The sequence below is a fragment of the Colias philodice genome, chromosome 30 (genome assembly GCF_061535455.1).
Source record: "Colias philodice isolate Cphi_HAF_F1 chromosome 30, ilColPhil1 Martin Lab GWU primary, whole genome shotgun sequence".
Taxonomy (NCBI): Eukaryota; Metazoa; Arthropoda; class Insecta; order Lepidoptera; family Pieridae; genus Colias; species Colias philodice.
In genome coordinates this window covers 99,295-335,192 of record NC_143115.1, presented here as the reverse complement: position 1 = coordinate 335,192, position 235,898 = coordinate 99,295, and the positions used below count along the sequence as shown (strand labels likewise).

Below are 235,898 nucleotides of genomic sequence, written 5' to 3'. Positions count from 1 at the left end.
TGTTGTCTCTCTCTTTAACCGAATTCATTTACATACAAATTCAAAATAGTTAAAAAGAGACAGCATGATGACTAATAATTATGTATTATTTCACATATAGATTATCTTTAAAGACGCTTACTTATAGCAAAATCGCATCAAAAACGGATTATTCATAGTCTTATTAAAATTCAATTATAGGACGATTAAATATTTAACAAAATATCTACTCTACTTTGAAAGTCTCTACTATGAAAGTATATTTGTTTCATTATACACAATTACTCATAAACTACTGAACCCAAAATGATGGGGTTGTGTTCATTCCAAATGTGGAATACAGTCGAATGTATTATTCTACAAAACACAATTATTTTAAAACATCCATTTTAATAAAATATACTCAATACAACCTAGAAAAAAGAGTGTGTGTGCCGAGCACACGTGTCAGAAGTGAAACTTATTTGGCAAGATTCAAAGATACCAAAATCGTCGCCGTACTCCATGACGTGACGGTATTGCCATGAAGCGACCTTGAAATTTTACTCTCAACGCACCTAAATAAGTTTCACTTCATAAATGTTTTAAACAATAAAAACTAGACATACATATATTTATTAAAATTATGTATAGATTATACATTTATAAAGATATAGCCGTTTCGGCTATAGCACGTGACAAGAGATAGACAGACAGATAGAAAAATAGACATACATAATATTATGTGTCCTCACAAATATTACATTTCTAATTTTTAATTACGCGAAAGAAAATTGTTTTTCCAATCACTCCAAATTTTTTCAAAAATTAGAAAATATACAATGTACCTTCCACTTTTTTAGGTCACAAACACACAATTTCCAAAAAAAAAAATATTTTCAACATCTATCATTTCCCCAAAACCTCATCAATTCCTCTCCCTCAACATACAACAAAAATTTGAAAAAAATATTTCGAAAAAAAATTTTTTTTCACAAAAATCTATCATTTCCGCAAAATCGCATCAATTCCGCTTCCTCACTTTATCCCGTTGCAGCAGATAGATACAGAACCGTAGGTACAGATTGACACACACGAGTATCAACACTACCCTGTACAGGGCCTTAGCGACCCTGTACACGTGGGGTAAATATCAATGTTCGTGTCCCAATGTTAATAAAACGGGCAACATTGCTCCACAAGAGAGAATAATCACATCTAGCAACTGTAGGCCAGAAAAACCCCGTTTCGGGGGAATACCCTCTTGGAGGGGTAGAAGTGTATGTGTGGGGTGGGGGTTGGTTATTTCGGGGAGCACGTGTACAGTAGCCACGTATAGGAACGTGCCCGCTGAGAATAGCATCGCTATACCTGTGGAAGATAAGGTTTTTTTTACAAAATATCTCATAAAAATTGAAAAATAAAGCCGCTACTACTGGTTTAAGCTTCAAACTATATAAGTAACAGCTTTATTGCGCAAAAAAAGAGCGATGCGCACACGTGTCGGAAGTGAAACTTCTTTAGCAAGGTTCAATGATAACAAAATCGCCTTATACAAAGACGTGACGGTATTGCTATGACGATGAAATTTTACTCTCAACGCGCCTAAAGAAGTTTCACTTCAAAATTTTAAATGTAAAATAATAATGCTCGAGTAAAATGGAAACAAAAGTAAATACTGTGATTGTATTAATGTACAAAAAATTTATTAGGGTACAATAAAAAATTACGAGACACAATTTCGCTAAAAAATAATTTTTATTTTAAAGGCAAAAGTCTGCCTACGCGTGTATAAGGCAGAGTTTACTAACGAGCGATACAATGGACTTTGAACATTACTGCCACGTAATAAGGTGTTCATTTCAATGAATGTTTTATACAACGCCGCTCGGATGTTATTGAGACCTTTTAATAGGCGATTGTAAGTCTTATTGTACGATAATAATTATTAAGGAGATTTGACAGTACGATAAAGGTATGTACGTGATTAATACTAATTATTACTTCTCCTAATAAATTCCTAATCTCTCCTAAAACTCACCAGTCGCGTTGAAGTCGCTCAATGTCTATTTACTCTCGGAACCAATGCCAAAGTACGTGATTAGTACTAATTATTACTTCTCCTAATAAATTCCTAATCTTTCCTAAAACTCACCAGTCGCGTTGAAGTCGCTCAGCGTCTGTTTGCTTTCGTTGCCAATGCCGAAGTATGTGATTAGTGCAAGTAGAGGCGCGGAACAAGAGAATATTAGGAGATGTTTGCGGATTCGGTTCCTGGAATAAGTTAAATGTCAATAAATAAAAATGTCTTAATAACAGCTGTATGTTTTGACTTGTAAATTAGTTTTCTATAATGTAAACCTGCGTAATTTCCAAAAAAATAAAGTGTAATCTATTATCTACCAATAAAAAAAGTTACCTATACATTTTTTCAATTTTTTGCATGGTATTGAATGTTTTTTTTTTATATAGTACGATATTGACTTAAATTTGACAACAAAATCAGTTTGAAAAACTATTTTTTTTTTAATTTTTACATTTTTCTGCCTTTTTTTTACAATGATACACTTTTTCTCACCTCTCAAGCCCAGCATGTAACAAGAATGTAACCAATCCAAAAGCAGCTGGCGCTTTATGCAACATAATCGCCAGAAACACTATGATTTCGACGTCCGCGTGTGATGTGGTCGCCGCAGCACCTAGAGCTATGCCGTCAGCTGAAAATAGGTGAACAAATGTATAAAACACTGAACAATTATTATAAAACTAGCTTCCGCCCGCGACTCCGTCCGCGCGGATGTCGGTCTTCGCGTGGATGGTTTATTTCTCCATTTTGAGTAACTCTGACAATGACATCTTATAAATATCTATTGGACCCAAATACGGCTAGGCCTATAATAATACGCAACGTGTGTTCGCGGTTCTACAGAACAACGTCTATGGATAAAACTGAAAAATTAAGATTAATTTTTTTTCTACGTATTTTTCCAGGAAAAAAAGTATCCTATTTTACGCCCAGGATAATAAGGTATAATTATACCAAGTTTCATCGAAATCGAACCGTTAGTTTTCACGTGATGTCTTCACATACAGACAGACAGACAGACAAAAATTTTTTTAATCACATATTTGGGTTTGGTATCGATCCAGTAACACCCCCTGCTATTGATTTTTTCAATATTTTCAATATACAGAATTGACCCTTCTACAGATTTATTATATGTAAGTATAGAAGTAAAAAAAGCGATCAGCGTCGCCCATATGCACCCACAGCGCAAAAACAAAAAGTTGTTTGGTTATGAAAAAGTTGACACACCCCTATTATTACTTTAATATTATAAATGCGAAAGTAACTGTGTATTTCTCTCCTTAACGCCTGAACCATTTAACCGATTAGGATGATATTTAGTATAAATACTAGCAGTCCGCCCCGGCTTCGCCCGTGGTACCTACATGTTCAAAGTTCAAACTATCCTATCTCTCAAGTTGGATCGAACTGCACATGGTGTGCAAATTTTATTATAATCGGTTAAGTGGTTTCGGAGTCCACTGAGGACAAACATTGTGACACGAGATTTATATATATTAAGATAGCTTCAAACCTGAGAAAGGACATAGGATGGAAGTTTTATCCCGGAACTCCCATGGGAACGGGAACTATGCGTTTTTGTTTTACTACGCCCACAAAGCCACGGGCGAAAAGCTAGTACGTAATAATTATGAAATGCTTGAGTAATTTTAGTTTTCTTATCATATGATTACGTTACATATGAATGACTGTGTTTAAAATAAACTAATTTAAAACAACACTAGTAAATACCGTAACTATATCCACATTTTAAAATTAAACAAACTTTTGTAATCAAATACTAATTCAGTCATCATTTTTTATTGCACGTGTAACCTCATTAAATTCAATGCTTATTAATAATTCTATTGGAATTTAGCATTTATTATATTACTATCTAAGTATGGCCTATACAAATGTTATGTGTAAAAGTAATTTTATTTTTAACTAGCTTTCTGCCAGCGGCTTTGCCCACTCAGTCAAAGAAAAACCCACATAGTTTTCGTTCCCGTGGGAATTTCAGGATAAAACCTGTCTTATCCCTCCTCAGGTCGCAACCTATCTCTGTACCAAATTTGAAGTAAATCCATGCAGTACTTTTTGAGATTAGCCCGGACATACAAACAGACAAAAATTCTAAAAACTATATTTTTGGCTTTGGTATCTACTGTAGATCACGCCCCAAGTATTCTTAAAAAAAAGACGGGTTGCACTGGGGGAGTGCCGGCAGAAGTGAAAACTTGAATATTAACATTGAGCATGTTTGATATTTTGGAATGGTATCCGTCTTACGCTTTTTCGATCAGGTCACGTGTCCTGACGCGAGTTTAAGATTTTATACCCATTACAGAAAAAGTGCTCAACGCCGCACATAGGTAGATTTCAACTAATTAGGCGGCCAAAACTCGCCACCTCAAAAAAATACTAAAGATAAGATAACCATTTACTCAGGTAGTAAACAGTTCCGGGAATACCATAGGCACCCCCTACCCACCCTTCGTAGACGCACAATTGTTTCCCTAGGGTAGTAGGGTAGTCGATAGTCGCTTAAGGTGTACGTGTCTGTTCTCGGCACTCCTAAACTTACAACTTTTGTAAAATTCATATTTGTTTTCTAACTACTTCTTTTCGAGTGACAGTGGTGGATTGCAGTAATTCAGGTAAGAACCTATGTTTTTCAACAGTAACATTAATAGTTTCTACTTCCCCTGATAAACTTTTTATTTTTTAAAGATAGCTCTATCAAAAAATCCGTTTTTTTTGTGTTTCTCACAGTTAAATATGTCTTTTGACGAACTTAAGGGTCCGTCCGAGCAATGTTTTCTTTATTTTACAATACTTTACTTATTTTTCTATTATACCAGTAAAAAATTGGCCGCGGAAACCCGCGCGTTTTGAAAATAAGAGCATTTGAATCTAAGGGGTCGAAATTGAGAAAAATACCAAGTTAGTGCTAAATTGTATTAAATCGAATTATTTTTTATTTTAGGTCCGTCTGGTGCCTCGGGTACTAAAATAGTGACTCGGAAGTACCTGTTTGAACAGGTAAAAAGACAAAATTTACCAAGTTTAAGGGAAAAACTCGATTCGTATGAAAATTTTCTTTTGATACGTTATGGACACACTGAAAATGCTAAAAAGCATTTGAAGCATAGATATTCTTGTATCAAAACCTAATTCATGAAAAGATGGATGAAAGCCAGTAAATACGAAGAAGTTTTCCTAGTAAACAACCGAGATTGGTTAGAAGGAACTTTCGAGATTCCGATACAATCGGCTTCTCCTCAAGGTAGGCCAGCAAAATCTTTCGAAGATTTAAGTGTGCGAAGCAAAAGAAGAAAAACTGAAAAATTTGCGCGAATTTGGAGCATGACGTCATCATCCATGCCGCACAATCCGTTTTACAAAACACTGGGCAAAGGAATGCTTCAAATTCTCAAAGAAATTACTAATTCGCCGACACAAGCTAGCAAATATAGATCTATAAGATCTATAAGAATATTTAAGATGTAGTTAAATGAAATTTAAACATGTTTTGGCTTATAACTAATAATTCATAAGACGTTTTTTTTTTATTTCTTTGGTAATTTTTAAATAATATTTATTTTTGGTATTTTATTGATGTAAGTATATTGTATAATCAATAAATATATTTTTTCGGATCAAAAACGGTTTATTTTAATTTCCTATTGTACATATAGATATTTTCCAGAAAAAAATATTTTTGGCCGCCTAAATAATTGAAATCTACGTATGTGCGCCGCTAAAGAAGTTTTCACTTAAAAAATTCTACATACACATCACCGCCTCTATAGTCATCATTTCGTAGATTGTAAGTTAATTTGTTTATGTTGTAAGTAGTGTATTTGTATAGAATTATAGTGTTAGTCTGTACCGCATTGGGTTTATCCTGTAAAGGTTATTGATTTACATAATAATAAATAAATAAATAAATCATTTTCTAGATTGTTTTCACAATAAATTTTCATCATCATCATCACCACACTCACCAGCAGCGTGCACCACGAGTCCCACGGTCGCTGTGACATTTTTTTCCACAGGATTACTCGAGTCGTTGTACCGAGCTGACAGCTGGTCCACCATTAGCATGAATATGAAGCCTGTGGAAATAAATAAATAAAATAATATATAAGAAAGCTTGATTTTTTATACCACACTAGCTTTCCGCCCGCGGCTTCGCCCGCTTTGTCTAAAACCTAATAAATTATATACTAAAACCTTCCTCTTGAATCACTTTATCTATTAAAAAACCACTTCTAAATTAGTTTCGTAGTTTAGAAGATCTAAGCATACATACAGACAGACAAGACAGATGCCACGTGAAGCGACTTTGCTTTATACTAGGTATGTAGTGATTATTAATTGGTAAACCCATAGCCTGTTACCATGGGATTATTCCATCTCATAATATAAAATTTACGTTTATTTTTCCATTATAATAGGATTAAAAAACATCAAGGAAAGAGGGTGAAATAATTCCATCAATGCTGATAACTTCCGGTTATTTTGTTTATTCAGCAATATTTCATTAATTAAATCTATTTTAAGAAATCAATAAAAAATTTAACAACATCTTTTTTCCATTTTATAGTACACTAGGTGTGCCGCGCGGTTTTACCCGCAAAGTAAGTATGGTCAGATTTAATACAAACTTTGTACAAATAACAAGGATCGGTGACGATACAATATATTTGATATTTAGTTTTATAGCATTGAAAAGCTAAATAATATTCGAAAGCTAATAAATGAGATTCTTTTAAAGAAAAAGTTATATAGATGGCTTGGGGCATCCCTTATTACCCTCAGTAGGCACATAGAACCGAAGGAATATATAATAAATTCGATTGCTCTCGCGGGATCACGGGTGGCCAAGTGGTCAGGCGTCGCCCCGGCAAGGCGAAAGACGCGGGTTCGAATCCCGCCTCGATATTTTTGATACAATTTATTTCGTGTATGTTTTTAAACTTTTACTTACCTAAAACCAACGATATCCCAATAACCGAGTGCAAATCTGTCTGCACTGGTGGTTCAGCTGTATAATTCGTGACTGCTCGTTCCCCAAACAGGGAACGGACACCTTCAGGTATGATCACCGCTAATGCAGTGCCCACGAGGAGACCGGCGCCGAATACTGTCACTTTGAGGAGCTTTTCCTGTGACAAGAATTGATTTTTATAAGCAATGGTTGGGCTCTAACTAGTTTTAGTATTTTCTAGTGTTTGATATTACGCGAGTATTATACCTTTAGAAATTAAAGATTTTAAATGCGATTTATATTCATTATATTATTTTTCCGAAGTAGTTTTAGCTTTAATAACGAAAATTTGAGAATTGACCTATAAAAGCATTTGATATTGTAGTTTATATTGTGAGATTTTTTATTTTTTTTTACTTTTATTTAGTGGTGGCAATTACAAAATTAATGTTCGTTAGTTATAAATGTTGTAACTTGTAACTAACATGCTAATCTCTGAAACCACTGGCTGAAATTTAATTTAAACTTGTATTTGAAATTTAAATTGAAAAGCTCGATACAGCAATGCATACAATTTATCCAAAAAATATAGCATAACTTTTACAATGAAACAGTGAAAGAAATAAAAGCCATCGCATCCAATTACGAATTCATGTTACATGCTTGAAATATTTATCAAACTGTTAAACATAAATTAGGTTTGAAAAGCTGTGTTGTCCTAACAAGCTTACCAACTCCAGATTTACATAACCAGTTTATTTAATCTATCCCTGTACGGGGTTGTAGGGCCCGTGCAGAGTAAATAAAAGAATTAAGTACAATAATGCCTTTATTGCCTAAATTCTATATGGTTAATGTAATGAGTACGCGCATTTCTATGGTGATCAAATGCGAACTAATGAAATAGGTACTAAAATGTTGCGTGTCCGCACAAAATGCTGACAGCGTGCAACATGATGTACGAACACCGTGCAATCCCTTTTGATCAAAAGTTTCCACTTTTTTTTCTGTTTTATGAGTGAAATTTAAATCATTCAAAGGAATAGTTAAGTTAGTTACTAACTAATATCTATTTGTGTATGATTCAAAATATTTAAATTAATAGTTTCTACTGAACTGTCCTAGATGAAAATTGGAATACAATGTATGTCATAAGACTTAATTTATGTATGTATTTTGTTTAGATTTTTTAATTAATATGCTTTCTAGAAAGGAAAGTTAAATCAGTAAATTTTGGGAAGCTTAACTCATATCAAACAAAAGTTAGAAATATTGGTTGCAAAAACGCTTACTAAATTTTCATACTTTCAAAACATAAGTCTTATCACAAAAAAATTTAATTTGTATTAATTGAAATTATATTACATTGATTATTACAAAAGCATATCGATAATGTGGAATTTGCAATAACTATTGCTACAAGTGTTACAAAATATGCTTTCGAAACGAAATCTGAGGAAACAGCTGGATGCAAGATGACTGCCTTGTTATTTACGCGTAATTTACTAAAAATCATATTTTCTTGTATGGAAATTTCTTACCTCAGACATGCTGACATTCAGAGGGATGCTACCAGCAACATAGGATCCGATTAACATTACTAAAGCTAATAAAATCAAGACGACGGTTCCATCCATTTTTTGAGCAAAAAATTTACAGATCGCCGATAAATAGAGAATATTTTTATCAATAACTGCGGTAGCGAGAAGATCAGACTTCTATCGAGCGTCGATCATTCATTATTCACTAATTAACACTATTTACGAATTTTAAATATGATTTAGTTTATTTAAATTGAAAGTATTTTACATGTACGATACACGGTCGATTTTGCTAAACTTGACAAATGACAACACAGCAACACAGTGTAATATGAACTGTCAATCAAGTGTCAACATAATTACGTATGGCAATATTGCTCAATTTAAGTTGCGTATACACCGTAGGTATACACTGAAGCAATCAAGCAAAAATTGTGACATGCTTAGTGACGTGTTAATAAATAGATTTTAAAATAGATAACATGTGAGATAACAGCTAATATCAGATCATCATAATATATTCTAGGTATTAAAGTGAAACTTTTATTACATCGTCTCAAACTTTTTGGTCTGTGTAGCGCAAGTCGCGTGTTTCGCGGCTGCCGAGTAGGTATACCATGGGTATACCTACTCGGCAGCCGACCGTCACGCGACATGCGCTACACAAAGTAGTGTTCGGAACCGTTCGAACAGTTTCACTTTTACCGTGGTTTCATAAAACCACACAACATTTTTTTTTATTATAAACTTAACAATAACGAAAATGTTCTATAAAATTTACATTCTTCCAATTTCATGATGAACATGTTGAAGAGGTTTTAGGAAAATATTATCAAATAATGTAAATTAAAATAATCATGCGTGCATTAAAACATAGAAATTAATGTAATCAAGAATGAAAAAGAATTATGAACATCCAAAAAATATAACTTGATTTATTGTACCTACGTAATAGACAATAGATAGCAGAATATCTTGTCAATGTCATTCCCTTCATGGTTTCCCGTCTAGTGCACGCGGAAGTGGGCAATCAATTTCCTTTTCCTATAATTTTTCAAATAAACATTGGAAAAAGTTTATTTTCACTTCAACTTATTTTTAAATACTGTTCTTATCGTTACTTAACATATACGTGAGCACTTACTTGTGTTCAAAATGGAGGTGACGGACATAAGTGATTTGTTGAATGTTAGATCCATTAAAATGGAAACAATAGAAAATAGATACTCGGATACTGCTGAAAATGTTGAATCCAACGACGCCTTATCAATAATTCCTCAATACGTCACGGAATCCGATCTAGGTATAGTATACTATTTCTGTTGTACTATAATATGTAACTACCGACTATTCTAGACATTATTAGCATTGATACATTCTAGACCCGACGCGAGGCTATGTAGTATGTAGTTAAACCTATTTTTTGACATGATTTCAAATTGCTTATTGCTTCCAAAAAAAAAACTAGTTCCTAATTTAAAATTTTAATATCGTGGATATTTTCCATCTCCAAGGGGCAAGGTTATAAAAAACAAAAGTTGCGATTGATTTTTTTTTATAAATTTATAAACTTTAACTGGTTTATAATTACTAAAAATGGTAGAAAATCACATTTTCTATGTCAATAAACTAATTTATTAAAATATGTTTCCAGGTTTGATGCAGACAGGTACAGAAATACTGGAAGCTCCGTTAGCTGTGTTCACCGACACCCCTGAAGATGAAGACGCCATGCAAACTATGGAATCAAGCGGTAAGATAATATCTATACTAATATTATAAAGCTGAAGAGTTTGTTTGTTTGAACGCGCTAATCTCAGGAACGTTTCGTCCAATTTGAAAAATCCTTTTGGTGTCAGATTGCCTATTTATTGAGGAAGGTACTATATCATGTCTGATTTGAAAAAAATATTTTGTTGTTAGATAGCCCATTCATCGAGGAAAGCTATAGGCTATATATCATCACGCTTGACCAACAGAGCGGAGCAGTGCGGGTGAAACCGCGCGGCACAGCTAGTTATGTATATAACTAAAAGATGTGTTAGTTACATGAATGAAAATAAATGGCTGAATAGATTTTAGTGATTTTTGAATTATTGTATTTGTCTCCACTGGGATAACTTTAAATTTGGGGCTACTTTGAAGTAAATTTAGTAAAATATCAAGAAAAGTTGTTAAATGTACCAATTAATATTTTAAAGATGCAAATTCTATACATTGAAACAAAATTGAAAATTAGTCTACTAGTAGAAAATTACTATAGGTATTTAAATGTCAGCAATTAATATTTTTTTCAATTCATACCAGTAATTCCTGAGATTACCATATTCAAACACACAAAATCTTCACCCTTATAATACTATAAATAAATTATTTTCAGAAGAAGTGATAGTACAATTAATGGACATAAGAACAAGATTATCACAATTACGGACAATGTTAGAAAAACGATTAAATACGGATCTATCAGATTATAATTTCTGGCTGCAAGACGCTAAATTGGTAAGTTTTATCTGTATGTTTGTATGTAACCGACTCCTTTAGACTCGATTTTGACAAACGGACAGATTTAATGCAAACTTTGTACACTTATCAAGGATCGGTGACGAAATAATTTCATTTAAATTTTTAAAGCATGTTTGATAGATGTTTTGTTTTATTGCTTAAATTAAATTTGATTGATTGATTGATTGATAATCATGTAAAAATATTTATGGCTTATTTTTAAATTTGATAAAAAGGAAAAAAAGGTATGATCACGTATCGGTTATACTGTGTAAAATTAAAACAATTTTCAACTACATATATGGCTACAAAAAAAAAAGTTATAATTCCGTATTGGTTATACCTACTGTGTAAAATTAAAACAATTTTTAAAATATATGGCTACAAAAAAAAAGGAAAAAATATCAAAAGATATGATTCCGGCCAGGATCGAACTGGCGGCCTTCTGCGTGTAAAGCAGATGTGATAACCACTACACCACGGAACCCGATGGCAAAGATGTGAAATTAGAAATTATATTACGAGATATCATAGAATTATAAATTGTTTAATGAAAAACCAAGAAAATAATTTTCCCAAACCCTTTTCTTTGAATTAAAACGCGATTTTTTCAAACAATACGTTTTATTAACTCGCCTATTATTCTCGCTTTACCTGTATGTTTGTATGTTTATGGACAGATTTAATTCAAACTTTGTGCACTTATTAAGGATCGGCAACAATACAATGATTTCATGTGTTTATCGAACTATAGAGTACTAGATTTCCGCCCGCGGCTTCGCCCGCGTTTGCAAAGGAAAACCCGCATAGTTCCCGTTCCCGTGGGATTTCCGGGATAAAAACTATCCTATGTGTTAATCCAAGTTACCCTCTATATGTGTACTAAATTTCATTGTAATCGGTTCAGTAGTTTTTACGTGAAAGAGTAACAAACATCCATACATCCATACGTCCATACATCCATACATCCATACAAACTTTCGCCTTTATAATATATATTAGATATTAGATTTTAAATTATATTTCACTAATTTCCAGTTAGAAAACCACAAAACACTTGTGGAACAATGCATTCGTGGTTCTGGGGTAGTTCAAGTGAATATTCAAATAAAACCGTCTCAAAGGAAAATCAATATTATGGATGTTTTGAAACCTGATGAGGAACTGCTGCAACTGCCTGCTGGTGATGAGGGTAAGTGGTAAAAGTGGTAAATAGTGGTAAAAGTGGTAAATAGTGGTAAAAGTGGAAAGGGGGATGTATAATTGTAAAAAAATGATGAACGTCGTAAGTGATGGTGTATGTTAGATTGTGGTAGTACAATAAATGTTTAATAATAAAATAAGTGATGTCTGTTAATGGTGGATGTTTGGATTGGTTTTAAAAATTATGTTAAAAGTGGGAGCTAATGGTAAAAGTCTGGTAATGAATGTGAATCTAATGGAAGTGATGGTAAAAGGTCATGCTTGGTACGGTTGGTAAAAGTGGTGCTGAATGTATCATATTATACGTGTTCGTGAAAAGTTACGTTTAATCATAAAATAAATAATGAATATCTTGCAGTAATGGTGATGGTCAAGGAATGGTTGTAGTGGTAAATGTCTGTTAAGGGCATTGAGATAATATTACTACGTATGGAGACACCACGAACAAAATCTGTGCGCGATTTTTTTGCTCTAACTAAGTTTTAAAAATTGTTATCTAGTTAGGTACTTACCGATGAAAGTTATTCCTTTGCACTTTTCCGTATTATTTGTGCAATATCGTAACAAACGCAAAGGCATATTTGATGCGTTTCACTTTAAAACCATTAAAAGGAGCATAAGTGATGTAGGCGGTGTCGTCTCCATATGTATATCTCAATGGTTAATGGTATCTTTATATATAAAAATGAATCGCAAAATGTGTTGGTAAGCGCATAACTCGAGAACGGCTGAACCGATTTCGATAATTCTTTTTTTATTATATTCCTTGAAGTACGAGGATGGTTTTTATGTAGAGAAAACGTAAATATGTACCACGGGCGAAGCCGGGGCGGACCGCTAGTATAATATAATGACTGGTTCGGCAGTTGTTTTTAAAGTGACGATGCTATTTGATAAAGATTACAGTGAATGTATAAATGCTTTGTACAATAATTTGATCGTATTTATTGTGTTTTAACGTGATAACGTTTTTAAAATCGTTTTAGTCGGGTGACATGTTCAGAAACTTGTGTCACACCAAAACCTCACGAGCGCGATCGCAGGTATAACGAGAGAGAGACGGACCGATCTCCCGTCTCATCTCGAGCGCTGCCACCAATAAGACGTTATCACGTAAACATCTCGATGGTAAACCTACTTTACAAACAACCAATTTTTTTTCAACTATTTCTTATGTAATTATTATATTTAGTGGTAGAAGCCTCCCCCCCACTCGCCCCATCTCCCCCCCCGGAGCCGCGCCACGCGGTGGCCGTCAAGTGGTTAGTGGACGATCACTTTAGATCCGAACACGCAAAGGCTAAGATACCTGACGATCCTTCTATGTGGTGAGTTTTTTGGGATTTTTTGTGTAAAAATTATATAAAAACGTGATTTTTTGAGAAAAAATGGACCTGATGTGATGTTTTTGGAGATTAAAAAAATTACACATTGAGAAATACTTTTAAAAAAAAAGATGAGTTTTTCTGATGGAAGCTTGAGGCGAAGATACGGGATAATATATTGATGTAGCGAGTTTTTTTTTATATTTCTTATGCTTCTTTAAAAAAAATATTGTAAAAAAATTAAGTGAGCGGAACACCCGCAGACTGCAGATGTGTGTGAAAAATAAAAAAAAAATCATATAGTTAAGTTTCAAAACAAACAAATAATGTCGTAACATGTTTTTTATATAAAATTTTTTATTCTCAACTCACAATGGATTCATATTCAAGCTGTAGCTATACTAATATTAAAAAGCTGAAGAGTTTCTTAGTTTGTTTGAACGCGCTAATCTCAAGAATTACTGGTCTGATTTGAAAAAATATTTCGGTGTTAGATAGCCCGTTTATCGAGGAAGGCTATAGGCTATATATCATCACGCTAAGACCCACAGAAGCGGAGCAATGCGGGTGAAACCGCGGGGCACAGCTAGTATAATATAATATGTACTCCATAGCAAATAAATATTATATTAATAATTATAATAAACTTTCAGGTCAGTACAACACGTAAAACTGTGGATTCAATGGGCGGTCCGTCAGTTCAATCTCGCGGGGGTCAAATTGTCAGATTGGAATATTAGCGGCCATGATTTGTGTAATATAACGCATTCCGATTTTAAGTGAGTTTCTTACTTTCTTTTTGTATTTTTTAAGTGAAATTTTAGGCGCTTTAAGAGTAAAATTTCAAGGTCGCGTCATGGAGTAAGGCGACGATTTTGGTATCTTTAAATCTTCAGGACAATTTTCACACACGGCACGATCTGATCCCATACTAAGCTTTCGCTTGTGTTATGGAAAGCCAAAGAAGTTTCACTTCGGACACGTGTGCTCGGCACACAAGCTCTTTTTTATCTAATTAATGTACAAAAAATTATGTTTTTGCAAATGTTTAGTAATCCTACGTCTAATAATGTCCTACTAAATATTTTTAGTAATCCTACCTTCAATTCAGTGCTATTTAATATTTTTATCGATCCTACATGGAATCTGCTATACTTAATAAATATTATAATTGGTAATCTTACCTTAAAATGTTTTTTTAGCTATCTCATTCTTTTATATGTTACTAGCGGTCCGCCCCGGCTTCGCCCGTGGTACATATTTACGTTTTCTCTACATAAGAACCATCCTCGTACTTCAAGGAATATAATAAAAAAAGAATTATCGAAATCGGTTCAGCCGTTCTCGAGTTATGCGCTTACCAACACATTTTGCGATTCATTTTTATATATAAGAAGAAGATTAAAGTTGTTTTAAAAAGTAATTTATTAAAAATTAAATTATCTACAATATTATTGAATTATCTTTCAGAGAAAAAGTGCCATCTGATCCTGGAGATCTGTTTTGGACGCATTTTGAGCTGCTGAGAAAATGTAAATTTATTGGTAAGTTAATCTCAATATATTATTTACTAGCTTTCCGCCCGCGGCTTCGCCCGCTTTGTCTAAAACCTAATAAATTATATACTAAAACCTTCCTCTTGAAATGTTAGTGAACTTAGCAGATCATTTTTAGCAGATCAAAAAAAAATGTGAGTTCTTATCGCGTGCAGTTGAGTTCTACAGTTCCTGATACTTTTTAGATATAGTTCTGGCGTTTTTACCTTAACAAACGACATTTGAAAAAACCCGACCTGGACCCGGCTTAACGTGATGCTAAGACGTGATGCTACGACGTGATGCTACGACGTGATGCTACGACGTGATGCTACGGCGTGATGCTACGCTGTGATGCTACGGCGTGATGCTACGGCGTGATGCTACGGCGTAATGCTACGGCATGTGTTACGGCGTGATGCTACGGCGTGATGCTACGGTGTGATGCTACGGCATGATGCTACGGCGTGATGCTACGGCATGATGCTACGGCATGATGCTACGGCGTGATGCTACGGCATTATGCTACGGCGTGATGCTACGGCGTAATGCTACGGCGTAATGCTACGGCATGATGCTACGGCATGATGCTACGGCATGATGCTACGGCATGAAGCTACGGCATGATACTACGGCGTGATGCTACGGCGTGATGCTACGGCATGGTGCTACGGTGTGATGAAATATGACAAATAAATTTTCTAGTGTTTCATTTTAAGCGAGTATTTCTAAAAAGTATCAGGAACTGTAGAACTCAACTGCACGCGATAAGAACTCACATTTTTTTTTTGATCTGCTAAAAATGATCTGCTAAGTTCACTAACATCCTCTTGAATCACTCTATCTATAAAAAAAAACAGTATTAAATTCCGTTGCGTAGTTTTATAGATTCAAGCATACATAGGGACAGAGAAAGCAACTTTGTTTTATACTATGTAGTGATATAACAAAATCGTAGGAAAGTCAAAACTGTACATTGATGATTTTTTTAAAAGAATACTTGGGGCGTGATCTACAATCGAAATTGAATCCAAACATATAGTTATTATAATTTTTGTCTGTTTGTCCGTGTGTATGTCCGGGCTAAATTCAAAAAGTATTGCATGGATTTACGTAAAATTTTGCACGAATATTAATCAACGTAATATAGCCTATATATATCATCACGCTAAGACCAATAGGAGCGGAGCATTGCATGTAAAACCGCGGGGCACAAGCTAGTAAAAATACCGTTTTAAATATATCTATACTAATACATATTATAAAGCTGAAGAGTTTGTTTGTTTGTTTGAACGCGCTAATCTCAGGAACTACTGGTCCGATTTGAAAAATTCTTTCGGTGTTAGATAGCCCATTTATCGAGGAAGGCTATAGGCTATATATCATCACGCTAAGACCAACAGGGGTGGAGCCACGGGGGTAAAACCGCGCGGAGCAGCTAGTATATTATAATTGTAATTATATTTTTCAGCCGTGGTTCAAACAGACGATCCTCCCTCAAGAGACCCGTTAGAACTTCCCCACTCAGCTATAAAGAAAAGGCATAAACAGGTATGTGTATACAACCGTATATGCTGGACTAAAATTGATGAGATTGCATTTTTTATAGATGCATTTCGATTTATCAACGCCATTTTATATGTTCTGTAATAGAATGAGCCTTTTAATTTTTGTGAAATATCTTGTTCTTAAAAATATTTGTTTCCGTGTATACGAACTGCTAAAATACTTAATTTTTCAGTTATTTTCACAATAATGTTTTTTGTGACTATTTTTTAAACATCGAATTCAAATTTATTATAAATTTTATTCAATTTTAAAGGAAAATGTACCTAAATGTAATGCATCATCACCATAAGTATGATATATCGCTTACAGCGATAAGACCGCCCTCTGTACATATTTTAACTTGTATCGCTCTTATTTTGTAATCCTGTATTTTTGTGTGTAATAAAGAATTCTTCATTCATTCATTCAAATTTAAATTTCAAATGTCAAATTTAAAAATTTAAATTTCAACTTTCAAATGTCACATGTCAAAATTCAAATTTCAAACTCCAAATTCAAATTTCAAATTCAAATATCAAATTCAAATCAAATCAAGGGTTGTCCCATAACATTTCTTTTTTGTTATTGTCATTATTTTTGTTAGATATTGTTTGGGAATAAATAAATAAAAAAATGTGTGTGTGTGTACTAGTGTACACACGTAAGAAGTGAAACTTCTTTATGACCTTATTTTTCAAAAAATAATTTACTATATGCAACTTTACAGAAATACGTCGAATCACGCGTGGTAGGGATATGAAAAAGATGGCGCGTAACGGAAAAATGTCACGCGTAACGAAAAAATGTTACACTAAATTTTTTTCCAACCCCGATAAAGAAGTTTCACTTCAATAAAATTAATAAATATTTATTTATATTGAATTCCAGCCGCTCGTCGGTTCAGACGAAGCCCGCTACACTCCACGCGCCGGTAACAACGGGCAAGTGCAATTGTGGCAGTTTTTATTGGAATTGTTGACAAGTGCACAGCATTATAACTTGATACGATGGGATGGTGAGTATGGGATATGGGACATATTGGGCCCTCTTGTAATATACACATATATACTACACAGTAGCGTAGAGTGCCTTGGCGGGGCCCCGTATAAAAATTTGTTTGGGGGCCCTTAGGAAGGGTAAAGATTTCTCACAAAAGAAAAAAAAATGTTTGCATAAAATTAAAAGAAATATTTATTCATCATAATTATCTATCTGTCACTTATTCCAAAATTTTTACAAACAATTCAAATTAAATATACACACAGGAGGCCAGAAAATTGCTTTTCTGACTTTTGTCATTTCTGAAAAAAAAAAAAAAATTTTGGAAGTTTTTAGTAAGTAATTTTTGCTTACGCACATTGGGGGCCACTTTGGCGCGGGGGCATAAATGATATAATTGATACGGCAGATACGGCGGTAGCTACAGTACTCGTCATGTAAAAAGAACGCTGGATGAAAGTGATGGGGTGTGTTTTGGTATGTATCGAGTTTAGCACGAAAGTTATTTGTTGCTTATTTTATTTTTGAAGTAGGCTCTCGAGTCGTGGCTTCGCAACTACATATTTGTTATTCTTATACCACCTCACAACACCAAATAGACCAATAAATCGCCAATGCGCAGCTTAACCGTCAGCGTTCTTTTTACATGACGCGACCTATACACTACATTAAGCTTTACACCAGGCACAGAGGGTGAATTCAGGCTATTAGAACCTGGGATATGGGATAATTAAGTGGGATATGGAATAATAAGTTGGATATGGGATAATAAGTGGGATATGCCACAGGTACGGAGGGTGAATTCCGGCTGTTAGAACCAGAGCGAGTAGCTCGGTTATGGGGTGCGCGTAAACACAAACCCGCCATGAACTACGAGAAGCTTTCACGGGCACTCAGATACTACTACGATGGGGATATGATCGCGAAAGTGCCGGCTAAGAGGTGAGTTTAAACAAACTATTAAAATACGAAAAAAAATAAAATAACTAAAACGTAGGTATAAAACCGTCCAAAAAAACTATCATTTTTGAGCATTTTTTAATTGGGTTGTAATCTTAATAGTTAATATTGTAATTAATTTAGTAAGTTGATGTAAATGTTTTTGGATTATATCCTGTAACGGTGCCTTATATAAATAAGTAAGTACAAACAATGTTTATTGTGTTCTAATTTACTGAACTGTGGTACTGAAAAACTTTCTTTGGTAACGTCGCCCCGGTAAGGCAGAAAGACGCGGGTTCGAATCCCGCGTCGTATTCGAGTTTTTTATATTTAAAAATATAAGTACTAAAAAATTTTATTATTTTTTTTTCATGGTTATTATCATTTTACTGAACTGCGATGTCGAAAACTTTCTTTCTTCCATAATTATTCTCCTTTCACATAGTTTAATTTCTCTCCTTGCGTTTGGTTGTTTGAAAGAAATCGCTGTATAGCGATAAGACAGCCATTTGCTTATTTATTATTCATTTATTACACTTTATTATAATATAATCATAAAATAACAACAAACAATAAAATTGAAATATGGCACTAGAAAGATGTAGTGCAATTGGCGGCCTTATCACTAAGCAGTGACCTTTGCCAAGCAACCAAACGGCAAAAAAGCGAAATATTTAGGGCTGATTTTTCAATCAAACTTATTCGTCGAATAATGTATTAAACTACCATTTCAAAAATGTATTCTTTGCCCGTATTTGACAGTTCACGTGACATTTTAATATTATCGTGTAATGCCGGGTCCAGACTGGTGAAACGTAACATGCAATGTAACATTCTGCCTTTCATTGCATGTTCGCTGCTGGTGTGGACGCATAGCGCGCTCATAACGCGCATTCACTACGAACCTCCCGTAGTCGTGTTCCTTGCCCCTTTGTGTTCGTAAAAAAACCGACAAATTTCGGATCGCTCCGCGCGCGGCTTGTAATGCTCGTAGCATGCGCGTGTAATGCACAATTCGCGCGCGCAAAACGTCCAAACTATGACAAATTGTTACAAAGTGTGTTACCTTTCATGATACATTGCAGCAATGTGGACGGTGAATTCTTTCATTGCATGTTACATTGCATGTTACGTTTCACCAGTCTAGACCCGGCATAATACTTTATTGGACGGATAAGTTTTATCCAAGCATTGAAAAATCGGCCCTTAGTAATAAAAATTAAAAATTCAATATGTTATGTTTTATTGTTAAATTGTAAGCGTTACTTACCTCTTCATTAATTTTGTTATTTTAGAGCTTTTAGTTTAGTTTAGTTTATAGACATAATATTATGAATGAGAAGCCTCTGGCTCCTGAGACACAGTTTTAAACTAGTTCGGGAGCCGAAGGATTCATTATTCTGACCTGTTTAATTATTATGTCAATAAAGAATTTTTTTTTATATAATATATTTAAATAAAATAATAAATAAATATACAGGTTCGTATACAAGTTCGTGTGCGACCTGCGGCAGTTGCTCGGGTACGGCGCGGACGAGCTTGCGGAGCTCGTGCAGGAGATGCACCGCGAGACAAACCGATACACTGTTAACGGGGTTTAAACGGGATTTATTACCAGTAAAACGGGATTTAAACGCGATTTATTATGTGTTTAACGGGATTTAAATGCGATTAATTACCTGTTTAACGGATTTTAATTTTGCGATTTATTACCTGAATAACGGATTTTAATTGCGATTTATTGCCTGTTTAACGGGTTTTAAATGCGATGTATTACCAGTTTAACGGGTTTTAAGTGCGATTTATTACCCGTTTGACGGATTTTAATTGCGATTTATTACCTGTTTGACAGATTTTAATTATGATTTATTACCGGTTTAACGGGTTCTAAATGCGATTTATTTACTGTTAAACGGATTTTAAACGCGATTTATTTATGATTTTTGTTAAAAGGTTCATTTGAATACAATTTTTTTTAAGAATTTCAACTGTATTCAAAATTTCCTTGTCAAGTCGTTAATTTAGTTTTATATCGTATTAAATAAGTAGGCAATAGATTACTGGAAAATAGAAAGTCAGTTTAAAAATAAGTTACATTATAAGAACAAGTTTTTGATTTTATGTAAATATGAAAATAAAGTTTATTTCTGTTTGTTTGTGTTTTATTTTTATTTTTTAGCTGTCAAAATTTTTGACGTCAAATTGAAATGTAATTTGGCGTTAAACATCCACATTTTTCTTTGAATCCGCACTTTTTTTCTTCAAAATAATCGAGGTCGAAATGAAAATGAAGTAATCCCTACCTAGTTAGTTTAAATGGTGGTGATGAATATGAAAATATGATAATAAAGGTCATTTCTGTTTGTGTGTTTTATTTTTAACCTCAAAATTTACGACTACATAAAGTTTAACATTAAAAAGCGAAAAATGTAAAATTATTTCATATCTGAATTAGATATTTTTGGTTTTATGGCAACTCAACCACCCGTGATCCCGCCAGTGATCGAATTTATTCTATTCTTTCAGTTTTATATCTAGCGGGTCACGAGTGGCTGAGGTCAGGCATCCGCCCCGGTTTGGCGCGAAAGGATGCGGGTTCGAGTCCCGCCTCGTGATCGAATTTTTGCTATTCTTTATTAAATATTTATTTCACACAAGCTTTCCACCCGCGGCATCGCCCGCGCAGTCAAAGAAAAACCAGCATAGTTCCCGTTCCCGTGGGATTTCCGGGATAAAACCTATCCTATGTCCTTTCTCGGGTATCAAAATATCTCTATACCAAATTTCATGCAAATTGGTTCAGTAGTTAAGGCGTGATTGAGTAACAGACAGACAGACAGAGTTACTTTCGCATTTATAATATTAATAATAAATATATAAAAGTAGGTATGAATTATGTTTTAATGATCGATTATTAACTTAAAAAGATAACAAATGTTCATTGCACTCTTATGACAGTATATTTTATAGGAAGTTTAAAAATGCAAATTTGTACATATTTTCCACTGCTTTTTGCTCTTATAATAACAAAAATTACAATTTAGTCCATTGAATAAAAAGTTCTAGAGTGCGTGAGTTAGTAACGTAAGATGTTTCTTCGGAAACATGTCAAGAGTCCCTAGATAATAAACATACTAAAACCCCGGGCCACTAGGAGGAGCCCCGGAGTGGGGGGAGGGGGGAAATGGGTCCATTTTTTCATTTTTCGCTTAAATCTCAAAAACGGTACATGTTAGAGAAAAACTTTCAAGGAAAAGTTGAAAGGCCATAAAATTATCTACAAGTTGTACCTAAATCATTTTTTCCTATATCCTACCGTTTCTGAGTTATACGCAGTGAAACATGATTTTGGCTCAAACAATTACCACATCAATCGATCAAAAAATATTTCTTTCTTCCAAAAAACTCAAATGTGCAACTTGTGACCGGTACTGATAGATTGCTCTTAATTTGGTCTATAATTGGTAAAATAAACACATTCCTCCATGGAAGCCTTTAGGAGGAATCGATTGTCAAAATATTATATTAGGGTAGTTTGAGTTACTGAACTTGATCTTTTTATTTTTTTCTTCCAAAAAACTCAAAAGTGCAACTTGTGACCGGTACAGATAGATTGCTCATAATTGGGCCTATCATTGATAAAAATACCAGATTCCACCACGGAGGCGTTTACGGGGAATTGAATTTTATTAGGGTAGTTACGATACTTGAACTTTTTATTTTTTTTCTCCAAAAAAACTCAAAAGTGCAACTTGTGACCGGTACTGATAGATTGCTCTTAATTAGGTCTATGATTGGTAAAATAAACACATTCCTCCATGGAAGCCTTTAGGAGGAATCGATTGTCAAAATATTATATTAGGGTAGTTTGAGTTACTGAACTTGATCTTTTTATTTTTTTCTTCCAAAAAACTCAAAAGTGCAACTTGTGACCGGTACTGATAGATTGATCTTAATTTGGTCTATAATTGGTAAAATAAACACATTCCTCCATGGAAGCTTTTAGGAGGAATCGATTGTAAAAATATTATATTAGGGTAGTTTGAGTTACTGAACTTGATCTTTTTATTTTTTTCTTCCAAAAAACTCAAAAGTGCAACTTGTGACCGGTACAGATAGATTGATCATAATTAGGTCTATCATTGATAAAAATACTAGATTCCACCACGGAGGCGTTTACGGGGAATTGAATTTTATTAGGGTAGTTACGATACTTGAACTTTTTATTTTTTTTCTTCCAAAAAACTCAAAAGTGCAACTTGTGACCGGTACAGATAGATTGCTCATAATTAGGTCTATCATTGATAAAAATACCAGATTCCACCATGGAGGCGTTTACGGGGAATTGAATTTTATTAGGGTAGTTAGTTAAAAAGTTCAAGTATCGTAACTACCCTAATAAAACTCAAATTCCCCGTAAACGCCTCCATGGTGGAATCTGGTATTTTTATCAATGATAGACCTAATTATGAGCAATCTATCTGTACCAGTCACAAGTTGCACTTTTGAGTTTTTTGGAAGAAAAAAAATAAAAAGTTCATGTATCGTAACTACCCTGATAAAATTCAATTCCCCGTAAACGCCTCCGTGGTGGAATCTGGTATTTTTAGCAATGATAGACCTAATTATGAGCAATCTATCTGTACCTGTCACAAGTTGCACTTTTGAGTTTTTTGGAAGAAAAAAATAAAAAGATCAAGTTCAGTAACTCAAACTACCCTAATATGATATTTTGACAATCGATTCCTCCTAAAGGCTTCCATGGAGGAATGTGTTTATTTTACCAATTATAGACCAAATTAAGAGCAATCTATCAGTACCGGTCACAAGTTGCACATTTGAGTTTTTTGGAAGAAAGAAATATTTTTTGATCGATTGATGTGGAAATTGTTTGAGCCAAAATCATGTTTTACTGCGTATAACTCAGAAACGGTAGGATATAGGAAAAAATGATTTAGGTACAACTTGTAGATAATTTTATGGCCTTTCAACTTTTCCTTGAAAGTTTTTCTCTAACATGTACCGTTTTTGAGATTTAAGCGAAAAATGAAAAAATGGACCCATTTCCCCCCTCCCCCCACTCCGGGGCTCCTCCTAGTGGCCCGGGGTTTTAGTATGTTTATTACCTAGGGACTCTTGACATGTTTCCGAAGAAACATCTTACGTTACTAACTCACGCACTCTAGGCCCCCTTTGGAGGGACTCATTCAATGGACTAATTTAACAACTTATGAATGGATTTTATAACCGCGTGGGAATTTTTAATTGATTTCATCTTTGATAAATCAATTTTTTACCTACTCTATTTTTCAAGCTCACAATAAATTAATGTTCTTGAGGTGAAATTTGTTTCGTATTTTAACATTTAAAATTATCTATAAGTAAAATGCTACAAATCTGGACGATCAAGACAGTCAATACTACTGGACCGATCGTGCTGAAATTTGTGATGCAGATAGCTACTATGATGACGTAAGCTTAGAACGGATTTTAATAAATTCTGTAATAAATAGGGGATGAAAGTTTGTACCATGTTTTGTTTTGATAACGTAGGCGAAGCTGCGGGCAACAGTTAGTTTAAAAATAAGGCGGATGAAGCCGATTTTATAGTTAAAACATTATGGTTACTTTTATTGTAACTTAAAAAACGTACCTTCATAATATTATATCTACAATCTTGTAAGTATTTATTTTAATAATTCTTTCTTTATAACCACTTAATAACTATTATTATTTATTACTTATTACTTTTTTATTAACCACCGCTATAAATAAAATCTATACTAATATTATAAATCTGAAGAGTTTGTTTGTTTGTTTGAACGCGCTAATCTCAGGAACTACTGGTCCGATTTGAAAAATTCTTTCGGTGTTAGATAGCTCATTTATCGAGGAAAGCTATAGGCTATATATCATCACGCTACGACCTACAGGAGTGAAGTCACGGGGGTGAAACCGCGCGGAGCAGCTAGTTCTAGTATACGTTTGTTGAACTATGTACTTGTTAATTATTTCTTGTCCATACTAATATTATAAATGCGAAAGTAACTGTCTGTCTGTCTGTTACTCAATCACGCCTAAACTACTGAACCAATTTGCATGAAATTTGGTATAGAGATATTTTGATACCCGAGAAAGGACATAGGCTACTTTTTACCCTGGGACATAGGATAGGTTTTATCCCGGAAATCCCACGGGAACGGGAACTATGCGGGTGTTTCTTTGACTGCGCGGGCGAAGCCGCGGGCGGAAAGCTAGTAATAATATAAAGCTGAAGAGTTTGTTTGTTTGTTTGAACGCGCTAATCTCTGGAACTACTGGTCCAATTTGAAAAATTCTTTCGGTGTTAGATAGCTCATTTATCGAGGAAAGCTATAGGCTATATATCATCACGCTACGACCTACAGGAGTGGAGTCACGGGGGTGAAACCGCGCGGAGCAGCTAGTTCTAGTATACGTTTGTTGAACTTTGTACTTGTTAATTTTTTCTTGCAGGCGATGTTTTTTTGACTAAAAAAAGATTTACAAATCTCAATAATTATAAGATTTTTATTGAAAGTGAAACTTCTTTAGGCGCGTTGAGAGTAAAATTTCAAGGTCGCCCGCCCGCCATTGAGTGAGTGTGTGCACGTGGTTGCAAAATGCTTGCTCTCATCTCGTGTTTGCAAATAAGGATGCACCCAGTACTTCTTTCTTTGCTTTTCTTCTTTACGTAACGTGTGTAAATGTAGTAAATAGCTGCAACTTCTTCCATTTCCATCTTTGAAATGGATCGACCTGACCGCAAATCGCAACGGTTCTTCAACCGCACGTTGCGGTTGCGAATGCGGCTGCCCGCGATCCGGCTGGCCGCATTCGCAACCGCATCCTGCGGTCAACCGCGCGGCTAGCCGTAATGCGGCTACCCGCATAGTGCGTACACGGGATGATTTTGGTGTCTGAATAAGCTTTGAATCTTACCAAAGAAGATTCACTTCTTACACGTGTTTTTTTTTTAATTTGTTTCACTTCATTATCATGGTTCATTATCAAATCTTTAAAACTACCAAATTATAACAATCTAAAACAATAAATTACATTCTACCTAAATGTTGCAATAATTGTTAAATTTATATATTTATCACATTTTAAATTTCCTTCGAGAGTTGTAAAAAGTCATTTACCTAATTAATAATGACTGAATGAAAACAATTACATTTTAATCATTATCTGAAGTCGTTTAATAAATTTAGGAAATTACCTACATTAAGTTCACATTAAGACGTGCAATGATAATTAAAATATAATATAAATCTATACATATAAATAAAAATGAAACCCGTTTTCCTTGGTCCATCACGCGTGAACCGATTTCGATAATGTTTTTTATTAAATTCCTTGAAGTACGAGGATGGTTCTTATGTAGAGAAAACGTAAATATGTACCACGGGCGAAGCCGGGGCGGACCGCTAGTAATTGATAAAATATAACAAAACGAAAAACACAAAAAAAATTGAAATATGCTTTTCGCATGTTCAAAGGAAAACCCGCATAGTTCCCGTTCCCGTCGTATTTTCGGGATAAAACCTATCCTATGTGTTAATCCAAGTTACCCTCTATGTGTGTCCCTAATTTCATGAAAATCGGTTCAGAAGCTTTTTCCTTTAACCACGCGAGCGAAGTTGCAGGCGAAGTTAGATTTAAATATTTTTGTGTTAAGGGTGCGTATAAAGCAAAATTACCAATCTTCTATTAGATGATACGTGTAATATTCAAGACCAAATCTAAAAAATAAAATATATATCAAACTAGATGATATGTTCAACGATTCTGTTTAATCAAAAACATAAAATATTAAAATTTACTCGATAAAAAAAAATCACCAAGTTAGCTCTAATTTTCACACTTTTACGTTTTCTACTTGACATGGTAATACTTATTATGATTTTTTTTTCATAAACAATTATATTAAAACATTTGCAAGATATTTGTCAGAGCATTTTGTGTAATTACTTTTAGTTTTGGTTTTATCTGCGATAAACCATTTTATCGTGACAAAACCAAACGTTTTATCTCGAGAAAAAAAGAGCGCCAAAAGTGGTTTATCGCAGATAAAACCAAAACTAAAAGTAATTACACAAAATGCTCTGACAAATATCTTGCAAATGTTTTAATATAATTGTTTATGAAAAAAAAATCATAATAAGCATTACCATGTCAAGTAGAAAACGTAAAAGTGTGAAAATTAGAGCTAACTTGGTGATTTTTTTTTATCGAGTCAATTTTAATATTTTATGTTTTTGATTGAACAGAATCGTTGAACATATCATCTAGTTTGATATATATTTTATTTTTTAGATTTGGTCTTGAATATTACACGTATCATCTAATAGAAGATTGGTAATTTTGCTTTATACGCACCCTTAAGTTCGTTCTGTTATTGATCAAACAAACATATAGGTATACAAACTTTCGCATTAATTATTATATTATTAGGATAGCCCAAATCACTTCATCAAACCAAAACTACTATAATCATCAGGACACCCATAGGTATCACTAAGGGATATAAACTCAAACATTTATTTATTCAATTAGACTTCTTCTAGACGCACTTTTGAATCGTCATAACAGTTTTAACTTTTACCAACATAATATACAATAATTTGGAAAATCCAAAAGTGCACGCCTCATAATTTTTTTTTTAATAATTATTTATTAATTATTATTTTTGTTTATTTAATAACAATTAAACCACATCGAATCAGACCCTGAAAAATGAAAGGGTTCTATTCCTGAGCATACTCAAGCGTAAGAGAAAAAAAAAAGACTCGATTAGTAAAGTATTTCGGTCGCTATCGTGTTAACAAGAAAATCCTCCGCACATACAGACACACGGACGTCCAAGACAGAACTTTTTTAAACTGTTTTTTAACTAGTTTAAATAACAAAAATGACATCAAAAATATCATGAATGTTAAAAATAGTGTTTTTTCTTAATATGTGTGTGTATGTATTATCTTACAAGTGCAATGTATGATACATAAAGACATTTTAAGTTTGAAAAATCAGATGTTTTGCGCGAAGTGACAGTAGTACCCACCTCAACGCTTCGCTTATGAGGCGTGCAAAATAATTTGCGACCGATTCTTAGATGTATTGAATATTATGTTCAAACTACAAATCCTACTTGTGATATTTTAAACGCGAAATTTTTTAAGTATGGATGTTTGTTACTCTTTCACGAAAAAACTACTAAACGGATTCCTATGAAAATTTCCAATAATATCACTACATAGTATAAAACAAAGTCGCTTTCTCTGTCCCTTTGTATGCTTAAATCTTTAAAACTATACGCAACGTTTTTTTTAATAGATAGATTGATTCAAGAGGAAGGTTTTACTGAATAATTTATTAGGTTTTAGACAAAGCGGGCGAAGCCGCAGGCGGAAAGCTAGTAGATTATATATCAGAATAACACATGAGCTATAGAAACACAAGATTTCGCACGCGGGTTCGTCCGTGGGTGAAACCGCGCGGGACAGTAGGTAATTTATATTTTTTTCTTATTGTAATACCTGCGGAAACTTTTAAGTGTTTATGTACTTATCCAATACTTGACCTGTGTTTTCAAACCTCACCGAGTATAATAGGTAAACATAATAATATGATGCGGTCCACTCGTTTGCTTAACTTGAGGAAGTATTTAAAAGAATCTTTATTGAATTATTAAAATATAATTTATACACCTTTTTAACGTTCGATCAATTATTTACATGATGATATGGGATTCGTGCGTCAAAGGAAAAATTTCTTGGCAGGTAAATTTTGTTAACACTTATTATGGCGTTGTGATGAAAATATGAATAATTGACTGGATTAAAATATCATCTCTTTATTATAATAAAAATGAATCGCTAAATGAGTTGGTAAGCGCTAAACTCGAGAACGGCTGAATCGATTTTGATTTTTATTTTTTAAGCTATTGCTTAGCTTTTATCACAGACTTTGAGCGCGGCAACCGAATGTTAAAATTCCGTAACGAAAAAACCTAACACCCCCCACTCCAACCGGCACAGCGATGCTATAATGCAATAGCTTTACCGCGGCAGTCCTCGAATGCCACACGTATTTTTTATATTATACCTTGATGTACGAGGATGGTTCTTATGAAGAGAAAACGTAAACATGTACCACGGGAGAAGCCGGGGCGGACTAGTTTATCATAAATTTGAAGCGAAACCATGATCTATCAGTCCGTGATAAAACATCACAAATGTTAGAACTGTATCAAATATATTTACGAAAAATATGTACAATGTAATACTTAGATGTAGGAAAAAAATTAAAAAAACCTTTGTTTTTTTAATTTCAAATTGACATTTAAGTTTAATTTATTTGTTAACAATCAGGAAAAGGAACACTCATTACAATAAAATTAAAATTTATCATTTCCAAAATAAGGAAAAGTCAATATTTTTTTATTCTTATAAAGATAAATGACAAATCATTAAAAAACAGCAAAATACCACAAATCACAATTCTATATTTTGTCTTTTTTTTGACAATTTGAAAAATAATCCGAGGTTAAGCAACGGTTGGTGCGGTACTAATTTGGATGGGTGAAAATACCTTGCAATAATTATTGCTTTCTATATTATATTATGTATCTACGAAGACCAAATTGATTTTACTTGTCTTACTGTGATAGAAATCTAAAAAATAGGTACGTATTACATTAATAATTATCCTATACAATAATTTTTAAATAGCAACTCTCCTTTACTTTTATGACAGACTAGCTTTCAGCTCGCGGCTTCGCCCGCATTTTCAAAGAAAAACCCGCATAGTTCCTCTTCGGGAACGGGATATAGGCGGGTTTTCCTTTGAAAACGCGGGCGAAGCCTCAGGCGGAATCCTAGGAATATTATAAAGCTGAAGAGTTTGTTTGTTTGTTTGAATGCGCTTATCTCAGGAACTACTTGTCCGATTTGAAAAATTCTCTCCGTGTTAGATAGCCCATTTATCGAGGAGGGCTATATATCATCACGCTAAGACCAACAGGAACGGAGCAATGCGGGTAAAACCGGGGGGCGCAGCTACTACGTAATATTAATATTAGTTGAATATATTCTAATAGTAAATTATAATTAATATTATAAATTATTCATGTTTGCACAAGCCTTGACGCAGTTTTGCGATTATCTAATATAATTCATATCTCAGGGCAATCTGCATATTTTTTATAGTCGTCATTGATTTTTGTTTTCAAGCAATTCCTCGAATGCTTTTGTCCTTACTATCCTAACAATATTATATACTTAGGATAGTAAGGACAAAAGAATTCGTTTACGTAACAATATTATATACTTACGTAAACTTCTTCACGCAAAAACTGCAGAACCGATTTTCATGAAATTTGACACATAGAGGGTAACTTGGATTAACGCATAGGATAGGTTGTAACTTTTATCCCGGAAATTCCACGGGAACGGGAACTATGCGGGTTTTTCTTTGAAAGCGCGGGCGAAGCCGCGGGCGGAAAGCTAGTAGTTAATAATGCTGAGGTCTGTTTGAGTGAATTTTCTACTATCATAATATTACAAATTTTGTGTGGGTGATGTGACTCTTTCGCGTAAAACAATCCTATACAATAAAAATGAATACCTACATAAATAATATTATGTTGGTAAGCCGCGCAAAACTCGAGAACGGCTGAACCGATTTCGTTTATTCTATTTTTATAATATTCCTGAAGTACGTATACATCCTCGGCTTGAAGTACGAGGATGGTTCTTATGGAGAGAAAACGTAAACATGTACCACGGGCGAAGCCGGGGCGGACCATTAGTGGATTATACTTTAAATATGGACATTTTTCTATATAAATTAATTACCCCTACAAGGGGAAAAATTAAATAAATTGCATGGTGAAAAATTTCAAGTTTTTCGTATATATAGTTTGACGTACAGCGCGTTGAAATTTTATGTATGAGTCAGTTACCTTTTAACTTATTACCACATATTTTAGGTATTTCCTTGTACATATTTAATTTCACGCGAGTATTATGAACTAACTGTGCCTCATGGTTTCACCTGCCTTGCTCTGATGCAATTCTTACCGTGATGATATATAGCCATGGGCGTAGCTAGCCATGGGCACAGGGTGGGGCAAAAAAAACCGGCCAAGTGCGAGTCGGAGTTGCGCACCGAGGCCGAGGGCTCCGAACAAACCTACTTTTTATTATGTTGTAATTCTAAAATGTATGTTTTTGCAATGTTTCCTTTATCTGTGCTATAAGACATTGCTTTTAACCATGGAAATATATCCAGGGTGTTCCACTGTTGGTATACTAAGCTCAAAGGAGGTTATAGTTTTGCATACGCTGAGTTCGTAAAAAATACTTATAAAATTCCAGACGCATTTTTTTGACGTGACAACGTCTTATAATTCGATAGAGCTGGCTGCACGCACGAAAAAACATGACTCATGCGGCGTTACCTCGCTCTGAGGCGTTCCATGTAAGGCTTGAAGTGGAAGCGAGAGCGCGGAACGAGCGACAAAGAAGCACAATCGGACGTTGTCACGTTCAACTATCGTCAGTAAACCGACTTTACAGACAACCAATTTTTTTCAAATAGATGAATTCTTAAAACTCTATGTGTACACTGTAGACCCATAACAAGCAACCCGCCCAACTTTGCCACCAGCACGTGAGCTATCGTTTAATATTATGTTTTCATAGACAAAATGCTCATATTAGCGAAGCGGTATATATCGGCTGCGCGAAGCTAGAGAAAAAAACATGGATTTTCGGGAAAAATTTAGCAAAAAATTTTTGACGTAATTTTGTTGTTTAAGTATTTTTTTCGATTCTGATAGATCCAGGTGAAGCTTTGCTCGCAATCTTATAGTTTTTGACCGATATCTCGAAAACTATCCACTTAGGGCAAAAGTTACATAGACTTTTTTGTAGAAAGTCAAATTTCGCATCTTTTATATTCTGTAAACTTTTTTGTAAAACTTACTGCTTACGGTTTATGGACTATTTAATGAACCGGTTTATCGTTTTTGGTTAATAACTCGTAAAATATTGGATTAATCAATAAAATGCATGTATGTAGTTTTTACAACTTTTGTTTGAAATTTATTCTAGTGCCCATATTTTTTTAGTTGTTGTACGTTCAATGTAGAAATGCCGCCGCTCGGCGGGTGACGTGGCAGGCCAAAAGTTTTTTTACGGATGTAATGAAAACGAAGAAGAAATTTCTAATGAAAGAGGATTTTTGATTTTTTTTTTTACTTATAGAAATTTTTTTAATACAATTTTTTAATATATATTTTCCTTTCATTTCCTCTTATTTTATTCTTGCACCCGAATATAAAATAACTACTCAATATTATTTAGTTGTACGAAATATATACGAAACATACCTTGAAATTTTCTATTTTTCGCCCGGTAATCCAACATTAAACGTTAAATAACTCAAAAAGCATTAGAAAGAAAGTTTCAAATAAAGTAATCTTAAAAAGTGGATATATGCATAATGCATTTCATTGATTAATCCAATATTTAAAGAGTTACTTGCCAAAAACGATTAACCGGCTCATTAAATAGGCCATAAATCGTAAACGGAAAGTTTTACAAAAGAGTTTACAACGTATAAAAGATGTACAATTTTACTATCTTCAAAAAAATCCAATATTTTTTGCCTTAAAGTGAATAGTTTCCGAGATATCGGCCAAAAACTTTTATTTAAGATTGCGAGCGAAGCTCCACCTGGATCTGTCAGCTTTTTGTGCTTTTATGGTCAGTAAGTGACCCTTAACCTAAAACAAAAGTGAAATTGGATGGGAAATTTAGTGCGAATTTGGCTAAATAAAAACAGCTCTATTTAATGGGGTAACAGTACTACCACAGTATTACCATTATTTCCTACAGTAAGGAATCGCCTTTGATGTCGCGCGATGCCGCCGCCAGCGTAGGTACTTACGCTGCCACACGAAAATACGCTAGGGTTGCAACAAATAGGAAATAAAACAATTGTGATTATTAATATTATGATGAAATCTTTATTCATATGTACATTCAAAATAATTGCGATTATTAAATCTGATGTAATTATTTGTTCATAAATATATAATTACAGATATTGCACTGCTAATTAATATTATTTACGTGGACACTTTATTTTTGGATGTTCTTAATTGTATATTGTAACATTTAACTAAGTAATGCATTCGCATTGGGATGTACAATCTGATTAGAAAATAATGAGGACAACATATACATAGCTTTGATTTTAATTCAACAGATACAATTAATACAATCTTTCTGAAATATTGTTTCCTTCTGGGATTTCAATGTAGATTTACATCCGTAAACCGAACAGTTTGTGCGCGCCATAATAGAATATGTAAGTACCTATGTATAATAAAATTATTACACAAAAAATACGACTGCGTCATCCTTTCGCGCTAGGTAAAGCGAACTAAGCGTGTTTGCTTTACGCGGCCCGCGTCGCCCGACCCCCGCCAGTTCCCCTCCGTTTCTCTGCACAAGTACATTCGTCGCACTACTGTAGGAAATAATGGTAATACTGTGGTACTACACTACTTTTTCTGTCACCAAAGGTGGTTTAAATCATGCAACATAGAAGCGCAAGCTTTTTGTGTCGACTGACAACTTTCGAGTGAGAATTTTTTAGCGGATATTAAGTTTTGTAGTCGGTACCTAGATAATTAAGTTTTTTAAATTTGGTTAGGTACCTTCCAGGTCACAGCCAGGGTGGGGCAAGCGCCCCACCCTGCCCCACCGTGGCTACGCCCATGTATATAGCCTAGATAGCGTTCCTCGATAAATGGGCTTTCTAACAGTGAAATAATTTTTCATATCGGACCCGTGGTACTTGAGATTAGCTTCAATTTTTCAGCTTTATAGATTTAAAAATCTTTTCCTCGCTCAAATTAAAACTCAAAAATTAATTTATTCAATTAGACTTCTTTTAAAAGCGCTTTTGAATAGTCGTATTTTTAACATTTACCACCGCTCTATGTAAAGTCGAAACATCGGGATAATCTATACTAATCTATACTAATACTAGCGGTTCGCCCCGGCTTCGCCCGTGGTACATATTTACGTTTTCTCTACATAAAAACCATCCTCGTACTTCAAGGAATATAATAAAAAAAGAATTATCGAAATCGGTTCAGCCGTTCTCGAGTTATGCGCTTACCAACACATTTTGCGATTCATTTTTATATATAAGATAATATTATAAAGCTGAAGAGTTTGTTTGTTTGAATGCGCTATTCTCAGGAACTACTGGTCCGATTAGAAAAATTATTTCGTTGTTAGATAGCCCATTTATCGAGGAAGGCAGTAGGCTATACTTACATATTATATCGTTACGCTAAGACCAACAGAAGTGAAGCCACGCGGGTGAATCTGCGGGGTTTAAAATCCGTTAAAAATATTCAATTGCTGCACATTCTAGTTATAACGATTGTCCTTTGTCTTATACTTAAAAATCCATACTTAATATTATAAATGCGAAAGTAACTCTGTCTGTCTGTCTGTTACTCAATCACGCCTAAACTACTGAACCAATTTGCATGAAATTTGGTATGGAGATATTTTGATACCCGAGAAAGGACATAGGCTACTTTTTATTGCGAAATATGTACCACGGGCGAAGCCGGGGCGGACCGCTAGTAATTGTATAAGTTGATTCACCAAATAGTATTGTATTTGACATTGAGTATTAATGCTTGAAGGAAAATGCTAATTGGATCAAAATGAATCAGTCTATCATTGAAATTATATCAATGATGAATGAAAGGAAGGTTTTATTAAATATCAATTCCAAATATATATATTTATTAATTTTTGCTAGATTTCTGCCCGCGTAAGGAAATTTCCATGGGAATGTTTCAGCGCGGTAAAAGGTAGCCATTGTACCTATCAAGCCTCCTAACTATCTTCAGACATAAAATCATGTTTTAAAATGGCTTTGTAGTGACGTGAATGATAAACAAACAAACAAACTTTCGTATTTATTATTGTAAGGAAGTATTTAACATAAATTTTGGTTTAACGTATTTTTATTGTGGATACAAGTTTGAATTAAATCTGTCCGTTTAAAGTGGGTCAAAATCGAGTTAAAAAGAGGCGATTATATACAAACCCACAGATGAAGCTATAACGTATTGAAAATAAAAGAAATCAATATTTTATACGCAGTTAATCCCGATCTAATTATAACTTTGAAATCGTCAATAATTAGATATTTTTAAATCCTAAGGTGAAGCTTATAAAAGCCTGTTATGGGTGGATATAAAGCCAAATTACCAATCATCTATTAGATGATACGTGTAATATTTAATATCAAATCTAAAAAATAAAATATATCAAACTATTATATAAGATGATATTTTCAAGGATTCTGTTTGATCAAAAACATAAAATATTAAAATTGACTCGATGTAAAAATCACGAAGTTATCTCTAATTTTCACACTTTTACGATTTTTATTTGACACGCATCCCGATTTTAATTGACCTTTGATTTTGTCTATTATTTTTAAACCCCCATCTATCTTACCCCAAAAAACTTTAAACAGGGTTTATCTTTAAGCGCGGGTTCTCTTTAATCTGGTTTTGTCGTATTTCTTCTTCTTCTTCTTTTTTCAAATGGTAACTCCCGATCCCAGTGAGGACGATTTCACATAGACAAGTATGAAAGTGACAGATCCCTGGTTTAAACTTTAAAATTGTTTTGTGGTAAGCCTAACTTATTTACACTAAACATGCGTACAGCCAGCGTCACACAGCTATCAACAACATAATCTCACTTCGATTTATCTTTAGTTAGTGCAAGCGGATCGTGTCGAAAGCACGTACGTTGGTTGTGTGTTACAGTGAAATAATTTATCGGTAAGTTGTTATTATCTGAGGAATTTTGTGAGCATTCACTTTTTTTATCGATAAAATTTCCTTCGACAAGAATTAAGAAAAAAAAAGTTCGAAAATTTTCCTTTGTCAATAAAAAAAATTGTTCGCGCCTTTTTTTTCGAACTTTTGGCGCCTACATTTTTATCGTTCTTTTTTTAGGATACGCTTTTTAATCTATAATAATATATTTGACAGGTTGTTTTTTTAAATAAGTTTTTATGGATTTTTTAGATTATTGTTGTGTAAACAATTTGTATGTGCGGTAAAAATAATATTTCACATTACGTAATGACTTGTTCATATTTTAAATGCTCCTTTATTGGTTTTTAATGTTTTCTGTGGTTTTTAAACTATAGTTAGATAAATTATTAAATAAATTAATGTGTCAATATTTTAAATTTAATTTTAATATTTCCTTTATAATAATAAATCCTAGTTGTTACTTTTAAATGCGACATTAAATAAAAAATCTGATAATTAATGTTGTATACACAAATTAAATGAATTATTAAAAGATGTTTTTTTTACGATGGTAATACATATACTAAAATATATTCAATACGATACTTAGCTTTGCTATTTTTTCTTTTCTGAAAAGTCTTCATCTACCTATGTAATTATAATTTAAAAAAATTAATATGTTGTACATTAATTATTCAAATAATCAACATATTTTATGAATGACAATTCTTTATTATGTAGTTTTTTTTTATTTAATTTAACTAACTAGTAAAACACGTATTATTGCGGAAAATATAATTTGAATAAAATAAATATGTATGGAAGTGACGTAGACATATAAACCTTATTTTAATATACCTAGTTTATAAATAGGTACATATAATAATAATCAATGCTATATTATCTTTACTTATAGAAAACAAGTTTGTTTGAACGCGCTAATCTCAGGAACTACTGGTCCGATTTGAAAAATTATTTCGGTGTTAGATAGCCCATTTATCGAGGAAGGCTATAGGCTATATATCATCACGCTAAAACCAACAGGGGCAGAGCAATGCGGGCAAATCATGCACAGAAAATACTTATTATTCTATTATTTGGAGTCAAAATGTGACATGTTTGTTCGATGATTGAATAAATTTTTATTTTTATTTCTTAGAAATGTAGTTGAATAAGTCAATGTTTTATTTAATTAATTCTTATTAAAGTCAATAAGGAAAGATTTTCCATTAATTTCCTTTGAAAGGACATGCTGTCAATGCCAAATAGTAACTGGATTTCTAAATCGTTTTTCAATGTTATACATAATAGTTTGGTATTATTTTAAGCTTATTCTGTGCTTAGGAAATAGTGAGATGTTCTTTTGGCGGCTTTACATTTTTTTTCTTAATCTATACTAATATTATAAAGAGGAAAGGTTTGTAATTATGTATGTATGGTTTTCACGCATAAACTACTGGACCGATTTCAAAAATTCTTTCACCATTAGAAAGCTGCATCTTCACTGAGTAACATAGGCTATATTGCATTTTCAAAAAAATTAGAGATCCTTACAAAAAATGCAATAATGTAACCCAAGGTGTAAAAAATTCCTTAATAAAAATTCTGTCTGCGGAATCTATTCCTTGAAATACGAGGATGGTTCTTACTTCTTATGGAAATGAAAACGTAAACATGTACCTAGGTACCATATTGTGATATATATAATATTGTGATGTTTTTCTCAATAATTCTCTATGTCCAACATGTGATGATTTAAACTTATTTTCGCCTATGTATATTATGTGCGTCTTTTTGCTTGTTAAATTATTTTATGTACCTAATATATTCTATCCTTTCGACTTTTTTCTGTCTTACTTTCTCAAAAGATTTCAAGGTTTCAACACAAGATGTGTTCATGTGAATCGTAAAAATGTTATAAAAATGAAACTTGACGAAGTTTTTTATCGATTTACGTATATTTCGGTGAACCGGTAATGTTAGAATATTTAAATTATCTGCGTAAATTGTCGTGTTGTTTTTTAATTGATTCGTTATTTTATTAGATACTAGCAATGCCCTGCGGTTTCACCCGCATAGATAGCGATATCGTGAGTCGTGACAGTGAAAAGTCTACTATAGGCATTGAAATAATATTACTACGTATGGAGGAGACACCACGAACAAAATCTGTGCTTTTTTGCTCTAACTAAGTTTTAAAAATTATTATATAGTTAGGTACTTACCGATGAAAGTTATTCCTTTGCACTTTTCCGTATTATTTGTATTATTTGTGCAATATCGTAACACACACGAAGGCATATTTGATGCGTTTCACTTTAAAACCATTAAAAAAAACCGCTCAACATACGCCACATGGCGTATGTTGAGTGGAACATAAGTGATGTAGGCGGTGTCGTCACCATATTAATATTATCTCAATGACTATAGGTCGGTTTTCATTTATTAAGATTCAAGCGTTTTTCCCGCGTTGTTACAGGAAATTCCCATAGGAAAGAGATATTTCACCGCAATAAAGAGTAACCTATATCATTTTCTAGATAACTATATACATACAGGAGGCAGAAGTTTCTTGCCGGTTCTTCTCCATAGATAGGTAGGTTTCCGAATCGGTGGTAAATATAAAAAATGTAATGACGTTTCAAAAGTGCTTTTATAAGAAGTCTAATGGAATGAATAAATGTTAGAGTTTACACAAATATTATAAATAGCTCCGTTGCGACGTGAAAGACAAACATAAAAACTTCGTTTTTATTTGTTAGGAAATATCTGATAATAGCACAATAATAGTTAATTTTGTAAAAAATGGTGAACATTATTTTAAATATAATGTATAATATACCTTAAAATATACTAGGTATATATAATAGTACTAGCGGTCCGCCCCGGCTTCGCCTGTTCTCTCAAGTTGGATCGAACTGCACATGGTGTGCGAATTGTATTATAATCGGTTAAGTGGTTTAGAAGTCCATTGAGGACAAACATTGTGACACGAGATTTATATATATTAAGGTAAAGCTGAAGAGTTTGTTTGAACGCGCTTATCTCAGTAACTCGCGGTTTTACCCGCATTACTCCAATATATAGCCTATAGCCGTTCCCCGATAAATGGGCTTTCTAACACTGAAATTATTTTTCAATTTGACTTCGGTTCCTGAGATTAGCCCGTGCAAACAAACAAACATTCAGCTTTATAATATTAGAATAGATTTAGAGATCCTATAATAGGATATAGGTAAACATCAACAACAATATGTAAACCGGTCCAAAATATAAATTCCACTAGTTTTAATGCATGACCTCATAACTTATCATATGGTAAACAAATTTTGATGATTCTTTTATTATTTGAAAGCTGACCCATGTTAAGTAATTTTGAGTTATTTAAGAGCTTTCCTATGCGGTTTCGCCTAATTTGAAGAAAACTTCATATACTAAAACCTTCCACAAGAACCACTCTATCTATTACGAAAACCGCATCAAAATCGTTGTGTAGTTTAAAAGATTTAAGCATACATATAGACGGATAGACAGCGACAGCAACTTTGTTTTAAATACAATGTATCTAGTGATATCTCATCTGCACCATAATAAAAGATTTTTGTTGTTAATAAATTGTTAAATATAATTTTAATTGAGATATTATTACCTATGACCTTCCTATGAGCATAAGTACCTATGGTTTTTACTAAATCAAGGAAAGGTTTGTAATTATCTATGCATAGGTTTCTTCTGTTTTCTTTCACCAGTAGAAAGCTGCATCTTCACTGAGCAACATAGGCTATATTGCATTTTCAAAAAAATTAGAGATCCTTACCAAAAATGCAATAATGTAACCCAAGGTGTAAAAAATTCCTTAATAAAAATTCTGTCATCGCGTGCGCTGTGGAATCTATTCCTTGAAGTACGAGGATGGTTCTTATGAAAAAAAAAAACGTAAACATGTAGGTACCACAGGCGAAGCCGGGGCGGACCGCTAGTAAGTAATATGAAGAAGTAACAAAAAATAAGAATTAAATAAAAATGCTATAGCTATAATTTTTTATAGATTTCGAGAACAGTGTGAGATTTTTATAAATCTAAGATATATTTTTTGATTTATGATTTGAGAAAAAACCGCCTTGAAGTTTTGCGTCATCTCAATTAGTAATATATTATATTTTTTAGGAATAATAGCTGGCGAATTGTTTCCGGTACAATTAATGCACATTTTTTTTAAATAATACATAGTACATACATACGTTACGTATAATTTTAGGTTATTTTTAATACAAACATGTAATATATCTCTTTATATATAAAATTCTCGTGTCACAATGTTAGTCTGCATACTCCTCCGAAACGGGTGGACGGATTCTCATGAAATTTTCTGTGCATATCGGGTAAGTCTGAGAATCGGCCAACATCTATTTTTCATATGTACCACGGGCGAAGCCGGGGCGGACCGCTAGTTATGTTATATTATTATCACAGATTATTATCTAGTCTCTATGTATGCTTAAATCTTTATAAGTACGCAACCGATTTTGATGCAGATTTTTTAATAGATAGAGTGATTCAAGAGCATGGTTTTAGACGTTTTAGTATATTTGGTTTTAGACAAAGCGGGCGAAGCCGCGGGAGGAAAGCTAGTAATATATAATTAATCAAGCATCATTAAAAAGGTTTTTTACAAATCAGATATTCGGAAGTAAAATAAATATTTACAAAAAAGCTAATTTACAATTATTTAATAGATCTTATGTACAAAATAACGAGTAAAACTAGTTATTAGGTACATAATATCTTTTAGAATAATAATTATTAAATAAAATAAACTATTTAAATTAAGATAGCGTCTTAAAAATCTTTTATTACAGGCTTAATTATTTAATATAAACTACGCGTTCATAATAATTAGTATAATAATGTGTGATAAATCGTAATAATAAAAATTATGATAAAAAAATACTAAAAAGCAAGATTAATATTATTATAAAAAAAAAACCATTTACTAGCGATATATTTTTAATTCTTTTCTCAATTTTTAATCAAAATTATTTAAAAATATCGTTGTTATTAAAGTTATATGTATATAATACGAAATAGGTTTATTATTAAGCACTAAGTACTAACTATGCCCCGCGGTTTTATCCGCATTGCTCCGTTCCTATTGGTCTTAGCGTGATGATATAATATAGGTAGCCTAAAACCCGCACAATTCCCGTTCCTGTGGGATTTCCGGGATAAGACCTATCCCATGTGTTAATCCAAGTTACCCTATCTATATGTGCTTTTCATTGTAATTGGTTCAATAGGGTATTTGCGTGAATGCGCGCACACCTACACATAGGTACACACTACACATATATCCATCCTCACTTTCGCATTTATAATATTATAAAGTTAGTGTAGATAATATGCAAAATGTACCCGATATTTTGACCAAAAAAGTTTAAGCATCTCTACTTGGAATTCAGTATAATATATTCACTGTCAAGGTGATAAGTGCCATGTCCGTGTGTTTGCAAAGTATTGATTATATAAGATTATGTGTATAACTATGTACATATTTATATTGAAAATCCTTGGCAGAGAAATTTAGACGTCGAGATGTATCGTATGATGTGAATTGTAGTTTTTTTATGAATATTAGACACTACATAGTATAAAACAAAGTCGCTCTCCGCGTCTGAAAGTATGTCATACTAGATTTCCGCCCACAGCTTCGCCCGCGTTTTCAAAGAAAAACTCGCATAGTTCCCGTTCCCGTGGGTTTCCGGGATAAAACCTATCCTATGTGTTAATCCAAGTTACCCTTTATATGTGTGCTAAATTTCATTGTAATCGGTTCAGTAGTTTTTACGTGAAAGAGTAACAAACATCCATACATCCATACTTACAAATTATACCTTTGAATTTTTAAGTGAAACTTTTTTAGACTCGTTGAGAGTAAAATTTTAAGGTCACGTCATGGCAATACCGTCACGTCACGGATTAAGGTGACGATTATAGTATCTTTGAATCTTGCCAAAGAAGTTTCACTTCTGACACGTGTGCTCGCTCTTTTTTTTAACTTAAGTTAGACATAATAGCTTTTTGAGTCTAGTGACCTCAACTTAATAACTTGAATGATTACTTCGATGTACTTGAAAAAAGGTCGCGGTCATACTTTTCCGGAAATATGTAGGTATTTAATTATTATGAAGTGCTTTTTAACCGACTTGAAAAAAAGCATGTGTGTGTTTTACTAACCTATAGGTTATATCTAGGTAGGTATACCTAGTTATAACTATAGTTTCATAATTTTATTGTTTATTAATGACTAGCTGTGCCCCGCGGTTTTACCCGCATTTCTCCGCTCCTGTTGGTCTTAGCGTGATGATATATAGCTATCCTCGATAAATGGATAAGTAAAGTATCTAACATTGAAATTACTATTCAAATCGGACCCGTGGTTCCTGAGATTAGCGCGTTCAAGCAAGTAAACAAACAAACTCTTCAGCTTTATATAGTTACTAGCGGTCCGCCCCGGCTTCGCCCGTGGTACCTACATGTTTAAACTATCCTATCTCTCAAGTTGGATCGAACTGCACATGGTGTGCGAATTTTATTATAATCGGTTAAGTGGTTTAGGAGTCCATTGAGGACAAACATTGTGACACGAGATTTATATATATTATACTAGCGGCCCGCCCCGGCTTCGCCCGTGGTACCTACATGTTTAAACTATCCTATCTCTCAAGTTGGATCGAACTGCACATGGTGTGCGAATTTTATTATAATCGGTTAAGTGGTTTAGGAGTCCATTGAGGACAAACATTGTGACACGAGATTTATATATATTATACTAGCGGCCCGCCCCGGCTTCGCCCGTGGTACATATGAAAAATAGATGTTGGCCGATTCTCAGACTTACCCGATATGCACAGAAAATTTCATGAGAATCGGTCCACCCGTTTCGGAGGAGTATGCAGACTAACATTGTGACACGAGAATTTTATATATAAGATTATATAAGATATTATAGTCTCGTTATTTCATTGTTTATTAACAACGCCTATATTTAGATCCTAATGTACTTGAAAGTAAACGACGCAAATAAATTAATTCTTTTCTTTCTTTTCTTTTGCTTTAAATATTAACTATTAATTAAAAAAGCACATTATAATACATATACATATATGTTTTTTACTCTTTCACGAATATGTAGTACCTAATTAAAATATATTGTAAATTTAAATCAGTCTTTTGGCTTTACATTATTCAGTATACATTCAGGATACACAAATACAGGGTGTAATCGTTAAGTGTGCACAGGCGATTTTTCCGTAAGTATTACAGATAACAAAAAACTTTAAACTGATATCGAAAGTACTTAACCTAATGAGTAAAATGGCCGTAATAAATTTTTAAATATGAAACGAGAAATATCTGCAATAGTTACGGAATAATCGCTTGTGCACACAACTCAATGTTTGTCCTCAATGGACTCCTAAACCACTAAACCGATTATAATAAAATTCGCACACCATGTGCAGTTCAATCCAACTTGAGAGATAGGATAGTTTAAACATGTAGGTACCACGGGCGAAGCCGGGACGGACCGCTAGTAATATTATAGATTTAATACAAACCAATACAAATAATCATTCATTGTGATGCCGATGTACCAAGGACCTCTTACATCATTTTATAGTAGGTACAGGAAAAACATACATACGTACAAATACTAATAAGTAGTTACTTAATCTTTAACATACTTTGAACGGATTTCAAAAGAAGGTTGTATGTAACTTGAATCTTTTTGTTTTTTTTTTAATTCTGATGATGTTGTATTCAATTCAAGTATTATATTATTTTACTAGCTTTCCGCCCGCGGCTTCGCTTGCTTTGTCTAAAACCTTCCTTGAGAAATACTTTAATTATTAAAAAAACCGCATCAAAAGCCGTAGCATAGTTTTAAAGATTTAAGCATACATTGGGATAAAGGGACAGAAAAAGCGACTTTGTTTTATACTATGTAGTGATTAGCTTCACCTGTATGTTTGTATGTAACCGACTCCCAGACTCGATTTTGAGTTCAAACGAACAGATTTAATCTTTCTTAATTTTCAGACTTTGTACACGTATCAAGGATCGGTGACATAATAATTTCTTTTTTTTATCATAATCATAATTCATATTGCGTATTTGTTTTAAAAATTATATTTTCATGCAATATTTATCATTTTAACTTAGAAGTTGTAAAATAAAATTGGTACAAATCTAGAATTTTAAGCTATTGCATAGCTTCTATCGCGGGCCTTGAGCGCGGAGACCGAATCGATAAATTCCGTAACGAAAAACCTCACGCCACTCCGACTGGCGGAGGTGTGGCTTGAAGGCATAGCATGTAATAGCTTTACCGCGGCAGTCCCCGAGTGCCACACGTCGTTTTTATAATGTTCTGCGGTAAATCTAATTTAAATATCTTTAAGAAAATTACAGCAATTTGTTTAAAAAGTAGAAACTAATTTATTCTGTAATGAGAAAGATATTGGCTACATATTTATAGGGAAAGTTGGGACATAATTGTGTTATAAGTATAATTATATAGTTAGGTAATGCAATGCCTGGCACAGAGTGACCTAGTTACGTCATAGCACTGATCTTATACTAAGTTAAAGTTAAGTTACAGAATACTTAATAGTACCTAAGTTAAGTTAATACTAATATGAAATATCTATGTATATGTTTTTAGTTAAAATTTTGTTTACGCATTCAGGATTTAGGTAATGCTTTTAACGATTCTAAAAAGGAAGTTATTATTTTTAAGTATATATTATATTATGTACTAGATGTACCTTGCAGTTTTTCTTAGTAGCTTTCAAATGGTGAAAATGAAATCAAAATCGGTCCCGTAATTATCAAGTTTATGCTTTATGAATATACAGAAATCTTTCGTTTCTATCACAGATAATGTAATAATATACTGTTTCTATATATTTGCATATATAATATACTAGCTTACCGCCCGCGGCTTCGCCCGCGTTTTCAAAGAAAAACCCGCATAGTTCCCGTTCCCGTGGGATTTCCGGGATAAAACCTAGCCTATGTTGCTCAGTGAAGATGCAGCTTTCTAATGGTCAAAGAATTTTTGAAATCGGTCCAGTAGTTTATGCGTGAAAACCATAAATACATACATACATAATTACAAACCTTTCCTCTTTATAATATTAGTATGGATTACTCAATGTACAATATAGATACTGCACTAGTTTAAATAATTTATCAAGTAATGACGCAGAATTATGAATAAATCTCGATTTAAATCCGCAATTAGATCGATTGGAATCTTGTTAATTATGTAAACTTGTGATTTATTTATACCAATAAATACCCTAATAAAGCACAGGTCATATAGCGAGCAAGGATTTTATGTTCACAGGCTACAAAGTGAGCTAGGCTTTTATATTATTGTTTGTTTTTAAATCATTTATTTCATTATATGCCAGAACGTAAGTGCTACAGTTGGTCATATACAATATAAAGGTCGTGTTTTAAATATTCAGATTTCATGATTAGCTTATCATTCAAAGAGTGTGGGCACACACTATAAATATTATGTAGTTAAATGTAGGTAATAGAAAATAGAACTTATGCTACAAACATAAAACATTTATTCATTCAATTCAACTAGATTTCCTTCACAAGCCATTTTTGATCGTCAAAATACATAATTGGAATTAAAGCAGTTACTATAGAAGAAGAGAAAAGCAGGCATGAAACTATATTGTGTTTATAGCTTTTGACAGCATAGTATCGCTTCTGCTTAGCTTTATCTACAACCCATTCCTTACAAATATAAATCGTATTTTAATGAATGCGTGCAATATTAAAGCCACTACATTGTTTTAAATTTAATCGGTTATTATGGAAAAATCGATCTTTCTCAGAAAACCATTATTGACGCATGTCTTGATATATTTACGTGAGTACAATTATAAAGTACTTGTAAATAAAGGTTCTAAGAAACCGTCTTGTAAGTTATTATTTTTATTTAGGTAGAGTAATGACTCTATCTTCATAATTAAATAAATCTGTATTAAGTTATAAGCTGAAAAGTTAAACGAGTTATTATAAAAAAATACTTGACCGATTTGAAAAATTATTTCACTGTTAAATAGCCCATTTATCGAGGAAGGCTATAGGCTATATATATCATCACGCTAAGAACAACAGGAGCGGAGCAATGCGGGTAAAACCGCAGGGCACAGCTAGTAGCTATATAATTTGATGACGCATTTTACAAAGAAATATTAATTATTAATCATAATATATTGTCTAAATTGATAAATCATTAACGTAATGTACTATTAAGTTGTTTACTTCGTGTTTATTAAAAATAAAAATAGTTAATAATAATTGTTCTAATTAATGAATAATTAATATCTATGAAGTTTATAAAAGAAAAAATGTGACCCGGTAAAATTCAAATTCAAATTAATTTATTTGCCAAAAAACATGGTATACATAGATGTTAACAATTGAGTTCCAGCATGTTCAGCCGTTATTAACAGCATGCAAATTATGTCACTTAATTATAAATCAAAATTTCATTTATTATTTTCATTATCATTACATTAATAAAAAATAATTTGAATAAACGCGAGGTGAAATGAATTTTCACGATTTTTAGGGAACCTATTACTAAGCCTCCGCTGTCTGTCAGTCTGTCTGTCTCCAGGCTGTATCTCATAAACCATAATAGCTAGAAAGTAATTATTTATTTCTACTCTTTAAAACAACTAAACGGACGTAGGTACTAAAACATACAAAATAAAGGCAAGAACAGTTTAGTGAACGGCCTTATCACTTAGTAGTGATCTCTTCCAGGCAACATTGTACGTAATGGATATAATCTTGTTCTTATATAGGTTAAGAGAGATTTATTTCAAAAAATGTTTGTATGAATGTTACGATTCACTTATTCTAGCCGTCTAGCGTTTTAAAAAAAATTATATGCATTGATATATATATATATATATATATTATTTTGTTTCAGAAATGTCTGTAACAACATTAAAAGAGGGCAATGACATCACATTCAGTGACATGGTTGATGAAATGGACTTCGGAGAGTCAGAAATTGAGAAATCTTTCTCTGGCGCGTCTGTCTTACTGACTGGCGGTACTGGGTTCCTGGGTAAACTGTTGGTGGAAAAACTTCTGAGGTAAGTTTTTTAAGTGATAAATAATTGAAAAAAAGCGTGTGTCCCGAGCACACGTGTCAGAAGTGAAACTTCTTTGGCAAGATTCAATTACCAAAATCGTCGCCTTACTCCATGACGTGACGGTATTAACATGATGCGACCTTGAAATTTTACTTTTCACTTTTTTTTTTCAAAATTTGATCACGAGGCGGGATTCAAACCGTCTTCCGCCTTACCGGGGCGACGCCTGACCACTCGGCCATCCGTGATCCCGCCAGAGCAATCGAATTTATTCTACTCTTTCGGTTTTATGTGTCTAAGACACTGCACGCCATCTATTGAGATGATTTAACAACCATCTCAACCAATATGAAACATTATAATATATGTAAGTATAATATAAGTATAAATAAATAAATAAATAAATTATTCCAATGATTTTTAATATTTTTTTTCTTAATAGATGAATTAGTGTAAATAAAAATCGGTCAAGCGCGAGTCGGAATCACAACAGTAAGAGTTCCGTAGAAATAAGCTAAACAGTTCACCCATCCAATTGATGACCGTGCCAACTGTTGCTCATCCTATTTTTTTTATTGTGATATTGTGATCTAGTGAGATAAATTAATATAGTGTAGTAATAATTATATTAGATACTAGATATTTCTTTATAAAAACGTATTAATCGATTTTTAATTGTGATGTTTATTAATTATAGCATTAGTATTGGAATTTGCTACTTATATCTAGAAATTTATTTCATTTATTATCATGCTTCTAAATATCGCACGCTGAGAACGAAAGTGACCTAATACGAAATTCGTGTTTTTTGGGAATCATCAAAAAAGTGTTCGTAATTTACAGAACTATTTACAAATCATGTCATAATTTGTTCGCATGCAAAGTTATATAAGATATTAAAGTCTGATATCATTTTAGAGGATATTGTCCACCCATACAATCCATAAAAAATAAATTAAATTAAATTTAAATATTTTTTATCTTTTTTTAAAAATTACCATTAGATATTGCGTCACTTTAGTACTGAAAACTTGTAAATCATCTTTGACTAGTTTGGGAATGAGTCACTTTAGTATTTTTGTTCTATGCATGCATTTGGACGTAACCTGAATTATGTCATTTTAGTATTAAAATATTAATGGGAAGTAGTCTAATGAAACCAAATGTTAACTAAGAAATTATATTTATTGTTTGTTTCAAGACTCATTTTTACTATTTACTTAATACCTATGGGCAATCAACTCTAATATTGGTATTATTAATCAACAAAAAATTATACTTCAGTATAATTAATTAAAAAAAGTAATACAAAAGTGCAGTTTTAGTTAGGAACTAGGGGTCCGCCCCGGCTCCGCCCGTAGTACATATTTCGCAATAAAAGGTAGTCTATGTTCTTTCTCAATGTCTAAAGATTATCTGTGCCAAATTTCATCAAAATCGGTTCAGTAGTTTATGCGTGAAAACCATACATACATACAAACCTTTCCTCTTTATAATATTACTAGCTTACCGCCCGCGGCTTCGCCTACTTTGTTTCAAACCTAATAAATTATACACTAAAACCTTCCTATTTAATCACTCTATGTATTAAAAAAAACCGCATCAAAATCCGTTCCGTAGTTTTAAAGATTTAAGCATACAAAGGGACATAGGAACAGAAAAAGCAACTTTGTTTTATACTATGTAGTATAGATTTATTTCGCACCTCTTAAAGTGAAAGTTTATCTAAAAATTTTGGCTCAGAGCAGATAGATAAATAGCGAACAAAACGCAAGTAAGATCCTGGGAAGTACTAAGTAAAATTCTACTAACAGCTGCGAGTGAAAATCTAGGTAATGAGATACCATGCAGAAACAAGTGGCCGAATGCCAAAAGGTTACTAACGAAAAGAATGAAGCATACCTATCGTTACAGCAGACCTACACTTGCAGACGAGAGAGAGCATAAAGCGCGATGAAGAAAAAAAATAACTACACAAGAGAAAGAAGAAGAAATGTGTTGAAGTCAACTAACTTGAAGAGATTGCTAAAAGTTTCTCAACGAAGGACTCGAGAAACTTTTACAGCCAAACTAATAGAGTAGAGGTAGGAAAGATTTCAAACCTAGAACCTCAGCTTGTAAAAGTAAAGATAGTGAGCTACTAAATAGAAAGAAAGAAAGAAGAAAGAAAGAAAAGACATTTAATTCAACACACACATAAAGACAAATAAAAATAAAACAGAAATTAAATAGAAAAACACATTGAAATTACGATATAAAACATTAATATTAATAAGGTGTGATTCTGTGTGCTGAACAGGGACACCACTCAGGAATTCTGCGGCTTAAGAGCTGCAGCACTGATTTTCAGTGGTTCCCATGTTCCCAAATGACGCCTATAGTGGCAGAAAATGAAAAATATAAATAAATTAAAATAGATACCTATACACATATATATCTACACTACATAAATATCAAATCAAAACAAAATTCATAACTCAAAAGAAATAATAATAATATGTATGGGGGGCCAATTGGGGATGTAATAAAACCCGCCTTTTCTTAATTCAGTGGACTGTATTTCTTCTTAATAACGATGTACAATTTCTTGATAATAACGACGTACAATTTCTTCTTAATAACGACGTACAATAGCTTCTTATTACTATATACAATAGTAGTAGGTACACTGAGCGACGACTGTTGACCATGAGACTTCTTGCTTCTTGCTGTTGCTCAAGTGATGAGCTCTTGACTGTGCGGAGTGGTGTGTGTTATGCAGCAGCAGCAAGGGTCTTCACACACGCGGCCTCCGTTAGGAGGCTGCGTGGGGGATGCTGTTCAGGACGATTCGTCCTCTGCAGCAGGTGTATAGCGCCGCCCGCTAATACGGGCGGGTTAATGGGAGGACGAATCGCCCTGTTTGGGAACAAAATTATTTGTCGATTGGGGCACAGTATAGAAGACTGTGCCCGACTGTTTGAACCTTTTGGATGTTGCCAATGACTCAACCGACCTTGTTCTTTTTCGAGCCCGGCCAGAACTTTTTAGGCCGGGGACGGACGGGGACGGGAGCGACATAAAACCAATGGGTGTGGTGGGAGGCGCCAATTGCGCGTGGGGATAGGCGTAGGAGTGGCTGGGTACGTTGTGTACCGACTGTGAAGGAGTTATGCAGGGTGAGGCGACAGACGGCGCGATAGAGAGCGCCGTCGCAGGCGGGGCTTGCGGGGGTGGGGGCGTTATTTGGGATTGCGCTATTTGCGCGTGGGTGTGGATTTGGTAGGAGGGAATAGTGAGGGGCGCACAAAGTGCGTGGGCGGTAGGTGGCGCTGGAAGCGCGGTATGGGGCGCCGGCATTGTTTGCAATGCCGGTGGTGAGGACGGCGTGTTCGCCTTAGGAGAGGGGGGTGGTAGTAGATCGCGCGGATTCGGACGACGCGACCCGGGAATGGCGCGGTGCGGAGCAATCTCTCGGAGATGGGAATGAGAGGAGGCGTCCGCCCGCGAGAACATGTTTTGGGAGAGACGAAGGATAAACTCATCCAGCGTTTCTACACCGAGATCGCTACGTATTAGCTCGTTTCTCACATACCTCGGCGCACCGACGATAGCGCGTAATGCGAGTGACTGCCGCGCACGCATTTTGCGGCGCAGGCTTTCACACACATACACATACCAGGCGGGCGCGGCGTACGTGAGGAGCGGCCGTAGGTAGGTTTTATAAACGCTTACCTTTATACGCAGCGGGAGTTCAGAGTATAACACCGGACGAAGTATGGCGTGGGCGGCTTTGCACTTGTTAATTACCTGCTTCACGTGGCTGTTAAAGCGAAGCCGGCAATCAATAGTTACACCTAGGTAAAGGACGGTATCGGACCATGGGATCTGCTCACCAGCCAGAGTGAGTTGGTGGGAGGGAGTCAAACCACCGAACCGAATCACCTGTGTCTTTCGCGCGTTAACAGATATCCGCCAACGATCGAAATACGCAGGCAACTCATCAAGCCAGCGTTGCGCCTTAACCATCGCATGCGTTGTATTCAACGATGCGGCGATTAAAGCTACATCGTCGGCGTATAGCGCGAGGATTTGATTAGAATTTGGCGCAGGGGAGGGGAAGTCATCTGTGTAGGCGGAGTATAGCGCGGGCGATAAACAGCTGCCCTGCGGGACACCCGCCTGCACAGAGTGGTTTCGGGAAATGGCGGGGGACACGGAAACGTGAAAGGAGCGGTCCGTGAGGAAGGAGTGCAATATCCTCACGAGCCGCGCGGGGCATTGGGTAGTGGTAAGGATCTTATATATAAGACCCTCGTGCCAGACGCGGTCGAAAGCCTTTTCGATATCTAGGAATATTGCGACCGCTCTCTCATTCCTGTTCAAGGCGGAGCTAACATGGTGCAATACTCTAGATACCTGAAGGGTGGTACTGTGTGCCGAGCGAAAGCCGAATTGCTCAGCGCGCGGCGACACGTACGGACGCAGCATAGGCAGCAGTAGTGACTCGAACACTTTGGAGACTGTGCTCAACAAGGTGATGGGTCGATAACTGCCCGCTAAGGAGGCATTCTTGCCGGGTTTGGGGATCATTATTACGCGACCGGTTTTCCACACTGAAGGGAAATGACCGGCGCGCAATATACCGTTAAACAGCCGCGACAAAGCCGCGACTGTTTTACGGGGGAGGTGGCGAAGGGATTCGTTCGTCACGCCGTCCTCACCGGGCGCTTTGCGCAACTTTGTACGCGAAATCGCACGGCGGACGGCGGACGGGGAGGTGAAGAATACTTCCTCAGCGGGCGGTATCGGTGATGCTAGAAAACCTGATAGGTGTTCGTTCACCACTGCTGCGTGGGCGGCGCTCGACGGCGTCAGGGGGTTCGGCTGAAAAACTTGTGCCAGATGTTCGGCGAACAAGTCAGCGCGACCCTGAGGGGCGTATATATAATTACCCGCGGAATCGGTGAGTGGGCGCGCGGGGGCGGCTGAGGATTTAAGCCTGCGACAGAGGTTGTGGAGCGAGGGCCAGTCCTCGGCGGCCGAGTCGATCGCACGGTGCCAGCCCTCGATCCTGTTCGCCTCAAGCGCATCGCTAACTTGCTCTCGCAAACGAGCAAGTTGCCGCTTGAGGGTGGGACAGCGCGAATGCTGCCACTGCCGTCGCAGAGCTCGCTTCCTCTGGATAAGGGCTTTAATGTGAGAAGGAATAGGGGGGAGTATGGACGTGGACGGTTTGAGTGTCGTGGCCTGGGAAAGAGCGGACTTAAGTGCTTCATGCAAGTCATTTGCGAATATCTCCACGTCCTCGGCGCTTGAAACCGCGCGTGAGGGCGTAGAGCGCTCAAGCGTATTCGCAAATAACTCCCAATTTACACAGCGGCGGGAGTAGGACGGGGCAAGCGCGGAACTGTTTGCGGTGATCTCGACCAATACCGGCAGGTGGTCTGAGCCGAGATCGTCCACAATAACAGTTTGCGTCATCGACTGGCGTATCACATTGTGAATCGTAAAGTCGATGACGTCCGCTTGGTGGGAGTCTGTACGAGGATAATGAGTAGGTTCGGAAGGGCCCTCCATAACAATGTCGTTATAATCGATAATGTTATAAAGGGCTTTGCCGTTGCAACAATCGAGGCGGGATAGCCAGTGCGAATGCTTACTGTTCCAGTCACCCGCGGCGATCGTCGGCACGCTCGAGGCGAAAAGACGTTTCACTTCGTTCGTGTCAACTCTCCCCCCGGGCGGCCTGTATACAGCATACATTCGCAGCCTGCCCACCGGAAACTCCGCCTCGATGCCGAGCGCGGAAAAGGATTGGGATGTGAAAGCGGGGAGTGGGGTGTGAGGGATGGACTTGCGGATAAGGATCGCAAGTCCGCGGTACTTACGCCCATACGGGGAGCATTCGTCCTGTCTGTACGAGACGTAGCCAGACGCGCTGAGTTTGTCAGGCGCGCCCAGGTGCGTCTCGTTTAGGAGGACGACGTCTACTCGTTGTTCCCGCATGAGGTGGCGCAGTAGTGTCGCTCTCTCCTTGCTGAGCCCGCTCGCGTTCCAGTAAATGAAGCGTGTACTCACTGTTGAACGAGACTCACTAGGCCCTGCATTAGGATGGGTATAGGGTCGCTGCCGTCTTCCAGGGCGACCAGCATGCTCTGCAGCACCTGGGTCGCCGCCCGTATCGTTGCTCGCCTGGCTGGGTCGAGCTGCGTCGGTTGGGAGCGAAGCTGGGTCGAGCTGGCCCGTGCTGGGCCAGCTTGTTGTGGTCGGGCGGGCTGGCGCTGTTGCGCCTGCACCTGCGCCGGCGCCTGCGGAATGTGCGCGGGCGGGCCGGCGGGGAGCACGGAGGCGGTAGCGGTCCGAGGGGGCTGCGTGCGGGAACGTTTCTTACCGCTGCGCCCCTTTCGGTTTCTTCTCCTTGCGGAGGTGGTTGCGGGGGCGTTGTTCGCCGCCGCCATGAGACCCGTGGTGAGGGCCTCTCCGCGAGGCACCGGCTCCACGGGCGCGGGTGGCGCCGCCGGCGCGCTGGGCCGCATGTTCGGTGCGGCGCGCGGCTGCTGCGGCTGCTGCTGGGTGGTTGTGGTGCGCGCTATCGGGCCCGCCTTCTTGTTGCGGGCCTCGCGCCGCAGCACCGGGCATGAGGCGTGGTTGGCGGGATGTGGTCCCGCGCAATTGGCACAGATCGGAGGGGCGTCCCTTGGCCGCGGGCAGTCCGCGGTCGCATGGCTCTCGCCGCAACGCACACAGGCAAGCGGCCTGTGGCAATTGTGCGACGAGTGCCGGAAGCCCTGGCACCTGTGGCACTGCGCGGGGCCCCGCTTGGAGCGCCACGCCTCAATGGTGACGCCGGGCATATATAGCAGCTCCTTCACTGCGTAGATGCCCGGCGTGAGGTTCTCGGTCTTTCTTAGTATGACCAAGAATATACATCCGGGGCGCCCCTTCCGGGCGCGGATGGGCCGCGCGAACTCAGGGTCGTACCCCCGGTCGCGCAGCGCGGCCATCAACTCCTCCGGCTCGGTGTTAACGGGAAGGCCACGGACGGCGACCTTTACACTGCGCTCCGCTTCAGGGGAGTAGGAGAACCACGAAATCTCCACTCCCTCCTCCTGAATGCGGCGCAAGTATCGGTCGACTGCCCGGTATTCAGCCTCGTCCTGAGGCGAGAAGCGCACGCCGGTCCCGTAGGCGCGCGCACTTACTTGTCGCCCCAGCGAGGTGGTAATGTTTCGCAGGTGAGTCGCCCAATTTGGGAGCGACTCAACCACGATCGGCGGGTAGCGCGGCGCCTTCGGCGCGCCGCTTGGTGGCGCTGCTGTACTAGCAGCGGTGGATGCGGGGGCGGCAGCGCTAGGTGGCGCTGCTGTCGCCCTCGGTGTGGGGGCGGTCGGCTGCGCAGGCGCACTAGCGCGCTGCAAGCCGGACGGGCCCGGTTGCGGCTCCTCGGCCGCCTCCACGTTGATACGACGGGGGCGGCGCGGATCGCGTGGGTGGAGTGGTGGCACGACGGCGCCTGCACTTACCGCCGCGTAGGTGGGCGGAACGGGTGTGGCTGCGGCCGTGTCTGTCTCCATGGTGTCTGCCATGGCGGTGGTGGTAGCGGGTGTAGCGGGGAGGAGGGCGGGAGTCTGGCAAGGCCGCTTGGCCTGCGCCGACTCGACCTGGTCCTCCTCCTCGTCGCTGCTGAGGGGGCGACGGCGCCTCGCCCGTGGCTTGCCCGGAGGGATCGGGAGGACGGCAAGTTTTGCCAGTAAAACCTGTTCGTCTTCCGGCGAAGGCTCCTCCAGGCAGCCCGGCGGTATGCGCGCCAGGTCGCCTCGCCTCATCTCGATGTACGAGGCCAGCCAGCCGCGCAGCTTGCGCGACAGGAGGCCCGACGAAACGAACCGGTCGATCAGCACGGCATCCGACAAGTATGCGGTCCGTGGTGATACTCCCTGGTCCGGGTCAGGCACCTCCTCTGCGGCGGCGGCCTCAGGTATTCCCCATCGTCGGGGCTGCGTCCAAAAGGGGCGGGAGGGGCGCCCGGGAGCCGAGCTCGACCGGGCTACTCCGTCGCGGCCAGTGCGCGTAACGATGCGTGGGCGCGAACTACGCGCGGGGGTCACATTTGTGTGGCCCTGAGAAGGGCCTTTGGGTCCGGCGTGCTCCATCGGGGAGCACGTGGGCGTTTGCCTGCGCTGCTGAAACGTGTTAAACACACATCACCGCCCTCTCCACTTAACGGCTTTCGCCGAAAAACGGCAGGCGGTGCTGCGGGTTATAACCGGGTATAACAGGCAAAGGCGAACTCCACGTGGGGCGACTAGCAGACCGAACTTTACACACAAAGTGGCGCAGACGCTCTGAATTGCGTAAGCAAGAGTGAGACAGCACGAGCGCAAAGCACGTGGTCGGGAGCAACTAGTGAACACGACCAGCGTCCTCGGCAAACGGACTGTCCGTGTGTTATGCGGTCAAAAGTCGTTTCTCTTATACAAAACTATAGGGATTACTCCCGACGGTGGGTAAGACGCCGTACCCCGTAGGCTAGTGGTGCATTTTTACACAGTATACACCCGACGGTGGTAAAAGTGCCGCGTGCGTCTAACAAATGAATTTACTACGTTATACTTTACATAGACTCGATATAATAATAAAATATAGCAAAATAACAACGTACTATAAACTCTCTAATTACATACAATAATATCACATAAAAAGATAATCAAAAACACACTATAAAACGTTACTCTATTCTACAATAAAAACACACGAAGGAACTTTATACATTAAAAAATACTTAAGACATGGTGAAACTATTTACAAGGGGTTGTCGTCCGTAACATCCTCCCCCCGGCGCAGAACCTCGGAGCCCTCATTTAACGGGAGGACGACTAACCTCCTAACGGGTCGCCTAAAAATCCCCCCCTTGGTCCTTACGTCGGCGCTGCGCACCACCTTGTCCGTCCCTTCGTACACACGTTCTATTTGCCCTAAAGGCCACACGTTGCGCGGTAATATGCCGTCTGTTATCAACACCACGTCCCCTTTCTTGACGTTCGGTGTCGACCGTACCGCGTCTCCCCTCGGTGTAAGCGTAGGCAAATACTCCCTCACCCATCTAGCCCAGAAAGCGTCGGCTAGCGCTTGCGCAACCCTCCAAGCCCGCTTGTCCAACCGGTTACTGGAACCTATCACTGGCATACCGTCTGCCGTTCCTAGTAAGAAGTGGTTCGGAGTTAACGCTTCCGGGTCCTCAGGGTCGACTGAGACGTGCGTAAGCGGTCGCGAGTTTACCGTAAACTCGACCTCGTTCATTAACGTTTGTAGCACTTCGTCCCGGGGTGCCTGCTCGTTTAATACAACCGTCAATGCGCTCTTAACCGTACGGATTTGCCGCTCCCAGCTACCCCCTTGGTTGGGTGCGCCCGGGTCGATGAACCTCCACTTTGTTCTTTTTCCCAGTGCGCATCCTTCCAACTCTGGCAGCCACTCTGCGTAGGCGCGCCTTAATTCGACGTCGGAGCCGCGAAAGTTAGTACCGTTATCGCTCATTATAACCGCTGGCCACCCGCGTCGCGCGGCCATCCTACGTAGTGCCATTATGGCTGAGTCCGTACTCAGGCTGTGTAAGATCTCTAAATGTATCGCGCGCGTTGTCATACACGTGAATAGCATTCCCCACCGTTTCTCTCTGCGCCTACCTACCGTGACCGTCATCGGGCCGAAACAATCTACTCCTGTACTCGCGAATGGACGGGAATACATGTCTAGTCGTACCCGCGGTAGGTTGCCCTTTATGGGCACACTTGGGTTGCGTCTCTTCACCGTGCATGTGACACATTTACTTATAACCGATTTTACTACGGCGCGTATACCTATTATCCAATACTTTTGCCGTAAATTATTTACTACGTGTTCGCGACCGATGTGAGCGTTTTCACCGTGTTCTTTAATGACGATGAGACGTGTGAGCGGGTGCTTGCCGTCGAGTAGGACCGGCCGTTTTCTTAATTCAGGAACGTCGGCTGCGTTAATCCGTCCTCTCAAGCGCAATAGCCCGTCTTCGTCTATACACACGTTCAACTTAAACGCGCGGCTAGTGCGCGGGACGCCTCTGCCGCACTCGAGCGCCTTGATTTCATCTGCGAAGCTCTCTCGTTGCGCCTGCTTCAACAATGTCCGTTCTGCCTGTTCCATCAACGTTACGTCCATAGTTCGTATTTGCTTACGGCATTTAGCGACGAACAATAAAACGCGCGCTAACGCCCGGGCGCATCGGGTATACGTTGAGAACCGCGTTACGTCTATCAACGGTGTTACTACTGTCGCGTGCGCTACGATTTCGCATGAAATTGTTGTTGGCTTTCCTACGCTCTCTTGGGGCCACGTCTCGGGCGATTCTAATAAGAATCGCGGTCCCCTAAACCAGCTGTTCGTGCTTGTAAGTGCGGTATTTCCTGCTCGTGTGGCGGCGTCCGCTACGTTCCTGTCTGTTGGTACCCATCGCCACTGCTTTGCGTTTGTTAACTCGGTGATCTCGGTAAGCCTGTGCGCTACGTACGGCGTGTATCGCGCGGATTCGTTCCTTATCCAATGCAGTGCTGTCTTCGAATCGCTCCAGAATGTAGCTTCACACGGTTCCCGATGCTCGCGCATAATTGACTCCGCTAGGCGTGCGCCTATTAGGCACGCCTGCAGCTCGAGCCGCGGTATCGTTTGCGCCTTCATGGGAGCTACTCTGGCTTTTCCTGCGATCAGCGCCACGGACACGCTGCCATCATGGTTCACGAATCGCCAATATGCGACCGCCGCATACGCCTGCTCGCTCGCGTCACAGAACACATGTAATTGCCTACTTGCTATCTCTTTCTTTTCATAACAGCGCGGCAACCTCAACGCTTCTATGTACCGTATATCTGATAACCATTCGCTGAAGGCTTCAGCCTCCTCGACGGGCAATGGTTCGTCCCACGCGACTTGTTTGCGCCTCAGCCCCTGCAACATAATCTTGGCTGTGACCGTATACGGGCTCAACAAGCCGAGTGGGTCGAATAACGCCATAACCGTCGCTAGCGCCTCTCGCTTGGTTGGTACGCGTTGCCCGTTCTTAATGTCGCCCGGAATCCTATTCATTGCCGTATTAAATGCTAACTCATCGCTACCCGATAACCACAGGATGCCTAACGTTTTTTCATATGCGTGGGCGTTGGCACCTAGCTCACGCGGAGCGCCGGCTCTATCCTCTCTACATACAGGTGCGAGTAACTCCTCTATGTTCGCGCTCCATCCTGCTAGATGGAAACCCGCGCGTTCGTAGACTTCTCTAACCTCCTGTATGGTGCGGGCGGCCACTTCCGCGGAGCTGAAGCTATCCAGCCAGTCGTCCATGTAGTGATTAAGCGTGATGGCCTCGTAAGCTAGTGCGTGGGATTCTTGATGATCTTGAGCGCATTTATTACGCACGCTGTGTGCTAAGAAAGGCGAACTCCTCGCTCCGAATATCATGGATGTCATGACGTATTTCTGCGGCGGACCTACTCGGTCGTCCCCTCGCCACAGAAAATGCTGCACCGCCACGTCTTCCGGACGTATTTTTATTCGCAAAAACATATCTCTTATGTCGGCCGATACTGCTACGGGTCGTTCCCGGAAGCGAAATAATACGCCGTTGAGCGATTGTAACAAGTCGGGCCCATCCAATAATACGTCATTGAGGCAGCGGCCTCCCACGCGCGCTGCTGCGTCGAATACTAGCCGCATCTTACCCGGTTTGTTCGGGTTCGTTACCGCGAAATGCGGTAAGTACCAAAGTCGCGTATCTAGTTCGTGCGTCGCGTGCGTGCTGCCTTCACACTTCTTGGCGTATCCTTCCTTGATGAGCCTGTCTATTTGCGCCGTATAATCCGCTTTAAAAGACGGCGATCTATCCATTTTCAACTCGATTCCTTGTAATCGTCGCCGGGCCGCTTCGTAGCTAGGTGGCATTATTATATCGTTATTCTTCCAAGGCAGTCCCACCTCATAATGCCCGTCCCTCAGCGCGACCGACGATTCGAAGGCTCGTACCGCGCGTTCATCTAACTCGCACGGTTTCACACGCATTGAAATACCTAACGCGTCTATTCCGAAATGTGCTTCCACTCTATCGCGCAGGTTTTCGTCCTCTGTGTTACTTTGAAATTCCTTATCGCTCACGACGTGTAACACCCTCTCATCGTCCCGCGTTATCGATCGGCGCGGCGCGGTCCCATGAATGACCCATCCTAACTGGGTAAGTGACGCCGCCGGTTCGTCATTCCCGCCGACCAATAAGCGTCGCGAAACGATTAAGTGCCAGTTGTCCGTTCCAATTAGTATTTTAGGCGTCGCGTTTTCGTAGCACAAGTCACGTGACCTTAACGATGTTAGGTGCGAGTGTACTAAATACTCGGCTCGCACCGTCTGACTACCGATACGCAAGTCTCTCATCGTATGCGCTTTTATTTGTTTGAAATCGCTCTGGCCGCGGCCGCGTACACTAATCTCTACTTTCCTGCTTTCGTTCTCATTCGTAGCAGACGAGATACCCCTTATACTTAGCGGCTGCGTTGGCCCCTGTGCGCGCACGATGTTTGCGAGTTCATCGTCTATCAAGGTGACTGTGGACCCTTCATCCAGTAGCGCGTACGTCTCTACTTCACCGCCAGCGCCTCTGACGGTGATAGGACAAACTTTAAGTAGTACTTTACTGAGAGCCGTCGTGGCGTGGATGGACGCCGTATGTACGGCTACGTCCTCGCTGTGTTCGCTTTCACGTTCGCTATTTTTCTTTTCTTGTAAATGTAATAACGCGTGATGACCTTCCCGGCACTCTTCCGTGCCACAGCGTTTTGCTTTGCATCGAAAACGTCTGTGTTTGCTATTCAGACACTGGAAACATACGTGTGTCTCTTTCGCCCATTCCCATCGTTTTTGAACTGGCATCGCTAATAGCTTTTTACACGTAAACGTCTTATGCTCCGCCCCGCAACAAAAGCATACGTCCTTACTCTCCACCGCCGCGGTGGCGTATACTTTCATCGGTTTGCGTTCGTTACGTTGTGCCGGCTCGTTATACCTACCGATGCTTCGACCGCCTATAGCGAGCCCCGAGGACGCGAAAGTGTGCCTTAGACTCCTATCCGCCTCTCGCATAAGGAAGCGTGATAGTGTCGTAATCTCTGGCTCCGCGTAATTTCCATGGTCTTCCGCATAATCGCACCAGCGTGACCGCATGTGCGGGCTCAACTTGTCTACTACCGTTCGCGCTAACATCGGGTTTTGCAAGTATCCTCGCTCATCTAGACACGATATTATCGTAACTATATTTTGCAACTTTATCGCGAACTGATTTATTTCGTTGGGCGCGGTCCCTAAACGCGGCAGACGCTTAATGTCCTCTAAAGCGCCGTCTATAATAACCTCCGGTCTCCCAAAACATTGCTCTAATGTCTTTAGTATAACGTCCGGGTCGTTCGCTGTAAACAATAACGCGGATACGGCTTGCCTCGCTTCTCCTTTTAAGCAAGACCTTAAGCGTGCTATATTCTCGCTTGCCGTGAACCTATACTGCGCGTTTGTTTCTACATACGCTGCTTTAAACGGTAGCCATTCGCCCGGGGCCCCGTTAAAGCCTGGCAACTCCATAGCTTGCCTTGATGTCGGTCGATTCCTCGTTAGATGCTCTAACGTAACCGCGAGTTTTTCTATATCGCTCTGTCGCCGCGGCGACGGTGATCGTTGGTCCCTATGCCTATCCGGTACGCGACGAGACGTCAGCTCACGAATCCCTGTAGTACTCCGCCGTGCCTCTGGCGAGTGGTTCCGCGGCGTCTTCGCCTCTGCTCCTATCGCGGCTCTGGGGATTTCCGGCTCCCCCCGTGGCATGCTTCGCTCTAACCAATCGTTCACGCGATGTTTAATAATCTCTCCCTCAACGCTTTCCCTATCCGTTTCTTCCCGAATATCGACGACGTCCGCCTCGAGTCGTTTTCGTTCTAAATCGGCCTCGATGCGTAGCTCTTCCCGCCTAAATGCAGCTAGCTTTTCCGCGGTTTCTAACTCTCGCCGTTTGATCCTAGCCGTTACGCTCACTGTCGAGCGTTGTGATCTAACCGATGGCGCCGCGGTGCGCCTAGCTTGCGTTCCTACTATCGTCGCGGGTGTCGTCATCGCGGGTGTCGTCGTGCCTACCCCAACGTGTGTGTCCGGGACTTCAAAGGTGTCGGTCGATGCCGACGCAGGACCTTCGGCGTGTACCCTATTCGCGTCCCCCGTAGTCTGACTGCGCGTTGTTGGCATCTTCTTCGGGCGCTGGTGCCCCCCTACCTGCCTAACTGGCCCTAACAGACCTTCAGGAGGGCTCGGCTCGCACCGAGATATGCTCCTTCAGGGATGGAATATAAGGATAGGAAAGGGAGGGCCTACCCGGCAGAGAGTGCTGGAAAGTACTGGGTGCTCTGTCACCGGCGGGAGTGTCCGGTGCTTTTGGCAGTACCTACAGTCCGGTCCCAATACCGTCCAACACCTTACCGGCGTAGCAGTGCTTTTCGGTTCGACGCCCGTTGCGCCTTTCGATTGAACCGGCAGTGTCACACCACGCACTGCACCACTGTCTTGCAACAGCGTTAAGCTCTGAATTCACAGCCTTTGACACCGTTAGGTGCTGTGAATTAGAGGCGCGGTGAAAACCGCGTTTTTTAATTGAAGCTGGATCACCACGATGCCGCTGACTCGCTGCGCTGACTCGCTGCGTTGCTCGCTGTGCTGGCTCGCTGCGCTGACTCGTTGCGCCGCTCTGCACTGCAAACGCCTGCCCGTCGCACCGTTGGGTGATCTTGATGTTACTTGGGTCTCTTCGGTCTTCAACCAGGTCTTCTTAACGCTCGTACCGGTTTCTTATTGATCCGGCTTCCGAAGGGCCAACCTCTATGGGGGGCCAATTGGGGATGTAATAAAACCCGCCTTTTCTTAATTCAGTGGACTGTATTTCTTCTTAATAACGATGTACAATTTCTTGATAATAACGACGTACAATTTCTTCTTAATAACGACGTACAATAGCTTCTTATTACTATATACAATAGTAGTAGGTACACTGAGCGACGACTGTTGACCATGAGACTTCTTGCTTCTTGCTGTTGCTCAAGTGATGAGCTCTTGACTGTGCGGAGTGGTGTGTGTTATGCGGTCAAAAGTCGTTTCTCTTATACAAAACTATAGGGATTACTCCCGACGGTGGGTAAGACGCCGTACCCCGTAGGCTAGTGGTGCATTTTTACACAGTATACACCCGACGGTGGTAAAAGTGCCGCGTGCGTCTAACAAATGAATTTACTACGTTATACTTTACATAGACTCGATATAATAATAAAATATAGCAAAATAACAACGTACTATAAACTCTCTAATTACATACAATAATATCACATAAAAAGATAATCAAAAACACACTATAAAACGTTACTCTATTCTACAATAAAAACACACGAAGGAACTTTATACATTAAAAAATACTTAAGACATGGTGAAACTATTTACAAGGGGTTGTCGTCCGTAACAATATGATTTATTAATAAATAAGTTAAATATTTATATAAGGATAACAGAAAATAGCAGTATAAAATTAGAAAAATTATTAACCATACGCTAACGAACCAAGCAACTAATGTTGATTGATTTGCCGATGTAAAATGGATTTCTTAAATTCATTACGGAAGCTTAGTACACTGCATTTATTACGCAATGGTGGAGGCAAATTATTCCAACATTTCGTTGCTCGGTACCGAAAAGCACCCCGGAAAGCCATGGTATGGTGTCGAGGCACAGCTAAGCTAGTCAGTGACGCCCTGGTTCTGTACACAGTGTCAGAATTCCCCAACCATGATAATTTTTCATAGAGGTAAGCGGTAAATAGTAAGAACGATATTATTAAAAGATGGAATTAGTACTTCCAAGAACTGCTAAATAGCACAGAAACTGCTGAAACACCTTCTGCCATACAAAATTATACTAACATTCCAGATATCTCGCTGCCTACAAATAGACGAAGTTAAATTGGCCATTAGGAAACTCAAAAATCATAAGCCACCAGGAACTGATTACATCTCTGTGGAATTGCTTAAATATGCTGAAACTAGCTTTAAGGAGAAATTTTATGGGCTGATAGTCCAGGTGTGGTAGTCTGAAACGACGCCCTGTTAACTTTTCTTTATTCTTTCTAAAAGCACATTGCCTTACACATTGCATAACACAACAATGACATAAGAAAAATTATAGTTAAGTTTTTCTAATATAATCTAATACGCCCGATGAGTGGAACATCGCAGTAACATAGGGTATATATTACAGCGGTGTGTACAGCACAAGAAAGGTGACATATTTGATTGCCAGAATTATCACGGTATATCTCTTTTAAACACGGCATATAAAATCTTCGCCTATGTCCTTTTCAATAGAATATCTCCATACACAGAAGACAAACTAGACAAACTAACCGTTCGACTACTGATCAGATTTTGAAACACTTGAGTTCAATGTCATAACACACCATATTATTTTCGTGAATTTTAAGGCTGCATACGACAATGTTCACCGAAATTTCCTGTACCAAGCGTTGACTGAGATCGGCATTCCACCACAATTGGTGTCACTTACAGCAATGACGTTAAAAAAATAAAAAAGCGTCGTTCGGATCCATTCAGTATCTTGCAACCTTTTAGGGCAATGGAAGGCCTTAGGCAGGGTGATGCGCTCTCCAGCCTTCTGATTAACATAGCCTTAGAAAAATGCATCCGAGATTCCAGAAATTGAGACATTGGGCACTTTATTTTTCGAATAGATACAAATACTGAGATACGCGGATGATATAGACCTGGATCGGGAGGACGCTACCAGCAGTGATCCTCTACTGCTGTTAACGCATATCTTGCTATAGACCAAACTGCCCAAAAGCTCGGTCTACAAGTCAAGTTCGTGGCTGTACGTGACTTTGTGTACCTGGCATAATGAATAACAAACCAGAACGAAATATCTGCAGAAATATGTGAACGAATTATGGCTGATTCGGCCTTCTAAGATACGAAACTGCTATCCCGAAACATAAAGGTACTGCTATAAAAGACCCTACTAAGACCAGTACTAACATACGGGTCCGAAATTGGGTCCTGAGCAAAAAAATGAGGATTGCCTACTGGTGTTCGAGCGAAAAATCCTTAGACGGATTTTCAGTGCTGTGCTGGAAAATAGACATTGGAGAACGCGGTATAACCATGAGCTTTATGAAATGTACGAGGAGCCGATGTCTTGTAGACCATAAAACTAGGCCGTTTACGCTGGGCCGGATACGAGGCACATATGGACGACAAGAAGGCACCTCTGCGTCTTCTCTATGGAAAACCAGATGGGCCGAAGCTCCGATGGTTGGATAGCATCTAATGATTGCTGTGAAAATCTGGAGAACTCAGACAAAGGACCGAGAGATCTGGAAGAAAATATTGGACCAGGCCAAGGTCCACTAGCAGCTGTAGAGCCTCAGATGATGATGATCACTCAGCGAGGAAACTCTTGTATTTCATGATAACTTTTTGGGTATGAATTTTTCGTTTTCTTTTTCATTTTCTTGAACCATTTGTAATATAAAATCATCTTTAATCTCTTCATATAATGACCTAAACATAAATATTTAAACAAATTATTATTGAAACAACGACATAAACTTTAATACGCCATAAAATTAACTTATCAAAATATTATTAAAACGGCCTATTTATACATAATACACTTAAACAAAGAAAGCATTTAATAAAGTACAGACATAACGAGAAATATGTCGTTACCTTTAGAATAGTTGATAATACAAAAATGACTTAATATGATTTAAGTCACAATTCAAAAACTGCATTTTAGTACAAAAGTGACCTAATACGAATAACGGTCTTGTTAGGATTAGAACATTGACAAAATATTTACTTACCTTTCGGTAAATAAACGCCGCAATCAGGATTGAATCACTTTAAAACTAAGAAATGTAATCACCGTGCCGACATAATACTAAAACGGTCACTATTTTAGCGGAGGGACGTTTAAAATACGCAAATTATAAAGAGACGCAACATACGTGTTTTTCGGTTTCTAGGTGACATAGGATAGTTTTTGATTTATTAAATGATAGAATACCTTATTCTGAGTCATTTTATGAGTATAACTCATTTTTGCAAAATTTTGAGTTAGGTCACTTTCGTTCTCAGCGTGCGATATGTTATTAACTTACTTAGAAGCATGATAATATTATTTCCTCGTTAGATATATCATATAAGGTAAATATAATATAAGGTCCTGAGACACAGTATTAAACTAGTCCGGGAGCCGAAGGGTTCATTATTTTTACGTGTATTATTATGTCAATGAAGATTTTTGTTGTTTTTTTTTTAATATTTGAGTTAACGTGTTAAATCGACCTCAATATAAACGAAAGCGATATAATATGAATGGCAAAATGTCAATGAACTTTAAGCCTACTTGTGTCAATTATTATTTATTATTATTTAGCTACTAGCTTTCCGCCCGTAGCTTCGCCCGCGTTGTCGAAGAAAAATTCGCATATTTTCTATTCTCCGGGATAATATTTTTTTTGATGTTTTCCGGGATAATAATCGTATGTCATTTATCAGGTATCAAACTATCTCTGTTCCAAATATCATCCAAATCGGTTAAGCAGTTTAAACGAGAAGAAACAGACGGACAGATTTACTTTCACATTAATTATAATCTAACTACCTAATATTAGTAACCTAACAAGATACCTTCTTAAATACATTATGCAAAAAATATCTTAATAGTTCCTGAGATGAGCGCGTTCAAACAAACGAACTCTTCAACTTTATTACTATAAGTAGGACGAAATGCAAAGGCCAACTTGTAACTATATTGATTTATTTGCTATAAACAAAAAGCCTTGGCCCTGGCCCCTGAATACAGTAAGGTTATATATATATCAAAGTTATCTATACTAATATTATAAAGCTGAAGAGTTTGTTTGTTTGAACGCGCTAATCTCAGGAACTACTGGTCCGATTTGAAAAATTCTTTTGGTGTTAGATAGCCCATTCATCGAGGAGGGCTATAGGCTATATATCATCACGCTAAGACCAATAGAAACAGAGCAATGCGGGTAAAACCGCGAGGTACTGTAATAAGTCTATATACCATCTTAAAATGTAAATTAAGGACCTTACTATGGTCATAGGTCGAATTGACCTTCTGCCTTATAAAGCTTTAAGACTCGGAATTTACTTAATGCTTTATATCTCAATGAAAAATGCAATTTTTGACACGTATGTATTATGTATGTTTGTATGTAAGTATTTGCGTTCAAGAGTAACACACACACATCCTCACAAACTTTCGCATTAATATTAGACTTGCTAGATATTATAGCATACAAGCGTAAAATAAAAATTAGTCAATACCCAAGGTCATTGACCACTACAACATCCGGGCCGACGAACATGTTAAAATATATAAATTATCCAGTACGTAGTCGCGTTTTTATGCATTTAATAATACTAATCATTTGTTGCGTCTGTGCCATGTGTAAGAAAAATATTATTTGATTTTCCTGACAGACAGATTTTGACAGACAGACGGAGTAACTTTTTATCGTTATTCTATACCTATAAATTTTAAAATTTCTTCGATACAAATTAACATAGCTTTTTATGATATTTGTGGTTTAAGATACCTATTACCTGGTAATACCCGAGACCCGGGGGTTTTTACTTTTTATAGGTAGTTAAATGATGACGCACATTTTTGTTATTCACAAATCATAATAAACCTATTGAATTACTCGTTGAGTACGGTTAAGCTTTTCCTTATAAATACAGACAAAAAAGCTTACTCATTCTCTTTGAACTGTTTGAAAAAAGCTCATTAATTCTTCGGTTAATCCTTTCTTAATAAACAGACATAAAAATATCTTTTTTTACTGTCATGGTCGAGACTCGAGACGATATAACTATTGGCCAGTGTCAATAAAAAAGACTTATTCATTTTTAAAAAAATATTATATTTAATCTGTCAGAAAACGGTTACTTATTCATTTTTAAAACATTATGTTTAAAGGTTTAAAGTATCTAAAAAAGCTCATTATTTCTTCAGTTAGTATTTTCTTTATAAACATAATACAGACACAAAAAATATAATTCATTTTTAAAAAATATATTTAAACTAAGAAAGATCTTTAAAGTTATTTTGTTACTGTCTCAAAAGGTGATTAATTCTTAAGAAATACGTTGATTTGTTAGAATATTGTTTTTTTATATGTTTATTTTTAATTTTTGTAAAATAGATTCTTTATAATTATGATTTTACATAACTCTTATTATTAATGGCTAGTATAGTATTATATTATTATCTGTGACTAGCTGTCCGCCCGCGGCTTCGTCCGCGTTTTCGAAGGAAAACCCGCATAGTTCCCGTTCCCGTGGGATTTCCGGGATAAAACCTTTCCTATGTGTTAATCCAAGTTACCCTCTATATGTGTGCTAAATTTCATTGTAATCGGTTCAGTAGTATTTGCGTGAAAGAGTAACAAACACACACACATCCTCACAAACTTTCGCATTTATATTAGTAGGATTAAAACTGCTTTTTACATTATCTCTCTGATTATATTTTATAATTTATCTATCAAATTAAATATGTACTTAATTAAATAAATAATAATATAACCTTCACAATCACCTAACAACGTTTTAGAGCAATCTTCCGTATCCTCTCCCATCTCACGGAACCTTTGTATTAAATTCTCTTCCGAATTATTTCTGAAAATGACGAAATATAAGGTTATTTTTATTGATTATGCAATATGCATACCATGTTTAAATATATATTTATATAGTTGAATCCTTTCTATCGCCTTAAATACGTATTTTTTATAATTTATCGATAATATTATTTTTTATTGACTTATCGAAATTTTCCTGACATAGAAATTTTCCCGACATGGAATTTTCATGACTTATAGAAATTTTTGCGGCAAAGAGAAATTTTCCTGGCTTATAGAAATTTTCCTGGTATATAGAAATTTTCCTGGCTTATAGAAATTTTCTCGACGTATAGAAATTTTCCTGGCGTATAGAAATTTTTCTGACTTATAGAAATTTTCCCGGCTTATAAAAATTTTCCTGTCTTATCGAAATTTTCCCTAAAAAGAGAAATTTTCTTGACGTATAGAAATTTTCCGGACTTATGAAAATTTTCCTGTCTTATAGAAAATTTCCTGGCGTATACAAATTTTCCTGGCTTATAGAAATTTTCCTGTCTTATGGAAATTTTCCCTACTAAGAAATTTTCCTGACGTATAGAAATTTTCCGGACTTATGGAAATTTTCCTGTCCTATAGAAATTTACCTGACTTATAGAAATTTTCCAGGCGTATAGAAATATTCCTGGCTTATAGAATACCTCCTGACGTATAGAAATTTTCCGGACTTATGGAAATTTTCCTTTCTTATGGAAATTTTCCAGCTTATAGAAATTATCCCGACATGGAAATTTTCCTGACTTATAGAAATTTTTCCTGACTTATCTGGGGTCTGACTTATCTATGCGGGTTTATGTTTGAAAACGCAATGCGAAAATTTGTGAGAATGGATGGATGATTGTTACTCACGAATAAACTACTAGATTGATTTTAATGAAACTTTAAAGAAATATAGGTTATACATCAGAATAACACATGAGGTATAGGTATGTATATGATTTTGCCCGCGGGTGAAACCGCGTAGCACAGCTAGTACGAAATATAGCCTAATTCACTTTGGAATTTTCAAGGTTAGGTTTTGAGTTTCTCCACGATAAATATATAAGGAAATATTTATTATACAATTAGTGCAGATAATAATCAACTTCCTATTAAAAAAGCAATTAGTTCAAATTAAAACCAAGGATTTGCCAAAACTTAGTAATATCTAGATCTATCTAGATGCAATTATTTTTAACATTGAGACATTTTTGAATCAATTTTTATAACATATTACGGAGAAAAAAAAATCATGTCGGATCAGTAGTTTCTGAGATTAGCGCGTTCAAACAAACAAACTCTTCAGTTTTATAATAATATGTAGTATGTAGATTACCTATAAAGATTTTATATTTGAGTATAAAATATTATGCAAGTTTCAACCCGATAACTTCGATTTGATTTACTTACTTAAAATAATTGTGTTAAATTTTGAATTTATTTCATGTCTGCGTTTTCGCATATTTATTAGTATTTTGCATTTACAAAATATTATATTATGCATCTAACCTAACCTAACCTAACCTAACCGTGAAATTTTCAACTATTTTTGTATTTTTAAAATAAACTTTGACAATGATTTGTGATTATTTTTACAATGGATCAGTGCGATAATAATATGTAGAGAGACATTCATTTTATTTTATCTCTTGCATACTGGTAATTGGTATTATTAGGAGTTCAACTAACAGCCTAGCTTCTTAATTAAATATCGTCTTTCAAAGCTGAAATAACCGTGTACTACGGATTTAAATGCCGGACACTCCAACTCAAACATTTATTTATTCAATCTTCTTCTAGAAGCACTTTTGAATCGTCATAACCTATTTTAACACTAGCTATGCCCCGCGGTTTCACCCGCATTCCTACGCACCTGTTGGTATTAGGGTGATTATATTATATAGCCTATAACCTTCCTCGATAAATGGGCTATCTAACACCGAAATAATTTTTCCAATCGGACTAGTAGTTCCTGATATTAAATATTATTAAAAACAAACAAATAAACTCTTCAGCATTATAATCTTATATATAAAAATGAATCGCAAAATGTGTTGGTAAGCGCATAACTCGAACGGCTGAACCGATTTCGATAATTCTTTTTTTATTATATTCCTTGAAGTACGAGGATGGTTTTTATGTAGAGAAAACGTAAATATGTACCACGGGCGAAGCCGGGGCGGACCGCTAGTATTAATATAGATTTACCACCGATTCGGAAAGCAGTATCTATGGAGAAGAACCGGCAAGGAACGCCATAGTTGAAACATTACGTTCATAGTATAATACGTTGCAGTAGGTAGAGTCATTTAAGGTGATTAACAATTCTGTCACATACGTCCTTTTGCAATTGAGTAACCGTGTACGTGGTTTTAAATTTAATTGCAAATTATATGAATGAAGGTATAAACCTTTTTGTTCTGCGAAAATCGTGGGATTTTTTTAACTGGCTTAAAACAAGGTTTTATTTTTTTTATTTTAACTGTAATATAAATTACTAGCTGTGCCGCGCGGTTTCACCCGCATTGCTCCGCTCCTGTTGGTCTTGTTCAGTGCTCGGCGGACAACAGTCACACTCACGCGGAGCGGATGTAAAGTACTGTCGTTCAAAGACTACTATGTATATTATACGGACACTGTCGTTGTCATGGCGGCTGCGTCAAATGTGCAAACCGAGAGTCATGGTTACAGTCGATTCCGATCCGCAGACCGCATCGCACTGAACGACAAAATCATCCGCGACGGACGCAAAACCTAGTCCGCGTGCGCACGGTCCGCGTCGCACAATCGGGCCTTAGCGTGATGATTATATATTATAATTTATAGCCTATAACCTTCCTCGATAAATGGGCTCTCTAACACCGAAAGAATTTTTCAAATCGGACCAGTAGTTCCTGAGATTAGCGCGTTAAAACAAACAAACAAACTCTTCAGCTTTATAATACACTAGATTTCCGCCCGCGGCTTCGCCCGCGTTTTCAAAGGAAAACCCGCATAGTTCCCGTTCCCGTGGGATTTCCGGGATAAAACCTATCCTATGTGTTAATCCAAGTTACCCTCTATATGTGTGCTAAATTTCATTGTAATCGGTTCAGTAGTTTTTACGTGAAAGAGTAACAAACATCCATACAAACTTTCGCCTTTATAATAGTATTAAGATAAGATATTAGTATAGATTACATAAACAGTACCTAAACGTGTCGAAATATATTATGTAGGTACATATTTTGTAAAGTTTTCGTGTAGGTAAAATAATTTGTATGTTAGTCTATGTATTTCTCAGAAATATTTGTAAATAGACAGTATGACAATGTATGTACATTTGTACAAGACTAATTTAAGTAAATTACGTACACATGATTTTCAACACTAAGATTTTGCCCGCGGCTTCGCCCGCGTAATAAAAGGTCAGTACCATGGGAATTAGATGTTTTACCACGGTAAAAAGTAGCTTATGTCACTCTCGAGCCTTCTGACTATCTCCAGACACAAAATCATATCATTAAATCGCTCCGTTGCTACCTAAAAGACAAACAAACATACTTTCGAATTTATGATATACTAGCTTTCCGCCCGCGGCTTCACCCGCTTTGTCTAAAACATAATAAATTATATACCTACTAAAACCTTCCTCTTGAATCACTCTATCTATTAAAAAAAACCGCATCAAAATCCGTAGCGTAGTTTTAAAGATTTAAGCATACATAGGGACATAGGGACAGAGAAAGCGACTTTTTTTATACTATGTAGTGATGTAGTGATATACCTACATATAAATAAAATAACGCTACAAATCAAGAAACTTCCATGTTTTTGAGAACGTCGGTCAATAAACAAGTTAAAATAAACATAATTCATGATATTTGTGTGTCTGTACGTTTACCAACACTACACCTATTTACGCAGTCGGTTAAAATCAATATTTACGTCAAATTTGAGTTTTTTCAACTGGCGTCATGTAAATATTTTTTCCATACAAATAGGAAGAGTTAGATACATTTTTATTAACATACTAGCTTGGCACGGATATGTAGACCATCTATTTTTGAATAAAATTACAGCAAAATCGGTTCAGTAGTTCGCATGATAGAGCAAAACATATAGATTAGACGTCAATCGGTTGATAACCCACGGAGTGATTGAGTAATGTAAAAAACAAACAGTTGAATTAATGACCTCCTTCGGTTAAGTGTAAGAAAAAAAAATCGGAAATAGGTACGAGTAAAACCATGTGACATAGCTAATATATCTATTAATAAATATAGAAAGGTAACGGTGTTTATAATCTTAATGCTATTATAAAGGCGAAAGTTTGTATGGATGTATGGATGTATGGATGTTTGTTACTCTTTCACGTAAAAACTTCTGAATCGATTACAATGAAATTTAGCACACATATAGAGGGTAACTTGGATTAACACATAGGATAGGTTTTATCCCGGAAATCCCACGGGAACAGGAACTATGCGGGTTTTCCTTTGAAAACGCGGGCGAAGCCGCGGGCGGAAATCTAGTGGCTAAATAAATAAAAAAAATAAAGAACAGTTATATTTTTATAATATGTAGGTGACTTATTTGATTGATGTAGTGGTCAAACTTTTGAATAGATTTCATGGCAAAATTTTAATTAAATATTTTGCGAAGAATTAACTATAAATTTATAAAGAATAGAAAAAATTCGATCACGAGGCGGGACTCGAACCCGCATCCTTCGCGCCATTCCGGGGCGGATGCCTTACCAACTCAGCCACTCGTGACCCGCCAGAGCAATCGAATTTATTCTATTCTTTCAGTTTTATGTGTCTGAAGGGACACACTGCGCGCCATCTATTGAGATGATTAACAACCATTTCAACCAATATGAAGCACTTTTCAGTGAATACAATATTGTAACGATGGAACACGACCTTTTTTGTTGAATTTATATTTTTGGTTTTATGGCATTCAAATGCTTTATAAATATAAATTTATAAAGAATATTGTTGTTGTATTCACTGAAAAGTGCTTCATATTGGTTGAAATGGTTGTTAATCATCTCAATAGATGGCGCGCAGTGTGTCCCTTCAGACACATAAAACTGAAAGAATAGAATAAATTCGATTGCTCTGGCGGGTCACGAGTGGCTGAGTTGGTAAGGCATCCGCCCCGGAATGGCGCGAAGGATGCGGGTTCGAGTCCCGCCTCGTGATCGAATTTTTTCTATTCTTTATAAATTTATATTTATAAAGCATTTGAATGCCATAAAACCAAAAATATAAATTCAAGAATTAACTAGTTAACTGCATTATATTATAAACTAGTGGTCCGCCCCGGCTTCGCCCGTGGTACCTACATGTTTAAACTATCCTATCTCTCAAGTTGGATCGAACTGCACATGGTGTGCGAATTTTATTATAATCGGTTAAGTGGTTTAGGAGTCCATTGAGGACAAACATTGTGACACGAGATTTATATATATTAAGATTATTGCGCAGTAAGTAACTATTGTTAGTAAAGAAGTAATATCCATCATTTTTATATTTATTTTCCAAACATTACACATGATTACATTTTCTATGCAAGTCAATTTAACTCCTAGCACATACCATCCTATTACAATGTTCAAACAGAAACAAACAAACATTTACACTTATTATAACATATATATGAGAAATCGTAAAAATTGCTATTTACTGAACAACTTCACAAGTTCGTGTGAAATGATAATGAATAATGATTATGATGTCTAGAAAATCTTATTTTGATAATTTTTTACGCTCTAAAGCAGCCTTGATCTGGTAGATTATTCTTTTACTATATGTATATGTATACTAGCGGTCCGCCCCGGCTTCGCCCGTGGTACATGTTTACGTTTTCTCTACATAAGAACCATCCTCGTACTTCAAGGAATATAATAAAAAAAGAATTATCGAAATCGGTTCAGCCGTTCTCGAGTTATGCGATAACCAACACATTTTGCGATTCATTTTTATATATAAGAAGATAAATAAGTCGGGTTTTCCTTCTCAGGAAGGAGTTATAGCGTCAGCGCTATAACTCCAGAACGCACGAACCGATTCCACGGTTTTGTATTCGTTGGAAAGGTCTCGGGCTCCGTGAGGTTTATAGCAAAGAAAAGGTGTCTCTGGTGGCGAAACGGAGTTCGCCGGGTTTGCTAGTAATTTATAAGTAACTAGCTTTCCACCCGCGTTTTTAAAGAAAAACCCGCATAATTCCTGTTCCCATGGGATTTCCGGGATAAAATCTATCCTATGTGTTAATCCTACTTACCCTCCATATGTGTGCTAAATTTCATTATAATCGATTCAGTAGTATTTGCGTGAAAGAGTTACATACATACACATACATCCATCGTCAGTCACAGACTTTGGCATCACTACATAGTATAAAACAAAGTCGCTTTTTCTGTCCCTATGTCCCTATGTATGCTTAAATCTTTAAAACTACGCAACGGATTTTGATGCGGTTTTTTTAATAGATAGAGTGATTCAAGAGGAAGGTTTTAGTATATAATTTATTAGGTTTTAGACAAAGCGGGCGAAGCCGCGGGCGGAAAGCTAGTTAATAATATCAGTAGGATAGGATAGGATTTACAATAACAGTAGATCGATCCCAAACGTGTTTTAATAACTATAGTTAGAATATTATTTACAAGTGGATCAAGAAAAAACCTTGGAGTCGCTATTGGTAAAGCGCAAACATTTTTTATATTATAATCGACCATATCCGAGTTTATATGTCTTGACGTCAATATAAAATCTGGGTTTATTCCATTGTCCATCTATACTCTATAATAATATTATAAAGCTGAAGAGTTTGTTTGTTTGTTTGAACGCAATAATCTCAGGAAATACCGGCTTGATTCGAAAAATTATTTCAGTGTTATATGTATAGCCCATTTATCGAGGAAGGCTATAGCACAGTATTACCAGTGGCTATAGGCTATAATCATCACGCTAAGACCAACAGGAGCGGAGCACTGCGGGCAAAACCGCGGAGCACAGCAAACTCTATTATAAAAAACAAGATTTCATTGTTTATTTGTTTGATTTGGCTCTGAAACTACTGAACCGATTAAAAAAGTTCTACCATAAAGTTCATAAAGTTCTATTTTGTCCTGATAGGGGTGCAGGCTATATTTTATGATGTTTTATTCCGGGTGGAGCGGCTAGTAAGATTATATTTAGGGAACTAATTTCAAGTAGTTTTTGATCATTTTTTTGTATTCCTAATTAGTGAAGAACATGGATAAACTTTAAAATAATAACAACAGAGTTTCTAGCTGGTTCTTCTCTGTAAAAATGATTTTTTTTTGTAAATACATATTACATTACTAGCCCGCGGCTTCGCCCGCGATTTCAAAGAAAAACCCGCATATTTCCCGAACATCACACATCCCTTGGGATTTTGCGGGATAAAACCTATCTTATGTTTTAATCCAAGTTGCCATCCAAGTTCTATATCATCTATATGTGTGCTAGATTGCATTGTAATCGCGGGTTCAGTAGTATTTGCGTGAAAGAGTAAGAAACATACACACATACACATTCATCCATCCTCACAAATTTTCGCATTTATAATATTACTAGCTGTCCGCCCCGGCTTCGCCCGTGGTACCTACATGTTTAAACTATCCTATCTCTCAAGTTGGATCGAACTGCACATGGTGTGCGAATTTTATTATAATCGGTTAAGTGGTTTAGGAGTCCATTGAGGACAAACATTGTGACACGAGATTTATATATATTAAGATTTATTTAAACGATTTAAACGCGCTTATTGAATAAATAGATGTTTGAGGTAACAATATCAAAAGCCTAATCTAGGTCGTTTTATGTAACTTAGTCTTAACTTAAGTTATCAGTTAAGACGTGAGAGATATAAGTATTCAACACATGTCACACATGCCTACGTGATCTTACTTTCACAATGCTTAAGCAATACGTTTTAAATTATTTAGTAGTGTGTACTGGCTTTATCGTTGTTTTGTATCAATAGAACAATAGTTATAAACAAAAAAAAATGTGTGCGTGTATTAGTATTGAGTACACTAGTACACGCACACATTTTTTTTCCTCGTGAAGCTTCTTTATCGGGGTTGGAAAAAAATTTAGTGTAACATTTTTTCGTTACGCGTGACATTTTTCCGTTACGCGCCATCTTTTTCTTATCCCTACCACGCGTGATTCGACGTATTTCTGTAAAGTTGCATATAGTAAATTATTTTTTGAAAAATAAGCTCATAAAGAAGTTTCACTTCTTACGTGTGTACACTAGTACACGCACACATTTTTTTGTTTTTTACGCGATCGAAGTCACAATCCTAAACTAATATAAACTAAAATATAATAAACTAGCGGTCCGCCCCGGCTTCGCCCGTGGAACATATTTACGTTTTCTCTACATAAAAACCATCCTCGGACTTCAAGGAATATAATAAAAAAAGAATTATCGAAATCAGTTCAGCCGTTCTCGAGTTATGTGCTTACCAACACATTTTGCGATTTATTTTTATATATAAGAAGATATACATATAATAAATGGGTTATCTCTTCTAAATATATAAAAATTCAAACCTCGTAAGAACCATATTATAATTCAGATCAAGCCTTCTGATTTGTTTTTCCAGACGGCTTGTTATTTCAAAAATAACAATAGGCAATAAAAATAAATAATACACTATCTATAAGCGCCATCTACCGGTATTTAAGACAAACATAGACTAACTAAATAGGTGACTTCTAAAGAAGAAGGTTCTCAAATCGACTGTATTTTTTGTTTTAGAATTTTGGGCTGGGTAAACCGATTTCGATGATTCTTTTTTATTTGAAAGCTCGTGCATGTTTTTTATATCTAGCGATTGTAAGCTTATATTAAGTGGAAGATTTTCCCCGATTAATCATCTAATAATATCTATCCTAATGCTTAAAATTGTTCTGTTCGCGGTTTAACAAAAACAATACCTAGTATTAATTTTTGAATGATAAAATATGTCTTTTATGTTTCTTTAAAAGTGTCAATTAAGTCGAATATAACAACCCACATGCTAAAGAGCCAAACATAATATAAGAAAAACATTCCCCTCCTTCTGTTAAAGTCGGTTAAACGTCTAGATAAGTCCTTGCACGAGATTTATTAGTAAACATGTCGAGGTAACAACGGAACCTTTGAATAATCGGAATTATCAATTATATTTTAGGGTTCGGTAAACGTTATTTGTTTTTAGGAATTATAAATAAAAAAAACACGTGTGGCACTCAGGGACTGCCGCGGTAAAGCTATTGCATAGCATGCCTTCAAGCCACACATCCGTGTCCGTCGGAGTGGGGAGCGTGAGGTTTTTTCGTTACGGAATTTTTCGATTCGGTCCCCGCGCTCAAGGCCCGCGAATAGCTTAATACTAAGTTATTTTACACATGTAGAGTCAAATGAAGGAAACCTGAAGTAGGTAACTAGACTACTTATATACATATAAAAAAGTTATTTTGTTCATAATATTCAGTAAAATACATTAAAATGAATATTTTTACACAAAATATATCAAAAATATGACGCTATATTTATTAAACTTAGCTATAATAATCATTTGCAAATCTTCCTTCAAATAGTATCCATAATATGACCCGAATAATATCGTAACAATGTTTACTGTCGAAGCATATTGATATTATTTTCCGTAAAGATCTAAAACCATATTATTCGTTTAAAATACATTTTAATGTTATTTTATGGAATATACGCGTAATTTTTCATATCTTCGTAAATAAAGATAGAAAAATTCTGAAAAAAATTTACATGGTGTATTTTAACTTCTAGATGCCGAAAAACGCATAACATGAAAAACCCCGTAATAGGTCATTACCGGATTATTCGCGGGGGGCGTCGATGTATTATTGAATTATCTGTGCCATATTCAACTATTTTATTTATTACTAGCGGTCCGCCCCGGCTTCGCCCGTGGTACATGTTTACTTTTTCTCTACATAAAAACCATCCTCGTACTTCAAGGAATATAATAAAAAAAGAATTATCGAAATCGGTTCAGCCGTTCTCGAGTTATGCGCTTACCAACACATTTTGCGATTCATTTTTATATATAAGACTAGCGACCCGCCCCGGCTTCGCACGGGTGCAATGCTGATACTAAATACACTACAGAAAAATTGTGAACGTTGTATAGGTATAAAAATATAGCGGCCCGCTCCGGCCTCCGGCATCGCACGGCTATAAAATATGTACATAGCCGGGCGGCCGCAAACGCTACGTCCTGCAATTTTTAAATCTGTAATATCTTCGAAAATATTCACTTAAATCATACGGTGTACAGGGCCATATAGATCTATATTAAATGAACAATGTATCCATGGTATTTAATTGGTTAAGGATTAATGCTGTATTGGTTAAAATCGCTTCGAAAATTAGCCATTATTTGTCGTAAAAAGTAAATGACAAAAAAAATTTATTGTGGGTTATCCATAAGAGATAGACATATACCATCGCGGACTTTTCTGTAGACCTTTTCAATGTGTATAATACTTAGTACATTATTTTGATAAAACTCGTAGGGTTCAGCCTGCGTTTGCAATGTAAGCGGAATAAATGTAATTTTTTACGACATCACATTAGAAACCTCAAAAATAACAGTACTTCTCCACTACTTAATGGATCTTATTATACATATAAACCTTCCTCTTGAATCACTCTATCTATTAAAAAAAACCGCATCAAAATCCGTTGCGTAGTTTCAAAGATTTAAGCGTACAAAGGGACATAGGGACATAGGGACATAGGGACAGGGAAAGCGACTTTGTTTTATACTATGTAGTGATTATCTGTGCCATATTCAACTATATTAATACAAACACTATGTATATTATTGTGTTCATATTATGTACTAGATTTCCGCCCGCGGCTTCGCCCGCGTTTGCAAAGGAAAACCCGCATAGTTCCCGTTCCCGTGGGATTTCCGAGACAAAAACTATCCTATGTGTTAATCCAAGTTACCCTCTATATGTGTGCTAAATTTCATTGTAATCGGTTCAGTAGTTTTTACGTGAAAGAGTAACAAACATCCATACATCCATACATCCTTACAAACTTTCGCCTTTATAATATGTATTAGATTAAATAGATATAAATAAAATATTATATTTCAATATCCGACTCGCGCTTGACCGCCTTTTTTTCAACTAACGACCATAAACACTATGGAATATAAATTATACTTAAATGGTACGCGGAAAGCCAAAGGAATCTTGCAAAACAGTTTATAAAAAAGTGAAGTCCCGTGTCCCCGTAGTGGGGTAGGGGGCAGATGCATTATTCATACATCTGTTTCACTGATCGATTTTTCTTTAGGGACAAGTAGGTGATCAGCCTTCTGTGTCCTGCCAGACCGAGACATTTTTTTTTTTCGTCTCCACCGGGAATCGAACCCAGGACCCCTCGGTTCTACGCTCACGCGTCAACCACTGTACCGAGGAGGCGGTATAAAACAGTTTATAAAGGGATACATAATTAAATAATACGCTTTTTTACATATCTATAATAATAAAAGAGTTTGTTTGTATGTTTGTTGAACGTGATCTCAGGAACTGTGAGACCAATTTGAAAAATTATTTCGCGGTTAGATAGAGCATTTATCGAGGAAGACTATAGGCTATATATTAACAAGCTTAGACCAATAGGAGCTGAGCAATGCGGGTAAAAACGCGGGGCACAGCTAGACACTATATTATTAGACGAAATGGCATTTTAACAACCATTATCAAAAATCATAATTGCTTTTAAATAATTGAAGTGAAACTTCTTTATCGGGGTTGGAAAAAAATTTAGTGTAACATTTTTTCATTACGCGTGACACTTTTCCGTTACGACTTACGCGCCATCTTTTTCTTATCCCTTCCACGCGTGATTCGACGGATTTCTGTAAAGTTGCATATAGTAAATTATTTTTTGAAAAATAAGGTCATAAAGAAGTTTCACTTCTTACGTGTGTACAAAGTACACGCACACATTTTTTTATTTTAAGAATAATGAGTCATTAATTACATAATACGATAATAATATCTAACCTTATGTTATGAAGGTGCTAACATTATATCAATAGGTGCTAAATCGTTTTATTATTATAGTCCATTGAATGAAAAACAGTAAAAAACATAGGTTCACACCCATATTTACAAGATGGCGGCCGTATTATGGTTTTTCCCACAAATATGAATCTCTTCACAGTCGAGAGCGTTGGCTGGCGTTGGCCCAACAAATGATCGTCGATGTTTGCCGCCATTACGGCGATTATAAATAAACATCTACAATGACAGCTGATCACAGACAATTAATGCTTTAGGCTCTACACTATTGTGATTGCCTCTACTCGCCCAACGCTGCCCATTGTGAAGAGGGCCCATTATAATAAACTTAAATTAAAATATTCTTCTATGTACCTATACTAATATTATAAAGTTAAGAAGTCTGTTTGTTTGAACGCGCTAATCTCAGGAACTAAACCGATTAAAAAAATTATTTCACCTTCACTACATAGTATAAAAAAAACAAAGTCGCTTTATCTGTCCCTATGTATGCTTAAATCTTAAAAAACTACGCTACGGATATTGATGCGGTTTTTTTTAATAGATAGAGTGATTCAAGAGGAAGGTTTTAGTATAAATTTATTAGGTTTTAGACAAAGCGGGCGAAGCCACGGGCGGTAAGCTAGTAGGATATATACGTGATCCCTGAGTGCTATTACAGGCTATACGTACCTACCACGAGCGAAGCCGGGATTTCTAGTAGAAATATATATATTTAGAGAATTACCTCCCCTATGTAAAACTAGCTGTTCCCCGCGGTTTTACCCGCATTGCTCCGCCTCTGTGATGAAATATTATAGCCTATAGCCTTCCTCGATAAATGGGCTATCTAACAATGAAATAATTTCAAATCGGACCCGTGTTTCCTGAGATTAGCGTGTTCAAGCAAACAAAGTATTCAGCTTTATAATATTAATATAAATAAAGAAATAATGATTTCCTCAATTAGATACAGTACTTTGATTGTAATAAACTATTTATGATAATTTTTTCTTTATTATAAGTAAATGAGATATGTTTTTAAAAAGTCCATTGTATAGTTTAAATCTTAATGAGTCGTTTTTCTTGAAAATATTTTTATCTTATAAACTTATTATAATATTACTAGCGGTCCGCCCCGGCTTCGCCCGTGGTACATATGAAAAATAGATGTTGGCCGATTCTCAGACATACCCGATATGCACAGAAAATTTCATGAGAATCGGTCCACCCGTTTCGGAGGAGTATGCAGACTAACATTGTGACACGAGAATTTTATATATAAGATTATCTTAATATATGTATATAAATCTCGTGTCACAATGTTTGTCCTCAATGGACTCCTAAACCACTTAACCGATTATAATAAAATTCGCACACCATGTGCAGTTCGATCCAACTTGAGAGATAGGATAGTTTAAACATGTAGGTACCACGGGCGAAGCCGGGGCGGACCACTAGTTATACTATATGTTTAGTCATATATTATATTATATTAACTTGCCCCGCGGCTTCGCACGCTTTGTCTTAAACATAATTTTATAATAAATCTTCCTCGAGCATCTTAGAGTCGAGCATTGCTCTATTATATTTATAAAAACCGTATCAAAATCCGTTGCATAGTTTTAAAGATTTAAGCATACGGACGGACAGACAGCGACATCGACTTTGTTTTATGCTATGTAGTGATAAAAGATAAATGTATTATACGATTATTATTATTAACTAGCGGCCTGCCCTGGCTTCGCCCGTGGTAGGTACATGTTTACGTTTTCTCTCCATAAGAACCATCCTCGTACTTCAAGGAATATTATTAACTAGCGGTCCGCCCCGGCTTCGCCCGTGGGACATATTTCGCAATAAAAGGTAGCCTATGTTCTTTCTCAGGGTCTAAAGATTGTCTGTGCCAAATTTCATCAAAATCGGTCCAGTAGTTTATGCGTGAAAACCATACATGGGTCATTGTCAAATTTTGCAAATATTTTAAAATTGAACTTTTCTTTATGCCTGTGCCTGTTAAAACAACTGAAGTAGGGTTATTTTAAGTTGGCCGCGATGTTTAGCTAATAATTTAAGATTTATTTCAGATTTAGTGCGTCAGGGTGGTGAAAAAATACAACTCTGTTATCGTTACTCTTTACCTTTTTTCATTAAATTATATAAGCCAGTCGCACATATTTTGGCTTTTATATTAATTACAGTCTTATATCTTACTAGCTGTTGCCCGCGACTTCGTCCGCGATTAGGTCGTTTTTCGTCATTCGTCGTTTAAAAAAAATACGTGACACTTTATTTTTGAATGTTCTTAATTATTGTCTCTTATAAAATTTAACTACTTACATTAAAATTGAACACTCTGATAAGAAAATCTTAAAATCTGAAGAAAACATGAATGAATGTGATTTAAATTCTACATTACTTAGTATCAAAATATAATAATCTAAATTAAATGTAGATTAACAGTTTGAGCACACCATTATAGAATATGTACTTAAGTATTAAATTACGTTAGTTAACATAGTAACTTTACTAAAAACACGATGACTTTCTTTCGCGCTCGGTACCACAAACTAAGCATGTTTGTGGTAAGTGGCCCGCGTCACTTGACCCCCCGCGAGTTCCCCTCCGTTGCTATGCGAAAATACATTCGTTGCTCTATTTTAGGAAAAATTTGTAATACTGTGGCCTGGGCGTTATAACACGTCCAGGGAGTTCCTGAGTGCCGATATCACCATTTTGAGGAAAAGCTTCTAATGTCGATTTAAAACTGCATACATACGAATTAACCTGTTCTAAAATTGTGAAATGAGTTCAGTTTTAAATTTGAGAAATATTGATTTCTTGTATTCCACTATTCGTTGTAGTCGAATATAAAATATATTTAAACAAACTTAGGTTGGCCTACAGGCAAAAGGGTCGATCCTATCAAATGGTAAACTTGACCTTGTATCTTAAAAGTAAGCATGAACGGACCTTCTGATAATTATTGAGCACCAAAGGATCATTTGAAACGCGCTACTATAAGAGCGAATATTGTCTAATAACAGTTTACATTGCACAGTATGTTCCTCTAAAAGTAGTGATTTCAAAGGTTCCGGTGTATCTTCAAATGAAAGCCGACTCCTTACTACACTTTAAAGCATTACAAAAAGAACATACTACGCCTTTACAGAAGATGATCTGTAATCAATTGTGAGGTTATAAGCAAACCCACTTTTATATTTGTCAGACCACACCACCGAATTCGTAGATTGTTTACCTCAAGTCATTAAGACTATGACGAAATCTGTCTGCAGTAAGACGGGCCTCTCGCTATTCGTCCGTTTCCAGAGACCGAATAGTTTCAATTCTTAATCTTTCATTAAACAAACTCATTAATCGTTCTTGTCTCATATAATTGTAATATTCGCGTCCCTACTCTAGTCATTGCTTATGCTCATGTTCATCTTCAAGAGATCGAATAATATTATGATGCACCCTATCATTTGTCAAACGGTCTTCATATTGAGTAAAGTTTCAGATTCTCGAGATAAAATATGACTGTCGTGATCAGTAGTGAGACGTAATTCCCTCTCAGTGAGGGTTTCGGTCTCACGGGATAGTACAATATGCCGTTTGCGATCAGCTGTGAGACGTCATACCCTCTCAGTGAAGGTTTCGGTCTCACGGGATAGTAGGGGAGACCGGGTTTGGTTGTCTCACGGGTTGGTTGTCACAGCGGTCTTAACACAAAACTGAACCATCGAATAAGTCTGTTGAACAGCGTGGCAAGAGCGATACAGTGACAACGCTGTCCCCACTTCGCGTCAGACCGCCCCGATCTGCCGTGAGGGCCTCACACGTGTTTATTGTTTTCGCACAGATTTTTTATGATATGAGGACCGAATATGCTCCTCATAACATCACTTTTTGTGAACGAAACGACAGCGCGGTTTAATTTAATGCCAACACCATTAGAAAAAAGGATTATTATTAATTGTGAAAAAATATCATGATTTACACTATTAACACTTTTAACATAAAATATAAGTCTGTGAGTGTGTAAAAATAAATCCAGCTAATTACACATCAAACTTATGTTTATAATTAGGTATACGACATGAAAATATATTAATTACCAAGCAATAATAATACAGATAAATACTGAACATAAGTAGGTATAATAGATATTAAGTAGTATTAGTTAAAATATACTTTGACTGTTAGTCAAAGTTTATTTTTACTAACAACATGTAAATGAAGAAGAAATAATAATTACCAACGAACTAACTTTTTCTATAATACTTAACACGGCACATTTTTCAAATTATCTTGCTCAACCCTGCTCAAAAATTTGAGGGTTTTGTTGGAACTTTAATATGTCAAAACTATGATATATCTAAACTACGATACAACTTGCTTGCGGAAATGCTCATTACAATTGTGAATCTAAAGAATAACTAACAACATACTATTCAATTTTATTGAGCTGATGAATATCTTTTGCCTGGAAGAAATCATCGTCGCCTAATAAATATACTGTGTTTTCTTATAAAACCGTTACATAATTTATTTATCTACTTAAATAATGAAAATGATATTATATTTATGAAATATAAAACATATTATGTAAAATGATTAAAAATAAATAAATGAAGCAACTACGATTCAAAGAAAACATCTTTTTCAGTGTTAAAATGCTCTTAGCAATCCTGGATGATGAACTGTATCATGTACTCTGATCCCAGTACGGTCGGTACCTCGATAGCCATAACGATAAATATTATAATCAGATATCCGCAAAGTCAAAATAAAAACATTACTTGTACAGTTGTGAGTGCAAAATTTACGTTTCATTTGGAATAACATTTTTTTCGGTACTAAAACGTAGTCGTTTGATATGTGGTTGGCTGCCCCTCCTCTCCTTCCTGAAAAATATCCTCCAAAATTTCCCGAGATACTTCCAATGATTGACGTTGGACATTAACTTCAGTCAAAAATTGACGAAGCGGATGATTACTAATTTCCACTTAATCCTCGCTGCTACTATCTTTATCATCAAATCATCAATTTTCAAGTGGTGTTGTAAAAATATCAGCAGAAATCGTCTTCCAAAGGCGATATAATTTTATGAGCATTGAATCTGTAAATAACAAAATCAAAAGTTAACTGTAAATCTATAAAAAAGCTACTTACAAATAAAATTTTATCAAAAACTACTGTTCCCAATGCACCTCAAAATAATAAAAGAATTCATCATTTTATTATTTCATTCTAAAAGTGTAATATAATACCTACCAACAAAAAACATGAACTGCTATCATTATAAAAAATAAATACCTATAAGTAACAACTTACTTTTTGTGGGAACGCATGATGGTGAAAATTCACAAAACACGAAGATTGCATTTGATATTTTTGGTTTTATGGCATTCAATTGCTTTATAAATATCACTACATAGTATAAAAAAGTCGCTTTCTCTGTCCCTATGTCCCTTTGTATGCTTAAATCTTTAAAACTTCGCAACGGATTTTGATGCGGTTTTTTTAATAGATAGACTGATTCAAGAGGAAGGTTTTAGTATATAATTTATTAGGTTTTAGACAAAACGGACGAACCCGCGGGCGGTAAGCTAGTAAATTTATAAAATACGAAGATTTTTAAAATTGTAACTAATGAACGCAATCAATATTAGATTAACTGTAGATAATGGTGTCTAGTTTTACTTAAAATAATAAACATCTACCCTCACTTTAAAAAAATGTAGTATATTTATTATTTACACGAAATATACCTTATAGGGAAGGGAAGATATGGGCTAAAGAGTTAAATAATTATCATAATTATATTTAAATTATTAATTTCCAACTGTGTATTCAGTAGTGTTAACATCTAAATTGATTTGATTTTTACGAAATCTCATAGATGGCGCTGTTACAAAATTAACATTATACAACTTACATTCTTTAAACTATGTTTCTCTTCCCAAGTTACTTAAATGGCATAATTTTTATAGTGTCAATCTAGATATTGTCAAACAACATTTATATATGCGTCATTTGATTATTAATTTCCAATAGTTAACGTGTGTTTGATTTTTCTAACACTTCATAGATGGCGCTGTTTCAAATTTGTCTTTATACTGCTAAGATTCATTTAACTGTTTCTCTGCCCAAATTACGTAAATGACATAGTTTTTATTTTGTAAAGCTAGGTAATAGCATGGCTTACTCGAAACCAACATTTAAACATGAGTCTTTAGATTGTACGCTGTCGTAGTACACGGAATATGTAAGAAAAATAAAGGCTCACAGCTCCTCCCCCGAAGGTGATATCATGATAATATGTTTAAACTATCCTCACCCGACCTCTTAGGAATATTCATGCAAAATTTGAAGTAAATCTATGCAGTACTTTTCGAGATTAGCCCGGTCAAACATACAGACAAACAGACAAACAGACAAACAGACAAACAGACAAACAGACAAACAGACAAAAATTCTAAAAACTATATTTTTGGCTTCTATATCGATTATAGATCATGGATTATGTATTCTTTTAAAAAAATATTCAATGTACAGTTTTGACTTTCCTACGATTTTATTATATGTATAGATAATCACCATTAGAAGCACAAGCTTTTTTTAAGTTTTACAGTAATTCATTTAAAATTTTAGTCAACTCTGTTACTTTATGAATAATAACAAACCTTAAATTCTACACAACTCCATGAAATATCTATAAATTAACAGCTAATTACAACATATAACCGCTTCATTAACTGACAAATTAACCTATTGTAATATAGCAGTATTATATTGAATAGCTTTTCCTAAATTTCGTAAATATGTTCTTTAATCTTCGGGACACGAAAGTAACAGAGTTGTAACACAGTAACTTAGTTGTTCTTTTTGTACTATAAGTGAATAAATTGCATACTCTTGATATGTCGTCACGTTCGAAAATATTGATTTGGGTTCTTAAAACATTTTTCTTACATGTGGGCTGATTTTTTTCATATGAAACTTTGATCCACAGCAAGACACTCTTGTATAATTTGTATTTCCTGCCTAGAGAATTTAACGGCCTTCTTGTCAAATATTTTATCAATAGCATACTTTTCCTTCCGATTCTCAACTTTTTCATGGCGTTTTTTAATAGCATTTACTGGATTTACTGGATTGCCGTCCTTATTTTGAGACTTCTTTCGTTTTTCTCTGTTGCATTGTTTTAATACGTCTCGTATCTCTTGTTAACTGTTTGTAATTGTTACTTCAATTTTATATAATCTGTAAATAACTGCGATATGTTTCTCTTAACTTGCTTGCTGCTCAGGTAGCGTGAAAAGCATTTTAAGGGCGTTAATAACGGCAGAATATCCTGTAACAATATCTTCAAGGTTATATTTAATTATATATTATGATTTATTTACATATAAGTTATAACAACTCAAAATTACTTTAGGGAACCGATTATTAAGAAAAAAAATATTACAAATATAAAATTTCAAACAAAAGTTAAAGAATACATGCTTACTCAACTCTGTTACCATGAGCTAAGTAACAGAATGATGATAACAGAGTTGTAAATTTTACATTCTAAAAGACATAAATCATAGAATAATGCATTTAGTTATTTTTTTATTTCAAATTGAGCATAATTATCCCTTAAACAACAAATTGAACGTAAAATAATAGAAAAAAAACGGTTTTACTTACGTTAATAGGTAGGTACAGTACTCCCAAACTGATAATGCGCATAGAAAAATTCGTCACTGTTCGGCAACTGTCATATTCCCCGAGCCTCCGAAGACGATATGTATAGAGTGGTTAAATGTATTTTCTTCGTGCGTAGTTTATTAGAATAATGAGTTTTATTGTGATTTTATGGTAAAAGAGATAAGTAACGAAATTTGTTTCGATAATTCAATGTAAGTTAATAGCGAGGATAAGCCACATGATTGCGAATATTATATATACAACTAACAGATATTCGACTAACAGAGGGCCAAGATTTCAAGTAACGGAGGTTTTCGGGTTTGAAGGGAAGGGAACAAAACATTTTTTCGAGATTTGGAGGTTTTTGACTTATCGAGGTTCGACTTAACGAGGTGCTACTGTATTTGTTGTATTGATTTACTCGGAAAATTCTATACTTAGAACTATTAAAGTATCTTACTGAAGCTGGCGTAATTATGGATGTATGGAAGGTTAAAATAAGACAAAGTTTATATTAAAAAAAATGATTTTCAAACACTGGTTTACATTTAAATTGTAGAAATCTAATCATTAAAATCTCAGTCCAAAGGATCTACAGAATCAGGGATTATCTCTATTTCTGATATCGTAGAATGATCAGAACTTTCATTATGCTCTTATTAATTTTCACTTTCCGCACTGCTATCTGCTATCTGTGTAAATAATCATTTTATCGGAAAATTCAACTTTGAAACAAAACTAAGAAGGGTATGTAACAGCAGCTCTATATAATTCCATACAGAGATAATACGTGTGGTCACCACCAATATATAAAGACGACTGACGGATTTTTGAATTTTTTGACTGACAGGCTACCGTCACCTATCGCCTGAATTGTTTTCGATTGTGTATGACTCTGAATTGACTCCTATTTCTTTTGAACAAGGTGCAAGATGCAATTGCATTGTTTAGGGCACTTACGATTCAATGATTCGGGGTGATTCGGGTGTTTCTGGAAATACGATAAATAGCGAAGATTTATCGTATTTCCATGCGCATTATTAATTTTGGAGTACTGTAACAATGTTGATGCGGAATAAAAACACGCGACACGTTCAACACCACGCGGACGACTGAAATTCAATGTACCCCTCCCCCCGACCTAACGAACGACCACAATGGCTGCAGAAACCTCGCTCAAGCTAATAGAAAGTCGAAAACAGCGCCACCTCTATTTTGAGTAATGATTTATTTAGTAACATAGTAGAGCACACGATTCCAAACACTACGTGGGACAAAGTAAAATTTTTTTTTATAAAATAAATTTTAGCACTGATCGGTTTCAAAATCTACTCTTAGAAATATTTACAATATTCTGTTTATAGTAATATTTTAATTGATGTGGGTTGGTATATTGGAAATTGTAGTTATTTTATATTTTCTGTAACGAAGTGCTACTTGGGACAGGTCAAATTTGTATGGAAAACCCTTCTGTTACCAGAAAAAACCACAATGTTACTTTAAAAAATAAAATAAAAAATGAAAAATAGGCCTTTATTTTATTAATATATTTTTAGTAATGCGATTAAGTTTGTATTTGCTGTAAGTTTTTAGTGACAGTTAACTTTTTAATGGTATAGAAGTAAAAAAGTTTTGAGGGACAAGTTTACCTGCGCAAAATTTGACAATGACCCACATACATACATACATACATACATACATACATACAAACCTTTCCTCTTTATAATATTAGTATAGAAATTACGAAATCGGTTCAGCCGTTCTCGAATTTTGCACTTACCAACATATTTGTATAGATAATTATACATAAGTACACAGATACTTTTATCGAATTATAATGAACTAGCTGTGGCGCGCGGTTTCACCCGCATTGCTCCGCTTCTGTTGGTCTTAGGGTGATGATATATAGCCTCTAACTTTCCTCGATAGGTAAATGGGCTATCTAACACCGAAATAATTTTTCAAATCGGACCAGTAGTTCCTAAGATTAGGGCGTTCAAACAAACAAAATCTTCAGCTTTATAATATTAGTATAGATTAACGACTCAGATCTTAATCTAAATGTTACACTACTTATGAAATAAATGTCACATCTTAACCTCTTATTATAAGTATTTATTTAAAAAGATATTATCAAAGACAAATACTTCAAAATTTTTTATTACAGTTTCGCAGTCAGTCTTTATTTCGTTTAAATGTAAAAAATACAGATTATTATCTGTATTAAAATTGTATTTTTTATTTTGAGTTCATTTCCCACGACGTATAGATTTTTTCTATTAAAATTGTAATAAAGGATTTGATTTTTTTTACTTATTTACCTTTAAAACGTTGAACGAATAAATTATTATTTTAACCAGTATCTATATTGTATATTTACCATCCCAGGTCAAGCCAGAATATACAGGGTGTCCCACTATTGGTTGGTATACTAAGCGCGAAGTGACTTGTAGTTTTGCATACACTGATCACGTAAAAAATAAACAACAAAATTACGTCAAAAATTTTTTGCTAAATTTTTTCTTAAAATTCATGTTTTCTTCTCTAGCTTCGCACAGCCGGCATAAAACACTTCGCTAATGTGAGCATTTTGTCTATGAAAACATAATCTTAAACGATAGCTCACGTGCGGGCGGCAAAGTTGGGCGGGTTGCTTGTTAGGGCTTTACACACAGAGTTTTAAGAATTCATCTATTTGAAAAAAAAATGCATCTGGAATTTTATAAGTATATTTTAAGTACTCAGCATATGCAAAACTATAACCTCCATTGAGCTTAGAATACCGACGGTGGGACACTCTGTATATTTAAAAACCAGATGAAGCCTTAATGAGTACCTAAGTAATTTCCAAACGACTGAACCGATTTCAATGTAACTTTTTCTCACTGATAAATGAAAAAAAAAACAAATTTGAAATTTCGCTTGTTTTTTCATATACTTATATTTATTTAATTTGTTTTCAGGTCTTGTCCAGGCATCAAGAAGCTGTATCTTTTAGCTAGACCGAAAAAGAACAAAGATCCTATAAAACGATTGCAGGAACAATTTGATGATGTGGTGAGTTAATTTAATTTTTCGTAATAAATTGTATGAATTACCGATGAAAATAAATAATTATAGCAGATTAAAATTTTAAAATATATGTTATGTACTTACTACTAAGCTGAAAAATATGTAAAAAATTATTATATTATGTATAGGTACATAATAAACATAACATTTTATGTTTAAAACGTTGCATTTATAGATCTTCAATAAAAATTTGATCAGCGCCATCTAGTATTGAGTTAATTAAACATAATACTTAACAATAATATGTATTTATTATTTTCATTTATTTCTTTTCAATCATTTTATGCCCACTATTACACTACATAATACATAATATTATATTTTGATGAATTATTTTTTTAATACGTAGGTATTAAACCTTCTTACATTTTCTTTCCTACCAGGTTGCCTGGCAGAGATTGCTATGTAGCAATAAGGCAGCCTATTGTGCAAAATATTTGTACCTTATTAGATTGTACTAGACTTCATTACATTGTTTTGTACAATAATGTATTAAAAATAAATAAATTTAAACTTTTTCAGCTCTACGACAAACTGCGCAAAATCCAACCAGACTTTATCGACAAAATCCAAGTTGTGGAAGGTGAAATCAGCCAGACAAACCTGGGCATCAGTGAACAGGACAGACAGATGATCACTGACGAGGTATACTAGCTTTTTAACTTATAAACTGACTAGATTCCGCCCGCGGCTTCGCCCGCGTGGTGTTTTGATAAAAGGTAGCCTATGTTCTTTCTCAGGGTCTAAAGATTGTCTGTGCCAAACATCAAAATCGGTTGAGAGGTTTAAGCGGGAAAGCCTAACAGACAGACAGACAGAGTTACTTTCTCATTTATAATATTAGTAGGGATTGAAAACATGTTGTCCCGGTTTGGCAAATAGACGCGGGTTTGAATCCTCGTTATTGAATTTTTTCTACTCTTTATTTCTCATTTATAAAGTATTTTGGAAAGCTATAAAAATATAATTAAAATAACTCTACATTTTCCTGTTCAATTAGACTTTTGGGGCGCTTTTCAAGCATCCAAATATATAATTTAATATTAAGGCTGCAGTCTAGCAAAATTGCGTTTTCAACAAGTTATTTGACAATTTTTTCCCGGCTAATGAAATGATAAACTGAATTTTTTTTTCTTGTTTATCAATTAGTGTTATATACGCAATGCGCGTGAATTTTTTCACATTTATAAAGTTACTTTATGTTACCTTAATCAGGCCTTCAAGATAAGTCTCTTTCCCCCAAAATCATTTCGAGCTAAGTTTGTGCACTCACTACGTTGCAACCGATTACAATTTACATAATCTGATCAGCGCATTATTATCCTTATATAGTCGTTATTAAAAACTGCTGAATACAATTGCCGAAAAACTTATGATTTTCTTAATTAGAGCGTTATAAATTCATTAAATTTCCCATTTTTTGCCTTACAAAATCGATTGATAAATACTGCTAAAAGTTATTTTTTCCATTAATTTATTCGAGTTGGTTGAAGACCAATGAGTATTAATCCTTTAAAAAAAATGTTTTTTGAATTTTGATAATTCTTTAAATATTAAAAAAATATTTAAAATAATAAGGAAAAATCCTAGCGAATTTCTTTAGTCGCGCTCCTTGGGCCGGAGCGTTCTGACGTGTGCTCTACGCTCGATTTTCCTTCATACCGAAGTGAAAGTTGCTCTACTTCATTAAATTTAATATTTTTGTTAATTGATTATTTTTATCTTAGTTTTGTGCAAATATTCGTATTTTTAAACATTTGATTTCGATATGGAAAATAAACGAAAAAAATACGCGTGTAACTACTAGAAAAAAAATTATCTTCGAACATAAAGTTAATGAAACCAAAGGTGATTGGCAACAATTTCTTTATTTTACGGGGTGTCAGTAAAGGGATGTATATTTCTTTAAAACTAAAGTAAGCTGATAAATTTTCTTATAATATAATTTTTTTGAAGTTCCAAAAATGTTTATTTTTCGTTTGAGAAATACGAAATATAATATAAACTTGTATTGAGAACTTGAACTTCCCAAGTTCATCCGGGGAAATCCCCATACGGGGAAAATGATTTGTTTACTCCAAAATTGATCCGAGGTGTTTTAATTTTTTCTTCTAGTCATTTTCAACGTAGCGGCATGTTGTTTGATTATTAATTTTGTAATTTAAATACAGGATGTTGGTTTTATATTCTGATCTTACAGACGCGCTGACAAATTTAGTCCACCATTTCTAGTTTAGTCTAACTACAAAACTATCAAAAAACTCCAATATTAAAACGAATGGATTATCATCACATCATCAAAATTCAGTGGGGTTGAGAACTAAACAAACAGAAGTAACAGAGACGCGAAGAATAAAAAAAGAGGACGAAAACGATAATTCGTTGATGCTTTCCCTTTTCGACGTATTGTTAGGGTATATCACCAATCTGCAAAAAACAAAACTGATGATTCCCAATTGCTGATTAAAAATGAAAAACAAATAATCGACAACAGTGGTGAAAATTTGCTGATCACAATGAAACATCCTTCAGTGGTAGCAGATTTACTCATTTAAAATGTATCGGTGAACAGCGTAAAGGAGAGGAGGACAGGAAAACATTATGAATGTGGATGGTGGATTGTATAGAGGGTGTAATCGATAAGTATATGCAGGCGATTATGACGTTATTATTGCAGGAATCAAAAAACTTAAAACTGATATCGAAATTACTTTACCTAATGAGCAAAATGACAATAATAACTTTTTAAGAGTATAACGAGAAATATCTAAAAAATTTACTTTATACACTCCCATATCAAAAAGGGAAAAAGTGGACTAGTAGAAGTTAAATGTCTAATTCCGGCAAAAGACATGAATGCGGAAGATGCGGTTAAAAAAATTTAATATTTGAAATACAATGCAAAAAATAACACTTTTGTCATAGATAAGAATCATGACTATTTTTTCCAAATTCAGGGACAACTAAACGTTGCAGAAGCAGAAGTCTGCTTATTTGCTGTTTGGACTAGAGTGAATCATTCGTTAAAAAAATAAAATGATGGACCATTATTGGATTTTACATAAATTGCCTACTGTCAGAATTGATTGATTCGAGACTTCAGCATTCGATGCCCATCAAGGACCCATCCTATATCATTCAAGCGATTGAAAAAAAAGAGATAAATCCAGTGCAACCGATAAAGCATCAGAATGCTAGCAAAAGATTTATTAGGTTTATCAATATAAATCTATATATTATACATAATATAATAAATCTGTAGAAGACGCGAAGACTGACATCCGCGCGGACGGAGTCGCGGGCGGAAGCTAGTCAGAAATAAATATCTTTTGTTTTCATTTGCGTATTTTTCTATTTTATAATTTTTTAACACAAACATTACATTTTTTTTATTAAATACAAAATTTGTTTATCCGTTTTATTAGTTAAACTGAACAACTTTCACTAAGAAACTTAGGTCGAAAAAAATGTATAGAGTTATGCATTTTGTATGGAAAGCTTATTTTTTTTATATTTCGTCCAAATTTCTTTGTAAAAGATGATCAGTTATATAAACATGAAGTTGAAGATATCAATAGAAAGTATTCGCAAATTTTGTGTACTGATAAAAAAAAATCACCCGGTGTAATTTTCACGAAAATTGTTTCAAATTGTCATTTTTGGTACTTATTACGAATATTAAATTATACGAATGATTTAATTTTTAAAAATTAAGTGGAGCAACTTTCCCTTAGTACATTTGTATTATTTACATATAGGATGACAGGATGCATTTGTTTGCACTACTAGACCAAGCCCTTAAGAATCCAAAAGTAATAGCAAGAAAAGTTCAAACCATTAGAAGCCAGGACAAGCATTAAGAGCCAACAAAACGAGTGAAAGAAGAAGAAACGAAAATACCTAGGAAAATAACGCAAATTCGACGTTCCGTAGTTCCCTGTTTCCTCCTCAAATACTGGACCGATTTAATTACTTTTTTCATAATTTAGTAGGTAGAGAAAAGTATAGACTATGTTCCTACGTTTTGCTTTTTTTATAGTATATTCAATAATTAGTTTTATGGAAGACGGAACCTAACGGAAAATCTGTCCTATTTCTTACGTTTTGAAAGATTCATATCTTTTATAATAATTAAGATATGACAAAAAGGAAAACGTAGGAACATGGCTAAAGTTACCATAGATTAATAGTAAATAATAATATATTGCTCTAGTGGCACAATCCAGGACGGAAACAGGGGACTACGTTTGTATGGAAAAACGGCTCTTTTGTTTGCTCTTACACATTTTGGCATACAAAATAACCTTTTTATACTCAGGTTATTGGTTTCACCACAAAATAATTTAAACACAGTCAAACTTTAAGCCAGGGATCTGTCTCTTTAAAAGGTGTCTCTTAAAGTTAAACCCTGTCTACAGTTTTTTGTGGTAAGACAGTATATTTTTCTATTAAACTTCCAGGTGGAATTCATATTCCACGGTGCGGCTACTGTCCGCTTCGACGAGGCTCTCAAAACAGCTGTGTCTATCAATGTTCGAGGCTCCCGGGAGATGCTGGCGCTCGCCAGATCGTGTTCCAAGTTACGAGCTTATGTGCATATATCTACTGCTTATAGGTATGTATTTATACTCTGTTATTAACGAAAATGTTGTCGGTATTTTATCAAATTGTTTAAGAAAGAGAGAGAAAGAAAATTGTTTAAGAAAATTAATAAAAAATTATAATGGGGAATGGGGATACAATATTGTAAACATTGAAATGATGTTTTATGGGGAATAAGATGTATTAACTAACTTCATAGATGGCGTAAGTCTATTTTGCCCATAATACGGTCTCACGAATTAGCAGAAAAAGCTCACGAATTAAAAAAAAATTAAATAATCAATTTATCGAGAAAAGCCGTAGGCTATATTATAACATCAATATTTAATTACAGTAATTGCACACAAAAAGAGATTGAAGAAAGGTTCTACGACAGTCCGCTAGATGGCGATAAGTTGATTGACCTTGTGGAGAATATGGATGAAAATATCATCAAAAACATCACTCCAGGGTATGTATTTACAATATAATATCTTTATTAAAATCATCAAATATTTACACAATTTAAATGACTAAATTGTTAGGAATGAAATTTCCTTGCCAATAAATTTATTCTTTAAAAACACATAACTACGTATTATATGCATACGCACGCATACAAACATGAATCTTATAAGAAAACATAACTTTGTGAATTATAAAAAAATATGGCGACAGTAGATATAACATTACTAGCGCCACCTGTTGATAATAACGAATAAAAGTATTTACCACAAGTTGTATACGTAGTATATTATTATTATTAGTCTGTGCCACAAGTACATCAAAACTCTATAATTCATAAAAATAATATATTAACTAATTAATCCCTACTAATATATTACTGACATGAAATTTAGCACACATATAGAGAGTAACTTGGATTAAGAGGGCGTATAAAGCCAGATAATTCTACGATTAAGCCTCGCCCATTACGCGCCATGCCGCGCGCCCTCACAATACCCTCATACACCCGGCTCATCCAACGTACGTAAAGTTCATCGCACGCTAAATTATACACAATATTCTTCGCTCGTTCAACGCGTATTTTCGGTAGTTAGTAGGTATGTTGTCTAAAATAATTGTATAAAACAGTGAAGTTGAAATCATCACAAATTATGTAATATGTCTTTTTATTATTATTTGTTTATAATTATTAATGATAATCTATACATATTATAAAACAGTAAAAAAACTGTCTGTATGTAATATATAAAAAAAAACAATATTAGGGAAACAGTATAGAGCACGAATCCGTAAAAAAAGTCTGTCGAAATAGCGAGTATAGATACTATTTTTAAATAAACATACGCAGTCGACGACACACATTCCTCCAGAACTTTATTTTGATTAATTTGGTTATAGTCCATTGAATGAGTCCCTCCAAGGGGGGTCTAGAGTGCTTGAGTTAGTAACGTAAGATGTTTCTTCGGAAACATGTCAAGAGTCCCTAGGTAATAAACATACTAAAACCCCGGGCCACTAGGAGGAGCCCCGGAGTGGGGGGAGGGGGGAAATGGGTCCATTTTTTCATTTTTCGCTTAAATCTCAAAAACGGTACATTTTGGAGAAAAACTTTCAAAGAAAAATTGAAAGGCCATAAAATTATCTACAAGTTGTACCTGAATCATTTTTTCCTATATCCTACCGTTTCTGAGTTATACGCAGTAAAACATGATTTTGGCTCAAACAATTTCAACATCAATCGATCAAAAAATATTTCTTTCTTCCAAAAAACTCAAATGTGCAACTTGTGACCAGTACTGATAGATTGCTCTTAATTAGTTCTATAATTGGTAAAATAAACACATTCCTCCATGGAAGCCTTTAGGAGGAATCGATTGTCAAAATATTATATTAGGGCAGTTTGAGTTACTGAACTTGATCTTTTTATTTTTTTCTTCCAAAAAACTCAAAAGTGCAACTTGTGACCGGTACAGATAGATTGCTCATAATTAGGTCTATCATTGCTAAAAATACCAGATTCCACCACGGAGGCGTTTACGGGGAATTGAATTTTATCAGGGTAGTTACGATACATGAACTTTTTATTTTTTTTCTTCCAAAAAGCTCAAAAGTGCAACTTTTGACCGGTACAGATAGATTGCTCATAATTAGGTCTATCATTGATAAAAATACCAGATTCCACCATGGAGGCGTTTACGGGGAATTGAATTTTATTAGGGTAGTTAGTTAAAAAGTTCATGTATCGTAACTACCCTAATAAAATTCAATACCTCCTAAAGGCCTCCATGGTGGAATCTGGTTTTTTTATCAATGATAGACCTAATTATGAGCAATCTATCGGTACCGGTCACAAGTTGCACTTTTGAGTTTTTTTGGAAGAAAAAAAATAAAAAGTTCAAGTATCGTATCTACCCTAATAAAATTCAATTCCCCGTAAACGCCTCCATGGTGGAATCTAGTATTTTTAGCAATGATAGACCTAATTATGAGCAATCTATCTGTACCGGTCACAAGTTGCACTTTTGAGTTTTTTGGAAGAAAAAAATAAAAAGATCAAGTTCAGTAACTCAAACTACCCTAATATAGTATTTTGACAATCGATTCCTCCTAAAGGCTTCCATGGAGGAATGTGTTTATTTTACCAATTATAGACCTAATTAAGAGCAATCTATCAGTATCGGTCACAAGTTGCACTTTTGAGTTTTTTTGGAGAAAAAAAATAAAAAGTTCAAGTATCGTAACTACCCTAATAAAATTCAATTCCCCGTAAACGCCTCCGTGTCTGGTATTTTTATCAATGATAGACCCAATTATGAGCAATCTATCTGTACCGGTCACAAGTTGCACTTATGAGTTTTTTGGAAGAAAAAAATAAAAAGATCAAGTTCAGTAACTCAAACTACCATAATATAATATTTTGACAATCGATTCCTCCTAAAGGCTTCCATGGAGGAATGTGTTTATTTTACCAATTATAGACCTAATTAAGAGCAATCTATCAGTACCGGTCACAAGTTGCACTTTTGAGTTTTTTGGAAGAAAGAAATATTTTTTGATCGATTGATGTGGAAATTGTTTGAGCCAAAATCATGTTTTACTGCGTATAACTCAGAAACGGTAGGATATAGGAAAAAATGATTCAGGTACAACTTGTAGATAATTTTATGGCCTTTCAACTTTTTCTTGAAAGTTTTTCTCTAACATGTACCGTTTTTGAGATTTAAGCGAAAAATGAAAAAATGGACCCATTTTCCCCCTCCCCCCACTCCGGGGCTCCTCCTAGTGGCCCGGGGTTTTAGTATGTTTATTACCTAGGGACTCTTGACATGTTTCCGAAGAAACATCTTACGTTACTAACTCACGCACTCTAGAACTTTTTATTCAATGGACTATTAGATTGTACGACATTTTTCGACTCAGCAATTATTCTAAAAATAAAAATAAAAATTATCCTTTATAAAATATTATAAAGTTCTTCGAAATTTACGTATTATTTTATCGAGAGCTGGTAACTTTAGCAGGTACCTTTCTGGAGTATTTTTTTCTGCGTGGCAATAGTCAGTAGACACAGGTAGAGAGTGAGGGTCCACATTTTCCAAATTTAAAATTGTTCTGTGAAATTAGTAAATTACTTTCAAACAGGGTCAATTAAACAAATATAAATTATTCAAAGTCAAAATAGCGAGTATAGATAGTATTTTTAAATAAACATACACAGTCGACGATACACATTCCTCCAGAACTTTGTTTTTATCAAATTCGTTAGATTGTACAATATTTTTCGACTCTGCAATTATTCTGAAAATAAAAATAAATATTATCCTTGATTAATAAAAAAATAAAATATTATTTGAAAACTAGTTATTATTTTGTTCATATTAACAAATTTCTTCGGAATTTCTTCGTAATTTGTTGTATTATTTTATCGAGAGACGACTAAAAACATGTGATTCAACACTAGCTGATGCCCGCGACTTCGTTCGCGTGAACTTTAGACGTGAACAACTAGGAGAATTTATTTAGAGTAGGTGTAATTTATATATAATGGTATAGTTTGTTTGAGCTCCTAGGGTATGTTCCAGACCTTCGAATTTTTTAATTAAAATACCCATTAGACTGAACATTTTTTTTAAGACTTCATTCCTATAAATGTGTAGCTGGGCTCTTATGGGTCTATATCAGATGTTCCAGATCTTTGATTTTTTTTAATCAACAGAAAATTTCCATCAGACGCAACAATTTTTGTTGACGTCACTCCTATAAATGTTAGAGTGTGATCTCAGGGTCCCTCATCATACATTCTAGATCTTCGAATTTGCATATTTATATTGCCCAGATAATACCTACACAACAAAATAACTTTCATTCAAAGCCGTCCAATAGTTCCGGAGATTGGCGTGTACAAACAAACAGACAAACACAGACTTTACAGAATTTACACAAATAATAATATCCAAACTCGCCTGGATAAACTTTCTCAAATGAATCTATAGTTTAGGTGGTCTGTTGCGGTTCTGCATCAGGTGTTTCAGTTTTCAAAATAAATTATTATTTTATATTTCCCGGATAATATAATAGTACCTACACAACAAAATAACTTTCATTCAAATCCGTCCAGTAGTTCCGGAGATTAGCGTGTACAAACAAACAGACAAACACAGACAGTTTTTTTTATTTACGGGATAAAACTCATCCTATGACCTTTCTCAGGTCTCAAGCTATATCTGCACCAAAATTAGAGCCCAGACATACATACAGACAGACATACAAAAATTCTAAAAACTATATTTATGTATAGATATGTACTACATATTACTATGTAATACAGATTATGAATATATTATATATATACATATACATATGTATATTATAAAAAAATACCTATTCAATGTAAGTACAGTTTTGACTTTCGTACTGTTGTTTACCATTTTCAACAAATCAATATTCGGCGTAATTATAAGACACGGCGCAGCAATTTTAGCGTGGTCTACTCGTCTCAACGGAGCGATAGCGTCTGATGTATGAAATAGAATTATGTTTTTAGCTCCCGGAACGTGCGATGGAAGATGATTTCTTGCGTAATTAAAAATATAGTAAGCGCCAAAAGTGTTTTATCGTGATTAAACCAAAACTAAAAGTAATTACACAAAATGCTCTGACAAATATCATGCAAATGTTTTAATATAATTGTTTATGAAAAAAAAATCATAATAAGTATTACCATGTCCAGTAAAAAACGTAAAAGTGTGAAATTTAGAGGTAACTTCGTGAATTTTTTCTATCGAGTCAATTTCAATATTTTATGTTTTTGATCTGACAATATAATCGAAAATATCATCAAGTTTTACATATATTTTATTTTTTATATTTGGTCTTGAATATTACACGTATCAACTAAAAGTTGATTGGTGATTTGACTTTATACGCGCCCTTAACACATAGGATAGATTTTATCCGGAAATCCCGCGGGAGTATAGGAACTAGGCGGGCTTTTCTTTGAAAACGCGGGCGAAGCCGCGGGTGGAAAGCTAGTTAATTATAATTTCCAACAGCCATACTAATTTCTTACAGCTCTACCGATATAAAATATTATAAGTTAAACTATTAAATATTCTCTATTGTTTATATTTATCTTATTTTAACAGGCTACTAGGTGACTACCCAAACACATACGCTTATACAAAAGCAGTGGCAGAAGACATCGTCAGGAAGCACTCTACAGGTTTACCTGTAGTATTATTTCGACCATCTATCGGTATGTATTATTATATTCATATTGTTCTGCCTTATTGCCCCTTTTTACATTTTTTCGTTCCATAAGATCCTTCCTTGTGCATTAACAAAAGCGTAGAAAAATAAGCGGAGTTATCGAGCCGTTCTTGAGTTTTAAGCTTAACAACACATTTGATGATATTTTTTTTATGTATAGATTAGCTTTCCGCCCGCAGTTTCTCTCGCGTAGTAGAAGAAAATAAATAATTGTGGTCATAATGTCACATTTTTAATAAAGCGTCATCTAACGGTATTAAAAATACCATTGTTAGCATTAGAAAGTTTATACCAGGGCCCCAAAATTAGTTTTTAAAATCCGGCCCTGGCATATCTTTGTATTCGAAATTCCAATTAGAATTTAAAAATTTACAGAACACTTTTACTACCCCGCTTTAGGGGCCCCGTTTTTGTTTCCTCGTACAGTCTTATAATTATATCCTGTTTACGTTAAAACAAAAGAAAAATAACAAAAAGTTTTATACATTTTATGATTGTGTTTCGTCAACAGTTATAGCAACAGCCGAAGAGCCTGTGGCGGGATGGATTGACAATGTTTATGGACCAACTGGGGTGAGATTTATTCGTCAAATTGTTCTATCTTTTCATATTAATTTATGAATTAATTCTGTTTTAAGGCATCATACACACGATTAAACTTTGTCAAGTAAAAAAAAGACCAGAAAAGAATTTTTAGGTTGTTGTTATCACAATTTCACTTGGTTGCGTGGTAGATGTTACTGATTAGTGATAAGGCCGCCTACTGTGCTCTTTTTAGAATTTAATTTATATGTTTAATAATTTGCATGATGCGACGTTATATGCCTTTTTGAATGTTGGCAGAACAATGTTTTTTGAAGTAAAACTTCTTTAGGCACGTTGAAAGTAAATTTTCGAGGTCGTGTTATCGTAATACAATCACATTATGAGTATGGCGACGATTTTGGTATCTTTGAATTTTCCAAGAAGTTTCACTTCTGAGACGTATGCTCGGCACACCCGCACTTTTTCATCTTTATTGCATGTTTATTTTGGTGTCAATTATAAATGAACTAGCTTACTGCCCGCGGCATCGCCCGCTTTGTCTAAAACATAATAAATTATATACTAAAACCTTCCTCTTGAATCACTCTATCTATTAAAAAAACCGCATCAAAATCCGTTGCGTAGTTTTAAAGATTTAAGCATACAAAGGGACATAGGGACAGAGAAAGCGACTTTATTTTATACTATGTAGTGATTTGATATTAAAAATCGTGTAGGTGGTGGTGGGCGCGGCGGTGGGGCTGCTCCGCGTGATCAACTGCGAGCTGCGCGCCGCCGCGGACCTCGTGCCAGGCGACATGGTGGTGCGCGCGTGCGTGGCGGCGGCGTGGCGCGCGGCGCGCGGGCGGGCGGGCGACAACAGCGAGCACGCGCCCGATGACGCGCCGCCGATTGTGTATAACTACGTGTCGTCGCCGCGCAACCCGCTCACGTGGCGTGAGTGGTTTTTTTTATATTAGAGTGGGTAAACAGGCTTTTGGAAAAGCTAGTCGTATAAATATAAAAAATATGAATCCCCATTTTCCTCCGTCACGGCATTACGCGTGAACAGCTGGACCGATTTCGATAATTTTTATGTTCGATAAGTTCGTTATTATCAGGGGAAAGATCTTATGAAAGAAAAAACTTAAGAAATTTGAGGTAAAAATAAAAATAAATGAGCAAGGGGTATTTAAACTTCACGTTATACGTCGAGTTAGTTTTAAGAATTCGTACTAAAATGGTTAAAAAATACGCGTATTCACACAATAAACGTTGTCTAGCAATACACTTTCACCCAACACATAAATAAACTGACAATATTGGTCTCAAAATGACAGCCAAACCATTCCACAGAACAATACATGAAACTGAACGAGATCCAGGGCCTCAAGGTGCCGCCGACGCAAGCCCTGTGGTGTTACTTACTGGTGCTGACGCAGACGGACCTGGCCTACGCGATATACTCCTTCTTCCTGCACTGGGTGCCCGCGTACATTATAGATGCGATCGCTGTTGTTATTGGCAAGAAACCTATGTGAGTACTCTTGTGTCAAATAAAGTACAAAACGAAACAGAAGAAAATAAAAGAAAAGATGGTAAATAGGTGAAGCGATTTAAAATGGACAATTATTCGTATGAGTAAGAAAAATCTGTACTAATAAAGATAGTTTTGTTACGATTGAATTAAAAATTACTCTACCGATTTAAAAATACTGTTTCTATTATAATATACATTAAGTATACACTTTTTCTTGTTAAAAGGACATTAAAAAGTAGCTAAAAATGTTTATGACATGATTTTCGTCAATTCCTTGCAACGTGAAATACACACATACAACAATTTCGCATTTACAATATTGCTAATGTTATTTTCCTTGCACAGGTTAAAAAAAGCGTACAGAAAGATCGAGAAGTTCTCAGCAGTGATCAGCTACTTCTCGACCCGACAGTGGAAGTTCAGCAACCAGAACGTGCAGGATCTCTACGGGGAGATGTGCAAAGCTGACAGACACAATTTCAACTTTAACATGGCGGAATTAGACTGGGATTTGTACTTCCACAATCATGTGCGAGGCATTCGATTGTACCTCTTGAAGGATCCCTTGGACACCGTACCGCAGGGTTTGAGGAAACAAAATATGCTGAAAATGGCTAATTACCTACTTATTGCTGTGCTAGGTTTCGTTTTTATACGAGTGATGTGGTGGATCACGAAACTTGTTATAGGATTTTAGAGGCTCCGTTTTGGGGGCCCCGATATTTTTGTAATTACAATGTATGGATAAGAATTGTAAATGTATCTGTAAGTTAAACACAGTAATATTTATTACGGTTATTTGTAACTAGAATTGCTACTAATGACAATTAATGGTAAACGGAAATTGAATATACGAATGTATGTTTAAAGATATTTAATTTACTGTACCTATAGGAAAGATTATTTATCATGTGTTAAACATTAAAAACAAGTATATATGCAATTAATATATTATATTCTAAGTTACACATCTGCCTGTAGTAATTAAACAGATACAATGTTTTAATTAATTAAAAAAAACACGTTTAAATTAGTATCTCGATAACATCCTGTCTCTTTAGTTTTTAATATTCGGAGATGGCAGTATAAATTATTTATTTTACACACTTGGATATTTAAAAATCAACCCTAAATAAATAGGAATAGGTGTGAATATGCAATATTTAATAACCAGGAAGTAATTTGTGATTATATTTATACTAAATACTTAAATTAAGGCCGGTGTAGGCTCGGTCTATGAAGGTTGTGTAAAAGACTTAATATGTAGATTAACATTAGTTTTTTATGAGTTATTTGGACTTTGAAATACTTTATCATTATAATACATATCTAGCATCTGGTAGAGTAAATTTTTACGCGTTTTTTTGAGAGGAGACAAAACCAACAAATAAAAAAATCATGAAAATCCAAATAATTATTTTACAAGTATAGTAACTTATACGATTTTTTATATTATGTTAATAAGTGTGACGTCACATGCTAAGAACAACTTGTACAAATGTACACACATTTTTAGATATAGCTGATTCTATGCTCTATGGTGGTGTTATTATGTATCTAAGGGTGATAGTTCATCTCCAATATCTATAAATATAACCATAATAATATTATAGATCTGTCTGTTTGTTCGATTTCACGGCTGAACCACAGGAACGATTTGGATGAAATTTCTAATGTAAAAAAGTTGAAATCTAGCTTATTTTTTTTCAATATGTTGTTTAAATTAGTACTTTAATTGTTTAAAAAATGAAAGAAAGCTGTTATCTTTTCGTTTATTATTTAACTTTCAATTGCAATATTTTTTGAACCGATGGTAACAACTTCAACTCATACATTTATTTATTCAATTAGACTTCTTCTAGAAGCACTTTTGAATCGTCATAACCTAAGTTAACCATTTACCACCGGTTCGGAAAGCAGCAGTTATAAGAATCTATTTATTCACGTAACGGTGCATTTACATCAAACGAGCGAAAGCTCATTGTAACTCCACTATGTCAAATTCTCATAAACAGGCCTAGAGAATAATTTCGTCGTTCTAGTGCGTTTAAAAATTCTATGCAATGTTCTTATACTGAACAACTCTGAATACGTTCCGTTTACACTAAAAGATCATGAAAAAATGCTCTTGCTCTATGTTCGTTTGATGTAAATGCAGCGTAAGAAGAAAGTCCAGGGCCGGATTGAAACTCAGTAGAGCCCCAATTTATAATAAATCTTTATTGTGATACTTTTGCTCAGTAATGTTTAAGGTGTTATTATTATGTTTAAATTAAGTATATTATTTGCCATTTTATTGTAATAAAGATGATTTATAATAATTTTGTGTTTTATTTTCACGCCTTCAACTACTATACCTATAGCTCATCAAATACCTACAATTATTTTTATACTTTTTCACACGCTATTTACTCAAACATTTATTTTATCAACTAGATTTCACTTAGAAGCGCTTTTGAATCGTCAAAATACGAAAAAAAAAAATTCCATACGACCGGGTTTCAGTCAATACTAGCTTTCTGTCCGCGGCATCGTCCGCTGTACCTATTAACTTAAAAAAATTATATAAAAGCTGCTTCTTGAACGACTCTATTTCTTAAAAATACATCAATACTGTATGTAGTTTTAAATATCTAAGCATACATACATAGGGATAGGGGGTATGATATTATTTATTTACTTTTATTTATTTTATATTTTATCATATGAATTTATTTATTTTTAAAACATACTTATTCAAATACGATTGTAAAAAAAATAGAAGAGACACTCCACAATACACTCTTTCCGATCACAGCTAACAAATAAAAAAATCAACAAACGTCATAAAAATGTACATGACATGACCATTTACAAATATATTCTGATCATATTTATTTTTGATAATTTACATATAATTAAACCTGATTCCGATATTATAGTTTTAGATAAAGGTATGAATATATCGCCTTGTGGTATTGGTTTGGAGTTTTTTGTGGTTTTAAATGCAAAGGAAGATAACAATGTAGAATTGAATGGAGACCAATGTTTGGTAGATGATGATGGTGGAGTGCTGGATATTGTTGGCAGTTGCAATGGATTCATTCCTAAAGGTAATCTATACTTATATTTTAAAGCTGAAGAGTTTGTTTGTTTGAAGGCACTAATCTTAGGAGCAACTGGTCCGATTTGAAAAATTATTTCGGTGTTGGATAGCCCATTTATCGAGGAAGGCTATAGGCTATATAATTCTCCTGTTGGTCTTAGCGTGATGATATATAGTTATATATCATCACGCTAAGACCACACGCTAACAGGAGATGAGCAATACGGGTAAAACCGCAGGGCACAGCTAGTGTTCTTATAATGGCAGAAGTATGGTTATAAATCGATGCTTATGATAGGAATACGAAAGTCTGTCTGTCTATAGATATGTCACGCTTTTACAGAAAATTAGAAGATGAATTTCCCCGTTCGTAGATAAAACCGCGTAGCGCAGCTTCTAGTTAAAAAAAACATCATTCGTTGCTTCTCATAGTGAACACACACTAGCATTGCATTATATTTTTAAAGTTATTATAAGAGGAAATAAAAAGCAGCATTTGTACTATCATTATGCAAAATTTTCATTTTATCATTCAGGTCTGGTACTAGTGTAATAGTATTTCTTTTATTTAGCTTTTATAATGAACCAAGTTTCATACAAAATTCCCACTTCAAGGAAAAAATTTCAAAAAAAAATTATAGACATTTCATTTCTCTGAATATTATAAAATATTTTTTTTAATGACTGTTAATTGCTTTATAATCTTCGCCAACTCAACAAAATTATTATTTCAGATACAAAAAGAACATTCTCTCTAATAGCTCCGATTATAAACCCGTATCAAAGACGAGGATATTGCTCCATCTACGTTGATTCTAAATCATCTCGCAAACAAACAAACAAGAGAGAAATAGTTAACATCAATTTTGATACAACAGTCAAACATACAGACCCTAATAATCCAAATCTAAAAGTCTGTAAAGAGATAGATGAAGACCCTTTAAATAATTGCGCACCAGTTGACTGTGATAGTTTTTATAATGGAAAAAGGTCTTACTATCATCCTAAATATAAACGATGCATAGCACAGCCTCAATGTATCTCAACAAAAGAAACTCCAGATGTTATTTATAATCCTAATTCTAACGAATGTATAGAAGAATCTATAACACAGGAAGATATAGATTTCATTAAAGAAATAGATGCAAAACCAAGGCTTGCCAAAGACGTTCTTATTTTACAAAATCTGCATAACAATTCGGATGTTGTAGAATCTTATGTGAATCCAGACGAACTTAAAAGGAAAGCTAAGAATAAAACCAAGACCCTAACAAAAGAGGAAATACCAGATGAGTATTACATTAAAGTACTAATGAAAGACTGCTTTGTGGGTCACAAAGCACCGTTGTTTATCCTAAGTCTAGTTATATCTATACAGTGTTGCCTGATTTGCGTCATGATGTACTGCTTGACAAAAACCTGTGGCTGTTTCAAAGACAAAAAAGTGGTTAGAAAGTTTTTCAACTACCACCAAGACGTTTCAGTTACCACACCACTCATAAACACTAGTAATATAGATACCGAGACCACAGACTATCAATTCTTCAGCGAATCATCAAAGGTTGATCAGAAAATCAAGTGCTACAAGGCTTGTCAGAAAGAGATAACCAAAAATGTAAGGCCAAGTATGTCTGATGATATACTATCAAAATGTTTGAATCGACGCGACTGGGGTAAGCATACTAGATCTGATGTCATTCAGGAAGTAAACGAAACTAATGATAAAGAAAAAGTAATAGCCAATGATGATAAAACTGAAGTTAAAGTGATGTTCGAAGAGAAGGAAGCTAAAAATTCTACTAATTCAGAAGTAAATAAGAAGAAAACGTCCGATAAAAACGTTGAAGCGAACTGGTCGTCTGAACGCGAACTTAAATGCCATAGTTACAATGTAGATGACTCTAACATCACAGGCTTTATATCCAACCAGCCCAAAACTACACGATACATCACCGAACAACCTAGAAAAGGTACAATATCTTTGTCAACAGCGAAAGGCGCTCAGGCCTATTTCTCTAACGATTCCATAGACGACTTCCTATCCGAGCGAGGCATGATCTATTTAGCAGGAGAGAATGTGTCCAAATATACATTTACAGATTCTAGTGAATTGAAACCGTCTAGTTCGTCTGTATCGAGCAAAACGTCGAAGAATTTTGTGAAACATGTCCTGTCTTTGATACAAAAGAAGCCAAGAGGGCATTCGTCTGATCCAGGAGGTAAAAAAGATGCTTTAGATGTTGAGTTACTTCACATGTCGAAGGCTACGGTGTATTCGTCTAGTGATGATTCGGAATATAAGAAGAGATTTAGGAAACAGAAGGAGTCGAAGACGTCGTTGTGATTTGGTGTAGGTGTAATAAAGTATTTTAATTTGTTGTGTTTGTTTTTATGTTTTCACTACATAGTATAAAACAAAATCGCTTTCTCTGTCCCTATATGTCCCTATGTGTATGTATGCTTAAATCTTAAAAACTACGCAACGGAAGTTGAAAGAAAGTAGAGTGATTCTTGAGGAAGGTTTTAGTATAGGTATAATTAGATAGTAATGAATCAAGGAAATAACCAATCAAACTGAAATTATTTTTAACTTGAAATTTACTCTCAATATTAGATAATACTTACTAGCTTTCCACGGCTTCGCTCGCATAGTGGCCGGGATAAAACCTATCCTATGTTAATCCAAGTTACCGTCTATATTTGAGTTACATTTCATTGTAATCGGTTCAGCAGTATTTGCGTGAAACGAACTCTACACAGGTTATTGTCTGAGATAAAAGAATCAAAGGTTAAAAGAAATAAAACACAAAATAAATTTAATAATTTATTTCCTGTCTAAGTGCATAAGAGGATCGTTTTCAGGGCAGATGCAGGGCGGGCAGAGTGTAGACGTTTCTTCCGTGGGCGGCGTCACATAGCGGGGTGGGGTCACCTGGAATATAATATAATTAACTAGATTTCCGCCCGTGGCTTCGCCCGCATTTTCAAAGGAAGACCCGCATAGTTCCCGTTCCCGTGGGATTTCCGGGATAAAACCTATCCTATGTTGTTAATCCAAGTTACCCCTTGTAATCGGTTCAGTAGATACTATTTGCGTGAAAGAGTAACAAACACATCCTCACAAACTTTCGCATTTATAATATTAGAAGAATCTTAATACTATTATAAAGGCGAAAGTTTGTATGGATGTTTGTTACTCGTTCACGTAAAAACTACTGAACCGATTACAATGAAATTTAGCACACATATAGAGGGTAACTTGGATTAACACATAGGATAGGTTTTATCCCGGAAATCCCACGGGAACGGGAACTAACGGTTTTTCCTTTGAAAACGCGAGCGAAGCCGCGGGCGGAAATCTAGTAGGATTATATGTATACCTACATATGGAAATCTGAAGCGTGAGCATGAAAAGTATCATCAAAGTATTCGTATCGTAATCGAGAGCACGACTACTACTAGCTTTAGGCGCGCGGCTTCGTCCGCGTTGTCTAAAACTTAACAAATTGTTATTGAAAACACTACTGCATACAGCCTTTTCACTACATAGTATAAAACGAAGTCGCTTTTTCTCTCCCTATCTACGCTTAAATCTTTAAAACTACGTAACGGATTTTGATGCGTTTTTTTAATAGATAGATGTTACACATCAAAGAACATCCAAATCCGTTTCGTAGTAGATTGTATTTCCCAAAATGAAAAACCAATACACAAATCACCTTAATTTTCGGAAAATGAATATTGCCTATAAGTTTGAATCTTGGTAGAGGGCCTCTGGTCAGACACATACACTGAAAAAATACATTTAGGAAAAAATACATATTTTATTACTTTAAACTATTGTATCTTTGTTAAAAAACACTCAATATTTCACAAAAGCGGCTAACGTGAGTATTGTTCCCTCTCGAGATCCTGACAAACTAAATTATGCCTCGTTGTAAAACTGCGCTTTTCTCTAAAAGTGGACCTATCATGCTTGTAAAAATATTTAACCATGTTCCTAAATGCATAAGAAACCAAACATTGAATGTGTTTAAAAATAAGTTAAAGAAATGGCTGATCATTAATTGTTTTTATAGCCAAAAAGAATTTTTTGACCTTAAATGATAATTGTTAAATCGATTATATAATATGCATGTGTAGTGTATTAGATCTAGTACCTATCTGTTTTACGCATATATTTGCATGCTTTATACAAAGCGAAACATGTTGAACAATTACCTCTTTACACCTCTCTGTACCATGTTTTTGGCAAATAAATGTTATTTTATTTTATTTCTTATTTTATTACTGTACTACGTCTTTTGTGAAAGCTCTTTAGAAGTAGGTCATTGTAAATGATTGATTTTTCGAGTCATTAAACTGTAGAAATTATAAAATAATAACTTACTCCGGGCTGTAATAAAAATGTATTTAATAATATTAATAAAAAAAACTTCGTAATAGTTAAATGCAAGTTAATTAAAAAAAATATGTTACTGCAAATAATATACAAACATAACTTAATAGTTAAAGAACCCACTAAGATATATTATATTTTGATATAATTTATGTTTTCTTTTATATATTTACTAGCGGTCCGCCCCGGCTTCGCCCGTGGTACATATTTACGTTTTCTCTACATAAGAACCATCCTCGTACTTCAAGGAATATAATAAAAAAAGAATTATCGAAATCGGTTCAGCCGTTCTCGAGTTATGCGCTTACCAACACATTTTGCGATTCATTTTTATATATAAGAAGATTTATTTAGTAGTAAGTACTTACTTTCTGAAATTTATTGAAATAAAAGGTCATTAATTGTTTAAATAAAATATAGGTACATTCACAATTCACAATAAAAAATATAAAACATAGGTAGTTTTCAATAAAAAAAATACTTACAGATCTTGGCTATAAATGTAGAGAAAACAAATTATTTGTATTTTTTTAAATATAAATTAATCATAAATTTTAAAAATATTTAGTTTTACTTACACGTGTCTAAAATTCAATTAAAATTGTTTAAAAAATAGTAAAAATGCTTTTTTATTATTTTATATTTTATTAATTAAAAATAGTTATTTATTTACTTACAAAATACTGGAATTTTGAATGGGTTTTGTTTATTATTAGGTAATTTATAATTATGTGCGAACAATTTTTTAAGTAGGTAACTACTCACTGTAATCTGTAATTTATAATTAATAATTAGGTTTTATTTTCACAAAGACATTCCAAACTATTGGAAAATCGTAAAATCGTACAAAACAAACACAAAGTATGTGCATTACTTCTTTTAATTTAAAAAATAAAATTATAAAAAATACATACCCATTTCTGGATCAAAAAATAAATATATTTAATGCACGGTCTATATATTTTAATATAATATTGAAAAAAAAACATTTTTGAAGTTAAAGTATATATTTTTGATATGAAAACACATAAGTTTTTACCTCAGTCTAAAACAGAGAAATATAATATATAAAAATAATTAGAATGTATTTTCATACGATATGACAAAATTAAATATAAATTTTAATTAATTATTTATTTAAATCCTACTCACGTAGACTTGCTAAAATAAATAGATTCATTAATTCATCCAATCATAAAAAAAAATTTAATGAAATATTATGTTTAATTTTTAACTATTTATGACCATACCAGTAACTGTAAAAGAAAGTATTTTTCTGTTATTGGATGCAGATTTTGAAATATTAATTTAAAAAAATGTTTGTCCACTTACACCGCCATTCTGTTAATGTAAAAAAACGTAAATTTTAATAGTTTGAAATTGATATTAATTTCAACAAAAAAATCTTTAGTTCATTACTTTTGAGATCGGTTAACATTGTGTTAAAATAATAATATATTGATTATTAAATAAATGTATCAGAATAAAATTATTTAATAATTTAATAATGGATTAAAAGACCTAGTACATACCGCCATCTGTTGAATTATTTGAGAAGCATTAATAAATGTAAATCAATAAATTGCACTATTAAATAATACTATAATGTAAAATACTACATTATTAAAACTACGAAAAATAAATATTTAAATAGGTACTAAAAATAACCTACTTACTGTTATCTATAAAAGCAAAAAAATTATATTTTAATCTTATAATTAGGGACTAGAAGACAGAATTATCTAATAAATGTGATGAAATAATAATGCTGAGATTTTATTTATTAATTGTTAAGCTATTACCAAAAACTACTCTATCAGTTCTTTAAATTATTAAACGATTAAAAAGCTTTACTGAGTACCTAACAGGCTGTAAACTCAAACTAAAACATTTATTTATTCAATTAGACTTCTTCGAGAAGCACTTTCGAATCGTCATTACATATTCTTAACATTTACCACCGATTCGGAAAGCAGTATCCATGGAGAAGAACAGGCTTAACTTCATAGTTAAGCCGTTGCTTGGAACATTATTATGCAGTTGGAACTCCATAGTTGCTCTTTACATGGACTCTTTATGTCAAATAATGATTTTAAAATTTTAAAAGTCGATAATGATTTTAAAAGAACAAATACGAATTTCTTGTCCGTTCTTCTCCGTAGGAAATGCTTTCCGAATCAGCTTTGAGTTTGAGTAACGTTTGAGTTTGAGTTTATGCCGGACAAATCCGGTGTAGTATAGTGATATGTTGGAAAAATAAAACATATTACGGTAAATAAAAAGCTCACATTCAACTGAAAGTAAATTTTATTTATTTATTCACTTTATAATATAAAACACGAAAATTGAATTCGAATTTAATATATTACTTACAATATCCTGGAAAGATAAATTTATATAATAACAATTAATATTCCAAATAATTTTATAAATTATTCTTAAATAACATTTAAATGAGGCAAACTTGATTTATTTTTAACTAGCGGTCCGGCCCGGCTTCGCCCGTGGTACATATTTACGTTTTCTCTACATTTGAACCATCCTCGTACTTCAAGGAATATTATAAAAAAAGAATTAACGAAATCGGTTCAACTGTTCTCGAGTTTTGCGCTTTTTTATACTGAGTACCTAATTAATCTCTCTCTCTTTGAGTAATTAATTAATAAATAACAATAAATTGAGTTAAAATAATTTAGTAAGTTTACATCAAAGAGCTCATTCTAATCCCACTATGTCAAATTCTTCTTGTAGGCGTAGAGCTTTCGTTGTTCTTAGTGCATAAAAAGATTCTATGCAATGTTCTAATACTGAACAACACTGAATACGAGTTTTTTTACACTAAAAGATCACGAAAGAATGCACTTGCTCTAGCTCTAGCTCTATGTTCGTAAATTTAAATTAAATTTGTACATACCTGGCCCTATTGTAGAAAAACAAATGAACCAATTTCTTTATTAATTCATTTAAAATAATTTTAATTATTACATTTTATGTTGAAATTAAAATATCATACAAACCTTTACCTGAAAAGAGATATATACTACTATAAGCATTCTTATTCTTATTATATAATATCTATACTAATATTATAAAGCTGAGAGTTTGTTTGAACGCGCTAATCTCAGGAACTACTGGTCCGATTTGAAAAATTATTTCGGTGTTAGATAGCCCATTTATCGAGGAAGGCTATAGGCTATATTATAATATCATCACGCTAAGACCAACAGGCGTTTAGCACTGCGGGTAAATCCGCAGGGCACAGCTAGTTATTTATAATTAATGAAAGAATACAGGTTCTATAACTTACTGGTTTCTGAAACATAATGAGAATTGTATAAATAAAACTCATTTTTGTACCTACTAAATTTCATCAAAATCTGTTTATTAAAGAAGATATAAAAGATTTTCAAATTGACAATATAAATGTTTTACTTACTCCCTGTGTTCCTGTAACATAATGTAGAATAAAACATAAATAAATAAAAACAAATATTATTTAAATATCATAATTTGTAGACACTTACAGGTGGAAAGTTTAACAGGCGCCCGCGCCATGAAAAAAATAAAATTTTAATAATTTTCTTGTAGGTTGGTAAGTACCTAAAACTAAGTAGTTTCTTAGAAATAAGGTTCAAGGTATCTATATACTAATAATAATATTATAAAGCTGTAGAGTTTGTTTGTTTGAATGCGCTAATCTCGGGAACTACTGGTCCGATTTGAAAAATTCCTTCGGTGTTAGATAGCCCATTCATCGAAGAAAGATATAGGCTATAGAATATCATCTAGCTAAGACCAACAGGAGCGGAGCACTGTGGGTTAACCCGATAAGCACAGCTAGTAGGTTACTAAGAATCTAATTATATGTAGAGCAAAATGAATTTATTAGTGTAGTAATAATATATGTATAAATAAAGTCATGTTATGCCTGAAAAAATTTACACTGAAAACATTTATGCATGTACTTAAATGTTTTCAAATAGTTTTGCTATTTGGCCATAATATTTAAAACAGGTTAAAAATGGTTCTGTTTTAATTAATTTATTCCAAAAACTTACGTAACGATCCTGAAAGATAATTTCGTTTTTTAACAAACAAAAAATACTTTAAATATTTTTGTTTATTCAAACATTTCACAGTCAATTTGAAAATAACCACATGTATTTTTATAATAAGTGAATATTTTTTAAAAGGTATCACAAATCATTTTATTTTTTACATTACTGGGAATCGAACTCACACCTAACCACTGCACCACTAGATAATAAATAATATTATAGTTATATACTTACTGTAAACTGTAATTTAATAAATCATCTATACATATAATAAAATCGTAGGAAAGTCAAAACTGTACATTGAATATTTTTTTAAAAGAATACATAATCCATGATCTATAATCGATATAGAAGCCAAAAACATAGTTTTAGAATTTTTGTCTGTTTGTCTGTTTGTCTGTTTGTCTGTATGTTTGTCCAGGCTAATCTCGAAAAGTACTGCATAGATTGACTTCAAATTTTGCATGAATATTACTAACAGGTCGGGTGAGGCTTTTTTAAACATATTATCATGCTATCACCTCCGGGGGAGGAGCTGTGAACCTTTTTTTTTCTTACGTATTCCGTGTATTACGACAGCGTACAATCTAAAGACTCATGTTTAAATGTTGGTTTCGGGTAAGCCATGCTATTATCTAGCTTTACACAATAAAAACTATGTCATTTACGTAATTTGGGCAGAGAATCAGTTTAATGAATTTAGTAGTATAAAGACAAATTTGAAACAGCGCCATCTATGAGATTTCGTAAAAATCAAATCAATTTACATGTTAACACTACTGAACACAATGTTAAAAATTAATAATTTAAATATAATTATGTTATTTATTTATTTAACTCTTTAACCCATATCTTCCCTTCCCTATAAGGTGCGCTTATAATTCGTGTGAATATACTACATTTTTAAAAGTGAGGGTAGATGTTTATTATTTTAAGTCAAACTAGACACCATTACAGTTAATCTAATATTGATTGTGTTCATTGGTTACATTTTTAAAAATCTTCGTGTTTTAAAAATTCGATAACGAGGCGGGACTCGAACCAGCATTCTTTAGTGGTCGAATTTTTTCTATTCTTTATAAATTTATTGTTTATGAATTTATATTTATAAACAATAATACAAAAAGGTTAGTTCGTTGATAATTATTATTCCTTCATCATTTACATGTTGTAAGTAAAAATATACTTTGACTGTTAATACTTTTGTTCAGTATTTACCTGTATGATTATTGCTTGGTAATTAATATATTTTCATGTCGTATACCTAATTAAAAACATAAGTTTGATGTGAAACTAGCTGGATTTATTTTTACACACTCACAGTCTTATATTTTGTGTTAATGTTAAAATAGTATTAATAGTGTAAATCATAATATTTTTTCACAATTAAAAATATTTCCTTTTTTTTGATGGTGTTGGCATCGAATTAAACCGCGCTGTCGTTTCGTTCACAAAAAGTGAAGTTATGAGGACTGAATATGTAGCCGCCTCAACTTACGGAAACGAGAGTAACATGCGTTGTCTGTTAATTATTGTATAGTCGAATTTAACGTTACATGGAAATTGGCATCTAATTATATGAATAATACTTATATTAAATCTGTAGAGGTCAATTCTGTACATGAAATATATTTCCTAAATAACTATCACGAGGTGATTAGGGATCGACACTGACGCCAAAAATTTTTGTCCGTCTGTCTGTCTGTATAACCGTTATAGAAACAAAAACTACTCGACGGATTTAAACGAAACTTGGTACAATTATTAGTATGAAAGAAATGTTCTCCATATTATATAAAAAATATCTCCCGACATCATAATTAATGTCTATCTTTTATGGTTGAGCTTAGGAGTTCAAAGCTTTCTGATTATATTTGTCTACTAGCTGTGCCCGCGACTTCGTCCGCGTGGAATAGTGACTATGGGACCTATGACCATGGGCTCAGGGTGGGGCAACAATAATTGTTTTTATTTTCATGCTTCCACTCCCACGCCCACTCCCAGGCCCACGCCAACGCCCACGCCCACTCCCCTTCACAATTGGTACCTACCAGATCAAAGCCAGGGTAAGCGCCCCACCCAGCCCCACCGTGGCTACGCCCATGCTGAATTACTACTTAACATACAATTATTGAGTAAATACGTACTACCATACTGTACTGTTGTACTACCATAAATAATTAAAAGAATTGTTATTAAAATTTCTTACTAAACTGAGCTAAAAAACTTACGTACCAACTTATTAAAGAAAATCAAGAAATGAAATGCCTAACCTATACCAAATAGTTACTACATAATATTGTAATTAAAAATTATGATTAGTATATAATATCGAAAATCAAAAAAGAAATGCCTAACTAATTCTACGTTAAATTTCTTTTAAATTATGTCATATTATTTTTTAGGAACCAGGGGGGGAGAGGAGCAAATTCTATTTCCTTCCTTTCTTAAATGGATGTTTTTAATAATGTATGGTGTAGCCACTGATCAGCTTAATCGATACTCAATTTTTATCAAATCCAGCAACAAATCCAAATTAGATGTTTCCTGTCTCACGCACGTAACTAAAGGCTGAAGAGAGAGAGAGGGAGCACGTAACTTAACCGTTTAGACGAAGAAAAGTGTATAGAAAAAGGAATAAATAATTTCATAAACTTCCCAACGATCTTTAAAAATAAATTATTATATCATTTTTTTCATTCCCACTTTTACCCCTATGTAGGTATAATAAGTGGATGAACCGATTTCGATACAATTTATCTAAGAACCAGCGTCGGAAAATATGCTGCCTAACAAAAAAAAAGCCGCATCTAATTCGGTTTACCTGTTAGCCAGCTACGGTGCCATAGACAGACACACACACACACACAGAAATACATAGCAGTCAAACACATAACACCCGTCTTTTTGCGTCGGGGGTTAAAAATATAATACGACATAATTTAAAGGACATTTTGTGTGGAAAATTTACCTATTAGAAGTAACCATAATGTTAATTTGACCCCGCCCCCCCTACTACCTCAGCTTACCCCCAAACCCTTGGGGAATTTTGATATGATCATCTGGACATGTAAAGGAATAACTGTAGCGTATAACAGATAAATTACGTTTTATCGTACACTGTACAGTGTACAATAGAATGCCTTAGCAAATGTTCGCCGTGATTACTTATAAATTGTCATAACTTTTTTATTTATGAACCGATTGACATGAAATAAACACTAACTGAAATTAAAAATGAAGATTACCACAATACATTAGTGAAAACCGCATCTAAATCGGATAAGCCGTTTCTGAGATTAGCGTGCACAAACATACAGACAAACAGACAAAAAAATTTTTAACTACAGTTTTGGGTTCAAGATCGATTTAATAATAACACCTGCTAATTTTTTTCTACATATTTTTATTGTACAGACATCGCTTTTCCACAATTTTATTATATGTATTGATGATGATGATGATTGATGATTATAACACTCTCAGTCCGTTTTAACTTAATTTTTATTTACTCGCATCAGTGCCACCTAAAAAATCTTTATATCGAAATTCGAGCAAAGCTAAGAAAATGAGAAATAAGAGTTCTCAAGGATCGTTAGAGGTAAGAGGCTTACTATTGACCGAAAACAACATATTGTGTTATGCCGAGAACCTGAAACCGCTTCACAACGAGAATTGCGGCTCACAGCTGACCGCGAACGGCATGTACTATCCTGTGAGACCGAAACCTTCACTGAGAGGGTATAACGTCTCACAGCTGATCGCAAATGGAATATTTTATCTCGATAATCTGAAACTTTTACTCAATATGAAGACCGATTGACAAATGATAGGGTGCACCATAATATTATTCGACTTGAAGATGAACATGAGCATAAGCAATGACTAGAGTAGGGACGCGAATATTACCATTATTTGAGACAAGATTTTTTGAGACAAGTACGATTAATAAGTTTTTTAATGAAAGATTAAGAATTGAAACTATTTGGTCTCTTGAAACGGACGAATAGCGAGAGGCCCGTCTTACTGTAGACAGATTTCGACAGTCTTAATGACTTAAGAGGTAAACATAGAAGATCAATCTACGAATTCGGTGGTGTGGTCCGACAAATATAAAAGTGGGTTTGCTTATAACCTCACAATTGATTACAGATCATCTTCTGTATAGGCGATATTAACGTAGTATGTTCTTTTTGTAATGCTTTAAAGAGGAGTAAGGAGTCGGCTTTCGTTTGAAGATACACCAGAACCTTTGAAATCACTACTTTTAGAGGAACATGTGCAATCTAAACAGTTCTTAGACAATATTCGCTCTTATAGTAGTGCGTTTTAAATGATCCTTTGGTGCTCAACAATTATCAGAGGATCCTTTCATGCTTACTTTTAAGATACAAGGTCAAGTTTATCATTTGATAGGATCCCTTTTGCCTGAAGGCCAACCTAAGTTTCTTCAAATATATTTTGTATTCGACTACAACGAATAGTCGAATACAAGAAATCAATATTTCTCGAATTTAAAATATTACAATTTTTCCTACAGTAGGGCGACGAATGTATTTTCGCATAGTAACGGAGGGGAACTCGCGGGGGGTCAAGTGACGCGGGCCACGTACCACAAACATGCTTAGTTTGTTGTACCGAGCGCGAAAGAAAGTCATCGTGTTTTTAGTAAAATTACTATGTAAACTAACGTAATTTAATACTTAGGTACATATTATATAATGATGCGCTCAAACTGTTAATCTACATTTAATTTAGATTATTATTTGAATTACTAAGTAATGTAGAATTTAAATCAAATTCATGTTTACCTCAGATTTTCGATGTCCTCCGATTTTAAGATTTTCTTATCAGAGTATTCAATTTTAATGTAGTTTATTTTTATAAGAGACAATTAGGAACATTCAAAAATAAAGTGTCACGTATTTTTTTTAAACGACGAATGACGAAAAACGACGTAATCGCGGACGAAGTCGCGGGCAACAGCTAGTTATATTAATAAAAAATCAACTCTACATTCAACTTAAACTATAATACCTGATCCCGATTGCAATTTACTACATAATACCTGATCCCGATTGCAATTTACTACAAACATAATACCTGATCCCGATTGCAATTTACTACGTAATACCTGATCCCGATTGCAATTTACTACAAACATAATACCTGATCCCGATTGCAATTTACTACTATTCTATATTCAAAATACAATTACTAGGCACGCTGTTTTAGGGGTACCGAAAGGTAAAACAAAAAAAATACTTATTTGTACGGAACCCTGTGTCGCGAGTCAGGTTCGCACGGTTTTACTAAATATATTTTAAAGGCGTGCATTTTAGCTTACATAAGAGTAGGCTTTCACCAATAATGTGCGAGGATGTGTAGCGAGGAATGTGTTTATAAATAACCAATAGTATCGCCACAGAATACATAGATAATAGTAGCTAAACGCTACAGAACGGGCACTCTCTTCCTCGCGCCAAAATTAAACACTTACCTCACCCCGCACGATCAGGCTATAAATGGTCCGCATTTTTCTGCAAGGACGATACGCAACGAAGATTGACAACATTAAGCAAATTGACTTAAAGTAATTTTATTATTTTGGATTTGTGATTATCGTTTTTCGTAGAAAATAGTTAGATATTGTGCTGTTTACGGATGTATTTCATCAGAAAAACGCGATTTTTTTTTACGCTAGTCACAAATGTGCCAACCATAAAGCGTTAACACACACATTTGCAGTCTCTACAGTGTGACTGTCAAAACGATAATTTTGTATGGAGTGTCCGGGGTGTGGTGTCGCTTCAACCGCTAAACGCTTCAAACTTCAAACTAAATGCGAATCCATACTAATATCACAGTATTACCATTATTTCCTACAGTAGTGCGACGAATGTACTTGTGCAGAGAAACGGAGGGGAACTGGCGGGGGTCGGGCGACGCGGGCCGCGTAAAGCAAACACGCTTAGTTTGCTTTACCTAGCGCGAAAGGATGACGCAGTCGTATTTTTTGTGTAATAATTTTATTATACATAGGTACTTACATATTCTATTATGGCGCGCACAAACTGTTCCGTTTACGGATGTAAATCTACATTGAAATCCCAGAAGGAAACAATATTTCAGAAAGATTGTATTACCTAATTGTATCTGTTGAATTAAAATCAAAGCTATGTATATGTTGTCCTCATTATTTTCTAATCAGATTGTACATCCCAATGCGAATGCATTACTTAGTTAAATGTTATAAATTATAATATACAATTAAGAACATCCAAAAATAAAGTGTCCACGTAAATAATATTTAGCTGTGCAATATCTATAATTATATATGTATTTATGAACAAATAATTACATCAGATTTAATAATCGCAATTATTTTGAATGTACATATGAATAAATGATTTCATCATAATATTAATAATCACAATTGTTTTATTTCCCATTTGTTGCAACCCTAGCGTATTTTCGTGTGGCAGCGTAAGTACCTACGCTGGCGGCGGCATCGCGCGACATCAAAGGCGATTCCTTACTGTAGGAAATAATATTGTAATACTGTGCTAATATTATAAATGCGAAAGTAACTCTGTCTGTCTGTCTGTTACTCAATCACGCCTAAACTACTGAACCAATTTGCATGATATTTGGTATGGAGATATTTTGATACCCGAGAAAGGACATAGGCTACCTTTTATTGCGAAATAATATGTACCACGGGCGAAGCCGGGGCGGACCTCTAGTTCAAAATAAAGCGATATGATTGGTTATTTACAAAAACATTGCTCGCTACACATCATCGCACATTACTGGTAGAAAAGCACCCTAAAATTATTATTTGTTTATGGATTAAAAATGTTTTTAATCATGTTTATATTAAACTTACCACATTCTGCAAAAAGTAATTATTTTTAAAGTGAAACTTTTATTACATCGTCTCAAACTTTTTGGTCTGTGTAGCGCATGTCGCGTGTATCGCGGCTGCCGAGTAGGTATACCTACTCGGCAGCCGACCGTCACGCGACATGCGCTACACAAAGCAGTGTTCGGAACCGTTCGAACAGTTTCACTTTTACCGTGGTTTCATAAAACCACACAACATTTTTTTATTAAAGAAATAAATCAACTTTAATTTTGAACAACATGAAATCTTTTTTTTTAAATCATATGTGTTCAAATAATAAAAGTTCATACCTCAGGCTGCAATAATTAAAAGGTTTTTTTCATACAATGAAAACAGCAATATTAATAAAATTCCATCATTTTCTTTTTATACGATCATTTAATCAATAATCTATAGGTACTTAATATTATAATGCTGAAGAGTTTATTTGTTTGTTTGAACGCGCTAATCACAGGAACTACTAGGTCCGATTTGATTTCTTTCAATGTTAGATAGCTCATTTATCGAGTAAGGCTTTAGGCTATATTATCATCACGCTAAGACCAACAGGAGCGGAGCAATGCGGGTAAAACCGCGAGGTACAGCTAGTAGTAAAGTGAATACTCACAGTTGTCTAAAATAATAACATCATACTTTTTAATTTCATTTGTACATTAATTAACTCTATATATATCTATAAAGCTAAAGAGTTTGTTTGTTTGTTTGATCGCACTAATCTCGGGAACTACTGGTCTATACTATATCATCTCGGTAAGACCAACAGGAGAGGAGCACTGCGTGTAAAACTGGGGAGCACAGCTAGTAATAAATAAACGGTCTACTTATAAATAAATTAAAAAGAATTACCTCATCTGGCTGCAAATATAAATCAGTGAAATTTTAGTCATTTTTTTCTCTTTATTTCATTTTATTGGCTATTGTATGTAATTTTATTTTATTTACCTGTAACTGAAAATTTAAATACAATGTTAATTAAATATGTTTGTTAAAGAAGGGAAACCATAATATTACTATCGTAGAAATCTGCATATAATAGAGATTAGTTATATTTTCATATTTGTTTTACATGGGTTAAGCAACTTAAGTCGCAGTCGGTACATTGATGGGTGGTTTCCTAAATGGTAAGTCTGTAGTTAGGTAACAGATTTTCAAGAGACATAAACTTATCTAGTGATCGAAAATTGTTAAGTATTAATTAATTATCGTAGATAACAAAATATCTAGACCTCTGATAAAAATAATTTTCAGATGGCGACAACAACGTACTAATTTTTTTAATATTAATCTTCTTCTTACTTATATTTTTACGTTAAAATATAACATAAAGAAAATAAATAGTGAATGTTAAAAACTACTTACTGTAAGCTAAAATAAAGAAACAATTATTAGAATTAGATCAGACTTCGTTCGTTAAATTTTTATCAGGCATTGTAAAATGTAAAGTTCGTACAAATCTGAACTAATATTATAAAGCTGAAGAGTTTGTTTGTTTGAACGCGCTAATCTCGGGAACTACTGGTCCGATTTGAAAAATTCTTTCGGTGTTAGATAGCTCATTTATCGAGGAAGGCTGTAGGCTCTATATCATCACGCTACGACCAACAGGAAAGGAGCTACGGGGGTGAAACCGCGCGGAGCAGCTAGTGTGATTATAATAATATCAATATCAATAGTTGTGTCCACCAATGGGCTGGTTCCTACCTCCTTAAAACAATATTTTAAGGAGGTTGGATTTACCGGTGAAGCCCATGACAGTGGGGATACAGCGGGCAGTCCTTCTGGATAACGCTCGGATAGTCCGTAGGTTCCTCACTCAGTCGCCCTTGACACCGGCCGTCTGGCCACTCAGCCGGAGTTTTTTTCAGCACCGCCGCGAGGCGAGATACTTGCCCCCTCAATATAACATGTATATAGGTATAGGATAAAAATAAAAATAAAATGACTGGGTCACATTTTGGATATTAATATTACCGCAAGAAATAGTTTTTTTTTTGTGTTTGTTTTGACTGTATCTCAGGATAGAATAATAACTAGTAGCTAGGTAGGAATCTGAATTTGAGTTGACGCTATCTTCACACTAAGTTCAACTTACCACTGCTGTTTCTGTAGCCTGCAACATAAATTAAAATATTACTTACATTGACAAAACTTTATAAGAATATACACGTGATACGTGATGATGAAAGAAAAAAGCTATAAAAAGTTTGGTTTTATGGCATCCAAATGCTTTAAGTATATAAATTTATAAAGAATAGAAAAAAATCCATTGCGAGGCGGGATTCGACCCGGGTCCTTCACGCCAATCCGGGGCGGACGCCTGACCAACTTGGCCACCCCGCACCCGTGATCCCGCCAGAGCAATCGAATTTATTCTATTCTTTCAGTTTTATGTGTCTAAGGGCCGATTTTTCAATGCTTGGATAAAACTTATCCGTCCAATAAAGTATTACCTACACGATAATATTAAAATGTCACGTAAACTGTCAAATACGGGAAATTAGAATACGTTTTTAAAATGGTAGTTTTATACATTATTCGACGAATAAGTTTTATCCAAGCATTGAAAAATCGAGCCCTAAGGGAGACACCGCGCGCCATCTATTGAATATTTTTTTTCTCTTCTTTATAAATTTATTAAGCTAAAAAATGTTATTCAGTTATTACATAAATATTCTTACATTTTCCGAAGCAGACGAATCAGTTACCTGCAAGTATTTAAATAATTTTATTTGCACAGAAAACAATAGAAATAAAATGTACAACGTAATTTGTTGTGCCACGTTTACTTTGGCAAATAAATGTTAATGAGTAAACATTAATTTTACCCAATCTAATTATTTATGAAAATCATGAATTCCATCAACGGAATCTCTACGGTTCTTCTTTGTAATAACTGCTTAAATCGGTGGTAAATGGTAAAACTTAAAAAACCATCTTATGACAATTTTCAAAGTGCTTCTAGAAGAAGTCTACTTGAATCTCGGAGCAATTATGAATAAATAAATGTTTGAGTTGAAATATTTATTTTTTAAACATACGTTACTAGTAGCATCTGCAGTTGGTGTTGTAGCCTGAAAATATAGGTTATAAATATATATACTAATAATATTATTAAGCTGAAGAGTTTGTTTGTTTGAACGCGCTTATCTCAGGAACTATTGGTCGGATTTGAAAAATTCTTTCGGTGTTGAGGAAGGCTAAAAGGCTATATAATATCATCTCGCTAAGACCAACAGGAGCGGAGCAATGCGGGTGAAACCGCGGAGCACAGCTAGTTGTTCATATGTAATAATAATTAATCTTAGACCAATAAAAAATTAACATTATTTATTCATCGTTAAAAAAGCGCGGGACAATTTTTTGCCTTTTTTTCATCTTTAACAGATAACACAAACCAAAAAAAAAAAAAAAGTGTGTGCGTGTAACCTTTACGCGCGATTGAAGTAAAACTTCTTTGGCGTTGACGACATATATCACTGAAATGATTAAATATTAACTTAAATAAATAAATATTATATTATAATTTAATTATATTTATTATTCATGTGCTTTACAAAGATTATTTAAATGTTATATTAATATTATTCATTCGAAACAGGTAATTGAATGTCATAATAATTTCTTACGTACGAAATTATAGGTTTGTGGTAACTATAATGTGAAACATAAATTTTACTCTCTAAATTTGCTACTTTTCTTGAAAATACAGCATCTATCGTTGTACCGAAACGCGTTGTTGAATGAAGTCGAGAAGTATTCATAGATAAATCAAATTTTTCTTCTAAAAAATAAATTAACGGCTGAGATTCCTGAGAGCGAAAATTAACATTAAAATCTCCAGTTAGAATCATCGGTAATTCATGATAATTACTATTTAAAAGTCGAGAACCTTCAATTGTGAAGTGAAGTAATTGCTGATGAATAAATTTTATGATATTTGTCAGGCTAGTATTTGTAGAAATATAAATAACAACGATAATCACAGGTTGGTCATTCGTATTAACACATCGAACCAAGGCGATGTCACCAATTTGTGAAACCTCATCGGAAATTTGTGATAATATCGTTTGTGAAATATTTTGAATTGGTGTTACATTGTTCAGTGTATCTGTAGATGAATGATATACAGCTACTCCACCAGCAGTTGAGTTGGGTCGTTTGTATTGGGTAACGCAATAAAAATTTTCAATAAGAATTTGTTCGTCATTTTTCATCCAAGTTTCGGAAAATAACAGCAATGTGGACCTTTTTAATACTTTATCATTCAGATCAGAAACATGAGCACGTAAACTTTGGCAGTTGAAGGAAAATAGTGTAATGTTACTCTCATTTACAAGGTTATATAATTCTTCCTGTTGTGTTATTAGGCGAGAATTTGAAAGTCTTTCAAATTCACACTGTAAATCAACTATTCCCCCTGGACGCTTTCTTCCATGATAAAATTTGTTGTCATCGGTGTTTGAGACAATGAACAATCCATTTATATCAGTTACTCGTGATAATGCTACATATAACAGCTGCTGACTGTGACTTTTATTGTATTCATAAACGATTTGATCAAAAGTACCACCTTGAGACTTATGTATTGTAAGCGCACAAGCAGATACTAATGGAAAGTGATTTCTCTTTGCAAATATTGTCTTATTTCTATTCATTGGTACAGATGACGATCTTCATAAAATTGGGACTGCTGTTCTACTAATGTTTAGAGTTTGAATATGATGGGCAGCTTTTTTCCTAATTTTCTCTCCTATCTTACCAGGAAACTCAAGCCATAAGCGTATGATGTTATCACTGTCATCACGTTCAATATACACTAACTTTCCAACACAACCGTTGGCTAAGCCATCAGATACATCAATATTGGTTGTAATAATGTAAAATTTGTTAAGAACTAATATGATTTCATAAGGCGATCCTCCTGTATCAATAACTGACATTTTATGAAATTGTTGGCGTACATATGCTTTTTGTTCAACTGAATGACAACCTATATACATATCTGTTGCTATGGATACTACTTTGTCTTCAGCAATATTTAAAATAGATTGATTATAATCCGCAACATGTTTATTTTTATTTTTAATTTACTTATTTTAAAAGTAATAAATAAACAAGTATATTTAGAGATTTTCAAAAAATTTTGCAATTTAAAATAATGTTTTTAAAACTGTTGAATTTTTCATTCACTTTGCTATTCACAATTGATCCGTTTGAAAATTTGAAAATAAATAATCCTAATTGATTATGATATTTGCCACTAGCTGGCGTATAAGTCAAGAAGCGTGTAGTATATGACATATACTTACAACCAATCAGAATTATTATTTTTAAATGGCGGAAACTACACAGACTATAGTAAGCGTTACTTCCGTCAGAAAAAAAATCTGAGTTACTCCCTAGTCGCGCCTAAAGAAGTTTTACTTCAATATCATCACGGAGTTTTCTACTTACAGTGTCTGAAGTCTGAAAAAAAGCATATTTATAATTGAGATCTACTTAAAAAATTGCGATAGTCAAGTTTTATATACAAAATCAAGCACATATATCCAACTATAGTTGATACAATCGATTAAAAATAATATTGTAACACTTGTAGAGATAAAAATATATAGTTCGCTCAAATAAAATTAGACCGCGCTGTGCTAGGAATAAACCTAGATAACACGCTAGCGACTAGCCTATTCAACGTCACGCTAGGAATGCTCCTAACATCCTAACTGCTATAATTGCGGAAGTATAGTCTATCTATCATTTCTTCACGCCTAAACCACTAAACCGATTTGGATGAAATTGTATATAGAGATAGCTTGAAAGCTGAGAAAGGACATTGGACTGGATTGGATATTATTTTTAACGAAACTATACGGTCTTATTTTATGACTATGCGGCCGAAACATGACTGTTGAAAATCGAAGAAACCAAGGTCACGAATTACTTCGATGTATTATTTTAAATAATAATTAATTAACCTAATTGCCCAATGCATTTTTATTTTTATTTCAATGAAAAGTAAGGATGGGTGAAAATAAAACTCGTGTTATCAATAAAGTATCATTTTATAAGCTAAACAAAAAATAATGCTAGAAAGCACACATAACATTTGAAGTCACGCTAGGACAATAAAACTGTCCTGCCCCCCTAGACAAGTGGCTTTCTATTAGCGAAAAGTTTAATAGAATAGATTATGAATGTATGAGATTGACGTAATCAATCGTCGTCGTCGTCGTAATCAAACGTCAATCTCATACATTCATAATCTATTCTATTGAACTTTACACTAATAGAAAACCACTTGTCTAGGGGGGCTGTAATTTGCGATAAGCTAGGTTAAAGCGTACTGCGTCGTAACGTCATTGCGTGAGCATTAGGATAAGAGTTTAAAGACTCTATTTAATTTTAGCTCTGATTCTACTGTAAAGACGCGTTAATCCTTTTTATACCGCGCAAAACGTACGTAAAACTAAAACACACAACATATTTACAAGAATTTTATTTAATTTGCTATATGAATACTACAATCATCATCAAAACTATATTAAACCGCACATTATATTTTCATCTTTTAAAATCTTATTATTAACAAAAAACATACCTACTCTATATTTTACTTTCTAATTCATAAAGTCACGCAACCCCCGTGAAATAAGAACAAAAGACATTAAAGAAAATGACAGATCTGTATCAAAAATATTAAATATGTCATAGTAGAGCTAATAATAGCAAGCAACAATCTCTTATCAACAAAAAACATCTCATACCCTGAAAAACGTAACGGCCACGCTTCCACTGCGTTCAATAATATCTTAGCTTCGATCCGAACCTCTTTCGGCAAAGCGTAGTTCATTATTATGTCATTTGTTAAGATTTTTAATTCCTCTCTTGATGTTAATACATTCTCACAAATAAAAGCAATAACACATATAGAAAAGAATTCCATACCGCACCACATTATTACGGCAACCATAATAAGGTTTGAAGCGATCCCCTTACGGTTAAATAAATAAAAGTAACCAAATATCGTAAATAATACGTATGTAAACGCAGAAGTAACAGAAAATAAAATGGTCGTAGTAAAAACTTTATTGATTAACACACTTACTTCCCCGATCAAAGAGTAAGCCATAGACAACGATCGTATTTTTATTTTTTTGGCGCGAACAACGACCTGACGTCTGTCACTTTTCCCTCCAAACGCATATAAACATTTTTTTAATATATCCAGACGTTGGGAATTAGTTACTATATATGTACAAAATATAAATATCTCTAGTTTTTCCTTGAACGCCATGATCGATGTAAACAGTGTCATAAAACTAAAATCATTCTGAAAATAATTAATGACCACTGTAAATAAAGTGTATGACGTAATGAGAACACTTAACATTACTGTGAGTTTTAATTTCCCCGCTTCATAAAATTCGTTATTAATCTGTAACAAGCAGTCTACTGTTGACATTTTTTTGATGATATCTGTATAGCTGTTTGAAAATAGGTACGGTACAATCATTTGTATTATAAACTGAAGCATCGTATACATAACCGGCGTGAACATTACATAAAATTCATAACCCTTACGCACTGAATAAGCTTTTATATCGATTGAGCACATTACTAAGCATAGTACACTGGCGCATATAAACAATAGAGAATACAACTTATTCGCTAATGTTGGGGTTTTTATATCACCATGCACGTAAGTAAATCGAAACATACAGAAACAATTTTCTACTCTTATCAATGGCTGTAAGTAATTTATTATACCCTTCAATTTTTCATTTGTTTCCTCCATGATTGTAAACAAAATGTATAAGATGCAAATATAACATAACGCCCCAATAAAAAAGTTTTAATAATTCTTCAAAGTAGAAAAACAAACATTTCTGTTTTGCAGCCTTGTTAATTAATCACATCTGCACAGGTTTTTAAGTCTTTATTTCCACAGAGATTATTCATGAATTATTATAAGATTGTCTATGCTTTTGATAACTCATAATCACTCTTTGGTTAAATCACAGATATTATATTTATCATATATATATAAAGCTACACTACCACTCACTGACTGACTGACATCGGGTTTCTCGGAAACTACGCGGAAAGTTGGGGGGATTTTGACGTGATCGTGTAGAGGTGCTCCCAGTGACCACCGGAAAAATATAGCGATCTCGATCATCTTCGAATACCGAGTGGACCCCTGGAGGTGCGCGAAAACGGTGCCACCTGGAGGGGGGGTGTCTGAACAAAAAATGCTCGGAACTGGTGGCGATTACCATGGGTGGTGGAAAAATGGCGATTTTCGCGAAAACAAGATGGCCGCCGTACTTTGCCAAAATCGCCGTTTATGAATCCTTACGTCTCAAATTTGGCACACGTGCTCTGTTCGAGCCGGCGAATCGATCGGTGCCCCGTTCGAGTGGCTCCGGGCCCCCGTTTCCAACTTCCATACAACGTAAAATCCAACGGCCCGCGAAAACGGTGAGAGTTGGGTGGGGGGTGTCGGAACTAAAAATGATCACCACCCTGGGACGCTACCAGGGAACCATAGTGGGACGCTCGATTTTGGAATTTTTCCATTTTTGGCGCAAACATAAAAACGTAAATTTAGACGAGGTGGCGCAACGGAGAAACACACCAATGATGCATTCATACTCGCCCAGCTCCCAGAATATCCAGAAAAATCCGAAATTTTGAACTTTCTCACAGCCCGCGGAGACGGTCAACGGCCCGCGCAAACGGTAGCAGCTACATCTGGGGTGCTCAAACTAAATGTGTAGTAGACCTCGAGCAATTACCACAGATAGTGAAAAAAATTCAAAATGGCGGAAAAAATGGCCACCGCCATACAAATGCTAAAATGGCCATCGCTGGTCCGATCGCGCTGAAACTTGGCACAGGGGCTTTAATCGAGCCGAAAATTAAGTTGGCATACTCATAATCGAGTTTCCACCGCTGGTTTCCAAGTTTCATACAACGCAAAATTCGACGGCTCTCCGAAACGGCGCAAGATAGCTTGGGGGTGTAGAACTAAAAAATGATCAAGAAGATGGGGTGCTACCAGGGCAATCGAGAAATTTCAAATTGGACGCAATTTTTTTTTCAAAAATGGCCAATTTTTCAAAGCAAGATGGTGGCGCCGGTTACTTTACGATCGGTCTGAAAATTGATTTATGTGCTCTAATCAGCCAGATTTACAAAACTGCATACTCAGAATTTCTCTCCGACCTTCGGTTTCCATTTTCCATACATCACGAAATTCAACGGCTCTCTGAACTGGTGGCAGGTAGGTCGGGGTCGCCGAAGTAAAAAATGCTTCAAAACCTGGTCCGCTTCCAGGCATATAAAAATTTTTGGTAAAAAGCGAAATTTTTTTTTTCGAAAATTTTGTATGGAAATTTCCATAGTAGGAAGGGTAATTGAATAGCAACGGCAAAAGACGGCGCCGCAGGCTGCTTGCTGCCCCGCGCAACCTCGAAGGTCGACAGCCTCCCGGAGTAGAAAATATTATTAACTTAAATATTCAAAGAAGTAGCGAGGAGCGAAGCGACGAGCGAGTTAGGTTAACTTTTAAACTACTGCACTAGCCAAGCGAGCGAAGCGAGCCAGTCACGTCAGCGGCCGGCGTAAATATTCAAAGAAGTAGCGAGGAGCGAAGCGACGAGCGAGTTAGGTTAACTTTTGAACTACCGCACTAGCCAAGCGAGCGAAGCGAGCCAGTCACGTCAGCGGCCGGCGTAAATATTGAAAGAAGTAGCGAGGAGCGAAGCGACGAGCGAGTTAGGTTAACTTTTGAACTACCGCACTAGCCAAGCGAGCGAAGCGAGCAATTCACGTCAGCGGCCGGCGTAAATATTCAAATAGGTAGCGAGGAGCGAGTTAGGTTAACTTTTGAACTACCGCACTAGCCTAGCGAGCGAAGCGAGCCAGTCACGTCAGCGGCCGGCGTAAATATTCAAAGAAGTAGCGAGGAGCGAAGCGACGAGCGAGTTAGGTTAACTTTTGAACTACCGCACTAGCCAAGCGAGCGAAGCGAGCCAGTCACGTCAGCGGCCGGCGTAAATATTCAAAGAAGTAGCGAGGAGCGAAGCGACGAGCGAGTTAGGTTAACTTTTGAACTACCGCACTAGCCAAGCGAGCGAAGCGAGCAATTCACGTCAGCGGCCGGCGTAAATATTCAAATAGGTAGCGAGGAGCGAAGCGACGAGCGTGTTAAGTAAACTCTTGAACAGAAGCGACTTTAGGGCGATTCCCAGTCAAACAAAAAAACTACGTAGGTTAAAAACTATTAAAACTACATTAAAAAAACCGCCTTCAAAAACGGAAAAGTAGGTTCTTATTTTTAGTGCCGAAAACATACTGAATTTGATTTTAAACGAAGCTACTAAAAAGACTGAAGTTTTAAATACGTAATAATATACACATCTTCACACATTTATTGAGTGAATGAGCCAATCGTTCACGCTTTATAAGCGTAGGACTTACACCAAGAGTAGTGTAGTTTTTATATCGAAAATAGCCAATTTTTTGTATTGCGAATAATGTAATTGAATTGCAAATAGGTAGGTAGTTCTTGTATCAAAAAATAGCGTAGTTTAATAAGTGCTTAGTGCTTGGCACCGACTTCAAACCTATATAGTGAATAACACAACTAAATAATATGTAGTAATTAATTATTTTTTACTTTTCCGGTTTTGAAGTCGGTTTTTTAATGTAGTTATCTTTATAGTGTAACGATATCTTATTCGATAGACCCTTTGACTGTAGTCCTATGGCCTTGCATTTAGATATTTTTAGTGCCGAAAGCATAATGAATTTAATTTTAAACGACGCTACTAAAAAGACTTGAAGTTTTCAATATGTTTTATACACCTTTACACATTTATTGTCTTGAACAGTTTATTATGAAAAGTCACTGCTGTGACACCTCAAATAAATGAAATTCGGGATCACGTTTCAAAAATTTAACCAATATATTATATATTATAATTAATTAATTAATATGTAGTAATTAATAAATAAATAGAATAAGTAATTTATAAGCAGTTTCGACTGACTGTAAAATCGCTGTTAGCAGATGTAACAAATGGACAGGAAATTCGAATGCATTTTCAAATGACTGAAGATTTCTGCCCTGGGATGAGCCGCGAGCTGCTTGCAGCTCGCGCACCACGCACCCTCGAAGGTGGACAGCCCCCCGGAATAGAAAACATTTGAATGGGAAATTTATAAGCACTTCCGATTGACTGTGGAATCGCTGTTGGCAAATAATAACAAATTGACGGGGAATTTTAATGCATTATCAAATGACTGAAGATTTCTGCCCTGGGATGCTTCCGCACCACGCTCCCTCGAAGGTGGACAGCCTCCCGGAGTGGAAAATACTTGAATGGGGAATTTATAAGCATTACCGACTGACTGTAGATTCGCTGTTAGCAGATGTAACAAATGGACAGAAAATTCGGATGCATTTTCAAATGACTGCCCTATTGCTTCAACCCAGGGGCAAAAGGGGCTCGCGGGCTGCTTGCAGCCCGCGCACAACGCACCAGCTAGTTACTCTATAAACTGTAGTCTTTGATTTTTCACACTGGCAATCTTGTCTTGCAATTTTTGAATATTAAAACTCAAATTGGATTCGACTTTTACATATTATGTAGATAATACTCATTCTGTTATAATGAAAATAACCATCGAATCATAGGCCGTATTCAGAAAGAAAGCTGGAAACTTATAAGGGCTTACCGGCCCTTGTCAGCGCTGGTTCGTTCTACACAAAGGAAGCAGGTTGAAGTAGACCAAGGCAAATTTTATTTGGCAGCGCCCAGCGCTGACCAGTACGTGATGAAGCTTTTCGGCCGCGTTCAGCGCTTATCAGCGCGTGTTCATATTATATTTTCCTGCGCGGGTTACCAGCGCATAATATATAAACTGACGTAGACGCTGTATATACGTGAATAAACTTGCAGTTAAAGCCGTTCCGCGTTAGACAATGATATTAGTATTCTAAGCATTCAATATGAAAGTCGATAAACAAATATAATAACGATATTACAATTAATTAAGGTAATGGAAATACATATAGATAATTACTTAAAAGCATTTGGTGATTGAATCGAGAATGGATAAAATACCATTAAATTTATTTACTATTGACGCATGGTATATAAGTGAAGTCCCATGTACCAATGCGACTAGTGGGGTAAAAGGCAGATGCATTATACATCTGTTTCACTGATCAAATTTATTTAGGGATAAGCAGGTGATCAGCCTTAAGTGTCCTGCCAGACCGAGACATTTTTTTTTCTTCATCTCCAATATTTTCTCAAATACTATACTAGGTATACTATACTTACTTACTGACTTACTAGGTATACTATACTTTATACTTATTTTTTTTTTACTTCACAAGACAAACTTTCTTTCACAAAGTTACTCTGAGACTAACACTAAAAATTTCAATATAGTTTTCCTCTATTGCTTCAGAACTAATAATTTTATCTACCGTCTGTCATTCTCATTTAATTAGCGTTGTTGCTATTATTGGTGAGAGCGTTGAATCATCGAGAAATCAATTAGAAATAATAATCAATGATATAATAGTGGACTATACTTTGTCGAAAGATGTTCGCAACGAAGCTAAGATATTATTGAACGCAGTGGAAGCGTGGCCGTTACGTTTATCGGGGTATGAAATGTAAAGATTGTTGCTCGACATTAAAAGCTCTACTATAACTACATATTTAATATAGTATAAAATACAGATTTGTCACGTTGTCTAATGGAAATGTTGTTGTAAATAATGATTTTAATAGATTGAGCAACATTTGATCTAGTTTAGTCAACTTAGAAACAAACATAATTATTGTCAGACGTAAGTTATGGATATAAATAATTTAATATTTATTGAATAAAGTATGAATGCATTTAAATTTTTATAAAATACATGTTTTTATTATTATTTTTTCATAGTATAATTTTATAATATGGCTCAGCATAAAAATGTTGAACAGAAGTCTGTTAACATGAATTCAACGATTATGACATTATAAATCCACAATCCACATTAGAGTAATTGGTAACCCGTATTTATTCGAATCTAAATACACATAATTATTATCTATTCAATTATGATATCCTAGTATTCCTAGCGTGACGTTGAATAGTCTTGTCGCTAGCGTCGCTTTCCGCTGTCTGTCTTGTGTTACGTAATGGACAAGGCGGGCGGGCGAAAGCTAGGTAGTTATCTATAATTTGTCTTTCCGGAACGATAATAAAGTACTTTTTGAGCTAGCACGCACGAGCAACTTTGTCTCCGCAACTATTTTGTCTCTCCACCCATGGGCTAGCATGATATACAATTGATGGGAGAGACAAAATAGTTGCGGAGACAAAGTTGCTCGTGCGCGCTAGCTCTTTATACTTATTCATTTGTAAAAACTTTCATGATTAGAAATGTTTCCAGTTTGAGTCAATTAAGACCTTAGATTAAGAAACATGCATATCTTTATATTGTAATACTTACCTAGTACACATATTATAATTTCTAAAAATATATATAATATGAAAGTACTGCTTATCGACGTTGCTTCAAGGAAGCAATTTCCCATGTTATACATATTAACTTAAAATTTAAACGAATTGACAGTGTTTATATAAGTAATAAAGTATTTCCATTACATTGATTGCAATCTAGTAATGTTTTATATATTGGGCGTACAAATATCATTTGGCTGGCCTTTAAGAAAAAAAGAGCGTGTGTGCCGAGCACACTTGTCAGAAGTAAAACTGTTTCGACAACACAAATAAACCACGTTTTCTTGATGACGTGACGGTATTCCCATAACGCGATTTTGGAATTTTATTCTCAACGCGCCTAAAGAAGCTTCACATAAAAAAAAGAGTATTTTCCTGAACATAACAGCTATTGATTATCTCTAGTACAAAAAACCTAAATTCAAACGAAGTTCAAGAGCAAGTTAAAATTGCCAGTGTTCAAAATCATCAAAACTTTTAAGTGGGAAAATCTTGCATTATTTTTACCCACGGCCCCCGGGGAAGGTAGGTAATGTGGGTTATATGGGATTCTAGATTGTAGGACTAAAACTTCACTGTGTTCCGTCGAGCTACTTTTATGAATAAGTGGTGAATCTAAGCTTTTGTGATTTAAAAATGGCTAATGTAAGACAAATGAAAAAAATACAATGTTAGATTGATTTGTTTTACAGCCACAATTTAATCTTATATGCGTGTATTAGTGTAAGTCTGCATTTAAAACGGAACGATTGGCATTATTTACTTTCTTTTTATCATGGAGGGATCACAAGATAAAATCAAATGTATAATAAATTGCTTACAGCCATTAATGACACTAGAAAAATGCTTCTGTATGTTTCGATTTACTTACGTAAATGGCGCTATTAGAGCTCCAGTATTAGCGAACAAGATGTTCTCTTTCCTTTTTATACTTGCAGCTATTATCTTCTTTATATTTTGCTTAGTCGATTTAAGAGACACTGCCTTGCGTGCCGGTTTGAAATTCAATTTTCTGACAAACGCACCGAATGCGTTTACGTTACTTCAATTTGTTATTCAAATGACTGTACCGTATTTATTTTCAAACAGCTATATAGATATCATTAACAAAATGTCCAGAATTGACTGTATGTTACGGATTAATAACGATATTTATACAGCAAGGAAAATAAAAACAATAATAATTTTAAGTTCCGTAATTGTGACCTCATATATAGTGGTGATGAACTATTTTACTATGACTGTTTTTGGATACATGGTGGTGCTTTCATCGGTCCTAGTGTTCAGGCAAAAACTGGACATATTTGCATTCTGTACGTATGTTTATGTGTTTTCTGTACGACTCGATACAATTAACAATTATTTAACTGCAATTGTCAGAAAAAATGACACACGTCAGATCGTTGTTCGCGCCAAAAATATAAAAATAAGAACGTTGTCTATGGCTTATTGTTTGCTTGGTGAAGTAAGTTTGTTAATCAATAGAGTATTTAATTCGTCTATATTTTTCTTAGTGATTACTTCATACATATTTGTATTAAATACAATCTGGAATTACATTTGTTACTACCGTTATAGCACAGACTCAAACTTCACCGCTTCTTTGGCAATATTGATCGTGATGGAATATTTTTCAATAAGTTGTATTGCTTTTATTTGTGATAGTGTTGTATCATCGAGGGATCAATTAAAAGTAATAATTAATGACATTATAGTCAACTACAGATTGACAAAAGAGGTTCGTAACCAAGCCAAGATATTATTGAACGCTGTGGAAGCGTGGCCGTTACGTTTATCAGGGTATGAAATGTTTTTTGTTAATAAACGATTGTTGATTGCCATTATCAGCTCTGCTACTACGTATTTAATATTTATGATGCAGATATGTAATTTTAAATATTGACTAGCTTGGCCAGACTTCAAAAGAATTCATTATTTTTGATCCAATGTAGTTTTGTAGTTTATATTATGTGAAGGTACTATATAGTATAATTGTAAAAAAGAATAAATAAAATAATGTCCTAATTGCAATAGGTGTTTCACTGTTACCCATCCTATTTTCTAGTTTATACATATAATAAAATCGTAAATAATAAAACAAATGCTAGCACATATACTATCGTGATGCATCTTAAGTCCTATTATGTATTATATTATACATATTATATTCCTAGCGTGACATAGGTCTTGCTGGTTATACACCTTTTTTATACACCTAGCATAGCGGGGTGTTATAATAGAGACTATCGTCAAGTTCTATCAACTAATTATGCAGAAAACTAAACTGCATTTCTTTCAAACTATCTAGAAAACGAAGCATAACGTGGTTGATTTGATGCTTCAATAATAAATTAAATATGAATTGATGATTTTATTTCTACAAAAACATACAACGATTCGTAAATTTAATTTGTTATAGATTTTACACCCAAAACTTTGGGTATTTTCTATTTACACTCAGCAAAAATGAACATAACACATAACTTTCCCCATTTTTTATGTGATTGGTATTAAAGTAATAATTATGAAATGAAATTCTTGTCCACCCAAAAACACCCCATTTTCATTATTTCGATAAGAATTGTAAGTAATTACATTTTTATAAGTCATGTTAACATCAAAATATAATGAAGTGACCGTATTAAAATAATAAGAAATTTCCATTACATTTATTGACACAATTTGTATAATATTTAGTGAACGACTTCCATGTTCAATGGTTGTTTTTTGAGAATTATAAAATATAGTTATTTTCTATGACTGTAATTGATATTATACCAAAAAACTTGGAATCTTGAGTTGAGGTTCACAATCAAAATATTTTCTCAGATATCTGTGCTCTACTTTTTCTGATACAATAAGCAAGGAAACAGGTCATCACTCCGGATCAAATTTTCATCTTTATTTTTAATATATTGTGCTACGAATATGTGCTAAAAATACACAACAGATGCATTTGAAAAATTTTTTCACGATTTAACGAATTATTTTATCTGATTAAGGGGTGCTGCGTGTTTACTATAACTGCGAAAAATTTACCTAAGTATTGACTGTCTTTTAAAATGGAGGAATCGCAAGAAAATATTAAAAGTATAATAAACTGCTTACATCCATTAATAATCGTAGAAAAATGCTTGTCTGTGTTTCGATTCACTTATATTAATGGTATTATTAAAGCTCCAACATTAGCGAACAAGTTGTATTCTGTATTTTTTGTAATTTCCAGCCTTATGTGTTATACATTAGGCATAATCGATTTTAAAAAAACGTCACTGTCAAACGGCTTAGAATTCAATTTTTTAACGGCCATGCCGGGTGTATATATGATGCTTTATTTTGTTATGCAAACGATGGTTCCGAACTTATTTACAAACAGCTATGTTGATATCATCAAAAAATTGGCAAATGTAGACTGCTTGTTACAGATCAATAGCGACTTTTATGTAGAAAAGAAATTAAAAACAAAACAAATGTTATTTGTTTTCATTGCGATGATTATATTATATTTTATAGCAATGGATTATTTTGCTGCAAGAGTGTTTGGGTGTTTATTGATATCATTTTCATCGATTTTGGTATTCAGACAAAAACTTGAGATATTTACGTTATGTACGTTTATATCAATGTTTTCTCAACGTCTGGATATATTAAAACAATATTTATCCGAGTTTGGCGGGAAAAATGACACACGTCAGGTTGTTCGCGCCAAAAATATCGAAATACGCACATTGTCTATGGCTTACTGTTTGATCGGCGAAGTGAGTGTGTTAATCAATAGAGTTTTCAGTACAACTATATTATTTTTAGTGACTACTACATATGTTTACATGTTAAATTCAATATGGAATTACACTTGTTACTATCGTTTCGATAAAAACGTTAACTTTGTATTTTCTTTAGCAATGTGGTGCATGATAGAATTAATTACAATAACAGTTACTGCTTTCATCGGTGATAGTATAGTATCGTCGAGGGATCAATTAAAAATCATAATTAATGATATAATAGTGGACTATACTTTGTCGAAAGATGTTCGCAACGAAGCTAAGATATTATTGAACGCAGTGGAAGCGTGGCCGTTACGTTTATCGGGGTATGAAATGTTTTTTGTTAATAAGAGGTTGTTGCTTGCTGTGGTCAGCACCTCTACAACGTATTTAATATTTGTGATACAGATTTGTCATTTCCTATAATTACCAATTGTAATGATTTATACTTTATAGTATTGAATAATTTCATTTCATTTCTTAAAAGTTTTGTAGTTTATGTTTTAGACATAAGTATACGTGTTATTTTACAATATAATATGAGATACTATAGACGTGGAAAATATGAGATAGGATTGAATGTATTATTTAACAAACAATAAAAAGTTGTTATAAAAAAAATGGGTTTCACTATTACCCATTCCTATTTCTAGAAACCTAAATTAAATGTTTGATTAACCAAATTAAAACAATGTGTAGGAATAAAGAGAAAATATTTAATTTTCAAATAACTAAATATTTTTAGTAAAAAGTAAGATTTCGTGGCATGATTTCATGAAATGTGATATTATCCTCATTTCACTTTGACTTATACCTATTCCTTCCAAAATAAATACTTCCTGACCTAGCTTGTCACATTTCAAAACATTCCTAGCGTGACGTACTGGTTATACTCCTAACGTATCCTTAATCCTTATGTTATAATCTAGCTCAGTAGCTCTAGTACTGACTTGTTTGGTTTAATTCATGATTAAAGCGTAAATAATTAATTACTATTTATCTTTTAAAACTATTAAATTTGTCCTATGTGCTTAATATTTATTGTGATTTTAATAGAAAATACTTATTATCTTTCAGTTAGAACTCTGACTCCTAAAAAAGTAACAAAGGCATTGACTGTTGTAAGAATAAAATAATTTAAAACTTCTTCTTTCGTCGTCAACACATGTAGGTATATCGGTCATATACTATTTACAAAGTACTTCTACGTAGTAGATTCAATGTTTTTTTAACCGTCAACTTAAGTACCTACGATGTGATTTTTTTCCGTATATACTTTAGTCCAATATACTTAATAGATAGTAATATAATAACGTACATAATAAATAAACTCCATTTCATCGATTGATGTGTTACTAGCCTTTATGTTACTATTTTAAATAACTAATAAGTATCTACCGTGGATTCGCCCGACGTTTAAATATTATTTATTTTCGTAAATTTTCTTTCATCGTTAACTTCTTGTTTTAAACTTGTTGTTGTTATTCTGTTTAAAAAAAGCCGAGTTTCATCAAACTCCGTTTTGCAGTTTCCGCGAGAAAGAGTTCCTAACAAACCTATGTCTATACATTCTAAAATATTGCGTTTATTATATAAGTAGGATAAGTATTTCTTCATAATTTCTTGGATATATACGGAAAGTAACTGATTTTACACAGATAACTTTTTTTATAATAAATACCTACTATCAGTATGTTTAATGTTATAATCTTCTTATATATAAAAATGAATCGCAAAATGTGTTGGTAAGCGCATAACTCGAGAACGGCTGAATTATCCAACTACACTCAGCAAAAATAAACAAATAAAACACATAACTTTCCCCATTTTTATGTGATTGGTATTAAAGTAATTATGAAATGAAATTCATGTCCACCCACAAACACCCTATTTTCATTATTTCGATAAGAATTGTAAGTAATTACATTTTTTATAAGTAATGTTAACATCAAAATATAATGAAGTGACCGTATTAACATAATAAGAAATTTCCATTACATTTATTGTTTTATCAATATGTATTATATTTAGTGAACGACTTCCATGTTCAATGGTTGTTTTTTGAGAATTAGAAAATATAGTTATTTTCTATGACTGTTGATACTATACAAAAAAGCTTGGAATCTTGAGTTGAGGTCCACAATCATAAAATTTTCCAAGATATCTGTGCTCAACTTTTTATGATACAATAAGCAAGGAAACAGGTCATCACTCCGGATCAAATTTTCATCTTTATTTTTAATATATTGTGCTACGAATCGAGAGCATAGGTTTTTTCTAGAAAAGCTTGATGACTATTGAAAAAAATACGCAACAGATGCATTTGAAAAAATTTTTCACGATTTAACGAATTATTTTATCTGAGTAAGGGGTGCTGCGTGTTTACTATAACTGTCAGCGAAAAATTTACCTAAGTATTGACTTTCTTTTAAAATGGAGGAATCGCAAGAAAATATTAAAAGTATAATAAACTGCTTACATCCATTAATAATCGTAGAAAAATGCTTGTCTGTGTTTCGATTCACTTATATTAATGGTATTATTAAAGCTCCAACATTAGCGAACAAGTTGTATTCTGTATTTTTTGTAATTTCCAGCCTTATGTGTTATACATTAGGCTTATTCGATTTTAAAAAAACGTCACTGTCAAACGGCTTAGAATTCAATTTTTTAACGGCCATGCCGGGTGTATATATGATGGTTTATTTTGTTATGCAAACGATGGTTCCGAACTTATTTACAAACAGCTATGTTGATATCATCAAAAAATTGGCAAATGTAGACTGCTTGTTACAGATCAATAGCGACTTTTATGTAGAAAAGAAATTAAAAACAAAACAAATGTTATTTGTTTTCATTGCGATGATTATATTATATTTTATGGCAATGGATTATTTTGCTGCACAAGTGTTTGGGTGTTTATTGATATCATTTTCATCGATTTTGGTATTCAGACAAAAACTTGAGATATTTACATTATGTACGTTTATATCAATGTTTTCTCAACGTCTGGATATATTAAAAAAATATTTATCCGAGTTTGGCGGGAAAAATGACACACGTCAGGTTGTTCGCGCCAAAAATATCAAAATACGCACATTGTCTATGGCTTACTGTTTGATCGGCGAAGTGAGTGTGTTAATCAATAGAGTTTTCAGTACAACTATATTATTTTTAGTGACTACTACATATGTTTACATGTTAAATTCAATATGGAATTACACTTGTTACTATCGTTTCGATAAAAACGTTAACTTTGTATTTTCTTTAGCAATGTGGTGCATGATAGAATTAATTACAATAACAGTTACTGCTTTCATCGGTGATAGTATAGTATCGTCGAGGGATCAATTAAAAATCATAATTAATGATATCATAGTGGACTATAATTTGTCGAAAGATGTTCGCAACGAAGCTAAGATATTATTGAACGCTGTGGAAGCGTGGCCGTTACGTTTATCGGGGTATGAAATGTTTTTTGTTAATAAGAGGTTGTTGCTTGCTGTTGTCAGCACCTCTACAACGTATTTAATATTTGTGATACAGATTTGTCATTTCCTATAATTACCAATTGTAATGATTTATACTTTATAGTATTGAATAATTTCATTTCATTTCTTAAAAGTTTTGTAGTTTATGTTTTAGACATAAGTATACGTGTTATTTTACAATATAATATGAGATACTATAGACGTGGAAAATATGAGATAGGATTGAATGTATTATTTAACAAACAATAAAAAGTTGTTATAAGAAAAATGGGTTTCACTATTACCCATTCCTATTTCTAGAAACCTAAATTAAATGTTTGATTAACCAAATTAAAACAATGTGTAGGAATAAAGAGAAAATATTTAATTTTCAAATAACTAAATATTTTTAGTAAAAAGTAAGATTTCGTGGCATGATTTCATGAAATGTGATATTATCCTCATTTCACTTTGACTTATACCTATTCCTTCCAAAATAAATACTTCCTGACCTAGCTTGTCACATTTCAAAACATTCCTAGCGTGACGTACTGGTTATACTCCTAACGTATCCTTAATCCTTATGTTATAATCTAGCTCAGTAGCTCTAGTACTGACTTGTTTGGTTTAATTCATGATTAAAGCGTAAATAATTAATTACTATTTATCTTTTAAAACTATTAAATTTGTCCTATGTGCTTAATATTTATTGTGATTTTAATAGAAAATACTTATTATCTTTCAGTTAGAACTCTGACTCCTAAAAAAGTAACAAAGGCATTGACTGTTGTAAGAATAAAATAATTTAAAACTTCTTCTTTCGTCGTCAACACATGTAGGTATATCGGTCATATACTATTTACAAAGTACTTCTACGTAGTAGATTCAATGTTTTTTTAACCGTCAACTTAAGTACCTACGATGTGATTTCCGTATATACTTTAGTCCAATATACTTAATAGATAGTAATATAATAACGTACATAATAAATAAACTCCATTTCATCGATTGATGTGTTACTAGCCTTTATGTTACTATTTTAAATAACTAATAAGTATCTACCGTGGATTCGCCCGACGTTTAAATATTATTTATTTTCGTAAATTTCTTTCATCGTTAACTTCTTGTTTTAAACTTGTTGTTGTTATTCTGTTTAAAAAAAGCCGAGTTTCATCAAACTCCGTTTTGCAGTTTCCGCGAGAAAGAGTTCCTAACAAACCTATGTCTATACATTCTAAAATATTGCGTTTATTATATAAGTAGGATAAGTATTTCTTCATAATTTCTTGGATATATACGGAAAGTAACTGATTTTACACAGATAACTTTTTTTATAATAAATACCTACTATCAGTATGTTTAATGTTATAATCTTCTTATAATATATAAAAATGAATCGCAAAATGTGTTGGTAAGCGCATAACTCGAGAACGGCTGAACCGATTTCGATAATTCTTTTTTTATTATATTCCTTGAAGTACGAAGATGGTTCTTATGTAGAGAAAACGTAAACATGTACCACGGGCGAAGCCGGGGCGGACCGCTAGTCTTATATATATAAAAATGAATCGCAGAACGTGTTGGTAAGCGCATAACTCGAGAACGGCTGAACCGATTTCGATAATTCTTTTTTATTATATTCCTTGAAGTACGAGGATGGTTCTTATGTAGAGAAAACGTAAACATGTACCACGGGCGAAGCCGGGGCGGACCGCTAGTATGAAATAAAAATACACAATACACAAATAGACAAACACATTTTTTTATGTTAATGTTTTATCGAAATTTAATTCATATCAACACACAGACACTACATTTTCATTAATTTCCTACGATACAATTACCAAATGGCCGTACATCATAACTTACCTACAAATTCATTTTCAATAACTTAACTACCTCCAAATAAAATTATTATAACTACGTAAACATCAAATATATAATAGTACTAGAGCCCACCGCAAGATCATTGCGTTCATAGTGTTTTTTTTTTGATGAACCCAAAATTTTATGAATATTTATAAGTAGCTTTCCGCCCGCGGCTTCGCCCGATTTGTTTTAAACATAATAAATTATATACTAAAACCTTCCTCTTGAATTACTCTATCTATTAAAAAAAACTGTCGCGTAGTTTTAAATACTTAGGTAAGTATACATAGGGACATAGGGACAGAGAAAGCGACTTTGTTTTATACAATGTAGTGATTAGGGGAATATATTATATCGACTAGGTTGCCCGTCAAAATTTGGCCGCAAGCATGTTTAATTAAATTTTTTCTAATCGATTATTTGCCGTGATTTGACATTTTATACAAAAAACAAGTGAACGAAAATCCCCAAAAATCGATTAGAAAAAATTTAATTAAACATGCTTGCGGTCAAATTTTGACTGGCAACCTAGTCGATATAATATATTCTCCTAATTATAAATATACATAAAATTTTGGTTTCATCAAAAAAAAAATATGAACGCAATAATCCTGCGGTGGGATCTTAGACTATAACATTATAGACTATATCTTAATGTGATAACACCTTTTTATGTCGAAAATTAATAAAAGGTTCACGAAATGTTCACTCTTTCAACAAAAATGGAAGATAGAACTAATGCTTTAGTGCAGTCTTTGAAATCTATAACTATAATCGAAAAGTGCATGGGAACAACACGATTTAGATTCGTCAATGGAGTTATTTTACAACCAACGTTAAAACAAAAGTTATGTTCGTTTTTCGTGTTAATTGGTGCAGTATTCTTACAAATTACTATGATAATTAGTAAATCTGAAATTCCATACAAATCGAACATTGATTATGGTCTACTAAGCACTACTCCAACTATTTTTATATGTATCCAATTCGCAATTGCCCTACTAGGCCCCCTTTTTTATTCAAAAAAGACCATAGATATTATTAAAAAGGTAACCGAAATTGATTATCTGTTGGGACTTGATTATCAAATCTATAGTGCGTGGAAGAGGCAAATAGATATTATAATGGCGTTCTGCATCGCGTCATACACAATTGCTACGCTCAATGAATTATATTACCATCAATCATGGTGTACGCTTATCATCACTATGGCCATAACATCGTTTAAGCACAAATTCGAAATATTTACAGTGTACACTTATGTAAATATGTTATCTTTAAGACTACGTGCAATTAATGATATTCTATCTACATTTCGACACAAAAATAATCATACACGAACACAGCGAAACGTCACAGTTCGCGCCAAAAATGTTAATAGCAAGTCGTTGTCTATGGCTTATGTTTTGATTGGCGAATCGTTTGAATTGTTGAACGGTATTTTTAATCTGTCCTTATTTTTTACTTTGGCAACAACTTTTGTATACGCTTTGATCGGTATATGGATGTTCGTTTATTCCTACCGTTATTTGGATACTCCAGAGTATATGTTTTTAATTCTTATATGGGTGGTATTAGATACAAGTGTGATTGGTATCATAGCATATGCCTGCGAAGGAGTATCGAAGCTTCGAGAAGCTCTAATGGAATCGGCAAACGACATTATAATAAATTATTATAATTTATCCAAAGTACGAAGTGATGCTAAAATATTTATGCACGTTTTGGAGTGCTGGTCGTTAGAAATTAATACTTTTCATATGATTCAATTTAACAAGAGATTGTTGTTAAAATTTATTAGTGTGAGCACGACTTATTTAATTTTTTTATTGCAAATATCGCATTTGGTGTAGCTTCTATTTCATGTTGAGCCTGTTATTTTGTGGTTTGTTCTTAGTTTGTATCGTTATTAATGCTAGTAAATAAAAAAGAGCGTTTGTCCCGACCATTATATGTGTCAGAAGTGAAACTTCTTTGGCAAGATTCAAAAAAATTTTACTCTCAATGCGCCTAAAGATGTTTCATTTTTGAATTATCAAGATAATTTATCCCATTTAAAAGACAGGTAACGTTTAGGAATATGCTGATCGACAATTTTTTTTTCTAAATACCTATACCTAATGTTTTAAAAAACTATACATATAATTTTAATATTTTTATTGTGATGAACGTACCTACCTAATTATTTGATAATGTAAGTTTATAAAAAGAATAAAAAGTAACTATGATGATCATTAATTTTTCATTTATAGTTCCTTAATTTATGTAAAAAATATACCGGCCGAATTGATAACCTCGTCCTTTTTTTGAACTCGGTTAAAAAGATAAACGTTTTCTGTACAAGAACCATCCTTGTACTTTAAGGAGTATTATAAAAAGGAATTTTCGAAATCGGTTCAGCCGTTCCCGAGTTTTGCACTTGGGATCACATTTGGCGATTCATTTTTACTAAGTATAAAGAAGATCATCAGAGCATTTAATGCTCTAATATACATATTACCTACTCATTATAATATTATCTGTGTATCGAAATTAAAAGTATTAGCTGTCTACTGAATACTACAAATCTTTGAAAAGATTGCAAATTTTACTTAATTTGAAGCAATATCTCTGAAACAGCGAGTACCTACGAATTTGATCATTCTTCCACTAGTAACAAAAATAATCCAGCATATGTAAATCTAGATACTAATATTATAAAGTTTGTTTGTTTGTTTGAACGCGCTAATCTCAGGAACTACTGGTCCGATTTGAAAAATCCTTTCGGTGTTAGATAGCCCATTCATCGAGAAAGGCTATAGGCTATAATCATCACGCTAAGACCAACAGGAGCGGAGCCACGCGGGTGAAACCGCGGAGCGCTATAATTTAAATCAGATTCGTAAAAATAATATTATAAATTGGCACTTACATTCGTAACTGCTGCTTTCTATAATGGAAAATGATAATATAAGTACTTACTTAGTAAAGTCCAATATCGCAGAATTTTTTGGGGATAGAATAAAAAGTACTTTATAGCTATAGTTTTTCAAAAATAGTACTTAGAATGAAAAAATCCGTAACTAATCCATACTAATATTATAAATGCGAAAGTAACTCTGTCTGTCTGTCTGTTACTCAATCACGCCTAAACTACTGAACCAATTTGCATGAAATTTGGTATGGAGATATTTTGATACCCGAGAAAGGACATAGGCTACTTTTTATTGCGAAATATGTACCACGGGCGAAGCCGGGGCGGACTGCTAGTAATAAATATTTTAGTCAGAAAAAAAATACGTACAGTAAGTACGCAAGGTACATTTTTTATTAAATTTAAAATAAGAAACTTACATCATCTGCAGCAGGTGCTTGTGATGGCTATAAGATATAGGTACATAATATAAAAATTAATTATACATTAAGGAAGGACAATAAATTGATTTAAAATGATTTTTTTTTCAATTACTAATATACAAGTGAGTGCTCACGAATTCGTCTACACTCTACATTAGATATAAAATAAAAATGTCGTCTATAAAATTGATTTTCGTTCAGTAATATTCCATTAAATTAGAATCAGCCGTTTCACAAATTAGAAGGACAGCTATTTATCTATTTACTTTAGATTTTATAAACATGAGATTGATACCTTAAAAAAATTATATTACAGTAAAAATTGTTAAAATAAAAATAAATAATTACGGTTTCTGTAGGTGCATCGTCCTGCAAAAAGTAAGTTTTGATATAGACATAAAATGAAATAAATATCTAAGTTGTTATTCTTGTTTTAATATTAAAGTAACTTGCAATTGCAAATTATTAAAAAAAAGTGTGCGTGTACTAGTGTACACACGTAAAAAGTGAAACTTCTTTATGACCTTATTTTTCAAAAAATAATTTACTATATTATGCAATTTTACAGAAATACGTCAATCACGCGTGGTAGGGATAAAAACAAGCCCAACCATATCCAACCCCGATAAAGAAGTTTCACTTCAAAAATTTAGTGTACAATATTTTTTCGTTACGCGTGACATTTTTCCGTTACGCACCATCTTTTTCTTATCCCTACCACGCGTGATTCGACGTATTTCTGTAAAGTTGCATATAGTAAATTATTTTTTGAAAAATAAGGTCATAAAGAAGTTTCACTTCTTACGTGTGTACACTAGTACACGCACACATTTTTTTCCAACCCCGATAAAGAAGTTTCACTTAAAAAAAAATGAAAATCCATTCAGCAATTATTGACTTCACTTAAGTGGTGAAATAAACACTATTTAGAGCGTTTTCACATTATCCGATCCGATATCGGATATCGGACGCCGATAGCCGATATCCGATATCGGATACAATTTGCCCTTTCACATTGTCCGATAAAATCGTTCCGATATCATCATGAGTGTTACCAGAAATTTTTAGAGAAAACTAAACTAAATTGCCAGTTGATAAAAAAAAGGTATAATTAAAAAAAATCAAATGTTATAAATCATAGTTGTACATGTACATTAAAAATAACTACGATAAAGAAAAACAACTTCAAAAAAGAAAAGTAAAATGTAAAAAAAAGATTTGATATCACAAATTACTACATATATTATTTAGATGTGCAATTTACTAAATAGTTTTGATATCGGTTATTTGTATAACATAATATACTTATGTTAACACAATATTATAAATTAAATAAATTTATATCAATACCTACTACAACCTAGTATTAGTTTATAGTTTTAGTAATACCATGGACGAATATAATTTATATTTCAAAATCTAGATGCACGTATTTTTAGCAAGACGTACCACAGACTAATAATAATATACTACGTATACAAGACGTACCTAGTCATTTAGTCATTTTTTCACTACATACATTTATAAAAGTTCATGTAGTACCTATGATAAATTTATTAAGTGATACAATCTTTGTTCACATTTTCTTTTCTTTTTCTTATTACACTGTAATATCCTAAAATAATATTGTCACTCGTTCAAATATATTTGTAATATGATTGTTGTAATTTCCTGTAAGTAAAGATACATAAATTATTTTATTGTCATAAACAATTATTTTAGAATTAAGAGTTTTCAAACTTTGTATTCTTTGTTGTAAATTCAAAATAAAAATAAAATCGGTGTGAAATCTCCTCCTTTTTTTGAAGTCGGTTAAAAACAAAGCACTCAATGACAACAATACAATAAACAGCACAACCAAAATCCGAGTAGGAGGAGGAGCGAGGCAGAATGAGATAAAATAAAGATGATAGACACTAATGTTTTCGAAGATAGATATTTGAATTTAAGAATGCAATATATTTTTGTTTACTTCAGTTCAGCCAATTGTCGTATATTTTAATACGGCAAATAAAAATACCTGCCGCATAAATCGTATTTTAAATGCCTATAAATACTTAAATGTGTGTTTTCTAAATAAAAAAAGGTTTCTTTTAATAGAAAGGATTTTAGGTTAAAAGCAAAGAATTTTTTTAAAGATTGAGCGCCCTATTAGACTGAAAATACACAAACTAGTGCTTTTTTGCTGTTGGTATACTGTCTTTTCGAAAATTGAGTTGGCAACACTAAACATTATCGTCCGATAGCCACTGGGAATATCGGTGTCGGCTCCGATATCCGATATCGGACCGGACAATGTGAAAGACAGGCATATATTTCATACATTTTACTTCCCTCCGATATCGGATATCGGCTATCGGCTTCCGATATCCGATATCGGATCGGATAATGTGAAAACGCTCTAAACACGACTTTCTCATAATTAATAAAGATTTATACTCACGACGCATTTTCCAACGGACCATAGACAAGAAAATAAAGCTATCCACTGCCAACTGAAAAGCATTCCGATTTTTAATTTTCAGAATCTGAAAATTAAAAAGTTTGACTGAAACTGACTTGAAGTATTATAATATTATCTGTTTTCTAAAGGTATTCTACATTTCTACCTTAGATTACAAAATAAAAGGATTTCTACATCTTCTTATTATACTTATATAAATCTCGTGTCACAATGTTTGTCCTCAATGGACTCCTAAACCACTTAACCGATTATAATAAAATTCGCACACCATGTGCAGTTCGATCCAACTTGAGAGATAGGATAGTTTAAACATGTAGGTACCACGGGCGAAGCCGGGGCGGACCGCTAGTAGAAATATATATGTTTAAATTGAATGTGTTTATGATTTTCTTGTATACCTATGAAAAGTGTGTGAAAAGTCTATGTTTACCTCATTGGTTCACCTATGATATATTATTATTATGTAATATATTTTGAATTACGCGAGTATTATACATTTACAATTAAAGATTTTAACTTGTTTTTTATTCATTATATTATTATCCCGATGTTTCGGACACTTTGCAGCGAGCGTGGGAACGTCGCGTCGGGATAATATAATATCTCTACTATCCCTACTATAATATTATAAATGCGAAAGTAATTCTGTCTGTCTGTCTGTTACGCTTTACCGCTTAAACCTCTCAACCGATTTTGATGAAATTTGGCACAGACAATCTGTAGACCCTGAGAAAGAACATATACTTTTATTGCGAAATATGTACCACGGGCGAAGCCGGGGCGGACCGCTAGTTGTAAATGTACACGCGTAAAACCAAACACAATAAAATACTACCTTGATTTTGTTTAGCGTTTGGTTCACAATTATTATTAAAATATCATTTCATACATAAAGTTTTTGCCTTACCTTATTTTTTACTGTTAAAACTTATAACACAACACAATAACCATAAAATTTGCTACAATATGATTTAGAATATATTTTTGATAACATTTTATTGGTTTCGTTTCCATTTTATTTAATAATAGCTTTTATTCACACTATTTTGCTTGTGTTGACTTAAATATTTCATCAAATACCTATTCTAAAAGGATTTTTGAACATTACATAAAGCATCACTATAAAAAGCACAAAGAAGACAAAGTTTGAATATTTTAAATTAGTATTTAATTATTAGTAATTATTCTTGTGACAAAATTTATCAAAATTGGTTCCACAGATTATTTAGTTTTAAAACGTCATCAAACCAATATTTACTAGAAAAGTTAAGAAATGATACTTAATATTGATTACTATTATACAGGGTGTCCCAAAAAGTAGTGATGAACGGAAGCTGGGAGGTAGAGGACCTTGAGGGCTATCCGAATCACCCCCATGTGTGTTATGCGATTTTTCGTATTTTCGGAGTTATTACATTTTTTTCAATTTTTCATCTATCGCCGAGTACGATGAGATTTTTATTTATGGTGACGTGAATTATTGCGCTAGATGCTTGATTTTTTTTGTGTGCTAAGCTGAAAGATAGGCCAATTCAGTATGGTAACATTTACTATCGTTAGATCTTTGAATGGAATAAAAAAAACAATTAAATGCCAAGAAAGATAAAATTACCCAGTATGTTCATAACTTCAAGGGCCCATAAAAAAATAAAATCACATAAAAAAGGTTTTCCATTTGGCTTTTAAAAACTTGCTCTATCGATCAGGTAGCTACCCTAAAAATTTCATTTTATTATTCTGAAGGCTTCAATCGAAAAATTGAAATCTTAATGTGGTAAGTGCAAAATTTTTATTAACATGATGATCATTAAAACCAATAAATAGGTGTTTAATTACCAGAATTTTTTTAAAATAGCCCCGCTGTTGCTCAATGAAAGTGCGACATCACCGTAAAAAGTTGTCTTTTTAATGTCTGAATGTTCTTTTATCATTTTTAATGGTTTCTTCTGCTACTATGAATTTCCGGGTTATTTCGTCCAAATTGGGGCATTCTCTCAAGTAGCCGAGGTCTTTTTAGTATCCCCATTGAAACAATTCAATGGGGTTTAGGTCGAGGGACCGTGGAGGCCAGGCTTTAAGGTAGGCGTCACCGGCGCATGCGCAGGCTGCTACGACCAATCCATCTTTCAGGGTATTTTTGCCCTTTAGCCTGGCCTCCACGGTCTCCGGACATAAACCCTATTGAATTTTTTCTGTGGGGATACTACAAAGACGAGAGACTGCCACAATTTGGACGAAATAACCCGGAAATTCATAATAGCAGAAGAAACCATTAAAAATGATTAAAGAACATTCAGACATTAAAAAGACAACTTTTTACGGTGATGTCGCACTTGCATTGAGCAACAGCGGGGCTATTTTAAAAAAAATCTGGTAATTAAACACCTATTTATTGGTTTTAATGATCATCATGTTAATAAAAATTTTGCACTTACCACATTAAGATTTCAATTTTTCGATTGAAGCCTTCAGAATAATAAAATGAAATTTTTAGGGTAGCTACCTGATCGATAGAGCAAGTTTTTAAAAGCCAAATGGAAAACCTTTTTTATGTGATTTTATTTTTTTATGGGCCCTTGAAGTTATGAACATACTGGGTAATTTTATCTTTCTTGGCATTTAATTGTTTTTTTTATTCCATTCAAAGATCTAACGATAGTAAATGTTACCATACTGAATTGGCCTATCTTTCAGCTTAGCACACAAAAAAAATCAAGCATCTAGCGCAATAATTCACGTCACCATAAATAAAAATCTCATCGTACTCGGCGATAGATGAAAAATTGAAAAAAATTTAATAACTCCGAAAATACGAAAAATCGCATAACACACATGGGGGTGATTCGGATAGCCCTCTAAGTCCTCTACCTCTCAGCTTCAGTATATCACTACTTTTTGGGACACCCTGTATTATCAAATGTTAATTTTTGAAGTCAAGACTTAAATCTTCATAAGAAATAAACAAGGGGGGGGGGGGTAAAAAATCTAGAATTGCGTAACGTCATAATTGAACACTAGCTAATAATTTATGGTTGAATAAAACAAAAAATAAGTAAAAAATATGTAATATAACAATATATACAGGTCATTTCGCTTCTTCTGATTTCTCTTGATATTTAACTACCCCCTTTTCTATCAAATCGGGAATTTCTACTGCTAGCCATGGACCCAACTGTAATAAAATATAAATTATTATTATAACCTTAAATAATTACATTAAAACTTGTCGAAGAATAAAGTTAATATAAATATAGACCTCTATAACAATATTAATACTAATACAATATCTATACTAATACTAGGTTTCCGCCCGCGGCTTCACCCGCGCAGTCAAAGAAAAACCCGCAGTTCCCGTTCCCGTGGGATTTCCGGGAATGCGTCATTTTCCTGGGATAAAAAGTAGCCTATGTCCTTTCTCGGGTATCAAAATATCTCCATACCAAATTTCATGAAAATTGGTTCAGTAGTTTAGATGTGATTGAGTAACAGACAGATAGACAGAGTTACTTTCGCATTTATAATATGTATTATAGTTGAGCCAATTTAATAGGCAACATTTGACGTCTATCAATTTTATCTTCATAGGGTGGTAACCTGCTTAAAAACATCGATTAAAGCGAATTAATCGATACGGACTTGAAACAATTGTCAATCGAACTTGAAACACATGTCAATAATTTATGATGATTTTTATTCCCAAGTAACCAATGCATTCGATTCTAGATGTCAGATTTCGATTTTTAGAGTAACGTCTCTGGTATTTATAAAGAAAAAAGGTTTATTGACACAAAATTGTAGCGACGTCAGTTCTTTAAATAAGAAAATGTTTATTATGTTTAGAATGGTTTATCAGTAAAATCAAATCTTAAAATTAGTTGCATCGGTCATTATTATTATAAATATGTAATCGTAATTGAAAAAAGTTAAGCAAATGTGCAGTTCTAACAAAACGAAATATCATGTTATTCTATGTCGTCGTTACTAGGTTACGTTGTTGAATTTTGTTGAACTGTCAAATGTTGCCTATTAAAATGGCTCTACTATAGTATGGATTCTTTGACTTTATCAAAATAGATTCCACACTTTAGTTTTAAAATGGTAACAAACTAATATTTATAAATTAGCTATTTATAAACTCAACTCACCCCCAAAGCCATAGCGTGTGCTATACCAAACTTAGGTACATTTCTTGCCCATAGCGGCTTAAAATGGTCCGTCAAACATATTTTACCGCCTCTATACATTTTCGCCGTTTTCCCGTCAAGCCCAGGGAGCGCTATCTCTGGTGCTGTGGTCGGGTAGGTCACGGGAATCTAAGAAAAATACCAAGGTTATTTTATCGAAAAGCAAATAGGAGAATCATGAAAAAAATAAATAAGGTCTTTGTGTCTACAATGTGTACATTATGCATATTTAAAGCTAGCTGTGCCGCGCGCTTTGTGTCTGTAATGTATACATAATATATTATTTAAAACTAGCTGTGCCGCGCGGTTTCATCCGCATTACTCCACTCCTGTTGGTCTTAGCATGATGATATATATAGCCTATATTACTACTGGGGGATAATGTAGCTTTCAAATGGTGAAAGAATTTTTAAAATCGGTCCAATAGTTTATGAGCCTATTCATTACAATGAAACAAACAAACAAAGTGTTCCTCTTTATAATATTAGTGTAGATACACTTATAATTTTTATTTTTTTCTATTTAATATACAAACAGAACAAACACTTTATAGCGGCAACGGAAATATATCATTTGTGAAAATTTCAGCTTTCCAGCTATCACGGTTTATGAGATACAGCCTGGAGACAGACAGACAGACAGCGGAGGCTTAGTAATAGGGTCCCGTTTTACCCTTTGGGTACGGAACCCTAAAAACAGCACCAAATACTATTGACTATAATTGAAAATATTTGTATTTCCATACAAATATCATAAAAAAAAGTCCCATGTCCCCAAGTGGGGTAAGGGGCAGATGCATTATGCATACATATGTTTCACTCATCGATTTTCTTTAGGGACAAGTAGGTGATCAGCCTTCTGTGTCCTGCCAAGCCGAGACATTTTTTTTTCTTCGTCTCCACCGGGAATCGAACCCAGGACCCCTCGGTTCTACGCTCACGCGTCAACCACTATACCAAGGAGGCAGTCATACAAATATCATACTTACATCAAATTCTAGATCAAACTCATATTTCAGCAAGTTATGAATGTACCAACACTTGCCGAACCAGCGGGTTCCTGTTTTGTCTGATTCTAGTCGAAACCAATCATTGTCTGCTTCTTTATTGTTTTGGACGTACTGAAAATTTAATTATGTATTAAATAAATATTTCATTAGTGGATTTGTTATTATTTTCTAATTATTAAAAAAAACTATATTATAACCGTGATGTACATTAACCCATTGACCACCGAGCGGCCCGATCGGGCCGAGACACAATAGATTTTCTATTGTGTCTGTGATCCGAGGACTGACGGATTAAAGGCAGCTTTATCGCTTTATTGTGATCTCTGTGGCAAGTTGTTGTTTGAATAATGTTAAGATTAGGGCATGCAGAACCGAGTCCGGTTCCAAGTTTCTGAAACCCGGTTCCAAATCGAGCTCAGAACCGGGTAGAACCGGGTTACCCGGTTCTTTTATATACCTCGGAAAAAAATACGAAATTAAACAAAAGTAACTGTAAAAGTACCTGATGGGCCTTTTCTTTTACGCGGCTTGTGTCTTATTTTATTAAATTAATAAAGAAACAAAATTTCAATACTTTTCTTTATTTATCAGTCTTATAAAAGTACCTTGTTATCATAATATCACATATAAACTTAAACCTTATTCAATATCTGCAAACTGTAAAGCAAAAAACCGGCCAAGTGCGAGTCGGACTCGAGCTCCGAAGGCTCCGAACAAACCAATTTTTTATAATGTAGTAACTTATGTTTCTAGCAATTTTTCCTTTATCTGTGTTATAAGACGTTACTTTTACCAAATTTAAAGGCTCCGTGTTCATGATAAGTACCCTGTAGGTTTTGAGTCCCATGCGAATGTCAAAATTTGCGAAAATTTTCAGCATTTACGGCTGTATCTTTTGATGCGTTGGCTTGTGAGTTTGACTTTTTCACAGCATCAAGGGACCGAAGACTTGAGTATTCGATATAAATTTCAGCTTGATACCAAAAACAAAAACATTACTGGATCATTATATGAAACAGTATTTAAATCAACAGCTTTTCAAATTCACGACAAATATAATAAAAATATTTTAGTAGCCTAATTTTTGTAATTTTCGAAGCCTAATTTTTTTTTCGGTGATACACCCGTAGGAAACTTATAGCATCTAAGGTTAGACAACCAATCAGAGCCACGCTTGAGGCGTGGCACGAAAATTCGCGATGCACGTGAGTCTGTCGTTGCCAAATAGAAATAATTTGTTAAAATAATGCAGCAAAATATAAATAACACTTTATATTTTAATATTTTGGTCGGAACCGGGAGAACCGGGTTTCATACTATTCAGACCCGGTTCTCAAGATCATCAAAAAACCCGGGTTTACCCGGGTTTTTCGGAACCGGGTAAACCCGGGTGCATGCCCTAGTTAAGATGAGAGACTCTATCCTATCTATCTAATCAGAATACATCAACACTTCAACACTATATTGAAACATGTGAAATATGTAGTAACAACAAATAATGTGTCACCTCACGCTTATTTCCTGTTTGTAATGTAGTATACTAATGGTAATATTTCATTCAGCGTAATATAATAAATAATTTGGAAAATCCAAAAGTGCACGCCTCATAATTTTTTTTTAATAAATATTTATTAATTATTATTTTTGTTTATTTAATAACAATTAAACCACATCGAATCAGACCCTGAAAAATGAAAGGGTTCTATTCCTGAGCATACTCAAGCGTAAGAGAAAAAAAAAGACTCGATTAGTAAAGTATTTCGGTCGCTATCGTGTTAACAAGAAAAAGGGTCCGCACATACAGACACACGGACGTCCAAGACAGAACTTTTTTAAACTGTTTTTTAACTAGTTTAAATAACAAAAATGACATCAAAAATATCATGAACGTTAAAAATAGTGTTTTTTCTTAATATGTGTGTGTATGTATTATCTTACAAGTGCAATGTATGATACATAAAGACATTTTAAGTTTGAAAAATCAGATGTTTTGCGCGAAGTGACAGTAGTACCCACCTCAACGCTTCGCTTATGAGGCGTGCAATATTCTAACGTTGTTACGTACGTGGAGTCGATTTAGAAAGTAGTCGTGTTACTTCGTAAGTTATACATAAATAGGTCCATAGCTATCATATTTTTGAAGACAGACATTGTAACGTGTCCAAAAAATCAATAATTACAAGAGAGAGAGGGTTAAATACCTTAATAAGAGCTTGATATTCTTCCTTTAATCGGGTCGTCCACAATTCCTTATCTCTTGGACCTGCTTTGGTTTTCAGCAAGGGAATGCTGCCTAAAGTCTTCCTTGTACCTTCGTCTACCATTTTTAAAAGTTTATAGCATAGTTTTAATAAAGAAAACTTTAATATATTAGTAAATCAACGACACAGTACCCACCACAAAAACAAGTTCTTTCGCTGTCATTAATGACGTAATTGACACGTAGACGTAATTCTTTCTTTATCCAATTTACTGGGTCTTAAATACCTGTCTTATGGTTCAACATTTTAATTAATGTTGTACTTTATTACGAGGAGTAATTATGATAAATTTCAATAGCAACTAACTTAACAAGAATCATATTAGCAACAAAAACATTTTTTTTTAAATTTAACGTTTAGAAATTAATCATTCTAAATGAAATCTACCAGTGCAAACTTAGCACCCCATCAATGGAATTTTGGGTCGAAAATGACCTTGATCGTTAGGTCCCCGTTAGGTCCTTTAAGGTCCCACAATTTTTTCGTTAGGTCCCCTTTAGTTTTTTTTTAAATAATTTTTTAAATTTTAGGTATAAAAAAAAATGCACTTTAGCACCCCATCCATAGAATTTTGGGTCAAAAATGACCTCAATCGATAGGTCTCCGTTAGGTCCTATAAGGTCCCACAATTTTTTCGTTAGGTCCCCTTTAGTTTTTTTTTAAATAATTTTTTTTTAATTTTAGGTATAAAAAAGTTACACTTTAGCACCCCATCCATAGCAAAATTGGCAAATTTTATCAAAATCGTATTCTTTACCGTTAGGTCCGTATGGGCTCATCATTGAAATTGTTGAATTATTTATTTTATTAAAATTATAAAATAATAAAAACCTGCGCATGCGCCTTAGAGCATTAAGGCATGCGCACATCATACATAAACAGCGCGAAATTTAAAATGGTATCGTTTCATTTATTAAATAAATCTATTGTTCTGAGAGTGCTTATTTATTAAAAACCTACTTTTCAACCTAGAATTAAAATAACCTGGTATTAGTGTCAATCTATGGTGTCAATATATTTTTTGTAGCGGCCACAGGGCCACACTACGGTCGAGGTATAGATTCGGAAAGAATAACATGCAACAAATCATTAATTTGATTCGGGATGACCTTCGCGTGGACACTCGAGGGGGCGGTATTCCAGTGGAACTGCAAGTGATGGCAGTTATTCGATATTGGGGCCGGCATGAGGTAGATGTGACTTGTGCTCTAGTTTTGGATATATACAATAGAAAAGCCTGTATAACGATCTATTACATTACAGATCCAAGAAGATTGTGCTGACATTCACAGAATGAGTCAACAGACACTTTCCCGTTTGTCCCGAAATGTTGCTATTGCGTTAGCTTCTAAAAGTTCGCGTTATATTAATATGCCGTCGAACTCAACCGAGGAAGCCAAAGCAATTAGGAAATTTGAGGCCATAATATGCGGGATGAAGCGTATCATTGGTGCAATAGATTGCACTCATATTAAGATACGCAAAGTGAGTGGAGAGGCTGGACAGTACTATGTTAATAGGAAGGGACATTACTCCATTAACACTCAAGTATGAACATTGTACAATAACATTTTAGTTTGATCATAGTGTATTTAAAGTAATAAATTTTCATTGTTATGTGTGCTATTATGTGTTTCTAATTTATAATAATATTGATGACAATAATTACAGGTAGTATGTGACTCTGACCTTAAAATCTGCGATATTGTGTGTCACTGGAGAGGAAGTACACATGATTCCCGCATATATAGAGAAAGCTCAATAAAGCGGAGGTTTGAGGAGAATGAATTTCATGGGAAGCTGATTGGAGATAGCGGGTATCCTTGTACTTCGCATCTTCTAACACCAATATTAAGACCAAGGACACAGGCAGAAGAAAGGTACAACCTGAGTCACATACGAACGAGGAATACTGTAGAGCGTTGCTTTGGGGTGTGGAAGCTAAGATTCCGCATACTCAACGAAACAATGCGAGGGTCTCTGCAAGTGATCAAGACCACTATTGTTGCTTGTGCAGTTTTGCACAATTTAGCAATACTCTTTAATGAGTCTATTTTAAATCAAGGTATTTGTGCAAACTAATATGTAAACAAAGTATATTTAATAATGCCAATACATAAAAAATAAGCATATTTTAATTCTTTATTTTGTATTTTTCTAGATCCTTCAGGCCTTGAAAATCAATTATTAATCGATCCAACTATCCCTGATAATATAGAAGATGAAGACGAAAATATAAACAGGGCCATTTATATTGAAACTTATTTTAATCAATAAAAACCATATTTTATTATTTTTCAAAATTTATTTTTTTTAAATATTCCTCCTCTAATGCAAGTATTTGGAGCTTCTTCTCGTGAAGCTCCCTCTCTTGTTCTATTCTTAATAGGTGAAGCTCCCTCTCTTGCTCTATTCTTAATAGATGCAACTCTTGTTGTTGCTTCATTAATTCCTCCCTGCTTTTTTTTGCAAGGAGGAATAATTGATGCTCGTAATTGGAATTTGATTTCCCACTGTAAAAATAACATAAACATTAAACATTATTTCACATAAATCACAGCTGAACAATAAGCACAGGAAATTTCATGAAATTCTATTTTCAACATTACATACTTATGTTTTTTTTGGTTTAGCTTTGAAAATGTGATGTGTAGGATTTATACGTGGCAATTCAGTGGAGAAATTTGGCAATTCAGGCTAAAAATAAAAAAATAATAATTATTTTAAAATAATATAAATTTTATTTATAATACTGATATTTTTGTATAACATAACTGATAAAAATATTATACAAATTATTATATAATATGATTACCTATGCATGTGCAGTGCTTTCATCATTTTCATTCAATTTCAATGTATCATCAGCAGACTCCTAAGTAACTTCCTATAAATATATAAAATATAATTACTCAATCTCACAATAAAAAACTATATATGCATAGCGCTATTATCCCTTAATGGATATTCCAAATTAAGGAATAATAGCAGTAGAAAATGTAAAAAATATAAACCTGTTGGCCATGTGTTGCATCGCTATCGAAAGGATTGTTATCAACCACAAACTCATTAGGAAGAGCTGCTATAAGCTCTTGATCTTCAGGCGGAGGACTTGGTGGCGGAGGTCCCCCGCCTGTCATGTTTCTTGCCGTTCTAAATTTGTGTTCCGAAGCCTTAGCTTTCTTCAAATTCCTCCACTGATTTTGTATTTGGCTTAAGTCCCTTTTATGGAGTGAAATGATATTATAACTGAAATATAAATACAATAATAATGTTATTACACTGTAACAATTTATTAAATACAAGAAACTGTTAGAATAAGTAAAACTAAAATAACCAAGACAAAACATCTTCCCATGCAAGTTTTTTTGCTGTATTTGTATTAGTCGACGTATCCTTATTCTCTAATATAATATGTGCTCGCTCGAGCACTAATTATTTTCGAAGCACTTTCTAAAGAGCAATATATATTTATTAATAAGCATTAAAACATGTAAGGAAATAAGTACATTCTATTAGATTTCTTGTGTACATTACGTACCTTATCCTCCTCACTCCAATTCGTCGAACGAGAACGTTTATTGATCATTGAACTCATTTTAAATTAAAACTGAATTTGAATTTATCAAAAATCTCAAATCTGTACAAATGTTTGAAATTTGAAAGTTATCAATATCCTGTCAGTTAAACGTCATACAAAATAAAGTCTACCATTCATATTTGTCAAAAAGTACATTTTTAGTCAAGTTTTACGTGAATAGCGGGTTTTATTTCGATAATGTTACTAGAAAAAAATACATATATTGACGTAACTTAGTTGAGAGACTGCTGAGATAGGTTTATAAGTACCTAAGATTATTTTAATCATTGTTTAAGGAGTTGAGAGTTATTTAACTGAGAGGTGTTTATGCAACAGATCAGTCAGTTTTTATAAGTAAGGCTGGTAATTTTTTACGACATCACATTAGAAACCTCAAAAATAGCAGTACTTCTCCACTATTTAATGGATGTTATTATACATATAAACCTTCCTCTTGAATCACTCTATCTATTAAAAGAAACTGCATCAAAATCCGTTGCGTAGTTTCAAAGATTTAAGCGTACAAAGGGACATAGGGACAGAGAAAGCGACTTTGTTTTATACTATGTATAATATAATAATGATAGTGATAGCACAGTATTACAATATTATTTCCTACAGTAAGGAAACGCCTTTGATGTCGCGCGATGCCGCCGCCAGCGTAGGTACTTACGCTGCCACACGAAAATACGCTAGGGTTGCAACAAATGGGAAATAAAACAATTGTGATTATTAATATTATGATGAAATCATTTATTCATATGTACATTCAAAATAATTGCGATTATTAAATCTGATGTAATCATTTGTTCATAAATATATAATTACAGATATTGCACTGCTAAATATTATTTACGTGGACACTTTATTTTTGGATGTTCTTAATTGTATATTATACCATTTAAGAAGTAATGCATTCGCATTGGGATGTACAATCTGATTAGAAAATAATGAGGACAACATATACATAGCTTTGATTTTAATTCAACAGATACAATTATTAATACAATCTTTCTGAAATATTGTTTCCTTCTGGGATTTCAATGTAGATTTACATCCGTAAACGGAACAGTTTTTGCGCGCCATAATAGAATATGTAAGTACCTATGTATAATAAAATTATTACACAAAAAATACGACTGCGTCGTCCTTTCGCGATAGTTAATGCAAACTCAGCGTGATTGCATTAAGCGGCCCGCGTCGCCCGACCCCCCGCCAGTTCCCCTCCGTTTCTCTGCACAAGTACATTCGTCGCCATACTGTAGGAAATATGGTGATACTGTGGTGATAGTCCGGCTAACGAAAGATAAGACTGGAAAAGGCGGCAAATTCAAAAAATCATCATATTAAGGTAACCTAATGGTAACTTAGGTTATAGTTGGAAATAAAGTTTTGATACTTTAATTTATTATTACGAGCTTTGTTTTTTTGAGAGATTAACAACCTCTACAAACTCTTCATCTATATAATATTATATATATGTAATCTGGTACAGTTATCTGATACAGATAAAAAAAAGAACAGCTAGTGAAAGTAATAAAAAACATAATAAAATACAATTAAATTTTGTTTAATCAATATAATCATATTAAATCTAAAAGCCGCGTTCAGCCGCGAATAAAGAATAAGAATCACTATCATTATCTCTGACATCATTAACTCTTCCATTTCTGCAGTTATTCCATCTTGTTTTTTTTGTACTGCTCTTCAACATGAATAACATGGTTCGGTCATAGAAGAAATCTCGTTGAGATACTGATTTTGTGTCTTTAAACATTTTGAACGGACAGATCGTTCAATTTTATATTGTTGCTTTAATAGTTTATAACTGGATTACTGGTATCATCCATGCAAAATAATAATAATAATATTAAACAAATCATATAATGTGCAATGCAATCAAGATGAAAAGTATCAAAATATCAAGTCACACTGTGTGTTTTTCCTTGAAAACTACATCTCTTTCAAATTGTTTCTTTTTAAATTTATTAATCATAGTTTAAAGTTTTCGTCATGTTTTCAACTCAGTTTTCAATTATTAGAAATCACTAAAATCCTAAGCTAAAATCGCAGAAAATAAAATCACTTTGACAAGCTTTGACACATCAACAACTCAGGTTTTAATGACAGTTAACTGTTAAGTGTTGCCAAATAAATTTTCGAAATAAAAAGCCAGTCTCATCTTTCGAACCAGACGTGACTAGTATAGATTTATTTATTGATTTAATAAATGAAACGATACCAATTTAAATTTCGCGCTGTTTATGTATGATGTGCGCATGTCTTAATGCTCTAAGGCGCATGCGCAGGTTTCAATTATTTTATAACTAGTGCCCCGGCTTCGCCCGTGGTACATATTTAGTATCCTATATCCTTCTCCTGGCTCTAAACTACCTCCCTGCCAATTTTCAGCTAAATCGGTTCAGCCGTTCTTGAGTTATAAGTGGAGTAACTAACACGACTTTCTTATAAATATATAGATTTTAATAAAATAAATAATTTAACAATTTCAATGATGGACCTATACGGACCTAACGGTAAAGAATACGATTTTGATAAAATTCGCCAATTTTGATATGGATGAGGTGCTAAAGTGTAATTTTTTTATACCCAAAATTAAAAAAAAAATATTTAAAAAAAAACTAAAGGGGACCTAACGAAAAAATTGTGGGACCTTATAGGACCTAACGAAGACCTATAGATTAAGGTCATTTTTGACCCAAAATTCTATGGATGGGGTGCTAAAGTGTAATTTTTTTATACCTAAAATTTAAAAAATTATTTAAAAAAAAACTAAAGGGGACCTAACGAAAAAATTGGTGGACCTTAAAGGACCTAACGGGGACCTAACGATCAAGGTCATTTTCGACCCAAAATTCCATAGATGGGGTGCTAAGTTTGCACTGGTATGAAATCTTTGACAATAAAACATTACTGAACGAATATAAATTTAGATGTCAATTATTGACTATTGTCCACAGCTATTGTCAAATAACATAATATTCGTCGAAGAAATTAGAAATTAAATATTTTATAATTCACTTTTACATAACAAAAACACTATCTACATCCTAAGATATTAAACACTTTCAATTCGTAAAAAATACGAGGTACTTAGTTTAATTATTATTGAAAAACGGGTAAGTAACTACCTAACTACTTATAATACAAAAATATAACAATATTTCCACTAAAATCAATCCTTAAACTATTCAATTTAATTACATTTTACATACCTAGCGTAGTATTATCGAATATATTTATTTAAACTTTTTATTTCAAGTACAACTTATTTCTAGCTTAACATGGGTTCGGAACAGTCTTTACCGCCGAAACAACCGCAGCGAGCGCCGCCAGTGCGTCGAGGGTATACCGTAGCTGGTACTAGCTTTGCAGGTAATTTCTTAATTATAAAACTAGCTTTCCGCCCGCGGTTTCGCCCGTGTTTTCAAAGAACAACCGGCATAGTTCCCGCTTCCGTGGGATTTCCGGGATAAAACCTATCCTATGTGTTAATTCAAGTTACCCTCTATATGTGTGCTAAATTTCATTGTAATTGGTTCAGTAGTATTTGCTTGAAAGAGTAACAAACACACACACACACATCCTCACAAACTTTCACATTTATAATATTATGTGTGTGTATTTATAATAGTACCCTCACAAACTTTCGCATTTATATATTAGGTGTTCAATTTAGTTGCATTTATCATAGCAGAACATCTGTACAAAATTAAATGCTATTTAATTATGTACAAAAACAATTAAAGAAAATAATTCATGATTTTCAAAAATAACAATCTAAGTTTCTGACAATTAAGTGAAAAAGAACAGTGTGAAAGAAGTTCCTCTAGAAAACAAAGCTGAAATAGTAATTTAATCAGATGTAGGTAACAAAGTAGTTTCGTAGAAAAGCCAGTCAGCAAGAAAAATCGATATTGGTTTAAAACTTTATTTTCATAAGTATAATATATATTAATACTAGCGGTCCGCCCCGGCTTCGCCCATGGTACCTACATGTTTAAACTATCCTATCTCTCAAGTTGGATCGAACTGCACATGGTGTGTGAATTTTATTATAATCGGTTAAGTGGTTTAGGAGTCCATTGAGGACAAACATTGTGACACAAGATTTATATATTATATTAAGATTTTAATATTCTTCCACCCTTTACAATTTATCATAGTATAATACTATTATTTCAAGATGTCCGCCGTCCGGATGCTTCAGCAAGCGGCAACAATTCGCCTGGCGCCAGCATGTGTTCAGATTCAGAGTTGCCGTATATTTCCTATACAGTGGATCGACCTATTGGTGGTATGTACTTGTATATTTATTTATTAAATTGCTGTTAGAGAACAAACCTGCTGCTTTGGCTAAATACAAGTTGTAATATTTTGCTAATAATCTGTACTAATATTATAAAGCTGAAAGGTTTTTTTTGTTTGAACGTGCAAATCTCAGGAGCTACTGGTCCGATTTGAAAAATTCGTTCAGTGTTAGGATAGCCCATTCTCGAGGAATTAGCCCATTGCTCTACTTCTGTTGGTCTTAGCGTGATGATATTATATAGCCTAGCCTTCTTCGATAATGGACTATCCTAACACTGAATGAATTTTTCAAATCAGAACAGTACTTCCTGAGATTTGCGCGTTCAAACAAATAAACTCTTCAGCTTCATAATATTAATATAAATTAAGTACTACGTATAGATTATAAGAAATCACAATTTATTCATATGATCATAAACTTGAACTTTTTAAAAATTCTTTAATAAAAGTCCGATATGATAATTAAAAATAATAGATTAACGAACAACTAAAGATTGTTCAATCGATTGATTGATTGATGATTGAATGAAAAATGTGGGGGGTGTTGTATTCATTGTTTATCGGTGATAATGTTAAAAATATGTTATGACGATTCAAAAGTGCTTCTAGAAGAAGTCTAATTGAATAAATAAATGTTTGAGTTTATGTTTTTACAGATTCTCCAAAGAACACGTCGAAATTACAACGCGACGGGAAAAAAGCGTTCCAACGGCGTCAAATGAGTTTACAGGCAAGAAAGGGCAAGCGAAGCCGGGATATAGTGGTAGTTAAGGCCGCTACAGATACTCAATTAGATGAAGATATACAGAAGTTGCAGGTTAGTTTTTATTTAATCTATATATATTATAAAGCTGAAGAGTTTGTTTGAACGCGCTAATCTCAGGAACTACTGGTCCGATTTGAAAAATTCTCTCGGTGTTAGACAGCCCATTCATCGAGGAAGGCTATAGGCTATATATTATCACGCTTAGACCAACAGCAGTGGAGCACTGCAGGTAAAACAGCAGGGTACAGCTAGTAATAAATATTTCAGGACATTTTTCACACACGGCACAATCTGATCCCATACTAAGCTTTTCGCTTGTGTTATTGAAACCAGATGGCTGATAAAATAAAAATTTTAAATAAATATGTATACCAATATATATATGCCCGCATTTTCAAAGATAAACCCGCATAGTTCCTGTTCCCGTGGGATTTCCGGGATAAATCCTATCCTATGTGTTATTCCAAGTTACCCTCTATATGTGTGCTAAAATTCATTGTAATCGGTTCAGTAGTTTTTGCGTGAAAGAGTAACAAACATCCATACATCCATACTTACAAACTTTCACATTTATAATATACCAGTAGGATAAATAATATATACCGGGTGTAATCGTTAAGTGTGCATTCCGTAACTACATATTACAGGAATCAAAAAACTTTAAACTGATATTGAAAGTACTATACCTAATGAGTAAAATGAAAATAATAACTTTTTAATAATGCAGCGAGAAATATCCAAAAAATTTACATCAAACACTCCCATACAAAAAATCATTTATCCTGGTAGATAGAATTGTACTAAAAATTAAACTTATCTAAATCATAACAAGTGTTTTTTACAAAAATATTTTTTGTTTTTCACAGGAGATACCAACATTCCTGCCGATCATGAGAGGTACTTTGGGCCTACCTGGTGCTCGAGACCCTGAGGTTTTAGAAGGTTAGTACCTATTTAGTTGGGAAAGTTCGTTTTTAGGTGTTCTAATATTAATTGTACATTGTTTTTTTTTTTTACTTTTACGGGACAAATCTATGTCTACACACTTTTTTTGAGATTTGAACATTTTTTTTTGATGTTTTTAAGCGTTTTGACAATATTTTTTTTAACTAGGCACAGTTTTTTTTTTTTAATTGAAACATCTTTAGGCGCGTTGGGAGTAATATTTCAAGGTTGCGTTATGGCAATACCGTCACGTCATGTAAGGCGACGATATTTTTATCTTTGAATTTTGTCAAAGTGACACGTATGCTACGTGTACTTCTGACACACGCACGCTCCTTTTTTAATTTTACGTTATAAATCACAATCACGTTACACAAGTAATCGCTATATTATTACAAGTCTTTATTATTCATTTTTTCACATAGGCATTAAATTTTTGTTACTTTCAAGTGACAAAATGTTTTTTGTAGGTTTGAACATGTTTCGATTATTTTTTTTCGAGTTAGCACTATTTTTTAGTCATTTTTTATATTTATTGTAGTTTCATGTCAATTTTTCTCAATTTATTGTAGTTTCCAACATTTTTTCGTGTTATTTAGGTCTAGACTGCCGTCCGTGGGTCCGTCTCGTGTGTCGGCTACAAGCGCACTTGGCTGCGTGCGCGCATCCGCTTTGCGCGGCGCAGGCGCAGATCGTGCAACAGATTAAGGAGGTAATTAATTATTGTTTAAGTGAAACTTCTTTATCGGGGTTGGAAAAAAATTTAGTGTAACATTTTTTCGTTACGCGTGACATTTTTACGTTACGCGCCATCTTTTTCTTATCCCTACCGCGCGTGATTGACGTATTTCTGTAAAGTCATATAGTAAACTAGCTGCTCCGCGCGGTTTTACCCCCGCAGTGCTCCGCTCTTGTTGTTCTTAGCGATATGATATAATACAGCCTATAGCCTTCCTCGATGAATGGGCTATCTAACACTGAAAGAATTTTTCAAATCGGACCAGTAGTTTTTTGAGATTACCGCGTTCAAACAAACTTTTTTTTATAATATTAGTATAGATTCTTATGATAATTTATTTTGAAAAAAATTTTTTGGACGATGATAGTGAATAATTTTGTTTTTTGTTGAGAAATTTTTTGTATTATTCAGTGCTAAGATTTTCTTGTTTTATTGATAAATAGATGTGATGACGATTTGAAGTTATGATAATGATTACTATTTTTTTGTATTCAAGTGCGTACACGTGTGATGTAATGAAGCGGCAGCGCATGGAGCGTAATAATTTTACTCGACACTACACATAGACACTACGAATACGATCCATAACACCTGGGCCCGTAGACAAAGTAACAATTAAAAAACGATAACGAAGTTAGAAAAGGAAAAATGTATGGAATTGACATTAGATAGACCACGTGATCTAACGCGGCGTATGTCAATCCCATACATTTTTGCCTTTTCTAACTTCGTTATCGTTTTTTAATTGTTACTTTGTCTAAGGCCCCTGATACTTCAAAATCGACACTTCATACACGACACTTCAAATTCGACACTTCATACATGACACTTAATACCTATAATATAATTTATTAGGTTTTATACAAAGCGGGCGAAGCCGCGGGCGGTAAGCGAGTATAATATAGTAGGGATTGTGTCGTGCACAACAGACGGACAGCCTGTGCGGGCGGCTGCACGCCGCGTGCGTGGAGCGGCAGCGCGCCAACGCCCGCGCGGCCGAGCGCCTCGCGCGCGCACGGGACCTCGCGCACCACCTCGCAAGGTGCAACAACACGCTCACCGCTGTGAGTATACATACATAAATAAATATTATAGGACATTATAACACAAATCGACCTAGTCCCACAGTAAGCTCAATTAAGGCTTGTGTTGTGGGTACTAGGCGACGATAAATATAATCTTCTTCTTATATATAAAAATGAATCGCAAAATGTGTTGGTAAGCGCATAACTCGAGAACGGCTGAACCGATTTCGATAATTCTTTTTTTATTATATTCCTTGAAGTACGAGGATGGTTCTTATGTAGAGAAAACGTAAATATGTACCACGGGCGAAGCCGGGGCGGACCGCTAGTATTTAATAAATACATATATATAGATAACACCCAGACCCAAGAACAAATAATTGAATTCATCACACAAATATTTGCCCTGACCGGGAATCGAACCCGGGACCGTCGGCTCAGTAGGCTTTACCACTGCGCCAACCGCGTGACGCGTCGTCAAATCACTACATAGTATAAAACAAAGTCGCTTTCTCTGTCCCTATATCCCTTTGTATGCTTAAACCTTTTTTTTACGCTACGGATTTTGATGCGGTTTTTGAAGTGAAAACTTCTTTATCGGCGTTGATACCATTCCAAAATATCAAACATGCTGAACGTTAATAATCAAGTTTTCACTTCTGCCGGCACTCCCCCAGTGCAACCCGTCTTTTTTTTTATAACACTTATTGAGACAATCGGATAACAGACATACCGTAAAATAATAATAGTATCTTCATATTATATTACTAATTAACATTTCTAAAATCAACAATCAATCTTTTAACTTTTAACGTAAGTATCACACAATAAACTTTTATTTTATTCTTATAAAACCAAATTTTCATTTGGCAAGTAATCAATCCCCTCGTCCCGCTGTCCCCGCGTATATTTGGCGTATATCAATATCTTAAATGTTTTACATTTCCGATTGCTATTTAGGAAATGTATAGATTTCCTAGGAATTATTTATAATGACGGATTACATACATTTCCGTTAACATATACATAAATAAATAATAATATAAATTAGGGTTGTAACGGAACTCCGCCTCCGCCTCCGTTACTGCGGAACTTCCGCAAAGAATTTAACCTCCGCCTCCGCATCCGCCTCCGCAAAATTTATGCGGAGTCATATCGGAAGTTCATTTACGATCACACACAACGCACAAGGAGCGACGCTAGGCGACGAGGCCGCTCGGCTGCGTGTTTTCAAGTGAAATGGTCGAGTTTGCATAGCTTAAGCCGCGGGAACACGGCCAAGCGGGTGGTGGGAGTGTGAGTGAATGAATAACAGGAATCAACTTGTCAAAGCGTTCGGTACCGCGTAGTTGCAATTGAGCCGTGATTGTTTTAAGGTTGATGTTCCGACCGTCCCTCCATACATTTTTGATTACCTCTAAACACTTAACACAGACACTATTTCTTTAAAACTAATCATTTTATCACTTCTCTATAATGAAATGTGTGCGCGTTCGACCTTTTTAATCAATAATTTACAATATTTACTTAGAAAAACAACAGTAAAATACCGGAAAAATTTGACACTTCAACAGTAGTGTGCGTGACTTTTGCCAAGCAAAACACGACATAAAGCACGACATCTAGCGCATAGACTATATACTTATTACAGATCTAGCGCGTCAATGTCTAAACGAAAGGCGATGTTTAGACATTGACGCGCTAGATGTCGTGCATTCGCGTTCGTTATCTTATGCATAATGAGCATAATTCTAATAAATCAAAGTTCTGTGTAAAAATTGAGTAATTTCATTTCCAATCGTTCAAAGAAAATAACAATAAAATAAAATAAAACTAATGACCTTAGAAACTATGTTTTTTTTTATTTATTACTCATTATTGTTCGTCCGTCGTAGGTCTGTAAACTGTATTGTACACTGAAGGTAAATGGTACTGTAGGTACTTTAGTTCGGCGTCGTCGCTCGTCGGCTTGATATAAAATTACATTCTTGATTTCATTGACACGCGCTATGATTTGCGCGCGGAATTTCTTGTGTTGTGAATTTATTTTTGTATGCTATGCATTTTAATTGATTCAAATTGCAATGTTTCTCTAGTATGCATTTGAGACTATATTGTAAATTGTAATAATTGATCGTGGGTATAGTAATTAATTATTCTAATAACGCAATTAGTAATATATGTATTTTCGGTGGGATTCAAAACAAAAAATTGGCCCGTGATTTTTATGAAATTTCACCACATTGCAAATCACATCAATCATAGTTCGTACACATGTATGACGAAAGTGATTAGTATTGTGGCTAACATTGACTCATCAGTTCATCACTGAAACCAGTGATAAATCAGTACCTATATCATATTGTGTTTGAATATTTTTAAACAATGATATAAGTATACAATTATTATAAATCGGTAAACTATCAAAGTAATCACAAACTTGCAAACATTGGTAAAATGTCCAGTAGTTTATGAGCCTATTCATTACAATCAAACAAACAAACAAAGTTTTCCTCTTTATAATATTAGTGTAGACAAAAACTATGAATACGATCACGAATGCAAATTCGGGGATTTTCTAATTATTGCTAAATAATAATTGAATTCGTTTTGAAATACTCTATAATTTTTAGTGTATAAATAGACATTTATAATGTGGTGCTCATTTTTTTTGTACTGCTAACGCTATTGTAGGTACCTATTTTCGTTGTTTTATTTCAAGTGAACACGGCCATACAATTTTGTCACGAGCCGCCTATGATTGTAGGTACTTTTGTTAGGCTCCTTCGTCGTCCGCGTCGGCTCGAAAGTTCTTGATTTCATTGTCACGCGCTATGATTTGCGCGCGGATTTTCTTGTGTTGTGAATTTATTTTTGTATTATTATTATTTTTTATTTATTTTTTTATTTTATTGATTCAAATAAAATATTTCACTAGTATGCATTTGAGACTATATTGTATTATGTATAATTTATCGTAGGTATAGTTATTCTTATAACGCAGTTATATTTTCGGTGGGACAATTTGACCCGTGATTTTTCTGAAATATCACCACGTTGCAAATCACATCAATCATACACACGTATGACGAAAGTATAGTGGCTATAATTGACTCATCAGTTCATCACTGAAACCAGTGATAAATCAGTATATCATATTTTATTGTGTTTGAATATTTTTTAAACAACGATATATACAATATTATTATAAATCGGTAAACTACCAAAGTACTTCCGAATTTTCAGACAGACAAACAAGTAGTTTGAACACGCAGTTTTCTTATACTAGTAGCAAAAATCAAAACCATAATATTATGTTTACCTACTATATTTTACTAAAAGTCGAGTGCGTCGAAATCGTAAATAATAATATGTTTTTCACCTTCCTGGTTATTTTCCCATAGTAAATAGTGTTTTAGGTTTGTTGTTGTAGGTAGGAATAATAATAATTATTCTTACATGTTGGTTATGAAATGTATATTGAAATAATTTACTTTTACAAATCATTAGTGATATAAGTTTTGAGTGAAAATGCTTGGATCAGCATAATATTATATGGTACTTCAAATACATGTTTTGATAAAAAAAACAATAGTGTAATAAAATAAAACTGCGTTTTATTGTAATCAATGTTGACAATTTTAAATTCCAAAATTATTGATCAATAAAATAGTTTACACCAACAAATATAACTTTTATTTTTATAACAATCGTTCATAATATAAATCGTAGCAGGTGGCGTTTTGAAGTTCTGTCTACTCATACAGAAAAATGGAAAACTTGTTTTTTTTGTAAACAATTTATTACTCATGTTGTTTGGCAACTCGAAGCGTGGTCGTCCGTCGTAGGTACTTTTGTTCGGCGTCGCGTCGTCGTCCGCGTCGGCTTGATATAAAACATTCTTGATTTCATTGACACGCGCTATGATTTGCGCGCGGAATTTCTTGTGTTGTGAATTTATTTTTGTATGCTATGCATTTTAATTGAATCAAATTGCAATATTTCTCTAGTATGCATTTGAGACTATATTGTAATAATTGATCGTGGGTAGGTATACCGTATAGTAATTAATTATTCTAATAACGCAATTATATTTTCGGTGGGATTCAAAACAAAAAATTGGCCCGTGATTTTTATGAAATTTCACCACATTGCAAATTATATATTATACAATTACAATTACAATTATTATAAATCGGTAAACTATCAAAGTAATTACAAACTTGCAAAATATGCTTTTCCGAATTTTCAGACAGACACACAATTTTATTAGTTTGTTTTAGCAAAGTAGGTACCTATACCTATACGCTTACGTCGCGCGTCGCGTCGTCGAAAACGGTGCGCCCAGAAACAAACATACCTAATTCAGTTACAATCCTTTTTTTGTTCCGTAATTTATTGTATTTATTCTAATACGATTTTTTTTATTCGTCGGCCAGTTCTACTAGGTATAAAAAGATAAAATTGAAATATAATTATTGTAGCGACTAGCGACAGCCATAGGTATTATGTTACTATGTTTTCGTAAATATGTTTTTCACCTTCCTGGTTATTTTCACATAATCTTATCTTATATATAAAAATGAATCGCAAAATGTGTTGGTAAGCGCATAACTCGAGAACGGCTGAACCGATTTCGATCATTCTTTTTTTATTATATTCCTTGAAGTACGAGGATGGTTTTTATGTAGAGAAAACGTAAATATTATGTACCACGGGCGAAGCCGGGGCGGACCGCTAGTATATATATATATAAATGAATCGCAAAATGTGTTGGTAAGCGCATAACTCGAGAACGGCTGAACCGATTTCGATAATTCTTTTTTTATTATATTCCTTGAAGTACGAGGATGGTTCTTATGTAGAGAAAACGTAAACATGTACCACGGGCGAAGCCGGGGCGGACCGCTAGTCTTATATATAAAAATGAATCGCAAAATGTGTTGGTAAGCGCATAACTCGAGAACGGCTGAACCGATTTCGATAATTCTTTTTTTATTATATCCCTTGAAGTACGAGGATGGTTCTTATAGCTAGAGAGCTAGTTAGTTTAGTTTTAGTGCAGTGGCAGTGTAAATGTTGTTGTTGAGGTTATGTAAATTTAACACTTTAGTTAACTACCAAGATATAAAGAAATGAGGATAGGACACAATAACTATTGGTTGAGGTATTTATAAACTCATAATATACTTTTAAAAAAATCACGTTTTAATAAATTTCTAGAATTAAATTAGAACAGCTGATTCAAAATAGCCTAAAAAATCTTAATAATAATAATTACGCTTCACAGCAAGAAGAAATGTACCATATGTACCCGCACAAAGTCGATATTGTGTTGCCTACCGTTCGACTCAATGGCTAGGGTTGTAACTACCTTTAATAATTATTACCAAACTAATAAACCGAGTGATGCGAAATAACCATAATTCTTTTAGAGTTTGATAAAATGATCAGGCAGGTATTTTCTTTAATCCTCTGAATTCTCGGTTACTAAATTGTATCGTTGAAATTATTCTTAATCGCGTAAATTTAATAAATAATCATATGGAAAACACTTTTCATTTGTTTTTTTACTTGCACGCCCAACTACTATACAATAATTACGTTGTTTCGGTATTTTGACGAGAAAACGCAGGAAACATCCGTTGTATCATTTTAGATAGATTGTATATTTTGTATCTGTAGAATTGAAATCAAAGCTATGTATATGTTGTCTCCATTCTTTTCTTATCGGATTGTTGATCCCAATGCGAATGCGTCACTTAAATTTTATAAAAGACAATTAAGAACATCAAAAATAAAGTGATACGTAAATATTTCACAGTGCAATATATTATGTAATTAATAATAATTATATATTTATGAAAAAATAATTACATCAGATTTAATAATAGCAATTGTTTTGAATGTACATAATATGAATAAATGATTACATCATAATAGTAATAATCACAATTGTTTTATTTCCCATTTGTTGCAACCCTAGCATATTTTCATGTAGCAGCAGAAGTACCTACACTGGCGGCGCGGCGGCATCGTGCGACAGCAAAGGCATTGCCTTACTAGGTAAGTTTATAATGACTCATTTCTTTTATTATATAATTTACGTTTTACTTTTACAGAATCCGATTCAATGGATTATGAAGACGAGTCACACAACGCCATACGATAGTGATGATGAATGAACATTTCAATAAATGCATGCGTGTTTTTTTATGTTGTTTTGTAATTGTTAATTGTTTCTTAAATAAAGAAATAAACTAAATATTTAAATGATGATTTGTTATTTGCAACACAACTTTATATTTGAGATTCTTTACAAATGTATATTTAGTTTTGTATCATCAAATTTATAAATTTTATTCCATAGTTTTCAAAATTAAATGTAAATGACCATAAAAACATTAATAAAGTAAATCATTGATGTAAGGTCAGGGAACGTAATACATATATACATCTGACCATGTAGAAGCTAAGTCTTGTTGACTGCTGAAGTCTGTAAAGTTTTGTTGTCTGCTGAAGTCTGTACGCAATGAAAATGTCTGCCGTTTCGAAAATAAGTTTTTAAGACCCTAATAAATAAAATATATGAATGGCAGATCTGGTCAAATACTTTCAAAATTGTATTTTTTTCAGCACTTTCATAAGTGTCTGCCAGAATGTTATCCGCGTGATAATGGTCTGCCATTGTTATTTTCCGATAGTAATAATAATCTATTTTCAAATATCAAAATGGCAGACGTGGTCAAATGGTTTCAAAGTTCGCCAAAAATTTCCACCTGTCTTACCTAAGCGCGCGCCCCGTCCACCACTCTGGGCTTAGTGACTCCTCATCTCATGTATAGTAGGTATAGGGGAATCAACACACAAAAATCCAGGTCTGGTCAAATACATACAGGTAGCTTTGCGCTAGCTCTCTAGCTATTACTTCTTATGGAGAGAAAACGTAAACATGTACCACGGGCGAAGCCGGGGCGGACCGCTAGTAAATAATAAAATAATAAATAGTGTATTAGATTTGTTATTGTATCTTGTATACCTACGAATAATTATTCTTACGTCTTGTTGGGAAATGTTCAAATACCTACCTATTGAAATAATTTACTGTTACAAATCATTAGTGTTATTAGTTTTGAGTGAATAGGCATGGATCAGAAATTCAGAATATAATATGCTACTAACTACTCAAATACATACATGTTTACACAACAAACACCACTGACCTCTATAACTATAAGTTATAGAGGTCAGTGACCGTGTAGCGACACCTCGCTCTGAATCGCGCAAGCGAAATGTTTTCGCTACAGAGCTATATATACAACTTTCCGACATCATCCATCGGGGCCTTCACGGCCGGCCAGTCGAGTAGACTGGTCGAGGATCCTCCCTTTTTCGATGGAGGAATTCCACCTTCCTTCCTCCACAGTGGTGACCCCTGACAGTTCACAACTCCTTCTGTCCATCCATGATGTCCATGCTCACCTATCCCTTCCCCGCCTACGATCACCGCCCGCCAGCCAGCGCACTCGGCTTCAAATGGAGTCCTGTCCACTACCATGTGCGATCGCGCATGCTTGGTCAGCTCCACAGCCATCCTCACTGCACACTCCGACTCACTGGAGCATTACACGCAGCATCACCGCACTCAGTTCCGACTCACTGTGAACTAGCGGCTTCCTGTTCCGACTCACTGGAACATACCTGGCACTGGCGAGGCAACTCCGTACTACGACCTCCGGTCTCGGAGGGGACTCCTGTAGCGACACCTCGCTCTGAATCGCGCAAGCGAAATGTTTTCGCTACAGAGCTATATATACAACTTTCCGACATCATCCATCGGGGCCTTCACGGCCGGCCAGTCGAGTAGACTGGTCGAGGATCCTCCCTTTTTCGATGGAGGAATTCCACCTTCCTTCCTCCACAACCGTCAGTGACAAACACTATGGATACCTACGCTCGCGAATGCAAATTCGGTGATTTACTAATTATTGATACCTAGTCATTGAATTCGTTTTGAAATAGCCTGTACTTTGTAATTTTTAGTGTTATAGACATTTATAAAATGTGGTGCTCATTTTTTTGTAATAAATCATCCCGAACGCTATTGTATTTTCGTTGTTTTATTTCAAGTGAACACCTATACAATTTTGTCACGAGCCGCCTCTGGCCTCTGGGTGAAATAAACAAGTCAAATGATTTTTGTTCTAATTGTATTTTGGTAGTAGTTTGTTTAGAATTTACATTACCATTGTTTAATTTTTACCTACTATATTTTACTAAAAGTCGAGTGCGTCGAAATCGTAAATATCTTTTTCACCTTCCTGGTTTTTTTCCATACTAAATAGTGTTTTAGATTTGTTGTTGTATGAATAATTATTCTTAGCATAATATTATATCATAGGTATATGCTACTTCAAATACATGTTTTGATAAAAAAAACAATAGTGTAATGTAATAAAATAAAACTGCGTTTTATTGTAATCAATTTTGACATTATTTATTTCCCAAAATTACAACAAAATAGTTTACGCCAACAAATATAACTTTTATTTTTATAACAATCCTACTTGTTTTACATTCACGCCATCTAGACTTAAATCTTTATCATTTTTGTATACGTCTGTGTGTGTAAACGACCCTGTATGCAATGACAGATGTTATAATGCATTTTTTTACCGAATTGGGTGGATTTTAAGGCAATGATATGACATATTTCAATAAAATATAATATTCAGTAACCGCCATGACTATTCCTACGACCTTAATCTTTTCCAATTACGCAAAAACTCAAATAAACTAGAAATGTAGAATTCAGCGCCATCTAGCGGGACATTGGCTGGGAACAGATCGTAGGAATCACCTTAAGTAATTTTGTGCGTAATTATTAGTTATTGTTATTTAAATAACGTGATGAAGCCGAAAACTAGTGAAATTTGGCAGTACTTTGTAGAAGTAGACGATAATTATAAATTTTCTCAACAAATTTCACCTCCGCCTCCGCCTCCGTTAACCTCCGCATCCGCCTCCGCCTCCGCTAAGTAGGCCTCCGTTACAACCCTAATATAAATCAATATTTTGGGACAATTTTCACACACGGCACGATCTGATCCCATACTAAGCTTTCGCTTGTGTTATGGAAACCAGATGGCTGTTAATCATACATTATTTATTTGCCTTAATCGGACACAACAATATGTACATATAAAATATAAATACTTCATTGTGACTAGTCTGATGAGTCGACATCGGCAGATTGGTCTATAAGAACACCCTTACGATTCTCTTAAAAATTTTCTCTGTTTTAATATATATATTTTTTTTCAGACTTTGCGTGACGTGGACGAATTAAATTCTTTACTGCCAGAAGATAAACGATTGGAACCTTTTGTGTGGAAACCGAAGAAATAGTTAAATAAATATATGGAAAATATACCTGTTTGTAACTATGTTAATCGTGTATGATCTCGTCATAGGTTTTATGTTAATAAAGAGTATTATATAATTGTGTTTCTTTATTTCGTCTACATATTATACGTTGTGTCTGTCTGTTGGAAACTGCTGCACCTATTTTCATTGTGTTTTCACTAAAGCATGATCTATAGAAATTATTCCTGATAATTTGCCTTAGGATCCGTGAGATGGCGCTATTAGTGTTAATATACATGCAACACGCGGGCGAAGCCGCGAGTTTTAGCTATCATGCAATAAAAATTTTAGGTTAGATATAAATTTGAATAAATAATTTTGTCGTATGAAACCACGCGGCACAGCTAGTGTTACACTACGCAAACTCTTTAACCATATTATTATAAAATAATTAATATATTAGTTATATACTAAAAATAATTTGGAAAATCCAAAAGTGCACGCCTCATAATTTTTTTTTAAATAAATATTTATTAATTATTATTTTTGTTTATTTAATAACAATTAAACCACATCGAATCAGACCCTGAAAAATGAAAGGGTTCTATTCCTGAGCATACTCAAGCGTAAGAGAAAAAAAAAGACTCGATTAGTAAAGTATTTCGGTCGCTATCGTGTTAACAAGAAAAAGGATCCGCACATACAGACACACGGACGTCCAAGACAGAACTTTTTTAAACTGTTTTTTAACTAGTTTAAATAACAAAAATGACATCAAAAATATCATGAACGTTAAAAATAGTGTTTTTTCTTAATATGTGTGTGTATGTATTATCTTACAAGTGCAATGTATGATACATAAAGACATTTTAAGTTTGAAAAATCAGATGTTTTGCGCGAAGTGACAGTAGTACCCACCTCAACGCTTCGCTTATGAGGCGTGCAATAAATTTGGAAAATCCAAAAGTGCACGCCTCATAATTTTTTTTAATAATTATTTATTAATTATTAAATATTAATAATTATTTTTGTTTATTTAATAACAATTAAACCACATCGAATCAGACCCTGAAAAATGAAAGGGTTCTATTCCTGAGCATACTCACGCGTAAGAGAAAAAAAAAGACTCGATTAGTAAAGTATTTCGGTCGCTATCGTGTTAACAAGAAAAAGGATCCGCACATACAGACACACGGACGTCCAAGACAGAACTTTTTTAAACTGTTTTTTAACTAGTTTAAATAACAAAAATGACATCAAAAATATCATGAATGTTAAAAATAGTGTTTTTTCTTAATATGTGTGTGTATGTATTATCTTACAAGTGCAATGTATGATACATAAAGACATTTTAAGTTTGAAAAATCAGATGTTTTGCGCGAAGTGACAGTAGTACCCACCTCAACGCTTCGCTTATGAGGCGTGCAAAAACACGCTTGAACTCATGAAACTATTGTATTAAATATATGTCACTGATCCTTGGATAAGTATTAAGTGTACAAAGTTTGAAACTGTCCGTTTAAAGTCAAAATGGAGTCTAAGGAGTCGGTAACTTACAAACATACAGCTGAAGCTAATATTATAGCTTACAAATGAAGCATTTAAAACATCGAGGACGAATATCTGCACTGCACTGACCTTTCTTCATTTTACCTTTACCTTTGATTACAGGAAATATTTTGAATATTATGCAACTGTAATAAAAATGTAATGTTTGTCATTACTTATTTAATAATCGAAACTAGTAGGTACAGTATGGGTACAGTCTAGTTCAGTACCTACTAATATATAATATTCTGTGGGAGCTATAAAAATAATATTTGACACTTGATAATTTTGTCAAATGTGGCGCCATTTTTAGTAGGCTAACCTAATGAGTAAAAATATCAATAAGTACCTACACAGTTTTTTTGCAAGTACATATTGTGAAGGTATTGTATGAAAGTAATATTATAATATTATACAGGGTGTCCCAAAAAGTAGTGATGAACGGAAGCTGGGAGGTAGAGGACCTTGAGGGCTATCCGAATCACCCCCATGTATGTTATGCGATTTTTCGTATTTTCGGAGTTATGACATTTTTTTTCAATTTTTCATCTATCGCCGAGTACGATGAGATTTTTATTTATGGTGACGTGAATTATTGCGCCAGATGCTTGATTTTTTTTGTGTGCTAAGCTGAAAGATAGGCCAATTCAGTATGGTAACATTTACTATCGTTAGATCTTCGAATGGAATAAAAAAAAGAATTAAATGCCAAGAAAGATAAAATTACCCAGTATGTTCACAACTTCAAGGGCCCATAAAAAAATAAAATCACATAAAGAAAGTTTTCCATTTGGCTTTTAAAAACTTGCTCTATCTATCAGGTAGCTAACCTAAAAAATTCATTCTATTATTCATAAGGCTTCAATCGAAAAATTGAAATCTAAATGTGGTAAGTGCAAAAATTTTATTAACATGATGATCATTAAAACCAAATTAAAACCAATTAATAGTTGTTTAATTACCAAAAATTTTTAAAATAACCCCGCTGTTGCTCAATGCAAGTGCGACATAACCGTAAAAAGTTGTCTTTTAAATGTCTGAATTCCCTTTTACCATTTTTAATGGTTTCTTCGGCTACTATGAATTTCCGGGTTATTTCGTCCAAATTGTGGCATTCTCTCAAGTAGCCGAGGTCTTTTTAGAATCTCCATTGAAACAAATCAATGGTATTTAGGTCGAGGGACCGTGGATGCCAGGCTTTAAGGCAGGCGTCACCGGCGCATGCGCAGGCTGCAACGACCAATCTATCTTTCAGGGTATCTTTGCCATTTAGCCTGGCCTCCACGGTCCCCGGACATAAACCCTATTGATTTTTTTCCGTGGGGATACTACAAAGACGAGAGACTGCCACAATTTGGACGAAATAACCCGGAAATTCATAGTAGCAGAAGAAACCGTTTAAAATGATAAAAGGGCATTCAGACATTTAAAAGACAACTTTTTACGGTGATGTCGCATTTGCACTGAGCAACAGCGGGGTCATTTTAAAAATTTCTGGTAATTAAACACCTTGTTATTGGTTTTAATTTGTTTTTATTAATAATCAGGTTAATTCAATTTTTACACTTACCACATTTAGATTTCAATTTTTCGATTGAAGCCTTCTGAATAATAAAATGAAATTTTCAGGGTAGCTACCTGATAAATAGAGCAAGTTTTTAAAAGCCAAACGGAAAACTTTTTTTATGTGATTTTATTTTTTTACAGGCCCTTGAAGTGGTCGACATACTAGGTTATTTTATCTTTCTTGGCATTTAATTCTTTTTTTTATTCCATTCAAAGATCTAACGATAGTAAATTTTACCATAATGAATTGGCCTATCTTTCAGCTTAACACACAAAAAAAATCAAGCATCTTCCGCAATAATTGACGTCACCATGAGTGAAAATATCATGGTACTCGGCGATAGGTGAAAAATTTAAAAAAACGTCATAACTCCGAAAATACGAAAAATCGCATAACATACATGGGGGTGATTCGGATAGCCCTCTAGGTCCTCTACCTCCCTGCTTCCGTCCATCACTACTTTTTGGGACACCCTGTATATACGTATCACTACATAGTATAAAACAAAGTCGCTTTCTCTGTCCCTATGTCCCTTTGTATGCTTAAATCTTTAAAACTACGCAACGGATTTTTATGCGGTTTTTTTTAATAGATAGAGTGATTCAGGAGGAAGGTTTTAGTATATAATTCTTTAGGTTTAAGTCAAAGCGGGCGAAGCCGCGGGCGGTAAGCTAGTTCGATAATAATAGCATTCATATTTGTTTAATCAATCACCAGCTACGTATTTATTTCACATACCTCGTCGGTATTACCCCAATCCTCAAAATATTACTAGAAAGTACACATATTGTCACACAAGTAATGTATACGAGTGACGTCATATTGCACTAGTGTTGCCCAACGTACTCGTATGTCCTTGCTCTCGTGACACATACCGTGGCATACTGATTTAAATCGCAAAAAGGATAAGTTTATTTTGATGAACTTATGAGTATTGGATATTATTATCATCATATATCATTTTTAAGTTCTTTGTACTTAGTACGGACATGATGCATAATATTAATAAGGTATCTTATTGCCTATGAATACATCTACTGATTTATTTTGCTGAAATATTAATTATCTATTTAACACCTACCTATACGATAAAATTTCATCAAAACCGGCCGAGCCGTTTCGGAATATTTACAAACACACTTATAGAGCTAATTACATTACTATACTAGGTGTACTAGCTTTACCCCGCGGTTTTACCCGCAGCTCTCCGCTCCTTTTGGTCTTGGCGTGATGATATATATAATATAGCCTATAATCCTTCCTCGATAAATGGGCTATCTAACACATGCTAACACCGAGAGAATTTTTCAAATCGTACCAGTAGTTCCAGAGATAAGCGCGTTCAAACAAACAAACTCTCCTCCAGCTTTGTAATATTATAGTATAGATAGAGCTTAATCATTAATTAATTTTAATCTCGTGCTATCATCACTAGGTACATAGTATAAAACAAAGTCGCTTTCTCTGTCCCTATGTCCCTTTGTATGCTTAAATCTTTAAAACTACGCAACGGATTTTTATGCGGTTTTTTTTTAATAGATAGAGTGATTCAGGAGGAAGGTTTTAGTATATAATTCTTTAGGTTTAAGTCAAAGCGGGCGAAGCCGCGGGCGGTAAGCTAGTTCGATAATAATAGCATTCATATTTGTTTAATCAATCACCAGCTACGTATTTATTTCACATACCTCGTCGGTATTACCCCAATCCTCAAAATATTACTAGAAAGTACACATATTGTCACACAAGTAATGTATACGAGTGACGTCATATTGCACTAGTGTTGCCCAACGTACTCGTATGTCCTTGCTCTCGTGACACATACCGTGGCATACTGATTTAAATCGCAAAAAGGATAAGTTTATTTTGATGAACTTATGAGTATTGGATATTATTATCATCATATATCATTTTTAAGTTCTTTGTACTTAGTACGGACATGATGCATAATATTAATAAGGTATCTTATTGCCTATGAATACATCTACTGATTTATTTTGCTGAAATATTAATTATCTATTTAACACCTACCTATACGATAAAATTTCATCAAAACCGGCCGAGCCGTTTCGGAATATTTACAAACACACTTATAGAGCTAATTACATTACTATACTAGGTGTACTAGCTTTACCCCGCGGTTTTACCCGCAGCTCTCCGCTCCTTTTGGTCTTGGCGTGATGATATATATAATATAGCCTATAATCCTTCCTCGATAAATGGGCTATCTAACACATGCTAACACCGAGAGAATTTTTCAAATCGTACCAGTAGTTCCAGAGATAAGCGCGTTCAAACAAACAAACTCTCCTCCAGCTTTGTAATATTATAGTATAGATAGAGCTTAATCATTAATTAATTTTAATCTCGTGCTATCATCACTAGGTACATAGTATAAAACAAAGTCGCTTTCTCTGTCCCTATGTCCCTTTGTACGCTTAAATCTTTGAAACTACGCAACAGATTTTGATGCGGTTTTTTTAATAGATAGAGTGATTCAGGAGGAAGGTTTTAGTATATAATTCTTTAGGTTTAAGTCAAAGCGGGCGAAGCCGCGGGCGGTAAGCTAGTTCGATAATAATAGCATTCATATTTGTTTAATCAATCACCAGCTACGTATTTATTTCACATACCTCGTCGGTATTACCCCAATCCTCAAAATATTACTAGAAAGTACACATATTGTCACACAAGTAATGTATACGAGTGACGTCATATTGCACTAGTGTTGCCCAACGTACTCGTATGTCCTTGCTCTCGTGACACATACCGTGGCATACTGATTTAAATCGCAAAAAGGATAAGTTTATTTTGATGAACTTATGAGTATTGGATATTATTATCATCATATATCATTTTTAAGTTCTTTGTACTTAGTACGGACATGATGCATAATATTAATAAGGTATCTTATTGCCTATGAATACATCTACTGATTTATTTTGCTGAAATATTAATTATCTATTTAACACCTACCTATACGATAAAATTTCATCAAAACCGGCCGAGCCGTTTCGGAATATTTACAAACACACTTATAGAGCTAATTACATTACTATACTAGGTGTACTAGCTTTACCCCGCGGTTTTACCCGCAGCTCTCCGCTCCTTTTGGTCTTGGCGTGATGATATATATAATATAGCCTATAATCCTTCCTCGATAAATGGGCTATCTAACACATGCTAACACCGAGAGAATTTTTCAAATCGTACCAGTAGTTCCAGAGATAAGCGCGTTCAAACAAACAAACTCTCCTCCAGCTTTGTAATATTATAGTATAGATAGAGCTTAATCATTAATTAATTTTAATCTCGTGCTATCATCACTAGGTACATAGTATAAAACAAAGTCGCTTTCTCTGTCCCTATGTCCCTTTGTACGCTTAAATCTTTGAAACTACGCAACAGATTTTGATGCGGTTTTTTTAATAGATAGAGTGATTCAAGAGGAAGGTTTATATGTATAATAACATCCATTAAATAGTGGAGAAGTACTGTTATTTTTGAGGTTTCTAATGTGATGTCGTAAAAAATTACATTTTTTCCGCTTACATTGCAAACGCAGGCTGAACCCTACGAGTTTTATCAAAATAATGTACTGAGTATTATACACATTGAAAAGGTCTACAGAAAAGTCCGCGATGGTATATTATGTCTATCTCTTATGGATAACCCACAATAACTTTTTTTTGTCATTTACTTTTTACGACAAATAATGGCTAATTTTCGAAGCGATTTTAACCAATACAGCATTAATTCTTAATCAATTAAATACCTCGAATACATTGTTCATTTAATATAGATCTATATGGCCCTTTACACCGTATGATTTAAGAGAATATTTTCGAAGATATTACAGATTTAAAAATTGCGGGACGTAGCGTTTGCGGCGGTACCGGCCGGCCGCTCGGCTATATAATATTTTATACCCGTGCGAAGCCGGAGCGGGCCGCTAGTTATTATCTATAAACAACATATTAATGGTTCATGTCAAAGATTTTGAATTTCGCTACGATCAGGTACCTAGTTATTGTGTTTGTTGGTACACACAGCTGATCAGAATTTCATGAAATTTTACAAAAAATAAAACCTAAGGTAGTTACTTAGTTATATGAAATTGAGGATGATTGACCGCGTGTGAAAACTGAAACCGCAGGGCGCAGTTAGTTAACCAAAATGTTGAAATGATAACCCACAAATAAGTTAATACCACAAATACTGTAATTGCATCATTTCGATAGATATGGTAGACTTTACGCGAAACTTCCTAGACTTACTAGACTATTACGGCACTTCACACTGCACTTATTGCAAGTGCAATTTTTTTTATTGTATGATAGGGAAGCGCTTGACCACGATCTCGCCTGATGATAAGCTGAGATGTGGTCGAAGATGGAGCGAATTAACACCCAGACACAGAGCAAACATCTATGTTCATCACACAAATATGTGTCCCGGGTGGGAATCAAACCTCTGGCTTGGAAGGGCCACTACCAACCAAGCCAACCGGTCAGTCAAAGGAGGACGAACGAAGGGTCCTTTCTTAAATAATTCGCAAGCGGTATGACGTGACTTTACTTGCAAAACCCAGCATTGCACGCTAATTCAAGTTAGTTTAATATTTTCCGAGCAACTGTAAGGACGTGCGCTTTTCCCTTTGTGTATTGTGTTTTGAACTGTGAAAACAAATAGGTAAATTTGTTTTATTTTTTATTTATTGGTTTTTAATTTATGGTGAAGGATGAAAAATAAAATGAATAAATATTTTTAAGATGTGGAAAATCTAGTTTTTCTTTTAATAATTAGGGGTGAAAATTGTCATAATAAAAATATCGAAGGACATAATATTAACAATTTATTCTACATAAAGTTTTTCTTTAATTAATTATTAGGGGTAACAATTTTTTAAAACATAGAATCAACTGCCTTACAAATCGAAGTTCTTAAAATGTAGAAAAACCATGACTACGGGAAAATAGATCAATAAAATCTTATATTTTCATGCAGAGAATATTCTTTCTACACAAACGCATTCCGCCCGCGGCTTCGCCCGCGTTTTCAAAGAAAAACCCGTATAGTTCCCGTTCCCGTGGGAATTCCGGGATAAAACCTATTCTATGTGTTAATCCAAGTTACCCTCTATATGTGTGCTTAATTTCATTGTAATCGGTTTAATAGTATTTGCGTGAAAGAGTAACAAACACACATACATCCTCACAAACTTGCGCATTTATAATTTTAGTAGGATCTTAAAACCTAGACTCTAATTAGTCTAATTTTTAAAATGCATAGTTCTAATAAGTACTAATATTACATTTGTTAATTGTTTATTCGCTAGACCGTAAACAGATTTTATTCCCTGTAATTCCGAATAATTATGTTTTTAATTAAAAATAAACTGTAAATAAAAATAAAAATAAAATTAAAAATAAAAACATTTTTATAAATTTTGCCACAATTGTAAATTTGTAGCAGGAAAACAGAGCTCTAAAGAAAAATTGAATATTATTGACAGCAAAATTATTGACAGTGTAATTATTAATTTTTTAATTTATTATTAACCACATTATATGCAGTGGTGGCTCAGTGGTGAGTACCTCGGACTTCAAATCGATAAGTCCGGGGTTCGAGACCAGGCAGGCGTGCAAATAAATTGGATTGAATTAAATTGACTCTATATTTAAAAAAAGAGCGTGTGTGCCGAGCAAACGTGTCAGAAGTGAAACTTCTTTGGCAAGATTCAATACCAAAATCGTCGCCTTACTCCATGACGTGACGGTATTGCCATGACGCGACCTTTTTTACTCTCAATTTCACTTCAAAAAACATAATTTTAAATATAAATTTATTCTAAACTGATGCGTTAGGTATATCACATGTTCGACATGCACCAATAAGTTAAGTACAAGTTAGAATGCTTGAAACACGACCTAAGTTATGTGACGTAACATACGTTGCAGCTATGTTAAGGTAACTTGTACTTAGTACCCAAGTTACAACTTGAATCGATCATGTTAACTTGGAATTGCCGTATTTCTTGTACATATATATACAAAAGTTATTTTACTATAAACCTTCTTTATATTATTATTTAGGTACTAGCTTTCCGCCCGCGGCTTTGCCTGCTTTGTCTAAAACCTAATAAATTATGTAAGTACTAAAACCTTCCTCTTGAATCACTTTATCAGCTTAAAAAAGCTGCATCAAAATCCATTGTGTAGTTTTAAAGATTTTAGCATACATAGGGACTTAGGGACAGAGAAAGCGACTTTGTTTTATACTATGTAGTGAAGTGATACAATATACCTAATCAAAAACGTTCAGTTTTTTATATCCTAGTTTACCTCGCGTGGATTCGCCCGTTTTATACAAAAGTTAACAAACTATTTAATAAAACTTACTGAAGAAAAACTATCTAAAAAACCCCACAATTCCGTTAAGGGGGTGTCCATAAATTATGTGAGGTGATTTTTTAAATTTTCTTTTATTCTGAAAATAATTATAAGCTCTGTCAAAATAATTAAGCATTATGATTTTATGAAGCGTGCACTTTTTTAATTTTCACAGTTTTTATGTTTTTTTTATTGCAACTGTAGATACCTACCTAAAACAAAGTCCGTTTTAATTGCTAGAATTAATTAATGCAATTATTTCAAAATGTTTTATTTTTGTTTTTTGTAAACAGGTTAAATAAATAAAAAACATTTGGTATAAATTAGAGAGCAGCTTTCTTTTTGAGCTCTTTTTCGAAAAATCAAAATGAAATCGGATAAGCATTTTAATTTATAAAAATAACAGACAAATAATCTATAGTAATTTTATAAAGCTGAAGAGTTTGTTTGTTTGTTTGAACTAATCTCAGGAGGCGCACCGCGGTATCATCCGCGTGGCTCCGCTCTTGTTGGCCTTAGCGAGATGATATATGTAATAGCTTATAGCCTTCCTCGATAAATGGGCTTTCTAACACCGAAATAATGTTTCAAATCGGACCAGTAGTTCCCGAGATTAGCGCCTTCTAACAAACAAACTCTTCAGCTTTATAATATTAGTATAGATAAAAGACTTCAACGAATTTACATCTCAAATCCCAAAGGCATAATATTGTTATTAGTTCAACTCAAACTCAAACTCAAATATAAACGTAAATAATAAATCACTTGTTTTTGTCTTAAATTCTTAACCTAGTATTTCTCAATTGCAATACTAAAATACTCAGTATTAAGAAAAACAATGAAAGCTATAATTAACTAAAAACCATACAATAGATATTTATGACATCTTTGACGTCATCCATGTTGTATACAAAGTTTTTCCCCAATACGTAAGCAGAGAAAAACGAACAATTGTCTTGTTACGTAATTTTGAAACAAAAATCATAATGAAAATATTTCAGTGACACTTTAAAAATGTATTTTAATCTTTACTAATATTACAAAACTGAAGAGTTTGTTTGTTTGAACGCGCCAATCTCAAGAACGGTCCGAAATGAAATAATATTCTTTCGGTGTTAGATAGCCCTTTTATCGAGGAAAGCTACAGGCTGTATATCATCACGCTAATACCAATAGGAGAGGAAAAATGAAAATGAAATGAAATGAAAATGAAAATGAAAATGAAAATGCGGGTAAAACCGCGAGGCACAGCTAGTGTAAGATAATATATTTATTATACATATCTAACAAAGTGACCAAAATTGAGATCAACAATAAATTAATTTAATAATTTTTCTTTCTATTACTGAAAATATAGAGCGGATTTTGAAACGGGTTAATTTATAAGATAAACTCATGAAATTATTGTATTGTCACCGATCCTCGATAAGTGTACAAAGTTTGAATTAAGTAAATCTGTCCGTTTAAAGTCAAAATCCAAAGTCTAAAATAATTTTACATACAAACATACAGATGAAGCTAAAAAAACGTAGGTATTATTAATATAAAAATAACTTTTTGTCATCAATACAACTCATGGGCGTAGCTAGCCATGGGCACAGGGTGGGGCAAAAAAAAACCGGCCAAGTGCGAGTCGGAGTCGCGCACCGAGGGCTCCGAATAAACCTACTTTTTATTATGTTGTAACTCTAAAATGTATGTTTTAGCAATTTTTCCTTTATCTGTGCTATAAGACATTGCTTTTAACCAAATTTCAAGACTCTGTGTTCACGGGAAGTAGGTACAATGTAGGTTTTGATTCCCTTGCGAATGTCGAAATTTGCGATAATTTGCAGCATAAAATGGCTGTATCTTTTGATTGCGTTGGCTTATAAGTTTGATTTTTCACAGCTTTAAGAGACCGTAGACTTGAGTATTCGATATATATATTTCAGTTTGATAACTCTACGCGTTCCTGAGAAAAAGTGTGTTGACAGACAAACCGACAGGCAGACTTTGTTGTGCGTCTGTCTGTCTAAAAATACCTTTTTTTTTCAAGAACACGTGGCGGTATCAAGCTGAAATAATAATGAATAAATCAAAACAAACAAAAGATACCTACAGCCGTTTATGTTGCACCATAAAATATAGGTCTATGTAAATAGAAAAATGAACCATTTTAAATAACTCAGTAAATAAAGCAAAACCTTGCACTTCCGATTTCATGTTTGTTTTAGGTTAATGGTCACTTATAGACCATAAAAACACAAAATGCAGACAGATCCAGGTGGAGCTTTGCTCGCAATCTTATAGTTTTTGACCGATATCTCGAAAACTATCCACTTTAGGGCAAAAGTTGCTTAGACTTTTTTGTAGAAAGTAAAATTTCGCATATTTTATACCATGTAAAATTTTTTGTAAAACTTACTATTTACGGTTTATGGCCTATTTGATGAACCGATTGATCGTTAAAATATTGGATTAATGAATAAAATTAATGTATGTACATACATAGATTTTAGGTCACTTTATTCTCTACAAGTTTTGTTTGAAATTTTTTTTCTAGTGCCCATATTTTTTTAGTTGTTCCACGTATAATGTAGAAATGCCGAGGCTCGGCGGGTGACGTGGCAGGCCAAAAGCTTTTTTACGGATGTAATAAAAACGAAGAAGAAATTTCCAATGCAAGTGGATTTTCACCGTTTCCGAAACGTCAAAATTTTTGATTTTTTTTTTTTACTTATAGAAAATTTTTAATACATTTTTTAAAATATTTTCCTTTATTTTATTCTTGCATCCGAATATAAAATAACTACTCAATATTATTTAGAATATATACGAAACATATGTACGAAATATATACGAAACATACATAGGAACATAGGTACCTTGAAATTTACTATTTATCGCCAAACGTTAAAAAACTCAAAAAGGATTAGAAAAAAAAGTTTCAAATAAAGTAATCTTAATAAATGGATAATGCATATGTATAATATATTAATGCCTTTGCATTTCATTGATAAATCCAATATTTAAAGAGTTACTTGCCAAAGATGATTAACCGGCTCATTAAATAGGCCATAAACCGTAAACAGAAAGTTTTACATAAAGTTTACAAAGTATAAAAGGTGTAAAATTTTACTACCTACAAAAAAACTCCCAATATTTTTTGCCTTAAAATGTTTCCGAGATATCGGCCAAAAACTTTTATGTAAGATTGCGAGGGTAGCTCCACCTGGATCTGTCAGCATTTTGTGCTTTTATGGTCAGTAACTTATCCTAAAACAAAAGTGAAATTGGATGGGAAATTTAGTGCGAATTTGGCTAAATAAAAACAGCTTTGAATGGGGTAACAGTTCTTACACTACTTTTTCTGGCACCAAAAGTGGTTTAAATCATGTAACATAGAAGCGCAAGCTTTTTGTTTAGATCGCATTTTTTTTTGTGTCGACTGACAACTTTCGAGTGAGAATTTTTTAACGGATATTAAGTTTTGTAGTCAGTACCTAGATAATTACGTTTTTTAGATTTGGTTAGGTACCTTCCAGATCAGAGCCAGGGTGGGGCAAGTGCCCCACCCTGCCCCACCGTGGCTACGCCCATGATACAACTCTATATTTGTACTCAAACTCAAACATTTATATTTTATTTAAATAGACTGCTTCTAGAAGAACTTTTGAAACGTCATTACATATTTGTAACATTTACCACCGATTCGGAAAGCAGTATCTACGGAGAAGAACCGGCAAGAAACTCCATATTTGCTCTTTTTTGTACAAATATGAAAATCTGCAATTATACTATGTAGTAAAGTTTGTATACATGCTAATCATAATCTCAAAGATTAGGCAACAAAACAATGTATACGTTACATTGCTTCATATGTGTGATGTTTGGTTTAAAACTCTCTACAAATGGGGCAATGGAATGCAACCTTGGTTTTAGTCCTACCCAATAGTTAAGCCGCTTTGGTACAGAGGTAAATATTATGACTTTGCATTGTTCAAAAGGTTTTTATATAAGACTAGCTTTCCGCCCGCGGCTACGCCCGCGTTTTCAAAGAAAAACCCGCGTATTTCCCGTTCCCGTAGGATTTCTTAGATAAAACCTATCCTATGTGTTAATCCAAGTTACCCTCTATATGTGTGCTAAATTTCATTGTAATCGGTTCAGTAGTAATTGCGTGAATGAGTAACAAACACACACACATCCTCACAAACATTCGCATTTATAATATTAAAGTAGGATTGTAAAAGCTATTTTTAAAACTGAAACTTATACAAAAAATACCTATATGTTTTTATTTTAAAATTATCACTATAATAATATTACATAATACATGATTTTTTCTACCTAAATACAAGAATACGAATATATAATTATCACCTAATGTATTAATAATAATATTTTGATCCATGTGAACTTACATTGTAATTGTTCAATATTTTTTGTTTTTTTTTTTTTCAATTTATTTTAAATCAGTGAAATTTAAATATGAAGAGGTCAATCAGATATTTTGCATGAGTTTCCTCTTCCGATAACTTTAATTATTACTTATATGTATAATTAATGTGAAATTGTGTTTGTCTGTTTGTTTTTCCTTCGTCGTAACTCGTAACGGCGCGATTTTATAATATGATTTTTGTATCTGGAGGTAGTTGGTTGTTTTAATCGCGGTGAATTCTTTAGACTATGCGAGCGAAGCCGATGGCCAAAAGCTAGTCATATTTACATAGTAATTATTTAGTAATCTGTGTTACTATTATAAATTCGTAAGTTTGTATTTTTTGGCCTTTTCGTATTGTTAGCTTTACTTTACTGAAAATAACGTTAAATAATTTGGAAAATCCAAAAGTGCACGCCTCATAATTTTTTTTTAATAAATATTTATTAATTATTATTTTTGTTTATTTAATAACAATTAAACCACATCGAATCAGACCCTGAAAAATGAAAGGGTTCTATTCCTGAGCATACTCAAGCGTAAGAGAAAAAAAAAGACTCGATTAGTAAAGTATTTCGGTCGCTATCGTGTTAACAAGAAAAAGGATCCGCACATACAGACACACGGACGTCCAAGACAGAACTTTTTTAAACTGTTTTTTAACTAGTTTAAATAACAATAATGACATCAAAAATATCATGAACGTTAAAAATAGTGTTTTTTCTTAATATGTGTGTGTATGTATTATCTTACAAGTGCAATGTATGATACATAAAGACATTTTAAGTTTGAAAAATCAGATGTTTTGCGCGAAGTGACAGTAGTACCCACCTCAACGCTTCGCTTAAGAGGCGTGCAAAATAGTAAAAGATCGAACTTTTACAAGAAATCAAACTCGTGAGGAGATTAGCGCGTTCAAACAAACAAACTCTTCTTTATTATAATAGAGTACACGCTAATAGACTACAGGCCCATGTTGAAAAAATTATGGGTCATTTGACCCACCACCTGACCTATCTAGAATGATATAAGAGCATAAAATAATAAGATTCAGCACTATGACGACACTCGTAAGCTGTCCACCTGAGTGCAGATGAGAATTCGAAGGTTCAGGTAGAGATTTTCTCCCCTTGTCTCCATGATTTTTGTACGGCGTTGCGGAATAATGGCTTAAAAGCAGTATAGAAATAGTATGACACAGATGCCGTACAAAATCAAATGACCAAATTTACCCCGGCAACAGTCGAAAAATAAAAATAAATTCCGACTTTGTGGACCACCATTTTTGTACGGCATCTGTGTCATACTATTTCTATACTGCTTTTAAGCCATTATTCCGCAACGCCGTACAAAAATCATGGAGACAAGGGGAGAAAATCTCTACCTGAACCTTCGAATTCTCATCTGCATTCAGGTGGACAGCTTACGAGTGTCGTCATAGTGCTGAATCTTATTATTTTATGCTCTTATATCATTCTAGATAGGTCAGGTGGTGGGTCAAATGACCCATAATTTTTTCAACATGGGCCTGTAGTCTATAAATAATTATTTTAATACACAAATATTTTACACTGAATTTAAATAATTGCAATTTATGTGGGAATCTTATTACGATTATTAAATCAGTTATAACAGTAATGTAAACAGAAAAATAATAAAAGTCATTGTTAACCGATTGTGCATTCTTTATGCATAATCGGTTCACCCGCGTTGCTCCGCTCCTGTTGATCTTAGCGTAATAATATATAGCACTAGCGACCCGCCCCGGCTTCGCACGGGTGCAATGCTGATACTAAATACCTACACTACAGAAAAACTTTTAACGTTGTATATAAAAACAGCGGCCCAGCCGGCCGGTACCGCGACAAACGGTCCGTCCCGCAATTTTTAAATCTGTAATATCTTCGAAAATATTCTCTTAAATCATACAGTGTAAAGAGCCATATAGATCTATATTAAATGAACAATGTATTCAAGGTATTTAATTGGTTAAGGATTAATGCTGTATTGGTTAAAATCGCTTCGAAAATTAGCCATTATTTGTCGTAAAAAGTAAATGACAAAAAAAAGTTATTGTGGGTTATCCATAAGAGATAGACATATGCCATCGCGGACTTTTCTGTAGACCTTTTCAATGTGTACAATACTTAGTACATTATTTTGATAAAACTCGTAGGGTTCAGCCTGCGTTTGCAATGTAAGCGGAAAAAATGTAATTATTTACGACATAACATTAGAAACCTCAAAAATAACAGTACTTCTCCACTATTTAATGGATGTTATTATACATATAAACCTTCCTCTTGAATCACTCTATCTATTAAAAAAAACCGCATCAAAATCCGTTGCGTAGTTTCAAAGATTTAAGCGTACAAAGGGACATAGGGACATAGGGAAATAGGGACAGAGAATACGACTTTGTTTTATACTATGTAGCCTTCTTCGATAAATGGGCTATCTAACACGGAAAGAATTTTTCAAATCGGACCAGTATAGTTCCTGAGATTAGCACGTTCAAGCTTTTTAATGTTATAAGTATAAATATAGTAGCCGTTCGCCCCGGCTTCGCTTGTGGTATGTACATATAATATAGCCTATAGCATTCAGGGATCACGTACATAACATATAAAGAATTTTTGAAATTAGTTATACTGGTATGTCTGTATGTAACCGACTCCATTAGACTCGATTTTGACCCAATTTAAACGGACCCATACGATTGTACAGTAATCAAGGAACGGTGTCAATACAATAATTTCATGAGTTCTTACTAAATCGTGTTTTTAAGTTTATACTTCTTAAACGATTTACCGTAGATATAATAAACTATACGATTACCACAGACCACTCTAGTTATTAATTTAAAACGTTATTTAATAAAGAGCCTAGGCTATTAAAGAAATGGCTTAACCAGTTGGCTACGGTCTACGACCATATATCCCTAACCAGTTCTATAATTTAAGAAAAGCGAAAGTAACTGGCATTCTCTTTTAAATCATATACTGAGAAAGGACAATGGATATGTTTTATCCCGGAAATCCCACGGGAACGGGAACTATGCTTTCCTTTGACTATGTGCGCTTGCTTGTAAGTACATATACATGATTAGAAATCTATGTGTATGTTTGTTTATTTCATATTTGCAGTATTGGCGTAATATTTTATCACCGATTGCTTCAGAGCTCGACCCACTAGTAGAGTTAGTCAACCGATGCGTGATTATATTTGTAAATAGAGCGTTGTATTCGTCCCCGTGGGGTTTGGGCCAAATGAGACGAAATTAAATTTAAAAAATTTTATGGGGACATAATTTTCAGTTATTGGAAATACATTTTTGAAGGTATACATCAATAGGGGACATTATTTCATATTGCACGCCTCATAAGCGAAGCGTTGAGGTGGGTACTACTGTCACTTCGCGCAAAACATCTGATTTTTCAAACTTAAAATGTCTTTATGTATCATACATTGCACTTGTAAGATAATACATACACACACATATTAAGAAAAAACACTATTTTTAACGTTCATGATATTTTTGATGTCATTTTTGTTATTTAAACTAGTTAAAAAACAGTTTAAAAAAGTTCTGTCTTGGACGTCCGTGTGTCTGTATGTGCGGATCCTTTTTCTTGTTAACACGATAGCGACCGAAATACTTTACTTATCGAGTCTTTTTTTTTCTCTTACGCTTGAGTATGCTCAGGAATAGAACCCTTTCATTTAACTAGGATTTTCCAAATTATTTAACTAGTTTTCCGCCCGCGGCTTCGCCCGCTTTGTCTAAAGCCTAATAAAATAAATACTAAAACCTTCCTCTTGAATCACTCTATCTATTTAAAAAACCGCATTTAAGCATAAGCATAAATAGTTTGGAAAATCCAAAAGTGCACGCCTCATAATTTTTTTTTAATAATTATTTATTAGTTATTATTTTTGTTTATTTAATAACAATTAAACCACATCGAATCAGACCCTGAAAAATGAAAGGGTTCTATTCCTGAGCATACTCAAGCGTAAGAGAAAAAAAAAGACTCGATTAGTAAAGTATTTCGGTCGCTATCGTGTTAACAAGAAAATCCTCCGCACATACAGACACACGGACGTCCAAGACAGAACTTTTTTAAACTGTTTTTTAACTAGTTTAAATAACAAAAATGACATCAAAAATATCATGAATGTTAAAAATAGTGTTTTTTCTTAATATATGTGTGTATGTATTATCTTACAAGTGCAATGTATGATACATAAAGACATTTTAAGTTTGAAAAATCAGATGTTTTTCAACGCTTCGCTTATGAGGCGTGCAATAGGGACAGAGAAAGCGACTTTGTTTTATACTATGTAGTGATTTACTGCAATTTATGTGAGAAATATTTTTACGATTATTAGTCAAATCAGTATTAAAAGTGATTGTATACGAATTGTGCGCTTTGAAATTTTATATCTTGTCTTATATACTAGTGGTCCGCCCCGGCTTCACTTGTTGTACATAGGTACCTAATTATATAGCCTATTTATAGTGCTCAGGATAAAATTTTCAGTATTCGAAATACTCGTATATTTTAGGACAATATACATAAATACCAACACACAAAATCTATGAATAATAAATAATTTTCTAAACAAACGTTATTCTGAATGAAAACAATGACCATTGAATTCAAATTATTAATATTAATATTTTTAATACTTACATCTCTTTTCCTCGCTCACTATTAGAGCGAGACAGAAACATCTGTGACAGGAATTTACTAGAAGTTAATTATTATAACCTTCTTGAACTGAAACGGTAAAAACATTAACTTATTACGTCACCAAGTTATTACTTAACTAGGTGTGTCCTGTGACTTTGTCCTTAATTCAAAATGTGTATTTTTTGTGAAAAATTAAAAGGTCAAAAAATCTCAACTGTTTTTGTAAATTTTAAATAGTTTTAATGTCAATAAAAAATACGTTAATAAATAAGAACTTTTTGAAGTGAAACTTCTTTAGGCCCGTTGAGGGCAAAATTTCAAGGTCGCATCATGACAATTTTTGACGTGTAAATTTTTTTTGACATGCAATACCGACACGTGATGGTAATTTTTAATCTTGCCACAGAAGCACGGAGCAAGTAGTCAAGAAAGTTTCACTTCTGACATGTGTGTTCGGCACTCTTTTTTAGGGTTCCGTACCTCAAAAGGAAAAAACAGAACCCTTATAGGATCACTTCGTTGTCCGTCTGTCCGTCCGTCCGTCCGTCCGTCTGTCAAGACCCTTTTTCTCAGGAACGCGTGGAGGTATGAAGCTGAAATTTATATCAATTACTCAGGTCTACTGTCCCTTGAAGCTGTGAAAAAATCAAACTTCTAAGCCAACGCAATCAAAAGATACAGCCGTTTATGCCGTAAATTTTCGACACTTGCAAGGGAATCAAAACCTACAGGGTGCTACCCGTGAACTCAGAATCTTGAAATTTGGTACGAAGCAACGTCTTATAGCATAGATAAAGGATAAATTACGAAAACCATAAATTTTTAGTTACATCACATAATATATTTTTTTTAATAATTTTAAACTTACTACCCATTTCCTCATAAACGAAACGTACATAAATACCATAGTTATGACTCGATTGTCGTAATGAACGAACTTTGTAAACCTTGCAGGTTTGTACGGAACCCTCGGTGCGCGAGTCCGACTCGCACTTGGCCGGTTTTTTTTGTAACGGTAAAAATACATTGATTCTAATTCTTAGTAGGTAATTTCTATTGCTAAAACAGAAATGCAGTTTTACCACTGCATTTAACAATACTGCAACAGTATTGCACTAGAATGGATATTTTGCAAGGAACTGATTTTGATCTAATAAAACACGATTTATTTAGCCTATTATTTGTGTTTCCTTTCTCTTCCTTAATTATATAAAACAATAATATTTATTTATAATAAAAATGAATCGCAAAATGCGTTGGTAAGCGCATAACTCGAGAACGGCTGAACTGATTTCGTTAATTCTTTTATAATATTCCTTGAAGTACGAGGATGATTCTTACGGAGTGAAAACGTAAATATGTACCTACCACGGGCGAAGCGGGGGCGGACCGCTAGTCTATACTAATATTATAAAGAGGAAAGGTTTGTATGTATGTATGGTTTTCACGCATAAACTACTAGACCGATTTTGATGAAATTTGGCACAGATAATCTATCTAGACCCTGAGAAAGAACAAAGGCATACCTTTTATTGCGAAATATGTACCACGGGCGAAGCCGGGGCGGACCGCTTGTATTGAATATAATTGTATTATTAATCCCATCCCATAAAATATATATACTTATATATAGTTATATATATTTTAAAAAAAATTGTTGAAAAAAAATAACATTGTCCAACAACAATTTTCACAAAATCAGTTCCCACACATTAAACATACCAAAAAATAACTATATTAATATGAATATTAACTTAATATTAATAACGGAAGGAAAAGCAAATTATCGACCGTGAACTCGACACCTTGACCGTACATTATTAAAAGTATTACATCTTAATGCTACCAATGACTTGCATGTTTACATAATATAGTAATGTAAAGGCGAAAGTTTTTTCTATGTTACTAGTTCTTGATCGTGACTTTGTTCGCTTATTATAAGAATACTTATATATATTTTTTTTTATTGACGATAGGGAAGAGCTTGACCAACTTGACAATCTCGCCTGATGTAAAGAAGGAGAAACAACAAAAAAATAGTTGCTGTTGCTCTAGGATGACTGATTTTTAAGAATTGTCATTATTTTCCTAATAATTATAAGAACAACTTCAATTATATTAAAATTCTGTTTTTTGGAAAAAAACTTTAACGGCTTGACCTTACACCAAAATGACCTTAAAACTTTAAAGGTACAGGACAAATCTTATAAAAAAAAAAACAAAATGAAACTTGTGCTGAACCTTACAGCATTTTTAGATTATCCTATCCTACTAATGACAACATGTAATAATAATACTTGCGTAATTTTATAAGAATGTGTGCATTTTATTGCTCTTTCACGCGAAAACCACTGGACTGATTTTGATGAAAATTTTATTAATATAGCATAAACATCAAAATAACACAAGAGCATACTTTTGCAAGGTAAACCCGCGTGACACAGCTAGTTTTTAATTTAAATGTAATTATAATTCACTCCATGCTTCAAGACGTAATCAGAAGTCACCAAGAGACCTTGGTTGTCGTCACATAACGATGTAACTTAGACAATATTTTGGTTTGTATTTTGTAATTATAGAATTACTAGCTGTGCCCCGCAGTTTTACCCGCATTGCTCCACTCCTGTTGGTCTTAGCGTGATGATATGAAGCCTAAGCCTAAGCCTAGCCTTCCTCTATAAACGGGCTATCTAACTAATATAATTATAAAGCTGATGAGTTTATTTGTTTGAACACGCTAATCTCAAGAACTATGGTCCGATATGGTCCGATTTGAAAAATTCTATCAGTAGATAGTCCATTTATCGAGGAAGGCTATAAGCTGTATATCATCACGCTAAGACCAACAGGAGCGAAGCGCTGCGGGGGGCACACCTAGTAGGTAGTATGTAATCAAAACTCTTGCAAGTAAACACAACTCAAGCAAATAATATATTATTATTTTTTTATTTATTAAAAAACCTCATTAAAATCGGTTCCAGATGTTATACACAATATGGTGTAACTAACACAACTTTTATGTATTGAAATTATTTTAAAACCGTTATTTTTAATCTCTTAATGACTTGATCTAGAAAGGAATCGATTTCGAACTTATAATAATGGAGTTTAGATTGTTTGATTATGTTATCTGTTTCTTTAAAAGTATATTTTATCTGTGCTTTAAACTCTTTTGTTACATTTTTGGAATTGGGTAATAAGTAATAACTATCAATGGATAATATCTAGTCAATTGTTGAAATGAGTTTCGTAAATTATAAATATAGGCTCATAAAATATAAGAATAAAATATGGGGTAAAATGGTAATCATCATCATCATCAGCCCATATAGGTACGTTCCCACTGCTGGGACACGGGCCTCTTATGTGGGCACAGGCCATAATCCACCACGCTGGCCAAGTGCGTGTTGGCAAAATGGCAATGATTGCATAAAAATGAGGTACCTAATATGGTAAATGATAATTGAGCCGAACTAATATGTAAATACGTTTTAATTATATTTTTTATTGTTTAACTAACTAATTACTTTAAAAAAAATCCCCACTTAAAAAAAAAGGATAAAATAGTAAATTTATAGATATACCTATTGTAATAAAACTAAAAAACACTAACACGTGAAATTATTGTAACGTCACCGAACATTGGTTTTGAACCGTTTAAAGTGGGTCAAAATCGAGTCAAAGCGGTTACATACAGGACCTAAAAAAGGCGTGTTAAAAAGTAAATGAAACTCTAATTAATGTATTTTCTAAGTTAACCATTACAAGAATCTTCTCTACAATATTAAAAAATATTAGTACATATTACATAGTACCTTTAACTATTGCAAATTGCAGACGATGTCACGGGTGACAACTAGTTACGAAATATGTAGTAAATTTTCATAACCTCTTGACTCATATTGTCCACATAATTTCGACATTCGTAATGTGTTTTTAATTAGCATCAAATAGGGCATGTTATAATATGTACAATTTTGTAATGTATGTTGCTTCGTAGGTTCAAAACGGATGGGCTGTTTTTCGTGTTGTGTTTATTTATGATTAAACTAGGTTTCTACCTGCGGATTCGCTCGTGTGAACTATACGATTTTGTCAACTATAATATTATGTTTTGACTTTTGACAGAAGAAAAAAAAATTAGATCAATAAGAAGTTAATAATAAATAAAATTAAAATCCTATAACTCATAAAATTATTGTATTATCACCTTAATTGTCACCGATCCTTGATAATTGTACAAAGTTTGAAATATGTCCGTTTAAAATCAAAATCGAGTCAAAAGAAATCGGTTACCCGTTTACTGACGATAGTTGAACGTGACAACGTCCGATTGTGCTTCTGTGTCGCTCGTTCCGCGCTCTCGCTTGCACTTCAAGCCCTGGATGGAACGCCTCAGAGCGAGGTAACGCCGCATGAGTCATGTTTTTTCGTGCGTGCAGCCGGCTCTATCGAATTATAAGACGTTGTCACGTCAAAAACAATTTTACACAGGTCATAATATCATCCACAGTGAGCCATGTCATCCGAAGGTTTGACAGCGATGGAGGTGGACTCTCTACCAGACAGGATAGCTGAGACCTTCGCAAACACAACCGTCTTCATTACTGGAGGCACTGGCTTCATGGGCAAGGTGCTTGTGGAAAAACTGTTGAGGTATGGAATAGTTTAGTTAAAAATTGATGAATAGAATAAAACTCAAACATTTATATACTTCTTCGAGAAGCACTTTTGAAACGTCATTACTATATTATACATATATATACATATTTTTAACATTTACCACCGATTCGGAAAGCAGTATCTATGGAGAAGAACCGGCAAGAACTCCATAGTTGCTCTTTTAAATCATGTCAGTATTACAATTTAATTTTACAAAATATGTACTTAACAGTATATAATATTATCATTTATCATAATATGCCAAAGAGCTGAACTTTGTGAACAATATTAAAAGGTCTCTATTTCTTTTAAATTTTAATGAATAACTATTATATTATATTCTGTGCCCAAATAATTTATCAAATCAGTAGTTCCCGAGATTAGCGCGTTCAAACAAACAAAAAAAATATTCAGTTTTATAATAATATTATTATAGATAAATAAATACATTATCATATTATGACGTCAACAGATGGCGCTAAAACAAATATTACTTATTACAGGAAATGCCCGGATATCCGCAAGATAATATTATTTATACGGCCGAAAAAGGGAAAAACACCAAAACAAAGGCTCGAAGAGCTTCTTAGCGATGCTGTAAGTATTTTAATATTATTATTCACTAGTTTATTGTTGCGACTTTGTCTGTACCTATAATATTATTTTATTATAATATAATTTTATTTTATTACCTACTAGGAATTATTTTCTAATTTTCTTAATAAACTGACATTAAACATAATCTATCTTTTATTCGTAATGACTTCGAAATCGGTTCATCCGTTTTGACATTTTTTTCGAACAAACAAGTACTACTTAAGAACTTCATAATAAATATTGTTGTAAACTGTTACTATAGATTACAAGTCATATTTGTATTTTGTTATTTGTACTAGGTATACCTTTATCAAAAGCGAATCAGCCGTTATTGCGTGGTTGAGTAACAAACATAGAAACTTTCACTCAAACCTACCTTATCTTCTAGAATTTTTAACCAAATAAAATGAGATCAACAACAATACTTAATACAAGCTCAAATTCTTTTAAAATCGTACTTTTAATTAAAAAAGCTCTATTATAATTAAAAAAGGCTACTAAAATAATTTTCTAAAACCTCACACGAAAAAATAAGGTTTTCAAATCAATGTAAAACTTTGTATTATATTACCTGTGGTTAAACATAGAAAAATAAGACACAATTACAAAAAACGGGCAAATTTGTCACAGACAATTAAATTTCAAATCAAAATTCTTACATAACTTTAATAAGATAAAGAGAGCAAATCCGCGTTGAAAAACTAGTTTAATTTATTCGCTAGATGATTAATATCATGTACAAGAGCCATAAAACACATGTAACTATAAAAACCGGTCAAGTGCGAGTTCGACTCGCGCACGAAGGGTTCCGTACTATCAAGTAAAAAAATACGAAAAAAAACACGTTTTTTGTATGGGACCTCCCCTAAATATTTATTTTTTTAATTTTTAGTAGTTGTTGTTATAGCGGCAACGGAAATACATAATTTGTGAAAATTTCAGCTTTCTAGCTATCACGGTTTATGAGATACAGCCTGGAGACAGACAGACAGGACAACGAAGTCTCAGTAATAGGGTTCCGACTTCCGTTTTACCCTTTGGGTACGGAACCCTAAAAATAACTGTATTTTACGACATGAAACTGTATACATTACTTAACTGCCAAAAGACAATGCTGTTTCTCTATTTTCGTAACTTGAACTTAACCTAGCTTGAAGTTAAGTGAACAAAAAACGGAAAAATAGTAATGCAATATTATGATTAGGGTAATTATTTTTGTTTGGGTATTTTTTGTTTTTCCAACTAAACATTAATTGGATAATAAAGTTAATTTAAGCATTATTTATTATTATTATAAATTTCCTGTTATTTTCAACCATTTTTAAGTCTTTATTCATATAAATTATAAAATAGGTAATACTTTTATTAATAATAAAAAAAAATAACGTGAAGTATATTTTTTAAACAACCATTGATAAGGAATGTCACTGTTTTAAGAAAAGGTAATTGTTTACAAAGTTAAACGGTGCATTAACATCAAACGAGCGAATGCTCATTCTAACCCTTCTATGTCAAATTATTTTAGTGTAAAGGCACAGAATACATAATAGTAGCTAAACGCTACAGAACGGACACTCTCCGCCTCCCGCCAAAATTTAACACTTACCTCAACCCGCACGATCAGTCTAAAAATGGTCCATATTTTTCTACAGGGACGATACGCAACGAAGATTGACAACATTAATCAAATGGACTTAAAGTAATTTTATTATTTTGGATTTGTGATTATCGTTTTTCGTAGAAAATGGTTAGATATTGTGCTGTTTACAGATTTATTTCATCAGAAAAACGCGATTGTTTTTTTACGCTAGTCACAAAATGTGCCAACCATAAAGCGTTAACACACACATTTGCAGTCTCTACAGTTTGACTGTCAAAAAATTTTGTATGGAGTGTCCGGGGTGTGGTAAAGGCAGAGCATTCTGTCGTTGTTCTTAGTGCGTTCGAAAAGAATAAATGCAATGTTCTAATACTGAACAACACTGAATACGAGTTTTAAGAATGCACTTGCTCTAGCTCTAGCTCTAGCTCTATGTTCGTTTGATGTGAATGTACCGTTAGACAATATTTCAAATTTATCTTTTTTTATTATGTAGTATATTCTTTGTAACAATTTAGACGTATTAACCAAACCGAGCTAAAAAAAATTATACTAATACATATTATAAAGCTTGTTTGTTTGTTTGAACGCGCTAATGTCAAGAACTACTGGTCCAATTTGAAAAATTCTTTCGGTGTGGAATAGTCCATTTATCGAGGTAGGCTATAGGCTATATATCATCACGCTAAGACCAACAGAAGCGAAGCCACGCGGGTGAAACCGCGGAGTGCAGCTTGTATAAAATATACTCCGTAAATATATTATGCAGGGTATCTTTCTACTGTCAAAAATTCCGAAATGCATCTAATAATTTTTGAGTCTTCCCTATATCTTTTTCTATATAAAATCCATTTTAATTGTGTATTCAAGCAAAACATTTCACGTCTAAATCCCGTTCTCTTACTTAGGTATAGTGCATCGAGTTGCTAAATCTTGCAACACGCCAACCTATGTGGTAAGACATGCCCTAGCTAAACGTGTTAGTCATTCTGTTTCGTTTTAGTTTTAAAGGGATAAATTACTTGTGTTATTTATTAGTTAATAATATGTTTTATTGGATAATAAAATAACATAGGTATAATAGTAATTGAGTTTTATCTTCTTCTTATATATAAATATGTACCACGTACCAGAAAACGTAAATATGTACCACGGGCGAAGCCGGGGCGGATCGCTAGTATAATATATAAAAATGAATCGCAAATTAATGTGTTGGTAAGCGCATAACTCGAGAACGGCTGAACCGATTTCGATAATTCTTTTTTTATTATATTCCTTGAAGCACGAGGATGGTTCTTATGTAGAGAAAACGTAAATATTATGTACCACAGGCGAAGCCGGGGCGGACCGCTAGTGTCTTAATAAATATACCCTGTAAGCATAGAGATCTTTCTGTGATCTGTGCCTGTAAGTATTGTACTTGCAAATTTAATATTAAAAAAAAAAAAAAATATAAAAATCTTTATTGTTGCATAAACATTTTGTAGATAATACAATGCACTAATCTCCACACTAGGATTCCCTGTGTTGTGGAGAATAGTCTCTTCCAGCTTACGTCTATTTACACAGTTTATACAGAGGTAAATTCTTAACTACGAAAATACATGCAATATGCTAGTTGAATAAATTTCTGATTCTATAAATATATAATAAATTTCTGATCTAATTTATTATAAAAATATATCTAATTTTGATTAACAGAATTTGAATTATTGAAAATTATAGGTACGTACTTGTTTATTTTTACTTGGAGAAATATTATCAAAATTGATACCTCTAGGTATATACATAGATGCAACGATACTTTTAGTTTATATCTAGTTTTATATTGTGACTTCGTTCATAGATGGTTATACAAGTAGCGAATATATTATGCTGTTGTAGACCACATTCTATCTGCGTATAAAAATTCATCAAAATGCGTTCAGTAATTTTGTGTAAAAGAGCCGATTTTGCCCCGACATATTCTATGTTTTTTGGACTTGCCTATATTATAATATGTAACTTATATTAATTTAAAGGTTTGTTGTTCCTAATCTGACCTAAACAAACAAAATATAATACGTAATGTTGGCGTAAACATCTAACTTAGACATAACTTGAAAGTTTCTTACTTAGTACACATTACGACAATAGCACTAAGATGCGAATTAAGCAATGTTTAACGGCTTATGTTTATTTAAGTTACAAAATCTATGTCAAAATCAAGTTAATGAGTAAAGTTAAGTGTCAATAACTTAACATTACTATGTTATGTTGGTATGTTAATTGATATTACTTCACGCGAAAATGGATAAATCGATATGGATGTAACAATACATTCTAATATCCTATTAGCCTACTAGAATGTTTGTATATATTAAATAGCTCTTATAATAATTGATTTATTAATCACTAGATTTTTAGCCCGCGGCTTCGCCCGCGATTTCAAAGAAACACCGCATAGTTACCGTTTCCGTGGGATTTCCGGGATAAAACCTATCCTAAGTTAACAAGGATAGGTTCCAAGTTAACCTCTGTATGTGTGCTTAATTTCATTTTAATCGGTTCAGTATAGTATTTGCGTGAAGGAGTAACAAACACCAAGCGCGGATCCAGGGGGGGGGTCACGGGGTCATGACCCCCCCCTGGGCTAGGTCCACGACCTAAGTGGACCACTAATTTAATATTAACTTTTTTAAATTAACAAATTAATACTGTTCAACATGATGTTTTTATTGAATTTTGACACAAAAGTAATATAGAACAATCAAATCAAGTACAAACGGTAACGGAAGAGAATATAGGTAACAAAAATTATAGAAAAAGTTTATTAGGATCGACCTGTGGTCGTAGTTAAAGGACAAAAAACAGGTGTTTCGATTTTTGAAAAAATCTATAACTGCGGAATAAAGTGTAATGGTGAAGTTGTATGTAATTAATATTTTTTTTCTACAACTTGTGCTGTTACACTTTTCACACAAAACTTCAAATATCGAAATATCTCAGTTCGTGGATAAGACATAAAATAGCAAATTTTTTTTTAAATTAACAATAGAAATTTCTATATAAAATAATTGTTCATTTAAAAAAAAACGCATATTACAGAATATGCGGCTCTACGCGGCAACTGGCCGGCGGCCGTCGCCTGGCAACATTTTTGTCGCCGTGCGCGCACTTGCATTGAAACCAATAGATAGGGCGACAGTTGCGTCGCGGGCTTGTCTCCGAACCCGCGGACAAAAAAGTCTCCCGGGAGTTGCGTCGCTACGTACGCGCACTTTCATACTAGCCCATGGCTGGAGAGACAAAATAGTTGCGGAGACAAAATTGTTGCGGAGACAAAGTTGCTCGTGGGCGCTCGCTCTAATTGCTTTTTCTTCAGATTGCGTTGACATTTTTATTTGACATAGAATTTGTCTGATGTGAATATCAATTAAATACATGTATATTTTTATTTAATTTAATTAAATAATTAGGGTTTTCGCAGTTATTACTACATCTGTGCTATAACACGATACTTTTTACTCAATTTCAAGACTGTGTTTACGGGACAGAGTGCTCCCTGCAGGTATTGATTCCCTTGCTAATGTCGAAATCCTTCGGTCTACGGTCCTTTGATGCTGTGAAAAATTCAAACGTTTTAGCCAACGCAATCAAAAGATGCAGCTGTAAATGTTGACATTTTTCGCAAAATTCGACACTCCCTAAGAAATCAAAACCTACAGGGTAGTTCCCGAGTACACAGAGTCATGAAATTTAGTACAATCAAACGTCTTATAACGCAGACTAGCTTACCACCCGCGGCTTCGCCCGCTTTCTCTAAATCCTTATAAATTATATACTATTCCCCTTGAACCACTCCATCTTTAAAAAAAAACTGCATCGAAATTCGTTGCGTAGTTTTAAAGATTTAATCATACATAGGGACATAGGCACAGAGACAACGACTTTGTTTAATAATTGCGAAAAGCATGAATTTTTCCTTAGATTATAATATAAAAAAATATTTTTAAAATTTTTTAACTTAGGTACAACCCTGTTACTCATGAACGCTGTATTTATTAACTGACATGTATTAACTTAATATTCATACCAAAAACTCAAGTCTATAATACCTTTACGCTATAATAAAATCAAACTTCTATGTCAACGAATCAGAAGATACAGCCGTAAATGCCGAAAAATTTCGCAAATTTCGACATTCGCAAGGGAATCAAAACTCAAAACCTACAGGGTAGTACTTTCCGTAAACTCAGAATCTTGAAATTCGGTACAAAGCAACATCTTATAGTACAGATACAGGAATAATTGCAAAAATATATATTTTTCAAGTTTGTCTGCCTGTCAAGACCCTTTTTCTCAGGAACGCGTGGAGGTATCAATCTGAAATTCATACCGAATATTCAAATCCACGGTTCCTTTAAGCTGTGAAAAAATCAAACTTATAAGCCAACGCAATCAAAAGATACAGAAGTTTATGCTGTAAATTATCGCAAACTTCGACATTATCGCAAGGGAATCAAAATCTGTAGGTATTGTACTACTTCCCGTGAACACAGAGTTCAGAAATTTGGTTAAAAGCAATGTCAGCACAGATAGGGAAAAAATTGCTAAAACGTACATTTCATGCTTATCAACATTCGCAAGTGTTGCCAGGAATCAAAACCTAGAGGGTACTTCCCGTGAACACAGAATCTTGATATTTAATAGAAACTTACGTCCACTTACGTCTTATAGCACAGATAAAGAAAAAATTGCAAAGAGCATAAATTTAATATTAAAACATATAAAAATGTTTGTACGGAACTCTTGGTTCGCGAATCCGACTCGCACTTGACCCATTTATTTTTAAATGTACGTATCAATTAAATTACCAAAATATAGCTTTTGAAAATTGCCCACGTCTATGTGACCCCCCCCTGGCACTAAGGCTGGATCCGCCCTTGACAAACACACATATACCTACACTTCCATCCTGACAAACTTTCGCATTCATATTAGTAGGATAGGATAGGATTCGCCTTTGGTTGACAGGAATTCTTGATAAATAAGTTACTTTCAATATTTTACTAGCAGTAGGAAATAATACAATAATATTTTCCATGTCATATATTATCTACATAAAACTCCAATGCTAATTTACTATTTTTTCTAGTTATTCGAGAAAGTTCGCAATCTCCGCGGTGGCGTAGAACCGCTTCTACAGAAGATGCAGCTGGTCTCCGGTGACGTCATCGAGCCTGACTTGGGGCTCTCTGATGAAGACAGGAACATCATCATTGATGAAGTTGATATTATAGTACATGCTGCTGCTACTGTCAGGTATTATATAAATAATAATAAATAAATAATTCAGGACAATTTTCATACATTTCACGATCTGATCCCATACTAAGCTTTCGCTTGTGTTATGGAAACCAGATGGCTGATAAACATACATATATAATTTAAAATACATACTTATATGTATATTGATAAATTAACACCCAGAGACAACTAAACATCTATGTTCATCACACAAATATTTTCCCCGGGTGGGAATCGAACCCACGACCTCTGGCTTGGAACTTGGAAGGCAGGGCACTACCAAAGAATAGAAAAAAATTATCATGAGACGGGATTTGAACCCGCGTATTCTGCCTTTGCATTAATATATTATGATAATCTCGTAAGATAATTCATAACTCAATATTTTTTTTATTTGATTTCATGCGTTGCGTTGATATGCCATTCAATTGCGTTGCGTTGATAAAATGACACATTCAGCAATTTTTTTTTTCTTATAACAGGTTTGACGAAGAACTGAAGAAAGCAGTGCTCCTAAATGTTCGTGGAACCAAATTAATATTGGAATTAGCGAGACAATGCAAACATTTAAAAGTAAGCATAGACTTTTATGTAATTACTCTGTATATTCATCCCTCAAACAGCTATCAAGACGAATTATTAATTGCAGGTAAATTAGCTTGGAGAAATTTTTGCGTTTGTAGTAGTGTATGGTCAGCAAATAAAATAAAACAACATTTTATTTTTAGTTTTTATTTTATACAGGGTTACTTGTAAAACACCAGCAACCTCGCAGGACAAGATAGCTAACATCATAAGTAACAACATTTGTTCTACGACTTTTGGCATAACGCAATAAATTATTTTTAAATGATTTTTTAAACTTTTATTGTACTCTCCTTACATTTGTAAGTCTATGTTCTATTAATTATCGGATGCACGACGCGACGCCCCCTTCCCCCTCTCGTTCGCTTTTTGTTTACGTAATTTTTGGGAGGCGTAGAGTTTATAATATTCAGACGGAAAATTAAATGAATATTTATTTTTGTATGAAAATAAAATCTAACAAATTATCAAAAGTCGAAATGTTGTTACTTATGATGTTAGCTATCTTGTCCTGCGAGGTTGCCGGTGTTTTACAAGTAACCCTGTATATATAAGGGATTTTAAATTAAACTATATGTGTTTCTCCTCTGAAAAAGATGAGACTTTATTTGAATATTTGCTCATTTAACATACATATAACTTTTACATTAACAATGTTACAAAAATGAAAAATTTACTAACCTGAAAAAGAAACGACATTTAAAGTTTAATTCTTTAGTTTGAGAAGTCAAAGGCTTGCCTCGACCATGTTTTAACACTGGAGCCATATTGAATTAACAATATAAAGTTACAACACTTACACACAAATTAAACACTAGTTATGGCCCTGCCTTCATACAAAACTGCTGAATACGCCGTTCGCACGGGAATAGAATGTGGATGCGATTTCCCTTAGTTAGCATCCAAGCTTACGTCTTTATAATTATTAAACTGTATAAATTCATTCTTTAACTCCGGTCTGCATCGTGCAGACATGGGTGTAAAAGTCTCATTTTAGCTATTAAATGTAGTTTTTAAGTACATCTGAGTTTTCATTTGGGGCCTCCGGCTGCGGGACATGTAATTCACTTCAACAAATATTATAACAATAATAACAAAATAATAATAACAACAATCAACAAATACAAAATTTATCAATTAAACTACGTACATAATAATTATAATTTTTGAATGAAATGTGCTTTATGTTCTAACGCTACCAAACGACTGCACGTGGCACCTGCGGACAGCGTAAACTGGTTTATTCTGGTTTTGTGCGTGTTTCCACTTTCCACTATCAAGTGACGATTTATTTATTTGTTTTGTTTCGTAATTATTATGGTCAAATATTAATTATGAAACAAATTATTATGGACACGATATTTTATTGTTTCACGGTAGTCGCCTTGTCGTTTGCTCAAGGACGTAAAATTGAATGATATATTTTTTTTTATAAAGTCAAAACCATTTTCTTTCAAATAAAAACTTGTTTTTATTGAAAACAAAAGTGTTGCTAGGAATAAGTATAAAATTAAATAGTAATGTTAGGATATCGAAACATTTTTGTATAGGCCAGAACGATATAGTGGAAACGCGCTCTAAGATCTGAGTAATATACACACCACTACATATGCAAAAATTTCTCCAAGCTAATTTACCTGTATTTTTCTCAAGTCGTAAACATAGAAAAGAATTGGTTGTCTGTAAAGTCGGTTTACTGACGATAGTTGAACGTGACAACGTCCGATTGTGCTTCTTTGTAGCTCGATCCGCGCTCTCGCTTCAAGCCTTACATGGAACGCCTCAGAGCGAGGTAACGCCGCATGAGTCATGTTTTTTCGTGCGTGCAGCCGGCTCTATCGAATTATACGACGTTGTCACGTCAAAAACCTTCGAGATTTGAATAGTTTCGCAATAATTGAAACCGCAAAATTTAACTTTGAAGAAATAACTATTATGACAGCCACATTTCGCTGTTTCTATTTTTTAAGCTAATGTTCCTTGTTGTGGTAATATGTCATTAACATTATAACAAGCTCTGCCCCATGGTTTCTCTTGCATTACGTACGCAGTCACAGTGTATGTCTTTTTTCGCTTTTGCGACGACTTTCAATGTTGGCTGTTGCCTGTTCCTTTCATACATCGGATGTTGTATATATGTATTTTATCCTTCCACAATCCACATGGTTCCAACATAAATGGACTATCTGACACTGATAGAATTTTTTAAATCGGACCCGTAGTTAGTAGATTAGCGCGTTCAACCAAACAAACAAAATTCAGTTTAATAAGTAATAAATTAGTATTTTTTTTTTCAAAATGAACATTAGCACACTAACTGGTGCCCGCGACTGTATTCAATTAAATTAGGTATAACTTAGATATGAAGATATTCTACTTTTCTTCCCGAAATTTCGAATTAACAATAATTTTGCAAATAACTTGAACCAGTTTTATAGTATACTAGCGGTCCGCCCCGGCTTCGCCCGTGGTACCTATATGTTTAAACTATCCTATCTCTCAAGTTGGATCGAACTTTATTATAATGCGAATTTTATTATAATCGGTTAAGTGGTTTAGGAGTCCATTGAGGACAAACATTGTGACACGAGATTTAGATGTTATTTGTAACTACTTATTATTCGCAGCTGCACTTCCACATATCGACCGCATACTGCCACCTGCACGAGAAGCTCCTCGAGGAGCGCCCGTACCCGCCGCCCGCCGACCCGCACAAGATCATACAGGCCGTCGAGTGGATGGACGACGAGACCATCGCTGTTATAACGCCCAAGTGAGTTGTTTATAGCCAGAGTTATTGTGAATACAGATCCTGAATTAAGAGTCTGAATTAAGACTCTGATATATAAGATACTAAATTAAGAGATTCTGATTTAAGACTGAATTAAGATTCCGAATTGAGATACTGAATACAGATTCTGAGATAATTCAGAGGCATTTCGTCACACGCAGCAAATAAAATGCACTCAATATTAGTATTCCATAATGTGAATTTTTTACAATTTTTTGTGCGTTCTGAATAATTTATATAAAAAATATATATATATTTATTGCTGGACATTTTCATAACATTCGTTTCGTTTCTTACTATTTTATTCCATTTTTCAGATTACTAAGCAAGTTACCAAATTCTTACGCCTTCACGAAGGCGCTAGGAGAAGCGCTCGCCGTGGAAGCTATGAAAGATATACCACTAGTTATCTTGAGACCGTCTATTGGTAAATATTCTAAATCTTTATTTGTGATTAAAATTAACGAAGTTTTGATTAAAATGAATAACTCTAGTCAGTAATTATTTTCAGTTCAATTGTTAAAATACGAAAAATGAAATCACAATTCGATTGCATTGCAAATATTTTAAATCTACAATATTTTGATTAAAATTAACGAAGATTTGATAAAAATTTAAATTACTCTGCTGACTAGTCAGTACAAATTATTTTTTTAAATGCAAAAATATAACAGTACAAAAGCTCTTGCATTGTTGTATCGTATTTTTGATTGTTATATATGTATAAACTTGTATATTTTTATTATAGTTATTCCAATTTGGCAAGAGCCTGTCCCAGGTTGGACTGACAACATCAACGGACCTACAGGACTTCTTATTGGTAAGAAAACTATCTATACTAATATTATAGAGCTGAAGAGTTTGTTTGTTTGAACGCGCTAAATCAGGAACTACGAGTCTAGATGATAAACTATTTCACAGTTAGATAGCCCATTTATCGGGGAAGGCTATATTATAGGCTATTATTATTATATCATCACGCTAAGTAAAATAGTATTTAGAACTAATTACTTATATGTATTATAATCTACTGCAATATATATAATAAATAAAATCGACATCATATTATTTTTTAATTTATGATAAAAAAGTAAAATTAGAATTTTTTTAATAATAGAAAAAATTCGATCTCGAGGCGAGCTGATCGAATTTTTTTCTATTCAATAAAACACCATTTTAATGCTATAAAACTAAACATCAAAAATGTAAAAATTAACCTTAATTTTTGCCCATTAAAACCAAACGCAGTCTGCGCACGCGCTCTTACGCCATGTTCGAAGGTTATAAGTACATATTTGTGACACAGCTATTGTTTTATAGACGTAACTTCCTACACGTTTTGTTGCAAAAACAGTATTTCTGTGACATTGTTGAAAGATAAACAATTTGCAGTAATAAGTAATAACATTATCCGACTGCGCAAAATTTGTAAACTAATGATTCTCATTGTTCTTATGTAATATGTATTTCTTTACTTTGATAGCTAATAAGAAAATAATATATGCGATGTCTTAGCGTCATCAAAACGCTATTTATTCATATAGGTAATTAATAATTTACCTATGTATATCTATTAAAATTCTGATACAGTATACACAAAAACGTTCATTTTCCCGTATGCAACTTGTTAGAGATAATATATTTTTTTCTATATTATGTGTTTATTAACACGTTCATATAAATAATTTCTTTTTGACTCAATCATCACTTTAAACGGATAGATAAATCTTTTTTCACATCAAGGATCAGAGACAATATTATATCATTTTATCTAGCGTGTTTTTTTTTCTATATTTATAATTGTTTTATGGGCCCTCTTCACTTAAAAAATAAGTATACAGTGTGCGAAATGTCGGGTTAATAATCTATACTAATATTATAAATCTTAAGAGTTTGTTTGTTTGTTTGAATGCATTAATCTCAGGAACTGCTGGTCCGATTTGAAGAATTATTTCGGTGTTAGATAGCCCATTTATCGAGGAAGGTTATAGGCTATATTATACATATTTCATCACCCGCATGAGCGGAGCAATGCGGGTGAAACCGCGCGGCACAGCTAGTATAAGATAATAATAAATCGCGCTTAAAATCCGTTAAATCTGTAATTTCTAAATGCTTCTAAAATAATAAAATATATTCGCAGGTGCTGGCAAGGGTGTGATTCGAACAATGTACTGTAAAGGCAACAGTTACGCAGATTACCTTCCTGTAGACGTTTTTATCAATGGCATTATGATAATGGCTTGGAATTATATAACAAATGGGTGAGTTGGTAAAGTAGAGTAGAGTAGAGTAGAGTAGAGTAAAAGTAAAAGTAAAAGTAAAAATAAAGTTTTGACTGACCGGATGGCTTGGTTGGTAGTGGCCGTGCCTTCCAAGCCAGAGGTCGTATGGGTTCGATTCCCACCTGGGGCAAATATTTGTGTGATGAACATAATTGTTTGCTCTGAGTCTGGGTGTTAATTATCTATATAAGTATTTATTTAAAATTATATATGTATGTTTATCAGCCATCTGGTTTCCATAACACAAGCGAAAGCTTAGTATGGGATCAGATCGTGCCGTGTGTGAAAATTATGCTGAAATATTTATTTATTTGTAAAATCAAAAGTAAAAGTAAAACAGTTTGTAGTTCAGAAATTTTCTTATCCCAATTTTTTATGCCATGTCAATACTTTGTTGTTTACCACCTTTGAAATCTTCGATTTTGATTTCAGTTTAAATTAAAATTGAAATCAATGATTATTAATTTTCAGTGACAAAGAATCAAATGTGATTAACTTCACGTCATCAGCTGAGATCAAAGTGACGTGGATCGAAATGATAGACGCTGGCAGAGAGATTATCATGAATAGAGTGCCTTTAAACGGAGTTGTTTGGTAAGTGCTTAGTAATACTAAGTTAGTATCCATGTGACGATTTAAAAAGTAAAAAAGTAACGTAATTAATGCGAAAGTTTGTATGTTTGTTTGCTTGTTACTATACTATATTTATGAAATTTGGCATATATGTACATAATATAGGGTAACTTGTAATAATTAAACAGGTCAAAATTAAATTATGAACTGAAGTTTAATTCAAATCAAGTAATACGTAATAACTAATAAGTAGCTTATCTTCATTTTGAATCCGCTTGATTATTTTTTAAATGCACTCACTGTAATTACAAACAGTAATTTCTTCTAAAATGTTTTCACGATAGGCAATTTTTTATCATCACAGGCAAAACCTGAGCAAGTGACTAGTAAATAATTGGAACGAAGTTCCTTATCGTGCGTTGCAAAAGGGGGCTAGACGGAAAAAATTAAGACGAAAAGTTGTCACGACACTTTGCTATAGTTGTAAGCCGTACGGCATGCGCGTGTTTCCCTTTCTCTCTTTCATAGAAAGCAAGTCATTTTAGTAATTTCGTTCCATCCGGGTGTCCCTTGACACGTGTCTAGTTATTTTTTATTCACTATTGTATATTTTCAGGTACCCAGGAGGTTCCATGAAGCATTCCCGATTATACCACAACATCTGTGCATTCTTCTTCCACTGGGTGCCCGCCATTTTGGTTGACATTCTGCTCTTCTGCCTTGGATATAAGCCTGTGTGAGTATATTATATCGTGGGAACTTGCTTGTGTTTGTGTGTGTGCGTGTAATTAGAGGTTGTACTTATGCTTGTGTGTGTGAAATATTGATCTTATATAGTGTGTGTGTATAATTACAGGATGTTGTGAATGTGTTTATTAACTATGATGTATGGGAAATTTCTTATGTTAGTGAACTTAGCAGATCATTTTTAGCAGATCAAAAAAAAATGTGAGTTCTTATCGCGTGCAGTTGAGTTCTACAGTTCCTGATACTTTTTAGAAATAGTTCTGGCGTTTTTACCTTAACAAACGACATTTGAAAAAACCCGACCTGGACCCGGCTTAACGTGATGCTAAGACGTAATGCTACGACGTGATCCTACGACGTGATGCTACGACGTGATGCTACGGCGTGATGCTACGCTGTGATGCTACGGCGTGATGCTACGGCGTAATGCTATGGCATGTGTTACGGCGTGATGCTACGGCGTGATGCTACGGTGTGATGCTACGGTGTGATGCTACGGCATGATGCTACGGCGCGATGCTACGGCATGATGCTACGGCGTGCTGCTACGGCATGATGCTACGGCGTGATGCTACGGCGTGATGCTACGGCGTGATGCTACGCTGTGATGCTACGGCGTGGTGCTACGGCGTAATGCTACGGCATGTGTTACGGCGTGATGCTACGGCGTGATGCTACGGTGTGATGCTACGGCATGGTGCTACGGCATGATGCTACGGCGTGATGCTACGGCATGATGCTACGGCATGATGCTACGGCGTGATGCTACGGCATGATGCTACGGCGTGATGCTACGGCGTGATGCTACGGCGTAATGCTACGGCGCGATGCTACGGCATGATGCTATGGCATGATGCTACGGCATGATGCTACGGCATGATACTACGGCGTGATGCTACGGCGTGATGCTACGGCATGGTGCTACGGCGTGATGAAATATGACATAAATAAATTTTCTAGTGTTTCATTTTACGCGAGTATTTCTAAAAAGTATCAGGAACTGTAGAACTCAACTGCACGCGATAAGAACTCACATTTTTTTTTGATCTGCTAAAAATTTAAGTTGGCAGATTATTTTTTCAAATGTCGTTTTTTAAGGTAAAAACGCCAGAACTATTTCTAAAAAGTATCAGGAACTGTAGAACCATAGAAATCTAAATAACAAGACACTAGAAGTCGTAAGCGTGCGTGACCTTGTCGCCACTCAGGTGATTTTCACATCACCAGTGCATTCGTCACTGTTCAGTTGCTCTGGAGACGTATGAGTGTATACATGGTGTGTTTCAGCAATTCCCATTGCGGAAATTCTTCCACAAGTTGTAATTATACTTATAAAGGAATAATATTTCATCGGAAAATATTTTTTTTTAGAAATAATGCCGTTTTTCCTTAAAATTATAGAATATTTACAAGTATTACGAGTGTCACCATAGTAATCGAAATAACAATGAATGACACAGTCGACCATTCTTTTTATCACGTTTGTTCGTATTGGAGCAAAAAGTCTTATATACTTAGGGATGTTATTCTAAAATAAACCGTAAATTCGTGCGTTAGGATACATATTCAAAAGCTTAATTTAATAGTTAAGTTAGTTTTCACTAAAATCAAGCTGTCCAATAAAAGGCATAGTTTACTTGTGTGTACTGTTTAGCTTTCGGTTTGAATGTGTTGATTTTGGCGACAGTGGTTTTCATACGAATTATGACATTATAGCACTTCTATGTGTCTTGTTATTTAGATTTCTATGTGTAGAACTCAACTGCACGCGATAAGAACTCACATTTTTTTTTGATCTGCTAAAAATGATCTGCTAAGTTCACTAACATAAATTTCTTGTGTGTATCTATGTAATTATTTTGATCATGTTGAAAGTTGTAAGGAAGAGTGTTAAAAAAATATTTCAATTGCATAAATTATAGCTGGTTGAATCTTTAGAAATGAAGTCGGTTAATAAATTTAAGGATTAGATAACAAGTCTTCGGTATTCTGTATATTTATTTCGAAGAAAAGACAATCATTTGTTTAACTTCTATAAAACCAGGTTAACCCGCGTCCACAAGCGTATCAGCAAGGGCTTCGACGTGTTCGAGTACTACACAAACAACCAATGGGACTTCAAGAGCGACATCGCGCAGCGCGTGCGCGAGCGGCTCAACGTGCGCGAGCGCCGCGACTACAAGGTGGACGCCGTGGGTGAGTGCGCGCTATACCCACCGGCTTGCTGCAAGCGCCCTCGACATTTCAACTACCGATTCATATCTTCCCTATAGCTACAAAAAAGATCTAAACATCTCAGGTTATCATTTCTTCCGTAAGAACGAGATGCATTATATTTAGGCAGCAGCGAGAGAGATTATAAAAGGTCATTGTACCTACGGAATTCTTCGTAGCTGGTGAAATATCTAGTTGAAAAGTTGGAGTAGGATTTCCAAAGTTTTCAACTAGATGGCGATGTAAAATATATTATCTATTTATTTATTTCTTTCCAAATACGTCCATTTTATGTTACTGCTACAAAATGTGCTTAGTTATTTTTTCTATTTTTAATACCTCTATTTATGTTCACAGGTTTAGACATATCAAAATATTTTGAAGACTGCATCCGCGCAGCGCGAGTTTTCATACTCAAAGAGTATGATGATACATTACCTGCCGCCCGAAGACACATGAAAATGTAAGTATGGGATAATTTGTTTATTATTGCTATAAATTAAAAAAAAATAAACAACTTTTTATAAAAGTAATAAGTTAAGTTTAGTCTTTTTATAAAGAGAGAGTCTTAAACTTTACTTTGAGAAATATAAGCATGTTGGGACAGTAATGTATACGTATGTATATAATTATGTTTATATTTTAACCTTGTAGAAACTTGTTTCTATAACATAATAAATAAATATATTTTTTTGTTTATTCACACAAAACGACTCTACCTTTCAGCATGTGGTTCGTCGATCTAGTAGTCCGCTGTTTATTCTGGGGGCTCATTTTCTACTGGCTCAGCGGCTGGACGACCTCTCTCTTCTCGAGTGGGTCGAGTGACGTCACACACACAATGATAGAATAGACTGTTTTTATATAAATGTATAGAAATAAGTAATGTACTTATAAGTAACTAGATGTGTGTACTGGCTTTGCCTGAATTTATCCTGATTGTAGCCAATGCTCTATGTTACCGTTAATATAGTTTTTTTTAAGATTAAACTACTGTCAATAACTGAAAATTAAACCATTGTTCGTATAACGTATCAATGTACTTGTAATTTTTGAACAATTTTAAGTTTTTGAAAATTAATATTTTTATATAAAAAAAAATGTTTAAATCTGGTTTTTCTAATATGACAATTAAACAACAGGGTATTTGTTAAAACTATAAAAAGACAAGAGAAGGCCTTTGTCTTTATGGTATATGAAATGTATACTAAGTTGTATAATATAGCTATATTTTAGTCGATTTTGTAAAATTTTGTAAAAAATAAACAATATTCGAAAATATTTATTGTTTTTATTCGACCCTTACCTATAATATACCTACCTCTACATAAAACTGAATAATAATATACTGCAGTCTGAGCAAAAAATACATCTACTGTCAGCAAGGCATCCTAAGGCAACCACTGAAAATCAGTGTATTGCACTGAGTAGCAGCCCTATTGTGGCATACATATTATATTTAAGTTAGATTTAAGTTAAATTTAAGTGTCTTGTTTCATTTTATGTATCCATAATAAACGTATTTCATTTCAATTCAATTCAATCCCTTTATCATGGCATCACGCGTGAACAACCGATTTGTAAACTTATTATTCTGTTGTATTTATTATTGCCAGGATCTTATGAAAGAAAAAATTTATAAAAACTTAAGGGACACCCGGATGGAACAAAGTTCCTTTTTCTGGCTATGAGAGAGAGAGACAGACAGAGAAACATGCGCACGTCTTACAACTATAGACAATGTGTCGTTACAACTCTTGGTCTTAATTCCGCCTACCCCTCTTTCACAACTTCGTTCCAAAACCTATAAACCTATATAAAAATAGCCATTTAATCTTTATGCGTTTTACTGTTCTTATTAATAATATATCATGCATTCGTTATATTTGAAGTTGGTAAAAAGAAACACAATATTATGCCTTCACAGTTTTATTATGCAAACCACAACACAAGTACATACTATAGCAATTTACAAAGTTTATATTCTAAGTAACTATTCTATCATCTTACTATAATAAATCGTGTTTTGAAAATTACGTGAAAATATTCATTTTGAAAATACATATTATGTACATTTCATGAAAAGTGAGTATCTTTGGTCATAGCATTATTGAAGCAGGAGTAAAGTATTTATCTATTTTGGAAAAAACTTTTGTCATTAATAATAAGTCAAGTTTAGATTTTCTTTTTACATCGTTTACACTTTACAACTTAAGAGCGACTGAACTACAATAAATTATAAACAAAATTAAAATTTACAATATTTTTATTAGAATTACGAGCATTGGACCATATAGTTTTATGTGTATCAAATAAGTCATATTTTAATGATATATTTTTTTCTTTTGTAAATTATTTTAATTTAACAAAAGATCTCTTATTTATAAAAATATTCCGAATCACCTATTTTTATTTATTTTACACAATTTTTAATCACTTTCCTATATTAAATCTATTAATTTTAAATTTATTCATTATTAATATTCAAAATACTTCTTAACGTAGAATCTGCCATAGTCACCAATGAAGCAAAGGTGTCCTTATAGCAGTACAGGATCCAAATGAAGAGTCCAGTTATCAACATTTTAAATACAACGTCAACTACGTAACGGCTATAACAAAAAAATAATTAATTAATACAAAAAACATGTTTATTTAATGAATGAAAATTCTTCATTGCGTTAAATAATGAAAAAAAAAACAATTTATAGGTAAAAGTAAGTCCTGTAAATCGACATCTATGCAAATAAAGATTATTTTATTTTATTTATTTTACATAAAACAGCAAAGACGGCCTTATCGCTAGGTTGCGATTTCTACCAGGCAACCCTAACAATAAGAGTAGAAATGTTTTCCTAGAAAATAATTGAAAGGTTTTTACTTTCACGAGCACTTTTACTCTTTTGACTCTAGTTATAAAAAAACACTTATATTTTGTATTTCCATACTTCCAACACTCGACAAACACACAGACAAACCATCTAGTTGTTTAAATCAATTCTAGGAATAAATAGACAAAATTACACTCACATTTTATGCAATTTCCTAGCTCTCGGCAAGCTAGCCGGATCCTCCTTGCACACAAAATGGCGCGCCCCAAGTACATAGTCCCTCAAATATTCATCCCTATCCAATTTGCTAACATCGATGTAGAATATCTCCCTTTCCTCTTCACTCACACGCTGCATGAGCGAGAGGAAGCGATTGTTTTTGAAATGCCACTCCTTTGTCGTGTAGTACTGGAGAACGTCTAGACCGTGGCTGATGCGTTTTTGGACGTTCACCATGCTGGAATTAAATCAATGAATGAATATTTCTGTATTTCTGTGTTATACATAATAGAAACATAGTTTATTATGTGGTTGAGATAGCTATATATGCTAGAGATGAACAATGATCGGTTTTATCGCTTGTGAGCGATTTCTTCCAGGCAACCCAAATAATTATGAATGTAATATGTACAATATGAAAAATTATGTAATCATAACTTGATATTTAGTTTTATAGTGAGATTTTTTTAAAGAATAGACAAAATTGATCATGTGATGAAACTAATAAGTTTCGGCTAGATTATGTTTGCTTTTTTTACTGCAAATGCAGTATATACGAAGCAGAGACACTCACAATGTCTTCTTGCCCAGCAGGAAGAGCAGCGCATCACACAAGTACGCGGGCAGCACGTGGAACAGCAGCACCGCGAGCTGGTGCGTCAGCCAGTACGACTTGATGTTCCCGCCCGGGTACCACAGCGCGATCAGGAACGGGTACGTGTTCACCCACTTCTCGCCTGGACATCGACATAGAGTTATATTTTGGGAATAATCACTAGAACTTAAGTTTTATAAGATTTGATTCATTTGGGAATAGGAATAGAAGAGAGATTTAATTTATATTTAATGGATTTATAAGTTTATAAGTGAGATTACGTGCAGTTCATTCAATTCTTAACATGATAGCCTTTAATTGATAGCCTTTCCTCAAAATGAAACATAATAATATTTGAAATTTGAAATTTGAATACTGACTGATATTTTATGAAAAAAATACATGATATCTATTTACCAGTATCAATAACTTCTTTCCAAGTTATTTTCTGAACTCCAGACAGCGTGATATTGAAGATTTGCGTCTCCTTCGATCTAAAAAAAATATTAAATTTTCCTGTAGGTACAACCCATAAGTACCGTAGGTAATGTTTTTTTATTATTTTTTTTTCGTTATCTTCAGTAGAGATAAAGAATCGTTTGATAGAAAAAATCTGATGAAGATGGTTTATCTAATCTAATTTATTTAAATAATTATTTATCTAAAATATATAAATCAAATGTAAGTAACGCCTTTTCGTGTAGATAAATGATAATAAATTCTTATGTGTATAACATTATTTATTGAGTTAGATCTACCTAAGTATCTAGTATCCAAGTAGTTAAGTTAGATCTAAGTACGTGTAAATATCTAAGTATTTAAGTTAAATGGTTAAATCCAACTTACTTATCCAATGCAGTAGCATAAGCAATAAGTATACAGCCGTTAGCGACTACATCTACGGGAATCGCATCTGCCGTGTATGACGGTTCACAGTGCATCGAGCGGATCACACCTGGAAGATATAACAATATTATATATTTTAATAGTTTTTGTGTTTAAACAAGAATAAAAATAAATTATGTGAAACTAGCGAAGTGTTTTTTTTATTATACCTACTTCATATTAACCTACCAATAAATCAATCCTAATTGTTTATTTTTTGTCTTTCTTTCTATCGGAAAAGAAAGGAAATTTCACTTTTTTACAACATACAGAAATACCTAGCTTAATTAGTCTCTATAATATCTAGACACAAAAATTGTATTATAAAATAGGTCTATTATATCTATATACATGAAAGAAATACATATAGACAAATACACTATTAGTGATTATAATATTAGTAGATAGGGAAATTACCACCTACAAAAAAACATTTCAGTCAGTACATACTTACTCTATAATTTTATGTTAATAAATATTTAATTTCTACTAAAATAATATTATATTTTAAAATGTACTAACCTTTCCCACTTCCAATAAGCAAGCCAGTTGGTCCGTTGAGGTTGTCCACCCACCCCGGCATAGGTTCCTTCCATGCTGATGTCACTATAATATTAAATAGGTAGTTATTTAAAGTAATAAAAAGTATTTTATTTTCGTTAATTATAAAAATAACTGCTGTATCTATCACAAATAAAAAAAGACTATTTGTAGCGAAATTTTTTTTCTTAAGTTTAATTAATTTTTCAGTAAATAAAAGATACGATTTAATTTAAAAATACTAAAATCATTTGGTGTATTTGGCTCTACTTGTGTTTTACAGTAAAAAAAAACTAATATCATAATTATTGCATTAATTTTATAACTTTTTTTGTATGTAAACACTATGTAAATTATAATGAAATAAATGAAAATAAATGAATATACAATCGTATTTAATCAATAATCACTAATCCAAAACTATTTTCCAACACATTGACTAAATTTAAAACAGGGTCATCTAGCGTCGAATAGTTGTAACAATCCAATTTAAAACAGCGCCATCTAGCGACGAATGAATATAACAAAGTTTGACTAAATTTAACAGCGCCATCTAGCGTCGAATAGTTGTAACAGTTTGATTATATTGAAATCAGCGCCATCTAACGTCGAATAGTTGCAACAAAGTTTGGCTAAATTTAACAGCGCTATCTAGCGTCGAATAGTTGTAACAGTTTGATTCAGCGCCATCTAACGTCGAATAGTTGTAACAAAGTTTGACTAAATTTAACAGCGCCATCTAGCGTCGAATAGTTGCAACAAGTTTCATCCACTCACCGATAGATGGCCGGCCGATGGCGATGGGGAACTTTGTACTGTATTCAGCGACCAAGTCTTCAGTTATTGCTTTTGTATAGGAATACGTGTTTGGTTCTGATTCTATTATCCTGAAAAAATATTTTTATCGATGGATTTTTAATGAATATTCAGCAAAGAAAGCATTTTATTATAGGTAAATAGATAATCTAAAATACATTTTTAACGCCCAGTTGTGTGATTTTACTTTTTTAATTTGTAAAATGTCATTTATTTCTGAGCCAACCATTATTTTATATTATATATTTTTTACCCCAATTTCTACGCCTAGTATTTACTTTCTGGCTACTGTGCAGTATGCATATCTATGGCTATATAATGATTTTTTTTTGTGTTTATTTTACACAATATTTTTTTAAATAAGGTGAAAACAATGAATTATTAAATCAACAGCAATCAACATTCCGATCGCAACTGCTAGCAACGGACTGTAAAATATAACCTCAAATGAAAACTGGTTTACATGTAATTCAGTTCATGAACATTGCCTATTTATTTAATAATGGCTAGTGGTTTTTTATATTTTCATGAAATGATTATAGATGTAAATAACATACAATTTTCATTGTTAAAACCTACAATTTGTCACTAGAATTGGAAGATTTTCGTTATCTATTTTATAGTAGGTATTATATAGTATTATACCTTGTGATACGAATAATATTTCAGAATTATAAGTCCTTTTTAAATAAGATTATAATAATATTATAATATTTATAATATAATGATATTATTTTCCAATGTAAAAAGGTTCAAAGAGCCTAGGTATATATTGAAATTCGCTGGCACGATAATGGAGAGGACTATGCTATGATGTCTCTTTTGATTCACAGGATAGTTTTGTACATGGACTAATAATTAGTCTATGGTTTTGTATAATAATTATTAACGAATATTAAGTAACGTCTTATGTATTTATATATTTTTTATTTTTAGATTTAAGCGTAATCACGTCTGATGGTAAGCGTAGATGCTTAGCATAGAGCCTATTCAAGATTCATTCTTGTTTTAAAAAGATCCAAATTTTTTGTTGTGAGGAAACACAAAAGGCGGAAGGGAATAATAATTATACTTCTTCGCAGTTTGAATTTAAAACAAATTATAAATCACACGTGAATACTTTTTTTTATTACTTTTATTGAATTACTTAGGCTCAATGTATTGCAGCGTGCTGTCGTCCATCCAGTCCACGATGTCCATGATCCTGCGCGGGCTGTGCACGGCGGGGTACAGCGCCTCGTCCAACTCGGGCAAGTCGCAGCGGCAGTACGCCGTCGACAGGTGGACGAACGCCTTCAGAAAGATTGTTATAAATAAAGATAGATAGATTATTTTTTAAGGATAATGGAAGGTATATAAATATGTCTGTGGAATTCAAAAAGAGCAATTGCAATTTTAATTAATTTTAGATAAATCTAAGGAATTTAAGGAAAGATTTGTTTTCAGGTCAATTTTCACACACGGTACGATCTGATCCCATACTAAGCTTACGCTTGTGCGTAACAGATAAAAAAATGTTTCATCTTTTATGAACTGCTGCATAAAATTATTTTTTGTTAACATTAATCAGCTTTCTTTATATCTAAATAATGTGGAGCGAATTAAAATGTCTTACCTCAAGATTTTCCATAGTTTCAGCGAGTTTTAACAAGCGATGCGTCCCGGTTGTGTTCATGTGCACTGCATCTTTTAGTTTTTGATCGAACCTGAAATAAAATTATTGAATATAGTACAAAATATTCCCGAGTCTTCTAAACTCTATAATTTCAAAGTGTTCTAAAGTTTGTATCGGAAATCAAATAATTTAAATTCCAATTAGCTGCATGGGATTTTCTTTCGCATTTTATCATTCGCATATTTTTATTGACACAATAGATATGCACAACATTTTATAATATATTAAATTCTTTAAATGTTCAAATATTCACTAATCGCATTTAATTTGTTTATATTTATTTGTTTATTCAATGTTAAGTATACCTACTGTTGTAATTTGTCCCCTTTTAGAACTGGTACCCTCCGAAGGAAAACGAGCTTTTTTGTAGAATTTTTTTATAATATAGTTACAACATTAGTTACCTCACGCAAGCCGCACTATGTATTATAATCTGACAGTTTCTCTGCAACTCCTGTTTGTCATCGTTGGAGAGACCGAGGTCTTCTTCTAAAATGTCTCCAGATATGAACTTTAGTTTGTTGAACGCTGATGGATCCTTTTTGTGGATTAATTCGAATACCTAGAAGATAAGTTATGAAAAAGTTATGGATTTAGTTGAATTATTTAATGAAAAATTGTTGATTAAGTATGTCACAGCATATAATTAATAGTATATTGTCCCAACAAGGCCCTTCGCTCATGGAGCTACTCAAAAAGAACTAGTCACAAACTCAAATTACTAACGAATTGCCTGAGCGTCACACCCCATACATGTTCTATGGAGATTCGCACACGACGCGACTAGTTACTAACTGGTGAGTAACGCGTTAGCAACCAATCACGCGCGACGCGTCGTGCCGGTCTCCAAGCTACTGGTTTCCCGAGTTTCTTTGTTTTTTATGATAAAAATGAACGAAGAAATAACAGAAGTGACTGAAACCTTATAACTTGAGTAGCGTTGTATGCGAGATACAATTTGTAACTGGTTTATAATCGTAATTACTGATTAGTTCAGTCATTTTTGAGTAGCTCCATGAGCGAAGGGCCTAAACACAAATCCTAATAACCTATTTTACTATAAGCTTATAAATGACATTGTAATAATTTAAAGAAGTTGGTCAAGTACGATTTGGACAGAATTTTAACTTTTATTTTGTATTGGAAATAAACGTATTTTCTTTCTCTCTCTTTTCTTTCTACATAATGTGATGCACTGATGCATTGTAATTTATAATCAATTAGCTTACTTTTACTCTACATTACTTTTCAAATCTTTTTTCAAGATTCCTTCGAATAACATAAGATTTTTGAAGTGAAACTTCTCAAGGTCGCGTCATGGCAACACCGTCACGTGGAGTAAGATGACGATTTTGGTATCTTTGAATCTTGCCAAAGAAGTTTCACTTCTGACACCTGTGCTCAGCACACACGCTCTTTTTTTCAATATATTTCGTTTTTATTGTTATTATATTATGTACCTATTGTTATTACATGTAAATAAATAAACAAACATACTCTATTATTACACAATTCCTTTAGCCTCTCCTCCCCGCGTATCCCCTTCTTCTGTCTCAACAATAAATAAATAGTTTTTATCCCGGGACAGTCGCGGAGTAGTTTTTCAACTAACACCTGAAATATATTTAGTTTAATTAAAATTTAGTCTTACATTCAGTCATACGTATTACTTAATATTATTAACTGAAGAGTTCGTTTGTTTGAACGCGCTAATCTCAGGAACTACTGGTCCAATTCGAAAAATTCTTTCAGCGTTAGATAGCCCATTTATCGAGGAAAGCTTTAGGCTATGTATCATCACGCTAAAACCAACAGGAGCGGACCAATGCGGGTTAAAACCGCGGGGCACAGCTAGTATAAAATATATCTTTAAGAAATTTCTGAAAATTGGTCGAAAATAATTAAATAATATACTAAGCTATGTTAAACTTTCAAATTTTAAACTTTATTTTTACTATAACATCATAATCCTAACGAAGTAAAAAGGGCTATATTTTTTCTGTGTCAGTTATTTATTACCTAAACAGATAAACAGGCTTTTATTGTGTACATTACCTATTAGACTAGAGTAGATAATTTTTGAAACAAAAAAAAATCGCAGTCGGATGAAACCCATTAGAAAAGGAGGGGAATATGATAAAAATGTAAGGAAAAATAAATTACGGTCAATCCGAGTTCGGGAAGCGGGAGGGGGGAGCTTTAAAGAGAAAAAAATGGTTTCTCTCGATTTCCGACAAAACTACAAGTCCTATAGAAAAAAGTTCAATGGCAAAGTTGTAGGTAATTAAAAGTTCTACAACTTTTGTATTCACAATTTTTTCACATAACCTAAAAATTTAAGTGAAAAATTCAAAAAACCAAGTTTTTGGTCTTTTACTTCTATCTACTTCAAAATGAAATTTTTTTTCTACGAAATTTGGTGGAAACTTACTTTATTATGTCCCAAATACACTGTAATTTATTTGATTGAAAATATTTATTTTTTCGCCTTATTTTGAATTAATACCAAAAAAACAACCTAATTTTCAATCGAAAAGTCACCCGTCAAAAAATCAGCTTTTTTCAAAAACTTGGGGTGCCTTTTATTCATTGAAATCTCTACTTTCATATGGTGTAAAAAAAATAAACACCACTATAGTAAATGTTCTCAGGAAATGCATACAAACAGTGTGAAAATTAGCTTTTACTAAATCAGGCACACTTCTCGAACTACCTGAAATGTTTTTATCGACATCATTTTGCTTTTGAATATGCTGTAAAATATTAAACTTAGAACAGATAATTATTTTTCTTTTGAAATATTACCGAAAAGCCGATACAAGAGAAGATATAGAGTTCAAGAAGTGTGCCTGATTTAGTAAAAGCTAATTTTCAGACTGTTTGTATGCATTTCCTGAGAACATTTACTATGGTGGTGTTTATTTTTTTTACACCATATGAAAGTAGAGATTTCAATGAATAAAAGGCACCCCAAGTTTTTGAAAAAAGCTGATATTTTGACAGGTGACTTTTCGATTGAAAATTAGGTTGTTTTTTTGGTATTAATTCAAAATAAGGCGAAAAAATAAATATTTTCAATCAAATAAATTACAGTGTATTTGGGACATAATAAAGTAAGTTTCCACCAAATTTCGTAGAAAAAAAATAAATTTTGAAGTAGATAGAAATAAAAGACCAAAAACTTGGCTTTTTGAATTTTTCACCTAAATTTTTAGGTTATGTGAAAAAATTGTGAATACAAAAGTTGTAGAACTTTTAATTACCTACAACTTTGCCATTGAACTTTTTTCTATAGGACTTGTAGTTTTGTCGGAAATCGAGAGAAACCATTTTTTTCTCTTTAAAGCTCCCCCCTCCCGCTTCCCGAACTCGGATTGACCGTAATTTATTTTTCCTTACATTTTTATCATATTCCCCTCCTTTTCTAATGGGTTTCATCCGACTGCGATTTTTTTTATCTTTTCATTATTTTCAAAGGCTTCTACCCCAGTCTATATGTGTTTATATTGTTGATATGTGTGTGAAAGGTCGTGACATCGCATAAGCTTTGAGTCATTCAACCCACATGCACGCTAATATTCGCACAATTTAATATTTTAAGAAACGACACTGTAAATTATACCAAATGTGTATATATATTATAACTGTTTGATATATTATTATCACGCAGCGACATTTTGCTTGGTTTTTTAAAACAAACACTTTACAGTAATTATTCTGATCCTAACTATTATACTTACAGTTTTTAATTACTAACATTAAAATAATAATATAAACATGAAGATTTGATGTTTAGTTTAATTATATATAATACTAGCGGTCCGCCCCGTCTTCGCCCGTGGTACATATTATTTCGCAATAAAAGGTAACCCATGTTCTTTCTCAGGGTCTAAAGATTATCTGTGCCAAATTTCATCAAAATCGGTCCAGTAGTTTATGAGTGAAAACCATACATACATATCTACATACATTCATACAACAACAAACCCTTCCTCTTTATAATATTTTTAGTATTTAAGTATAGATGTTAAATGAGAAATGATTTAAAATTGACATGATTGGAAACTTTGCAGTTGTTACTACAGATTCTTGCCGGTTCTTCTCTATAGAAACTGCGGTAATAAATAATTTTACAAGAATGGGATGAACCTACTGTGTGGAGTAATATTTTATGCTTGCTAAGAATAAATTCTGTGATTGATTAAGCCGCCTTTTGTGCTGGACTATAGTTATAATTATAAAATTTAAGGATTTATTTGTATGCCAGCACAATAAAGTGTAAATAAATAAATAAAAGTTTTGGTTTAATTAATAAATACAAATAAATGAAAATAGAAATAACCTTTCCAACAAAACCAGTTGCTCCTGTGATTAAAATCGACTTTCCCGTGTAGAACTCTCTCACTGATGGCGCCATTTTATCTGAAATACAAGTTATTTCTTTATTTAATGAAGCAAATCTTAATACATAAAATAAACATTATAAATAACTAGCTGTGCTCCGCGGTTTTACCCGCATTGCTCCGCTTCTGTTGGTCTTAGCGAGATGATAATATTATGTACCTAGCCTATAGGTATAGCCTTCCTCGAGCTTTGCATGTTAAGTAAAAAAATAGTAATACATAATATCTCTATGTTTTGCAAATGGCCATGTTAATAAAATTGTTTTTAGTGTAATAAAGCAATTCTTAGCAAATACCGTTTCAGTTGAATTCATTCTATGAAACTCGTTCCAAATTGTTAATTTTACGCTGTTTTTATTATTTTCTGTACATATATGTATATGAATGGAGTTACTTTCTCAGATTAAAACATATTTTATATTTCAATTTATAAATATGCGTAAATACCTAAGCTTGTCCTTCATTGATGTTGGATCTATTGGTATGATTTTTGTGTCTGGAGATAGTCAGGAGCATAGAATACGGCAAAATGGGTTACATTCAAAATAAGTTAGGTTTTGAAATGATTAGGTTAGGTTTTTAATGAAATAGCATCGTATACAGAACTGGGAAAAAATTAACTTTTTTGCATACACGTAATATAACATAGTTTTACCAATACCGTCACGTCATAGACTAAAGCGACGATTTTGGTATCATTGAATCTTGCCAAAGAAGTTTCACTTCTGACACGTGTGCTCGGCACACGCGCTCATTTTTTATGTAAGTAAGTAATGATGACATCGCAAAAGTATGTTAAATTCGTTAATCATTCGAATAATAATTATTAACATATTTGTTTGTTTTGGGCAATTTTGGGTGACACCACAGATATATATAATACTGTGGCACTTTATTATTTAGCATTATTTAACACAAGTATTGTATTACTTTAATGACAATGAAGAATGTTACTAGGTATGCCAAATCCCTTGAAATTGTGTCTCAGTAAAGCCTGTATGTATACAAATACACTAGTTTTTGTCGTAGTCAAAAATACCAAGTAGTTTTGATTTTATACGCATTCAAAGTTTCGAAAAATATCGAGTCCCGCTAATAGTCACGTGACCGCTTGTGACGTCACGTCACAACGCACCGCGCGGCCGCGTCCCCGCGCGGTGTGTATAAAGCAAAATTACCAATCTTCTATTGGATGATACGTGTAATATTCAAGACCAAATCTAAAAAATAAAATATATATCAAACTAGATGATATGTTCAACGATTCTGTTTAATCAAAAACATAAAATATTAAAATTTACTCGATAAAAAAAAATCACCAAGTTAGCTCTAATTTTCACACTTTTACGTTTTCTACTTGACATGGTAATACTTATTATGATTTTTTTTTCATAAACAATTATATTAAAACATTTGCAAGATATTTGTCAGAGCATTTTGTGTAATTACTTTTAGTTTTGGTTTAATCTGCGATAATAATAAGTAATATATATAAATATATACCCTATATATGTATATGTACCCTGTATATATATAAATATATACCCTGTTTTTGTTTAATTCTTCCCCCGACCAACTTATATTTTAGTATAGTTCTCCATATCATTCTCAACTTAAAACAAGAAAAAATCTTACTAGCCATCTACCTATACTTAGCCCATACGAGCAGAGCAGAAGCACAGTCTAGTATACAAGTAAATATAAACAAAACAATATATATATGTAGTATACAAGTAAATAAAAACAAAACAATATATACAAGTAAATATAAACTGTATATTAAAACTTGTATAGAAAACAAAGGATAACGCAAAACAGCTGCAATGTTCTCAAAATATTATAATATGTATGTAGCTTACGTCCTTTGCAACTATAAAAAACAACTTATCCGGCGAATTGGTAGTTGTATTTTTACATTTAGGAACAACACATGATTTTCTGGTATTTGGATTGGACATTTTTAAAAGTATTTAATTATAATTTCGACGTCACGGGCGCGCGATCGCTAGCGGACTGAGTGAGCCAGATTGAGCGTGTTGTAGTGTGACGTCACACCATCACCGGGCGTTTACAACTTCTTTTACTTCTAAATCGGAAACTAATTGACGTATCGAAGTAATTTTTTCACTAGTATTATTTATTTTTGACAGAGAATATGGAGTGCTAATAATCAAAATTAGTGAACATTCTCCATTGAAGAATTAATTAGATCACACAATATGACCTAAATATGAATATTCAAAACATGTTACTAAAATAATAATACATTTAATTTAAATAAATTAATAACATTATATTACTTTTCCCAAATTTTTTCTTTTAAATGATCCTCTTTGTAGCTTGATGTTATATTATGTCGCAGTCATCTGGTTGAATTTTCTATTTGATTGAATTACTAGCGCCTTCATTGAATGTTAATGTTAATGTTAATTTAAAAATGTTAATTTAAAATTTAAAAATTAGTTAATTATTTGTATAGAAAGTCGAATGATGTTGCTATAAAAATCTAGAGTCTTTTCCCAAAGAAAAAGAAATAGCCTATTTCTCTATTACATATTATAAACATGTCTGTTACATATTAGTAACATTACTTATCATAAAACAAACATAAAACATTTCGCTATATTCTAGCAATAATTTGATGGTTAAAGTACGAAACGTCGGTATTGTAACATTTGTAACAATCCGGTTTCAAGAATATTTGTCAAGTAATTAAACAGGCAACAGTGGAGCAACTCTTGCGAATAATATTGATTGTAATTACAAATACTAAATTTGCGAATCGTGACTTTGTTCGTAATTTACTATAGAACTGAAAAATCAAACAATCACTACTTATTATGTAGTATAAAACAAGTCATTGTCGCTGTCTGTCCGTCTCTATGTATGCATTAGTCTTTAAAACTACGCAATTTTGATGCGGTTATTTTAATAGATAGAGTGATTCTCGAGAAAGTATATTATAATTCATTAGGTTTTAGGCGAAGCGGGCAATGCCGTGGGCGGAAAGCTGATTAAAGGGCTTTATACCAAGTATAGTTGAAAAATAAATGTTTGTAAAAGCAGTTGCTTTAATTTGTATGGATTTTCGCACATTGTTATTATGTTGTATGGATAAAGATATATCAGTTTCTATCTATCTATGCAAACGAATAACGATGCTATTCAAACTTTGTTTAGTGATGTTGTTGCTCTACCACACAAAAGCTATGCTGCAATTTAGCTAAAATTCTATAAACACATGGCTTAAGCTTGTTATAATAATATTATATACTACATATTATCGAAAATGCATGTGAACGAAACCGCGTGCTCTCTACACTGATAGAGAAGAACGCGGAAAGGAAAGAAAATATTTTATTAAAACTTGCTCTATATTAAAAACCATTGAACCGCAGAAATTATTACGCGAATTATTTTTCTAGATACATAAAGAATTTATAATTTTTCAATGAAAAGTGCAATTTTACTGGCTGTTTATTACCGAAAAACCGATTTATGAGAAAATATCTGTGGCATCTGGGAGACACCTGTTAACTCCATTTTTGGCAAAATTTTGTTAGATACATGTTTGATAAGTACAGAAAGCGCAGATTTTTTTGATCCAGGCGTGATATCTCTACGTCCACGGGAAGTAAATGAAAAAAAATTGTACACTCCTGTTAAATCCAAAATTTTTTGCTACAATCAAGATATATTATAATTATCATTAATATATCATAGTAACTTTTGATGCCAAACCTGATAACTAATATAACAAGTACATAAATGTTAATTCCAAGCTTTATGCCTATGGACTAAAAAACATTTTTTTTATGTTGTAACTTATCTATAGTATATAAACGTTTGCATTTCTCACTGCTGTCACTCTTCTATTATAATATAGAGTTCGAGAAATGTGCCTGATTTTGTTAAAGCTCATTATCACAATATTTGCATTTCTTGAGAATATTTACAATGGTAATGTATATTTTATTACACCATCAGAAAGTAGAGATTTCAACGAACAAAAGGCCTTCCGACTTTTTTGGAAAAAGCTGATATTTTGACGTGAGATTTTTCGATTGAAAATTAGGTTATTTTTTTGGTATTAATTTGAAATAAGGCGGAAAAATGAATTTATTTTATTTCATTTGTTTGATTCGCCAACAGATATCCATATTATAATATTAATATTATCTTGAATACCTACCTATATTATCATACTAAATTAAAACTTTTAATTTTCAATACCATTGAATCGTCCTGTATACCTACAGCAATAATATACATATTAAATAATACGGGATTAAAACTATCCTATGTGTTAATCCCAGTTACCCTCTATATGTGTGCTAAATTTCATTGTAATCGGTTCAGTAGTATTTGCGTGTAAGAGTAACAAACACACACACACACATCCTCACAAACTTATTTATGTAAATTTTGACAATGTTTGTTTATATGTTTCTTTTAATTAAACCAACTGTAACTTCGTGACCCTTATTTAATTAATTTATTAATTTATTTATCTTATGTAATTTATTGAACCCATTTATTTCCTTACTTTATATCTAATAGAGGAATGCTATTATGTAAAAATATTAATTATCTGTAACTTATGAACAATACTAGGCATAAGGTGTATTTTAGGTCTATTAAAACAAAGCTTTTTACTTTAAAACTTTAAAACCTCGATAATCTAAAAAAAGTGCCAAAAACGAAAACTACAAACCAACTTCCACCCGTCGCTAGATGGCGCTGAAACCAAAAGCACGACTGCACACAACCGCTGACACAACGGCGTTTGGGTTGACTGAACTAAATGATAATTTTCATATCATTAATATGAACACTGAAACATCCGTTGTGTTCAATACATTTGTATATAAAGGTAGGTCGGTTACCTACACAGTGAATTAGGGTTCTTTAAGCAAATAGGAAATTGTTGGTCTTTATACGTAATATTTTATTATTGCTCATTGTTGCAAATGGAAATAAAAATAATCGTTAGAAATTAATATTATCAATAAAAAGATCAGTCAGTACTACAATAATGTATTGTATACCTTAGTTCGCATATTACCTAATATTAAAACAAAAGCATTTGGCTTCTTTAATTTAATTTTATTTATGTATGTAAAGCTACGTAAATAGAAGATACATCTAATTATTATTAACTATGTAGTATGACTTCATACAGGCTATTCTGAAAAATAAAAAATAAATCATCTATTTTTACAAATAAAAGACTTTTATTTGTACTTAATACTTAGTATTACCACAGGTATTACTTTAAACGGTGTGAAATGTGAAAAATAAAAATAACATAAAAAAACTGTCGAATTGAAATTTAGTAAGAAACAATATTACGTTTGAAACAAAAAGCAAAAGGATCGCCAAGCAAAGATGATTTCAATTTTTTATTTCATAGAGTTGGAAGTTTGTACAATTTTTAAATAATCTTGTAAGTATTCCTTCTTTCTAGTATAATAACCAAAACTGCGGAACCCACCTGCGTTCGTCAGACTCGCACTTGGCGTATTTACTGACATATTCACAACTGCATTACTTTGCAGTTTTTTATTAATTTGAACTTTTATTTTAACAATAATAATATTATCATATTAATTTAAAGATTCAACATGGTAAAGTGATATCTGCATATTGCATTAAATACAGAATAAATAAATTGAAATTTTCTACAGAAACTAGGGTTCGTTTATATTTTGATAAATCATTTCAATAAAAATTATATTAGACTGGAATCCATTTAATATAATACTTAATTTCCATGCCTTAGAAATTCAGTAAAATACCTAGTTAAGAAATGCATCTTCACACGACTTACATAATTTCTTAATGTAAAAGTAAATATGGAATTTGTCATGTTTATCTACTTATATCGAAAATACTTTAAAGAGCTTTTAAATAAGTCTAGCTCCGAATTTCGGTTGTAATAAAGTAGCAAATACACAAACATACAAATTAATTGTTTATATAGTGTGAACAGAATATGTTAATGAACCCGATTCATTGTCAGGAACAGCTGATAAGAAAATGATAAAATAATTATATAATTGATAACTCTACATTGTAATGTTTTAACTTTTTAAATTGTTATTCTTTCGGGCTGAATTTTGAATCAAAAATAAGTTTAGATTCTAGGG

The 235,898-nt window shown here is 34.1% G+C and overlaps 10 protein-coding genes, 3 long non-coding RNA genes and 1 other non-coding gene across 17 annotated transcripts; 6 read left to right on the top strand and 8 right to left on the bottom strand.

Moving 5' to 3' along the window:
* Positions 1 to 854: 854 nt before the first annotated feature.
* Zip102B (Zinc/iron regulated transporter-related protein 102B) lies at positions 855 to 8,927 on the bottom strand. The gene is made up of 6 exons (XM_089713477.1): positions 8,564 to 8,927; positions 7,023 to 7,200; positions 6,037 to 6,147; positions 2,537 to 2,675; positions 2,114 to 2,232; positions 855 to 1,329 (listed from the first exon to the last, which is right to left on the bottom strand). Exons 1-6 carry the CDS (start codon positions 8,657 to 8,659, stop codon positions 1,112 to 1,114), a joined length of 861 nt encoding a protein of 286 aa, XP_089569603.1. The 5' UTR covers positions 8,660 to 8,927; the 3' UTR covers positions 855 to 1,111.
* Positions 8,928 to 9,550: 623 nt separating this feature from the next.
* Ets97D (DNA-binding protein Ets97D) lies at positions 9,551 to 20,601 on the top strand. 3 transcript variants are annotated; one of them, XM_089713446.1, is made up of 12 exons: positions 9,551 to 9,866; positions 10,218 to 10,316; positions 10,944 to 11,065; positions 12,107 to 12,260; positions 13,464 to 13,599; positions 14,250 to 14,375; positions 15,067 to 15,140; positions 16,603 to 16,682; positions 17,568 to 17,694; positions 18,467 to 18,620; positions 20,101 to 20,237; positions 20,401 to 20,598. In XM_089713446.1, exons 1-11 carry the CDS (start codon positions 9,719 to 9,721, stop codon positions 20,219 to 20,221), a joined length of 1,341 nt encoding a protein of 446 aa, XP_089569572.1. In that variant the 5' UTR covers positions 9,551 to 9,718; the 3' UTR covers positions 20,222 to 20,237; positions 20,401 to 20,598. The 3 variants fall into 3 exon arrangements, with proteins under 3 accessions (XP_089569572.1, XP_089569573.1, XP_089569571.1); XM_089713447.1 differs by having other exon boundaries at positions 10,947 to 11,065; positions 20,101 to 20,601; XM_089713445.1 differs by having other exon boundaries at positions 20,101 to 20,599.
* On the bottom strand, positions 11,483 to 11,555 carry TRNAV-UAC (transfer RNA valine (anticodon UAC)). Its single transcript has one exon. It is a non-coding gene; the product is annotated as a tRNA-Val (tRNA).
* LOC149475314 (uncharacterized) lies at positions 17,005 to 176,188 on the bottom strand. The gene is made up of 2 exons (XR_016318071.1): positions 175,708 to 176,188; positions 17,005 to 17,398 (listed from the first exon to the last, which is right to left on the bottom strand). It is a non-coding gene; the product is annotated as an uncharacterized LOC149475314 (long non-coding RNA).
* Positions 35,399 to 105,044, top strand: LOC149475321 (fatty acyl-CoA reductase wat-like). Its single transcript, XM_089713404.1, has 11 exons — positions 35,399 to 35,535; positions 46,541 to 46,709; positions 90,233 to 90,326; positions 90,864 to 90,986; positions 94,802 to 94,956; positions 95,278 to 95,394; positions 100,535 to 100,644; positions 101,170 to 101,231; positions 101,921 to 102,140; positions 102,540 to 102,720; positions 103,069 to 105,044. Exons 2-11 carry the CDS (start codon positions 46,543 to 46,545, stop codon positions 103,418 to 103,420), a joined length of 1,581 nt encoding a protein of 526 aa, XP_089569530.1. The 5' UTR covers positions 35,399 to 35,535; positions 46,541 to 46,542; the 3' UTR covers positions 103,421 to 105,044.
* Positions 105,566 to 108,152, top strand: LOC149475320 (uncharacterized). Its single transcript, XM_089713246.1, has 2 exons — positions 105,566 to 105,815; positions 106,543 to 108,152. Exons 1-2 carry the CDS (start codon positions 105,566 to 105,568, stop codon positions 108,150 to 108,152), a joined length of 1,860 nt encoding a protein of 619 aa, XP_089569372.1.
* LOC149475319 (uncharacterized) lies at positions 127,607 to 128,921 on the bottom strand. Its single transcript, XM_089713272.1, has one exon. It carries the CDS (start codon positions 128,884 to 128,886, stop codon positions 127,834 to 127,836), a length of 1,053 nt encoding a protein of 350 aa, XP_089569398.1. The 5' UTR covers positions 128,887 to 128,921; the 3' UTR covers positions 127,607 to 127,833.
* Positions 144,936 to 145,676, top strand: LOC149475318 (uncharacterized). Its single transcript, XM_089713274.1, has one exon. It carries the CDS (start codon positions 144,936 to 144,938, stop codon positions 145,662 to 145,664), a length of 729 nt encoding a protein of 242 aa, XP_089569400.1. The 3' UTR covers positions 145,665 to 145,676.
* Ufc1 (Ubiquitin-fold modifier conjugating enzyme 1) lies at positions 152,666 to 157,242 on the bottom strand. Its single transcript, XM_089713239.1, has 4 exons — positions 157,006 to 157,242; positions 154,784 to 154,915; positions 153,757 to 153,924; positions 152,666 to 152,783 (listed from the first exon to the last, which is right to left on the bottom strand). The coding sequence occupies exons 1-4, from the start codon at positions 157,126 to 157,128 to the stop codon at positions 152,697 to 152,699; spliced, it is 510 nt and encodes a 169-aa protein (XP_089569365.1). The 5' UTR covers positions 157,129 to 157,242; the 3' UTR covers positions 152,666 to 152,696.
* LOC149475316 (uncharacterized) lies at positions 159,351 to 161,105 on the bottom strand. Its single transcript, XR_016318054.1, has 3 exons — positions 160,607 to 161,105; positions 159,881 to 160,314; positions 159,351 to 159,762 (listed from the first exon to the last, which is right to left on the bottom strand). It is a non-coding gene; the product is annotated as an uncharacterized LOC149475316 (long non-coding RNA).
* LOC149475315 (uncharacterized) lies at positions 162,200 to 163,543 on the bottom strand. Its single transcript, XR_016318055.1, has 2 exons — positions 162,732 to 163,543; positions 162,200 to 162,481 (listed from the first exon to the last, which is right to left on the bottom strand). It is a non-coding gene; the product is annotated as an uncharacterized LOC149475315 (long non-coding RNA).
* BORCS5 (BLOC-1 related complex subunit 5) lies at positions 163,914 to 177,954 on the top strand. 2 transcript variants are annotated; one of them, XM_089713480.1, is made up of 7 exons: positions 163,914 to 164,041; positions 164,853 to 164,963; positions 165,634 to 165,794; positions 166,610 to 166,685; positions 167,288 to 167,400; positions 168,357 to 168,491; positions 177,777 to 177,954. In XM_089713480.1, the coding sequence occupies exons 1-7, from the start codon at positions 163,951 to 163,953 to the stop codon at positions 177,858 to 177,860; spliced, it is 771 nt and encodes a 256-aa protein (XP_089569606.1). In that variant the 5' UTR covers positions 163,914 to 163,950; the 3' UTR covers positions 177,861 to 177,954. The 2 variants fall into 2 exon arrangements, with proteins under 2 accessions (XP_089569606.1, XP_089569607.1); XM_089713481.1 differs by lacking the exon at positions 168,357 to 168,491 and having other exon boundaries at positions 163,915 to 164,041.
* A 7,509-nt stretch (positions 177,955 to 185,463) lies between these two features.
* On the top strand, positions 185,464 to 219,066 carry LOC149475312 (fatty acyl-CoA reductase 1). Its single transcript, XM_089713413.1, has 14 exons — positions 185,464 to 185,622; positions 200,956 to 201,098; positions 201,608 to 201,701; positions 208,439 to 208,605; positions 209,073 to 209,163; positions 211,803 to 211,948; positions 212,284 to 212,393; positions 212,715 to 212,786; positions 214,110 to 214,230; positions 214,723 to 214,845; positions 215,441 to 215,560; positions 217,616 to 217,767; positions 218,143 to 218,248; positions 218,512 to 219,066. Exons 2-14 carry the CDS (start codon positions 200,962 to 200,964, stop codon positions 218,636 to 218,638), a joined length of 1,566 nt encoding a protein of 521 aa, XP_089569539.1. The 5' UTR covers positions 185,464 to 185,622; positions 200,956 to 200,961; the 3' UTR covers positions 218,639 to 219,066.
* A 632-nt stretch (positions 219,067 to 219,698) lies between these two features.
* On the bottom strand, positions 219,699 to 234,604 carry LOC149475311 (putative fatty acyl-CoA reductase CG5065). Its single transcript, XM_089713417.1, has 14 exons — positions 234,464 to 234,604; positions 229,689 to 229,768; positions 226,844 to 226,960; positions 225,751 to 225,908; positions 225,287 to 225,377; positions 224,819 to 224,964; positions 223,633 to 223,742; positions 222,838 to 222,921; positions 222,277 to 222,385; positions 221,848 to 221,924; positions 221,410 to 221,572; positions 220,816 to 221,073; positions 220,142 to 220,397; positions 219,699 to 220,103 (listed from the first exon to the last, which is right to left on the bottom strand). Exons 2-13 carry the CDS (start codon positions 229,761 to 229,763, stop codon positions 220,253 to 220,255), a joined length of 1,533 nt encoding a protein of 510 aa, XP_089569543.1. The 5' UTR covers positions 229,764 to 229,768; positions 234,464 to 234,604; the 3' UTR covers positions 219,699 to 220,103; positions 220,142 to 220,252.
* Positions 234,605 to 235,898: the final 1,294 nt, after the last annotated feature.

Excerpts from the sequence above, each read along its gene's own strand:
- LOC149475312 (XM_089713413.1), top strand. The coding sequence starts at position 200,962 with ATGTCATCCGAAGGTTTGACAGCGATGGAGGTGGACTCTCTACCAGAC. Across the intron at positions 212,787-214,109 it reads ACCTACAGGACTTCTTATTG|GTGCTGGCAAGGGTGTGATT; the intron begins GTAAGAAAACTA and ends ATATATTCGCAG. Across the intron at positions 215,561-217,615 it reads TGCCTTGGATATAAGCCTGT|GTTAACCCGCGTCCACAAGC; the intron begins GTGAGTATATTA and ends CTATAAAACCAG.
- Ets97D (XM_089713445.1), top strand. The coding sequence starts at position 9,719 with ATGGAGGTGACGGACATAAGTGATTTGTTGAATGTTAGATCCATTAAA. Across the intron at positions 10,317-10,943 it reads GCAAACTATGGAATCAAGCG|AAGAAGTGATAGTACAATTA; the intron begins GTAAGATAATAT and ends AATTATTTTCAG. Across the intron at positions 16,683-17,567 it reads TAAAGAAAAGGCATAAACAG|CCGCTCGTCGGTTCAGACGA; the intron begins GTATGTGTATAC and ends ATTGAATTCCAG.
- LOC149475320 (XM_089713246.1), top strand. The coding sequence starts at position 105,566 with ATGACCATTTACAAATATATTCTGATCATATTTATTTTTGATAATTTA. Across the intron at positions 105,816-106,542 it reads CAATGGATTCATTCCTAAAG|ATACAAAAAGAACATTCTCT; the intron begins GTAATCTATACT and ends TTATTATTTCAG.
- LOC149475311 (XM_089713417.1), bottom strand. The coding sequence starts at position 229,763 with ATGGCGCCATCAGTGAGAGAGTTCTACACGGGAAAGTCGATTTTAATC. Across the intron at positions 221,925-222,276 it reads TATGCTACTGCATTGGATAA|ATCGAAGGAGACGCAAATCT; the intron begins GTAAGTTGGATT and ends TATTTTTTTTAG. Across the intron at positions 221,573-221,847 it reads GAAAGAAGTTATTGATACTG|GCGAGAAGTGGGTGAACACG; the intron begins GTAAATAGATAT and ends GTCGATGTCCAG.
- LOC149475321 (XM_089713404.1), top strand. The coding sequence starts at position 46,543 with ATGTCTGTAACAACATTAAAAGAGGGCAATGACATCACATTCAGTGAC. Across the intron at positions 90,987-94,801 it reads GACAGATGATCACTGACGAG|GTGGAATTCATATTCCACGG; the intron begins GTATACTAGCTT and ends TTAAACTTCCAG. Across the intron at positions 94,957-95,277 it reads CATATATCTACTGCTTATAG|TAATTGCACACAAAAAGAGA; the intron begins GTATGTATTTAT and ends ATTTAATTACAG.
- LOC149475319 (XM_089713272.1), bottom strand. The coding sequence starts at position 128,886 with ATGTTTCGATTTACTTACGTGCATGGTGATATAAAAACCCCAACATTA.
- LOC149475318 (XM_089713274.1), top strand. The coding sequence starts at position 144,936 with ATGGCGTTCTGCATCGCGTCATACACAATTGCTACGCTCAATGAATTA.
- Zip102B (XM_089713477.1), bottom strand. The coding sequence starts at position 8,659 with ATGGATGGAACCGTCGTCTTGATTTTATTAGCTTTAGTAATGTTAATC. Across the intron at positions 6,148-7,022 it reads TGGGATATCGTTGGTTTTAG|GCTTCATATTCATGCTAATG; the intron begins GTAAGTAAAAGT and ends TTATTTCCACAG. Across the intron at positions 2,233-2,536 it reads TTACATGCTGGGCTTGAGAG|GAACCGAATCCGCAAACATC; the intron begins GTGAGAAAAAGT and ends AACTTATTCCAG.
- BORCS5 (XM_089713480.1), top strand. The coding sequence starts at position 163,951 with ATGGGTTCGGAACAGTCTTTACCGCCGAAACAACCGCAGCGAGCGCCG. Across the intron at positions 164,042-164,852 it reads AGCTGGTACTAGCTTTGCAG|ATGTCCGCCGTCCGGATGCT; the intron begins GTAATTTCTTAA and ends TATTATTTCAAG. Across the intron at positions 166,686-167,287 it reads AGACCCTGAGGTTTTAGAAG|GTCTAGACTGCCGTCCGTGG; the intron begins GTTAGTACCTAT and ends CGTGTTATTTAG.
- Ufc1 (XM_089713239.1), bottom strand. The coding sequence starts at position 157,128 with ATGGTAGACGAAGGTACAAGGAAGACTTTAGGCAGCATTCCCTTGCTG. Across the intron at positions 154,916-157,005 it reads AATATCAAGCTCTTATTAAG|TACGTCCAAAACAATAAAGA; the intron begins GTATTTAACCCT and ends TTAAATTTTCAG. Across the intron at positions 152,784-153,756 it reads CACACGCTATGGCTTTGGGG|TTGGGTCCATGGCTAGCAGT; the intron begins GTGAGTTGAGTT and ends ATTTTATTACAG.